The sequence below is a fragment of the Chlamydotis macqueenii genome, chromosome 24 (genome assembly GCF_036417535.1).
Source record: "Chlamydotis macqueenii isolate bChlMac1 chromosome 24, bChlMac1.mat, whole genome shotgun sequence".
Taxonomy (NCBI): domain Eukaryota; kingdom Metazoa; phylum Chordata; class Aves; order Otidiformes; family Otididae; genus Chlamydotis; species Chlamydotis macqueenii.
The window spans coordinates 4952125-5227244 of record NC_141579.1 but is presented as its reverse complement, the minus strand read 5'-3'; the positions used below and the strand labels follow the sequence as shown (position 1 = coordinate 5227244).

The window sequence follows — 275120 nt, the reverse complement described above, 5'->3', positions numbered from 1 at the left end:
AACCTGGGACAAAGGGAAAAAGAAAAGACTTCACATGCTTAAAACATGAGGGACACCAATAGAAGGAGGTGAATGAATATTCCATAGTGTAATATAACTCATCATGTGAATAATTTTTTAAAAAATAAAATACTGAAGCATGTTGAAGTATCATGATTCAGACTAGAGAAAATACAGAAGAGTACTATTTGGCTGCTAAGGGCATAAGAAGTATAAGATATGACCCAAACCCCAGTGGCATTATCTTAAACACTGTCATTTTTCAGTAAAACTTAATTCATGTTGTGCAACATAGCTCTTGGAGCTTAACACTTAAGGATATCCAATAAGAGGAAAGTAACCTTTTTTACAAGTAGAAAATGTGAAGGGATCATAAAAAAAAAAATACCCCAATCATGTTGAGTACTTTATACTGGATCCTGCAACAGTTACACGTGAAAAATCTCCCATTTATTTCAATAGGAGGTATGTACGTGAGCTGATTGCTGGATCAGTCATTTTGTAGATTATATGACTGTAGATTGCTCCACATGTAGCAAACAGAGAAGTTTCATAGAAACCATATAATTCACAATCAGAAGTTAAAAGAAAATAAGACTAAATCTAGGGAGAGAAATTTATTTTTTTTGACAATAATTATCCAATTTATAGGAGTTTTGCTAAATACTTGTATATCTGGCAAGAGAGAATAATTTAAGCTCCTTGTTATCCTTTTAACTTGCGAAATTGCTGAGTATAAAAAATGAACTTTGTAAAGCGGTGTTATATACTTAAATTTTATGAAAGTGTATTCCTCTGTTAGATCACTCAGAGAGAAAGGAACTGATTCAAACCACTTTCTTTCCCAGACTTCACCTACAGTCAAATTCTGATTGCATAAATAAAGAGCTTGATTTTTGTTGAAAAAACATGCTCAGTAATGGTGTATGGGTATGTTTTATTTTGAGGGGATGTTTTTTTTTCCAATATGACTGCCTTAAAGTGTGACAACTCCAGCCTTGGACAAATTCAGAGACGGACTGCAGAAAGTATTAAATATAGTCTGTCAGATTCTGAGTTCCAATAGCTGGTGCTTAAAATGATATACTGCCTAAGATTTTCACCACATCTGAAGACTGTTTGGACTATGGAGACTACTCTTACACAGATACCCTCAAGACTAGGCTCTGAAGGGCTAAAATTTAAGGTAATACACTTGCATTAAAGGATTGTCAGAGCTTCAGAATGTAGAACACCTACAACTCAAATGGATTTCTAAAGAGACATAGAAGTGCTCAGCTTTGTGAGAAAATTAAGACCTATTCATTTGTTGGAGCGTCTAACACTTAATGCCTAATACTGTCAAAACCTGGCTCAAGGGTTTTCCCCATTTATTATTTTACTCTTTAATTCTGGATACTGAGGAGATATTTTCAACAGTCAGTCCAAGCATAATACATTTGAAGACTTTTACTGTCTGTTTTTTGTCTGTTCTTCAGCAACAGTTGCAGCACACGGACCATGAGATGCAGACAGTGATTCTTATCAGCATTTCCCTGCAAGGCAATAAACCAACAAATATTCAGCTCAGTCTAGATGCTAAGTGTTTCTTCTAACGCCACATGTTTATTGCCCTATTTTTTACTTGGTTTTGGATGAGTTTAGTTTTGCAAGCAAAAGAGATTCTGTCCAGCACTCTGGAGTTAATCTGAAGTCTATTACAAGTCACTGGGCATCTTTTCCATCAGTTATACGTGAACTGATGATTAATTGTTATATAACAATGCAGGGAAGGTACTGGAGCTAGCTACTGCATTACAGCTGTTAAGTTACAAAGACCCCGACTAGGTAAAACCAATTTCCCACCACAAAATACCTTTAAGAATTATGTCAAAGAAGTCCAAAGATGACACGGAAAAAAGTTCAGAAAAGGTATCTGGTGATGTGGGACTGGACGTTCTTCTTGGAGCACCCAGCAAATTGTAACTCTATACAGATGAAGAAACCAGAACAGCAAATTTCCAGCATGAACAGTGATGCAAGCTTTGTGTCAAGAACTTGTACTGATTTGGACATGCGAAGCCTAGATCCTTCTCTTACCATAACAGGAGAGAGGCAGTCATGTTTAATAGTCCAGTCAGTAATAAGATGGAGTAAATTTTTTTTTTCTACTGTTTATCTCTTACAGAGCATAACTGTTAAGAAGATAGGTTCCAAATTGACTTGAAATGTGGCTTTAAGTCTGTATTTCTAATTGAAATCTTACTATATTATAGGTTTCTGTACATGTACATTGGTGGGAACTCTCTTCTGACAGAGTCAAAACAGACCCTAGAAAAGGTAAAAGGGCTGTAACTTCTAAGTACTGCTTAATCTTGGACAAGAATACTGGACTCTGTGGCAGATATTGTATTATTTCAGTAGAGCAGAACTTCACCCTAGAAACTTAGTCCTCTCTTAAGCACTCAAGCTTCTGCTTTTCAGTGTCGGTGTCTTGTTTTCTGCATCAAAAATTTAGCAAGAGATGCTACTACCCATTGGATAATCTGGTTATCTTTTGGCTCAGTAACACAGGTTTTGGTGTCGAATGTGTGTGCTAATGGATGGAGAAAATGAGCTTTTTCTCTTTTAACTGAATATAGTGGCAATACTTGGGCCTGTAGCATCCATTTATCAGAAGAGGAAGAATTCCACTGGTGTTGCTTCTGAGATACCGCTATCTGGCTTAGTGTGCTGTAAAATGTTGAAAATGAAGACATTATTGCTAGGAGGAGTTTGTATTTGGGACAGGTCTGAGAAGTATGCTGGTAGCACCTGCATGCGACTGGACTGTTCTATAGCAAATATAGCAGTACCTAGAGTTGAGATGGGACCAAGTGTGGTAAGAGTTCCTACAGTGCCTTTTCTCTGAAAAGGGGATTTTGTACCCTATGCCAACTAGGGCAAGGCTGGGAGCATCATCTGCTGTGTTTACAAGATGATACAGCTTACATTACTGCGTTTAGTTTCTTGCATGCAAATGTTAGAGCCTCTGTAAAAGTAGCTGTAGGTAGTTACCTCTTGAAGAATGTTCTGTCCCTTAGGTTTATGAGTCTGCAGCAAACACATGAGTTCTGTGTTCTCCTCAATTTTCAAGTAGGTAGTGGTAATTTGACTTGAATTTAGTACCTGCAAATAACAGTGAAACCTATGACTGCAAAAGATTAAGAAAACCTAAGGCCACAGTAAACAGCGTGCTGCTGGTCCTCACCTGCAAGTCAGGCTTTCCTCCCATTTGTAGTAAGCAGTTAATTCCCTCAAGGATTTGATCTTTGCGTAGTCCGAGAAACCTTCCCATGTTAGTATTTATGTCAGCTTTTTGAGATTCTGTAACTAAGGCAGTGTGGGCAAGAGCAGCACAGTGTAGCGGTGTTAAACCTAAGCAGAACAAATCACAGAAAAGTGAAGCAAATCCAGTGCTTGAACACCTCACTGGAGTAAACAATCACACACTTGGCTAATCATAAGGGGGTGCCCTATCAAGACTGATCGGGTCTCTTCCCATACCTTTTAGTTTTAAACAAGAAATTGAACAGTCTTTGGCCTAGATAAAATCTGTAGTCCAGCACTTTTGGAGTCTACACTAAGCATGTATGTGGTCAAGCTTTTCCTCTTACCGTAACAGTCAGTCAGATTTACTTCCACACACATGCCATTGTTTTTGCAATTTTTCAAAACCTGAAATGAAGATTGAAATAAGTCCTGATTTTTGTCAGTGCTGAAATACTCCCCTCCTCCCATAACTCCATCTTATGTTAACCATATCAGACCAAAGCTAATGTTCAGGTTTGGAAAACCCTTGTATATTTTAAACAAAAGAACATGCATATGTTGTATTTACCTATGCACAGTATTTGTACAAAATAAATGACCAGCTTACCTCTAAAACTCTCAAATACCCATTCTCTGCACACAGGTGGAGTGGAGTTTTCCCAAAACTGTCTTGTTCATTGATGTTAGCTCCTAGGGATATCAAGTCACTCACCATCAGATGTTGGTTCTTTTCTGCAGCAATATGTAATGCAGTCTAAGAAGAGGAGAGTGGGAGAAACTTGTCATGAAAGGCGAAAACAATTTTGAAGCAACAATGTTTGTTAGATAACGAGGTGGGGAGTTGGGACTCTGGGTTCTGTTCCCAGTTATGCTAACGCTTGCTCTATGCAGATCACTTTCCTCCCTGTTCTTGTTTTCCCCTCTTTGCAAGGACAGTAGCCACACCTTGTCCAAAAGGATACTTGGTGCTTGACTAGGGTTTGAAAGATGTTTGGACGTGGAAGAAAATGATACTATTCTTGGCATCCTACCCGTTTCTCTGCATCCTTCTCATCAATCTTATTTAGGGATGCAAATCTCTGTGCAAGTGCGTAAGTCAGAGCCCTTCTTCCCTGAGCAACAGCCTTGTGCAGTAGCCTGGAAGAGAACACATTTTTTTAAACAATTAAAAGACAAAGCAGTGGTTAAAATACTCAAAAGTAACAACGTATTTTAAAGCATGAAGTGCTAAGGTTTGTAAATGCTGAAATCTTGGGATATTTAAGCATTTAATTTATTAGTCTCTATATGAATATTGGAGTTACTGATTTTGTCTGCTGGGATTTCTTGGTCCTCCCTTCTTGCTATTATGCCATTCCTCTCCTCTCTAGGAGCTACTCCATGATTCTGTCTTGCTAACAATCTCTTATTTCCTCCTCCTTTTGTAAAGCATCCTTCAGTACAGGGAAAAGAGTGTAACATAGCTAAAAATCCAGAGAAGGGAAATCCTCCTCTCGCACTTAAAAGAAAAAAGAAGTATTTCCAAACTGTAATTCAGTCATGTGTAGGAGGAGAACTCAATTTCTTCTGTGTATTCAGTCTCTCAGAACAACTCAGAATAGTACGAGTGTTTCTCCTGACTTTCATCCTGGAAAAAAACTTTTTTTTGTAAGTTTGCATGTCTTCCTTTCCTCCTGGAGGAAAAAGTGATGCAGGTGCTAATTTTATTTATTTATTTCTCCCTCGTCTTCTAGTATGATATCCTTGAAGATGTCTGAATAACTCTGCAATGTTATTGTAACAGTAACTAGTATTGTTCACCATTCAGTAGAACTCGGAGTTAGCTTATTTGATGTACAATCCTGCCTTCATATGTTCTTCTGAGCATGTACTCTGATGTTTAAATACTTCATAGGGGTAAGTGGGCTGTCAGAAGTTTTACTTGTGAATTTTAGGTAAACATGGTGGTAGTAAAAATGTCTTAATATCTTAATTGTGATTAATTTTGTTCATGTGTGAGAATTTTTTCAGTATTGGTTAAAAATATGCAGGAAACACGGTAGTGGATGGCTTATTTTAATAACTGTAATTACAGTTACATTATTGATGAACAGTGAAGTCTCTAATTTTATTATTGCACTAAAAATCGCTATTCTGAATGGAAAAGGACAGTGTTGTGTTTAACTTTCCCTGTGTGGGTTATAAATATTTTAAATTGAGAATGGGACTGTCTGTATGAACAGGAGTTAACCGCTTTCCCACCAAGACTAAGACAGTTTATAAGTTATGTTGTGCTTTCTGTCAATCTGATTTGTTACCAGCTTCCCCAGACTAGCTGAACTGTTTGGAACCTAATAAGATATTTTAATTTTGCTTTTTATAAACAGCTGTTTTTTCTATAAGCATGCCATTCTAGGGAAAATAGGATCAGTAGAACCTTTGCTTTCACTTCATTTCTGACAAAAGAGCCACTCCCTGTTCTTTGGAAGTCTGGTCCATGCTCTACACTAGCAGCATATGTATGTTTTGGTGTAATCCTCCCACCCGCTTTTATTGCCAACTAATAATGAAGTAATTATCCTGAGAGTGTCTGCAGCATGGAAAAAAAGTCTCTTTCACGTATCTTTTTTTTTTTTTTTTCTTCAGTAGCAATGACTTGTTTTGCTTGATTGTAATTTTCTTGTGAATACCTACATATACAATTCAGTCTTTAATACTGTTAATACTCTGAATTTGTCCTCATGTCAGCTGTAGTTTGGCAATACTACTGTAAATATGCAATCTTTCTATTTTAATTATCTGCCTAAAACTGTGTATATTGAGGCAGGTTTGAGCTTCCCGTTGAGCAAGGAAGTCTTTGCTACATGTGTGCCCAAGACTAGCAGTTGAGGTTAGAGCAAAGTCTCAGTACAAGTGATGTCCCAGGAAAGAGAAATCAACATATTTCAATAGAAAAATTGGAGACCTGTTGCCATTTTCATCAGGTTCAAGCAGTTTGTCTGCTGGGATATTTCTCAGTAAACTTTCTTCTCTGTGTAGCTGGAACTGGAAGAAAGAGACGGCAGAGAGATCGTGCTGTGTGAAAGAAATTGAGGTCGAGTTCAAACGTCCCTCAATGTCTGGAGAGCCTGTATTATCTTCCAGAAGCACCTCTGAACAGCCCTCTGATGGGTTAAAGTGTGGAGATACATTCTGTGAAGAATGCCTTGGGAAATCTTTCCGGGTACTTGTACATGTATCCAATAGCCACCAGGTACCCTCTTTCTCACTTGTCCTTGCAAATATTTCCAGTGATCTGGACTTTTCCATGTTTTTCTGATCATCATGAAAAGAAGTTTCTACCTCTTCCTGCAATACTGAGTTGAAATCTTTAAAATAACTGTATGAATGCAACTTGTTTAAGCTGTGGCGTCTTTCCTGCAGGCCACCAGCTGCCTGCTTGCTTCCTCCAGTTTCCCACTGAGAGGCTTGCAGATCTGTGGAAAAGCCTTGCCAAAAGCCACCTGGCACAGAATGCAGAGTCTCCTCCTTCAAATGGCTTCTGTTCAAATCTTCCTGCAGCACCTCTACGAGGATATCAAGGTCCTCTAAGCCTTTTAGCGTTTGCCCAACACTGTGCTTGCTCTGAAACAGCAACAAAAACAGGGAAGGCAAAAAATGGGGGAGGGAAATTAGACATGAATTGTCCTGTTCTCACTCAGTGATATAACATGAAATATGCCTGAGGAGGCTGGCAGCACAGAGTTGAAGGTGTTATGCATACCTGTCTAAGCTGTTTCTCTGTATAAGGGTGAACTCTTCTCTTTTCTGTTGGAAAGAAAGGAAGATATAAGCTATTTTGAGTTGGGGGCGAGAGAGGAAGACAGAAGATATTCTCATGAGAAATGTTGCCCCAGATAACAGATAGATAACACATATATAGTGGTGATGCACAGCTGGCCTGCTCCTTTAATTTAGGGGGAGCTAGGAACCAGCATGGACTACTGACCACGGGAGAGAAGTAGTCTAGCTCTTTGGGTACCCAACAGTGATGATCCTACTAGAAAGGGAGGAGTTTTCTGACCTGTTTTTCCTGAGGAACATTTGGTTACCACCTTCGTTAATGAGGTTTCCTGAGGACACAAAAAGACCCAACTCAGTTTGAGATGCTCGCACGTAAGAGAAGATGAAACAGTGGCAAATATTGTAACACGGAGTAAATTATGTCCTACGTAATGTACTTTACACAGCGGAGACTGTAGGCAAATAAATTTCCATGAGTCGGTAATTCATGGCAGCCTTATAAAGATCTTTACAGCAGATTAGGTATCTGGGAGTCTACCAGCTTCTTGGGCTGTTTTCGCAGGTGGTTCACAGAAATCTGAGTTGCTAGAGCAAAATGTCTATTGGTTCTTGGGCCATCTTTGGCTTGATTGCGTGACATAGTATCCAGGGCACAAATGGGTTCTTGCTGTCACTATCTTAGAAATGTTTCTAGCATAGGCCCTCAGCATGTTTAGTATTTGGTATATTTTTCACCATCATCAAAAGCATTAATTTGGTGGATGGAAGAGGCAGCAGCTGTAGGTGTAACCTCTCCAGAACACTGGCAGAGTGAGAGTGTCATGAGCATGTACTGTGATGCTATATGGAGCAACCTTTCTAAACTCAGGAAGAGTCCTCACCTTGCTTTGAGCTGGGTCCAGGCCTTTGGACAGCCGAATTTTTCTCAGTAATTCCCGTACTGGCATCTTTACCCTCACACCCACGTAGCGCTTTTGAGGGGTATCAGAGCTAAGTCCAGAGTCTGGAAAAGTCATAACACGATGCTTAAAGTGACATAATTATCTGAGCTGTTATAGAATAGTGGCAGGATGAGGTCACCCTGAGAGATGGCCTGTGATTCTGATGTTCATCATCAGTTATGGGAAATTTCCACATCACCCTACATGTTCCTTAGCTCTGGCCTACTTCCTACTTAACAATTACTTTAATGCATTGCTTCTCAGGCTACAACAAACTCAGGCCTCACAAAAGGAATTCTTTTCTTAAGAGACAAAACTAAGCCAAACCCCAAAGCTGGCTGTGCGATCTCCAGTCTGACGGCATAAGCAGAGAGCTGAGTTAACCTATGAAGTACCATATGAATGCTGTTGTCAAACTTTAGTGTGGGGACGGGTTTCAGTTTTGAGTGAAGGAAGAGGAGAGACTGTCCCAAGTGTGCCGCTGAAGCTGGGAAGAATGCATTAGGGGCAGGGTAGCAATGCAGGAAATCTGGATGGATGGTTGGGAAAGAGGAGGAAAAGAAGTCAAAAGTTTCTAGTTTAGAACTCCCAGTGGTGCAGAAGTAAACGTACTATCCTGAGATTTGGCTTTGGGCAGTTTCTCTTGGTGCCCTTCAGCTCAGAGGTGCCATACTGACTTAGAGCACGACTGCTTTTTGGGAATATGTCAACACTATTTAGATTACTGCCGCTTTTAGTTGTGTTCTAGTTTTCATCTGTTGCTGTAAATCTGCCTTTGTGGTTTCCTGTCTTGTGGTTTCTTATATTGATATCAGTGGAAAAATAAGGAACAGAATTGTTTCAGAAATAAGATAGTGATGCCAAGTCCAATGGCTTTCCCCAACGGTTCTCAGTGTGTTTAGATTTAGTGTGATTCAAAGGGAAGCGATGATTTTCTGTAGTGAAATGAAATAGTTATTTGAGAATATATATGGTTGCCTAAACAAGCTTGTCTTCGTCAAAACAAGCTGTTCTGCTGCTCTGTAATTGTTTGTGTGAGGTAATCTTGCATCTTGTACTTGAATCCCCAAACTTGAAAGACTTGCCCAGATTAGGGGCTTAGATGCAATGCTTTTGAAATACATTTTATATAACTGTGTCCCACCACTCCCCCCCCCCGCCTTGAGAATGATGTCTTTCATATAGGATGCATTCAGTAACTGCTATTGTAATTATAAAATGATAGCTTTATTGCATTAGTTCAGGATCTTCCCAGTCGGTTAGTACATAACATACACTTTATATAGAAGGCCATTGTTCCAAAGAAGCCTGTGTATTGGAAGTCGGAGTGTGGGCTATTGAGAATAAGGAGTCAGCCAGCAGCAACCCTTGCTGCAGCAAGAGAAGCTTCTCTTCCTAGGGTAGCTCATGGTATGAGAAATGAAAAATGAAAACAGCACTTGTGATTAAAGCATGCTTCTGATTAAACAACACAGCAGCCTGAAATGAAAAAGTTGTATGCTGCTTGGGCAAGCAGTTCCTATTACAGGAGCAGTCAGTGTTAAGCAAATCATGAGGTGCCTGTGCCAATATTCCTCCTTGACCAAAATTGATGTGTGTGCTCTGTAGGAACTGCTGGAGCCTGGCTGGCTAAGTCCTGTGGAGGAGAACTGCGGGAGGTCCACAGATGGGAATGGTGCACCTCCCCAAACTTGGAATGTCTCAGAGTAGGCAATGTTGGCGTGTAAACCAGCCACATGAGATGTGGTTTCTAGCTGCATGATACTGTTTCTCTTCCCTGCTCCAGGCAATGAGAGACTGAGACCCCTTGAGCAGGAGGGTGTTGAATCCCAAGTAGCAAATGGTGCATTTTGAATATATATTGAATTGTTGTTTCGTACTAAGATTTCTGGTATTTCTGAATGTTTAACCTATCACTAAATAATTAAAACATTGGGACCTTAAAAAAAAAAAAGTTTATTTCTCAGACCACTCGACAAATGAGAGTAATTCCTTTTTTAGATTGGTGTTTTGATAATGAATTAGTAATTCCTTATTTATGAATTATTAATTACTCTACTCTTTGTAGAGTATTTGAAAGGCCTCTTTGAAAAGCTTTATAAAAAAAACCCCAAAATAGCTAATATATTATTATATTTCAAGCTATTTTACAGTAAAAATGCTATATGATGGATCAGATTACATGCCCAGATGTATCCTTGAAATTGAAGAACTCAACAAAGGCAATCATTCACCAAACACACTTTCATATGACTTTGTAATGTTAATAACTCAGAAGGTCATATCTATTATATTACTGTTAGATTCAGAACCAAACTTGCAATTCTAAATGCAAATGAGCAGCAAAATCATAGAGATAGACAGAAGTGACAGAATATTGAGTATCCTTTACAAAACAGAGTAATTTCTGGCTTCAGCAGCAGACCACAACAAAATAAAAACAAGATGTGAGTAGGAGTGTGCCGTACATCTTTGGTATTGTTGCTGCAGAAGCTTAATATGTGCCAATGTTAGTACAGTTCTCTGCTAGCACAAAGGGAGTTGCAAGTCAGTGTACTTTATTGCTTTGCAAAAGAAGCATAGTAGTGTTGCATAGAATAGAAAATGTGAATAAAAATTTGATCTTACCAGCAGCAGCAGACATCTCTTGAGATTTATGTGAAGGAGGAGGGTAGATCTTGGGACTTGCAACATTGAATTCAGTTAATCCAGAGTCTGGCAGTGATGGGCTCTGTTGAAAGTAGCTATTGGGACTGGCAGTTTCTCCAGGCAGTGGAGATCCCTGGCCTGGACTGTAGCCACAGATTTCATTTTCACTGATATTTTGATTGACTAGTAGTTCAGGACTCATGCAGACTGTTTGCAACATTACCACTGTGTACGTAGAAAAAGATGAAAAAGAAGAGAGGAGGAAAAAAGCTTATTTGGTTGTGTGTTAAAAAAAATAAAAAAATAAAAAATTAATCCACTTTCACATCGAGAACGTGGTCATTGTATTTAATTCTCCAGTGTAATTAGCCACTATGAGCTGGGTCCAGCTTCCCTCTTCTCTTCTTAGCAGCAAGTTATAGCAGTTGCAGAATAAAGCCAGCCTTGGAATCCCAACAGTCACTGTAAGCAGCTTTTGAGAGTTTCTTGGCTGCAATTCTCCCTTGCTCTTTATACCCGGGTATGGCTTGAAGGACGTCAGCCTGGGAAAGCCCCACCCTCTTTCCTAACAATCTGCAGCAGCAGCTGATGAAGAAATTACTTTTCCCAAGAAGAAACTGAGTACAAGTTGAAAAATATTTTTCCTTAGGTGCAAAACAGTAAAATTAAACTCTGGTTGATTTACTGCAAATGTCATGAGTAGGAAAAAGCAACATCTGACTTAATTAGACTAGTAGACAAGATTGTGCAAACAATCAACTGATCCTGAAGTAAATGCTTTGTGAATTCTTTTTTTTTTTTTTAAAAAAAAGGCAGTTTTTTCCAAGGCTGTGTAAGAGGACCCATTACTCACAGCCTTCATGAAGCAATAATAAATAATCTTCCCTTAAACATGAAATTTCAGCTAAGGAAAGACAACCTCTATAATCTGCATAGCTTGAATCTGTGAAGAGAGAGAAGTTCTATGTGCTCCATTAAGGATAATATTGTTTCTAGTTGTGTGAAAGCTTGGGGTTTTTCCTTTGTTTGGTTTTTTTTTTGTTTTTTTTTTTTTTTTTTTTAGCAAGAAAGAATTCTTAAATGTTGTGACAGGTGCAAGTATTGAAACTCAATAGGATTAAGATTCTATTTGGATGGGTACTCGTCTTGTAGGAAGTCTATTTCCTTGTTACAAGGAGACTTCAGCACCAAACTTAAACTCCATTCTCATGTCCCTGGGAAATATATTTCATTGTACAATCCTGTTTGTGGGTTATTTCAACTCAATAAGTAGATATTTCTCTCAAGTACCTAGTCTGAAAAAAGATTACAATGCTTATCAAATGCAGCAGCTTCCTTAACTGTGTCTTGGAAAGCATTCCAGCTTTACTCCCAAGCAGAATCATCTTCTATATTAGTCTGAGCAAATAGCAGCCAGACTTCCTGGAGGAAGTTAAAAGATCAATGTTACATTGTTACATGTATTTTAGTTCAAACTGGGTAATGACTCCTCTCTACAGACCTGCACGTTCCTCTGTCTCACACTTTCTTTGCACTGAGCGTAATAACTCCAGTCTCAAGGATGCTGGAAGAATTGTTTAGGTATTGATCGAAGCCAGGAGATGATATGTTTGTAGAACAAGCGTAGAATCAGGAACCGATCTGCACTGCAGTAGTGCTGTGAAGGCTATTGCCTAGCTCCCTGCCCCACAGATCTTACTATCTAGTAATGATACTGCATTTGGATCTGAAAAACATGAATGTATAGGGGAGACGCGTGGCTAATGCGTCCGCACCTTTGCATGGCTGCCCATAATTTCAGCTAACAAGGGTAAGGCAGCTCTCTTTTATTCCTGTGAAATCCACAGGGATCTGTAGGTCATGTTCAGGGATTAAAGACATGTAGTGAGATAATATGCCAGTTTCTTTCTTAGTGGATTGTAACTGGTTTGCTTAAGTGATTTGCTAAAGGATATTTCAGAAGTTAAAAGATCGTTTAACTTTCTGACATTGAGACAGCCTAGAAAGTCTATTTTTAACTAAGGACACAGTCTGCTCTGCTTTGGTAAATATTTCCCTTCTGTTTCACCCACTTTGCCCTGTTGACTGTATGACCCAGTGTCCAGTTCCATGACATTAAATAGTATGTTATTCTGTAAATGATACTATTCAAATCAGTAGGATGAGGCATCATGCAAGGAACTACTCAACACTTCTATAGGTGGGACAATTTGGCCTACTGCACACAGGAAATTACTGCGGTGAATCATTGCATTTACCAGGCAGTAAATCACACTGGAGATTTCTCATCTTTCTATACTCTTCTATACTCTTGGATAGTTTAGATTGCATGTTTATAATATGCTATTATATTCACACTGAAAGCAGAACTTTACCTGGTTTTACGGTACAGGAAAGACCAAAACGCATCTCTGTAGCCATGAGAAGAGAAGCAGATTTCCAAAACCAGCAAGAAAAATCTTGGAATGTGGCCGCTAGAGGAAATGGTCTCCAAGGTGTTGTATTTGTTTAACTGAGAATCTTATGGTTCTCCTGCTTCCAACTTCAATAGGTATCTGATATTTTAAGCGACTATTTTGTTACTTTAATTTCAAATAGCTCTTATGAGCCTTATTCTGTAAACAGGTGCTACTGGAAATGAGCTGTCCATTTACAGCTTTGTCTCTTTTCAATAGAAATTTTAAATTTGGATCTGCTAATAATGCTACATCATGTCCTCCTGTATACATTGTGGCAAGCCAAGTTTCAGCATGCACAGCAAGCAGAGTGCAAATATGGCTTCTAGGATCTCTAGATACTGCTTCCTTTTCCTCTTGATTCCTACAGCTATGGACAGAACTATTTAGCTTATTACCTAGTGAAATCTGGGCTGAGAAAAGTATTTTCTACCCAGAGGCGTAGAACATTTTCATTATCTTCTGCAGTTTTAGTGTTTTCTGCCTTTTTTTTTTTTTTTTAACCTACTCCTTACTATCTATTCTAAGAAAGAGAAAAAATCTAAAGCATTGAAGATGTGAAAAATGAGGATAAAAGTATGAATGTTCGGGTAAAAGTCATCAGTGACCGTCACTTGGGGAAGCGGATGAAGTTGAAACACAGGTTTGGTCATAAGCAGAGTTACCTGAGGCTTTAGGAAAGTCTGGTTTGCATCCCCCATCTTCTGCTAATACTTCCCTGTAGGGAAAATTGCATGCCAGATCTTTGTGTTGGGGAGGGTTTTTTTTTTTTTCCTTTTTAAGTATACTGATGTGATTACAGGTATACACTGATTTAGGCGTTCTGATTACTGATGTAATATTTTCAGCAAAAATGGCTGTCAGCATGTGGAAGTTCCTAGTGGATAACTGTAATTAAAGCAATTCCTTTCCAATTGACTTGTGATGGGCAGCTCTGTAAATCTCTCTCCATGTAAACTTTCAGGTTTTGCTGCCAGTGGGTGGAGCTCCTTTTATATCTTTAGATGCTCTCTAGTTTCCTTCATCCCTTGTTGCTACATGTTTCCTTGGTGCGCACACCCATTTTAACGGCATTTGCTAGGCTAGGTGTTTGTCTTTGCCTGAGATGCTGCTGTTTTGCCAACTCTTAACTCACCTGACTATGAAATCCTTTGTTGCAAATGTTTCCTTTATTAATATTCTCCTTCACATATGTAGGGATGAGGAGATCGTGGTCTTAATTTACATTAATGTAGAAAGCAAGCATAAGACTTTTCCCTGCACATGCTTTTAATGTCTGATTAGAATATGAATAAAATATTAACCACAGGCATATAATTAGCTTTAAAGGTGAACATCATACTGTGTAAATAGGTCTTGAACGAAATGGATGACTAGTAATTTAAAAGGCACTGAATACTGAAGCTGTATAAAATTCAGAACTAGTGCAGAACATGTGTGGATTTTTCCTTCTTCTGAGTATCTCCTGGGAAACAGTGCTCTTTTGCAGAGGTTTATTTGCATGCCCTTGATGCAAAACTTAAATTATGCTGTACTCTGGATATGCATACTTCTAACAGCTTGTATCCATGCTGGCAGTGAAATGGGGTTATGACATTGCTATCGAGTTTGTCTCCATTTTCACAGTAAACAGGAATACCTTATTAGCTATGCTGAGAAAGGCCATTGGCTAATTGCATCTGGGATGTCTACCGACAGTGGTGTGTATATGATGCTTCAGAAATAAACAAACTATAATGACAGATGTCAGTGCTGAGCAAGTGAACCTGAGCAGCTCTTAGTCATTTCAATGACTGTAAATATGAACTCTACTTACCTCTTGCTGCAGTACAAAACTGTGTTGCAAGACCGAATTAATTCCTCTTACCAATCATAGTCATTCAGATCTCCTTGGAATGCCTGTTCTAGTAACTGATGTCCTGCTTTCCTGTGCCTTTGAAATATTTAGATTGGTTAGGTGAAAGATGATAGTGATAATTATTATCTTTCAGTAACTGTTTATGCTCTGCTTTGCCTTTAGATGACAGAAATAGAACACAGGACATGGACAAGATCAGTTTTCGTATGTTGTGCCTTCTAAATGCATTCCGTCTTTCCTAGGGATGATATATGATGTCATCTCACCTATGCTTTCCCTCATAATGACCGTCTTTCCTGAGAAGGGAGTACACCAGAAGGATTCCTGTTTATTTGCTCAGTTCTAACAGGGCTTATCTCTCCTGAAGAAGTCATGCTGCTTGCTTTGTACAGATAGCTGTGTACCTGCTTCTCACAGCCATGTATCTGAGGCCTGAAGGCATCAAAGCTTGTGAAATCTTCTGAAGTCTGCAGAGCAATCTTCAGTGTAGAAGATGAAAATATATAGTGGAGGCAGCAGAGTTAAGAGTGGGTTGCAGCTGTAATGAAGGTGTAATTGACAATATAATTGTTGCTTTTTGCATGATTTTTATTGCAAATTTCCAAGAATTGTCTGCTACTGACTCATCTTTAATGACACTCCATGGTTACTTCCAAATTTTTTCCTTGCATTCAAGGCTTCCTAGTGATGACGGAGATGGCATGTTCAGACTACTTTTACCTACCCAAAATATCCTTTATTCAATTCTGATGAAATTTCTCTCGTGTCAGACTGCTGGTTTGACTCAGTCCCCCACAGATATGAACTAAGAAATTTCCCAGACTGTTTGCACCTCTTCAGATCACAATAAGTAAAACTGGTTCTCCTGGGTGACTTTAATTTCTAATGCCATTGTATGTAGTGATCAGATGCTGTCAGTTGTTGATGGCCTTCAGTTCTCTTCTAAGCTGTGGGGTCAGGTCTTGAAGAATTGCAGACTATCAAGGGTGAAAAAACTATTTTGATCTGCCTGTTTCAATGCCTCAGGGCATCTGGAGATGTGATTTGATTTCCTCTGGTACAGCTCTGAGAAATATTTGTCTCCACTCAAAAGTATATAGTTGTGTGCTTGCTTTTTGGTATATTCCTGGAAAAGGTAATTAAGGAGAGAAAGTGGTTTGCTCATGTTCCTGATCTGAACTGCGCTCTTAACCTAAAACTGGCACATCTGATCCATTGTATGAAGCAACAGTGACCTCCCATGGGCACAGATGAGCTGGCAGTGGTGTGTTTCTGTTTCGTTGACTTGACAAATCCAAGATTTCTCAGCGTTCCAAATAACTAGCCAGGCTTGGCATTAACTTTGTCTATATTCATCAGTTTTTTCTGCCATAGATTTTCACCAGCCTGTACCTGTCAGAAATATCCAGCAAAGCTGGAGGCAAAAGTTCAAATTTAGAGGCTTAATACACATACAAAGACAAAAGGGAAAAAGTCTTGTTATCTGGAGAATTGTGATGGATCTTCTTTTGGATGCTTCTCACTTTAACCAGTTTTTCAGTAAGGAAGTTTTTTTTTTTTTATTCAGACACATCTTGGAAAGATGTTGCAGGAAAAGAAATCCAGATGTTTCCTCTGTTTTTTTTCCTCTCTTCTTTTTTCTTTGCCAAAGCAAGCCTTTAGGAGCTATAGGGAATGGATCTGTACTCTGAAGCCCGGTTTCAAAGGCAACTTGTCTGTGCTTTCTCAGCTGAAAAGTACTAGGAGATGCTGGTTTGTTAACAGAATATTGTTGTCTTCCCAGAGGATTTAAAATAGGAGATAGAGTAAAATGCATCACAGTCTGTTGTTACATGTAGCTGATGAAGTAAAACATGCGTGTGATGGACAGTAAGCCTGTTGCTGAGCTCTGGAAAGGAATGATTCAGCTTACATATTGTAGGAGTGAGCTGACGTAAGTTAGCAAAAACTGGTCTGCATTTGCAGGCACAAGCAGGATTGTAGACTCCTATCTTATAGACTGGTTAGATTTACTCTATTTTTAATGTGTTGGAACCATCCTAGCATTCTGTGGGACAGAGAATCTGTTCATAGTACCCTTCCATTTACCTTCTGTTTTCTTGAGTTCTCTGCGTTCTTTCCAAACAGCTGAGTCATCATGACTGTAGATGGGGAAGAGCATTCCTCATGCTTGAAGAAGTAGGGTGCACTACTACAGAGGGGAAATGCATTTTCAATGATAAAATTGACCTTCTTCCTCCATGACTGCATGCTGTTACTGTTAGAAATTGCAGAGTCAGGCTTTTCATAAGTGCCTTATTATGTCACTGACATTTGGAAATCTGAATATTTAGTGGGCCAAGCAAAATAATTTTTACAAACTAGGGAAGGGAACGAGGTGTTTTAAGATATTAATTTTGCTCAGTCCTGGGGCCATATTGTTGTTACATTTTAATAGGGCTGTACAGAGTTACACCTACTGAGAACAGGACTCTTAGATGTTTGTTCTTGGCATTTTTTTTAATACCTTCAGCATGAGCACTGAATCCTTTAGAAATAACGCACATTTAGCTCTCAGGTTCAGACATAGGTGATGACTAAGGATTAAGGGGCTATTATGCCTCAGCTAGGCTGGACTGACTCAATGTAGAAAGACAGAGGCAGTGTGAACCAAGCCTGTGGGACTTCTGGGAACTTTGTTTCTGAAAGGAAAACCAGACATTTTTACTTCTGCAGAGGAATTGGCACAGGGAAGAAAAAAAAAAAGCCATCCACATACATCCATTTGTGTGTACACTGAATAGCTCTAAAGTAAATTTTAATATTATATTTGCAAACTGACTGTACTCTGAAATCCACAGATGGTTCATCTTTCAAACAAATAACCTTCAGATTGTGGAGTACCAGCATCTAACTGTAGCCTCAGGGTACCAGTGTGAAGTGATTTCAAAGTAGGGCTCTACTTTCTGTTCCTTGTTAAATGCAGATTTAGGCTGCCTAAACTATTTTGTGAACTTTGGTTATTTTGATTGAAGGAGATTGGAGTAGAAAGCACAGGAAAAACGCAAGTACTTATGCTTTACTTTTAAAGAAACATTTAAAAGTACTTTTTATGAAATTCAATTTTAAGAACAGATTAAAAAAAAAAAATCCCTAAATTCAATAAAGCATTTAGACCTGACACGATGAGCTCTCTTCAGTGATTTCAGCATTTTGGTGCAACTAAGGAACGAAAACAGTAAGTTGATCTCAATGTATATTGTTTCACTTTCTCTCACTCACTGAGAATCTATTTGCATTGAATTTTTCATGATGCTTTTAATTTGCAACAATTAAAACCAAAACCGAGCCCAGAAAATTGAGTGAGCAATATAAAATTTTGTTCCTAGTGTCGCAAGTTCTGTCACTAGATGGTGCTGTGAATCAGACCGTAGGAAACCCTCAGTAGCCGACAAAACACATTGGCTACAAAGAGATCAGCAAGGAGCAGCACAAAGGGGTGCTCCTTTTATATAAGAGGGTGCCGAAATCTCATTTTGAAACAAATCTGATGTACTGAGTATTTCCCTATGTTCTCCAATGTTGTTTTAAAATGTACATTAGTGAGGAATATAGCAGAAATACTACTCTTATTATACTTTTCCCACCCTGCAAAATTGGTGATTCATCAAATATTCGTGTTAAGTTTCTGAACTGGCTGATAGTTTCACTGTGAGCTGTAACTAGAATTCAGGGTGAAAGGGACACTGCACTTTCAAAATTGCAGCTGGTCTTAGGTGCTAGGTCAGAACAGTCCAGGTGGAAGCTTTGCTGAAATTATTAATCTCAAAGGATTCAGAGAAGGTAGTATTTAAATGTGAGTATTGTAGAACACAAGGGACTATGTGGTACAAGTTCTGCCATGTGAGTTATGGCTTGATTCATGTGCCTAGACATCATCTTATTTTAGACAAGCTGTATGTCCCTCAGGCCCTTGAACAGTGTAGTTCTTCTGTGAGTGCTGTGTCACACCTGCCAGCTCCCTGCAGCAAGCAGTAGATGCACATAATAAGGCAGCTGGCTCTCACTCTGAATGTCTTTATAATGTCTTGCTATGAGTATCATAGCTACTCCTCCTTTTTTCTACTATCTCTGTTTCTGAATCTCAAGATTTAACTCTTCTACTTCCTGGCATTCATGCCGTGGAAAACATCCCTTTTTGTCTTCCTGCAGCTTATAGGGATTGTTATTGGGTGTGAATTTAATTTAGATCTGTACATCCATGACAAAACAATGCATCAGTAAAACAGAGGCCTTTTGCTGGCTCTGCAAAGGATAGACTCAATTATCTATGAACAGTTAGGGTTAATATCTTGTGTCCGTGAGCTACACCCACAAACACGTATTCTTTTTGAGACCTAAGCAGTCTTCTTTATTTACAGTCCTTTTTTTAATCTTTTTTTTTTTTCTTCTTCTTTAAAGGATCATTTAGCTGCTTAGTTATTGAAATACAATGACATGGCTGGCAGCCAGTCAAAATACTTGGTTTCTCCAACTCTTTCACAATATTGTATTTTAAGTCCTGTCCCTGACAGACACAAGCATGTGGGATCTGCTGTTCTGCTGGGATACTTGCTACTTGAACAGTTTTTCTTGCTTATGTTGACAAATGAGTTATTCCACGTGAACAAGGGTGGAGAAGTTGAGCACCAAACCCCTAAATTTTCAGATTATTTTCATACAGTTCTTTCATTTGCAAATCCTTTCCCTTCATTCTTGTCCTATCTTGACTGATATGGCTATAAAATGCTTAATGATCTGTTTTCTTTCTGCTTAATCTCAGACTTGATGGTGGTCTAGTGGAGAATGTCACTTTAAGGATACAAGGTTGCTCTCTGCTATGTTTTATCATAGAATGGTTTGGGTTGGAAGGGACCTCTAAAGGTCATCTAGTCCAATCCCCCCTGCAAGGAGCTGGGACATCTTCAACTAGATAGGTTGCTCAGAGCCCCGTCCAACCTGGCCTCGAATGTTTCCAGGGACGGGGCATCTACTACCTCTCTGGGCAACCTGTTTAACTTGTAGTTGTCTTTGGTCTGCCTTTTCTGGCAGGGATTTAGTAAGCACCTAAGGAAGTTAAGTGCTAGCCTGACATTAACCATGAGCATGTGCTATTTGAATAGGGGCACTTTTGCTTTTTTTGTTTATTGTAGTTCAATATTCCATGAAGTTCTGTGGTGCACCAGTTTTGACATCAAGCTAGGCATGTCTACAAAGGTATCAGTTTGCTCTTCAAAGACATGTGATGTCTGAACAACTGAGTACATCTGGCTGGGCTTGACATCAACTCAGTTCTGGCTGGCACAAAGTTTGGTGATTCTGTATCATAGGGCAGCAGTCATTGAGGGGAGAAAACACTAAAATGCAAATTGTGCAGGTAGCTATGAGATTTTCATGTACATAATGCACTGCATCAGTCAAAACTCTTTCAGTAGCCATGAGGACAGGCTGAGAGAGTTGGGGCTGTTCAGCCTGGAGAAGGCTCCGAGGAGACCTTATAGCGGCCTTCCAGTACCTAAAGGAGACCTACAGGAAAGTCGGGGAGAAACTCTCCAGCAGGGCCTGTTGTGACAGGTCGAGCGGTAATGGTTTTAAAATAGAGGGAGGTAGATTTAGATTAGATATTAATCTAAAAAAATTTTTACAATGAGGGTGGTAGCGCACTGTCACAGGTTGCCCAGAGAAGCTGTGGATGCCCCATCCCTGGAAACATTCAAGGCCAGGTTGGATGAGGCTCTGAGCAACCTGATCTGGTTGAAGATGTCCCTGCTCCTTGCAGGGCGGTTGGACAAGATGACCTTTAAAGGTCCCTTCCAACCCTTATGATTCTATGAATTCTATGTGTGAGAGGGTGACATAGGGACACTTAATCACACAGGTGATTCCTGATCTCCTATACTCTGCCTGGTATGTTTTCAAACTCCAAATCTTCTGAGTGTCTGTGGGATATCAGAAGATCTGTTTTCAAATGCATCTCTGTATAAAGAGCAGAGGCTGTGTCGAGTCCTGCTTATATTCCTGTAGGAGGTAAGCTTCCAAGAGCCTGGATTAGAGTAAAACTCCTCACAGTAGACTGTGAGGCAAACACCACTTCCATTAGCATACAACTCTTTTCCAGTATATTTTAGTTCCTTGATGTTCAATTTCTACTGCCTTTGAAAGGAATCCCAACAACTTCTAAAGTTCACTAAAGATATTTACCAGAAACTTTATGCTTCCATGACCAAATCCTTGGTGAACCTCTCATTTAAAAAAAAAAAAAAAAAAATCCACATAAACAATGTTCCTTAATATCTGCATGTCAGGGAGTCTGTAGAGAGAGAGACAGCCTATTAGTCATTCAGCAAGCCAGAACTGCTGAATGAAAACAAGAATTAAGATAGACCAAATTGCAAATGCTCTCCTATTAACTGCAAGTTAGCTACATAAAAATTTGCTTATTTAGGGTTAATAATTAAAGCAATACATAAGTGAAGATAAGAAAATAAAGGCCCTAAATCCATTTTTCCCTTCTGAACAAATACATTGAAAGTCACAAACAACAATGGTTTGTAATCTGAGGTCAAATTTCAGAGCCTTGTTCCCATACACTGAGATTACATTTCACTTGCAATGGCCTTCATCCAAATTCTTTCAGCATCAGGGAAACAACTCCCACTGAGGTTAGTTAATGCAGTCCTCCCATGGCTGCATAAGAAAAGTGAGAAATTATTTCATACAGACCTAAAAACGCTACTTAGTCTGTGTATGGTGGGGCATGGTTCTGCCTAGACTGCAGAACAAGGGAAGAGCCACTGTCACTTTACCCTGTTGTAGTTCAGCCAAAGTGACATCCTGACCCTACCCATCTCTGCAGGGGCAAGTTAGTGGACACCTGCCTGTTCTTTCCTGCACCTGACCCACCAACAGTGCAAATTGCCATGCTCAGTGGCTCTTCCCTTGTTCTGCAGTCTAGGCAGTCTCTTATAGCGGGTAATCGCCTTCATGATATCTGAATTTAACACTTAATTATGAAATTTGATCCAGACATTGCTATGCTAATCTCTGGATAATAATGCAGTGAATAAAAGGAGAATCCTGAAAAACAACTCTGTAAAATTTCTGACATTATCGAGCTACTTTATTTGTTCAATGTTGTGTATAGTATTGCTTTTTGATTTTCTTTAATAATTGTGACATCTGGTATTTATGTAAAAATAAGGAAGTACACCTTATTAATCAACAAGGCTAAGAAATGTATTCAGCAGTATTCAGTTCCTTTGTAGTAGAATAAAATAATCTCTAAGAGTTTTATGTATGCACAGCTCTGTTATGCCACAGCTTTAATGCCAAGCCTTTATGTTCTATTAAGCTTAGACACAAAGCCTATGGAGAAATATCACAGTAAGACAGGGGTGTATGAGGGATCTCACAGGGGCCAAAGACTGATGGGTTATATGGGCTGGTAAAGTGGACATTAGTCTCAATTCAGAACTTTAGGAGAACTCTTGCTGATCTTTATGGGGCCTATTCCTGTTGTTATAGCTGAGCATGTGCTTAAACAGTTTACTGAACTGAGACTTAAGCAGTATCACAATTCTGCGTGTATACAAAGTGTATTATTAGCTACAGTGCTTGGCAAAGGGGAGAAAATGTGCCAAGCATTCAATTATTGCTTTCCACTTATATTTCAGAACTCCTTTTAATTGGAGTCAAGGAAAGCCTAAAGGTAGCCAGAAATGGTGGCAGTAAGCATAGCCTAAGAAAAACACAGTGTGCTGAATGCACACGAAGCGCGTTTGCATGTAGCTTGTAAATATTTGGTAGCTCTGTTTCGAAAGTGGATGTGTTTCTCAAGCAGTTGTATGGCTTTGAACTACTGAATCCTCACAGCAACTATTGAATGGCTACACAGCAACAGCTTGACAACATCTAGCCATAGTTTTTAACCAGGCAGAAACGTGGAGCAGTTGTCCAGAGCTTTTGTGTTATAATGCAGAACGGCCCAATAATGGCAACTGTGTGCTCATTCCTCCAGTCAGCTGTGGTCAGACTTTCTTCCCACAAAATTAAAACCTCTCTGTTGCAGATTATGGGCTCCTAGAGAAATTCTCCATTTCACACCAGCTTTTGCCATCTACAATTGCTTCTATCCAAGAAGCTTTGTCAAGTAAAGCATGCCACACACTACAGATGAGGAAAATAACATGTATCTCACACCCCTCTAATAACCGTCTGTGAATAGATCTTCATTCTGTGCAACTGATATCTCCTGGAAATCTAAGAGGACAAATGAGAAAATTGCTACTCTTGAGCAGGTTATATTTTACGGAAATACATTTATCGGTCATAGAAGAGATTTACTAATGATTGTTCTTGCTGATGTTCATATCATTTGCTTGAGCCATAAATAAATAAATGACTGCTCTGTCAGCTTTTGAGGATCAGACTCTGCCCAAACCAGTCTAACCTGGCAATTGTTTGGGTTGGTTTCTTGCCAAGTGTGTTTTCTTCTTGAGCAGTAAGTTCCCATGAAAGTACCAATATATCCCCTTCTTGTGAGTTAATATTTCATTAACATAAATCATTTAATGTCTTATGAAGTCTGACCTAATTTCTCCATGAGTACAAACTTGCAGCTAATCCTTCTTTGTCATTTGTATTGCTGGGTAAATTCCAGTACCACTTCCTTATGCTACAGCTACTGCCCCTACAATTTCTACTCTTAAAAGATTTCATTCTTCTGTCTCAGAGCTCCTATCTCTGTCAGCAAGTCCTTCTTTCACCGAAGAATTACACAGACACAGAAGAAATTGAGATGCCACACAGCTTCACAGTGTGATACCTAGGGGTTTTAGGCCTGTACTGGTACTCGCTTGGAGAACAGTAAGCAGCTGATGGAAATACCCACAAGAAAGTTTTATTCTGATCAAGAAGGTTAATGTCTCTCACTTCAGACCAGTCTTAGCTGCTTCAAATTAGGGAAGTTCCACTAATTCCAGCAAGGCTTTGCTACCTGAGACAATGCACACAGTGTGAGTGCTGTATTTCTACAGTGAACTGCATCATGCTCCAAAGAAAAGATACTTATCAAGGAACAGAGGTGACATAACTTTCTAGTTTGTGTAGGGAAATGAGAAAATGCAAAAATACAGGTGTTCCTTGGAATTCGCTCCTCTATCCAAGGTTAAGAGGCTAATGGAAGCACAACTCACACAAGGAGATCTTGCTAAAAAAAAAAAAAAGAGGAGGAAAAAGGAATTAAATATTTAAATATTTAGCTAGTCAAAGACATGCCAATTGACAGATTAAATATGCAGGCTCTTTGTTATCATTCCAGTAATTCCAGAACAAAAAGTCAGAGCTGAAGGAGTAGCAAGTATGTGGTACAAGCCTTACACCTGTGAAAAGCAAGAAGAGACTTGCCACCTGCGATGCTCTGGAGAAGAGTGACCCCATAGAAACACTGTGGTTGTTTCTCAGTCCTTTTGCATCCTTTTCCACCTCAGGTGCATTTTTTTTTCCCTCTTGCCACTTTAGTATATACTAAAGGAATTAATGAGAAGAACCAAACTCTCTAATCTGTCAGGGTAGTTCCTGCATTGAAATAAACAAAGCCAACATGGCTAAATTGATTTTGAGGACCTAGATAGATTCATGCCTCCGATGATGTTGTCACTGGTGTAAGTGTTGTGTGAACAGGCATTTCTCATGCTTTTGTTGTTAGCTTTGGCCTGATCCAGGAACTACAGGTCCAGCTTTATGTGGGGTATATGCCTAAGAACCACAAAAGTTCAAGTTTTTTTTTCCAGTAGTGAATGTGCTTGAGCTTCAGTGAGTGGTGGATACTCTAAATTTTGCACTGAATGAAACTTTCTGAAAGAAAAGTTATCCTGTGGTTTCAGCCCTTCTCAGATCTGTGGCTTTTGCTTCAGTCTCTGGGTAACTCAAGTCCTGTTCTTTAGAGACTGAAAAAGACAGAACCTGGTATTCAGGAAAGAGGCTAGACACGGCTGCAAACACTTTGGAGGGTTTTTTTCTGTTGTAAGTGATTACATCTACATCACCTACTTGTGACATTGTATGTAATAACACTAGAAGCTCTATACCTTGTATTCCTTCCTATGTGATGATTTGCACCAACAGTCACAATCAGATCGTGGTGACTTAGAGATGTTAGCTGAGGTGTATCATCTCATTGGTGATAGCTTTTCATGACTGCAGAAGCTAAATGCATTCATGTAAATAGTCTTTATAGAGAAAGTGCTATATGGATACATATTTGAAGTTGCATTCCCACTTAGTAATGAGCTGATAAATTTTTAAGTCAAGAGAATTCAGTGAATGAACTGCTGTTCCAATTGTAAGGGTTCAAACCTACCCTGATTTTAAGACTCAAGAGCAGTGTTTTCATAGGCTTTATAGTGTACTGTGCAGGGATGGGAGTTACCCTTTTAAGGTAACCAATACAGTGCATGGACCAAGACTCAACAAAGTGCTTCAGACTTCTGCAAGGCCCAGGGGCTTCACTTCCAAGTAGCTCACAGTGTAGTACCTGTATAACCCTTCTAGATATTCAGAAAACACTTGATTTTGTTGCTATTATTGAAAAGCTTGAAAGTTAGCCCATACAGTGGAAATAAATTCTTTAGTATCAGAATCAGGCTCCTCTCTTAGGTTTACTTAAAACAAATATTTACATAATCTTTTTAAAGCACCAACAAGGGATTCTTCCTTTATTTTACTGGCCCCCTGAAGCATGCTTAGCTTGTTTACAGTCCTCTCTCTCTTTTTTTTTTTTTTCTTTTTAAATAGAAATCTGTCAGAGGCACATGCAGTATTACACAAAAAAACTGCAGGTGCATTAGTAGCCCAGTAAACTACAACAGCCAGAGACATGTGCTGGATAAAATATACCGGGAATATGCAATATGCACATCAGATGGCACTGGGAGCTTTTCAGTCAGAATAAGAGAACTATTCGTTTAGCATCACTAGCTAGACATTCAATGCATCTACATGAAAAGGAAAACTTTTGTGCTCTGTATATTGGACTAGAATCTGCTGAGAAATCCTTTTGAATTCACAACAGTTCTATTGTTCCTTAATATGGTGCATGCAAATTAGTAGCTCCTCCTTTAGTGAAGTTTCACTGGAAATCAGGTGTCAAATGTGATTTTTACTAATTAGCCTCACTTTTGGCTGGCTGGCTGTCACTGCTGAAGTGATGAGTATGTTGGAGAAGACAACTGCTGAGACTTCTCTTGCTGGGCACCTTCACAGCTAGTGGTGAGATGCTTACTACAGCTGAGGGTATTAGATGTAATTGCAAATAAGCTAGCAACTTAACTTCTTTTCTTTTTCTTTTGCATGCAAATGCCTAGCTGTGGAGGTGTTTTATCGGCACTAGTGGCAAGCAGGGAGCTTACAGAGGCCAGAATGCAAAGTGCTAGTCAAGGCTTAGCCTAAAACCCTGCCTCTAAAATAAGAATGATACTCATACCTTTTCTCCATCCTTTTTTTTTTTTTTTTTTTTGGTTTAGATTGTAAATTCTTTGCCACAGAAATGCAGTTGCTCAATGTGTATATAGACCACCCAGTAAAACAAGACTGGTGTCTTCTGTGGGGTTTAGGTATTACCGAGATACAAATTAGTAGCCGCAAACTGTTTGAGGGGGCAGATTAGCAAATCTTTGGATTTGGCTCTGATATGTGCAGTGTGAAGTGTCCTGACCCAGCCCTGATAAAGCCATTCAGATATGGGAGCCACTCAAGGTATGGTCAGTGATGACCACCTAATTTATTGCAGGATTGAATTTTAAAGAGTGACGTGAGAGCAAGACCCTTGTTCCCTGTTCTGTATGGAGCTGGTGGGTAGAAAATTTCTTTCTCTCTTGAAAAAATATAACCTGAGTTCTAGCTGCACGGGGAATGACTACTTGTAGGTAAAAAGCATTTCAGTTTGCATGGCTCATGCTCTCTCTGTTGAGGGTGCAAACAGAGGGCAGATGAATGCTAGTCTGCATAGTAGCCTTTAAGATGCAGATGTTTTTCTGCTAAAACTTAAGCTTTAAGTGTTAGTGTCAATGAGGTACTGGAGTAATGCTACACCCCTCAGTAACAGTGAGCTTCATGCAATACCTCATTGCACTGTGTGGCTTTCTGTACATATCACTTTCCCTCAGGACAAATTGTTTTTGTTACAGCAAGCTGAATGGCAGCTGATATAATCAGCAGTACTCAGAGCGATAATTCTACAGGGCTGTAAGTTGCATTGGCTGCTGTGTTTGTTCTTCCCAGGGAGAGAAGGATTTAACAAAGAAGTGGACAATGCTGTATATATTGCTCAATAGGATAATTTCTGTGCACATTTTACAGACAGAAAACCAAGCATACATGATACCTTCAAAGTGCTTCATTCCAAAACCTGCTGCTCCTTAATAGGTCAGACCTCTAACCTTCAGATGCTATTCTGATTTTTTTTTTTTTTTTTTTTTTTTGAGCCCTTGTATTCCTGGGGATGCTGCTAGGCCCAACTATGCTCTAGGGAAATGGAGGTGCTGTTTCCTTGGCCACTCTCCTGTGGGAGAAATCCACTAGAGGAGGAATGATATCTATGTGATGTTTTGCACGCTGCCGAAAGCTCTTTCTGTTTGTGCTCAGGAAGGGTTATGTATGTGCAGGACTTAAACTAATCCACCCTGCTAAGGGATCTTGTGCGTAGTGCCAGGCCAACCAAGTCAATATAGCTCTGGCTGGCACAGGACCCAGGAAGGCTTATTTCTGTCTACTTGCGAAGATCCACCCATCTGTGATCTGGTGGAGTGAGTTTGTCTGGTGTTGGATTCACAGCTCTGATATCAGCACTATGTGACCTCAAAGGCTGGAAATCAAGAATGTTGCTGGAATAGATTGAGTTTGGAGTTATTTAATGCCATACTTTGTGCCTCTATCCACATTCATATACTCTGCCCCAGGGCCAACACTGGAACAAAATGTCTAGACTTGGGCTATGCATTTCTGGAGATGAAAGACTGGCTTCTGGAATGAGGGGAAGAGGATGAGGTATTGAAGAAAAAGCTGATTTGTGATTACAAGCCTGCTGCTCCCACGACACAAACACACTTCTACAGTGAATATTTCACTGTCAGGTATTTCTGGGGAATTATAAGCCAGAAACAAACAAAAAATATATCAAATGGTAGGGATGACACAAAAACAGTCTTGGAGAATCCACACTTTCCCCAGGGGGCTCTGTAAATCAATGACAGCAGCATTAGCTGCTCTTCTCTCCTCTTCTATGTGCTGTCAGACTTATCATATCTTGGGAGTAGCTAAAGAGTTGTGTTTTTTTCCTCTTTGAGGCTAGCTGCATTTTGACTTGTCCCCAGGGATTATGTTTGCATTGCCGTTGGATCCTTCTCCTGCTGTTATGCTGTGAGCTAGACACTATTATTCTAGCTGCAGTAGCTAGCAAGAGTCAGAGCCTGTGGATGCTAATGGCAAGATTCCAGGTGGTTTTATGACCTTCAGAGGAGTATATCTAGCTCTTGTGCATGTCACCAGCTTTAAATACTCAAAAATCTCAAATCTGATCCTCAAAACGGTAAGACTGGTTTGAGATTAACAGGATTAAATAAACTTCAGTGTTTTCATATTTGTAGTCTATTCTTGAATCTTAAACATGCTTAGGCTTATATTTGCAAGTACTTCTCTGCTGTTTAAGTCCCTGGGAATGGCCTTTCTTAACTAAATGGAGATATACTCTTAACTACTTGAATCCAGGTGCTGGTTCTTTAAGATAAATATCAAATGTTGCAAATTTGAAAATAAACCAGAACAGTTGGAAGGGGAAAAAAAGTGAAAAATCTTGGCAGCTCAGACCTGGCAATGAAGAACTACAAGAGGCATTTTACTTGCTCTTACTTTTTCACTCACTTCTCTCAGAGAGTTGCCAGTTGCTCCTGAGAGATTGAGCAAATCTTACTCTTCCTGCAGGTCATTTTCAGCATGAGTCAACAACACTAAGCTGTGTTTCATTAGGTTGCTTATGCCTTGAGCCAAAACCAAGCTGTCAGAAAAATGTAATGGTCCCCGTAAAACATGTCGCAGTCAGAAAAATGCAGTGATCCCCATAAAACATGTTGTGTCCTGCCTTACTGTGCTTCTAGTGCAAGCTTTCCAGCTGCTGACTGTCGCCTTTCTAGGTGGAATGGAGAAGGAGCAATTAAGAAATTTTGGGCAGTGGGTTTCATGCCTCCTGCAGGAGATGGGCCCAGCTGATGTGAATGTGAAACCAGCATTAAAGAGTGGCTGGATTTATCTTTGCCAAACCTTGAAGAGATCTAGGGTGGGGGACATGGGATATTAACCTCAAATATGGCCGGGTGAAAAGTACTGTTGTGAGCTGGCCTTTCCTCTGTCTGCACAGTCTATTCTTGGCCTCTTATTCTCCCCACCTTACTTATTTTCTGTTGTCAGCAGCTGTGTTTGCTTTGGCTTTTAATGCCTAGAGATATCCAGAATACTTCGCATGCTTTGCCGCAGCGATTGTGCTTTAGTAATTCCAGAAGCAGAAGTCCCCCAGTGGCAATCTTTGGGACAGAGTAGAGACAGGTCCTGGAAACCACGGAGCACACAGCAAGCGTTGTTAGCCTGCAGTAATTACCAGCAAGATTCTCGTCTGCTAAGATGATGAGCATTACTGCAAAAGCTCTAAAATAGCTTAATTTGTGTGGCGCTGGGACCAGCTTTAATCTTATTGGAGATTTAATTCACTATTCTACTGCAGGATGTACGTGAAACAGCAGAAGTCTCCCCATATTTGGTGGTTGATGATTGAGAGACATTCCAGATAGGAGGAAAGTAGCAACAGATTGTACAGTAGAGTTTTTGTCCCTGTTAGGGAGAAGTAAACTAACTTTAGGTAGTAAACTAACTTCTTCCTGAACAGGCAGATTTCCTAGGGTCCAGGCATACAAGGCTCTCTTTCTTTTCCCAAAGCTCATTTTCCTGAAAAGTTCTTCTTTTAAGTCTTCTCCCAAAGTAATAAGGGCAGGATATAGACCAGAAATTTCTATTGGTTACAGAGGATGGAGAGCAGCATAAGCTTATAGAGAGCAGGACTTAAAAATTAATGGAGTACATTCTAATCTGCTAATGGGATTGTCTAATGAGGAGGAGCTTTCTGCAACTCTGTTGTGAAATGGTTATGATTGCATATGGCTAAGATCCCTGTGTGACTGCAGTCAAATGACTTAAACCACAACCAGTCATCACCAAAGCATACTCTTAACACTACACAAAGTGTAGGCTTTCATCCCAGCTAACATATTACATACTTGAAATGAAGTGCAGACTTAATGGTAATGCAATAAAGTATTTAGTACCTTCATCTTTCACTCTTTCAGGTCCTATAATCATTTAGAGAGGAAAGAAGCAGTAGTGACTTTTCAAGCTCGTGAAGAATTACAAGATGTAATTTGCTGTTGACAGGGTTAAAAAGTGCAGTATCACAACAAAACATCGGTATCATGAGAGAGATCTCTGTGGAAAGGGATTATTTATGTCACAAGAGCAGCTGAGGCTAGTAAGCTAGTTTTTGGAAGCTTAGGTATTTCATTGTATGTTGTTGTCATATGAGTAAATAATTTCAGGGATACTTATTTTCTAATATCTTAAAAGGAACTAATTTTCACAAAAAGCAGAATGCTTGCACCCATGAGTACTAAGATGTTTCTGGGGGATGTTAAACTAGATGATAGAAATTTGAAAAAATGCACATATCTAACTATTTTCAAAAAACACCTTTCACTCAGGGTGGGAACAGAATGGAACCCTCTTGGGGGTCCTTCCTACCTGAATCCTGAATTGGATACTCGTGAATTTGGGGTTTGGCTGAATATGTTGTTTTGGTGGGGGAGTGGGGGAGGATGTTGGGTTTGGTTGGCTTTTTTTTTTTTTTTTTTTTTTTTTTTGATACCACCAATCAAAAAGCTCATTCAGCTTCTGAGTAATCAGTGATTTAATGACAGGGCAGGATTTACTGTTGTGCTTTGGGTCTTTATGCCTTGTTAAAGAGCTGAAATGTTCCGTTTGTTATGGCTGGTAAGAACATATGTTTAGTTTTGACTAAATTGAGTATTGACAAAGCTTGGAAGGGAAACTGAAAACAATGCTTATATGAAAATATTTAGCATCTCAGTTTAGTTCATTTGTGTGTTTGGTCATTTCGTTCAAATATTTAATTTATATTACAAAGTTAGAAGAAACCAATCAGAATAACTTGAGTCATAGTATTTCCACAATATTGAGATGTTTAGCTTGGAAAGTCCAAATTTACCTTACTGTAGCAACTTATAATCGGAACAGTGTGATCTGATTTGTTTTGTTTTTCTGTGATGTTATCAGACAGAATAGAAAACTTTATGCAAATTTTGGAGAGTCTTAAGCACTATCAGCATAATGCAGAGGTTTGTGCCCTACACCCTGACTTTTTGCCTTTGAAAGGTTGGTTTCTGCTGCTGGCTGCAGAGAAATTAATTCTTGGTAAAGATATACAAAGTTACTTTTTCTGTCTGTCAAGCTCCAGTGAATTTTTCCTTTTTCCATGGCACAGGATTGACTGTGATAAACGTGCAAAATGTCTTGGCTGGAGACCCAGGCGTTCACCTTCCTCCCTGTTCCTTCGCAAAAGGCAGCTGGGGGAGTGCGTGCGCGTGCATGCAGGATACGAGAGGATAGGCTGCAGCAGTCCACCCTCTTGGCTCTGCGGGTGAGCAGCAGCATCAAGATCATGATTTTCACCAAGAGTGGCGAGGAAGACAGGCATAGAAAATAGATGATGTATAGCCAAGTGTTTCCCATAGTTTCCAGGGCAGCATTGGCAACTTGTTCCTGAAAGCTATGAATTTATTCACCTGGCCATAGCGTGCCTGCATTTGGCACACTTCTGTGCAGTGCACTTGAACTCCAACAGTCCCAGGCTTTGTGCCCTCACTACCTGCAATTGTAAAGGAATAAATGATTTTAACATTGTTTAATGTGTAACCCAAACCATGGGGAGCTCTGTCCAGTATGAAAATTCTGGCCTTCTGTAAACATAAAAGCAACTCAAAATTATTTCTTTGGAAATCGCCTGGCCTTGCCTAATCTGAAAAAAAACTCCCACAACGGACTCTTAATATTTAGGTTTAGGTCTCCCATATAGTTACAATTGCAGTTACAACTAGTGCTGGTGCAGAAGGGGACAGATCACACCACAATCCAAAAAGGATCACTGAGAGAGATTCTGTATGCCAGTGGATAACTGGTATTTTCATTGGATGTCAGAAGTTTTTGGTGACCTAGGTGCATGAAGTTGCAAGGAAAAAAAAGCCTGAATTTCAATACATAGAAAAGTTATTTAAATTTTTGACAATATGCATTGTTATTTCTCCTTGTATACTTGCCATGCTGATATCCCTGTTAAGTCTGACACCTTACAGAGCAAAAAAAGATAGAAGTAGGGAAATCCTGCAACTGGTGTTTCTCCACTCTAGGTGATGTTTTCTGGGGGGGGGGGGGGGAAGTAGTAATTTAAACTAGGTTTGTTACAGTCTTGTTTTAATTTTTTTTTACTTATTCTGCATTTCACACTCTGATTGTGTGAGGGGAAATCCCCAAATTCTTTCTGCAGAACTTGTGCAAATATATTCCACTGTGCATTTGTGTTGTCTGGAAGAGAAGCTGTTCCTCTGAGCCCAGCTTGAATGCATCTCCATTTGTTAATCATAAACAATCTTTGCATGACGCTTTGCTAGGTGGGGATACACAGCAATATGTAGCTGAATCACTCGGGCCAAATAGATGAGTAGGAAGTGTATCGTAGCTATCAGAGGCAAAATGCAGCTCCAAGAATCTTTGTTATAAGCAATTTTTTCCAAAGTTACTTTAGCTCATATTTTCAAAACTAGTTGTGCATTTTACTGTTGCACAGAGATCACACTCAGAAACTTACATTTTGATAAAATATTATTCTCAACAAAAAAAAATACAACTAAGAGTGCAAACGAGTATGTAGCTGTGATAGTCATAACACTTGAGGTTTCTATATCTCATACTAAAGGTGTAATAATTGAAGTTTATCAGATTTTGTCAGGCTTCAGTTGGAGCTCCTAAAAAGCATTGAAAGTTCCACTGTAGAATCAAGCTGTATAAGCTAGATGAAATTGTAGTAACTGTAGTGTGTCACTGAAGAGATGCTGGGTCATACAGTGGTTATAGGACTGACGTGACAGAAGAGAGTATGAGTTGAATGATTTCTGACAGCCAAGCCTCATATTACAGGTGAGGATTCCTGAGGCCTGAATTTCTCGCATGGTAAGCTTTCAACATAAGTCCTTCCCTGCCTTAAAGTACCTGAAGAGGTGAAATTGTGTGGAAAATAAATTAAACTGTAGAGTGCGCAAAACTATCGACAGGTGAACAAAAGAGAAACAAATGAGAGGGTTGAATGGAAAATTAAGTGCCTTCCTTGGTACTTGCACCAGAATCACCAAGTACTATAATAGCTGGTTTCTGTACCTACATTTAATACAATAAAAGATCATCCAGTGAGGGTTCCAGTCTTTGAAAGAAAAGAGCAGGGAGTTTTCACAACTGAGTCCTACAAAAGGAAAGCCCCTAAATTCCCAGGGAACTGTCAAATGCTTTCTGTCTGACTGAAGTGAAAGAAAATGTCCTTATCTTTCTACACTGCAATAGATGAGAGAGGGATTACTCAAAAATATGTAGCATAAATGGTTAGACAGCAGTCAATGCTGTATTTTAAATTAGGATGTCTGCTTTGAGCATTCTTCTCAGATGCATTCTTTGCTGCTAATGTTGCTTACGTGAGTTATGCTGATGAAACTTCTAAATATCTGCTCTATTTTAAATCTCTGGTTTTTAAATCAGGGTTAAATAAAAGATTTACAGACAGAGATAGATACCAGAAAATTAATGTCTGCAAACAGTTTTTCTGTTTTATAGCAATGTGCTATAAATCTGCCTAGAGATTCAGCAGTTTGTCTGAGTGTCCTTAACAAAAACCAGAGCAAAACTTCAAACACGTTTACCTGAGAATCACACTGCTCTTATATTCTTATTTGGATAAGCCTGTTGCTGCATAGCTTCCTTTTCAAAATGATTATTTCAAATTTTAAATGGATGTACAGTGCAGGATCAGGGCAAACAAAAGAGGTTATCTCTGAATTATTTTCTGAGCTCATTCCCTGATTTTACCATTTAAGTCACAGCAACAGGCCTTATTGTTTCCCTTACAGAAGTGTTGGCAGCAGCCATGAGACTAACGGAAAATCTTCTGTGCCTGAGGGTTTCTGAAATTATTCCAAAATTCTCATTTGCAGAGGAAATATTTGCTTCCTTGCTGGGCATGATGTACCTCCACTGCATTTCTAACTCCTTTACTTGTGAGAAGCACATTTCTTTCTACACCCTGTACAAAGTAGTAGTTGTTCTTCCAAGTGTTGGCTATTCCTGGTACTCATTGGCTACTGCATCACTGAGCGTGTTGTGAGCTTCCAGTCACTTCTGAGGTGCATGGCCTGCAGTGGCTTTTTCTCCAGAGCTGAAACCCTTCTCTGTGCGGGACAGCAAGAAGCACTATTGTTCTTCCAGACACAATCGGTTGATGGTGGTTAAAGACAACTCCTCAATGAAGCCATGGGTTAGAGTAAATGTAAAAAAATTCAGAGCACATCAGCCTTGGGGAAGAGAAAGTTGTCCCTTATGCACCCCCATAAGCTCTATTTAGTTCTATCCTTCCCAGAAGTGTCTCTCACTGCTTACTTTCCCATATAAAGTGGCATGTATCATATGTACCAGAAAGCTTTTTCTTCCAGCTCTGCATTTAGATGTTCTCTTGGATGCTCTGGTCACAAGGAATCAAAAAGGAAGTTTGTTCCTTCAATAATTCTGTTCTGTTGTAGATGTATTAAATAAGACATGTTTGTGACATGACAGGAACCTGGGGGAAGGCTCAATCAGTCGTGTTGCATAATGCCTGTGTAACTTTAGGCAGGGCAGCTCTCTGGGTTTTACAGGTGAATGTAGACCAAGTTGAAGGTTCACCTAAGAGAAGCAGCATAGTCTCAACACCTTGGTATTGAGTTAGTGCTTCTGCGTGCATGCTTGTGAGTGCCATCCCTATGGATTCCAGGGAGCCTTTTTTTTTTTTTTAATAAGTAACTAGATATGATCTTCTATTGGCCGAGAGACATGGCCAAGGACTGGCCTATTGCATGGACTCAGCATTTGCAATACAAATATTAATTAATGCAACTGAGCATGTAGAAGAGTATTACAGGGCTAGGAGTCCTCTTGATATTCTAAGGGTTTCTGTGCGATGAGGAACATTCTGGTGAAGGCTTTTTCCTGAGGGAAGCTTTGCCTTTATGTACATAAAGCTGTAAGCATTGTGTTTCTGTCTGTTCAAGAACTGTTTTGAGCATATTTCCTTTTTGGTTGTTTTCTTAATCCAAACCTTTGTGTTTTAAACACCAGCATGAGGTATATAGTGTTAACTGTTGTGGCAGCCACGTTATTTTCATCTTCCTTTTTTGAACAGTAACGCATATCCTGGAGCATGTGTCATTGCTGTTAACTTTGGTTCCTCTGCTCTGTTTCTGGACAACCATTTTTAATTATCTTTGGAATGCTCTTTCTGCTACCAGTCTAGTGTCAGAAGACCAACACGAACTTGAGTTGGAGCAGACTTTTAGGTAATGTGGTCTCTTTCTTTTGGGCCGTTGTATAATTTCTGACTGTAGTGGGTGTTAGAGAGCAGATTGTCCAAGGCTGAGTTGCAAGATTTGGTGTCTGTGCATTTGCAAATCTCCTTGTCTTTGCTTTGTCAATCTGGTAACACAACTCCTAAACCCTAAACTCCATTTAGATTGACAAAGAGGTGACCAGCAGGTGGCAGTTTCACCCAACTAATACAAATCTTTTAAGGGGCAAACAAATTCGTATCTAACTACTAACTGCAAAAGCGAATTTCTTTTGTTTTTACTGAAATGATAGCTTTTGCTTGTGTTTCATTGCCCCTTTGGATGCTATTGATGACAGAATTTCAGGATACTGAAAACTGCCGGTAAGCAATTGACATGGGTCTTGAAGTCACTGTTGCAGTACTGAACCCTAAGTCAGTACCGGGTTTTGCATTCAGGAAAAGATTGCTTTGAGCGTATAGGGACTGTTTATCTGAGGCAAGCAAGTCAGATCATTCAAGTGTTGATACACACCTCTGCATCCAAAGGCTGGCATATGTTTGAGTATCTTCCTGAATGTGGCTGCTGATTTTTTTCCACTGACTTGCAGAAACTGCAGATGGCATCTTACTAAATCGTGAAAGACAGCTGCAATATTCTTCTCAAAGTAGTTAGTTTTAAACACAAAAATGCAGTTTTGCTTCATGACATGAAGCCCTTGTTTTGCTAAATATACAAGGGCAGAGAAATTTTTCACTGACAGTTGCTGATGTGGCCTTTTTAAATGCCAACAGTTTGCTTTTTCGGTCAAAATACAGTTTTGTACTATCACAGTAACACCAAAAATGTATGTACATTGAGAATAGTGAGTGTAGTATAAAGCATTGCAAGGAGAATATGTGAGTGAGAATGAGTGAGTCATTGGGTCATCATCATCATTACATTCATCTTTGAGACTTCCATTGTGATTTGCCTGGATAGTGATGCACATAATAACATCCTGGATATTGAGATCCAAATTCCTGGAGCGAGTCATTAATAACTTTCAGCTCTCTCAGCTGCCAGATAAATGTGCCTTCTCTCCCCTATGAATATTTCCACCTTCAGAATTTCTCCACTTCCGCACATGATGAATTTAAACTAATTAATTTAATCTCATTGCTAGTGGGGAAATAAAATATTAGTGAAATGAGTAGATTTGAGATAAACTCCCTCCAGTATCCTTTTCTGAGAGTGACTGGAAGCACTGTGTTTCAGACGAAGATAAAGAAACCCTGCAGAAGCAGCCTGCCTGTAACAGAGGCTTGAGCGATCGGTTACAGAGAACCCATGACCAGTTCCTGCAGACAATTCAGCATGAGGATGCAGAAAGAATTCCAGCAATCACTCCTAGAGTTTTATTTGACTTTAGAATAGTCCTAGGTAGTTGTTGCTTCCATGGCAGTGACCAGAAATTGGTATTTTGTCTTCAGTTCCTGCTAACCACAGCCAACATTCATCATTTCCCTTCCAGTGCAGAGCTTTCAGCTGTGCACCCTTAGAGAGGGCAGTAATGCTTCCACTTTACTAAGCTTTTAATTCTGCATTTTAGTCTAGATGGGGTTTTTTTCCATTCTTTTTAATCAGTTGTCAAAGAGGCAAAGACCTTGGCAAAAATTCTCACTGTGAGCCCCCTGGTGCAAATTTGCAAACTGAAAGTCAGGCTTTCTGAGTGTAGCCTGGCCAGGAACCAGAGCTGGTAAGGAGGAGAGGACGTTTTTTCTTTTGCTTCATCTGAATGTGAAATCAGTTTGGAAATCTTGTGCTCTCTCTTAAGCATGAGGGCCAAGTGAAGGCGTAACAGGTCTTGTTTTCTAAATTGAGGTCATGCCTTTAAGAGAGGGAGTTGCCATTTCCACTGTCCTAAGGTCTGATTAGTAGCTCTGTTTTGTAGGGTCCACAAACCTGTGTCCTCGCTGTTGATGATGAAAAGTCCTTGACAGGAAATTCCCCCCAGCTTTTCCTATCCCTCCCCCAGCTTCTTAATTGAGTCCTTTCCCCTAGACTAAGCGGAGAATTAATCTTTTGAATTAAGATATGAGCTGAGATCTGCAGGTGGTCCTGCAGGCAGTAGAGAGATGGTCTAACCTTTCATGCTGCTTGTGTCCTGGGAAAAGCAAATGTCCTGAGTTTTCAGAACCAAATGCACCCTCAATATCTGGGGTTTCCCAGATATTTGAGTGAGACCATGGAAAAGTAAATGGTGAATGAAACAATGGGCACTTCTGTGTAGATTCACGGCTCAGTACAGTTGTAGTGTTCTCTGTAGCTCTCCGCTCACTCCTCTGCAGCTGTGTATCATGGGTTTCAGAGTAAGGCAGGAATGAGGATGCTACCAAAGCTACTGAGTCCTCTTTCTCTATGAAACTCTGGGGGCAAATGTGCTCAGAAAGTGCTCTAAGCATGAATGTTTTCCAGTAGGGACCAGGCACTGGTGACTTGACTTGCCTTTTGACACAATCAGGCTGAAGCTTTTGCCTTGCTAACAGTGGCAAGGTTCGTGTTCTAAATGAACTAGCTAGAAGCAGCCTTACAGTGTGATTTCTGGCAGAAGGTCTGATCTGGTAGTAGAATATTTATCACCTACTTAAAGCCCTTAGATTGAAGAAATGCTGGTTGCTAAGGTTTTGGCAAGTCTGGGATGATACCTGAATGTGAAAGGAGCTGTTGGAGTCCTTGGTTTACACTGCTGAATTTGGCACATGGCTTGGCTGAACATGGCTTGTTCAACCACTAATACTTCTCTTTGAGATGGGTTATTTCCACGGTATGGCTTGAGTGCAGAGTGTGAGCTTTAACTAAAATGTCTTTCTAGGACTTGCCTCAGTGTGTATCCAGTCAAAAGAAATATTCTCAGAAAGTGGGTTTCATCTGAAATTCATGTCAACAGTAATCTAGTTCCACAAATGGTGAATTTAGGTCATGAGAAGTATCACTGAATTCATGTTACACAAAGTCTTCTTTGTACTGCAGTTTTGCTTCTGCGGGGAGAAAGAAAAGCTATTAAAAATGTGATGGTAAGTACTCCTTAAAGAAATGCTTTACTTCAGCAGACTCAACAAAGTGGGACCAAAGTCTTTAGTGCAGCATGTTACTGGCTTCTATGCAGGACCACTGCAAAAGGAAGCCTATTTGAGACCCCAGTAGGAACATGGAACAAACCTTTATGCTGCATCACTTTTGTAACTGATGGTAACCCCAAGCTTTCGTACTGTCTCACGTTGCCAACTTCCAGAGCTAGGCATACAATTTATGTGCCTAACATTCAATGATATTCTTAATCCTATTTTCTCTTCATGAATCATTTGAGATCTGCTTTTGATTTCTGCCAATTTCAAATTTATTTTGGGGGTAGTTCTGTGTGTAATTTCTCAACAGATCGCTTGGACAAGTGCTTTTCACTGTGTTGCTGTGCACAAAATCTAGAAGCCAGCAAGTCACCAGATGGGTGTTACTGTAGGCGGGGAAGTTACAAAGAAGCCCTGCTCCTTCTCCCCCCTCCTTATCACCACCTGCTTTAGCAGCCACTCTACTACACACAGGTGAAAGGGGAGAGGCTGTCCAACTGCTCCCAGTGCTAGCTCACACAAGATCATCTGTCAGCATCGCAGTCAGAGGCGAGCTTGCAAGATGCACAGGCATACACAAACTAGTTTGTACACCTAACTGCAGAGAGAAGCTGCAGTGACAAGGACTTCACTGTGCATTAGGTACATGGTATCGTGCCTGTGGTCCCAGGCTGGCTTTGCGAGCAAGCACAGAAGCCTAGGCTTGTGGGATCATCACTGTTCTTTGTCGTCTTGCTGGCGTGGTCAAGGTTAGTTCACATCCCACTTACAGCTGCAGTATGGACACAGACTGTGTTATGTGCTATTTTTCCTGTTACCTAATTCAGTACTGGAAACTTGAACTAAACTTGACTGCTACTCATTTGCAGACAAGCACCTGAGTGCTTGAGGAGAATGGATGGGCTGCAAGCAGACAGTGCTGAGCACAGTATGTGTGTGAGCAGCAGAAAGGGAGAAGTAAGGACAAGATAGATTTGAGAGTATGTATGTGTGACCACTACAAACAGATTTAGCATATTTAGCTTTAAGAAGTGGTGGGGTGGTTTGGGATTTTTTGAGGGGGTGGGGTTTTTTTTGGAAATGGGTAAACCACTCACATCTTGGAGCTCAGGAACAGACCAGATGATCTCCTAAAGAGTAGAAAGTACAAATAAATCCTGGAATGGTCTGTTCTAGAACTTAATATGTGGTAGAAAACACAAGTGTTTGTTCATGGGAAGCTCATCTCTCCAGGTGCAGACGTGGTCTTAGTGTGAGAAATATGATTGTCTTGGTTTTTTTACTTTCTTTTTACTCTAGAACTCAGAACTTTCTTGAGGGCACTGGGAAATAGCTTCACTTAGGCGTCTTGTGCGCAGAAGTTCTGAAGGACTTCATGCTTTCCTTCGTGCCCGATGTTAGGCCTGATCAGCATGGGACATTTCTTTGTTTGAAAAAATATATGCAGTAACTCTGGAGTGCATGTGGAATGTCCCAGGTTCAGATCCCCACTGTCTGAGAGGTCATGAAGGCTATAGTGATTTACACTGCCCAAGGAGTTAATCTCTAGCGCTGAGCATATATGAAGGCTGCATCATTTGTTCCTTATCAGAGCTGAGGTATGAATCAGAACTTGTTTCAGAGGGCAAAGTGGGAGGTGTGAGGCTCACATAAAAATTAGAAAAAAAAAAAATCACAGAGTTTATTGTACCATGCGTGCTTCAATGTTATTTACAGTATTTAAAAAAAAAGAAGTTATACACTTCTCAGGAAGCACATGATTAGCGAGCAGTCCTATACACAAGGCTATTCCTGAAAGCCTGGCCTTTGTTCCCTGCCCTACCACAGATTTCTTACATGACCTTGAGCAAAGCACTGAAGCTTCTATCAGCTGTCTCAGCCTGTGTTGCATGATGAGATGTGTATACCTCTTACTTCAGCTCTGTTCCTGGCCTTGCCTTGCAGTGTATATCTGTGTTTAGAAGGGCGGTGTTCTCAAGAACAGAGCAAAAACTAACGAACCTACAAAGCCACTGAACTATTTATGAAAGGTTGCTGCATGTATGTTTCTGTGCTTCTCTGAGTCTATAACATACAAAGCTCATGGAACAGACTGACCCAGCAGGAGATGTCATCTTCCCTATCTGTATCAGACCCCTTCCTGAGCCCATGTGAAATCAGAAATGTGTCCTTCATTTTTTTTTTTTTTTTATACTCTGCTCATTGCGGCACGTGGTAAATTGTGGCGTTAGCCAGAAAGCCTTTGAGATTTATTACAGTTCTCATTAAAAGTCTCTCTTGCTCTGCCTGGTAAATCTATCTGATCAGGTTGTTATGATCTCTCTCCTACTGTGACTCATGGAGCCCTGGTAACCTTCACACCAGCCCCAGCTTCTGCTGAAAATGGGAAATTTTCTTCCTTTTTTTTTTTAAATTTTTCTTTCCCCTCCACCACCTTGTTGACTGAAGTAACACACTTTTGCTTTAAACATGCTTTAGAAGTGTTTGAGGACTTGTTTTCTGGTAAATGGTCTGTAAATAGTGTGTGAAAATTCACTCCACATTGTGACAAACTACACAGCTCACTGCCATTGCCCTCTGCCCTTGTTCATAGTAGTTGTCACATCTCTCATGCTTCTCAAGGAAATCAGTGACTTTCTCACTGTTTGTGGCAAGCCGTGGCACATCTCTGCATCCAGCAGAGACTTTGACTTTGGGAAAGGCCTTTGGCTTTGAGGGGTTTTAGGCTTTCATTCATCTCACTCTTTTGATGCCTAATCAAACCACCAGACTTAGGAGCCTCATTGTACTAGTCCTGCTCTGTGGTCTGCTGAAAGAGATAAGCACCTCCAGAAGGTGATTTAGACTTGGACGACTCATACCTCTGGCGATGCCTGTTGTTCTTGTGATTCTGCCAAGGGAATTCAAGAGGCTGTAGTGTGATGCTCCTTCGCTAGGTGATGTGATTTACATAAGCTTACTGGAACAAATCCTGGCCTAGTACTCTGTGGGCTTTGGTCCTGGATTGTTTCTTGCTGTGTTTTCACATATAATATCATGCTACAAAATAAAGACGTGGGTTATAGAATTTGTAATCTGAAATGGCAAAACCTTTTCTGTCAGATATCAGGTCTTGTAGCCTCAAATGAGACTCAACTTTTCATTTCTTTTATTCTCTCTCTTGATTGATTAGGAAAGATGTATGAGAACCTTTTCTAAGCATGGTTGGCTTTTAAACACTCATTCAAACCTCCAAGGTAGAGATCCATTTATTAATTTAGTTATTGTATTCTCTAAGGTAAATGTTTGTGTTTGCAGACCACAAAGCTTTCTGAAATGTCAGACTACTACTTATATATTCATACTTCTTCCATTGTACGGCAGGCATAAATTCCTAATTTTGATATGTTTAAGAAAATAAACAAACAAACAAAAAACCCACATACCTCACAACTTCAACAAAAACCAACACTCAGGACATCTGTCAACAGCATTAATCAACTTTTGGAAGAGAATTATTTATGAACTGAACTGCTGTCCTAGGAATAAGACAACATCAGAGAGATGAGGGAGTGAGATAAAGCTCAGGTTCAGATTGTCAAACATAATATATCCCTATGATTTTGTACCATTTGTATACTCAAAATTCTTGCAGGGCCATGTTGTGACCAGCACTGAGTAGGCACAGGTGCTACCAGAGCAGGCATGGTTCTTGGTTTTAGTTCCCACTTAACAAGACCATCAGGCTTCTAGCATATATCCACTGGTGTTTGCAGTGAGCTTAGCTGTGAGATCACAAAGCAACTGCCTTCTCTCAATCACTTTATCCCGCTCATCTGCATTTCTGTAGTGAAGGGAACCAGTGGCAGGGGGTTTCTTTAAAGGCTGTACGGGTCTTTGCCATTTGCAGTGGATTTTGGTGAATCCACTGCTACCCACAGGTTAGATGGGAGATGGAAGCAGTCTTTGATGCACAAAAGAGGAAGGGATGGATTTGTCTGCAACTTATTTGACTGTTCATATGAAAGTCTTGCTCATGAGTTGGCAGCAGGTGGTGTACTAGCAGGGAAGCTGCAGGTTTCTGAATGCTATCGCTAATGACTTGGTTTTCAAGACGTCGTTGTCTGATGTGGCACACATCCCACAGTGAAGGAAAGGCTGATGCTGGGCATCTCTCTTCCACGCTTGGATCATCTTGGCTGGAAGAGGAGATGAAGCACAGGCAGTTTGAGTCTTCCTTGTGCTCTGCTCTTACCAGCCTTGCTGAGATCAGCTGCAGAGATCTGCTGGGTTTTGCTTGTATGTGCAAAGGCATCAACCCTGCTTAGCAGAAACGCATCTCACTATAGTCTAAAGAGATGGGTTTCTGCACTGTATACGGTGCATGGGTGGTCTAATGTGCTTTGCAGCTGATTTCAGGCTATGCTTTGAACAGCTGTGTGTGGCAGTCAGACCGAATTATAACGCTGCCTGTGAATCTTTTGGTCTTTGGACATGACTCAAAGTATAGCCATCAGGAACGCGACAAATTGTACCCTGACTCGGGGCAGAGATGTTCCTTGCCAAACCAAGGTTTGATTGACTTTAAGATGAAGCCTGACACAGAGCTTGTTGCCTTGGTCTTATGGTGAAAAGGTCAAGGCATGACTGAAGGCAGCTGGATTTGCATCTGGTCATCTAGTGGCAAAGACTGCAGTTCATTTTCTGAGTCTCTCTTAAAGGTACAGCTATCCACAATCAGCCTTCCAGCTGTCAGCACTGTTTGATCAACTGACAATAGCCTGGGCTCTAACCGTATTTATAGACTATGACCCTGAACCACGATTTGCAAACAGTTGTCAGAGGAAGAGGCAAATATGATACTTGCTAAGTGATATTCTTCATCTGTTTCTCTACTTTTGTCTCTTCCATTGGACCTCATTAGTAAAATGGTCCTTTACCAAATTGTGTTTTTCTGTAAAATGCATGAAATGAGAAGAGGCTCCTATTTGACAGAGCTTTTATTTTGCTTGGTATGGTGTGGGGTCACCAAGCTATACACATGTGCCCTGTTCTATCTCAATGTGTGATTATGAATTACTTTTTGGAGAGTGATTCTTTGTTAATAGGTCCGAAGTTTATCTGGTAACTCTGTATAAAATATGGAAATGTATGATTATCAGCCACCAAAATAGTGCTAGCTGTTTTATCTGTGGAAAACATGCCCTTTTTTGCAACTTCCTCATTTTAGATGTTTATTACAACAAGACTTTATCTCCCTGGTTTCATATATATAAAGTATTCATATAAAGACCTTAAAAACAGATTAATCTTGGGTGATTTAATGTTATCCACAACTTTTCTAAGCACAATTAAAGTATACTTAAAGGTGAGATGATATGCATGTATAGATTATTTTAATACGAGTCTGTCTGTTTGCTTTTGTGTATTATGCATTCTACCTTGACCTGCTGTGTACAAATCTCAGACCGTGCTTCTACTATGCAGAGCAGAAATGTACACAGAGTGTGTTCTCGTACTTAAAAATAAGGTCTTATTCCTGACAGAAACCTGCCTAAAAACTTGGCTTACCATACTGTTTTCTGGTAGCTCTGTGATGTCAGAATTCAGGTGTTTCCAGAAGATGACTGCAACAGAGTACAGTTCTAAACACTCTCTGACATTGTCTTATGCACTGACTCAAGCCAAATTCCCAGAACTTCTCCCAGTATTTCCTGAGATTGCCTTGTGCTGTAAGCTTTAAGAAAATCTAAATATAAGATTGGTCTCTGGCTTTCAAAGAACATAATTTGTCAGGAAGAGATTTCCTGTTGCATTAGAAGCATTTACCTTAATTTTACAATTTTAAGAGGTTTCTAAAATGAAGTTCCATTAGTTTAGGGAGAAATTTCATACTGGTTTCGTATCAGAGATATGAGAGTCCACAAATTCTTCCTGCTTTATTGTGCCTGAAATGCCACTGAAGCTGTTTCAATACTCTTCCTCACTTCATCTAGCTCTATCGGGCTATGAGTTAGACTCGAGCCTACCTGTCCATCTGTGAAGTATTAGCTAACAAATTGCCTGCTATTACTAAGCACTTCAACAGCAGAGAGGATATTATACTGTGTGGCTGGTAGTAAGCATTATTGCAGATATGCAAAATGTGGCTAAACAATGCTCTCGTGCCTGAAAACTGAGGAGGAAGGTGCTATTTCAGAGGGTAGCAGTGTGGAGGTACACATTCCTTATTTCTTTCCACTCCACTTGCTTTGAGGTTTGCTTCTCTGGACCTTCTGGACAGGTCTTTGAACTACAGGGAATACAATTAAGCATTCATCTTTATTGGATTAATCTGGGTTTTTCCATTAAATGTAACACTAATGGTATGTTACAAAATGGATCTGCTCCTGAGAGGTGTTTGACATCCCTGAAAGGATGAAATTCTTTTAGTAGATTCCTGGCCAAAGAACTGAACAGATCCTGCCTTGTTCTTTTTATGGGAAAAGATTGTGAGAGCAAACTTTGGGGCCATGGCAGTTCAGTGATTAAAAACTGAACAGGAAGATAGGAATGCCAGACTCCTAAACTCACTTTGCAGCCTACAATAAATATTTCTTCGGGAATGAAGATCCTAAATCGGTGTAACTTAGGAAAATTCATCACAATGGTCTGATTTTGAGAAGAAAGAACATTAAGAGGTTTAAGAGGTTATGTTCACGCAATGGTGTGAATAGGTAAGGTTATTAATGCTAAGAACTTACTTGAACTCCTATGGCAAGTCTCTCTCAGCCTTCCTTTGGCTTTGCAAGCTATTTTGGAAGGGCCATCTCTTCTCTAGTAGGAACTGTTGTATTTCGATAAAAACAAAACAGAAAAAAAGGGTTTCTTTTTTAAATGAAGGACGTCCTCGTTTAATGAGGCTTGAAGTGTTTACAGGTGTTTCCTCATAAGTTTAAATTTAGTGGCCCAAGGGAGTTGAGATTCTCATAAGGCAGGAGCAAACGCTCAAGTTTTGTATTTTAAGTGTTGTGCGTTTAAAGGGCCAGGCAGACATAGCGTGTGGGCTAGTTCAGTTTAGCTGAAGTGTACAAAGCCAATAGTTATGCCATCTGAAGCAGCAGAATGCTGTCTTATGTGAAACAAGACCATCCTTAGTGCCACAGGAGGTCAAAATCTTACTAAAAGACCCTAGTGTTTTTTCTACTGTACAACCTTTTGACCTATTTTTGCAAATCTATGGTAAAAGCCCTGTGAGTGGCAGGTTCCAGGTTTGATTGTTTGCTTAAATATGTTTTGGTGATATCGAGTGTCTTTTTGTGCATAATATCTTCCAGCATTCTCTGCTCTTGAAGGAACTGTTTAGAATCATGAAGAACAACATAGAGCAAGGGAAAATATAGAAGTGGTTGTGGTTGGAGGATGTGATGACATCACAGAGTTCAGCGGGAACATAGGGCTTTTAAAAAGCTGAAAGAAACATCCTGACAGTCAGTTGTCACATCCCCGTAAAGAAGTCAAACACACTTTAGCTATTAAAAAGCCAAGCTATCTTCATCAAGGAGAAAAAAAGACTCCATCCTGACACGGAATATGCACTGGCAAAAATGTAAGTGAGCTCTGATTTGTTTTTCATAACTGCGATAAAAGTTGAAGGCTGTAATGAATAAGTAAGCAGTAGCATAGCATGGGAAACACTACTCATGAAGAGATGCACAGCTCAAGAGAGGCAAATGATAAGGCATGATGCTAATTTTCCAGCAGGGATATTAACACACGGCGGCATTGCTGCTTTGTTGGCATTCATCACTATGAATCAAGTGGAAGACTATGATTCATAAAAACAATAACAGGATGCAGGTATTATATCAAAGGTTACAGTGGTTACATACCAGAAAATTTTCCTTTTTAAAAGTGAAACCTGTGAGAAATCGTATTTCTGTGCCTTTTTTGATATGTACTTTTTTCAACTAATAAAAAAGATAAGGAACAACGAAGATGAGGGCAGGACAGTTATGACTTTACAGGAAATCAATTTTCTTGTTTTCGAGATAATTTCACTCCTCTTGGCCCACCTTTGCTTGAATAGTTTACTGATCGTAATACAGGTAGGTGTTTACTTCTTGCAAAATTTTCATTCTCACTGTGTGGATCTGTAGGTAATGCTCATTTTTGTAAGTGCTTCCATCCTTTGCATTTCACTGTTCCATTAACCTGGAATAGTACAATATGCCTGAATGGAAGAAGTGAAGTTCTTAAACATTTGTCAGTGACTTATCTGATATGGAACTAATATTAATCTTCCTTATATAATAGCTTGTAAGGTTGTTCAGAGATTGGTTTACTATGCATATGCCTTTCTGAGCTTATTAGCAGTTAAATCCATTTTCTCTGTTACATATTTCTCCTGCTTTTTCTCAGATGAACACTTTGGAAGCTCAAATGTATATTTGTGAAATTATATTGTGAACTGTAACATCCTCTACCAAGAAGCTCTGCCGCCTTATTCAATCGTGCTTCAATTTGTCTGACAAGTCTTAAGCAGCAAGCGGGAGCACTATGGCAACACACCTTGTTTCCTCCTTCATCTTGCGCTGTTTTCAGAATCAGTAGGTATATGATGTGGAGCGTACTGCAAGTCAATTAGATTCTAATCAACCATCTCAAAAGTTCATTAGTGGTTTGTTTGCAGGTTTTTTTTCTGCAACGACAAAGCAATACTAACAACCTGATGCTTTAGGTAGAACAAAATTGATAACTGTATTTTTCCTTTGCATTTTTTTCATCGACGTGTGCAGTGCTTTCAAAGGTAAGCAAGACTTAGAAGCCTGCATGAGAAGAGATCAAAACCTGTCTCTTGATGTCAGCCATTCCCTGTTGACAGTTTCTAGACAAGACAATTTCTGGCCAATATCTGCCTGTCCATCTGTGCCCCTGAGCTTCTCAAGACTTGAATCTCCTGTTACACCAGTGCTTCCTGGCTGTTTTGAAAGCCTGTGTGAGACATAGTGACTGCCTTGATTTGACTTCTATTGCTGAGGAAGTCCTTTTCACACTGGTCAGACAAAGCAGCTGGTGGAGTGGCCAGACTTCTCTCCAACTCCTGGGCTGGTTGCTAGGAGCGGCCTGGCATTATGTTTACTGAGACACAGGCCCAGGGGAAATTCCTGTAGGTGGCTGCGTGGCCGAGTCTGTGCTCACTGTTGGCATTTGCTGTCTTTGTCTTCTGTGCCACTGCATGGTTAGGGTTCCTTTTTCCAACATGGAACTGTTATCTTATTAACCCTGCTTCTTTTCTGTACCATTACAGTAATGAATTATGTGCTTTGCTTTGAAGGTAGACAGGAAGAGTATTCTGATAACTGGGATGCAGGCAGCTCGGGTGCAATTGCCTGCTCAACTGGAGACCCCCTGTGCAACTGTAGGTAAATTGCTCAGGTCAGTACAGGAATTCAGGAGCCAGGTCCCAAAGGCTTCAGTGGAAGTTAGACTTCTCAGTATCTCTGTGAGTCTTCATTTAGTGTCTCTGGTGCACCTATATTTCCTGTTAGTGTGACCAGCTGTGGCCTCAAGTTTCCTGCACCATCTATTTCAAACCACCTGTGATCACATGGATGTCCCAGTGCTTACATGCAAGCTATTGGCTTGCTTTAAAGTATAAATTGATGCAGAGGCAATGTGGGTGACCAGGGAACTTGATGTGTGCTTGCATGAGCCCTGGCTAATGTGAGAGCATAAAACTCCTGCTCTGCTCTGCTCTCTACCTAGGAAATAGGAGCAGCTCTCCTCTGCCATGCAGAGAGTTTCAGTACAATTAAAAGCAAAATGAGTTACTTGGGTATTCTGTCAGAACAGCGTCCTTGATAGATGGGCAGTAAGACTGTGGGGAGCTTCTCAGGGATGCGTGAAGGTTTTGCCCAGGTACAGGACAAAGCATCCTGTGTTCAGTGTAGAAACAGATGGCTCTAACTGTGAAAAGAGCAACTGTTCTGTTTTTCACACCTGTGCTACTGTGCTATCAGACAGGCAGGTAGATGAGACCTAGGCTGACACCTAGCCATGCACTCCTAGGAACGGATGCCAGGGTTTGACATTTCTCACCCGGCAGGTAAATGACTTCCCTGTGGTCTAAGCTGCTGTATTATAGAGTAACTAGTCCAGAGCGGCACAAAACCATGTACTGGGGCACATGTCAAAGAGACCTTTATCCCACTTGGCATCTGTTAGAGACAGCAGGGGTGCTGCAATAACTGAGCCAGAAGGAAAAGAAATGGATGCGCAAACTGAAGTGCCAGCGAAAGCCAACTGGAGTCAGGCATCTAATTTCCTAAGGTTTCTTTGCAAATTTCATAGTATGGACGTGCTTCCTGGAGGAGACTGGATTAAAAAAAACCAAGACAATTATTAAGTCAAACTTAAAAATTGACTTAAGTCAAACAAGTTAAACAGCAGGATGACTAGGGAATATGGGGATATGAGTAGGTTATGTATCATTATGTTGCTGGAGGAAGCAAAGGGCATGCTTGATGCTAAGGCATTCCTGCCGTACTGGTAGAGTTGGTTCCCCAGTTGGAGCTGCATTTGCACTTTTGGTCAAGCACAGTGCCAGCTTGAATGCGAAGGCAGAGGCAGAAATTTTTGTTCTATCTATAGCTGTGTGAAAGGAGATTGAATAGAAGTCCTGGCAACCACTTCCATCAGGATGCCTTGACTTGGATTAAAATTGGTTTTTAGCAAAGTAAGAGATTTCAGAAAGAATGCTGTCATTTCCATATGTTTTCCCCAGCTACAAAAATAAAACCCCACAACAACAAAAATGATCAAAGAACAACACACTCTCCCAAATTGAAAGCCCAGGAGTGACACAAGAACTCATTTAAATAGGTGTGACCTCACCAGAGGGTATTTCTCATGAGCACCTTCTGAAGAGCAGTTTCCCACTTCTTCAGGGGACCCTTCTGTAGAAAGTCCTGCAGGAACAGAAGGAAAACTAACAGACCTTGCCCTCAGCTGCTACAGTCAGAGGCTCTGTCCTCCAGGGAGCTTCGCATGGCTGGCCCTGCGCACTGGAAATCGTTCCCTCAGGGTCACGGCACAGTGCACTTCTTTGCAGGAGTGGGGCCCAGAGCTTCCGCTCAGCAAAACCCCAGAGAGTGTCTCAGCCTGAAAGCATCCCCTCCCACGGCAGAAGCAAAGTGACTGGCCGGGGCTTCCCAGCTTTTGGCAGGATTCTGCTGCGTGGAAGCAGGTCTGTTTTGCAGCCCAGCAACCCTTCAGGGATGGGAAATTTCTAATGGGCAACACCAGCTACTTTCCTCTTTCATGTCTTTTATGCAGATAGTTACCTCACATTGTATTTTGAAAACAAAATGAGCGTACCTTTCACGCAAATGCTTTCTGTTATGAGAGGGTATGCAAGCAGGTTGAAATTCTGCAAGAGTTTCACATTTAGATGGTGCTTTTGGCTAGATCAAAATGCTTTGGACACTCAACTCCTGATGCAGTCCAATGGGACTTCTACACATAAGGCAGACATGCAGGTATTTAGTTGTTCCACTGACTGCTTGGATTCCCATGCAACTGAGATATGTGAATTTGCACCTTTGAAATCCTCTTCCCAAATGCTTTTTAAGTGCTTAAAGTCTTTTCTGCCCACAACAGATGTGGGGCTCTATACAGCCTTTCTGAAAGTATCAACTAATGAGACTGAGAGGTGAAACTGCAATATGCTGCACCTTGTGAATTTTGATTTTGGTAAAACCCCACTGGGAAAGATGGATAGTATGAAAGTTGAGCCCATCCATGCTTTACAAAGCAGGTGTCAGGCTCTATGAATGACCACATAAGCAATTAAATGGAAAGCTTGCATTACTAAAATGGAAAGAGTATTATGGGCTGGGAGGAATTAGGACATGCGGGTGAGACTTATGGTTAAGACACTTTCTGTATGTCTCAGCTTCCCCTTTGTAATAGGGGTTCACTTGTTCTGAAACAGATAATTTTTAGTAGCCCTCACCGCTACATGGCCGATGCATCCAACTGTTATATGGCACATGGAAGCCTTTTTTTTTGGTTTTTTTTTGGGTTTTTTTGTTAGAATAATTAAAGCAACAGGGATAGCTAGCCAGCCTTTCATGTTGTTTCTCAAGTGTCTTCACATCTCTCTTTGATTTTGTTTATATCCATGTGGAAAAATATAAAGGTAACGTTTTGGTTGCCAATCTGCAAACTTTCCTTGTGTTGGAACAGAGCGTAGGTTCTATACAGTGCTCTCCTGACTTACACTCATTTAGATCATCTGGAGGTGTGAGGGAGACCTTTTTTTAAAAGGATTATAGTCAAAAGCATACCATGACCCCAAGAACAGCACAGGCAGGGTACAGCGACATGTGAATCTGCTAGAATCCGAGGGTAATTTGATTCTTGACAATCTTCTAACTGCAGATAAATATCTGAAAAGAAAGATACTGGGCATAATTCTGAAATACACTACCTTCGAACTAATATGTTTCACTGACTTTGTTATTTACAGTGCTATGTAAAAGAGACCTAGTCAAATACTGTATTGAGTTGTTGGTAAGCAAGTGAAATATTTAGTCTATTGATTTAATTATGCTCAGAACCCTCCCAAGTTCATTTCCTTATGCTGAGCAATGAACCATCACTCGACTCTTCGGCTCATGCTCTGAGTTCTTCTGTTTATTGTAGAGCAGATTCTCTGCCCAGATGTTCGCTTAGTGCTTTGCACTTACCTAAGTCTTTGTTGAAATACCCACTCATAGTGCGACAAACAGTATAGACAATAATCCACTCCAGTCCAATTTTCCTTGTCAGGGTTGTCTATAAAAAAATAATGGTAACACTTCAAAGGAGATTTGGGATGTGTCAGATACAGAAAAAGAGCTGCGTGTTCAGTCCTTTAAAAGGGCCTTGACATGCAAACCTGGGGCCTTCAGACGTATCATTTCAGATGGAAAGGCTATTGACAAGATAATGAAGCAAGCAATAGCCAAATGGAATACAGATAAATGTTTTCTGAGTTGTTTCATGATTTATTTGCAATGCTGTACACATGATTTTGTGTCTGGGCACAGTATGGCAGGTTTTTCATTCTCGACGCCAGCCAGAAAAATGTATTAGTCAAATCTGTATTAGTCAATTTAGACTAGGTACAAGCGACCTGGTACTTAGTAGCCACCTAAGCCTGTTACCACCAACACAGCTTGCTAAGATGGATCTTGGTAGAAATAACTGATTTTTGCTTCCAAGGACATAAATTGCAGATGGGTCACTTAAGAGTGTTTCACTTTGGACCGATCAGTTGAATCAGCTGAAAAGGGGACACACCCTGGAGGATGCTGAGGGCTAGGGATGAAGTTGAAATGAAGAATCTCTCTCCTGAGTGACTCCCTGTCATGTTACATGGGATCTTGGACAGTTAAATGAATTTCAGTGCTTTGTTTTCCTCCCTTGAACTTATCACAAAGCAGAGACAAAGAAGGATCACTCTGTTTTTTTTCACTTAGGAACATATTGAGGGAGACTGTAATTAGCTAGCAAATAAGGACTACTCTCATCATCTCTGGTCATGACTGGGGAACCCTCATTCTGCAATGCATTTTAAGCCTCCCAGCTGGGCGGCTATGCTTGAGGGAGCACAGAGACATGAACAAATATTACACTATTTACTGCCTTGCATAAATAGGTACTGGTGTTGTGATTAGAGTGAAAGCACCCAAGCCCTGGCTGTTGCCACGAGAATGGCTGCAGTTGGATTACCTTTCCAGCACCACCTAACTACCCCTGTGGGGGACTGGCAGATTGTTGTCGTAAGAGCGGTACGCACACAAGAAAGCCAAAAGGAATAAGGACTGTTTTTCTCCTGATTGTATGGATTTGTAAAGTTCTGAGTTTTCAAGGGGAATCTAACTACCTAAGTACTGCAGAACCTCCTTTGCAGGGATTTCTAAAACCACTGAAAAGTGCTTTTGACAGTTCAATGAAAGCACTTGTAATTGGGCAGCCAAATAATTTTGGAGATCTACTGATTGAGGGATCCTACCCTTAACTTTGTACAGGGATCTTGGCAGAGCTAAGAATTGGACTTAGATTTCCTTGTCTTTCCTTGCTGACCCACTGCTATAAATGGTTAGGTAGGCTGCATGTAAATACAAGGGGAGTTTATTAACTAATTCTTGTACAAAGGATTGCCTGCCTGGCTGCTAAGGGCTACATTTTATCAAAGTGCTTTTCACAGTGATCCATGATGTACTGTGGAACATTATCAATATCACAAAAGCCGTTTCAGTTCTGATGTCAGGTCTGATCACGTGTTTCATTTCCAAAGTAGCAACAAACCCAAAATAATATTACTAGCTTGAATACTTAAAAAAAAAAAAAAAAATGGAAGGGTTCTGTATTTGAAGTCAATGTAAAATGCAGACAACGATGATGAAATACTTAGTCCCTTGATAAATGGGCATTGATGTCTTACTGTAAAAATATTTTGATTAGAGTCTAAGCATCCATTAGTGTATACAAAGCTAAGCCACTTTTTCTTTTTATTAGCCAAAGTTCACTGTGTATGATAAAAATGTCAGCAGCTGCCTAATGTAATTTGGTCTTCAATATCCAAGCCAGAAACTCACTAGTTTGTTAATTGAAGTCTAAATTTTACTTGTTATTCAAGAGTTACTGTTTGCTTTTTGGTATTACTGTAAATAAGAAAAAGTTTTCTATTGGGTTTCTTTTTGATTTTTTATTATACTGGAGATGAAAGAAGAGAAGAGAAAAATATTTACACTGTTAAAGCTGATCAATTGATAAGCTTATCACATGTCAGTGTGTGAGCAAAGAAACAGTAAATCTTCTGAAAACAGTGACAAGTGTGTCGTTTGCTGTTGCAGGCAGGTAGTCGTGCAAACTCTTAAAGATTAGTAGTGTATTTCAAACTGAAAATTGGCCTAATGGGAAATGGTTCTGACTTGTTTGAAAGGATGAACGTTTAAACTGGTCTGCAGTTCGTGTGTGTGTGAAGGCCACTGGTGCTAATATGAAGTTTAGTGATCTGAAACTTGTCATGCTTCAATACTTGCAGTCTTCCAACAGCTGTTTTGCCATTATCTTCCCTCCATTTTCGGCAATGGTTAAATAAAAACGTAGAGGCAGATGTATTTTGAAGTTGCTTCATTTAATTGTTTGGCAATGTCTTGACATGCTTTCCCTGTCTGATCTTTTACTCAGAGCAGCATTTCATGGATATTTTTGTCATCCCTAGATTTCTGTCAGTACAGTATCTATATGCAGATACAGTGTTTTTAAAATAGACTTACTTCTTAATAACAGTGACAAATCTTCATCCAGGGTCCGCTGAAATTAGTAACTTTCAACCTTGTCTGTGCAGTTTGGACACTCTCAGCCTGAGTTGCAGAGCAGTTTGGAATCAAACATCGCGACGGGCTTTCTTCTGTTGTCACTTGATACTTAGATCTAGTGAGACTGCTGCATTTGGTACCTTTTCATTAGCTCTTGTGTTATCCAGCCACTTTGAAAGATTACTCAGAAGTCTTCAAGGTTTGTGCTAGGCTTTTGTCGACATTCAACAAACACCATAAGTGATAACATTGATGAAAGGAACCTGAGCATATACACACACCATGGATTTGGAAGGCAGCCTCACAAAAGCATTGCAATGAGCTAAAATATAGTTACGTGTAGAAACTATTGCAAAGTTTCCTACTGGTTGGAGTAGCTTCCTGCTCTTCTTTTTTGTTTTCTGATGCTTCATACTGGTCCAACTTCAGAAAGCAGTTGCAAATCAAGATCTAGCGCCTATTAAGGAACAGCATATGGCTGTTCTCTTGTCCTTGAGTTGTATGAGACAAGCTGGAACACTGTGGGCACTTGAGCACTGGAGCACATGCATTGCTGTTCCTTTTATTTGTTTGAATGGAATTTGGGCATGCAGACCTTGGTGCATTTGCAGCTCGTGACGTAAATAAAAATATAAGTGAAACTCAGTCCAAGGCAGGCTTCATAGTTTATTAAGACTACCCTAGTATAAGGAGTTGGAGACTACTAAATCCAGGTACTTCCTCTACAGGGATATTTTAATTGTAATTATTTCTCAAATGCTTTTATTTTTAAATGATCATATTTCTTTTGCTTTATGAGGAATTATACACTGAACCCAAAAGTCATTTTGCTGTGGTTCATTCGTAATACTCAGACCGTATACACTAGAACAGTGGAAAAGCAGCTGTGCTAGCATTATTTTTATTTCTGGAGGTCAGCTTGGGGGAACTGAAATATGTTGTGCAGACTTTGGTGTTTTTTTTTTTTTCTTTCTTTCTTTCCTTTTTTTTTTTTTTTTTTGGTTACTTGCTTACACCGGAAACTCTGAATAGGTATATTTGTCAGCTTTTACAGTAAATTTCTTCTTTCCCATCCCCCAAACCTGGACCCAGAAACTGCTATCCTTCCCCACCCTGGTTCTGCAATGAGGTCCTTTGAAACTGGTGTGATCACCCAGGGATAAGATGCTACCCAAGAAATACAGTTCTGCCTCTCACACAGTCTATAGCAGAGCTCATATTTGCTTTGGCAAAGTTGATGTTTTCATGCAGCATAAACAACTGCAGCAATGTCTGCCTCTGAAGAGCTTTTCAGTAAGGTACAAATAAATAATTTCCAAATGTAAATAGATCTCTTATAAGACCAAGCAAGCACCTCTATGATGGTCTTTATTTCAGACCTCCTGTCTAGTATTCAGCTCTTTTTCAGAGTTCTGGGTACAGTTCATACCACAGCACTTCTTAGCAGTGTCTATTGTTTGCAGTCAGATAAATTAATACCAATTAAATTTAAAAAGTAAAATGTGAACTGTATTAAAAGTGCTTGTGGATGCTTGTATGCAGAATTAGAGGGACCTTAACTAGCACTGTTAACTGCATTTCCAAAGCCATGGGATTAATGAGAATGCATGTAACCCAATTTAAAGTCCCACAAAGAATGTCCACAGAAAGCAAATATAGATCAGGGAAATGCTGAAAAAGCATCTTTTCTTCAGCTATTATATTAAAGCAAAGGTGCAACATGCACAAAGGTAACAAAGACAACAGTTCAACTTATAAATGTAGTGCTGTCTGGTTCTAAAAGTATTTATAATGGTTGATCAAGATTTCATGATTAAATGATATGTACGGAATCAGAAAGAGTTAACGGTAGAACAAAGTTGAAGGGAAAGTAGCATTTCATTTTTTTTTTAAAGAAATTAAAGCAGAAATGTGTCTGTTAAACATTTTTTGAGGTTGACTTACAAAGTCTGTGTTTAGACCTAGTTTTTCTATCCCTCCAAAGGTGTAACAGAAACATGTCAGTGTGCATATAATTGCATGTAACTGGGAGAGATGATCAGAAGTAAACAATTCATCTCCTGTGATGTGAAGCACAGAATGTAAATCTAAATAAATCCTTCCTGAGCAGAATAATATTTTAAGTTTAAGATTTGAGCTGGATATCCACTTGTACTTCATAAAACCAAAGGTCAGTTGTGGTCTTTAGAAATGGAAACTTATCAATTAGCATATTTACAAATCAAAGTGCAGTAAAAAATTACTGCTATCAGTGGCTTTACAAATACCGGGCCTCCCTGAGCTTTGATATCCTATGGTTTCCTTCTGCTATCAATTGCTTCCAAATACTTCATGGAAAATACGAGTTGATACTATCGGCTTATGAAGAACTGTGCTTCCGCTACTTTCACTTGTTGCAAGGCTTTGTGATAGGCCTTTATGGCTGGCCGTAAGCTTTACTTTTCAAAATGGATCAGAGTTTATGGGTATAAGCTCTGAGATGTGTTCTCAGTATAACTGTCTGCAAAGCTGTGTCGTGTCCCAGCTCACTGAGTTATAAACCTCCCGACCAGGTTATGAGCAAAGCTCTGTTTGGAACAGAAGTGTGACGCTAGTCCAGGATGGCACTTATGTATACCAGCCTGTTCTCAAAAACTCTGAGGTGTGCATGTCAAACTAGTGATGAGTTAAATGGCCTTCCTAATGAGAATGCTTTTCTCATTTGTGTTGCATTGATAACTTGTGTCTAAGTACAGAATATACTATATTTCTCTTGAATATCTAATCTCTATTTTTTATTATCTACCTGTCCAGCAACTAGATAACTACTCGCCAATCTGTATTCTGTGCCTGTTGGATATACTCAGTCTGATTTGTCCTTCAGGTGTAGATCAGTGGCACTGAAGCAACATAAAGCAGATACACACAAGTTAAGTCAGGAGGAATAAAATAAACATGCTATTTTTGTCAGAAGCCTAAAGAAAACAGAATTTCAGGGTCAGGGATTAAGGAGAAAATTAAAAAAAAAAATTAGAAATCACAATTTATACTCCAAAACCTCATCGAAGGTAGCAGAAAGCAAGGTCTAGTCTAGAGACAATTTGAGGAAATCCAGCATTTGTTTGTTGCTTGTTTCTATTTTATTTTTTTTTTTATCTACCTAGTTGGTAAGTTTTGAAGAGGGGATGCCCTTTTTCACCTCCCTTCAGGGTGTGTGGCTCACTGCTACTACTCTCATTTTGCACATGTATAAAATATATCCCTATAGGGAGGTGGAGATCTGTTGATAGCCATTGTATTATCCTCTGCATAACAGCAGCAACCCCTTTTCTTTGTACTACATCCTCCCTGGCTTTCATAAATGTCTGGAGCAATATGCCTATTTATTCTACATAACATGTTCATTACACCCTGTGCCTGGTAGGACACAGCTTCTGCAGACCATAAAAACACCTGCCAGCATGGCAAGGAAACCACTGGCTCTGGCTTCCAGATCATCCTGGCTGTGCAAGCTCTTGTGCTATAAACTATATATGAAAGCTCTTTCACAAAAAAAAAGGACCTGAGTTTCTCAGTATTGCTGCAGCTATTTAACAGCTGGAGGGAATTGCAAGCATACTTATTTTAGGTTAAGTTGTTCTCATGATCCATCTGTGTGATCACAGCATCTAAGCAGCAAAGGTAGAAAGAAGGCCTATGCTGTCTGATGTCACATTTGGGCCAAAAGACTTCATTAGATAAGGAAGAAAATATTTATGAGTCCATATTCCAGCTGTGTTGACTAGTACAGCCTGCAGACAAGCAGGCTGCCATGGGGATTTTGGCTCAGTGCAAATGGCAGGGAAGGAAAATAAATGTCACCTGCATTTTTTTTTTTTCCTCAGCTTCTGCTGCAGAACAGCAGCCGCAGCCTCGACCCTATCAAGGTGTCCGTGTCAAAGAGCCAGTGAAGGAGCTACTGAAAAGGAAACGGGGGAATGTTCATAATGCCAGTGCAGCGGCAGCTACAACGGTAGGAGAAAAAACAAACAGTCAGAAAATCCTTCCTCAGTAGCTAAATAATTGACCAGCCCTGGCACCAGCTGGCAATACCTCGGCAATGAAAGAAATCTTTGCATCTCTAAAGCATTTTGAAGGCAGTGCAACCTCATGTTACCTGGCGATACCATTAAATACTTGATATTAGGTGGAGCGCCTTTAGGGTGCTGAGCACCTTCAATCACCATTGACTTAAAGGAAGGGTTGAAAGTGCTTTATACTTGGCAGGATCTTACTCCTAGGAACAGAAAGTGGCTTGGAAGTTAAGCAGTTTGTTCGAGAGCACAAAAAGGGATCAGCAAGAGCCACCCTTAGCTATCTGCTTCTTATTTTCAGCCTACCTCTATCTGTCCTCCAAAGAGGAAGCAGATTAACTGGCTCCCCTCTGAAGAGGAATTCCCTCTGCAACACAAGGTTTAAATACTTTTTAAGGCTCACTTGAGCTGAAGGGACACATGGACTTTGGCTAGGCCCATGAAGGGGACTGAGGTTACGCGTACTGGATGCCAGGCTCAGTTCTCCTGGCCCTGCTGCAGAAGCAAGTGGGGTCATTCAGGCATTGACATTGAAGTAGTAGCTGATAATCAGCAAATAATAGTTAATATGCTCTGTCCCTCAGTGCTTCTCAGAGGGGGTTGAACTTAATGCTTATGGTCTTAATCCCTAGATATTTTTCTTCTCTCTTCTAGGTTGTTTTGCCCCATCAGCCGCTTCCTTCCTATTCACCAATGGGTAATGTTTCCCTGACTTTCTAAGTGTTTCTCAGCCCTTCTGCAGGGAAGGCTGTGCTGAACTGGGCTTTAATCCTCTCCTGTTTTTTAGGCCAGCCTTGCATTGATATGGATGTTGCTGCCTCTGCATTGCCTGTCACAGATGAAGGAGCTCTCTGTTCTGGCTGGATTTCCCAGCCCTCTCCCACATCCTTACAGCCTTTAACTCAGTGGACCACTTACCCTGATTACGTGTCCCATGAAGCAGTCAGCTGTCCATACACAGCAGATATGTATGTTCAGCCTATGTGTCCCAGTTACACACTGGTTGGACCTTCATCTGTTCTGACTTATACTTCTCAACCGCTGATCACCAATTTTGCAGTAAGTCAAAAATACCTAGATATAAATGACAGCAAATTCCCCACCTTCCAGCAAGACACACAGGGAGTACCGGATATAATTAATATAATGTATTTACTTACAATAATGTTGGGTGTCTTTGATTCCATGACACATAGTTGTTCTAGCACTGGCCCTGTCTGCACTGTGCTGGACATTAGTGTTTGAGCAGAACAGAAACTTGTGATTACACTGAAATTAGACAGCTCTCTGCACTCCTCCAGACTTTCCATATTATGAACACATACATTGTTCTTTGCTGTTGTCCTGGGAAATGAGTCACCTCTTATCAAGTCAGCAGCAGGACTGCCATTACTCCGAGTCAAATCTATGAACAGTTACTTACTGTAGGAGAACACTGTTTGCAGCTCAAGGATAAGAATGGGGAATGTTACATTTACTGTTACATCACTTCCAACTTTAATTAAAGTAGTTCACTGAGTGGATGCACATTATAGCCAACAAATGCTGTTGTCTGGACAAGTACTCAGGACACAGTCCATCCTGAGATCTGAGCAGTATCCAGGGGGTTCTTCCCTATTTAATTCCAAGCTTTAAAAAAAAAAAAAAGTAAACGTGATTCTAGGAAACACCTGCACTGGATGAAGCAGGAAAAATGACTTGGCAATAAATTTCTTGAAAAATACTATTTAAAGATGAAAGAGCAAGACCAAAATAGCACATAAACATAGCAGAATATTTGGTTTCAAGCCGGACAAAATCTGTTTGGCCGACTTGAGATGATTTGTTCTTCTTTAGAGGAGAAGGGTGGAGAATTCTGTTTCAGTTGAACTCAAGCAGCTTATTTTCCTTCTCATGTTTCAGTTCAGCTGCTGAAACTAACACAGCGAATCAGCAAAGGCCCATGGCTTTGTTCCGTGGCCTTCACTGGTGAGGAAGGGCTATCGTTTCAAATGTGGCTCTGTGTTGTCTGATGCACTGGTCAGGATGGACTGTTGCAGAGACTGAAATAAGGTGCCTTCAGCCTTCTGGCAGCAAAGTTCTTTTGCCCATGCACTCACCTTGCAAGAGAGACTGTCAAAGAAGGCCATTTTCAGCAGAGTGGGAACAGAAAGCTAGAGGGAACCTGCCAGTGTGAGCTACTGCCAGCAAGCACCTGGGACACCCACAGCCACCGCTCTCACAGGAGCCAGCGTGGGAAAACTGTCACACTCAGTGTAACGCTTTACCCAGAGAGACAGGAAAAGGGATGTTAAAAGTGAGACTGAGCATCTGAGCATCCTTAGTCTGTTGTTTTGTGTCCTCCCCCTGCCCCACCTAGCCAATTGTTTTATTTTGGTTTATTTCTCTTCTATTTTAATAGCCCCGAAGCACCACTCCTGCTGTAGTGCCTCAGCTGGAGGTGACGGATCAGCAGCCACCTCTCACATACTTCCCATGGGCACAGCCCCTCTCTGCACTGCCAGCCTCCACTTTGCAGTACCAGCCAGCTTCTTCCACGCTTCCTGGGCCACAGTTTGTGCCCTTGCCCATCTCCATTCCTGAACCAGCCCCTCAGGAGCTGGAGGATGCCAGACGAGTAATCGGCACACTGCCCATTGAGAAGCTGCTTCTAGAAGATGAAGACAATGATACGTATGTTTTAAACCATGCTCTCTCTGTTGTTGAAGGGCTTTAAGTTGCACAACTGGGGCCTGATCCTCACCTACTCAATACTCCACCTGGCACCACAGTGAGTGTTGAGTACAGAGGAAAAGCAGGCTAGCAGGTGGGGTGGGAACTTTACTTGCAATTTTGATGTCCACCTTAGCACACCATGACTTGTGTGTCATGTGAAACTTGCTTTGTCCTGAGGCCCAGCACAAGATTTCTCTGTTGTTATGGTTCCTGCTACCTCTTCCAGGCAGGCTTTTGATTACTGCGTATGTCTTGTGTTCAGCATCAGCACAAGGTGACTTTCATCCTCAGAGTGTGGTCTCAAATTGACAAACTTTAGTGTAGCTGTGGCCAACTGTAGTATTTGGTGAGGGTACACTTGCTTCTAAATACTGGCAAGACCTAGTTCAATAGGACTGCTTTCCAAAGCTCAGTGTAAATGCCTTGTGTGTGTGTCTTTGCCCTGTCCATGGAGGAACTTCTACCTGATCTAGGCCACTAGAAAATATTTTTGGGGCTTGAATTGACATTTTTCTTTCCTAAATTGGACTGCCCTTTGGAAAATAGGAAAATGTGAAGTGCAGCTTTGTTCTACTGGTGCAGGTAGGTACATTAGTCTGAAGACAAAAAGTCAATACAGCTGAACTGAACACTAGTGCAGTTAGACATCTCTGTTTACAGAGGAACACAAAGTGGCCAACATGAAATGTGTAAGTTCACACGGAGGTGTAACTCAAAGGTCTCGCCTTGTCTGCCACTGGAAGATAGCCATGTAGGTGTGGGAAAGTGGTTTGGAGCTATGGTCTTTCAGCTGCAGAATGGTTTTGCACTCTAAAATATCCACCTTCAAGATGGGGGCTGATTTTGTGGCTGCCTGGTAATGCTGCATGTTCTACCAATGGACAGATCCTGGTCCCACTGATGTCACCGGGAGCTTGGCCTGAGTCAGGATTGCAAGACATGGCCCCATATCAGGAGATCATTGAGAAGACAGGGTCTTCCAAAACCTGGACTTCAGTCTAACAAGGAATTCATGGCATTACTTTTAGCCAACAATACTTTTGTTTGTTCTGTAGCATTTGCATGTGAAATCAGTAATGTCATGCTGAGCAAGGAACCTTAGTGACCTCTCTCATGCCTTTCTGCTCTGGAAAGTTTCTCTGTGCTGTAGTCTCCCAGGCCTGCAGGTGCACACATTTTCTTTATAGCTTTCTGATTTTCTTTCCTGGAGAATAAGTAGCTTTACTTTTTCCTCTGCTGCAACCGTAAATATTATTTTTCATGTTCAGGAGTGCCACACCACAGACAAATATATTTGCAGGCAATATATCCCCTTTTAACTCTGTTTATTGTTTTCTTGATAAACAAGGGATTCTTGGCTGATGAACACAATTTCTCTGGGTTTTTCTGCTGTCCAAAGCCCAGGATCCTTGGGTGATTTTATCATTTGCAAGACTAATTGCAAAATAATTTATTACACTGTTTATTACCTGGTGTCCAGCACTCCAGTTGCCACCCAGGCAATATCTTACGTGACCTTACAGTTTATGCCTGAGTGAGGTTTGCAAGCTCGGGTTGAAAGTCTTGAGAACTTTCAAAGCATATTTTTTATTTAATATTGACAAATCTGGAAGACATGAGCAATAGATCATGTAAGTGATCATAAAGTTGTTTGCAAATAGCAGTAGTTCAGGTGCATTGAACTTAGTGGCTTACATTTGCAGAAAAACCCAGCAAAGAAATTAATTAGAAGGAGCTTAGTTCACCACTGCTTACTCCAGTTTTTTAAGTACAAAGACATTCAGTAGGTAAAACTGGGATAATGCAGCTGTGAATCAAGCCTGTGGTTGCTAAGATTGCTTTTAAATTTCTTTCACTCCCAATGTATGTGAGTTCTGTGTGCAAATATAAAACAATGATGAACTGTTTCAGAATTTCTTTCTGGGTTGTTCTGGTTAGAAAAAGACAAAATCTTTTTCAATAAAGATCTACAGTAACTTTCATATGCCTAGAGTGTTTTATTTCCTATCCAAAAGGGTAACCCAGCACTGGTTTAGCAGTTAGTTCAATAACATACATGCAGGCTAGAACCACAGATTAGCTTTAGACTTTCTGCGAATTTTGCACATTAAGGCAGACTAAGAAGGAACTCCATTATCCAAATATTGCCTGGAGGCACTGTTTACTCAAGCAATCCTTACTCACAGATGCACTCCTGCAGTTCAGATCTAAGTTCAATCACTGTTATCCCATATTGGCATCCCTGGGGATATGTGGGTGTGCAGACACAGCTAATGCTGAGCTTGACTGAAAATCAGACTAGCCATAAAGTTGCATTTCTACTTCCTGAAATTGCAAGATGTGACTCCGGGGAACAAAATTACCTGAGGAAAGAAAGACTGCCTACCACCTTCTGACTAAAAACTATCAAATATTGCTGTATGGAGCGAAACAAACCCAGGGGCTAGTTTGACTGCCTTTAGGATGGTGTCCTCCTGTGCAAATGGGAAGTGTAAAGCTACCTGTGCAGGGCTGCTGGCCTTGCAAATAGGACCTAGGGGAATGGAAGTGGTGAGTAGCTCTGTGTGATTCTCTCCAGCTCCAGCCATAGAGCCAGGCAACTAAAGTGAAGCAGTTAAGTGTTTTCCTCGTCACTAAGGGCCATGTCACCCAGCTACCCTGTAAAATTGTTTGCTCCCAGGGTGGTTCATGGCCAAGCAGTGATCAGTGTCTTTATTTACTGTCTTAGACTTCTACATATTTATGCAGCTAAAGGTATGAGGGCGTATACATTGGCAGCTGCAGAGCGCATGAAATTGCTGCGAAGACTTGATGCCAAGGAACACAGAGGAAAGGTAATACAGACCACTTTCTCCTGCAAACAACAGTGTTTGGGATGGGCACGGGCTTTGCATGACTGAGAGCAACTGACGCCCTGAAAAATCCAGCTGTCTCTCTGTTACTGCAAAGGAAGCTTTGGGCATTTGTATGCCTTGCTCAGGTACCTCTGGCAGGATCCTAAAATTAGGTGGGATGAGAATGAACTTTTTGTCTTTTCAGCCCATGGTTCATAGAGTGATCTAAGACAACACAGGAAAATACATGTATGTTGGCAGTAGTTTCTGAGGCCGAAGGTTTTACGGACAACAGATCTATGCTAGGAGTGCTGCACTTGGCAGAAACAGCATTTCAAAAATGCCAAACTTGGGTTATGGCCTAAGAACACTAGAGAGAGTTCAGCAGGAGCTGGGAAATGCCCCTCTGCTCATGGCGCCATGGGTCCTGAGAAATGTGAAATTCAAAATCTGCCTGTGAGCTGTCTTTGGCTTATGCGCCACAATCCTTGGGATTCTAGACACCACTCAGCCCAGACTGCCCTTCCCCGTTCCTTGTTTTATGATAGCACCCACTTCTAGACTCTCACATTTTATCTGCTATGCTGCTATTTTCAGACTCCTCTGCTGGTGGCCGTCACTGCCAGGCAGCCAGCTATTGTCTATGATTTGATCCAGACAGGAGCAGATGTCAATGCTGTAGACAACAAAGGACAGTCAGCTTTACATCTTGCAGCAACATATGGGTTTGCCCAAGTTCTTCAGGTAGGAAAAGCTTTTATGGTTTTAATTTCTAGCAGTATAAACCTACAATAAAGTCTCAATGTTGGTGTCTTTAAATAGCTGTCTCTGAAGGCAAGATGTCAGTAATCAATGAAGACTGAGCAAAGTCTCCTTTTCCATTGTGTTAGGAGTTGGCTTCCCAGATTATTCCTGTTTTAGGACTATACTTGCAGCTAACATCAGCCTCCTGTTACAGAGCAAATGGCTTTAGCATATCTGTAGGGGAAAATAAATTCTTTCTGCAGATCATAGCTCTAAATCTGCTGATGGCAGGCCAGGCAGAGTGGGCTTGCCCTGGCTTGAGCTCCAAGTGCTGTCCTGAAGCCTACTTCAGATGAGATTCCCCAGACGCTGCAGGCATCTGTGGGGTGTGAGGAGAGGGAGCAATAATACCAGTGTGAAAAACCCTCCCTGATGTCATTGTCATCCAAATGAGAACAATGAGTTATGTTCAGGCTCAAGCCAGCTGAAGAGAGAGCAGATGTGACCCTACAGACAGTCAGCACAGGCACAGCCTTCAAAATGAGACACATTTTTCACATTTTATGCAAAACCAAGATCCACCAAGGAAGATTTTCAGGGTATGAGAGAAACTAGACGCTCCTGTATGGCAAGAACCTACTCGAGTTTCAAGACTTGTGACACATGACCAGATCTTTGCTTCCATAGTACTTCACAGATCTTTCTGTAGACAGACTGTACGTCTAAATTGTGTGCTAGACAGACTCTTAACAGTGCTGAAGAGCAAATTAGCACATTAGCAAATTAGCATTGTGGCAATTTTTGGAAGGCATTACATAGTAGAGTTAAGCATACTGGAACATGTCTCTTAAACGCTTAGCTATTGGCCATAAAGTGGAATTAATGAAACGTGCCTTCCTTGATTCATATCAGGACTGAGTATAGGCAGCTTCAATGCAAAGCTTCATTGCAGCAGGATGGCTGCTGCTGAGTTTACCTGAGGGCAGGGCACAGGGTCCTCTGAGGATGAGGGATGTGTCAGTGTAAGTGCCACGGGGTGCCTGGCATGCTAGCAGTGCATTTCCAGTATTCTTTAGCTCTGCCTTGCACGTGCCCTGGGTTAAGTCATGAGCAGGGAGTTAATGTGTAATATTGCATGTTCTTTGGAACATAGGTGTTTCATTCAGTGGGGAAAGTTTTAAATCTAGATGATTCCAATAAAGCCTCCTAGAGTGTCTTGTGGTGGTTTGTCGTTTGCTTTTTTTTTTTTTTTTTTTTTCACTTGACATAACAAGGGAAAGCAGGCTTGCCTCTCGGTGGGGTCAAAGCCATGAAATGCTTTTCAGTTTGTTGATTTATTTATTTTAATTGTTTTTTTTTTCTAATGGATTAAATATCTAATTCTAATCATCAAGCAGCTCAGAGCTACTTGTCAATATTTGTTCTGGATATATTATATTATTGTTACAAAAAGAGAGTACAAGCTCTAACCGTTCTGGATAATCCTTCAGCAGGATTCTGTCCTGCACCTTGTCTAACTTGGCGAGGTTCTGGATGAGTCACTGCATTGCAAAAAATTCTCACTCAAGGTGCTGTAATACGAACAACTTGCTTTATTCAATCAAGAGCAAAAAATGCCGTATCTGTAATAAAACAGACAAGGAGCTACTTGGCTGCATCACATCAAATCTGTCATTTTCTTAAGTTAAAGAGTTTTGAAATTTTTACTCTCTGCTAAATCAAAGCAGTGTTCATCTCCAGGCCACTATTTCATGCCATTTATAAGCTCTGCATCCTCTTTGCTGCAGCTGTTGCAACAAGCTGTGGTTTTAACCTGTCACACTGCTGCACATCTGCTGCACATTAAAAAGAAAAAGTAAATAAATCCAGTCTCAGAATTTTCAATGTCAGCAAACTTTTTGGTAATGTCGAGGAGATTTTCATTTATCCTTGCCAAGAATAACTCAGAATAAATATGAAATGGTATTATTTGCTGCCTTTGCTTAATCCATGGTGAAAATGAGGAGACTAGCGCTCTTGATCTGAGGGCAGTGACTTAATTTTACTGTTCTGAACCGACAATCTAACAAGATACTCTACTTAGGTAGAGTTTAGGAAATTAGAGAACATGGTCATCTTGTGTAACCCTGAATGTCCCTGTTAGGAAATAGATTCACAGTGCTGAAATCTAGTGTCAAATAAGGGCTTAGTTTGTAGCTAAATGATAATTATCTGATTGTTTGTTTGTTTGTATTTAAACTTTGTAGTTTTGACTGATTTTGGCTTGAACAGTATTCTGCTGAACTAAAATTTTCCATTGCTTTGCTGCTTCTAGGTTATACTGTCACTAGGTTTCCCTCTTGATTTAGAAATGAAGGATTTTGAAGGTAAGACTCTTTGTACAAATATTTTACAGTAGTATTAAAAAAAAAAAAAAAGGAAAAAAAAAACCTGTATTGGCTATTTCATTAACTGATGGTCATTGGTATTTGGTGGTGTGCTAGGAAGCCAGAGTGGCCTCAGCAACTGCCTGGGGGAGAGTCATTGCTCTGTGCTCAAATGCCACAGAATTCAATGGTGCTGGTGATAAAGTGCACAACTGGAATTGAGCACATGCTGGAGTGCCCCATAAAGTGTTGATACAGCCAATAATGGTACCTTTGAAAGCAGATGAGGGCTTGTACCTTAGCAACACATGCAGAGATGCATATTCTCTCCCCACCAACCCTCACTGCCCTCTGTACAGTGTCTTTGTTGGGACTGTTGTTATCTTCCTCCCTTACCTGGTTTTCCAGGCCATACCCCGCTCCACTGTGCTGTTCTGGCCCACAACGCTGTGCTCCGGGAGCAGGGTTGTCAGACGTTGGCAGAGGAGCAGCAGAAAGATCTTCAGCACCAGAGCGAAGAGCTGGAGTCCTGTATCCACCTCCTGGTGCAGACAGGAGCCTCCATCTACAGCCGGGTAAGGGATAGGCTCAGTTATCCGTATGCTGTTTGTTTGTATGGGAACTCTCCCCTGCCGTGCCTGATGCTCGTGCTGTGATCAAATAATAGAACTGGAGAAAGAATAAACTGCTGACAGAAGGAGCGTGCTTGTTCCCCTTTAAAGTGACTGGTTGCAGAATTAGTTCCTGCCTTTTGAAGTTACTTTCTTGTAGCCTGAAGCAAACGCTGGAGAGTAAGAGGGCCGCTCAAGGGAAGAAGGTGCAGAGCTGGCCTGGACTTTTCTCCAATGTTTATATAATGTCTTCAGGTTGCTCTGCAGAACGTTTCTTATTTTGTTTGCTTTTTCTGTTTCTAAATAGGATGTGAAAAGCAACAAGACAGTTCTTCATTATGCTGTCCAGGATGGGAACATTTCCCTGCTCAGATACTTCCTGGAGCTGAATGATTTTAAGTCCAAGGACTTCGTCAACAACAAGGCGAGTTTGGCCACGTGTGGACAGGGTTTGTGTGCACATCCACAGGCAGAGGAGATACCACAAGCAGTGTGAGAGCTATGCTGCAGTGGGAGGCTGTATGCAGACAGAGGCACTAGGAGATCAGTGGAGTCCTGCAGAAACCAGTTATTTTCTTCCCACACATGTTTTTTTTCTGGAGGGCAAAGAGCAACAGTTTGTGAATCTGAACTACTTTTTTTTTTTTTTTCAACCTGATACTGTGTTTTCCAGTAAATAGACACTTCACCTGGAAAGCAGTGCCTGGCTTGAACTCTGAGTTGTGCTGTGAAACACAGACTCCTCTACCAACAGGCAGAAGCTGACAGAATGAGAGAGCAAGAAAACCAGGGAAGAGGAAGGAACATGGGAAGTGGTTACTTGAGGAGGAACAGGAACTTTATTACATTAGGCTGAAGGTCGAGAAAACAGATCTGTAATGATGCAATGGTTTGCTGTTGGCAGCAATGTAATACTGAAAGGTGGCAGTTTAGGGCAGCTATGTATCAAGTAATCTCTCCTGTCAAACATGCCATCCATAGGAAGGACAAAGTTTCCATTTCAGTTAAGGGAGATGGTGACTCTTTCTGCCTTAGATATTATTTGCAAGCCTTCTGACTTTGTGCCTGCAAGTTTGAGCCTGGAGAATCAAAATATTCACAGGCCCACCAAGCCCTAACAGCTGCCAGGAGCAACAACATAAGAAAAACACATGCTACAGGCAGTGAACCAGTGGCTGACATTGCCAGGCAGGTGAAGCATGGGAGAAACCACTTCTTTGAAGATAGTCAGCATCCTTAACGAGCATGTAGGAGCCTAGGCACTGTGGCAAGTAGACCACCTCTGACTCTGGGGGCTTGAGACTCTGCTTTAGAGACCCTATACAGTCCTGCTTACTGAGCTCAAGTTTTGCTAACATTGGTTCCGCAGTGCAGGGTTTCCTAGCTTGTATAAAGCCAGCTAGAAACCTCCCAAGTGGTGCTGTTGTGTTACCCATCCCCTTGCTGCCCCATACTTCACCTCTGAGCAGATACCAAGAAGTGACACTATCTTGCAGATGTATCAGCTTCACCCATCCTCCTAAGCAAGAATCCTGACATTCCTATGCCTTAGCTGAGACATCGCTCCACACCATCAGCCAAAGCTTTGACTCTTGGCTAGCCTCCCCATCTGAGCAGGACTAAGTGGGTGATTCTGAGTGCTTCTGCAAAAGGGTACCCTTGAGCACAGAAGGAGAGAGGGAGGGGAGGACAAGGCCGGGGATCCCTGTTTTGAGAGGATCAGTGCATTAGCTTTCATTTCAAGACTTTCAGTCTCTTAGCCTTGTTTGTACTCCCTAGAGCATCCACATGCTTGTGTCATTCAGAAAGTAATTGAATGTATTCTATCGACTCAGTTGCTCACTTGGGAAGCAGATACTGGGCAGCTTCCTGGGTTTTTTGCCCCTACAGATTTCTGTTGGACTGGAGGAAATACATTTTGCTTTGTGTATGTGGGTAATAACACTGAGTTTCTGTCCTTCTGTACAGTGAAGGGCCTTACACTGCCTTTTCACTACATTCTTTCTGTATATTTTAAGACCCATTAGGCAGGTGCTAGCTTGTCCCTGGGAGTCTGCTGTTGTCTCTTGATCACAATCCTGTGAGAGTTTCCTACCGTGATAGGATCACTTGGAGTCTTCAGTCTTGTTGGTGAGCTGTCTGGGACAGTGAGAAATATGATGGCAAGGTTGTCTGATACCCATCCTGGCTTTTTAGCTATTCCAAGTATGAAGATGACAAGAAAACAAGGATGCTGGAGTCCATGTTTTGGCTTCCCTGGCTCATGTGCTGCTTGCCATGGTTGTCTTGTTCCAAATCCACTTCATTGTGGATTTCATAATGAGAAAAGCATTGAGGCTTTTGAGGTATTTTTCACCTGAGGGATTCCTAGAGCATACATTTTGGTGCTCTGGACCATTGTCTCACATCAGCCCCATTAAAGTCAATGGAGAGGATTCAAGATCAGACTGCCTTGTTTGCTTAGCCGCATGCCTGGGTTTGGAAGCTATCAAGTGCTTCTGCCACAAAGATGCAGGAAACAAATGCAGATGTTTCCATTTTAACAAGAGGTCCTATAAAGAGTTTGTAACTATCCCTTGACTCTGTGGAATGATCGACAAGGATCTGCTTGCTCAGGGCTTGTAAAAAATGCCTTGTCTGAGAATAGCTGTTAAGATTTTGCTAATTTTGTTTTGTGCTTCAATGTATCTTACGTTTCACTGGTAAAGAGGACCTGAAAATCATATGTATTCCTTTTAACAACTGGAATAGTAATACGCATTGCAATGTGTGTCAAACCATTCAAAGTTTATGAGAAATGTATGATCATTTCAGAGAGAAAAAATAAGCAGCTGCCTAAATGAGACTTCTGGCAGACTAAAAATACCTTGCCTTACGCATTTGCTTATTAGGTTTTTCTCATTTAAAACCGTTACCAGTCATACCTGGCTGGGCAAGGGCACAGATTTCTACACGGTCTGGTGATACCAGAGCTTTTCTGCAACAAATTGCAGCATGCTCCGTCCTGCGCCCTCCCGTGGCTTCACAACAAATTTTGTCTATGATTTCTGTGCAAATCCTGTTACTGAAAAAGCTGGAGTCAATATATGCTTAATTAGGCCCTTGGCCTCAGGACTCTGCTTAATTACAGCACAATGAAAATAAAGCCAAGCGCTACTTTTAGCATTCTGGGAAAGAAGCAGGAGAAGGTTTGTATCCCAGAATGATTTATTTTGTCTGCTGCAGAGCCAAGCCACCTGCAGCCCTGTTTGGTCCACAGTACACAAAGTCACTGAGGGGCATGGGCTGCTGGATCTCTGGCTGGGCTGGACCACTGGGACAGCTTGGTACATTTCAAAGCACCTCTTTTTAAAGCCATGGACATGGGAGGACTTGCACAGTCAAAGATGCCTGGTATCCAGGAGATCAATCTGGGTGTCACATATAACCTATACACTACTGGGTCTGGCTTTCACATGTGTCAAGGTCTCTTTGCAACTTTCTGGCACTTGCAAGTGATTGTAAAAGGGAGTAGTGGAGGTGTGTGGGGCACGAATGGGTCTGCTATTGTCAGTCTTTGCATAGCTCATATGTGATGGGTAACGCAGCATAACGTGCGTTGTGTCCCTTGGGACTGACTTAAATGTTTCCCAGTAAAATAGTTCCCATTGTTTCTCCTGGATAAATAGGCATGTTGCATGGCCTGTATTCTTCTCTTTTTAAAATAATTTATCAGGTCTACACTTACATGAGGGTACAATTTAGCAGGAGTTTGCAGAGGGATTAGGAATATTGCTGACACATGACTATTTGTTGCTGTACCCAAAGCATCAAAGCTCCCCAATTTGTAGTGCTCTATCAGAAAGAAAAACCTAAATCCACAAATCTCCTGCATGACCAGCCATACATGGGAGAAACAGAGCAGGGATACTCCCTCACTTCCCAGTAAGTAATTGTGTGAGGCTTCTTCAGCTCTCGTTTCACAAGCCACCATTTCTAGGACAATTCTGAGTAGGTGACACAACTTATCAGGAGGTTTCTCTTATCTTTTTTTTTTTTTTTCCCCCTTCTTTTTTTCTTTTTCTTCCGCTGCATTAGGCACATGGCAACACAGCTTTGCATATGGCAGCTGCATTGCCTCATGACAAGAACCAGAAAGAAATTGTCCAGTTGCTCCTTGACCATGGGGCAGACCCAAGAATCCGAAACTTAGACAATGATCAGCCAATCCACATGACTCCTTCAGGAAAAGCTGGGGATCAGGTACGTGAGGCACATTGCTGCAGCTTCCTAACACATCTGTACAGACCACAGCTGCCTGTCCTTACCATATGACAACAAGTCATATGACATGGTTCTGATGTTGCAGTGGTATAGGCTTGGGGGTTCCCCAGTTCAGTAAATCCACACTTGAGGAGCACAAAGCAGGCATTACCTGATACTCCAAACGCATCTGGGGAGGTAACAATGTGTAGTTCTTTGATAATGGCAGCAAATCTCAAGGGATGATTGAGTTTCTTGGCTACAAATATGAAAAGGCTCCTGGGAACTCATTGTAGTCTCTGATATGTTTATACATATATCTAGTTACACATATACATGTATATAAGTGTATTGGAGTGTCTGCATGCACAGTTTCAGATGGTACAATATGAGCTTCTACATTTTTTGGCAGGTTAGGCATTTGCTGAAGAAAGGGAGAGTTGCATGTGCATTTGTTTCCTGTCGCCGAAATGCCAGAACCTAGTTTGCCTTCAGTTTCTGGAATGGCTTCAACTTCAGCTTGCTGATTGCACAAGTCCTCTTAGAAAAACTGTGAGGATGGATAACCAACACATCCCTGCTCCTAGAGTCTTTAAACCAGAGTGGGATGACAGTGTTTCTCAACCTGTGGACCATGAGTAGCATGTAAGATATCAAATGATGAGTTTTCAAATGTTTGAAAACTTAATTTTGTTAACAAAGAATACTAATAAACCTCAAGCATTGCTTGCAAGCAAGGAGGTAAGCAAAGCAAACAACTGTTACATAAACAAGCAAATGTTCAAAGTACAGCCAACCCTTGATTTGGTGGCAACCAAAACCCATGATGGTGATGGAACACAAGATGGTAGTTTGGGTATAAAAAGTTGAGAAATACTGCTCTAAGACATGCCCGAACTGTGCCTTTTCTTAGGTCCATAGAGAGGTACTGGCTGAAATGCTGAAGCCTTTCTGATGTGCAATTACCTCCATTGTTCCTGCTAGCCTGGGAATGCAGGAACCTGAGGGAAGGGAAAAGACTGGATGGAAGAGGTCAAGTCAGCCTAAGTCATCCATGGCCGTATTTAATCTGAGTGAACGGACATCCAAACTCAAGAGCTGCAAGGCAAGGGTTCCTGCAAGCTGCTACTACCCCATTTCTTAGCACTTTGTGGAAGAAAGCTGAAGCAGCTGTCCATTTCCACCATCTCTCACCCTACGCCAAGAAAAGAAAAGAGATACTTGTAAAAGCAAATACATGGCATAGGTTCTCAGCAGCGCAGGTTCATGTGGCTCCTGAGTGCTTCCCAGCAAAGGGACTCCTCTTTGAGACACCTGATCCAATCCCAGTCTCCAGTTTTGATGACAAAGAATAGCTCTGGAAGCACCTCAGAGTGGGGAGCTGAACCCGCACCTGAGCTAATGCTTGTGTAGGAGACAGAGGGTTCCTTTGAGTCTTCAACAGCTTTTAGGCATGGACAGAGTAGAAAACCTTGGAGCTGTGTGGGCCTCTACACAGCAGGGTCAGAGTGCAATGTGGTAAGCCCTCTCCTGTTCCCATTCTTATCTACGGGGGCATTTTAATAGATTCTTCTTATTCTTTCTGTGAAATGATTTGTGAATTGCTGTGCAATCAACTGGCAACAGTTTCTCTGCCAGATCAAACAGGGTTGAACGTAGATGCCTGAAGGGTGTGAAAGCCATGTTTTGACAACACTTTCACAGAGGGTATCTCATCTTCAGTACACATTCTGAATTACAGTTTGCTGATTTCTCAATGCTGTCCAAGTTATTTTTTCTAACAGGACCGAACAATAAGATGAAGGGCAGATGTCTTAAATCACTGCAGTAACTTCCTTGATCACCTACTGACTAACTCACTGGGATGGGGATTTCTGAAGCACTTGTCAGTCTCCCAGACCTGGACTGTTTAAACAACTGTTTAGCAGACTTGAACAAAAGCTCTTCAGAAATGTGGAGATCTCAACTTTCTCAGCCCTCCTCTCTGCTGTTTTGCTTTTCACTACATCATATCCACAAACCTGCCAACATCCGGTGACAAAAAAAAAAGCAGACATGTATTTGCATGTGTTTGCATAAATTTGCATGTATTGGGCATAGGCCAGCAAAAGCATGTGCTTTCTTACTTTGAAGGGATGTTATAACAAGCCCTGAATTGAGTGATAACTGCATTGATGAGTTAGTATTGTGTGTCAAGACAAAATGGTCAATAAAACATCCACTTCTTGAACTTGCTAGGAGCAAACTGTAAAACTGTGACCAGCATGTAGCATTTGATGCACTAGGGAACACGTAAAAAGCTTTTTGCCATCTAGAAACATCTATGAGATGATACAAGTCCTTTTGCAGCAAGTGATAAAAATATATGAGCTGTTTTCTAGAGTGTCTTATCTCTTTATTATTTCATCTGCCTGCTGTTGGATGTGTGATATAGAGCAACACCATCAGTGACTTGTAGTCTGTAAACATCACTATCTCCATAATATTGGGGAAAATACTGGTCTGAGGAGGGATGGATGTGCCTTCATTCAAAGCATCACCCTGGCAGCCTGTGTTACTCAGTTGACAGAGGAGACTTGCAGAGGGAAGATCCCATGACCAACCCAGGAAAGACTCATTCTCTCTATAGCCACATCTGTGTTCAACTTTCCAAAGCTCATATATTAGAGACCTGCTCTGAAGCCAGCCATAATCAACAAGCTGTTCATGTTGTCTTTGGACTGGATCCATGAGACAGTTGGAGGCTGCTGCTTCCCCATCCTTGTAAAGCACCTTTCCCTGTCAAGCCAGCCAGTTCCTAGCTTGTGTATCAAGAAAATCCCTTTTAAGGCTTGAAGGTGGCCTGAGCATTGTCTTCTGTGTTGGGGTGAATTTCATTGATTTGAGCAGTATCTTAGTTCACAGTTACCCCCTCAATTTTTTATGACTGTTTCAGGGGAAATGTATCTTTTACAACCTTAGCAGTATTGGCAGTGTGTAATACCCCTTTATTTGCACAGTTTATCTCTTCCTACCTGTGGCTTTGGATAAGCTGCTAATAACAAAGGCTTGTTATCACCAAACAAATGTTCTGAAGTGGCACCATAGAAAAGTTGCCAGTTGGTTGGCAAGGAAAACTTTTTGATCAAATACTCTGTGCAACTGGTAAAGAACCTGAAAATAAGAACCTTTTATTTTCTCTATAACTGTGGGTTACTGCTGGAGTTATTAATGGCTTTTCTTAAGAATGGAGTGATCTTCACTTTTGTGTAAACACGTGTTTGTATGGGCTGGCAGAACTTCACCTGGCAGGGACTGATGAAATGCCAGTGCTGTGCCAGCTCTGCTGAAGATATGACCCAGGGTATTTTCCTTTACCCCACCCCTCCTCCTTTTTTTTTTTTTGGGGGGGGGGTTGGGGGGGCAGGAATAAAGAGGGAAATAATATGTTCCTCATAGCCAGAAAATGTACAATCAACCTTTGAATAGTCCTCCTCTGTTGTTTTTTTTTTCTCTTTCTTGTGTCAACAAGACATCATTGTGTCAACAGTCAGCAAGCTTTTACTTGCACTGCCTGTGTCACCTGGAGCTATTGACATGGAGTTGGGGAACAGTGTCTAAAATATGTTTACAGTCCCTGGCATTGGAGATTGCAAAACATCTGGAGAAAGAGCAGCAGAGGAATAGGAAGAGGCTGCGAGGTATGAGGACAGTGCTACTTACTTAATGGAAGCTGTTAGAGTTCAGAAACTCCAGTGCACAGAAACATTTTGCTGGAAATATCCTTGTCCCAAAAGAGCAGTTGATAATTTCAGAGCAGCTGGTGCCATGCAGCATGAGGCCAATATCTGTTAAATATCTGCTGTCTTTAAGAACACACTGCATGTGCCCATCTGAGGACCCCGTCTACCTGGGAGCCCTGGAAGTGTGGAAGCTCAGGGGTGAGACCAGCCCAGCCTTCCAAGAGACAGCTTCCCCCACTGGAGGAGTGCATCTTTTGCCTAGGTCAGGTAACGTCCGAGGAGCAGGAATAAGAATGGGATGTAGGGTTGTTTGTAGGGCTCATGTTCACACTGCCACTCCTAAGTGGCCATGCCTAGGCAGCAGCCATATGTTCAGTGATGGGCACAACCTCTCCACTGCACACCACAGTCTCTGCACAAAGCAGCTCTCTTTGAAGATGCAGTGTAACCACTGATAGCTGTACAGATCTATGCCACAATATACTGATAAATGTGCAATCTGCTGATAACATATTAGATTTAGATATCCACCTGATGTGGAGGTGAGAGATATGTTCAGGTGGATATCTTTAACACTTTACTTCCTTGCTGGCACTGTTTTGTAGACTGGGAGAGTATAACCTTGCTGTAAGATGTGTTAATACAAGTGCTTTCTTTATTGAATGCTTACTTATCTTTCCTTTGCTGTATGATAACATCTCATGTCAGCTCTGTTAAGCTCAGGCCAACATTGCCAACCCATGAGGAGGATGTGGTTGTCCCATTTCCACTAGAAGCCTCAAATATCTTGCCATAAATTTATCTTCTTGTGGCACTTTCATGCTGGTGACAAGTGGCATTGACGTGTGGCTAAAAGTGTGCCCACTCCTCAAGCAGCAGGCAGGAGCAGCCAGTACTGAGTAAGGTGTGGAGCAGGCTGAGGCAGCAGAAGGTGAGCATACAGCTAGTTCAATTATGTATTTGTCTTCACAGGTGTAGTTAGTTTTTTTTCATTTGTGTTGGATTTAATATGGAGAGATGCTTCTTTCTTTCCAGTCTGAGTGCTCAGCTGAGAAACGGGTGGCTGGGCTTTCTGCCTCAGCAAGTGCTAGTAAAATGAGGTGACGCAGTCTTAGAAAGGTCTGGGTTTATGCAACAAACAGGGAATCCTCAGCTATGATAACTTTCCCATTATCTACTTAAGGAAAAAAAAAATCATTTAGCTCCTGTTCAGTTCATTATGCTGAAAGGTGCAGAAAACCTGGTATCAACAGACCAACCTATACAAAGGGCTGCCAGACTACATCAACTTCTCACTGAAATTCTGCCTTCACAGGGAAGCTGGTATTGAGCAGCAGCCAAAGAAGTTTGGCACTGTATTCAACCTCTGTGCAGGCCGGAAGGGTCTTTCTGACACATGACCCACAGGCTGAGCCCTGAGCCTGCATGGAAAACTATGGTTTTCCTTTTCTGCAAGAACAGCTACAGAATATCATCACAGCAGCCTGAGCAGATGCAGTGGCTAAGAAGCTGCAGATCCATCTCAGAGCAGGGTGCTGCACAGCTTTCTCTGTGGACAGTGTGCTGGGTGCTGAGATACATATAGACTTTTTATCTGCTGGAAAGGGTAGGCGAGAACTTTCATGCTGCTGAGTAATTGCTCCTCCTGTAGGTTGCCGAGAGTCTGTGCTCTTCACCTTTGTGAGAACGGGGCCAGGATCCTGGATCATTAGCAGAACAGAAAAGCACTGACACTTAGCACACGAGGAATGAACAGGCTTCAGCATGCGTACCAAATTATTTAATTGTATAAAAAAGAATTGGCTTAATGACATGTGTTTGGTAAGGCAGCTTAGGATATCTTTAAAAAACAACAACAAAAACAAACAGGAAAAAAAAACCCAAACCACCACAACAACAACAAAACACCCCTGACCATACAAGACAGGAGGACTTAATGTAGTGACAGCGTCATGTAGAAAATGTGTGAGTAATGAAGAATAAACTGGACTGTGTTAGGCAGCACAACTTTGCATAGTTCATGGGCAATTAATCTGATTTGGATACAGTAGGTGTGTAAAACCACAGTCCTCATTAGCTATAGCAGATGTCACAGTTCCTATCCCTTCTGAAGAAGTCATCAGCCATGGCCATGGGTGGTAGGTAGTCCATGTAGTCCGTGCTGGGGCAGGGGAAGTACTGCGGGACCCTGTTGTCCACATGCTGGGAGCCACAGGCTGTGCAGCAGCAGGCAGAGGTGGTATATGGGGAGGGGGTATGGCAGGACCACTCCTCTGCAGTGTAGCCATAGGTCTTGGCGTCCAGAGCAGAGGGTGGGCTATGGGTCAGTGGGGTGAAAGGAGATAGCTGAGGAGGAGAGCAGCTATAGTTTAATGGGCTGGGCAGATCAGCTGAACTGGGGGATCCGGCAGCCTAGAGTTAGAGAGAAAAAAAAACAACAAACAGCATGTTTCAGGGTGTCATTTGGGGAAATGTGGACAGCAGCCAGAATTTCCATGCCGTTGCCTTTCTCAGGAGGGTCTGGCTACCTGGGGAGATGGTTTGGCCCTTGGAGACCTAAACCCAAGTGGAAGTTCCTGTAATATTACTGTTAATAGGGAGCTTCTCTGCAAGTTAGACAACTGCTAGCAGGAACTGGGCTATTCTTTGCAGAAGATCTACGGGATCTGTAAAAGGGACATTCCCTATTTTGCAGCCTTTCTCCAGGTTTGGCTGGGCCTCCCTGTCCTCTGCTCCCAATGCAAAACCATGCAGAAGTCCACACAACCAGCCTGCATTGCTGTGGCTGTACCCCATGCCCCTAAAAGCAGCCATGTTTCCAAATCAGCTTGCTGCTGTTTCACCCTAGGATGTGACTCCCTTCTCCATCTTCCCTCTGAGTGTGCTTGTGGCAGCTCCCTGGGACACAAATCTTACCAGGCCCTGGTTGAAGCAGAGTGGGACTGGCTGGAAGGCGTCGGAGGTGTAGTGTGAGGACGTCTGGTAAGTACTGAAGGCTGGGTCTAAGGGCGCATCTGTCTGAAGACAGGAATCTACCAGCTGCTCCAAATAGCTAGGGCTTTCTTCACAAGAGAGGCAATTTGAAAACTGCCAGGACGGACAATAGTTGGGAACAGAAGAGACGGGTTCTGCATCAAAGGGTGCTAGAAGAGAAGGTAAACCAGACAGTAGCATATTACTCAGTACCTGTCTTCACAAAGGGCAGGTGTTGCCCCAGGCCAGGTTTCAGGACTCTCATATATTCAGTAGGTCTATGGATTTAGATAAGGAAAAAGGTCCTTCAAGTTCAGGGTGAATTTTCTAGGGAAACAGATACTAGGTGTTCAAAAGCATGCAAATAACTTGGGGAAATTTAGTCCCCTTGGAAAGCTGCAAAGCTCTTTAAATACTGCTGGAAACTCTTCTAGCTCCAGCCATTTTGGACAGGGATCCAGCTGGAAACTCCCTCAGACTCTTGACCCTCTGGCCTCCTTTCAAATGCCAACTGTTTACAGATGTAGAAGCTTGCCATGCAGTGATTTATGCTTCACAGCTTGGCAGATGGCTTGCGCCTTTGCCTCACCTAGTCTCCAGATGCAGGGTAGCTACATCTGCAGGAAGAAGGGGATAACAGAAGAGTAATTTGCTCTTTTATCTTCTAAACAGCCAGACAGGAGACAAACCTCTGAGCAGACAAAATGGAGGAAGCCACTGATAACGCGGCCTTGCATCCAGATAGTGTTATTGGCGAAAGTGCGAATTTCCGGAAAGCTATAAGGTCAGACTTTCACTGTACTGCAACATGCTTGCTGGGGATGTGAAAGCTCACAGCAGACCTGACTTCTCAGAATTATTATCTTTTCATGCCATGTTCAAATGTGGTTAAAAGCAAAGCCCTGTCCACATAGAGGGGCACGGGTCTGAAGGAAATGGAACTGCACGTGGGTAGAGTTGCTCAGAGTTGTAATTGTTTGCAGGTTCAAGGTGGCAGTGTTTAGCTGGATGGGGAGAGGAAGCGAGAAGCACCCCAACAGATGGAGACTTTCCAGCCTGAAAAAGCTTTGGTATGTCTCACGTTTCTGTATTAACATAAACAAATCGATTCCCGAATATTGATGATTTAATAATTTCCTTGTCCATACAATGTATATATTCATACCTGCCCAGCCTGTTAGTTTTCTGCTTTGGCTGCATAATAATGGAAAGACCTGTGAGCCCAAAGTGCTATTCCCCTCCCCTTTCCCCTTTCCTTGGATATTAGAATCACAGAATCATAGAATCGTTAGGGTTGGAAAGGACCTTTAAAGGTCATCTAGTCCAACCTCCCTGCAAGGAGCAGGGAAATCTTCAACCAGATCAAGTTGCTCACATTCACCTACAGGAGGAAGCAACTCTTTGTGTTGCTGAAAACCTGACACTCCTCTCACTCCTGTGGATGCTGCCAGGAGAGTGAGAACAGCCAGCTCTGCTGGAGCTCAGCAAAATGCTCCAGGGCAATCTGACCCTCTGGCTCCAACCAGACCCACAGGCTGCAGCCTGGAGAAGGTGATGCCAGCAGTGTTATTCCCTAGGGGATAAGCATCCCTTCCTGAAGGGAATCTCTCTGCTTGCTGTGGGAAAAATAAATTGCACAAATTAGAGCATATGAGCGTGCTCCTGAACTGGGTAATATGTACCCTACTGGCCTCACGGCATCCTCATCTGCATTTCCTTTCCCATCCTGATTGGCTGCATTGCTGATTATCTGGTAGTGCCTGCCTCAACCAAGGGCTGGAAAGACTCTGGGCTGTGGGAAAAATTGGGAAGAGGGTGGGAAGGGACATGTGGATAGGCTTTGTACCAACCTGAGTGAGGAGGAGACACAGACTCTGAAAACTGGATGCTGCTGCTGCTGCCCCAAGAAACCTGACCAAAGAGAAGGGAAGAAAATAAACTGTAGATACTGTAACACAGGAGAGCATTTTTCTACACGCTGAGGTAAGTAAAGATTTCACTTCAACCTATTATGTAAACTTTATTTACCTCATTGCTGTGACATGGAAAACTTCCCTAGCATTGACAGAACAAGATTAATGGGCATAACATGATTTTTCCCTGAGCCTGAAACAGCACTGCAGGAACACAACACCAGCCTGGGGTAAAGCCCTTGATACAGCACACTGCTAGTGTGCTCTTCCTACTGCATTATTACAGTTAATTCAGCAGAGATGTAGCTGCCTTTGAAACTAGCATGCATTAATTTCTAGGACCATGGATTCCACAGTGGAGGGATCTCAAAGAATTTGTAGGGATAAATATGACTGAGAATGAGTAATTAACAAACTGTAGTGATAACTCTTGAAACATGACTAAAGACAATTGCAGGTATCCCCATGCAGGCATCAGATCGGGTTGCCATGCTTACTGTTGATGTAATTTGAGAAGCAGCTCTGACATTGCTCCCCACTCTAACGCAGCCACATGCCTCTATGAAGATGAACAGTCTCATTTTGTGAGGGATGCTGGAAGCTGAAGTGGACAGATCAATCTGTTCTAGCAACCTGACCTGCCAGAGGGGAAAAATCCACCCCCAAAATAATGGAACTTTTGATGTTTGTTGTTTGGGACCCAGGTTTTACTCTCCAAATAAAAATAAAAGGGTTTTTTCCTCAGTTTTAGTTCATACAGACTTCCACTTCATTTCCTTTATTCAAAATGCTCTCGAGTTAGTGGCTCATTACCCTAGCAACAACTTCCTAGCACATCCTTATGCATTTAATTCATTAAATAGTGGTTATTCTAGGCTGAAAGTGCCTGTAGAACTACCTCTCTTCTCTTTGGCTGCAGATGTGTGACAAGGCAGACAGAGCCATACCACCGGCAGCAAAAGTTTCCAAGTTTGGCTTTTTTCAGTGCACAGAGGCAGCTTATCCTGCCGGCCCCAACCTCTGAGGCCTCTCCAGGACAGTGTGTACCTTTTGCGGATCACAAAGGTAACCTCCTGCACTGCCACTTTTCACTTTTTCCTGTGTGGGCAAAACAAGCACTGTGTAAACCTGCGGTGGGAAGTGAAAACCAGTTCCACGCAGCCCTGTGATGCCTGGCTGTGATGAAGAGGCTGCTTCCATTAGGGCTGCAGGAGAGGAGTGATCCAGCATTTCCAAAGCCCAGCAGTTTTCGTGTGCTGTTCGCTGTCTGCCTGTGGGCTTGCAGGCTGATCAGCTTTCTGTGCAATCAGCTGCAACAAGGTACAGAAGATGGAAGATGAAATCTGAAAGCCATCCAAAGCTGTAATGTCATGAACCAGGAAGAAGTAATGATTTACCAACCTCTTTATGCAAATCACTAGAGTGGCTGGAGCTAGAGAACTCCTACAAAGACTGGAAGAGTGAGTGAGAGAGTGTACACACACAAGATCTCCCATTCCCACCTTTAGAAGGGATGGGGCTAGGAGCTGCCCAGGTGGTACTGAAAAAGTCGGAGACCTGAATTCAGTCAAGCATGCTTGAATATTATGCTAAGGAGCCCCTGCTTTAAGGGGTCTTTGCCCATGTCTTGTTTTCTTCCTTTCTGCCAGCCAAAATTTGGGGTTGTTGCTAAGTCCCAAATTCCCAAACTCTCTCCACTGCCTGGGAGCTGCTGGAGGCACTGTACCTTTTGTGCCTTAATTTTCTGCCTGATCTAACTGGACAAGAGAAAGCTTACAGGGGTAGGGGGTGGCTGAAAGCAGTTTCCTGGGGGGCTGAGACCTGTGGAAAAGGAGGAGGCTAGGAGAGCTTTAGTGTGACAGAGCTTTGCCCTGGTTGCTCCCTGAAGCTGCACGGGTTGGGTTGAAGGCATGCCCTGAGCATATTCTTTACCTGATGCTGCAAAACAGTTTGGTGCATGCCTCAGCCTGGCCAGGTCACGTTTTAAATGGGGAGGCAGTGACCATGGTCTGCCTTGCTCATCCAGCATAATGATACTGGAGTTGCTGTGATAACTGTAAGTTGGACTGAAATTTATCCACCTGGGCCTTCCATCCCAGAGGGAGTTATGTTTCTGGAGCACCAGAAAGCTCTGCTTTCTCCCTGCACTAATGGCTCAGACCGTCTCCTGTTCAGATCACTGCTCCAGTTTCCCTGGCTGAATGTTCTTCTCCCCCACCCTCACCAGACTGCTACATTCAGACTTTGGCAGTTTCCTTGGCCCAGAAATTACACTCTTGGCAAAAAAAAAAAAGACTAAGAGAAGAGACAAAGCAGTCACCGAAAGATTTTTACTTACCGCTGCACTGGTAGCTGCTTGTCGTGCTCTTCTCTGCTGCAATAACTCCTTAACTGTAATCTTTACTCTAACACCTTGATACACCTTCGGCTTTCCTGAAAGAATTTGTGGAAAAACACTTTACAAGATGGGAGACTTCCAGAGCATGCAGCAAATCCAACATGTTTTCAGGCATGCTCTACGCGGAGTCTACTTAGAGCTAACAAATTATTAACTGATGACTGTTAAGTCACTTGTAATCACAGTTTATAGCCCTCTTTAACACCTGCTATTCATGCTTGTGACAAGCAGACACATATGAAAAAGTTAGCATTGATTATATTTAGTAATCATACATGTTTTATTCTTTACTATCTCCTTCTTCCACCCTACCCTCCAGGTGTTCTAATACCAAGCTCCATCTGGTGCTACTGTTGAATGTATTTAAATTCCTATCATATTTGCCTCTTTAGGACCTGAAAATAAATGTGGGAAGTACTTCATCTGGCAGATGAAAAGCAGGAATAAAACAATGGAAATATGTGGGCAGTTATTAAGAGAGCTAAACAAAACATAAATAATATGACTGCTTTAATGAATCACTTCTTGCAAAGCTTACATTATCTATTTTGCTTATTCTGTACAACTCCCACTTATTTCAAACAAGTATTTTGGATGTCTTTAATTCAGCCAAAACGAATGAGCAATCATCAGTCACTACCTGGTGAGGGATTTTTAGTACAGAAAATGGTGAAGAATTTACCTATTCTGAAAAATCACTTTAACTTGCTGTACTCACACTAAAATACTTAAAGCCTCTGGTAGTTCTGTTTCTGTCCTAATTTTCTGCTGTTATTTTCATCCAGCAGCAGATCCTGCAGACACCAGTGTCAGCTCATCCTGCAGTGAGCTGTTCCCCAGGGGAGGCAGCTGGTTGTAGGTTCCCTGTCCTACTGTTGCTGCGTGCAGCAAGAAGACAGTGCTTGATTTGCGGGTTCTGTATCCAGGAAATCCCACACGGTAGGCACTGTCCTCTTCTGCTGTAACCTCTCCCCGTCGCTGGTGGCTGTACAGCATCTTCACCCTTCTGTCTGCCCACCCCCAGCCCTCCCGCTGCTCCCTTGGCAGTCTGGTTAAGGACATGCTGGGACAGGCATACAGGTCCCTCCAAAAAGGTGACAAGCTGAGCCGGGGCTGCCGTGAGGGGAGTTTGCTGAGCTGTGCTCTCAGCAGCTGTGGATTATTCATCTCATCTTTTAATGTTTTGTTTCTGTCCAACAAACTGAAGATGAAGGAAATGAGGAGAGGGTTGAATTTAATGCCCTGTTACCAGGCCTGCCTATAGCCAGGGAGGGCCCTGAGCTAGCAGCCCCTTCTGAAAGTTTGGGTTCACGAAACGTACAGCCTCAGCCCTGCTCTGCACAGGGAGCGGGACAGGGCTAGGGGCTACGCTGCGGGACAAACTGGCAGGTGAGATACGGACCCATCTATAACCCAGGGGCTGGCTGTCAGGCAGCCCCCAGCCCCGGGTCCCATGGCAGAGCACTGTGCCCCAAGGATCCTGCTTTCCCAGCCACCCTTCCCCCCCCCCCCCCCCCGCCCGAGGCCCCAGCGCGGTCTGCGCGGAGCCGAAGCATCGAGAGAAGAGCTGCCACGGCCAGCTCTCCTGAGCTGCGGATGGGGTTGGGGGGTCAGGCAACGGGGCGGTCGGGGAGGGCTGCGAGTCGGGAGCAGGGTGACAAGAGGCAGGCTGGGGGTCGGGGTGGGCGAGCAGGGCAGGGCACAGAGAAGTGAGGCAGGGGGCAAGGGTACGGGGGCTGGGGGCGGCAGCGCTGCCCCCCCGCCACCCGCCCGGGAGCCACGGGGATGGCCGCCCGGACGGCCAGCAGCCCCGGGCCAGGCCGGGTCTCCGGTGTCCCGGCTCCCCCCACCGGGCTGGCCCCTGCCCCGCGAGCGGCCCGGAGCTGGCACTTGGCAAGCGGGAGGCCCTTCCCTGCCTCCTCCTCCCCGCCCTCCCCGCTTCCACCTCGCCTGGCAGGCGAGATTGCCTCACTCGCGAAATGACGCCGGCGAAACCCCCGAAACAGACCCAAAATGGGGTGGCGGGGGCGGCTGCGGGGCGGGGGAGCGGTGCGGCGGCGGGGCTTACCGGACATGCTGAACAGCAGCGGGCAGCAGCTCGCCGGGCGACCGGTGCAGCGGCAGCGGTGGCCCCGGCTCCTTAGCAGGGGAAAGGGGCAAGAGGTGACAGGCTTAAAATTTGGGGGCGAAGGGACCCGCACGCCTGGTGGCAATGCCAGGTGGATCCCGACAATATTGTTGTTTTATCCCTACGGGTATAAGTTTGAGTTTTTCTCTCCTAATGCCAAGTATTTAAAACCTCTAGAAACCAATGATTTGACAATCAATGATTGCGCGATACTTTCAATTTGAATATTCAAAGGCTCCACAAAATGGGCTATCTTTTTGTGAAACTGAGCACATCTCCATCTAGCAGAGGGTCTAGAGGAATAAGATCTGGTGGGGCCACCCTCCCCGCCCTTAGCTTTTGGGACATTTTCAGGGTTTTATCCATCTTGCCCCGAACGAAGCAGATGCTTCAAAACTGGCTCAGAATTTTCCCCTCAGACACACAGGCTGGGCTCCAGCCCTCTCATATTTCACTTGCTACCTGCAGAGAGGACTCTGCAAGGGACTGAGCTGTTTTTTGCACATTTTTTCACATTTTAAGGTTAAATACGAAGGTTTTTGGACCAAAATGGCAGTGGGTGGGCGTGGCATAACAAAGTGTCTGCCCTGGGCACCCAGGTAGCTGAAACCACCCGAACCCCGCTTCTTTCCACAGCACTCCCTTCCATCTGCCCAGATGCTGGTCTGATATTGGAGTTTATCTGCATTTTCCCCTAATTCAGACTATTTGCTCTTGCTGCACAAATTTGCTCCTCTGTTCTCGCATGCTTCGGTACTGGCCTGCCCTGTGTGCTGCAAGTGGTGGGGTTTCAGTTGTGTGGTAGGATGACAGTTTTTGGATAACCCTTAATTACTATACAATAGTGATGTATTTGGGTTTTTTAGGTTGCATTTAAACATTTCCCTGGGCACCGCTGTCTCTGCTGTGCCCTGGGAATAGCCGGCTGAGGCAGAAAGCAGTCCAGGCTGTTAATAATCTACTAGCAGTTCAGTTTGGCTATTGTTGCAGCTGAATCTTTCCTTTAAATTGAACAAATACACTTGATTTCTGTGGGGAGTGGTCACAGCGGTGATGCCATGCCTTGCCCTGAAATGTGTCTCGGCAGCTCCTGGTAGGCCAAGCCTTGCTCGTAATGGCTCTGCAGGGACGTTTTCCTTGGGCCTCTCTGGAGAGGAACCCTCTCCCTCCACCTGTGATGCAGCAAAAAGGAGCGTGCTGCGCTGGGGGAGTTGCAGAGGGGATGCTGCAGAGTGAGGGGTTGCAGGGGAGTACGCAGGCCTACCTATGCTAAACATTTTGGGACCTGAAGCCCTTGGGTGGCTGGGGCTGCTTCCTGCTGAAGCATTGGTGGAGGGTGGGTAGAGCCTGGTGAGGCCACGGGTGCTGTGCGGGAGAGCTGGCACTCCTGGGAGCTGGGGTAACGTTTATCTCTGTAACCAGAGACTGCAGAGTAGAGTGTGCAGGCTGCTTAGCTCCAGTCACGACTGAGCTGTATGCCTTAAGGAAACATGAAGTAGCCGTGTTTGGGGTGTTCTTGCATGTTCTGGGTTTTGGAGCATTTCCAGACCCTGCCTTGGTTAAGAGTGGAGTGCCAGAGTGGGTCAAACACTTCCAAAACAGCTCAAAAAACTTTCTGTCTCTGCTTCTCCCTCAGAGCCTGACGGGAATACAGCCAGATTGACCCTGGTGTCCTCGTCAATGCAAGGCCCTTGGGAGAAGATGCAGCTGAGATAGCTGATGGTGACTACTTTGCCACTTTGTCAAACAGCAGCTAAGAACAGTGGTTCAGCCTGGCGGTGTTGTCAGCTACGATGTGGAACAAAGCTGCGGGCTCGCGCAGGCATCAGGTTTGGGGGCACAAGGGCTGGGTGTGGGGTGAGGAGACCTGCACACACCCCGAGATGTTCTGGGGCTCTCTGCCTTGCCCTGGCCCCTGGTCAGGAGAGTAGCTCTGGCAGACCGGGTACTACCCCAGGATGCTCCACATCTTCCGCTCATGGGAGCGTTGTGTGGTGCCCGTGGACCAAACAGGAAGGCAGCCAGGCTCACCTCGCCCCATGTTTCGCATGTGTGCAGAGGAGCCCTGGCTGCTGGCTCTTTCCCTGAGCCAAGCTTTTTCTTTCTCTCCAGGGCCTGACTAGCAAAAAGAAAGATGCAGCCCATGGGATGGGTGGAGGGGAGATTTGAAGCACAAGAAAGCCACTGGAGTTTGCTTTTCCGAGCAGGTCTGAACAGGGCTGGGGAATCAGGAAGCGTCAGGAGGGACCCCAGCCCAGCCAGGACCAGAGCTAGGCGCTCCTAGCTGGCTGCAGACCTCTGCCCAAGCCAGTGCTCTGGGAGCTCAGCCTCTACAGAAGCCAGGGCACAGCCCAGCAACTGGGCAGGGGTGCAGGGATGAGCTTTACACAGCGGCTGGGGCTGGTCTGCAGCTCTGACTGTGGGAGGGCTCTGGGGCTGCTGGCCCAGGAGCGCAGCGATACCTGTGGGCGGCTGCCCCATCCCTGCCGCCTGCTGCTGCAGGCCCCTGCGAGGTAGAAGGAGGGGCTGTGCTGAGCTCCTGAAGACATAAATGGGCTCTGCTTGGCACTTTGCACCAGAGTTGCTGGCGCTCTGGCTCTTGCAGCTGCTTCTCAGCTGTGCTGCTATGGGTCAGGGTGACAGGTCTGTCTTAGGGCAGCCTACACAGAGCCTTCCCCTTTGAGGCAGCTGCCGAGATCCCGGGGAGCATTCGTTCCATCCTTTGATGCCAGAGCATACCCTGTATGGTTTGCAGGTGCCTGAACAGCCAGGAAGGTGTTGTCGGCTGGGTGTGGGCTGAGCAAGGGGCTTGTATGGTTGCTGCGTGTGCACTGAGGTGCAGGGACATTCCTGGGCTACAGGATGAGGGATGAAGTGGTATGTCTGTGAACGAAAGGGCTTTGTGTGGAAGGACTGGCCTGGCCCACTTGGTAGCTCTCTGCAGTGCTGCTTACAGGGATCTGATATTGCTGCCTGTTTCTAGATGCAGTGCTCTGTCCCTAGCCCATGTTTCCCTGCAGAGAGGTGCCCACAGGCAATATGGCATGAAGCGATGCTCTGGGCCTGATCCCATGACCCCAGTGCCATTTATGATCCCTGGAGAGTGCTGAGAAGGCTCCAAATACCCTGTCAGCCCCAGGATTTGAGGAGAAAAGGCAAGGAGGACCTGGAAGCATCTCATCATTACACGCTCTCAGGCCCTGGAAAGCTCCTGTTCTTCCTCAGCGAGGTTTTTGTTGCTGCTTCTGTGGGTGCCAGGCTGGGGGACGAGCTGAGGCAAAGGGATCAGTGTCTGCCAGGTGTGGATGCAGCGCGGGGAGCTGGCTGCATCTGTGAGGGTTGCACAGGACTCCTCTGTGTGTGTGTTTGTGTGTGCAGAGCTACCTCTAGTGGCCGTGGGGCCCGGCCTGGCACTGGGACTTCGATACCTGACTGAAAAATCAGCCTTTTCCTAATTACAGCCCTAGCTGGGTACCTCTTGGTGAGAGGCTGGGAGCAGTCCGCCTTATACCCACTGACACAAGGCTTCGAGGCACATCACTTGTGTTGGTCTGGTGCAGGCAAGAGGGGGAACAGCTCTGCGTTTGCTTCAGGGCGAGAGGGAAATTGGGGAGGGTGTGTTTTGTGCACTGCAAGTGGGAGGGATGGTGAGGCTTCCTCGTGCACAGATCAGCAGGCAGGACAGTGCCTCAACAGTGCCTGCCGACACCCTGAGCTGCCTGCCAGGCTCTGGTGTTGCATGGTGACCTTCATTTGGTTGTAGTCTTCTGTACCGTAGGCTCAGATGTGCCATGCCTTTGCTACTGTGGCCATAACTGCTGCCCAAGACAATGGCATGTTCACAGCATCCTAGCATTAGGGTCATACATTTATGCTACTGCATAACCAGATGCCATTATACAGACTCTGTGCTATTAAGGAGGGCTTCCGCCAGCCTCTGCCTTGCTGCCCAGCCTTCCCAAATCTCTTTTGGTAACATCGCTCTGCAGATGTAGTTTAAGGATCAAAACAACCCATTTTTTCAGCATCTGAAAAAGAAGTACCCAAGATCCTTGTTTGCAGGAAAGGCCCATAGAGTGCAGATATTTCAGGCTGTGTGTTTTACTTGTAGCACAGTGGGACTGTGAGCAATGACTTTGATAAGGTGCTAGAAAGCACCACTATAAGCTAAATATGGTATATCCAAGCGATTGTATTTCTAAACAGAGTATAAAGCATTGCATGTTGCTAGCATCCTCTGTTTGAAGAACCGGATTTAGGAAAAAGCATACAAGTAATTAGTTTGCTTCAATAATGATTCATTTTTCTTTTCCTCCAGCTCTTATCTCTCATCAGTAAGTTCTCCGTCCTTCATAAGTCCCCCAGATGGAACTTCCATCCTCTTTTGCCCAGGCAGAGTTATCCTGAAGGGGCGGTGTCTCTGAGGACTGCTCTGGTGAGAGGTGGCTCATCCTTGGGGTAAGCTCGTTTGCCACAGTCATGAATGGTGAGAAGGAGTAGGGTGAGCTGGCAGCATAGCTGGCGGAGTAGTGGACATCTTCAAGAGGATGCAGAGGGTAGGGCTGGGCTCCGGGGATGGCTGGGGTCCAACCTGAGCTTTGATATGGGGAAACACCTCCAGACTCATGTGAGGAGAGGCAGCTGGCGCTAGCAGGCTGCTCTTGCAGAGGATCTGAGCACGCACCATCCGACTGGCTGAGACTGTCGGGTGAGGTCTGCTCCCAGGGCTCTCTCTGCATGGAGGCAGGGAGAGAAGGCAAGAAAGACCCTTAAGAATAAAAGCTTGACCTGGAAGCAATAGCTTATCTAGCTTGGCTCACCAAGCCGAGCTATCCCGAGAGCCTAGCTGGGAGCACTCACAACGGTTTCTGTTGCTCTGGAGCAGTATTTGGTGTTAAAACTGTTGAAAGGAAATATCCATAATGTCAATAGTGGGCAAGGTCTGGAATAGGCTCCTGGTGGGACTTACCAGCCCTGACCCTACAGGGCCCGGGAGCTCTGCCCCAGAGGTGTGAATGGAGCTGGTTCCTGGGAAGGGGCAGGGATAGAGATAGGCAACTGCCTGGAGCCAATAAAGGATGTTTCTAGAAACTTAAGGAGCTTAACGGAGTAGTTGTTTTGGGCAGAAGGAAAGGTTGATAATTTAGGAGCTGGTCTCCAATAGGAAGAAGGGACAATTAGATGGAGGATGGGAAAAAAGGGAAAAACAGTTCCCCCTCAGCCCTGCCCCATCTGCTGTGTCCTCTGCTGTGGCTGCCTCCTGTAACAGACACATTCCTCCCACACAAGTCCCCCTGACTTAACCCCAGCTTTGAAGTGGGTAATCTTTCATTGGGTGACTGAGAACCGTAGACTCACTCACTAGTAGAAAGTGCGCTGTGTCATTAGCGAAGGATGGCAGGAGAGGGTGCACAGAAGAAGGGCTGAAGAAGGAGCTGGTACCAGTTGTGAGAGGAGTAGCACGGTAATCCCCATATTGGTCGGTGAGGTATGGGTCCAGAAGTGCCGGGTAGCCCTGAGTGGTAGAGGAATCACACAAGAAGGGCTTGGACCCTAGAGGGGATGTGTAGACATCACTGACAAACTGCTTTGTGTTGTGGAAATCCAACTCAGTTGTGAAGGATCTCCTGACGCCGTAGTAACCAGTCATGGCAGGTGAGCCTGTGATGGTCAGAAAAAAGGGTTGGCTAAAGGGAAATCATAACAGCAGCAGCACTTGGGGAGCCACAGAGCTATGGGCACCTGTGCAGGTGCAAAGTAGAGCCCTTCTCTCTCTAGCATTGCTCAGGGCAGGAGTCAATCCTATCTTGAAATAGATGTGTCAGCCCAAGTGTTTTTAGCGCCTTGGACTGCCCCAATCCAGCTGATAACTGTCATCTGCAGCAAACTAAATGTATTTTGGGAAGCTTCAAGTATGAGGCCAGAAGGATGGAGGTTAGCTTTGGTAGCCTCTGCTTCTTCCTTCCTCCACTGCAGCTCCTGAGGAGGAGGAACCACCTGCCTCTGTTCCAGTCTCACTCTGCTTTCCTTGCCCAAGAGCTTAAGGGACAAAACAGGTCAGCTCCTGTTTTCATACTTTCTCTCTTCAGCTTCAGGGAAAACGGGAAGATGGAGAGGTAAAAAAGGAGGTTCTGTGTGGCACCTCTATCAGAAGAGGTGGGAACTGTTTTAATCACTTCTCTTTCCCCTCTTTGGGAACTTCATACAAGATTACAGGGGCCTTTCTTTTATTATTGCTGTTCCTGTTTTGACTCTTTCAGTTACTTTTCTCCTGGGCTCTCTCTGAGGGGCGGCCCTGCTCCAGTGCTCCTTTGCTCACTTCATGTCCTTTGGAGGAGAAGAGACAGGAGCAGTGTCGACTGTCCAACTTGCACTGAAGGTATTTATCAGTGGAGGAAAACCTCACCTGGCATTTGGACAAATGGTGACGGCGGTGTGTTGGTGCTGCCCTGCAAAAGATAAAGGCATGTTAAAAAATGTATTTTTAAAGCAAGGCAGCTCTCTAAGCACATAGTTTGGGAAGGTGTTGGCATAGTTCAGATGCACTATTTGAATCTTGGTGCTATGAGTATGAAGAGCTTAACTACAAGATTTCAAGCCTAGAGCCTCCAAGGTATTAGCAGATGTAGGCTAATAAGAGATTTTGAAGGTCTTGTGTAGAGTTGATAACAGTAGAAATATCAAGATAACTGGCTTCTTTCTCATGTGCTGCAGGGTCCCTTAACGCAGGCATAATGCTGAGCAGTCATTTTGGTGTTGGCAGAAAACAGGTCTCAATAAGCTGGTATCTTAAGTCCTTAAATGGTCAAAACAGGCAGATTCTGCACCGCCCGTGTTCTAGCCTAGCTCTCCTGTATTGCGTCTACCTGCTATAGAGCCACTTTAACTAGCCCCTCCTAGCAGAACAAGCAGGCTGTGTGTAGAAGGCAGCTGTTAGTAGCTCCTATTTGGATGCTACAGCAATACTGATAATAATAATCTCTTCTTGGTCCCTAGGAAAGGGAGAATTAGCCCTGAGTGACCCTGCTGCTCACGGTGTCTAATTCCTTACAAAGCATTGTGGCAGAGGCCTCTGCTCCTCTGGAGCAGAGCTCGTACATGGAATTTCATTGAGTTCTGTTTCCAGACCTCCAAACCCATAGAGCAGAAACAGTGTCCGCGCTGCATTTACCTCAGCTGTGCTGCTGCCCTGGCCAGTGATGATGACTTGCTATTTCCAGTTTGCATAGTGCAAACAGGAGGTTCCTGCCATAGCAAGCAACCAAATTTAGAGGTTTAGATTTGAATTAAATTTGCCAGTGCTAGGACTTCCTTTTACTGCTGAGGGAGGTTTGCAGCTGCTCCCTGCTCTTTCATGAAAATGAGCTCTGAGCCCACACAAGTCACACGGGCTGCAGGAGTGATAGGAGGTCTCAGGAAGGAGCCCTTTGGCTTGCAGGCAGATGAGAGTGTTCACATTTCAGGGTCAGGGCTGGGGCTTGCACTTGTCTTCAGCTGGGCCATTTTTCGCCACAGACCTCACCTGTCATAGCTGGTAAGGCACACTGCCCTGCAAATCTAAAGCCTCCACATGCAAATCTGGTCTCAGCAGACACCCCTCTCTCAGCATCCATGTCACTTTCGTAATACCTTCTCCTGCTTGAAGGTTTTTCACCACCACCTCCTCTGCCTGCCCATGGCCAGTGTATCCTGCAGCCAGCTCGTGTCCACATTCATTGAGGAGGAATCTCTTTGAAAGACCCGAGTCTTGACACTCCACTGGGAAGCAGTCTCGTACAGTTATTGGGCACCACCAATATTATTTTTGAGGAAAAATTTGAGTTTGCAGGTGCAAGTAGCACAGATGCTACCTACAGGGCAAAGGACTGCAGTGATGAGAGCTGAGATGCTTTGCTGGAAGGACATGAAGGTACCTGGGCACAGCTCCCAGCCTCTGGTATGGAGCACTTCAAATTAGCAGTGCATCTCAGTTCATCTTTGATCCTGCCTGTTTGACAGCCACTGAAACCATCTGACTGTGTCACAGGCAGCAGGTCCTCTTGCACACGCCTATGATGGATAGCCACAGAGTTGACATTAGCTGCAAGGGCTTTACCTGCCTTAGTTGAAATGCAAGAGCCTCTGCAGCAGCCCATCTTTGCCCTTCATCACAGCAGGCACCAGCATACTTGCAGGGACCCACATTTCACTTGCCTCCTGGCTCCTTATCAGGTGACAAATTGCTTGGCTTAATTTAAGCCCATTAGTTCATTTCCTCCCTGCACTGCTTCCTTTCAGTGCTGTGGGACTGGGGTAGCTGGATCTTCTGCAACACATCAGTGTGTCTGTTTAGCATCACTTGAGCCCGCAGCATATTCAGCTGTTGATAAGCTTGGTCTCAGCCTGCCTCGCACATGGACCCGGCAGAGATACTTCTTGGGGGTACTCCAGAGAGCTGTGTTCCTTCACTGCCTTGGTAAGCCAGGGGCATTGTTCAGCTACAAGGCTGCACTGGGGGAGTACATGTAAGATCTAGGTTAAAATAATTACCTGGTCCTGCACTGGAGACCTGTCGTGCCCTTTAACCATACTTTGGCTTCAGTCTATCTGTTCCCTGAGCCCAATCTCTAGTACAGCAGCTGAAGTAGTAAAAAATAATAATAAAAGCTAAGCTTAGTCTGGGCAGGGCACCTCACTGGTTTGCTGACAGCAAGTTTGTTGAGTGGTCTGTCCCTGGCCTCTGAGTGCTGCTGGATGTAGTACTTCATCTGTGTACCTACCAGTTACCCTGAGAAAAGAGGGTAATCCTTCTATCATGCACAGGGTAACTGCTAGTTCATGCCTGCACAGTGGATGAGCCAAAGGAAAAAATGTCAGAGCCTCCCTAAAGCCTGGGACCAAGCCTTTCTGCCCTGCAGTTGATGGGAAGTCAGAAGCCCAAATCGTGTGGTTTTCATCATGGTGCACACTAGTTTCCTATCATTTAATATATGCAGAGCCTGGCTACCATGAAATAGTTGCTGTTCTGCTGCCTCAGTACTAACAGCCCAGCATCTCATCCCTGAGGGTCAGTCACCTTTCCGTAGCAGCACAGATGATCTCCATAGACCTCCCCTTGCACAACAAAGGCTTACTGATTTTGGATCAAATATCATGTTCAAACAAAAGATGCAGCTAAATTACACTGCATCATAAATACACAGAGGTGTTCAGTTATCTGCCGTTTGCTTTGATTCTGGATTATATTATTTCAGATAAACAGAGCTACACTTACAGCTGTTCTTTTCATGATACGTTCGAGCAAATACGGATGTTTGCCCTGGACAATAATTTTTCAACTTATAGGGAATTAGCAACAGGGCTGATTTTGCATTAGGTAGACGCACAACTGCTAAGCTTTGGAATACAAAGCAAAGGGCAATAAAGCAAGCAGCAAGTGTTTTACAGTTCCTAGGGCTTTTGATTGCAGCCGTTGAAGCTGCCGCCTCCAGAAAGGGAGCAGGTAGAGCATAATAGTCATCAACCAGGATATGTTTTCTCAGTGAGTGCCAATGCAGCAGTTGCTTCCTGCTGCTCCCCAAAGCAGTTTTACCAAATGCCTGCCGGGTGGCAGCATATGTTTCCCAGTGACTGTCCATGGCTCAGGAGGTCTTCTGCCTTTCAGCAGTAGCTGAAGGTTCTGAAGAGATCTATGGCTAGATTTTGCTTTGGTGATACTCATGCTGTTTTTCTGCCTGTTTTGTTACACAAAGTTAACATGCATGAAAGTAACAGTGAGAAAAATACTTGCAAGTCTCTTTGAGGTCTCTTTGTTTTGCTAAAGGCAAGAAGCCTGAGGCAAATGGCTTGGGAGGAAAAGAGCATCAAAACTCCCAATATGTGTCTTCTGCTGCCAGTAATTCAGATCTCTGCTCTCACCCTTTCCTTCCAGGACACAGTTTCAGCAGCTTGACTGCATCTTCTCATCTGTTAGTGGCCCCATTGCTCCCAGTCAGCCTGGAAGTGAAGTGCTGCTGCTGAATAAAGGTGAGCTTGAGAGCACACAGGAAATGGCTTACTGTGCCAGTGGATGCCACGTGCTGGCACCTGCAATATGGTGGCCCTTCTAGGGACAGCATTGCTTTTCTGGCTAGTAATTGAGAAGAAAGAGTGTGGCATGCTGTAATTTGACTTGTGTTTCCTGTTGCCGTAGAACCACTTCAAAAAGAAATAATCTCTTACAAATTGATGCTTGGCCTCTTTCCAGGCCATAACATCACTGCATCTCCCCTGGCACTCTAGTATGCCAGAGGGAAGCTGGAAGGAGCACAACATTCAGGGAAGAACATCTATTTTTGTGGCACTGAGTTGTTCAAATGTAGCTAGTGAAAAAGGAAGTTGACTTGGAAAGGTGTCAAATGCAGAATGTGAAAGGAATGAGAAATTTAGCATTACTGGTTTGCTTAAAAAAAAAGGAAAAAAAAAGACTAATAAAAGATTAATCTCTCAAAGGTTCACTGATGTAAAAAAATTAAGAAGCCATCTGTGATTGTTTGGGGCAAACACTAGTGTTGCAAATGTTTTTGCTATTCCTTGTCAATGTTGGCAGTGCTCTGAACTCAACATAAATGCTCTTTGAACCAGATGGTTACATGACATGACTTTTCTGGTTAAAAAAAAAAAATGGGGAGAAGGGAGTGGCAAGTGACTTACACTGAGGCGGGAGCCACTGCTCTGCCCAGATCGTTTCTCAGCAAGTAGGTCTTTGACTGTGTGTTTCACTCGCACTCCTTGGTACACTCGTTTGCCAAAATCTGTAGGGACTGCAGGAGTGAAATGAGCATTAGAGGAGTTCAGTGAAAGCATAGAGCAGCTGAAAGAAGTTGTCAGAGAAGAATCAAATTCATTACCTCTGTACACCAAGTTAGGAAGGAAGCATGTAAGCCTACTATTGTTAATACAAAATCATCCCTTAGGAGCCCAAGAGCGAGGGCTGCTCATTTGCAGAGAAGAAAGACTGAGGTGCCTTACCCTGTATTTCAGCATTGGGTGCTATGTGGTTTCCATGCAGCTGCCTCTGTGCCAGATATGGCTGTTTGATGGTTTTTGGCTTTTGTTTTTCCAAAGGAGCTCTGAGGAATCCTGTATTTCCCCTTTGGGTCAGCAAAATTTGATTTAACTGTACAGCCTCTACTGCTTTCAGCAGAAGTGCTGTGGTTTAGCTCCTCCTTGCCCTTCTAGAGTTGCTGACCTTCAGCACATCACTCTGCGAGCTTTGATCTCAGTGCAGCAAAGGTGGAAATATCCTGTGTGGCTGGAGTGGCTCCTCTGAATGGTGTTGTGAATCACAGCGCAGATCTCAGGAAAGGAAAAGGAGCTGGCCACTCAGTCTGCTTTGTATCCACAGCAAATACAGACAGGTACTTGGGGACGCTGTTGCGTTATCAGAGTTATCGAGGAAGGCACAAAGAGGGGTACAGTGTCTCAGCCATGTCACCCAAGAGGCTGATGGCAGGCCTGGCTCCGTTTTCTTGACCAACCTGGAATACAGCAACCTGCCCATAGGGTCTGTGTGATTTTTGGCGTAAGGCATCCTTCCTCTTCCTCTGCCTGGATAAAGCTTTGCAAGATCTGCTTTGTGTACAGGAGTTATGGCACAAGTGAGGGCAGAGAGGTATGAGGTGCAATACCAGAGACAGCTTTTTTATCCGGGCAAGCAGGCTGTGCCTGAACAGAGAGCTCGCACCTGTGGGGCTAGGGAGGAATGTCCATATGGGCTTTTATTGAAATCTTCCAGAGAAGAACTGAACTTTGAAGCTAATCCCTTGGAAAACACACATCCGTGTTCTCCCAAGCAGATGCAAACAGCCATTCTACAGCTGATGTGTTTGATCTCTAAAATTGTGATTTATCTTTTTACTTTTCAGCTTTTCAGGATGTGAAAAGCTCCATTGGTTCCATTTATCACTTTCATTCGTGCAGTATTGTGTCCCCAGGTGCACATACACGTGGAGATCTTAAAATGGGAAGAGTGGAGGGTTTAAACAACACAGAATCTCAGTGCCGGCTCAAGGTTACCCCAAATGTTTTCTGTTGGGCCATAGCAGTAGCAATTTTGGACAACTGCAACTTGGTTTTGGTGTTTGAATACTAACCAGAGAGACTTCAGCCAGGACTGGGCACAAGGCAAACACATTGCGAGAGACAGTGCTCCAAAAAGTTTATAGTCATAATAGAGGTGAACGCTGAGTCTGCATACTGACCAGTGGCTATCTGTGGACAAGCCAGGACACAGCCAGAAATGGGTATCAACTTTTGCAGCTGAGAGGATTCTGTTTACTGAGGCCGGCTCTTTTCCGCAGCCCAAGGAAGAAATCTCCCCCCTTTAGTCCCTTTTCAGGGCTGTTTTTACTGAGAACAGCCAGAAGCACAGGTACCCAGTGTGCACCTGTAGCTGGGGCTGAAAAGCTGTGGCAGAGTGGGTATAATTGGCAGAAACAACTATGCTTTCTGCATTGGAAACTTCGCATCCTTTCATGACAGTTCCTTTAGAGATAACAGTGTTGCAATTTGATGGAAAAGTCGGAATGTTGAGCTCCATCATGGTCTGATACTTGTGGTAACTCATGCAGCTTTTGCTAGCTGCATCGAGTTGAAGACTTAGACCTTGATTCTGCACAGAACTTCTGGAGGAGGACTGAAGCCAAGGAGAGAGCTTTATATTTAATTTTCAGAATAGGCATATTTCTAAAATAGTATCACTGGAAAAGCCGTAGGCAGCTTTTATTCTTTTATTCTGCAGTCTGATATTGCCAAATCCTACAACCTCTTTGTATTAACTGACCTTGCTTCTCTGTGGCCATTTCTAGTACATATCTGATGCTCTGCACTTCTGAAGTCCTGTTTTCCTGACATCTTTACTATGGTATAAGGACATTAGAAAAACAGTTCCACACCTCCTTACTTTTACACATGGGTGCTGTGCTATTGTAGTTACTTCACTCATATACTCACAGTTATTCCTCTGCTCAACTTCTTTTAAAGCAAGCAATGTAATGAGTCTATCCTCTAACTCTGTTATTAATTTAGCAGTCCAGGCTCATGTAACTAAACCTCTTGTTTTCAGTAAGTTATTCAGCAGGATCTGATGCTGAGCTAGTAAAACTCTAGATAACTGTGCTGTTGGCAGCATTGGGGAAGGGAGTGCTGATTTAGGCACGAGTTTATATAATTTCCAAGTAAATTGAATCACATTTCACATCACTTCAATCTAACTGCCTTTTGGAAAAATATTGCGTTGTGAAGGAATATCAATTCAGTCTAGAGGAGGTGGAACATGCTAATAGATACTATTAAATTATTGGGACATTAAAGATGCTGCACATTGATTTTTTAGATAGTTCTTCTTCCTGGTTGGTTGGGGTTTTTTTGTTTTGTTTTGGTTTTTTTTTTTTTAATATGAGCCCAGGAATGGCACAACATGTTTTTCCCCCGATATTTCCATGAAGATTCATCTTTACGCTTGTGAAAAGTCAAGGTGCTGAAACTCACCTGTTTCCATTGTTGTTGCTGCTGACAAGTCCCAGCTCTCCGGTTCCGCAGGACTTTGGAGAAGGGCTGTCCGTCATGAGCTTCCCAGAGCAGAGTGAAGTCAGTGCTCATACTCCACTGGTCAAGTTCCAGCTGAGCCTGATGGAAATATGTTTTCTACAATTCAGTGATGTCTCCATGATATCTTGTTTGGGATTTGTTTAAATGCAAATCTCCTGATGTGTGTTTCATTCCAATTTGCATGGTCAGTGTAGATCATTCCCAAAGAGTCTCTTTCCTGTCTAAGATGACATTTCGTGGATGAAAACTGAGTTGAGGTTTACAGATGGAAAAATATTGGGATAAAATGAAAGGCTGTTAAGTCTTGCAGTGATGAGCAATCTCCTTACAGGTAAGGAACCTGGCTGGAAAAACAAGGCTTGGGCCAAGAGCATCTTCTCCTGTGTAAGTGTGAGGTACCCATGTGCTGTTCAAGATGCACACAGCAGGCCTTAGTAAGGGAGTAGTACTGTCTCTCTGGGACCCCACAGGCTACCTTGTGCATTACACAATTAAAACTGGATCTTTGGGCTCTGTGAACCCAGGAGGTTTTGCACGGCATGCACTAGCACCTGTAGGGAGAGGGGAAGGTGTGAGGTGCCAGGAGGGGAAACAGCAGCCAGGAAAGGACCTGTTCTTACACTGCTGCTGGACCTAGATTAAAGGGACCTTTGGCAAAGCCTGTTATAGCCATTCCTCTGTTCCCAGACTCCAAATGGTATTTCTGCAATACCTGAACCAAGAAGCAGAGTTAAGCCTTTAAGTTCTCCCTTAAGCACTGAAGCTTTTATCCTAGTTCTGAAACATATCCACATTTGCTGTAAGAGAGCTATTTTCCCTGCCACATGGCTAGCACAACATATCAATACGGTGAGGACAGGTGGTGGTGAGGCAAATGATCTCTGGAGCGTTTTGTGTACAAGCAGAGCGGGCTGGTGTGCAGCATTGCTGTGCTCATCTTACAAGAGCAGGACAAGACTGGCGCCAATACATTCCTCGTAATTAAATATTTCTCCTCTTGTGGAGTGTGCTGCCAGCTTGTGGGTCTATTAGGTCAGATCCATCCCTTTTTCTAATTCCGCGTGCTTTCCCCAGCAGTGGCCCAGAGATGAATTTAGCCTGTCATGTGAACTGCCTTCCTGGGGAAGGCTATTGGGTTTTTTTAAGTGTAATTATTCTTTTCCTTCAGAAGAAAAATAAATACAAAGAGCAGCAGCTGGCAAAGGCTGCATCTGCTCAGGCCATCGAGGCAAGAAGGGAAGGCAGAGCTGAAATAACATCCTGAATGATTCCCAATATTCTTAGTTTGCAGAATGACTTGGGTATTCTGCCTGCTCAGACTCGGGGCTCAGGACCAAGAGGATATCACACAGTCAAGCTCATGGAAGACTCGAGCTCCTGTGTACAGAGTCTTTCACCCTGTTACATAAGGCAAGTCTTATTTTGGCCCATCCATTCCTGGCCACCCCATCCTGGTACCCACAGGTGTCTCGGATTTGGCTGACAGGTAATAGAACAGGCAGGAAGCACCAGGCAGGTTGGGGAAGTGTGGGCAGATGTAAAGTCACAACAAAAGAGGCCTGTCTTTGCTTTGTCAAGCAATAGGCTTAGTTTGCCACCTGCCTCCTGGCAGGCTTCCCAGATAGTTTTGTCTCCTGTGAAGGGTGTTTATATACTTTGGTTAGGATATACAAGTTAAATTCCAGCCCCATTCAAGCTAATAGCTTTGCTCTGACTAGCTTGTCCAGGTGTGTTCTGTTCTGATTACAAAATAATTATGTTGAAAACAACAGAACCTGCAGAAAACAGAGAGAAAATAAAAATTCAGCCAGCCTTCTTTTAGATGCGATCCTTTTCTTACCTTACATTTAATTTGAAAAAGCATCAGACCCAGATTTTCTGTGTAATTTTGTCACTTTGAGCATGTACTTTCCAGTCACGGAAGAGAGAGCTCGTGTATAACAGGAATTACAGAAGCAAGGCACGCTTTGTGGCACATTTTACACAATCCCATTTGGTTTTGGCATGGCATTTACTGTGCCAAAGCAAACTTTCTGAGAATTGTGTCTCCATTTTGTGTTACAAAAGCCTGGAGCAGCAGATGGTAGTGGTCAATGTGTATTTGTTTAATTCAAACTGTCACTTCAGTCTTCACTTTACTGAGTAAAGAGAAAATGTTGCATTATCTCACAGAAGGAACCACAATGCAGATGGGTTTTGTATTCGGCACTTGGCCAGGATGCCCAGTTGTGTGGATTTTGACTGTGTTCTTCATGCTGCGAGGAACAGTTCTGGAGGCATCAGAAATTAACGTATATAGCTGTAGCAAAGCCTGTGGCGGTGTTTGCGCTCCACCACCGCAAAGCCAGGTACCGTCCCAAATCTTATAATAACAGAAATAGTCTCGGGCCCCCGGGTTTCCCAAAAAAACCGCAAGTTATTCCTGAGGGTGCCTGAAAGGACTTCTCTCGCTGGTCAGCCCCAAACCGCCTGGGAACCTTTGTGAGCCAGCGCCACTTCCCGGCGGGCCCTCTTGGCCGCTGCACGCGTGCCGCCCGGCTCCTGCGCGGGGATTGGTCGGCGGTCCGGCGAAGGCGGCTGCTATTGGGCGGGCGGGCGCGGTCCGTTGGGTGCCGGCGCCCCCCGGCGGGGGCAGGGGCGGGCGGACGGAGGCTGAGTGGGGTTGTCTGCTGCGCCCCGCTCTGCCCGGGGGTTCCTCGGGGCTCCCGCTCTGTCCCACCCGCCGATTCGGTGCCGCTGGACCCGGTGGCCTGCCGCGGTTGCTCAGCCCCGGCTCCGGCCGCCGCCGCTGGAGCGCGCGGCCGCCCCAGCCCTCGCCGAGGCCTGCTGAGCAACGGCCGGGCCGGGCCGGTTCGGGCAGCGGGTGTTCGCGAGGGTGAGGGGAGCCCTCGGCGCCTCCACGCTGCCCTTCAGGACCGGCAGCCTCCGCCATGCCGCCCGCCAAGGCCGGCGGTAAGGGCGCCTTGGTGCTGCAGTGCGAGTGGCAGTTGTGCACCTACGTGGCCTCGAAGATGGAGGAGTTTTGCGAGCACGTGGCCCAGCACCTGCGGCAGCACCTTCCTGGGGAACACCGGGACGAAATGGACCCTCTCGGTAAGGAGCTAGCAGCCTTGACTGCTGCGGCTCATGCGCCCTCCCTCTTCTCTGATATACTTCATTGTGAGAGGCTCTTCCTTTCCGAGAGCAGCGCTGCCTGTTGCAGGACTGAAATCTCATGAAAAAAAAGCTGGGTGTCTCTCTGTTTGTGGAAACTTGAGCTTTGCTTGGAGAGCCATTACAGACTGTCTATCTCCCGTTTGCGTTGCAGAGGAATACACATGTTTGTGGCAGGAATGTGGTTTCTGTTCCCCTGAGAGCTCAGCTGACCTCGTTCGCCATGTCTATTTCCACTGCTACCACACCAAGCTGAAGCAGTGGGGGCTGCGGGCCCTGCAAAGCCAGTCAGATGTGAGCCATTGCCAGCTGGATTTCCAGAGTCGCAATATCATCCCTGAGATCCAGGAGAACTTTCTGTGTCTGTGGGAGTACTGTGAGGTGAGAACAGGGGACCTAGGTTTGCTTTGCTCTGTGTTACCTGTGATATGGCAGCCAAGGGAAGGCGAGCTGCTTTTCTCATGCAGCTCACCTGTCATGCAGCTCACATGTTTCACGTGTTTGTAGCTGTGTGAAAGCATCTGTTGTGCTCTGGCTGAGGCTATCTCGTGCTGATCTCTTCACTCTATTATATCTGCCCTTGCTCCCCAACAGAGATCATTTGATAATCCCGAGTGGTTCTATCGACACGTGGAGGATCACAGCTTCTGTTCGGAGTACAAGGCGGCAGGGAAGGAGAACCACGTGGTCCTCTGTGGCTGGAAAGGTTAGCGCGTGCATGCAAGGTCTCTCTAGAGCTTTGTACAGGAGAACTCTGCACTCCTTGGCAGGATTTCAGAAGGCCTCTTGAACTTCAAAAATATGTGTGCAGTGAAATATTCCTGTACAGCTTCCTTCAGGGGATCCAGTTGAGTGCCTAATTGAACTTTTCATTTATATTTAATTAGTACCTAGAAGAAAAGGCTCCTTTTTTTTTTTTTTTTTTTTTTTTTCTTCAATAATTTGTTTGTGCAATTGGCTTAGCTGCTTGCCATCGGGGAGGCCCATGCCAGTTGTGCACTAGTGATCTCATCTTGCTGTGACCATGCTCTGTGGGCTTTTTGGAGGCGGGAGTTGATTTTTGCTAGTCAAAACAGAAGCAAGAAGCCTGCCATTCAGTCAGATTCTGGATGATGGCCCATGCGTGAAGGATCTTAATGGCATCCTGTTGTTTCTGTTTAGACTGTGATTGCACCTTCAAAGGGCGCTGCAAACTACGGGAGCACTTGCGCAGCCACACGCAGGAGAAGGTGGTGGCCTGTCCTACCTGCGGGGGGATGTTTGCCAACAACACCAAGTTCTTTGACCATATCCGCCGTCAGACTGCACTGGACCGTAAGCTCCTCTGGGCAGGGGAGGAATGGGTTGTGAGCAGTCCTGGGAACGGGCCATTTGGTTTGCTAGAGCTGTCTGTTTTTTGCGAGCGAAGGGCATGAGCGTGCTTGGAAACAGCCTGGCTTCTCTGATGACTGGGAACTCAGATACTGGTGAATCTCTTGAGAAGCGTCGTCTTGCAGAGGCAGGAGTGTTGGAGGCTGACAAGGCTGTGCGGGGCTCACGCTGGTGCAGCTGGAGCTGCTCCTGCTGCAGAGACCCAGGACTGAAGTCAAAGGCAGCAACTAGGCACTTGCAGTAGCGCTGGGATTTGGTTGTTGAGTTTCCTTGTGCTGTGCTCGCGATGTGTGTGTGTGGTGGTTGCTCCCCAGTTCCTGCACTGGCAGCACAAGGAGACTGTGCGAAGGGGAGACAAATTGTGTGTGGTGGGGTGTTTTGGGGTTTGTTTTTTTTTTTGGTTTTTTTTTTTTGTTGTTGTTGTTGGTTTTTTTGTGTTTGGCTTTGTAATCAGTGTCTGCTGTCACTGCCTGGATAAAAGGATTCCCAGCTCCACTGTAACTAACTTTTTTTCCTCAGTTATGTTGTTATCTCTGCTTTGATCTTTTTCCTCACAACCCACTCCCCTTTCTCCCTGGCCCTGATGCTGCAGAGCAGAGGTTTCAGTGTTCTCACTGCTCCAAGAGGTTTGCCACAGAGAGGCTACTCCGTGACCATATGAGGAACCATGGTGAGTAAAGGCCCTTTCTCCCAGCTGAGGCTCCGAAGAGTGTGTGCTGCTTTGTGGTAATGTTTTCCACCGTTCTTTCGCACAGTGAACCATTACAAGTGCCCTCTGTGTGACATGACCTGCCCGCTGCCCTCTTCCCTGCGCAATCACATTCGTTTTCGGCACAGTGAGGAACGGCCATTCAAGTGTGACTACTGTGACTACAGGTGAGGACCAGGGCTTTCAATCTTCCCAGGCTGGTGACGGAGAAGATTGAAAGGCACATGTGTGTGTGCTACAGAGTGTTCAGCTTTGTTCGCTTATCATTTCCTTTTAGCTGCAAGAATCTCATTGACCTGAGGAAACATCTGGACACGCACAGCAAAGAGCCAGCCTATCGCTGCGAGTTTGAGGCTTGCAGCTTCACTGCACGTTCCCTCTGCTCCATCAAACTGCACTACCGGAAAGTCCATGAGGTGGGAAGGGAGCAGAGGGCTATTCTGCTGTGTACTGTCTCCCAGTGAGCCTGAGAACTGCTAAGTGCAACATGCTGTATAGAAGCATGAGGAAAAAAGCTAAAGCCCTGTGAAGTGCCCCAGGCTGACCAGGGCTGTAGGAATGTGAGGTCAGGTTGCGATCCTCTCTTACTGTTGCAATTATACATCATGTCAGTCTCCTCTGAGAACCTGATTCCTCCTTCCACACATATGCGTGGGTACCAGGCCCATTGATCAGGCTCATGGGGTATTCATGTCCCTCTCTCTGCCCTTCAGGGTGACTCAGAGCCCCGGTACAAGTGCCATGTCTGTGACAAGTGCTTCACACGTGGAAACAACCTCACTGTCCACCTCAGGAAGAAACACCAGTTCAAATGGCCCTCAGGGCATCCTCGCTTCAGGTACTACCCATCCTTAGCTGCTCACTACCTCTTCTCTAGTGCAAGAGACAGCTGGATCTGCATCCTGTGTCTTGCTGGAGCAGAGACCTGGCAGTGCTTGGGCTCTGACATTTGCCTGTAATGTGCCCAAGAGCCATTTCCCAGTAGCTGGGAAGCACCAGGCAGCAAGCATTCGGTGTGATCTGGCACAGCGACAACAATGCTGGGTGGCAGCTCCAGTAGTGGATCAGAGATTAGGGGCAAAAGCAGCAGTGAGAGCTGCTGCAGGATTAATCTCTTAAGATGCCTCTGCTGCATCCTCTCTAGGAAACTCCAAAGGGTTTCCGGAGCCTAAACGCTGGGAGGGGAAGAGGATGGACTTCAAATATTCCCCATGAAACAAAGGGGTGGAAGGAGAGGGGCTTGGGAGATGATAGAGGCCTGATAGAAAGCTCAGAAGCTGACACATGTACTTTTAGGGGTAGGGGCTGATGGGTTGTTATCTTCCTTGTCTGGTATCATCTATGTAGCACTGAGCACTGTCCTTGGCTGCTGCTAGCTGTCTCTTTGGGAGGGGCTGCAGTGTGACTGGCCCCATCACCCCTGCCTATCTCTGCTCAGGTACAAGGAGCATGAAGATGGCTACATGAGGCTGCAGCTGGTGCGTTACGAGAGCGTGGAGCTGACAGAGCAGCTACTGAAGGACAAAGAGAAGCAGGGGGAGGCACTGGATGGTTCAACTGACTGTGTGGTGCTGTCTGAAGGTGAGGGCAACCTGCAGGGCATCATTCTGGAGGCCCCAGCAGAGGCTCCACTGGTGGATAACAGTATTGCTGAGCTGCAGGTGGCCCCACTGCACCCAGCAGCTTGCTCTGCTGACAACCCTGAGCCAACACGGCCAAGTGCCTTCCCAGGAACAGCGCTGTCATCAGAGCAAGAAGCCAGCACCCCAGCCAACCCCATCATCCGTGTGGTGAACCGGACCAACGAGCATGGAGAGAGCGAGACTGTGTATTATGTCATGGCCAGCACATCCTCAGAGGAGCAGATGGCAGCACCTGGTGGGCTAGCTATGGAGCTGGAGGAGAATGTCATGGACCGTTTGCAGAAGACTGCTGAGGAGCTGGGCATCCAGATCGTGTGAGGTGCTCACTTGCCTCTCTGCATGAGGAAAACTTGAGCTTCCATGGGATGTGCCGGTGAGGGAGGCTGGGAAGTGCTTGGGGGAGAGGGTTGAGCTTGTCTTCACTTACTTGCAGCTGGCTAACTTCCCCTGCTCCTGCCCTAGCCTTGTTGGCTGCCAGTTCTGGCCAGCATGGGGAGAGGGAAAGGACAGGTCTCTCTCAGTTGTGGGTGAAGTGATCTCAGCTGGAAAGAGCTGTCTGTTTCCTCCATTTGGGAATTAGGGACTAGCAAACCTGTCCCATCCTTCCAGGTTTGGCCTTAGCCTGACATGGGCCTTCCCCTCTTGGTCACTCACTGGTGATTTGGTCCCTGCTGCTGTGCAGCTAAGTTGTCAGCGCTTGCTGAGCCTGGTCCTCAGTTGGGATCTCCTCAGGCAGGATGGTGTGCTGAGCAGATGCTGAAGCCTCTTCCCTGAGGAGATGTGTGGCCGTTAGCAGGCCTATTCTCTCCCATGTATACTTTGTTTCCCAAGGGATAACGTGCCCTGCTTCTCTCTCCATCAGCGCTTCTCTGCGCATCATCTTTCCTAGGTCGTTCAGCTGGTGCTGTTGGTGGTGTTTGTGCCACTGATCCCATTACACCACACTGATCTCTGGGAGGAGAGGGCTGGAGGTGCTGTCCTTTGCAGGCTACTGCTACCCTGCAACACTGGGGGATTGGGAGCTTCTTACTGCTTTCGTCCTTCCCTGGGTTTCCTCCCCACATTGGGGTTTGGGCTCCTGGTTGGGCAAAGTGTACTTTGGCAAGACAAATAAAAGTCAGGCTGCAAGGCCAACCAGTGTCTGGTGTCTGTTTCACCCCATCCCTGCCAGCTGTGGCATGTTGCGGTGAAAGGATGAGACTGAGTTGCCTAGAGCCTGCAGCGTGGGAGATGGGCACTGAAGAGCTGCCAGGGTCTCTTGATGCATTCTGTGTGCTGCCACTTGGTGCAGCTGGCAACTGCTTGGACATTGTGGTGTTCCATGTCCCCAGAGGTGGCACTGGAAGGCCAGGTTTAGTTTTGGGACTCTTTCCTGCTGTGGGTTTGATTTTTTGCTGCCTCCTCCAGGGCATGAATGTCAACCGCCTGCAATGTCTCTTTTTTTTCTTTTTTTTCTTTTTTTTTTTTTTTTAAATATAGAGATTAGCCTAGGCTTGTGAACAGAGCTGGCTTGCCCTTTGTCGAGTGATTTGGATGAGGACAGTGTGAAGCTGGTGTCCCTGGAGTGACACTCGGGCCTGTGTGTGGAGGTGATGTGCTTAGATGGAGGCAGGGAGGCTCCCTGCTGATGTCCTGGGCTGAACTCTGACTTCTCCCCTTTGCTTCCTTTCTCAAGTAGTTCAGCAAAAGCTGCTGGAATTCCAGGTTCATGGAGGAAATCACTTTATACTAAACCCTTGGCCATCTGCTCACTTTCTAATTACAAACACTGTGGGTGTGATTTGTGGCTGTGCCCTTGGGAAGATTTCCTGGGGCAGGATCCATGTGTGAAGGGCAATGCACACCTTTGCACCCCAATACTGCTCTTTCCGGGGACGTGCATGAAGAATCTGTCCCGTGGGCCAGTGAAACACAGCTGGGGCCATGTGCTGGGTGCCTTGTGCTCAGGGTGAGGTAGAGTGGGAGGCAGCTGGCTGTCCCAAACAGCTCTGACGGCATGAACTGTAGGATGATGCTGCTAGCTCTGGGGAGAGCATCCCTGGGCCGCTGGCATGCGACGTGGCCGGGCCTTGCTCAGCCATCCCCGTGCCTGCCTGGCCCATGCTCCCTGGTACTTGGCGGAGCTGGGCCGAGGATACCTTCGAGAGAATGGCCTCCTGCCAGGTTTGCATTCACAGCACTTCCAGCTTGGCCCTCTTTCCAACACGCAGGCCTTGACGCTCTGCTGCCAAAGCCACGGCTGCGCCTGCGTTATCTTGGACTATGGTGCTTCCGCACAACATGAGTTCTAGGTGTTGGGAGCAAGAGGCAAGGCTGTGGTGCCTGGGAGGAATTGTCTCTTTAAACACTGGGTCCAGGGAGGGTAATCCCCCAGAGATTATCTGCCGAGGAGAGGATTGGCATTAAAGGGAATGTCTCCTCCCTTCCCCCATGTCCTACAGTATCCCTTGTCCTGTGTGTATGGAAACAAAGTTCACTTTCTCCTGGGCGAGCAGAGAGAGGGCTGGTGATTTGAGGGGCGAGGGGAGGAGGGCAGTGTGTGCTATGGGACTGGGCCTCCTCTTCCTCACCATGCTGGCCATGCTGGTCTCCTGCGAGGACCCAGAAGGTAACAAGGTGTTTGGGGGAAGAGGGGGCTTACAGGGTGCCCCACAGCTGCTGGTATCTGGCTGGACTGGTCTTCCCCAGCAGGGAGCAAGACCTTTGTCGCATCCCTGTGCCAAGGTTTGGCACAGGAGAGGCGGGAGCTGGCTTGTCGGAGAGCTGGGGGCTGTGAGTGGATGCACTCCTCACCACAGCTGGGGTCGGGGAGTGGCCTGAGACAAGACTTCTCTGGGCTTGTACCCCCTCCCTGCGGGTCCCTGGGGGCTGGGAAGCTGGTGGGAAGGGTGGCCCTCTGCCCCAGCCCTGCTTTGCCTTGCTCCCTGTGGCACCAGGAGATGTGGATACCTACTGGTCTGGCACAGCACCCATCTGCTTGAGTGGCTGCAAGGGGAAGCACAAGGAGCTGAAGAGGAGCCAGTGCGGGAACGGTAGCTGCTGCTGGCTGGGCTACAAATCCTTCTGCCGAGGTACAGCCAGAGTGGGGAGACTGAGGAGGGGCCCAGGGGATGGCTGCGGGGCTTGGCACAGCCAGCCTGGGGAGGGCAGGTTTTATGCCATGCGCACTTCTGTGGAGTTTCTCCAGCAACCAGATCCTTGGGCCACAAAGGGATGCAGCCTGAGGCACTCGCAGAGCCTGCCCAGCACCTGGTCCTCACCCAGGAGCGGCAGCCCTGTTGGGATGCATCTCCTTGGGCTGCCATTCTGCCGAGCAGGCTGCACAGGGCTGCTCACAGGAACCTCCCTGTCCCCAGTGAACTGCGGGCGACCCGAAGCAGAATTCAACTCGGTGGTGTACGGCAATGACTGGTGGGTTGGCTCGGTGGTGAGGTACAGCTGCCGGCCTGGGTTCCTGCTGCAGGGGGACCCGGTTAGCGCCTGCCAGTCCGATGGCCGCTGGACCCCCAAGCCCACCTGCCTCCGTGAGTATTCCTGGGTGTCACACTGCATGGGGAGCATGCAGGAGGGATGCAGGCATGTCTCCAGTCTCTTTTCCCCCAGCCTGCTGTAGGGCTGGTGAGCACCCTGTGATGTGCTCTGGCCCTGCTCTTGCAGGGATCTGCCTGCGAGGTCGGATTGAAATCAGCGAGCAGGACATAACCGGGAGGTGCTCCTCATCCTGCAGCACCCAGACCCACCTGGGAGCCTTCCTCAACCATGGCTGCATCAAGATCTCAGCCTGTGTCACCAAGCACTGGGGCTGGGCCCGCTGGTTCCTGCGCTGCAACGTCTGTGAGTGTGACTGCCATGTCCCATGCGGTGAGTCCCGGTAGCGGCCTGTCTCATTGTTTTGTGGGAAGGATTGGCACTGAGAGCTGGGGGCTGCCAAACAGCTCAAGATCTGCCGCTCTTGCTCTCCTTAACAGCTTCCTCCGGGTAGAGCTGGGCTGTCCGGTGCTGTGGCCGCTGACCCTGCGCCAAGGGAGGCTTCCACTCTGGTCATCTGCTTCCCTTTGCCATGTGTCTCCGTTGCTGTGCTCCTTCCATAAGCTCCATCCTTCCCAAGGCTGTCATCTGAGAGGAGAGGAGACATTCTGGACTCTCTCACAGGACCGCCTTCCTGCCTGGCCCCCTCCTGTGACTCTCCAGTGGAAGGGGATGTTCTGTGAGCAGCAGGCACTGGGGGAGCTCCATGTGTTTCCTGCAACTGGGCTTGGGGACTTCGGTGTCTTGGCCTCCGTTTGCCCAGTTGCTTCCTAGAGAAGGCTCGTATCTCCTTTTAGGTGGGAGGTAGCACGTGTGCCTGTGCCTGTTGCAGAAGTATCTATCCCATCTGTGCTGCAGGTTGTGATTCCTCCCTGCCAGGTGTTTCCTGCATATGGGCCAGGCCCTAGGCTGAGAGGTAATCTGCCCTGTGCGCGTGCTGCAGCCATCGGGCAGAGCTGGAGCGTGGGACCTGCCCACCATCCCTGTGCCACAGGCAGAGCAGCCTGGCCAGCACTGCACCACCCATTGCTGAGGAATCAAGTGTTATGGTGGAACAAACTGCCCTACAGCCTCCCAGGGAGCACTGGGGCCAGGACAACTAACTGTGGAGAAAGATCTCGTTTTCCAGTGCAAAGTCTCTTGCATGGCCTGGTCCACGTGCTGGCTGCAGGTCAAGCTCCTTCCAGTCTTGCCCTGAGAGCAAAGGACTTCTTCCCCTTTCCCCAGGGACTTCTCTCACAGCAGCTTGGGGCCACAAAGAGACTTGGTAGCCAATGCCCTGCAGCCAAGATGGGTAAGGAGATATAACGGGGTGTCCTGAGCATGGGCAGGGCCCTCTGGCCCTGTTGCTGGAGAAGACCCACAGTGGGCCCACAATGACTGCTTCCAGGCACTTGAGAAGGGAGCTGGGGCTGTGGGCTCTTGCTGCCTACCATGGGGCCTGTTAGCCAGTGCACAGCTGCTGTCAATGTGGCCCTTGGCAGGAGCAGCTGTCATGGGCACTGCTGTAACCCTGTGCTCTACCATCCCAATTCTCACAGTGGATTTCTGACCAAGCTCCCTTTCCTAAACTATTTGCTCTCCCCAGTGGCACTTGGCTTCTCCATGAGGCGTGCTCGGTGGATTGCATTCATGCTGATGCTGGTACATGGCTCCAGCCAGGAACAGCCTTGTGCTCCCTGAGGACTGCTCCAGCTCCCTCTGAAACAGCAATGGAAAAGCCAGAGTTTTTATTCCCCCAGGGACGGAGAAGGTGGTCTGGAAGGCATGTGATGGGATTTCCAGGAGAGCTGGAGGACCAGCAGCACCATTATGGGTAATTAAAAATATGTTTACAGGAAATCACACAGATTTTTCCCGTCAGGCAAAGAGATTCTGCTGCCAGCTCTGTCCTTGGAGCCCTGGACACATGTGACAGAGCCAGGACAGGCTCCCTCTGCCCCTGATACTGTGCTGGACATCTGAGCCACCATAAGAACACAGCTATGGTCAAGGCCACTGTAGGAAGGTCCTAGCTGGGGACCAGATGGATGCTGAATATGCCCATGGCACTGGCCACCAAGCCTTTCTAGGCACTGGACTCCCATCCCTGCTGGCCTTCCACCTTGAGACCACTCCACAGCAGGATGCTGCAGCAGCTGCTGGTTGCTGTATGGCCACCAGCTTGATCACAGGAGCTCCTTAACCCAGCCTTGAACAGTTGGGAAGGAAGGGGCATTAGCATCAAGGGCATTTACTCCCAGACCCTGCTGGTGCTCAGCTGCAGGGAATCGGAGCTGTTTTGTGCTGTGCAGAGGGAGCCTTGGGTTGGGACCTGCTGATGGTGAGCACCCTGGGAATATGGAAGTCAGCATGCTGTATGCAGAGCGAACTGGATGCGTCCAGTGTGCCTTTTGCTCCGTGAGATGACTTAAGACTTCCATATGGAGCTTGGCTTCATGACTGCCTCCTTGTGCCCTACCCCTGCCCAGCCTGTGGGCTGCCCTACACCGCACTCTCTCCTCTGTATCCTGCTATGCCAAGGAGCCAAATCACTGCCCTAAGCTCTGTCCCGGCCCAAGGCTGGCTATGGGAGGGGGAAAGCTTTCCTTGGATCAACAGATGGCTTTTTAATTAATACTCTTGTTAGTGACACTCATTTCCATATGTCTTCCATGTTTAAGTGCGGTGGTGGGTGAGAGGTGTGAGTAACAGCGAGGATGGAGCCAGGCGTGCTGCAGAAGGTGGGTGGCAGGTCCCCCATGACGAGCTGCAGAGGGGAGTGCGTGCTGGGAGCAAAGCTGTTGGGGGGCACCCTCCTATGAAGGCCCTTTTTGGCCAGCTGTAACCCCACCAGCCCTTGATGCCTGGTGTGGACTTCCCAGGCAGTCCTCTGCCTTTCAGCCCGACTTTTCCTTGGCGTGGCTGCACGGTGGTGTGGCCCCCGCCCCAGGTCAGTGTAGGGCTGAGCGGGGGCCAGGAGCATCCCGGACGGGAGCGGACCTTAGGGGGTTTTGGGCTGAGGTGGGCTCTGCTCCGTAGGTGAACAGGATCAGGTGGTGCGAGGGGTGATGGGGGGGCCTGCGGAGACAGGGCTGGCAAACCCCGGGCTTGTGCGCTGAGGATGTTCGAGGCCTTCTCGCTTGTAGGGGAAAAAGGGCCGGTCCCTTTAAGAGGATTTTTTCGCTGCTTGGCAGTGCCGCTCGCCCGGGCAGCCCATCCTGCCGCCCCGACAGCCAGCAGCAGCAGGGACAGAGCTGGCGGAGAGGGGCACAGCCGGGCACCTGGGCCCGGGGGGCTGCTAGCCGCTGCTGGGCTGGGGGCGAAGAGCCCCTCCGCCCGCCCTGCTCGCCCGGCCCGGCCCGGCCCGGCCCGGCCCATCCCTGCGGAGGGATGGGGAGGAGACCCCGGCTGAGGACACGCGGGGGCAGCGCCCAGCCTGGGTCCTGGCGCTGAGGACCGGCCGGCTGCCGCCCAGCCGCTCCCTGCCCGGCCGGGGGTCCTGGCTCTGTGCCCCCCCCACCCAAGCTCCCCCCTCACCGTGGGCATCGCCCCTTTGTCTGCGGCGGAGGAAGAGGCGGAGGGCGCTGCGGCGGAGGCACGGCCGCTGCCCGCGGGGAGAGGAGCAGCTGCTCCTGCAGCCTGCCAGGTGAGCCTGCGGGTACCCCTGCCCCGGGGTGGGGGGGTGGGGGGCAGGGAGCGGGGATGAAGGCAGATCATCCTCGGTAAAGCTGCCTTCCCCGCCCCGCGCCCCGGGGATGGGCTAAGCCGCCGGAGAGCGGCTTGCGGGATTTAGCGCTCCTTGTAACGCCCAGCCGAAAGAGTCAAGGTGAGCCCGAGGGCGCCTTGTGCTCGGCTGCCCCCCCCCCCGGGCCCCCGCCCTGGGGCTGCTCGTTCCAGACCTTCGCGGCTGCGGAGAGTCGGGGGGATCCGAGCGCTGGGATCTCGCAGGTTTCCCACCTCTTCTCCCCCGGGGCTGGGGCTGGGCTTTCTTCTAGCCCCGGAAAGGGATCTGCCTGCAACGGGGAGAGGGCTGGGGAAGATCTCGGTGCGGCTCCTTGCGAAGCCGGCTTCCCCTTTCAGGGGATTGTGTGTGTGTGTGCACTGCAGCTGTAGCGAGGAGCTGCCTGCGCCTCAGCAAAATGTAGGTTAGCGAAGCATTAGGACCCCAGCCTTGGAGGCGAGATGGGTGCTGGGCCCAGCCTGCTCAGGCGCAGCTCAGGCCTCTTTTGCCAGTGCTGTGGGGTTCCCCAACCCCCCCCACAGTCTTTGGTGCCGCAGTGGGACCTGGGGTTAGCGTGCTCCCCACCCTGCCTGGCTCAGCATCCTCCCCAGCACTGCAGAGAGCCCTCAAGCCAAGCGGGGATGTGGGGAGCTTGGCTATGCTGCAGCCGGCTGTGGGGAGGACTGCAGGCAGAAGACACTGCCCAGCAGAAGAGTGTTTGGGCAGGTGTGTGTTTTAGCATTGTGCAACAGCCCTAGCTAAGCATTGGCCTGGTGTTTGAGACAGTGCTGGTAGAGCCAGCAAGGTGGAATGAGCCAAGGGAGGCAGAGAAGGAGCGGTACTAGCGGGACCTCATCACTGTTCTGTTAAATCTGTCCCAGCAAGCCCACAGGGACCCACGGCATCAGCTGAGGGTCTAATCTAGCCAGGAGTGCTCTGTTCCAGGAGCCTGGGTGAGGCACAGCGTGCTTTGTCTGAGAAACCGGCTGGAAAAGACAGCTTGCTTGGGACTCCTGTGTTCCCTAAGCCCTGGCCAGGCCAGGGAGGGGTAATTCCTTGTGAGCCCTTGGGCACAGCTGGGTGTCTCCCATTGAGGACAGAACATCAGCTCTCCCACCTTCCGTCCTGCACCCACCATGGTAAACAGGAGCGGGGCAGGGACCCCAGCAGCAGTGGAGCTGGGGAAGTTGGACAGCCTGCCAGCTCTGCTGCTAGAGCCGGACCCAGCCGCAGGAGGTGCATGAATTATTGACTGTGGAGCTCATCGGCTGCTTCTTGCCGTGAGCCCCTCAGTCCAAGTCCATCCTTCCATCTAGCTGTGGGTGCCAGACCGCAGCTGGACTGTGTATCACAGGATGGAGGGGGCAGTGAGGCCTGGAGCCAGCAGGAAAGGGAGGGAGAGGACTTGCTGTGGGCTGGTCTCTGCAGTCTCTGGCCCCCAGTGTGTGTTGATCCCTATGCATTTCCCACAGAGCAGCAGGATGGCAGAGAAGGGTATGGATCCCGCGTGTGTCTCCATTGCCCTGGAGGACACGGTGTGCCACGCCAGCCCTCCAGATGCCCCACTCCTCACCACCCACTTGAAGAAGGTGGAGAACCACATCACAGAGGCCCAGAGGTTTTCTCATCTCCCAAAGCGTTCGGCTGTCAACATTGAGTTCATTGACCTGTCCTACTCTGTGCGTGAAGGCTCCTGGTGGAGGAAGAGAGGTAGGAGCTGCTGGCTGTGGAAGGGCAGGGGAGGGGATCTCAAGGGCTATTGCACCCCTCTCCCTTTCTCCTGGCTGTGGAAGGGCAGGGGAGGGGATCTCAAGGGCTATTGCACCCCTCTCCCTTTCTCCTGGCTGTGGAAGGGCAGGGGAGGGGATCTCAAGGGCTATTGCACCCCTCCCAGGTCCCCAGCATCTCCCTCTGTGCTGGGTTCGTCGCTTCTCTGCCAATCTCTGCTCCAGGCAGCCCCAGCCTCTGCAAGTACAGAGTGCCTCAGCTCTCTGCCTGCCAGCAGGAGCTTGCCTCAGTGCATGGCAGCGGGGCTGTGTGCAGGGAGCCACAGTGGGAGATGCTGGAGCCACTCGCCCTGCTGTCGGGCTGTCCGGCTCTGCGGTCTGAGTGCCAGGTGATGTTTGCAGCCAGGCTGTAGTTGGCTGTCCTTGCTTGGTGCCCATGAGTGGAGGGCAGGCTCGTGTCCCACAGCAGTTGCTGTGCAATGCTGGAGGGAAGCAGATTGCATCCCAGGGAAGCCTCTGGCCAGGGCTCTTGAGGGAGATGGAGCAGATTTCCCGGTTCAGGGGCGGCCCAGATGGAGTAGTTTCCCCAGCACTGTTGTTTGGGGTATGATGGCTGTGTGTGACGTGCCGGCAGCAGGAGACCCCAAGGAGTGCCCCAGCTCAGAGCCTGGCAAGGAGAATATGTGTGATTTGTAGAGGATTTCCTCTCCAGCAGCTCCCTGTGCAGCCGAGGAAAGGTCCCCTTTCCTGGTGAGACTCTGACCGGGAGCTCAGGGAGGGGAGGCAGATGGTGGCTGGTGGGTGGTAGTCTGCTTTAATTAGCTCTCTCAGTTAATGGGATGCCAATTAGGCAGCCCTATGAGATGGAGGGGGGGCTGATCTGCAGAAGCTGAAGGCAGGTGGGGATGAGCAGGGGCCGGGGGTGAGTGGACTGGGGGCGTGGGGCTGCTCAGTGGAGTGCCCTGCCAGCCAGGAGCGCTAGATGAGGCCTCTGACTCTGTCCCCAACCAGGCTCTGCAGCTGGGGAAACTGAGGCACTGAAAGACAGTGGGACCAGCCCCTACATCCCCCAGGATGAGATCTGCCTGTTTGTCTGGGATGCTGAGGAAGCATCCCAGCAGGAGCCATGGGTTCCCCAGGGCAGAGTGTGCTGTAGCACCCAGGAGTCCTGAGGACCAACTGCCTGTGGGCCAGCGCCCTGCGGGAAAGGAGGGGGAAAGGCTCTGGAGAGGAGCATGCGGAGGGGTGCTGGGATCCCAAAGTGGCAGTGGGAGGGACTCTCATCTTCCCCTAGACCAGATGCAGGTGGAGGAGCTGGCAGGGAGCTCCCGGTGCCTTTGGCTGCAGCCCCCAGAATCCAGCCAAGCTGCCCTGCTCTGCTGAAGCAGGAGGTTACTGGCAGTCAATGAACGCGAGTAACCGCTGCGCAAGCTGCAGTGGCGCCGACGTGAGCAGCATGCGCGGTGCCGGAGCCATGTGCGTGGTGGCGGGATGCATTAGGGGGGCTGCCTGACGTTCTCGCTCTGCTGTTGTCATGTGTAGGCCCTGGCTCTCCCTTCATGGCCCTCGCTGCCCCTCTGCCAGGGGGACCCACCTCTGGATGCTGGGCATCTGACTCTGAGGGATGCAGAGGAGGAACTGGGAGCTTGCGGTGCTGGACCCCCTGTCGTGGGGAGGGACAAGCCAGAGGGGCTGCCCTCCTAGTCTGGTACTAGGACCGTGAGTGGGTCTGGCCCTGAGGCTTGCCCCAGCCTGTGGGCAGAGGATGGATGTGTTGCCCTTGCCCAACACCAGTTGCCACCACAGGGTGCATGAGGGGCATATTTCCAGCAGGGAGATGCTCAGACCTGATCCATGGTTGAGCATGGTCCTAGCACCCTGTACAACATAGATCTCCTGCTAGGGCTATGTTTTGGGGGCAGTTCCTGAGAGCCTGAGGCTGTTTCTGTTCCCTGCTCCCAACACGTTATGTTCCTTCTGCTGGAAAATGCTAATCAGCTGCATTTAAAGCAGAGATAATTCCAGGTCTGATAAGTAGAGGCTGCTGCCGGGTATTGCAGCGTGAATGCCAATGAAGGCAACAGTCGGGCATCTAGTGGGCTTGTTGGAGTCCCTGCCTGCCCAGGCTACCCTGCTTCTTGCTGCTCTTCTCCACTGACCCTAGGAACTGGGATCTGACAACATGCCCAGGACCAATGTCACGGCTTGCTAATCTTCCTCAGCAGCCATGTGCCCTGACCCAGGGATTTCCATGGTCTTTTGCCGTGGTCCAGGGCCCGTGCCTTTTCAGCACTGGCAATCAGTGGGGCCAGCCAAGGACTAGGATTGGGGATTGTGCTGGAAATGATAGCTGCTGTGGCTATAGCCCTGCTGATGCTGATTGAGATAGTCTCCAGGCGCATGCAGCCCCTGGCACGATGCATGGAGGTCCTGAGATTCCCCAGGTGCTGGGATGGCATCACAGTCACTGTAACACTGCTGCTTTTGAAAGCAGAACCTGTACTGCTTTCCCTCCAGGGTACAAGACTCTCCTCAAATGCCTATCAGGGAAGTTCTGCCAGCGGGAGCTTATTGGGATCATGGGGCCCTCCGGTGCTGGAAAGTCCACGCTCATGAACATCCTGGCTGGCTACAGGTGAGGCTGGGGGGAAGACAGTGATTCTGGGGGTGCAAGGTTGGGGGTCCTGTGCTACATCCCCCCACACCTCTTTCCTGCAGGGAGACCGGCATGAAGGGCCAGATCCTGGTGAATGGCCGGCCACGGGACCTGCGTACCTTCCGCAAGATGTCCTGCTACATCATGCAGGATGACATGCTCCTGCCACACCTCACTGTGCTGGAGGCTATGATGGTGAGTGATGCAGGAGCCAGGCACCCTGCTGGGCGCTCTGGAGCATGCTGTGGGCTGTGTCCTCGGGCACTGAGCCCACACTGACATCAAGCATTTCCAAGGGCTCCGGGACACAGGAACAAAATCCCGTTCTTGCTTCCTTCATCCTGAGACACCACTCCCAGCCCTCAGCTAGGCAGGGATGGGGGCACGGTGCAGCCGATTCTGTTCCCTGTGTCTAACAGTCGTGTCGCCCTGCCCATCCTCTCCCTGCAGGTCTCTGCTAACCTGAAGCTGAGTGAGAAGCAGGAGGTGAAGAAGGAGCTGGTGAGTGCAGATGAAGGTGGTCCCTGGCCCCCTCATCTCTCCCCAAGACAGGGACAGTAGGGAAGGGAGGGCTTTGGGGGCACTAGGGGATGCTGACGGGCTCCCAGTGACGGAGGTCTGAAGGGAGGTGGCAGGAATGGAGTGAGGGTCCGTGGGAGCCCATGGTGAATGAGGCTATCTCACAGGTGAACGAGATCCTGACGGCCCTGGGGCTGCTGGAGTGCTCCTACACGCGTACCATCTCGCTGTCAGGGGGCCAGCGCAAGCGCCTGGCCATCGCCCTGGAGCTGGTGAACAACCCTCCGGTCATGTTCTTCGATGAGCCCACAAGGTGAGGCCACAGGAGCCAGGGCTCTGCGGCACTGCCTGCCCAGCTGAGCTTCCCCTGCCAGGGGACATGAGGGTGGCTGGCACCCTCTGGAGCCCAGCAGGACTGCGAGACCTGAGGGTGGGACGTGGCTGTGCCCAGCAAGGCTTCAAGAGGGCTGGGGCATGGTAGGGCTGGGGCTGCAAAGGGATGCTCTTCTCCATCAGCCTGGGAGGAGGGTGCCCACAAGGGGAGGCAAGTGGGGACATCTTTAGGATGTACTTCTCCACCTCTTAACTTCCCCTTCTGTCTCTGCTGTCTTTCTTCTCCACTCCATTCTGCGTGGCTGCAGCGGTCTGGACAGTGCCTCCTGCTTCCAGGTGGTTTCCCTGATGCGGTCCCTGGCTCAGGGTGGGCGCACCATCATCTGCACTATCCACCAGCCCAGCGCCAAGCTCTTTGAGATGTTTGACAAGGTTTGGCTTAGGCTAGGACAGAGGACTCTTCAGGGATGCTGGCTCCCTCTGGCCCCACGACCTAGGAGAGAGGCCATGGGAGAGATGGGCTGCAGGCATTTGACCTGGAGCTTGTGGGGCACACAGCCATGATGGCTGGGGTCTTGCAAGGGCATCTTGTGTCACCCTAGGACAGGGAGGTGGGTGGGAGCAGGTGACAGTGCTCTTGGCTGCTATGCACCAGACATATCTTGGCTTTTCCTTGCAGCTCTACATCCTGAGCCAGGGCCAGTGCATCTTCAAAGGCGTCGTGACCAACCTCATCCCCTACCTGAAGGGTCTTGGCCTCCACTGCCCCACGTACCACAACCCTGCCGATTTCAGTGAGTGCCGCTGCCCCAGCTGGGGCCTTAGTGAGGAGCAGAGGGTGGCAAGGTCCAAATCCAATGCTGAAGCCTTAGGAGCTGCCTGGCATTCCCCTGGGTTGCCCAGGGAGCAGGGCTACCTGTGCCCTTCCTGTTAGGTGCTGGCTGGGCAGTGCTGCCATGTGTTGCAGCATCGTGGCGTGGAGGCTGTACTGGGCTCCCACTCCCCTGCCCCATGGTCTGGGCAGGCCGAGCAAAGCAATGGCAAGGGCTGGCTCAGCACCTCTTAGGGGTCCTGTCCTCCTCCACAGTTATCGAGGTGGCCTCAGGAGAGTACGGAGACCTCAACCCTGTCCTGTTCCGCGCCGTCCAGAATGGCATGTGCACCATGGCCGAGAAGAAGAGCAGCCCCGACAAGGCAGATCCGTCATGCCCGGCACACTGTGTGACGGTGAGTGGGGATCAGAGGAGCCTCCTGTGGTGGCCAGGAGTGGCAGGTAATGGGGTGCCCACCCAGGGACACCTCATTACCCCCTGCCCCACAGTGCATGGATATCCTGTGATGCCTGGAGCCACTTGGACGTGGTGAGGAGCATGGAGGTGCTGAGCGAGCCTCTGTGTGTCTTGAGCAACAGCTCTGTGCTTGCAGCTGCCAGTGCCTGTTCCCACCAGGGGTGCTCATGAGGGGCACCCTGGGAGCATTTGAGTGCCTGCCGTTGTGAACTTGACCCGTGTCCCTGACTTGTCCGTGATCTTGCAGGATGTGGACCACATCGAGAGCCACACGTTTGCCACCAACACTTCAACCCAGTTCTGCATCCTCTTCAAGAGAACCTTTATCTGCATCCTAAGGGACACGGTGAGGGCAGGGGAGGCTGGGCCAGGGCTAAGAGGACGGGCCCTGTTGGTCACTGGGGGCAGGAAGAGGCAGGAGTTGAATGCAGGCTGGAGTGGGACTCATCCTTGAGGAGCAGGCAGGCTGTGCTGTGCTCCTCTGGGATGCTTACGGGATGCAGCACCTCGCTCAGCCCCTGTACTCTCTCTGTCCACAGGTGCTGACCCACCTGCGGTTCATGTCCCACATCTGCATCGGGGTGCTGATCGGGCTGCTTTACCTGCACATCGGCAATGACGCGGGCAAAGTCTTCAACAACACTGGCTTCCTCTTCTTCTCCATGCTCTTCCTCATGTTTGCTGCACTGATGCCCACCATCCTCACCTGTAAGGAGCTCCTTCCCCCAACACCTAATTGCTGCTCCCAATCCTTGGGGAAGAATGGAGTGCTCCAGCTGTGTGGGAGTGTGTCTGCTGGGTGGTGTATGGTGGAGCCAGATGAATTGGACAAAAGAGGGGAGATAAGAGAGGAGAGGGAAAAAAATTCAAACAAAGAAGAGGGGGAAACCTTCTGTTTGGGTATATTGCAGTTTTGCCCTTTATTTAATGTTTGGCTATAATGTACTTGCTGGCTCAAACCAGAATGCTGGAAATTTTTTTTTTGCTGAGAAAATGTCTGTAAAGTTGCATTTTCAGATGCTTCGCGTCTCTTTCACTTCCTCAAAAAGTTCATCTAAAAACCCCCAGCTAAGCCAACTTTCCTGTGCAGAAAGTTCCCATATCGGTCACTGACTTTTTTTCCTGGTGAAGATTTGAGCACCCGCTTGTGGCGCAGGCAGGAGGCTAGCTGGTGCTCTGTGCCAGGGCAGCACCACATCTGCCTGCACTGGGGCAAGTGGGAAGTGGGGGCTGGAGCAGCCCAGGCCAGGGCAGTGCTGGCTGCTAACTCCTTGTTTCCATGCAGTCCCCCAGGAGATGTCTGTATTCCTGCGAGAGCATTTGAACTACTGGTACAGCCTGAAAGCCTATTATCTGGCAAAGACCATGGCGGATGTGCCCTTCCAGGTGAGCTTTCGGCTGGACTAAAGCGTGGCCCCGATGCTGATGTGCCTTCCTTGGCACAGCTAATTGCCTGGCTACCCCAGGCTGGACTTCGAGGGGTCCCTGCGGTCCTCCCTCTCCCATGGAGGATCTGTGGGATGAGAAATGGCCATGGGTCTAGTAGCGCAGTCTCTTTGCTTGCCTCTCTCCAGGTGATCTGCCCCATCGCGTACTGCAGCATCGTGTACTGGATGACGGGCCAGCCACCCGAAGCCACACGCTTCCTCCTCTTTTCTGCCCTGGCCACTGCCACAGCCCTGGTGGCCCAGTCCCTCGGGCTTCTCATCGGAGCTGCTTCCACTTCCCCGCAGGTCAGATGGGGCCCCAGCTTTGCCTGTTATGTGGAGATGGGGGGAGAGTTGCAGGGGGTCGCACGACAAGGAGGGAAGTGTTGCCCATAGGCAGGCATGTGAGTGCCACAGGCACGCCCCTGAGGACAGGGACATGACATCCAGTGGCCTCTGCTCCCCAGGTGGCCACCTTTGTGGGACCTGTCACTGCTATCCCTGTCCTGCTCTTCTCGGGCTTCTTCGTCAGCTTCAAGACCATCCCCACCTACCTGCAGTGGAGCTCCTATGTCTCCTATGTCAGGTGGGACCCTGCGCTCTGGCCAGAAGCTCCGTGCCCTGGGCTCCTATGGGCTGGGGAGAGAATGGGGCTGCCTGGGGCACGTGGTGACTCTTGTGGTGTGCTCTGCCCTAGGTATGGCTTCGAGGGTGTCATTCTCACCATCTATGCCATGGAGCGTGAGGACCTGGAGTGCCTCGAGGACTTCTGCCCCTTCCAAAAACCCATCAAGATCCTGCAGGAGCTGGATGTGGAGGAGGCCAAGCTCTACCTGGACTTCCTCATCCTGGGCATCTTCTTCATCATCCTGCGGCTCCTGGCTTACCTGGTCCTCAGGTACAAAGTCAAGTCAGAGAGATAAAGGGGTTGTGGGGCCCCGGTGCCATTCCTGGGCCTGGTCTGCTGTGAGAGACAGTTCTGCCGATGGACATAGTGCTCCTAGCAGGTCACGGACCATGGCAGAGGCGTTGGTTGGTGCCAGCCAGGATTGGCTCAGTCGAGAAGGGTTTTGAGACGTCTCGGAACTGTTTTAACCTTTCCATACACTCTTCATTGCAAAAGTTTTGTACAGCCCTGGCATGTGCCACCCTCTCCCCCAGGACTGCTGAACACCATGGAGTTTGGATCCCCTTTTGTCGCCCCTGCCTGGCGCTGCCCTTCTCTGCCAGACACATTGGGACACCGGGGACGGTCCCACAGAGGTGGCTGTCTGCTGAGCAAGGCCAAGGATAGCCAGCTGCTCCAGGCAGGAAGGGAGCAGCACCCTGGGGCTGCTTGAGCCTGGGGCTAAAGCCAGGAGGAGAGAGGAGAGACCTGCAGAGCATGGATCAGTAGCGCAGCACGTAGCCCCGTTGCCTGCCCTTGCCAGGAGCATGTGTGTCAGTGCTAAGAAGAGCCCAAAGATGCAACAGGCCAAGTTGCACAAGGCTTTAGTGTTTCCTGTTGCTGTAGCCACAGAAATTGCTGCATCCCCTTTTTCTTTCTCCATAAATCCTCTTTCTTTTTTTTTTTCTTTTTTTTTTTTTCCTTTTCTTTCCTTTCTCTTTCTATAAACCCCGCTGCTTTCTAGTCTTTATGGAGGGGAAAGGGAGCCAGCAGGCAGAAAAGGACTTGGGGCTCTGTCTCAGACATCTGCTCAGATGCTATCGTCAGAGATGGAATCTTCAAACCTGGGGATGTGGAAGGGTCAATATTCTCAGACCTTAGGGAGTCCCACATTCAGTCCCTGTTGTCTTTGGGGCCCGACCCAAGACGATGAAATGGACCAACGTGGAGAGAAGTGACTAGTTCCTTCAAGTGCCACAGGGATTTAGGTTCCCACACCCTGCCAGTGGCAGGCAGCTGAAAAGCAGGGCTGGGCTCAGCCATGCCATCGCTGGAGCCTTTACTGCAGGAGAAGTGCTGGCCCTGAGCCCCTTCCTTCCACCTTCTTGCTCCTCACTCCTCTTCCCCCTGCACAACTGTGGCTGTCTCAGCAGAACAAGGAGGATGAGCCTCGCTCAGCACTGGCTGCGCAAGGAAGGGATGCCAGCCCCAGGGATGCCCGGCCTCATCACGGTACAAGCCTCCCAGGGTAGCACTGTGCAGAAGGGGGCCCCAGCAGTGCCAGAACTGGAAAGCAGGTGAGGTCTCTGAGCAGTTTGTTTGCCTTGGGCAACCCTGACACTGAGAAGGCCTTTGCACTTTGACTGGCAACAGCAAAAGGTCCCTTTTGGCAAGTGTCCCTCCAAAGTCACCTGACTTTCTGCACCCCTTGCAGAGGGAAGGCGTTTTGTCACCTCACTGGCTCTCCAAAGGAACAGAGCCGAGACCAGAGCTGGTGGGGCATCTGCATACGCTGCTGTGCCGGGAGCGCAGCACGCTGCTTAGCCGTGTAGCACAGGCTGGTCTCTGTGGGTGTGCTGACACTGGTGTCGCGGGGCTGCACTAGCTGCCCACACGCACGGGACCCCACTGCTTTTGAGTGAGCACGGACGCGGCAAAGCGGCTCTGCCCCATCCTGACGCGCTGGGCCCTGGTTCAAGAGCAGTCTGTGAGATGCTGCTGCCGGCACTCTTTGAGCAGCGGGGGATTTCAGGGCAAATGCCAGGTTTCAGCAAAAACGTTGAGACTGGTCTTTGTTTTTACTGGCTCGTGTTGAGGCTGCTCTGCACAGCAGGGTCTGGCTGGCCTGCAGGTGGACGGCAGACGTGTGGCAGCACTGATGCTGGGCACTCAGCAAGGACGGGTTTCCCTTGCCTGGATAGCGTCGCTGTGAGCAGCTTATAGCCGTGGTGCTCTCCTGCGCAGAGGATCTGGAAGCAGGACATGTTTTCATGCCCTTTCCATGCTGAGCACTGGGGTTTTCCCCAGGGACTCTTGTCTGACTTACTACTGTCCCACACAAAATTTCCCTCTGCTCCTGGATCTTCCTTCGCTGCCAGCCCTATGCCATGCTCTGCAATGGGCCTGTGCTGGAGTGGGGGGCTGCAGTCTCCTGGGCATGACCCTGCCAACTGCAGCTGCAGGGGCACAGTTGAGTGGGGAACGGTCCCCATGTCTGCTCTGTCACCGGGTGGATGAATGGGCAGGGGGATGGTGGAGCTGCGGGCTGTCACCCTTCTCCTTCTCGCTGTCTGTGGGGCTGATGGAACTGATGCCCCACTTCTATCCTGCTCTTGGGCTGTGGCAGGTTAGGCCTTGCCCAGCGCAGGGCGTGCAGCGCTGGGTTGAGGGTTTTCCCCTGGATGGATACCAAGTCGGCAGGAGGTGCCAATTATGCAGCTTTGCACAGCTCCTGCCTCCTGCCTGCTCTCTCGTGGTGGTATTGCCATCCCCAGCACTGTGTCCTGCCACTGTCTGCATCCAGCACACGCTGCATCCTGGGACATCCCTGTGCCATCGCAGCCAGCACCACCACTGCTCGCAGAAGGACCAGGACAAGATGGACTAGCAATGGCCCACATGTGGAGCAGAAGGGACTACCAGCAGGCATCCATGACTGCCACTGCTCGAGTGCCCCCTGCACAGGGATGCTGCAACAGAAGCATTCACTGGCCAGTCTCTGCTGCTTGTAGAGAAACCCCATGGGATAGGCTGCTCAGCTCAAGTGTGGCCAGAGGGAGACTGCTGGGGCAGGCAGCTCCACAGGTGGCTGCTCAGACCAGCTTGTCCAGGATGGGGCAGTTGGCAACACCCCCAGGATTTCCAGGACAGTTCAGCACAGCCTGCGCCTCTTGCGCTGGTGAGTGCGTGGGTTGCAGGGTCCCGGCTGAGCAGGTATGCAGCCACTGCGGGGCAGAGGGCTGAGGCGAGCTCTGGAGATGGAGGATGGCTGTGTCCCCGAGGTGGGCAAAGGTGCTGGGGAGTGTGGGGGTTGTGGGGCAGCAGCCTCTTGTCCCCAGGCCAGGGCAGGTGCCTGAGGCACCCTGGAGAAGGGCGCTGGCATTCCCAGCAGAGCCAGCAAGTGAATGTGTTGGTACAAAGGGGCTGTGATGAGTGAGGGATCTGGGAATGCTGTGGCACAGAGGGCCTGGATCTGCCTAACTCTGCCCCCGGCAAAGGCACCCTCCTTAGTGGTGCCCGATGGCAAATGGTGCCCGAGGAGTGAACTGAGCTGAAATGCCAGAACGGGGCCATCCATTGCCCCTTCCCTCCCAGTGAGGACAATCCCAGAGATGGTGGACGGCACAGAGAAATGCAAAGAGACAGCACATTTGCACTGAGCCCCTCAGGCTGGCGTGGCTGGGCTGAGCACTTGGGGTTAATTGCCCCTCTGCTGCCCCGGTGGCAGGAGCAGGGCAAGAGGGATTGTCTCTGCCTTGGGGTGCCAGAGGGGTGGGGTGCAGCTGCCCTGCTCTGGGAGCCTTTAGTGGAGCAAGGCTGGGCACTCCAGCCCACTGGCTAGCAGGGCATCTCTCCGCAATGGTCTCTTCAGGGCAAGATAGGCACTGAGCCAGGCTGTGGCAGGACCCCTTGGCAATAACACTGGTCGTTTTGTGGTGTGGGGCCAGGAGTGCCCGGGCTGGGTCTTGCCTTGTTCTGAGTGGCCTGTGAGCATCCATGTGCTGGGCTGACATGCAGCAGCAAGGATGCACTTTATCAGAGCAGGGGAGCAGGGCCGTGGGTGCTTCTGGCTGCAGGAATCTCAACGAGGGAACGCGTCTGGATAATCGTGAGGGGTGTGATGGAGGAGAGCAGGCTTCTTCCTCCACATGTCCTCTTCCCCCCTGCCTTCCCTTGCAATGCACTTTGAATGGATGAGGATGTGGTTCAGGCCATGGCTCCAGCTCCCTGGGAGCTGAACCTCAACCCATCTCAGTCTGCTTCAGCCCCTTAGCCTGGCTCCTTCAGCCTACAGGCACTGTTGTTTCAGGTACTGGCTCTCCCTTATGCGTGCTGTGAATGCAGGCAGGCAAGCAAGGGTATGGCATCTCACCTCTATGCATGTCCAGTCCACCTTTGTCACATGCACAAGAAGAGCAAATGCATCATCACCCAGCTGGTGCTAGGGTTTGCTGAAGAGGAGACTGGGCTAGCACAGGGAGGGGATGGGGCTTCTCCCAGGGTTTCATCTCTCTCTCAGATCAGGCAATAAAACAGTGTTTCATTCTCATTGTGTGTGGACACCGTTTGTCCTGTCCCTCTGCCATGGGAGCTCCTGGTGCCATGGCAGCCTGTGGCTGCCTGGGATCTCTGCGTGCATCCCTGCCACACTGAATCCTGTAGTTTTCCAGCCTTAGCCTTGTCCACATGTGCAGAGGAGGTTGTACAGTGGGGTGCATGTGTGATACAGGGCAAGGTGGACCATGCAGAGAGGTGCAGATGTTGAAACCCGTGCTCCCACCTGACCAGAGGTGGGCTGCTTTTTTTTTTTTTTCTGGGACTGTTTGACAAAATAAGATGTAGATAAAAGCTCAAAGACCAAGGGAGTCTGCTCACACAGCCATAGCTCTGCTACGGTAGCTGTGTGTGGGTGACATTTGCTTTTGGGTCCTTCTGCCTTGCTGGTGGGAGGCTGCAAAGCAGGGCCAGGGCATCGATGTCCACAGCTGCAGCCTGGCAGGAACCAGGCAGGGTGGAGGTGAGCCACTGGGCTTGGGGGGAGCACGGGGCTGCTGGCAACACCCTGCTGGCTTTCTGGGCTGTGCCGTACACACAGGTAAGTGCTCCACGGGACAGGGTGTCCAGGTCCCTGCTTGCTGCTGGTGCTCACCAGTGTTTGGAGGGGGCCCCAAAAGCTGTTGAGCAGGCGGAGATGTTGTGGCTTACTTCAGTCTTTCTGAGATGCCAGCTGTACTTGTTGGATTTCACACGTCAATAAAACTTATATTTATAGTGTACAGCCTGATTGCCTCCCCTCCCTGAGTGGCCAGAGGGCATGCGTGCGAGAGGAGATGTGCATGCCCAGGTACACCCGTGGGATGTGGAGGCGAGTGCTGAGGGGACGGCGCATGGCCTGCAGGCATTGCTGGGGACAGGTGCTGAGTGTGTGAAAAGGTGTGCAAGGACATGCGTGTCCGTGTGGTCTACATGCAGGACTTTGGGGTGCAAGTGTGGCCTCCAGAGTTACCCAGATGTGAATCCTCAGGCCCAGCATCCCCAGCTCAGCACTGCCTGTGGCTGGCTGGGGTGGGCCAGTGCTCCCCGGGACAGCACCCAGAGACTGAGCAGGCTGCACGGAGCCCCACAGACACTGCTGGCTCTGGTCTCAGCACCGCCTTACTGGGTTGCCAGAGCAGATCTGCAAGCAGTGAGAAGGTAGGTGTACATGTCTGTGTGCGTGTCCATGCACGCGTGTTACACAGCCAGGCAAAACCAGGCGGTGCTGGGCTGCCCTGCCAGCACAGCTTCCTCAGGGCTCTTTTCCCTGTGGAGCTGCTGTTGTCCTGCTCCCTGCACTGCACCCGGTGTGAGGTGGCAGGGGATTTTCACTCCGGAGCAGGACTTGTCCCTGTGGGCTCCTGTGGCACAGCCAGGCACCAGCTGTGGATGCAGAGCCACCAGATGTGTCCAGAGGAAACCCCACCTTTGCAGCGCTGCTGGTAAGACCCCCTTCCATTCTGTGTGCGTCCCTCTGTTTGGGGGTACAGGTGTCTTTTCTTGCCATTGTGCCTACTGGCCCCTCTGCCACATTCATGAAGCGAGGCTGTGATTCTCCCCACCCTGTCCGGCGGAGCTGGCGGCCGCTGCGCGCAGGGCAGGATGGGACGTGACTGCGTTGCAGGAAGTTACAGCTGCAAAACAGCCGCCTCCGGAGAGGAGCCTCTTCCCGAGACAGGGATGGAAGGAGGTGGCTGAGCGGCACTGGGCTCTCCACAAGCCCCACAGGCTCAGCACTTGGCTGCGCGAGGACAGGGAGCCGTGGGCTCAGCCTCCCTGGCAAGGAATCCTGCTGGAGGTAACCCTTCCGCTTTCGTCACGGCTGTTGCTCTTGCCTCACTTGGCGCCAGCCTCACCATTGCCCTGGGCTCCACGTCCCCGCATCGCTAGGGCCTTCGCCACCGTGTCCCTCTGAAGAGGGAAGCAGGGAGGTGGGAGAATGTGGTAACCAGAGATCACGGGCTTGTGGGCCAGGCGTGCACTGCGGCTCCCTGAAGGGGGATGGCAGCAGGCAGGCGACACGGTGCCCTCCGCTTGGCAGCGTGCCCTGCACAGCAACGGGTGCCAGGAAGCAGCCGGGAGCTGGGACGCATTGGGGTTTGCTTGCTGCAAAGGCCTCAAGGCCAGGACACCCAGGTTCAAGGTCAGCTCTACTGCTCCCACCCCCGTGCCTCAGTTTCTCCATCTGGATAACATGATGCGGGACTGCAAAAAAGCCCAGGCTGTGGGAGGTGTGAGCAAGGTGTTGCTCGTCCTCTCCTGGGGGAGACCAAATGCAGAGAGATTGGCATGCTGCCCCCTTCTATCTGCTGGGGTTTGCTTACACCCTCTCCCCTTGTGCCTCAGTTTCTCAGGATGCTGGGGGCTGTGAACGCAAGCTGTGCTCCTGAAGGATCACCCTGCTGAGCTGGGGAGGGAGCTTGAGTCAGTGCCGGCACAGCCAGTTCTGCTGGACTGGATCGTATCAGGACAGGTAAGGCTGGGCAGGGCACCGCTGTGCCACATCCCTGGGGAGCAGAGCTGCTGACCCTGTCCTGCTCTGCCCTGCAGAGCCAGGCCTAAGTGAGACAGCTGCCTGAGCACCCCAGAGCTGCTGAGCTCCTCATCCGCCTCTGGAGATGGGGGAAAAAAAAATCACCCTGTGCCAGGCTGGACCTGCTGCAGTCCAGGGGGACCAGCTGAGCCTTCGCAGCCCCCTGCCAGCCTGTGCTTCAGCTACTGCTGGCTGCAGCCTCCCCAGCTGCTTTAAATGGGAGGAGGCTGCATTCAGCATCCCTTCCTGATGAAGCCACCTCAGCCCAGAGGGCTTAGCCAGTGCCAAGGATGCTGCAAGGGCTGCCTGCCCCGAGGACAGCGATGCTTGTCAGGGCCAGCCATCTCGGTGCAGCCCCGGGGCGCACCAGTGCCGGACTGGGGGATCACCTTTATTTTCTCCCCCTTTTAACCCCCTCCCTGTTGGCTTCTCTGCCCCAGCTCCTGGATTTACAAGATTTCATGGCAGTTTGAGGAGGATGGTTTGTCTGGTCTAATATAAAGCCCTAAAACATCAAGCCCTCCAGCCTGGGAGGAGGAAGCCTGCCCTCTCCCCAGCACTTTTGTTCTCTCAGTTATGAGAGTTGTTACAGCTCTACTGTTACAGCCGAGTCTAAGCTAGTGACTTTTGGCTGCTAAGGGGGAGGAGACCATCCCCTGCCCCTTCTGCCCCCACTGAATTAGGTGGCTGCTCCCAAATGAGGCCCTGGATTTGAGGGGTAGGCAGACTTGCTTGGCAGGGTGAGTATTTCTTCAGGGCCCTGCTTTGCTGCCCTCTTGTCTGCAACCCAGCTGAGGCGATGCCCAGGTAGGTCTGTGAAGGGTGCTGGATGGGGAGTCTGAGGCGGGATGTGCTTATGCCAGCTCAGCTCTGCTCCAGCCACCCTGCCAGCCAGCCCACTGCTACTCCCCACAGCCGGTGGATTTGTGTGGTCAGATGTGGGAGCAGGTTGCTCCTGATCCAGGCATCCCTAGGCTGAAGTGGGGGTAGGCACAGCCTCAGGCTGCAAAACTAGGCTGGGACAGGGAACCAGCAGGTCCAGCCTGCCTCATGGGCTGTTCCCTCTCTTTCAGGCAGAAGATGTCTCGGGCCATGCAATACCAGAGCTGCCTGCCCTGGGGCAGCTGGACACAGCTGCGTCAATCCCTGCCAGGGAGCAGGGGGACCCGGACTGTGTATCTATGTGCTGCTTCAGTGCCAGGTGAGTTGGGCTCTGTGCCTGTGGGACTGTGACCCTGAATCTGTCCTGCCCCCAGGGAAGCCCTGTCCCTGGTGGACATTTCTCCCCAGCTGGACAATGGAGTCTGTGCAGTCTGTGGGTCACCCCAGCAAGACGTGAAGTCAGTGAGCTCGGTGGTGTTAGCTCTGCTAGGGTGGAGAAAATCACCCCTGACCAAGTGCCTTCTTCCTCCCCCTCAGGTGCTGCAGGCAGCTGTTTCCTCAGGAAGATCCTTTGCGCAAGCTGCGTCTCCCTCCCCAGGTACGGTGCCATGCAGCTGGGGCCTGGCCCATTCTGCCCTGTGGCTGTTCGCCACAGGACCCGGGTGGCTGAGCTGGCTGCCTTGGGACCATCGGGGCTCTGTGGGCACAGATGCTGCTTTGCCTCCACCTAGAAAACAACCCAGACCCAACTCCCTGCCTGCTCTGAATTCAGTCTATCTTCTCTGCCTCGACACGGGTTTGCTGGGGATACACCGCGCATGGCTTACTGACCTGCCTTCAGTTCCCAGCCATGCCCTTGCCCTGGCCCTGCACTCTCCCTTGGCACAGGGGAAGGAAGGGGTGAGCTGGCTCTACTCAGCACTTCCCACAGCAGTCACTTGTGATCTGCCCACCCTGCCCCAGGCAGGGCTTGGAGCTGTGATGCTCTCCCTTCTGTTGTAGGGGCTGTGTTCGCTACCAGGGAGGGTCCCAGGAGCACTCTGTCCAGCCTGGCTCCTCTCACCACGGTCTGTCCCAGCTGAGAAACGTGGCCTCTTCTGGTAAGTCTGCAGGCTTGCTCTGAAGAGGATGGAGGGCCCTACACAGTTGGGGGCAGCTGCTGTCCTGGGCGGTGGGAGGGTTCTGTCCTCCTCTCTGCAGCCATGTCACTGCAGTGGCTTGGGACAGGCAACTTCCCTAGTCCCCTGCCAGTGAGAAGACCTTGTCTTGTCAAGCACCTTTCTCTTCCCAGATGCCATCAAGAAACACCAGAAGAGCCTATCTGCATGGTTCAGCCACCAACCCAATGAAGAGAGGCAGTTTGGCCCTTCCTTCTCGCTAGGCGCAGTCCACGTGGACCCAGTGATCCGGGAGAGCTCCTTGGAGGAGATCCTGAAGCCCTCACCTGATCTAACCATCCAGAACCAGCTCCAGCGGCCCTGCAGCCAGGTTATCAGCCTCCAGAATCTTTTTGATGTGGATGCCTGTGGGCGGCAGGTGAAGAATGTGGTGTTGTATGGCACCGTGGGCACTGGGAAGAGCACCCTCATCAAGAAGATGGTGGTGGACTGGTGCCATGGTCGCCTGCCCTGCTTTGAGCTGGTCATCCCCTTCTCTTGCGAGGACTTGTCCCATAGTCATGCCCCCATCTCCCTGAGGCGCCTCATAACCAAGAAGTATCAGCACCTCCGGGATGTGGTGCCGATGTTGGGCACTTCCAACCTCAAGATGCTTTTCATCCTCAATGGCCTGGAGCGCCTTAACTTGGACTTCCGTCTGGCTGGTACAGAGCTGTGCTGTGACCCCAACGAGCCTATACCTCCCTCTGCCATTGTGGTCAACCTGCTGCGAAAATACCTCCTGCCAGAGGTCAGTTTCTCCCTCCGGCTCCTTCATGCTAGAGAGGCTGGGGGTGAGCCCTGAGGCATTGCAGGCATGGCTATTGTGCTAATTGCTTGTAGTCCAGCTTGGCTGCGAGTGAACAGGCAGCCTCCGTTCCTGAAGGGACTCGCCAAGGTGGCCTCATGTCATTGTTACTCGTTTGTCTCTGTGGGATCTTTGAGCAAACCTGATAAGGTAAAGAAGGCAGTCTGCTAGGCTGTGGTCTTCCAGACTCAACACGTGCCTAGCAGGGGATGGGGAAAGCTCTTCTGTCCTTTCTAGCTGGCAGATTTCAACCAATGCCCTTTGGGCAGCGGCTTCTTGAACCCGAGCCCGTGGGTGGTGTGATCCTTGTGCACCTATGTGGTACGCAGTTAGGGCCCTGTTGAGCTTAGATCAAAGCCATAGAGGGAGCATGTCCAAACTCACCCAGCCCTCTGCTTCCAGGCCAGCATCATCGTCACCACGCGCCCATCAGCAGTGCGCCGGATCCCTGGCAAGTATGTGGGCCGCTATGCCGAGATCTGTGGCTTCTCTGACACCAACCTGCAGAAGCTCTACTTCCAGATGCGTCTCAGCCAGCCTGGTTGCAGTGGAGAAGACAGCATGAGTAGCACCTCAGGCGAGCAGGAAAACTTGGTGGAGATGTTGTCGAGGAACTTGGAGCGTCACAACCAAATAGCTGCTGCTTGCTTCTTGCCCTCTTACTGCTGGCTGGTGTGCACCACACTGCACTTCCTCTACTTTACCAGGACAGTGCCTCCCAGCCAGACCCTGACTGGCATCTACACCAGCTTCCTGAGGCTCAACTTCAGCGGGGAGGTGCTGGACAGCACTGACCCCACCAATATCTCCATGATGAAGTACGTGGCCAAGATGGTGGGCAAGCTGGCCTACGAAGGGGTGATGTCCCGCAAAACTTGCTTCTCAGAGGATGACCTGCAGCAGTGCTTTGAGGTGGAGATGAAGACTGAAAGTGAGCTCAACCTCCTAGAGGTCTTCCGCAGTGACGTCTTCCGCTTCTTCCTCACTCCGTGTGTGCAGCCAGGCAAAGAGCACACCTTTGTCTTCACCATCCCTGCTATGCAGGAGTACCTGGCAGCCCTGTATGTGGTTCTGGGTGAGAAGAAGACCTTGGGACAGAGAGTGGCAAAGGAGCTGTCAGAGGTCATTGGGAAGGTGAGCGAAGATGTCGCTGTTGTCCTGAGTATCATCTCCAAGGTTCTGCCCTTGCGCTTCCTGCCAGTGCTCTTCAACCTGCTCAAAATCTTCCCTCGCTATTTCTCCCGGCTGAGCCGTAAGGACCGGGATGCTATTGCCCACACCATGGCAGAGGAGCTGTTCAAAGAAGAGGACTACTACAACGATGATGTCTTGGACCAGATCAATTTCAGCATCCTAGGCGTGGAGGGTCCCATGCGCCATCCTGATGAGGCCCTTGATGATGAGGTCTTTGAGCTCTTCCCCATCTTCATGGGTGGGATACTGTCCCGCCGTAATCGTGCCATCCTTGAGCAACTGGGCTGCTCCATCAAGAACCTGGCAGCCTTTGAAATTGCCAAGGCCATGAAGAAGACCGTCATCAGGAACAGCCGCAAGGGCCTGCCTCCCTCTGAGCTGATGGACTACCTCTTCTTCCTGCACGAGTTCCAGAATGAGCGCTTCACAGCTGAGGCCATCCGCTCCCTCCGAACTGTCAACCTCTCATCCGTCAAGATGACCCCTCTCAAGTGCTCTGTCCTGGCATCTGTAATGGGCACCACATGCCACGAGGTGGAGGAGCTGAACCTGACCTCCTGCAACCTTGACATGAGCAGCCTGAGGACCCTCTTCCCTGTCCTGCTGCGATGCAAAGCCCTCCAGTGAGTACCACAAACTTTTGCTGTTGGGCAGCGCTCAGAAATTGGGCTCTCCCACATCTCTGCCGATCGCAGGTACACACAAGGAGCCCGAGCATGGCAAAGGTAGGGAAAGGGGTGCATCCTCTTTTTTATCCTCTGTGCAGACCTAGGGGACTGCAGCTTCCAACATGCAGCACTCCTTGGTGAGCCTTGCTAGGGCACTGCATGCTGGGATTTGCAGTCCCAGCGCACCCTCCCGTAGGACTCTTTGGGCAGCAATCTGCGTCTGGTACCACAGGCTGACAGATCCAGGTCCCTCCCGTCGCTTGGCTCCCCGGAGCCGCCCAGCATCCCCACGTAGCTCTGCTACTGCTAACTCTGGGCAGGAGATACAAAGCCCAAGCGGGAGTTTGGGCTGCGCAAAGGGGTGGTTTCCATTCCCGTCCATTTCTGGAACTGCAGTCTTCCGGTCGCCCAGAGGGTGGCGAGCCGTGCTCAGCAGAGATGGACTCCGCCGTGCGGCAGGGCTGCGCAGTGCTTCCTTCCTCCAGATGCTCAGGAGGGCTTGCTGGGGTCCTGATCCCTCCTCAGACCTTCACCCATCCCCCGCGGACCCTGCATCCCCTTCCCTCCCTTGCTCCTGCTGGCGCTGGCTCTGCTGGCTGATGCTACCCGAGCTCTGGTGTGGTTTCAGTGTGCTCTCTTTTGGAGAGGAAGCCTTGCGTGGACATGTCTGGGGAGCCCAGGTAGGATGGTGATGGAGAGGGCCAAGGAAAATGGAGAAACCGGGGCTGCCAGCCCCACGGGTAACAGCTGTTTCGTTTCTGCCACCCCTGTGTCTCACTCTGCATCAGTCTGCAGCTCAACAGCCTGGGCTCTGAGGCTTGCAAGGAAATCCGCGACCTGCTCCTGCATGACAAGTGTGTGGTCAGCAACCTGCGGTGAGTACTGCCTCTGTCCTTGCATGAAACTGTCTCTGCTGCCCACCACGTGCCTTGGCCCTGGCCCTCCTGCCCAGCCTCGGCATTGCCCTGAGCTCCTGTGTCCACAGGCTGGCAAATAACCCCGTGGGCGAGCAAGGGGCACAATACCTGGCTGAGGGACTGGCAGGCAACCGCTCGCTGACCCATTTGTCCCTGCTGCACACCGCACTGGGGGACCGGGGCATCGAGGTCATTGCTCAGCACCTGGCCGAGAACCAGCACCTCCAGGAGCTTAACCTGGGCTACAACTCCCTGACGGATACAGCTGCCCTGCGTGTTGTGGAGGTGGCCAAAAAGCACGTGACGCTGGACAAAGTGCAGTGAGTTCACTCTGCCCCATCTCTTCCCTCTTGCAGGCGATACCTCTGACCCTGTGTCCCTCCCTGTGGCAGTGAGTGGAGAGTCTGTCTGCCTCTGCATCCTGCCCCTCAGCCTTCACAGTGTCTCCCACTCCTTTTCTCTCAACTCACAGTCTGTATTTCAACGACATCAGTGAGGACGGCAAGCGGGCACTTCACAGCCTGCGCATGGACCGGGACGGCGTCAGGGCACTGGTCTTCCTTACAGCAGGCACCGATGTCTCCGACTACTGGTCCAATATCCTGAACGTGGTGCAGAAGAACCTGCCTTTCTGGGACCGCGAGCGGGTTCGACAGCACCTTGCCCTCATCCTGCAGGACCTGGAGAGCAGCCGGAGACAAACTGCTAACCCCTGGAGGAAAGCCAAGTTCCTACGAGTTGAGAGTGAGGTCAAGAAGATGCTGGGGAAACTGCAGCATGGGACCCTGTAACCTGCTGTCCATCCACCCGGCCAGGGAGGGAACAGTGCTGCTGGGAAGGAAACACAGGAGCGTGCCCCAGCAGCGCATCCCCTGCGCCCTTGTCCGTGTGGAGATGCCTAGTGGTCGGGTGCTACCAAGACTGTCAAAGGTGCTGGGTATGTGGAGCTCCGCCCTCATCTGAGGGCAAGGCTGAAGCGTGGGAAAACTGTAGAGACACCAGGACAGGGCCAAACGGGACTTGTTCTTCCGGGCTTGTAGAGATCCAGCCGCTGCACCCCAGCCACTGCTGGCCTGGCCATGAGCCACAGCAGTGACAGAGGGGCAGGACTCAGGCTTGCTTGTGAAACCTTTGGTAGCATTAAAGTGCACCGCTTTGTTTCCACTGAAGCACACTAGTGCCAAGACTCAGTCTCCAATTTGGGCCCTTCCTGGGGGAGGAATGTGGAGGTGCTGGTGCAGCTGTCCCTCCAGCAGTTGGAGTGGAGGGCTCTGGCCCTTTCCCATCTCATGGGGCTAGGATAGGGCAGCCCACTTCTGCGGCAGCCCATGCTGAGCCAGTTGGTCTTCCCCACTGTGGGCTGCCCTTGAGGGCAGCTGGAAGCTGGAACACGAGAATCTGTTCCTAAGCTGTGTATCCCAGGGTGTTGGTCCCTGCTCCCAGCTCTGCTGGGCGAGGGCTGGAAGGGCCCCAGGCCTGGGAGGGCAGGGGAGACGTCGGAGCTGTTTAACCATTAAACCTGGGGCGTCTTGGAAGAGGCGGGGACACTGGCTTCGCTGCCACTTCACACTGTACCTTGCTCCCTTTCACATTCCCTGCAGCCATGAAGCAAACAAAAGGTATGTGCTGGTGCAGTGGGGCTTCATCCTGCAGAGACCCTTCCCCACATGCATGTCTCCAGGCCCTGCTTTCGCGTGGAGCAAGGCAAAGCCCAGGCAGGCCATGGAAAGGAGCTAGAGGCATTCAGGAAAATGCAGATGTGGGGGCACTTGGCAGGAATCCCCTCTCCTTGGCTTTGGGGGTCCTTGTGCTGGAAGTAGTGGGGAGGGGTTTTATGGGGAGATGCGCAAGGGAAGGTCTCTGTCTCCATCTCCTGGCTCCAGCCAACTCTCTGCGCCCTGGTGACCTTTCTCATCCCTCACTCAAAAGCCCTGTAAAACCCCAGGACTAACGTCCATCTGCATGCCACCACTTGTCCCTGCTTTGCCCCTGTGCTGCAGGACCCCACTGGGCTGAGCAGCGGGTGCCCATTGGACCCAAGAAGAAGGAGTCTTGCTGCTTTGAAATGCAAGAGGACACTGGTTGCAGGGCCAAGGGCTGATTTGTGCCTGGGCAGAGGCTGTAGCTGGGGTGCAGAGGGGCTGGGGGTGCTGCTTGAACTCTGCAAACCCACCTCACCTGGCATGCTCAGCCTGCAAATGGACAAGCCCTGAGCACTTGAGAGTGTGGAGTCTACGCCTGTCCTGCCACTTCCTGCACTGACCTCTCCTCTACCTCCGCAGGGCTCGAGGGTGACGAGAAGGCCATCGTGTAAGTGCCAAGCTTCCCCTGGCTGGGGGTTTCCTGGGGCTCACGGCCCCGCAGCTGGGGCGCATACTCAGCTGAGGTGGTGTGGGTCACAGCTGCCTTCTTCCGTGAGTTGTCAGCTCAGGAGAAATGTGGGGGACAGGCCAAGAGGGAGCTCCCCTCCTGGCTTTCCCCAGGGAAGAGGAGGCACTGGAGCTATAGCCTCAGCTGGCCCTTTCTGGGAGTAACGGGGCTCCCCACAGCAGGGCTGGAGAGGACAGGGGGAAGCTGTGCTACTGTACTAATGTGGCTTCTCCTGCGCTTTATCATTTCAGAAAATTTGAATTTAACCCCAAAGATGGGATTGACAATCCTGCCTTGACACTGACTGAGGACATGGGTAAATATACCTGTCTTCCCAGGATGTCCCTGGGACAGCACGGGGTTCTGGGCGTTGCTGGAGTCCTGGGCTCTCTCATGCCAGGGAGCTGTGGGGAGGTGAACGTGTAAGGCAGTGGGGATGGAGAGACTCTAGCGTAGGATGGGGTAGAAAACCTGTGTTAGGATCCCTGCAGGGCCATGCTCACAGGTGGTGCCCCCATGCAGATGGCGAGGGTGTGGGGGAGCCCCGCTTCTACCTCCTGAGCAAGGGCAGCACGGAGACTTTCGGCTTCTGCCTCCATGAGGAGCTGGGCTGCCGGGGCCACGTCATCCGGCAGGTCGAGCTGGGGGGGGTGGCCCAGCGCAGGGGGCTGCAGGACGGGGACCGGCTCCTCCAGGTCAATGGTCACTTCGTCGACCACATGGACCACTGCAGGGTAAGCTGGAAGCACCCCGGGGCTGTGGGAACACTCGGGTCCACCCCGGCCAGGGGCCCTGACCCCACAGGCTGTGACTGGAGGGGCACCCTGAACAGGGTTCACAGCCTTAGTCCTTCCAGGTGGTGCAGAAGATCAAGGCCAGTGGGAACCAGGTCCTATTGGCAGTGCTGGACGGTGACTCCTACGAAGCAGCCAAAGCCCTGGGCAGGGACCTGTCCCAGATGCTGCCGGCTGACATCCGCCCGCGCCTCTGCCACATCACACGGGACAAAAGTGGTTTTGGCTTCAGTGTGTCGAGTCCAGAAGGTAAAGCACGGAGCGGGATGCCGGCGTCGTGATCCTCCCTGATGCGGTGTCCTGCTCGCCCCAGGCTGTCTCTTCTTCTCCCTGCAGGTGTGAAGGGCACCTTCCAGCTGTCAGTGCGGGAAAACGGACCAGCAGAGAGAGCAGGGGTGCCACCAGGCTCCTGGCTCCTGGAGCTGAATGGGGCCAGTGTGAGGAACTGCTCACACACGCAGCTCGCCCGAAAAGTGCGTGCTCCTGGCACGGGTGGGTGGGGGACCAGGACTGGCAGTGTCGCTGAGCACCCTGCATTTCCCACCCAGCTTAAGCAGAGCGGCAACAAGGTGACGCTGCTGGTGGTGTCCAGTGCCGTGGAGGAGTTTTACCGCCTGAGGGGTCTGCGGGTCACGGCTGCCTTAGCGGACACCTCCTGGCTCCCCTTCAAGGCCCGGGAGCTGCACATGGTGAAGGGTCCAGCTGGCTATGGGTTTCTGCTAAAGGAAGATGACTGCAGGTCAGGGGCCACAGGTAAGGGGACTGAGGGGGGCAGTCTGCACGTGAGCAAGACATGGCTGAGGGTCAGGAATAGCTGCAAGACCTGTGCCCACAGTGGGACCCTGTCCTTACCTGCGCACACGGGTCAGCAGTGCCAGTTCCTCTCTGGCTGAATGCCTCTGTGAGCGTCTCCCCGCTCTCCCTCTGTCCCGCTGTGGCAGGCCAGTTCCTGTGGGATGTGGATGTGGGGTTGCCAGCAGAGCAGGCAGGGATGAAGGAAGGGGACCGTCTCCTGGCTGTGAATGGTGAGAGCATCGAGGGGCTGGACCACCAGCAGACAGTGCTCAGGATCCGTGCCCGTGATGACCAGGTGACGCTGCTGGTCATCGACCCCGCTGGCGATGAGTTCTACCAGTTGGTAGGTTTTGGGGACCCAGCGTGGTCCCACCCTAGGGTGCTGCAAGGCTGGATGATGGGATGGGTGTCTTTCCCCCAGGCCTGCACAGTGAGGTCCTCTGCGGGGGACCTGGCTTGCCAGGTGTGCCAGGAGACTATCCCTTTTCTGCTCTTCCAGATGGGGCTGTCCCCTCTGCTGTTCTTTGAGGACCGTGACCCTGCCTCAGGCTCTCGCACACCCTCCCTGCCCTCTCCCAGTGGCTCCCCTGGACTCTGTCATGTTGAGGTGGAACCAAAGGAACCTGGATCCTGGCTGGTGGCTGCTGCCAACAGTATTGGGATGAAACAGGTAACCCCTCTTGCCAGGCCCCAATAGCAGTGCTGCTCACAACCTGGCACTGCTCTGAGTCCTGGCGCTCTCCTCCCCTGCGTGTCCTAATATTTCCCTGACACCTCTGAGGCTGGCAGGAGGGGGCTGCGTGGTCCTCTGGTCACAGGGGCCAAGCAGAAAGACCACTTCAACCTGTCCATGGGGCATGTGTGGACTGTGGTGCAGTGGTGGATGTCTCCGCTGTGTCCCCTGCAGAGCCCATGCCAGGAGGAGCAGAGGAGGCTGCACCAGGCGTTCTAGTGGTCCAGGAGCACCCTGCCTCTGGCCAGGCTCTCTCACACAGCGCCTTGACCCAGGCCGCGTCCAGCCCTTCAATGCCTCCCGCCCAGCTCCCTGGAGAGCACAGAGTTGCTCAGCGTGGCCGTCGCATGCATAGCTGCTGTGTCTCCATGCCTGCGATGGGGCTTGCAGCATCACAAGTCTCAGAGACTCATCTCCACTGACTGAGGCTGGCCCCAAGCTTTTATTGACCACAGTGGTGGCTTCTTGTAACCTGAAGACAGACCTGTGTCTTTGCCTGCCCAGCTGCCTCCAGGGGTATCTAGGGACATTGCACTGAAGCTTTTGCCCAGCTCCAGGCTCTGGCAGCTCCTAGGAGAGCCAAGGCACTGCCCTCTATGCCATGACCCACGGGACTGGGGAGTCTGAGGCTTGGCTCAGCCAAGGGCTGGCCTTCAGGCTGCTGTGTGAAGGGAAAAGGGACCAGTGGAGGCTGATGGGGTGCTGGAGCAACCCCCCACCACTCAGCCCACTGGCTTAGGCCTGCCCCTGCATGGACATCTCTCTTGTGCTCCTCCTGTCATCCTTCGTGTGGGCAGTGAGTGTCCACCACCCATCACAGCACTGTTCCTGCATAGCCCATTTGGGGTGTGATTAAAGGACAAATCAGCACTGCTGTTTGTGTGGGTAATGTTATAGAGAGGACTGTGACTCAGCAGTGCATCCCAGGGCCAGATAGGACCTATCTTCTCTTACTTAGCCTGGGGAAGATGGGGTGGTGGGCTGTGGGTGTGGGAAGCTCTCCAAGTGTGCTCATAGGGAGGTAGGGGCTGAGAGCCCGTCCTGTGCTTGTAGCCCCAGGGCACTATATCTCCAGGGGATTGAGGCTGAACTCCTGTATGCAGTCCTAGTTCTCCACAGCGATGGTCCTTCCTACCTCTTTCCAGTGCTGGCTGGCCTCTGCCATCTTGGCTAGCACGACATCCAAGCTACTGTGGTGAGAAAGAGGATGGTGAGGAGCGGGGACCATGCTGCCAGGGGAAGCCACCCACAACCAAGTCCCCACTCCCTCTCCGTGGCACTGAGCCTGCTCTGCAGCTGGGTGATGGTCCTGTCCCTCTCTGCTAGTGCTTGGGTGACAGTCTCCTGGGTCTGCTGGCTATCCCAGAGCCTGGTGGCTGTAGGGTGCAGGTCAGAGCAGGGGATACTGAGCACCTGAGCATGGGAGGGTGCAGGCAGTGTGTGGCAAAGCCTCTGCCCGATCCCCCTCATCCCCAGCGTGCCAGAGGGCTCTGGGACAGGGGTGGAATCACAGCATCCCCTTTGCAATCAGCATTTCCCGGGGTTGGGGGTGCACTAGGTCAGGCTTTGCCTTCAGCTGCTGCTGTGCTGGCAGCACAGGGCGAATGAGTCCTCCAAGTGCACTTTATTGCCCTGGAGAGCACCCCATCCCCACCAAGCTGCTCCTGCAGGCTCCTTACCTTTGCCTCCAAGAGCTGGCTGTGGGCTGCTGTCTGCTTCTGCAGCTCCTGGTATTGCTGGGTCATCTCTGGGAGGCAGGGAAGGAAGGAGGGGACAGACATCTGTAGGGGGATTATAGGAGGGACAAGCAGGCAGTCCCTCTGCTCAGATCCCAGCGCCTGTGACCAGGAAGGGGCTGCAGCAAGGCCTGACCTGAGGGTTCCCCTTGCAGGGCGATGCATCGGAAGCAGCTGTGCATACACCCTCTCCCTGCCTGGCAGGGCTGTGACAATGCTGGCGGGCAGGAGGGAGCCCTGGAGGGAAAGTTTTACCTCTGTTGAGCGTGGGAGAGTGAAAACGAGAACAGAGTTTTGTGTGCGGCAAAGACCGCAAACCTTTGGCTGAGGTTTTACCTCTGCTAAAATCCGTGCCTTTTTGAGCACTAACGGAAATTGCGAGGCAATGACTTTTGCAGGCAGGGAAGTCTCTGCTTCTGTGGTCTCCTCTGTCTGTGTTGAGTACAGGTATCTGGGGTGCAATGAGTCCACATCCAGAGCCTTTGGACACTGACAGCATGGGAGGGAGCAGGGCTAGCCAGCAGCAGGGTGGTTTGGGGCTGAGCGGTCAAGGCTGAAGGGAGAGGTGGGGTAAGTTTGGTTGGTTTCCTCCCATCCCTGCCCTCACCTTCAATGTCTTGCTTGTCTTCCCATACCTGCTCCAGTGCCTTCTTCAGGTCCCAGAGCCTCACAGCCTCCACTCGAGCCCTTCATTGTCAGCTTTTGCCTGCTAGGTCATCTCCCTCCAAGGAGCTGCAAGCCAGAGATGCACAGGACTGCCACGGGGACAATGTGCTTCCTGACAGGTGACCCACACCACGAGCCTGGCTTGAGCACAGGCAGGCAAAGGGCACCATCCAGACTATACTGGGTGGTTAGTTCCCTGCCCAGTACTTCCTTGGTACCTTGGCTCAGCAGTGACTTATTCCTAGCCTTTCTCTGCTCCCAAAGTCAGGGGATGTGGATACATCCTCAGCCCATGCCTGGCCCCAAGCCCTGCCTGAACCAGAGTGAATCTCATAGCAAGAAGCCTCCCCTTCATTTCAGCCTAGTGCTGTGATAGGGAAGAATTTCCAGGTGGTTGTCCCACTACAGCGTCCCCACCACCTCCCATCTGCTTTCCATACTGCTCCTCTTTTTCTCTGCCATCTCTGCAGCATTGCCGGTCTCTGTAAGCAGCCGCTGTGCTGCACGCCAGGGACTCTTGGGACAGCACAGGCACCCCCTGGGGCTGGAGCCCACCAGCAAGGCAGGCCCTGTGCCGTCCTCTGGCATGACTTGCCACTGGGAAGGGCTAGTCCCTAGGAAGTATATGCAGGGCAGCAGGCATCCCTTGCTTGCCCCAGCGCCTGGCTCCTCCTGACCTTACCCAGGCGCTCTCTCACCATGTCAGCCTCCAGTGCTGGCAGAGCTGCTGTTTTTGACCTCTCCCTTGGATCCTGCTGGACTGGAAGGTGCAGTAGAGTGTGGGGTGCCCTGGACCCCCCTGCCTCCTGTATGTCATCAGGCATAACTGTGGTGCTGCCCTGGCACAGAGTGAGCAGAGCTGGGGGAGATGCGAGAGCCACAGCCGTGGGGCCCTGCTCCAATCCTTCACCCCGGAGCTCCTGCTTCCAACAGCCCCCACGATGCCTGCCCTTGCTAGGGAGGGGAAGCATCAGGGAAAGGGACAGGAGAGGTACATTTCTGCTTCCTGGAGGGAGACAAGATCCCAAACTCACCTGCTATGTTTTTCTTCGGCTGCTTTTTCACTCCTTTTCTCCCTTTCCCTTTGCTCTTCAGAGGCATCCTCCTGCAAAGTGATACCAGTGCTCCCTCTCAGCAACTGGTGCTCACACACTGGACTTTTGGGCAAGAAAATGGAGGCAGTGCCTCCCCCTCCCCCCCTCCCCGCCCCAGCACGTGGAGGAAAAGGCTTCTCCTTCCCCAGGAAGCGAGGTCCAGAGACACGGACCTGCCCTGCCCCTGCCAGGATGGTTGTCTTGCCAGCACCTGTCCCACCTGCTAGCACAGACCTCAGTCCCTCAAGATGCAGCAGTTGCCTTCAAGCTAGTCCCTGCTGTTGTAGCAGCTATCTGCAACGAAGGGAGGTTGCGGCCCTAAACCTGCCTCTGCTTTGCAGCAGCTGAGCATCTCATTCCTGCGACAGAGGCATGGATCAAACGTGCCCTGTGCCCAGCACAGTGCTGGGGTGATCCGAAGCCAGCCCTGCTCCCCAGCACTGAACTGGTTGTGTTTGGCTGCAGGATTGCAGGACACAGCTCCGATCAGGTAGGCTAGACCTCATCCTGCTTGTGTCCCAGAGCGGCAGTCCCAGAGGAGACTTAGCTGAGATCTGCAGGCACAGAAGTTGAGGTGCATCTTGTGTGCACCCATGTGCATGCATCTGAAACTATTGCCCAGCTGTGCAGAGCTGAGCAAAGAGAGGAGCATTAGTGCATGCATGGGCCTGGCAGCTGGCTGGCAGGCAGCGTGGGGCACACAGAAGGGAAGGAGAGCGCATGCTTATGCCCAGCCTTGGGTGGTACAACCAGCAAGGGACCTAGACGCTGCTCTCGCCCACAACCACACGTGAGATACACACAGGCACTTTGCACTCTTGGCTGCCAGGCACCAGGCTGGAGGGAAGTGATTTCGAAATGCCCAGTGTGACAATGCTCTCCAGCACAGTGGTGGCAAGTGACCGCTGTGCTGAGCACAGCCCCGGACCCAGCAAGGGCCGGGTCAGAGGCAGATGGGAGCCCTGCAGAGGGGTGCTGGACTGCTCTTTCCCCCAGGGAGGGAACAGCCCCAAGTGAAAGCAACCTTTGCTTGAAGCCTCACATGTAAATACAGCCACGACTTGGAGTGAATCGTGCCCAGAGAAGCAGATAGCTAGGAATGCAATTGCTCAAGCATGCTCTCGGGTCTTTTTGGATTTGGGCCATAGTGATTTTTATATTTGGCTCCACGAAGCTGGTGAAACCCTCCCCAGCCCTCTCCCCAGGTACTTGTGGTATCCCAGAGCTGGCCAGGGCACCCTCCAGTGGTCAATCCGGCTTGACTATTAGCCAGAATCCATTAGCATCTAATGGGAAAAGCCTCAGGAACACAGCCTCAATAAATGTTGACATATTTGAGGTCAATATAAACCTTAGGAAAATTTGCCCAGGTAATTAAAGCCAGACAAGGAGCTGCCTGTCCCAGAAATATTTACCAAGCTTTACTAAAGGCAGTAAAATCAAGACAGAGAGTTTTATAACCAGTACATGTAGGGCTTCCTTGCTATAGCTAGTGCTGCATGCTGCTTCCCAGTGTCCTGCTCATCTGATGCCCCAGCGCACCATGTGCTATGCAGGAACTCGCCAAGAGACAGCCTTGGTCCCAGACATAGACGCGTGGAAGAGAACAGTGCTGGAGCCAGGGTGGTGTGGGGCAGTGCAGTGCTTTGCTGTGACACAAGTGGGGTGATGTACAATATTCTTGTGCAGGCAGGAGAGGGATAGCATGTACAGCCTCCCTGCTACCAGCACCACAGCCTGAGCACAGAGCCCTGTGGCTGTGCCCCGGGCTGGCAGGGGCTGAGCACCAGCAGCAGAGCACAGCGCATCCCTTCCGTGGCAGACGGTGTACCAGGGCAGCAGCTTTTCTGTGCTGCTGTGGCTTTGCACAGCTGGCACCCCAGGGGTCCTGGCTTCCATGCGAGAGTGGGTGTATGGGTGCCATGGGGGAAGCAAAGGGTTGAGGACTGCTGTGGGGTTTATCTCTAGTGTAGATCCCAGCTCCCCTGAGGCTGTGTTGTCCAACCTCCAGACCCGAGCTCACGTTCCTCAAAGTCAGGCTGGCCAAACTGCAGCATTTGCTGTTTTGTTTTGTCTTCTTTCCTCCTTAAAGCCCGTGCTGTGAGACTGATGCTGTGTTGTACCAGCCTCAGCTGTTTTTTTTGCAAAGGCAGTGTTCTTCTGCCTGGGAAAGGAGGCTGAAAAGAGGATCTGAAGGCATCGAAGAAACAGAACTGAACTTTCTCTCGAGTCCATGTCGTAATTTCTCAAGGTTTGGTGTGGTCAGCTCTGCCAAAACATTGACCTACTCCCTGGTCTCCTTTGCTCTCCCTGCTCTTCTGTCCTCTCTTGCCCCCGCGGGCCCTTCCTGCTCTGGGGACCCGCTGGAGCCAGGCTGCGGGTAACGGGACAGCAGCTCTAGAGGCTGCTCCTTCCCCTGCCTTCGCAGAGGGACACGCCTCAGAGATACCGACAGCGACCGGCCCTTCCCGTTTCCGTCCTGGCTGGGGCACAGCGCGGTTCCCGGGACCGCTTCCCCGTTTTCGGGCTGGACATCGGCCGTTCGAAGAAAAGGGAACTCGGCTGCTGGAAAGAGGAAACGATCGTGTTTTGCAACCTCCGAAACCGGCGCAGCCTGCCGCGGAAGGGAACCGCGGGACAGCTCTCGGCCGCCGGGCCCGGGTCTGTCCCCGCCGGGGGCGGCGGGACCGGAGACAGCGCAGCCCGGGCGCCGGGCGCAGTTCCCGCCGTTCCCATGGCGACCGCGCCCCGCCCGCCAGCACCAAACATGCCGCCGCGCCGCCCTCGCTTCCGCTGTGCGCCTGCCCCACTCGTCTCTTCCCACCTCCTGCCAGGAGCGGGTCCCGGCCAATCGGCGCCGGCTCCGCCTAGGCGGAGGGTGCGGTCCCGGGCGCGCAGGGGGAGGCGGCCCGCCAATCAGCGCGCGGCGTGGCCAGGGCGGAGGGCGGAGCCGGCGCTAGAACCGGGCGCCACCGCCCGCGGTTGCTGCTGCTGCTGCCGCCGCCTGCCCGGCCCGGCCTACGGCAGCGCCCCTACGTCCGGTTGCCCTGCAGGGCCGCGGCCCGGTGGCGGGCGGGGGCGACGGGCCCGGTGTGGGCGCGTTCGCGGCCGCCGCCCCCGTGCCGCCCTCATGTCGGCGCCGCTGAAGAAGGGCCCCGGGGGGCTGATCGGGCTCATGAAGGACGCCTTCCAGCCGCACCACCACCACCTCGGCCCGCACCAGCCCGGCGCCGTGGACAAGAAGATGGTGGAGAAGTGCTGGAAGCTGATGGACAAGGTGGGCCTGGAGGCGGGTCGGGCCGGCCCGGGCAGGCGGGGAGAGCTGTGAGGCGGCTCCGGGAGGGTCGGGCTGGGGCGGAAGCGGGCCCTGAGGGTTGAGGTAGGGCTGGGGCTGGGTAGGGGGGCCGAGGGGGCTGGGCTGAAGCGTTCGGGGAGGCAAAGGAGGGGTTGGGGTAGGGTAGTGAGGGATAGGATAGGGCTGGGCTGAGGAGTTTGGGGTGGTGGGGTGGCCCTGGGGGCAGAGGGGGCCCTGTGGGGTAGGGTGAGCCTGCAGCTGCAGCGTTTTGCAGGGTTGGGTGGGGGGGCGAGGGCTGTGTGGGTGCAGGATGGGGTGCAGCGTTTTGCGAGGGGGGATGTGGGAGCTGGTGGAGGGATGTGCGGTGGAGGGAGAGGCCCGAGGCAGGATGGGAGTGGGATGTGAAAACCGGAAGGTGTGGAAGGAGAAGAGCAGCTCTGCAAGGGATGAGATGTATGCAGGGCTCTGAGGGGGCCGCAGGCTGGAGAAAGAGGGGAGGATGCAGACCTGTTCAGGAGGATCTGGGATTTGTACCGGCCTAGTCTTGCAGATGCAGGGGTGAGCACCGGTGGTGCTGGTGGGGGAAAGGCTGGGTATGAGGAGCTGAAGGTACGTCCTGATGGTGCCAGCCGTAGGCCCTGCCTGTGTATCACTACACGAGGGAGGAATCTGGGATTTGCTTGTCTGAAGGTGAGACTTGGCCTGTGGTAGACCCTGGTGTGAGTACTGGTTGGTGAGGCTCAATATCTGCTCTGTGCTAGTTCAGATTATTCTTTTCTGAATGAACAGACATTTGTTACTGAGCTCAGCACAGAGCCCTTTCCTTAAAACTGGGAGCCTGCTGTAAACCATAACAGTCTGAACAAACCCCTCTGTAATAAATGCATGTAGTTACTCAAAGATAAGGAGTATGAAATCTAATGTTAAACAACAAAAACCTATGGTGTGGGAATGGGAAAGGACATCTTCTAGTCCCACACCTTTATGTGGGGCACTGCGCTCTAGGGTCATTAAGGCTCTCCACTCCTCCACCTTTTAAAATGCCAGGAAATGGCTGTTGCCAGGGGCAGAACACCAGGCCTTTTGGTGTGATGGTGGCTGGCAATTGATTTACCAGCCTGGCTAAGCATGTTGGTAAATCCATTGTTTTAAGAAATCCTGGTGAGTTGTTAGTGGATGCTAGTGTTATTTATAGAATGACCTAGTAAGTGAGCACAGACATCCAGAAGTGCGCATAAAACAAAAATCTTCTAATATTTTTTCTGAGATTTTGATTGCTCTTTTGATGTTGTTATTGTTCAGCTCTGAGAATTGAGGCTAGGCTTCACATGTTGGAGTCTAAAATGTGCAGTGCATTTTATAATGCTGGATTCAGGGCCCTAAACCATTGCCAAAGTTGCCTGCAGTCCTTGGGGAGTGTCACCTCACCACCTTCTTCCCCTCTGGGAGCAGACCAAGCAGGGCTGATGGGCATACCTCATCCAATTGCCCTGCAGGCTTATGCATTTCAACTTTTCTTTCTCTTTTTCCCTGCATTGTTTATGCATGCAGTGCCTGAATCTCCTGCAGTAAATGCTAGAGCAAGCAGTGTAGATGACTTTTTAAAAAAATATATTAAATTATGTTCGTGCCAAGAAGTCACTTTGTGTTGGCTGGCTCAACAAAATACGTGGTTTATAGTTGTGCCTTGCTGTGTTTGTGATGGGCTTTGATCACCTTCTGCAGAGAGAGACTGGGATAAAAAAATAAAGTCTTTTGAGAAGTGCCAGTGGCTCCCTTACAAACACTAAGGGCAAGCCTAAGTGCTAATATGGGAAAGGTAGTTTGAGCACAGAAACGTGATCATCTTAGAAACAGGTTTAACTCCCAGATACAACTTGTAAGAATGCACATCTTCATTCTTGTGAATGTCAGCCTATGTTTGACCTCATAACCTGATCTGTTCAAAGGAAAAGATCGACCTGAAAAAAAAAAAATATTACTTTGGCATTTTGAGTTGCAGTGGGATGGTTTTTTGGGGGGAGGATACTTTCACAGCTTCAGATCTGCATAGCCAGTTTTTGGCTGCATACCCTCTCCACAATGATACCACTGACAGAAAAGCCAAGGCAGGCTACTGTTGTATTTGCCACAGGTTAAAGTAGTCTTTTCTAAATGTGCACTGACTTCCCAGTTTTGCTTGCAGGCAGCATCCGAAAGCTCTTGGGTGTAGGCTTAACTTTAAAGTATTTAAGAGTTAGTTGCTCAGTCTTGATTTGTACAGGAGGAAAGATTTGGCTGTGAAAAGCCTTTCGGATTTCAGTTAGACTTTAATTGTACTTCTGCATGCTTATGAGAACGTATCTGAATTAAAAATCTTTTTAGTAGTGTAGCAAATTGCCAGGCAAACACAGTGCTCCTGAAGCTAGTGGTAAGAAGGGCTAAATGAATGGATGATGTTGAAAATGAGTTAGTTTTTTGGGCCAAGAAAAGGAAATTACAGATGCAGATGAAGAAAATAACTTGTGTGCGTGTTTAATAGCTTATGTGTTTGCCTTTCATAAATGTGTGCTATGTCTGTGTGCATACAGTGCATTCATTCACGACCCGATTCGTTAGTCTGTATAACTAGCTGGTGGTGTCAAAGCATTCGTGCATCTCTTTTCCGATGTGACTGATGAATTTCCTATGCAAGCTGATTCTTGTCCAAATATTTTTCCCCAGTGTTCTCCAGAAGCTGCCTGACGAATTCCTGTCTTTCAGATTTTTTCCCTGAAGTTCTAATTTCTGTCAGTACTAACCGTTCCTCCTGCAGTTGTGTGTGGTCACATATAGCACGGACATAAAATAACCCTTTTCATCACTGTGCAGCAGGATGTTCACCTTCAGCTGAATTAGGTGATGTTTATGTGTTTATTTATAGAATAGAGGTTAAATGTGTCTTGAAAGCTGAATGTGTTGTGAGATGTCTTGTGAGCTTGCAAGCTTGCAGGTGCACAGCAAGCAACACTGCAATTTCCTTGCAGTGTCTGAAACCTAGTAAAGTGTATAGATTGGCTCAAGCGGGAGAAACTGCTGTTAGTCTGTTTTTATCATGCTTGCTTGTCTTATCACTGTCTTTAGCAACTAAAGCAGTACTTAATATAAGAAAACATATGATATATTGTATGGTGAAAACAACTTGTATTTTTTACACGGAAGGATGAGATTACGCATCACCTGTTGCAAATGTGATCTGGGCAGCAGATAATGCAGACCACTTGAGTGGATGGTATTTGAGGAACAGGTGGTGTAGTCACAAACCACTTAGGATGAGGTATAAGGGATGTAGCAGAAGAATGGTAGAGTACATGGAGGCGGAAGAGGTGCTTTGAGATTAGACTTCTCTAAACAGCGTACTAATGCCTTTCAGTGTCTATAACTGATACAGAGAAATGCCACTGTAGGGCACCTTCATCGTAAGTAGAAGAGAGGCCCAATACAAATTCAGCAGGAGATAAGAGAAGTTTGAGTAGGTTTTCTTTTGCTGTTGTCTTCAGATGAAATGAGATGTGATTTCAATAAAGAAGTTAGCTATTTAGCTCTTAGAGGAAGGAAGAAGCTATGGCTTTTTAGAACTGTGCTGAAGGGGGTGTAAGCTAGAAGGGAAAAACTGTTATCTGGCACAGTAGAACCTGGGGGCTTGTCAGGCCTGGAACTCTGACACGGTCCCCCACCGGTGGCAAGCGGGTCGGTGGTGTCTGTGCCGGGGACTTTCTGCCAGAACAAGAAATGAGTCGTATCGATGGCTGCAGCAAATGGGCTAGCACTGGCTTTTCCACGGATAGGGCTGGGGTTGAGCAAAGTGGGGAAAGTGATGAACTAAGAGGATGGGATGGGTAGACAGGAAGCTGAGAGAGGAGGGTTCAGGGTGTGTTGGAGGGAAGAGCCTACTAGTGTGGCACCTGGTGAGTCTGCCTTGAGGGGCCACAATTTGTATAAGTTTTTGGCTCTGTTAAGCAGCTCTCTGCCCCTCCTGACAAATACTGTGTATTGTTAAATGAGTGCATTTGCTTAGATATCTCATTTTTCTTGAATGCTTCTTCCTTCCTTCTACTAACATGTACCTCATCCAACTACATAACCTGAATGCAGTATTTAAAAAAGCTTATGGCTCTTGCTGTGTTTCTCTGGTTGTCTCTGTGTTGTGCCTGTGACAGTGCTCTGTACGCGGTCTCACTGCTTTTGTATGTTAGGTACCCTGTTCCTTTGTGTGTGAAAGTCTGATGAAGCAGTGCTGTAGAGAAATATTTTAAATCCAGGAATCAGTCAAAGCAAGCTGCAGAATCTTGAGAAGAAAGACTCAGTTCCAGGCCTAGAAAATCGATGAGAGACTTCTTTTCCTTGAATGAGTGGATAACAGATTCTTTCCTCAAATCTGAGTGGGGAAACTGGTTTTTTATTATTTTCTCCTCTTGAGTTTGGACAATGCAAATCAGTGAAGTTGGTTTTAGGATTCTTCACAGCCCAACCTCTTAGAATCTTCATGCTAAGCTTGAAATTATTTATTGGTATTTCTAAAAACCAAAAAATGTCTCTGTAAAAGGCTTGTCCCTGAGAGAGCAAAGCATAAGCTAGGCAAAGTTGGATGAGTTTGGATGGTAGTTTAAAAACATAGATTGCTTTGTTTGTTGCCATCACACCTAATCCAAAATATTTGCTGCTCTTTGCTCAATTTCCTTCCATGTTGCTGGTCCCTGTAGAAGGCAGGGTAGCTTGCTGAGGGGCGGCTGTTCCTGGGGCTGGGAACATTCCTTTTGACATTGTCATGGTGCTGCAAGTGCACGTGTAGAGAAACAAACAAAATGCAACTGGTTTTGTTGCTGCTGTGTTATAAAATGACCAAGTTTGCTCAAGAGGCAGCAGTTCCTAGTTACATAGCTTTGTTAAAATGCTTATCTTAGCTAGTTTTGGTCTACTTGGTAAATAAAGCAGCTACTTGATGGTAAAATCACAGCAATTTTGGCCTTTCTCTTAACTGTTCGAGGTATTTTTGCAAGTCACTTCTTGGGAAACGTTTTACAGAGGCTATGAGAATGATTGATTTGCACAACTTGCTTCTGCTGTGGGGAAATTTTTCTAATTGATATTGAAGTTTGTTACATTACTGAAACGCAGTGGGTCTGCTGCTTTTATAGCTGGATATTTTCAAGGAGTAATAGCCAAACTGTTTTCTATTACAGATGACTGAGAGAAGTGCATACTCTGAACTGTATGCTTGCTTAATGTGACTTCCTCATAAGACCTGACCATGTTTTTTATTAAGGTGTTAAACCCACTGTGTCATAAACCATTTCTGTTGAAGGCAAGATTGTGCTATCCATAGCACAATTCAGCTGTGACTGGGGAGCTTGTTTAGAACCTATTCATGCTGCATAGTGAAACTAGTTTTATTGAGAGGACAAATATGTTAACTCAGTTCATTGATATGGTTCAGTGTACAATGTTCACAGGCTCCAAGGAAGCAGAGTTGAGGCATCAGAACAAACTGGGTAAGTCAGTTCGGACCATCCATCTCCTTATGTAGACCTCTTAATCCTTGGCAACCCTTTCAAAATGGAGGGGAAATTTTGGTAGGGTTTTTCCATGTATTCTTGTGCAAGCTTTTATAGACATGCGGTTCCTTTAATGGTAAACTTTTCTGTTTGATTTTTGATCCACTGGGTGCCTCTCTCATCACTGCAACTGAGTCTTTCTCAGCTCTTATCAGAGGTGCTACTGTAAGTTAGATGTAATTGGAGATATTGCTTAACTCGACAAGGTTGCTTTTTGCGTATACTCCAAATGGCAAAGTTAAATGCTAAAGCACTGTTTCAGAATAAATTACTTTGTTTACCATCAGTATTTAAGTGTTTAAGGGAAGTAGGTGTTTAAGTATGCATTGTAGGGAACTAGTCAATTCCTCTTGAGGGTTTCACAAGATTTAGTGGAAACCATGTACTGCAAAAGGATGTTAGATTGTTCTTTTACATTCTCCTGTCCCTTTCCTTTAAGCTTAACCTTCTGCAGCACTACATTGTTTGAGACCTGTAGTACCCTTATACCTAGCAGCGTCATAAGTTTAGACCTTATTCACCTGCTTGGTATTAAGCAGTCAGATAACATTCATTGTAGTGAAGAACTTTAGGAAACAGTATCTACATTTTGTATTGGCCTTCCTCTCAAGCTTGATGTAAATAGCAGAAGCTAGAAGCTGTTAGCTGCCAAGACAGCGCTAAGACTACACCAGCTGTTGTTTCCTAGCTTGTGAACTTCATCTGATTCTGGCCTTGCAACTCTTAAAGTTTCAACCCTGAAAGTGCACTGCTAATTTTTCAAATTGCCGCTTTGCCATTGTCTCTCCCTATTGTTCTCTCAGTCTAGGTAATGGAAAATTTTGGCTGTGGTGGATGGTGAAGTGGCTTCCTCTATCCTCCCATATCACATAACCTTCTTATCATGAGCTTTCGATCCGTAAGCTCCTACATTCCTGTGTGTTAAAGACCTGTACTAAGTTCAGTTTGCATCCTGATTTGTTTGTGTACAGGTATAACAGTTGCATTGCTTGTGAGTTCTGAGCAGGCATATTCTACTTGTGCTTGTGCCTTAACTACATGATGCAAAAGTAAGTGCTGAAAATTATTTTATCGATGATCAAATAAATTCACTGTAGATGGCTGAAAGATTCAAGTTGTTAATTTTGAGAATATGTGATCTCACTGCTAAGAAACAAATAGAGAGCAGAAGGAAGAAAAAAGAGATGTTCAGTTGTGTGCCAAGCAGAAGACAGGTTGAGGTCATCTAATAACCCTTTAATCTAATTACCAGTACTGCTGTGGATGTGTTGCTATTAAAAAAAAAAAACCCACAGAAATTATTTGAAGAATCTAGTTTTGCTATGAGATTAATCTAACAGAAGTTAGAAGTAAAGTTGATGCGTAACTGGCGACACAAGTTCTTGTGAACTTATCTTTTACCCAGACTTCTCTTACCGTATCTATTATGCTACAGCTTATTTCTCATTCTTGCACAGAAAAATTCCTTCGCATTCGTTCTTTCTTGATGGTCGTCATTATCCATAAAAGCTATTGTTTATCTTAGTCCTTGTATGTATTCAAGGAGAAAGAAAAGGAGATTCTCCTACCACTCTTGCCTTCAAAAGACTTTCAGCCTGGAAATGCTTGCTGGTATCAGTGATGTCTGTAGCAGTGGAACTTCCTCTTTGTGCATATTTGTCCTGAATATGTGGGTCAGTGTAAAAAGTCACTTTTGCAGCTAGACAGGTAAAGTTCTGCCTATGGGCATGTTCAGAGTCTGAAATGTGATAGGAAGTCCTAGACATGTATGTAGTAAGTTACATCCTTGCCATTTACAAACTCCATATTGACAGCCTCGTGAAACATAATGGTATGTATATGGGGAGTTCCGTTAGTCCACATGCACTTCAGTCCATAAACTCTGTTCCCTTATGGTGACTGGACTCCCTATCTGGACTTGAGCAACAAATGCGGTTTGTTGAGAGTGAATGTTTTGGTGTATTGTGTTTTTAAGTAACACTGAATTCTGTTTAAGTAACTGATCGCTACTTGCTATTTTTACATTTTCCAAATGGTATTTTTTTCGTTAACTGTAGGTGGTACGTTTGTGCCAGAACCCAAAACTGGCATTGAAGAACAGCCCGCCCTATATCCTAGATCTGCTACCTGATACCTACCAGCATCTACGAACCATCCTGTCACGCTACGAGGGGAAGATGGAGACTCTAGGAGAAAATGAGTATTTCCGGGTGTTCATGGAGAACCTGATGAAGAAAACCAAGCAGACCATCAGCCTTTTCAAGGAAGGGAAAGAGCGGATGTATGAGGAGAACTCTCAGCCCAGGTAATGGGGAGAAGTGTTTTCAAATATTTATGATTGTCCTGGTTCTGGCTAGGATAGAGTTAATATTCACCTGAGCTGGGTGGAGAACTGAAGCTGGTAGCCCCTATGGCTGGGATAACTAACTAATTAGCTAACAGCTGGGGTTAATTTACCCAAATTAGCCAAAGGGCTATTCCATCCCATCTGACATCATGCTCAGTATATAAGTGAGGAGGGTGCTGAAGGGAGTCTCCTGCTACTTGGAAGAAACTAGGTGTGGAGATTTGTTGTAAGCCATTATACTGTATTTGTATTCCATGACTGTTTTGTTTTCTTCTGTCATTACTGTTAAATTTACTTTTTGTTCAATCTCAACCCGCGTGTTTGCTTTTTCCTGGTTTTCTTTTGTTTACCAAATCTCCCCCTGTTCTCTTGGAGGGTGGGGGGGGAGTGAGAGAGAGACTGCGTAGTCTGGCCCCGATTGGGGCTGAACTATGGCAATGATATAAATTTGCTTTAGTGAACAAGAGCTTGAAAAATATCTGCTGGTTGAGATGTCTGTACCTGAAAACAGACTTAGAAGAGAGATGTAAGTCCAAGTGTAGTTTTAAGGAAACTGTACTTGGTTATATTGAAATCTGTGAGCTGAGTAAGTGTTCAGAGCCTCTGCAGTCTTAGTTATGTTGTTCAGGTGTGCTAGGTTAATTAATCTAAACAAAGTCTGCTGTGAAAAGGTTTTGCAATCCTTTGCATTGTTGCATAGCAAATGCCTTGTGAGAGAGAATGATAAGGTTCGGAATGACCTTTCTAGCAATTTCAGGCAATAGTAGAATATTTAATGTTTCGTAGCAAAACAGTCATCCAGACTACAACTTGCTGTAATTCGTCTTTAGGCTTTAGATAACTTTCCCTTTTTCTGGAAACAGAAACTGTCCAGTATTTCTGGAGGTGGGGGGAAGTAACCTTGTTTTGTGGGAATAAAACTTCTTGCTAAAACTCCATAACTTTCATACATTGTAAACTTCATCTTTCAGGTAGATTAGCGTGTGCCACACTTGTGAACTCTCTCATTTTGTTTGGAAGTCATAGCTGAGATCAAGGGACGTCTTCAAGGTGAATAGCACGTACTGAGAAGGATAGGTGGAGGTTGAAGCTGCAGTTGTATCTGAATATAATGCTCTTTTGAACAAAATAGCATGAATTTGATGAGCACTGAAGTACCTGAAGAGGTGCTCCTTTATTTCATCCAGCTTTAAGGAAAAGGAGAGCCAAGGTGACTTAAGAGCAGAATGAAGCTTTGGAAAAGGTTAATCTTTCATATTTGTCTAACTGTTGGCAGCAGATCTAATGGACAGAGATATACAAAGCATACATTTGTAACTTTAAACTCATTTCAGGATTTTGGAGTAGGTGCTGAATTTAGGGAAAAAAAAAAGTGGAAAAAAGTGAAAACCATCCAGTGGCTCAACATAATTGCTCTGGGGACAATATGTGGTTAACGCCCTGGCAACTACTCGCTTGAATTACATGAGGGAGTGGGGAGAGGAGAGGATGGAGAAGTGCTGGCTGGTATGATACTGAACTCTGTGTAGCTTATTCTATGGTATTGAACTCCAACAAAAAAAACCCTGTGATAGTGGCTGCAGAAGATATCGTTAATGCTGTTCTATTTTTTCACCGATTGCCACCCCCCGACTTAGGGACAACGTGGTTGGTATAGACACAACTGGCTCATTGCAGGTGAGAAGTCCAATTCCTGCTCCTTGCAGGGGCGTTGGGCTAGATGACCTTTAAAGGTCCCTTTGAACCCTAGCTATTCTATGATTCTGTAAGTGGATTTTGGGAGATGCTACTAGCTGGAATTTTCAGGAAGTGTTCCAGAAGATAATGTGTGTAACAAGGATGAGGGGAAAAGAGTTCATTAGTCTGATGTTTTGTAAATGAAGTGATATTTAATGGAAAATTGCCATTTTTTTAGCCTTTACTTAGATCAAAATGAGGAACAGTATGAAAAGCACTTCTTATTGTGAATAAATGGATTAAAGCTATTAAAATTAATCTATGATTCTTCTACTAGAACTGGTCACTTTCTCGTATTATCCTTTGCGATATTCACAGCACGGATTATCATTCAAGACTGAGTGATTTTTACAATGCTGTGGATTGCTCCTGAAATATTTTAAGTAGCATTTATCTTGAAAATGTTTTTGTGTTGCTCCCATTTAATATAGTTGATGTTATTTTCTAGAACCCTTACTATTGCCTCCAGAAATAGGCTAAAAGGGTATATGAAAGGCTGTCAAATTTATCTGTGGTATTTGTTCTTCTTAACTGTGTGTGTAGTGATCTGTCCATCATAAATATGGAGCATTTGATGAGTAGATGATAGATAGCTATGTCAATCTTAAGTCCTATATCTTGCCTCCAGTCCCTTGTTTTTTTTTTTTTTCAGAGAGAAGCAAAGAGAAATAATTCCAGTTAATCATCCTAGCCAGTTTGTAGTCAAACTAATTGACAAAAGGAGGCAGGGGAAATCCAAACTGATAGATGTGAACGTCAGAAGCAAGATAGCAACACAGGCTTGCTTTCTCATAGCAGTGATGGGAGTCTTTGGGGAACTGCTAATTGTACCATTTATGAATAAACAGCTTACCAAGAAAGCAACTGTGGTGAGGCTTGTAAACATAAGCATAAAAGCAGAATCACATCCTGGCTGCTCTTATTACATCTCTTTGCTTTTCTCTCAGCTCAAGAAGTAGCAATTACTGTTTTGTCATGAAGAGGAAATATCAGACACCCTTCTCGCTGGTGCTGGTAATGGACATGGTAACTTTCTCAATTCTCTAATTTGTCATAGAAAAGAAAAAGGTCAGAGTAGTCAGTGCATATGATTCGTATACCAGTTCAAGAGAGATCTGCACAAAGAATGGCACTTTGGTTCAGCTAGGGATTCTGTTAAATGCTGCACTTCCCGCATCAAGACTTTATGGTTTTGAGAGCTTTTGGAACCTGATCACTTTAAGTGCTATTTGTTTCATCTGAAAATTAGTTAAATGAATTTTTGCTGTAAGTACCCCTTCAGATTTAAAATGTGTATAATAATTTAAGGTGAATAAACTTAGGAAATTTTCTCACCTTGTTAGGAATTGAAGAAAAATATGAATATTTTTCTTCTGTAAGAATTAATGCATTCAAATATTCAAAGTGTGGGAGAAACTTTCTGGAAGATTGTCAACAGCCTGTAAAGCAAACAAATATAACCAGAATCTGGAATCCACTAGAAATGTGCTCATGGCAGTGTGTGTCAATATATGTATGTATATATAAGAAAAAAACTATTTTGCTCTTCATCTCCTGCAAGTTTGTGGCTAATGTTAGTCTCAAGTGTTTTGGAAACATGCCTTTAAAAATCTAATCTGGTGTACTGAATAATTGTTTTGTCTTGACTTTTTCTGACTGTTTTTCCTGTTGTCCTTGAAGCTTCTTTCTTCCTGTCTTCCAGATTTAGCATTCATTTTGTTTCCTGTTGCGTATGCTTTTATTTTCCTGCCCCAAATGTCTCTTGATGTAGAGCAAATGCACTATTTTAACATTTGCATAACTAGTGTGGAAGCTGTGCAGGTGTTTGCTACTAGCAAACAGACCAGTAATTAGAAATGACTGAGCTATCTCTTGATTGTAGGATCAGAATTGTCTCGCTTACTTAAGCGTCAACCTTCTGTTTTCATTATTTCTAATTTACTCTTTGTCTATTTATTTTCCATCTCTTTAGAGATTCTTCAGTGTGTTCATCCAAGGTGGGCTAATGCAGAATTGGAGCACAGCTGTGGAAAAGCACTGTGTCTTGTAGCTGCTTGTGCTGCTCTGAGAGTTCATAATAGCTGCGAGATGTGTGCCATCTAGCATTGAGTGGTTTGGTAGACTATCTTGTATGTGTTTAGAGTAGACTATGTGGGTGTGTAACATGGATGCTGTTTGCAGTAAGGCAGGCAGTTTAAAGTCCAGGAGTACAAAATAAGATTGCAGTTGCATATTGAACATTTAAAGGTGTGTTTGTGAAAAGAACACGTGCCTTGATGTATTCTCTGACTTTCAAACTACGGTAGAGGAGCAGAGGTGCTGCGAATAGGGTTAGAAAAGGCTTGAGTGAATGCTCACGGTGCTTATGGATGTGGGTGAGTGTTTGTTCCTTCAGTTTTAAACCAGTTGCAGTCATAGAGCTCTTAAAAGTGAGTGCAGCTCTCCTGTGTCATACCTTAACGGTCTGCGTGCTGAAAGCATCCTCCTGTTGTGGCTAACGCCACAGTTAGCGTGACGTCCAATGCTATGAACACTCAACGGCTTCCTTTCTTTGCTTACGACTGTAACAGCTGTTTTGTCTCTAACACGGATTTTGATGTGTAGTTTTTCAGATGAAATTATTACCCTTAAATGAACTCATACTGTGATTTTTGTGAAGAGAACTCATTTTATTAGGAGAGCTTTAAAGATGCTGTTTAAATTCTGCTTTAGCTCACTTCCATATCTGTTTAAAAATTAATGTTGTGGAGGGTGTTTTCAAAGCTCTGTATGCACTTCCTGACTAACAAGTACTTTCAGTAACTTCTAGTTACTGTTTAAAGACTGAGTTTTAGCAAGTAGATTGGATTCAACTTGGTGAATTCTGAGTAGGTGTGGGCTTTTTAGTTGAGATACTATATTGCTCCTGAGTTTTGACAGCTGAAGAGTTTATTTGGGTTGTCCTTGCTAATGGGTAGGCTGACCTCTGAAAACAAATTATATATTTGGGCATCTGGTAAAATAACATGGTAACATCTGCAGGCTTTGATATTGGAATCAAATAGTATTTCAAGAGCTAATAATTCTGGATATTTTGTCATACGCTTGCAGTAAGGTAAAGGTAAGTCACTGAATAATTGGCTGTGCTGCAGTAATTAGCAGGTGTTCTTGCGGTTATGTACTTTCCCAAAACTGTTGGTTCCTGTTCTTTATAGAACCACAGTGGCTTCTAATGCAAAAAGCCTTTTAAGACTTGTCTCTTGGAGTTTTAAAAACAAAAAAAAATGCTCAGAGGTTACATTTGGAGCCTCTATACCTGAAAATGCAATAAGAAATTCTGTAGAGGCTACTTAGCAGGTCTATATAGAAAGGAGAAGGGTACACCTGTTTAGCACTGAGTAGCTTGCTGTGCTGCCTATAGTGCTAAATATGTGACTTCTCTGACCCTGCAAAGACTGTGAATTTCTTGAGTTTACTTTTTAACTAGTGATAACAAAAACTGGCTAAACATACTTTTTTTTTTTTACTACAAGGTAATAGTTCCGTTGATTGATAGTGCCATTAATGCTAATGCCACAACTGCTCTGAACGTGCCAAACCCACCTAAGCTCTTGATTCCAGTTTAATTTAGAGGCTCAGTGGTTATGTTGGAATACTTTTTTTTTCTGTTGCAGAAATCTTTTACTTTTCCAGACTTCTCTTTACTTCTCTTACTTGCACAGAGAAGCTGTCATTCATCAGCTTTCCCCACTACATAAATTACTTATTGCAGCAGCTTTTTTTTTTTTTTTTGCAGTTGTGTAAATAGATTATACTTCACATGTTAGGACAGAATAATAGCTTGCTGATCCGTAGACAGGGATAGGGATTGTCTGTTACTTGTGAAAGGCTGAAGAGCCCGTTTTTCACCAGTGAATCAAATTTACTGTTATGTTAAAACAGTCTATTCTAAGGGAATATTCAGAACATTTATTTTCTAAAAAAAAAAATCGGACCACTGCAAAGGTTTCAACACGAGAATGCAGTTGTGTACGTTGGAGGGGTATAGGTTAGGTGGACGACTGAGGAGAAGTAATTACTCAGGATGTGTACTGGATGTTTAAGAAATAGTACAAGTTATTTTACTAGTTCTGCTTGCATACTTTGGAAAACAAACTATTAATGAACCCAGTAAATAAAACTAACTTATCTGTAGAGGAGAAAATGCCGTTAGGCAGGGAATATCATAAACCTTCTCCAGGTAACATGGAGTTGCAAAAGAGATTTGCGAAGCTAGTCCATGTTTACCTGTTGTCTTTCTGACAATAGCCTTATGGGATGCTGGTTCAGCAGAATTTCATATTCTTCTCTACCTCCAAAGCAAAGACTTACTCACTTACACAGGAAAAAGCTACCACTATTTAATATCTACTGGAAATGACCATGCATATCTCTAAGGAAAGGAAATGCATGAAGAATTACTTGGGGGGGGAGGGCGGGGGGGGGGGGAAAGTTGGATTTTAAAAAGGAAAAAGTTGGAAAACACTTGTGCTAAGCCATGAACCAGAAAAGCTTGTGGCGGGTGGGTATTAGTGCTTTAAACTCATATTTTAGAGTGCTTGCACACGCTCCTCTCAGGTGAAAAAGAGAGAGTAGAAAATGTGGAACTCATGGTATGTGGTGTATGTGAGTCCTTCTGTCACTTCCTTCTAATACAGCTAAGAGGGGTTTTTTTTAACAAAAAGTTAAAGTGAAGTTAAAAAGTTTAGAGTGAAGCCTACATCTGCATTTAAATTAGAACATCTTAAATAAAAGAACAGCTCCAAAGCTGCCCACAAGAAAGGTTTCCTTGCCAGGCTCCAGCATATGAACACTAACTAACTGCTTATTACCCATTATCATTTAAATGTTGTTGGAGAGAGGCATGTGAATGATTTCTTTTTAATTTGGCTTTAAATTGCTAGTTTAGGTGATAGTTGTGGAACATAAGTAATGCTTAGCATAATTGGCATAAGCTTGCATTTTTTCTAATTTTCTTTCCATCAAAAATTGGGCCACTGTCTTGAAAATCAATTTGTGGACAAATGTGAGCTTTCACATTATTGCGTAATAAGGAAGTAAGATTTTTATTCTTCTTTGCTTTCAGAGCCTATAGAACTGTAGAGTTTTATGGAAGACTAGCTCTGTGGACTTAGTGTTGTGGATGGAAGTGCAAGTGTGTTACTTATTTTGTAGTAATTATCACTTGAAGTGTGGATAGATTCTCGATGCTGGCAAAAACATGCTACTGCTGCTTGGCAACCGTATCATGTTTCTTGGGTGAACTAAGGGCCAAGATGCCATGTTTTGTATTTCTGTTGATCTGAAGAAGTCTGCAGTCATGGCCCTTTCAGCCAGAGAACAGATTGTGTTTTGGTGGGTGAAAGAAGACAGTGTTGAAAAAGCCCCTCATCTTGCTAGGTGGTACTGAACAAAGTTAGGCCAGCTGCCTCCCAGCAGTTTGAAGCAGTATTTTTCTGTGGTGCTGGTTTGTGAACTTGCTGGCTTTGCCCTGTTTCTGTGTCTGGAAGGTGAATCAGATGGCACTCAGTTATGTCCCTCCCGGACCTGGCTCAGGTAATGTGACTCGCTGACTGCTACCCACCTGTAGAAAGGATTGTAAAATTACTCCAGAGGGTAAGGGAGTATGGTGAGAGGGGAAAGTGGAGAGCTGCCGAACTACTCAGCAGGTCAGCTTATGGGCTGGACAAGTATTGCCATTAGCTGCAGTCCTAGAGCCTGAAGCTTCAAAAGCTGGAATTCTGTGTTTTACTGGAGTATGTATGTTGCAAAATATCCTGGGTTTAGTATATTGACAGGATGCAAGCTGGCAATGAAGCTTCTGCCAAAGAATCCCCCGGTGGTGGTGTAGTACCCAAGACAGTTTTGAGGTTGCTGAAGATCAAGTGTGAAATACAGTTTTCCTTGACTTAGAAACAGAGCTGTTGTGCTTTCGTTTTCTCTTTCGTTGTGGCAAGTAGCCCCTGAAATAGAACTTTTTGCTTCAGTGCAGAGAACCTAAATGTAAGTACAATGAATATTGTTTTGCTGTGTAGTCCCTTGAATCTGGTAAAATAATCTGTTACCTAGGAGAGAAATTATGCTTTATTTTGTCAATTCTTTGAGTATGTGTCGAGCTCTTTGAAGACCATAATCATATCAAATTGATTATTCTCTTTAAAGTGCTTTCTATAATAGTTAAATCCAGAAAATAAGTAGATTTTTAGCCTCTTAACATTGAAAGAAATCTAGCTTGTTAAAAATATAACAGTATCATTTGTGCCTAGAATAATAAGTCCAGATCCTTTAAAGTTAAGTAGGTTGGTTGTTCTGGTCAGCACACTGGGCTGTGGTGTCCATTCTGCTTCAGATCGGTCACATCCACTCGCATAACAGTGTGAGTATGCCAAAGTTTTCTGGTCATTTGTGGCCTGCAGTATATTTTGCGCGGCACTTCACACTGATGAGCATGCTCTACTCAGACAGCTGAAGGTATTTAAATATATATATGTTAGTTGAAAAGTGTTAGGATTCAGAAGGCTGTAAGAAAAGTGTATGTTTTGTGTAATATTTCTGTCCTGTAATATCTAAAGTACTGATCAAGGTATTAGCCTATAGAATTTCTTGCTCCTTGAAAACTACAGCTGGTACCATTTAAAAAAAAAAATAGAATGGAAGGAAATACTGCATGCAGAGAATGCCTTTCACTAGTTAACTATTGCATTTTTGGCCCTAGATGTAGTTAATTGGTAACAAAGAGGGAGAGAGGGCGTAGAGGAGAAACTTCACAACAGTTGCAACAGTTGTACACAGATTTGTTGTAGTTCTTAAACAGGATAAGAGTCTAAAGCAGCGGTTGCAGTCATTTCTGGTTTGACTTCATGGGGGCTGGCTCAGATGCAATGTCTTACGAACATGGCAGGTTAGCTTCCAGATGGGGTTAACGTGTGTTCTGTGTATGAGCTGATATCCTTAGCCAGGTACCCACGGCATCCACCGATGCAGACCAGCTCCTCTGCAGAGCAGGCAACAGTGCTAGTCTGCATTGAGATTATTCAAGCCTGAATATGTAATGGACAAGGAATGGACAGAAATACCTAGTCTGGTGATTTATGTGTGCCCGTTCCTAATTTGCTGTTTTAGTAATTAAGTCTTGAAGTTGCAGGATTAACCAGCTGGTTTTATAGCTCTACAAAGCATGAAACAGTGAAGCCTGTAGTTCTTTAAATGGAGAAGTATGTTTGGAGCTGAACCCCGTGTTAACAAGAGGTGATCAACATGTTATGTGTTTGTTACTTTTTTTTTTTCCAAAGAGGGATGGGATGAACTAATCTGCAAAATCAATGTAGCATTAGCTGATGCTGTAAAATTCTGTAGTACAAGCGGCTAATTTGCTGATTTTAAAATATCTGTTTTGCTGTTAGTGTGCTATGTTAGTTGTCCTGTGGAAGTGCAGTAAATGTTACAGAGCAGTGGCCCAGCTTAACTTTGTAAGGTGACTTCTGTTGAGCCAGTACTAGTTAAACAGAATTTCGTTCACTTCCTGTGTTGCAAGTTCTGTTGAAAGTAGTTCCGCTGTTTCTATTTTTAAAACAGATTACTGTGTGTAGAGGACTCTGAAGCTGTATCAGAGTTCTAAAAAACATCTTGGGATCACCTCAAGTGTTTCCACTTACTGCTTATATGCAAAGGCCAGAGTTTTATGTTAACATGAAGAGCATGTAGAGAACTTCCTGCTAGTGCAGTAGTAGGATGTAAGATACTGTTGTTCTTTCTAGAACCAGGTGCAGCCACCTATCTGCTGAAACTGGGTCTAACTGCTCATGTCTGGTGCATAGTTTGTAACATCTGAAAAGCATATGTTATGTGATAACCTCACACTTTTGTGGTTTCTGAAAGGTGCATTTACTTGTTGGAGACTTGTTAAAAGACCTTTTTTTTTTTTTTTTTTTTTTTTAGCTGTTAAATCTTCAAAATACCAAATTGTAAGATGTGAAGTAGTTACAGGAAAAATAATGTTTGGCTGTTTGCAAGACCCAAGAACTGTGGGCTTGGGGTTTTGTTTCTTAAGTACTGGAGCTTGCACTCCCCTGTGGCGGATGCTAACTCTGTCGCCTAAACATCATCTGGTGTTAAGTGTGTAATTACAAATTAGCGCCAGAAGTGAGAGGGCAGGAAACTTGTATTTCCTTAGTTGTAATTTCTTGCAGTAGTACTTAGTAAGTGGATAGTACTCTGCAATAATGAACATGTGGTAAGGCATTAGGAGTTCTGTAGATGAATTCTAACTTCCAGCGCTTTGTCTTTCTGTTCTTCAGCTGCCTCACCTGTAAAATGAAGTAAAAAACTTTTTTTTTTTTTGCCTCAGAAAATTTGATATGATCCCATATTCAGAAAGATGTCAAAGTCCTGAAGGAAGTCTTACCCATCAATAGGGTTGTAGAGGTGTGATTTACAGAAAAGCAAGCATTAATTACTCAACTAGTGAAATAATTACGGTGTACTTGCAGCTCTGCGTGTCATAAACTTACATGGAGAGTCACTGGAGACATAAGACTACAAAGCCATTCTGGACTGTGAGTTGTTTATGAAAATACAAGTTTTCAGCAGCAGCAGTGAGTAATAGTACAGTGCTTAGAGTGTGTTTTCCTTCAGTTTAACAGAGCAATCGTCTGATTTCTAAGCCACCAGTTTAAGTCTTTCACCAAATAAACGCAGAACTTTTGAAGAAAGGAAGTGGTGAACATGTTAATTCTGCAATTCTGTGAAGACAGAAGCAGTTAGAAACTGCATCCCTGTTCTAGGAGCCTCTAACTTTCAGTCAATGAGTTTAGTCCTAAGGTGTCAGACACTCCCACATCCACTGTAATGCGTTTTCCCTTAGTTCTCCGTAAGAATAGAGAAGTATACTTTAAAAATGTTCTTAGGTCATTCCTTCAGTGCAGTGAGATTGCATTTCTTGTTGTGAGCTGCATTTTTGGGACATGCTCCCTTAAACAAAAATCCCTTTGAAAATCTGGTCATATATAAGAAATACAATAATTAAGTGAAGCATTTTGTAGTTGGTTGTCTTGTGTTACAGCTCTTAATTCTTCTGTACAGCGATGTTTGTAGCATGCTTTCAATGGAACGAGCTTTACAGATGTGACAGTATGTGCATGTCAAATTACAGCATGTGAGCACAATATTGTGACAATCGTGCAGTGGAGCAGTCTCCTATGCGTGAGGGATGAAATTATACTGTGTCAGTTAGCTGGGAAGTAGTTGAGAAATACTGGTAGAAAATGAAAAAAATTCTAGCTGGCACTGGCGGAAGTGGTAGCCCTGTATTAACATTGCCTTGAGGTAAGAATGGCATTTTAGTAGTGAAACACATTGGGTGCCATATGACTATAACTTGAATTAATTTAACTAATCGTGTTGATGTAGCTGAAAGAGGCAATGTTCTGATTAAAACCGTCCTCTGCCATTAATGGTTTTGCAAGATTGAGCCTGTAGGGTGGAAAAATGCTTTTGTCTAGCAAACAGGAAACTGGAAAAGAAAACTCTGCTATAGGCCTGGGGGAGGCAACAGCAACAGAAGACTCAGCTGGGACCCGGCCCGTGGAGGGGCTGCAGCGAAGAACTGTGGTGCAAATGGAAGTTCCTGCTTGACCTTTCGGCTTCCACTAAGATGCGTGGAGGAAAACCAGTCGTGAAGCAGGAAGGAAGTAGCACAACCGCAGCGAAGGGAGGATGAAGGAACATGCCTGTTCAGCCTGCAGAGCTGCCAGCAGGTCTGGCCCAGCCTCGGAGAGCCAGCTGATTGATAAGCAGCGGGTAACTGAAGAAACAGCCTTACTTCATGCTGGTTTTTCTTCTCCAAAACGGTTGCTTGAGACCTGCATCTGTAGAGGCCTGTCAGTGTAAAGGTAGCGCAGTTTTGCAGATGAGTGTAATTGCAACTCAGCAGGCTCTGGTGATGTTTCTGGGTTAAAGAAACCATTCTCTGTTGACATTGTGTGTACAGAAGGAATATTGCCTCCGTGCTGGAACTGCTAATGTTTCTTAGTAAAATATTTGGTTACTGTATAGAGTGGAAAAATATTTGGCTTTCTAAGCTTTCACTACTTATGTATGTCATGGATTCACTGTCTAACAATAATAAGATGAATATTTGCATGTATGGGTGAAAGCACTTGCAGGAACATGAAATCCTACCTAAACTGCTGCTGTTGCTCTGTTTCTGGAGCTAACCACTGAACAGAAATATGCTGTAGTTTTTTGTTTGAAGTTGGTACAGGTGTTGGCTTCAGCTCGATTGCAAACAGATTGGAAGAGCCAACTGATGTGGCCTGCGGTCCTGGCAAAGTTTTCAAAAGTGCTTATGTGACAGGTGTTTAAATTCCCCTGTCTGTCAATGGGATTTAGGTACCTAAGTTGGTGATTCCCACACTGTGGTTGGCATACCTCTGGTGCAACTCTTGGTGACAGTATTTATGTTCACTCCTGTGTTTAGCTAAAAGTTTGAAAGAGGGCTATCACCATCTATAAGAAACATGGAAGATTGCTGGAGGTCTGTGGCCAAAAACGCTTGGGAATTTCTGTTCTGTTCTTTGAAAATATTACCTTTTCTCTGGGAGAACTCTTGCTTCTGTTTATTTGGAGCAATGTGGATGAGGACAGTTGCTGGTGTTACAAAAAATAAAAGTCGTAATCACTAAACATCGATATGCCAATAAAAAAAAATGTTCTCTGTAATTGTAAGCATTTATTTGGTGTATGTTATTTTAACAAGCCAAGTTACACATTTGTAAATTAAAGGAATGCACTCTTGAAAGAAAATGTTTGTCCTTTTAGCACAGGCTTGGTAACTAGTTGCTGCGTGTAAAAGCTAGTTATGAACATAAAATACTCTGCAATTTGCTGCTCTTTATGTTCCCTTCCTATGTTTTCCCTGTTACCTAAGATACAGCTGACTATTAAAAAAGGATGATAACCTTAAGAATTGAAAATGTTCAGGTATTAGGAACTTTTTGGAAACAGAATCCCTCAATGTGTATGTAAAAATCATTTATGTATCCATCCTTAAGCCTGTGGAAGTTCTTTTCTCGCTGAAATGATGTGCTCAGCTGAGTGCAAGCGCTTCCTGAAACTCTGCTGAGGGAGAAGGCTCTTAGGCAGAAGTGGTGAGCAGCTGGACACAGGACTACGCTTCGGCATCTTGCAGTGTTGACCGTTGCTTTGTTTAAGCTGCGCACTTGTTCACTTTAGCAGTTTCTTTGAGGGTCAGGAGTGCAGTAGTGCGCTTGCCTGGTCATACTCAAATTTTCACACTGTGCTGGGCAGGGTACATGCGTGAAATGACCTTCCTCCCATCTAGCAAATATTGCATACATTAGTTTCAAGTATGCGTATAACTTTTTCACAATAGAACATGATTTTTCGAGTGTTAAGAGTGCTAGCAAACCAGTGCTAGCTTGTGCCACATACCTGAACAGCTTTAGGATTGATAACTTTGGAGAAGTCACTTGGCATGAATGCATTGCTATGAGATGCCACTTTACCTCCTAAGATTACATACAAATATTGCATGCTAACCCTTCAAAGAAATTATTCAGAACTTAATTCTTACCAATTACTTCCACGTTAGTGTAACGAAATAATTAGCGGTTTTTGCTCAAGCCTCCATTTTCATGAACTTAGTAAAAACAAATACCATCTCTTTTTTGCTTGAGTTGTAGATGGATTAAATTATTCATAATAACATGGTGTTTGCATTTTTTCCCTTGCACTACCATAAACTGTCATCTTTTCTGTCACTTTCTGGAAGTGAGGACTTTCAGAATGGGGCTTGGGGCCAAGCTCTGCAGCTAGAACCTCTGATGTGTGGGTTTTTTAGTGTTTGTCCGCCAAAGGCATTGCAGGGATATGGTGGGAACTGACCTGAAGGAGGGAGGGAGCTGGGGTGTGAGTTTACAGTTAAATTATCTCCTCTGTAGGATTAGCCAGTGGCTGTGCCTCAGATTCTGAGCCTTCCCCTGGTGAATGCAGCATTTCTTATCTGCTACTGGAAGGGGGGATACACAGCTTGGCATTACTTAACAATACACCGATCTTCGTAAATGTGATTGTGGTCACATAGAAAGCCATTACTTCACTGTTCTGATACAGCTCTGTTTTTCCTACATACAGGATCCTGTATAGATTTTATTTTATTATTTTTTTTTTTTAAGACATGCTCTATAAACCTTTCTAAAAGCAGAAGGTGGGGAATTGCAGTAGCAAAGGTACAACAAAGCTGTAACAGCACAGTGTCTGGAGATTTTGATGCACTAGTAAGGCAAGGGGGATTTGTGACAGTCCCGCTCTGCAGAGGCCAGTTAACCGACAAAGAGTGGTGAACAGCAAAGCTTTTCAGGCTGTGTTTGTAGAATCAAACCACCAAATTGTATAGCTGCTGTAAAATGCACACAGTTTGAGTAAGTAACACATCCAATAGAGAGCTGCTGAATCGAGCAACCTCCAGAAGAGCATCTGCATGGTTTTACTCTGGTTGATCTTGAGCACCTGTTACTGAACATGTATGAAATGATAAAAAACAGGATACCTTGCTGTACAGCTGTCACCTTCTGTAAACACTTTGAGCAGCTTTCATGCTGAGACACAAATTAAAATGTAGCTGTGTAAGTAAGGGTAAGAGAGGAGAACTACTGTCAAAAAAGGTGTATGGTTTTGAGTCCTGTGTACCTTCTACTCTACCCAGACTGTATCATAGCATGGAGAAAGGACTCATGTGGAACTGAATAAATAGTAGAATATATGTCAAGCAAAGTAAGTGACTTCCACTTGAGTTTAGACTCTGAAAGTATGACATGGAGCTAGAAGACCTAAGCCCAAGTGTCCAGCGAATTTTTGCAAAAAGACTGGAGGCAGTAACCTGTCTCCTGTAGCTGGAGGTCAGTTCTGCAGTCAGGCAGATTAACAGGATAAATACTTCAACTAGGAATAGTGTGTCTGCAGCGAGTGCTATCTGAAAAATGTGCAAGATTAAATAAACTGGAACTAATCCAACCAGAACAGTAGAAATTGATGAAAGGCTGAAGCCTGGGGGGAGCCTAGTTTGATGCCAAAACCAGCTTTCTTCAGGGAGATGGTACACTACGATAGTAACATACTTAATGAGAGCTTGGAAAACAAGGCATTAAGAAAATACAGCGTGACTGAGGATGCTTCTAGCCTCCCTCTAAATGGTTTGGTATTTTGCAGTCTGCAAAATAATTTGTTGCTCAGTGTCATAACTGAGTCTGTGCAATGCCGTGGAGGTTGATGCAGTCTTCTGACCAGCTCTGGTCTGTTGACATAACTTAAAGTTGTCCTTTCCCACATGAAACTAGTTCCTTCTACCTTTGTTCATCTGATGTGGGGGTGAAAAAAAAAAGCCTCTGGCCTAGAAATATCTCTGTCTCTTTTCAGGAACTCCATTTTCTTATTTCTGGAGCATGTAATGGAGAGGAGGAGAAGAGAGTCATCCTTTGGATAAAGGAATGTGAGAAGGAGGTGCCACTATTGAATAGTTTGGGTTTTTTTCCCCATCTACGAGTAGATGGTGACCTCTCTAGTGCGTAATAGTACTATTGTTTCACTCCTAAGTAGGAAGATTCTTTCTTTGGCATTCCTGTGCTGCTTCAGGCGTTGATGCTTTGAGGTAGCTAAGCTAGCTCTATTTCTGCATAGCACAGCTACAACATAGAGCTTACTTCCTTAACCTAGTCGCTAAGACTACAAGGAGGGAAGAAGCAGTCCTTGGCTGTACTTTGTACTGCTGGAATTTTCTGTCAATCCAATGCTAGTTTCTTGTTAAGCATGTACCCCAAAATGTTCCCAGTGCTGCTGTATCCTCTCTGCTAGGCAGTAGTCCTCCTGTCTTCTATTTCTGGAAGTCTTTTCCACATTGACTAAATCTGAAGCAGGGAATATCTCTTCTCCTTTTCTCCCACTTGTCCTCTGCAGTTTAGAAAAGGGCATACCCTGATGGACCAGAGTGTTCCTGATATGTGAGTGTAGTCAGGCAGAGAAGGGACTTGAGGTACCAATTTGTAGTTCAAATCACAATGTGGTTGAGCGCCCTGGCTGCCAAGGTTTTGTGTGTAAGTTATTACCATTTTAGAAAAAAAAACTACAGGTGTTTTGACCTTCCCTTGGGAGCTGGGCCTGTTATTATTGGTTAGATACTGTCTGAGAAAATTAACTCTATTGGGACCCTCTGGAGACTTGGAAAGACATTCAGCTTACATGACCCAAGGCAGTAGTAGTTTTATTTATAAGGAGTTTTCAGGCCCAAGAGCAAGGAGTCTGATGAGGTTTTCGCTCCGATTATGCTATTACTTAAAATGTGTGGTCTGAATATTGGTTCTGGCCGTTTTCTGTGAATGTATTTCCTTGGGGAGGTTTGCCTTAGAAATGACCTGCCCTCCTCAAAGAGGTTATGCAAAGTTAGTCAGTGTGGAAAATGCCTTGACAAATGCAGACCTTGCTGGTAAGTACCATGTGGTGGATGTGTTCTGAATGCTGGGTAAATACTTGAAAGGTGGTCCCAAATAAGAGGAGTTTTCTAGGCTGGGATACTTATTGAATTGAAATAGGTACTATTTCTCTTTTGTTCAGAGTGCTAAACCATGTCTGTCTTTTCTAAAAGAAATGTTTGGTTTTGTGGTCCTTTGTAGGCGTAACCTGACAAAGTTATCCCTGATATTCAGCCATATGCTGGCAGAACTGAAAGGTATTTTCCCAAGCGGCCTTTTCCAGGGAGACACGTTCCGGATCACCAAGGCAGATGCTGCAGAATTTTGGAGAAAGGCTTTTGGTGAAAAGTAAGTTTTTTCTAACTGTGCTTAAAAATAGAGATGTAGGAACAAATCGCACAGAGCACTGTGTATTTTTAAAAATTCCGATTTGTAGTTCAGAAATGTCTTTGTCAGGTTGATCATAGAAGTGAATGACAGGAGAGACCTGCTGGTCCTCTCTCTGGGGTGGGGTACAGAATTGTTCCTACATAATTTCCCAGTTCTTTGTTTTGTCTTATTTTAAGTGTGTCAAGTGATGGATCTTTCCCAGCTTTCCCTGGGAGGCTCTTTTACTGTCACAAAGTTGCCCTTGATTATTCAGCTTAACTTTTCCTCTCCTTAATTTAATTCCATATCTAGTAAGTAAGCTCCACGTACTATGCAAAGTAATCTACTTTCTTCTTCCAAAGGTTACCATACCCTCAACATTAGTTGTCTTTTAGCTAAGCCATTATATTACCTTCTTTTCATCTTACCTCCAATTAGTTGTTCCAGTCACTTAGTAAACTTTCTTCTGGCTTCTCTGAACTTTTGTCAGTTTGCATAATACCTTTGTTAAGAAAGAATGAAGGATGAAGTGAAGTGCAATATATATTTGCCTGCATACTGTTGAAATGTCAGTTTTAATTTTGGTATCTAGTAAAACTCTGACTAAATGAACTGTAGAGGTGTCCACAGCAACAGTTGAGGATTAAAGTTAATGGAATTGGGTACTGCTTTCTAACTAAGGTACTTCACTTCAAGAGTGTAATTAGTAGCTGTCAGAACAAAAAGCAGTCATATATTTACTCATGAATAACACAGTTGTCTGAAGCTAGGCATGTTCTTTCTATGTTTCTATTCCACTTGATACTTTAAAAGATGGAAAATATTCCTTTAAATAGGAGCCTCTGTTTGGCTTCTGATTATCTTTCTTCTCTGCTTTTTCCCTCTTTAGAAGATTGTTTACTGCTTTTAATTTTTTTTAACTGTCTAGACCTCTACTAAAAGACTTATTCTTTCTCTACCAGCCGCAACATTATGAAATTCTTTTCAAGTTATGATGTTGTATACAGATCAGGGTACATACTAGTGTTGACATGATAGGACTGCAGAAAAAGGGAAAGGAGAAAGCAGAGGTGGACTTCTGATTCCAGAATTTTGCATATACAGAGAAAATTGTTTAAAGTTCATTTGGCTGCTAATTTCCTGTAGTACCAAGAAGTCCTGTGCTTGCATAACATTAATAAATTCCTTGTGGCTAATTTTGATTTTCCTCTCTTCCTTTATCATGAGGTGCATACTCACAAAAAAAATGTGTAACATATGTACATGTTGGTCATCTTCAGGCATATTGCATTTACAGATGGCTTGCTTTTCCCCAGGACTGTCGTTCCTTGGAAAAGCTTCCGTCAGGCATTGCATGAAGTACATCCAATCAGCTCAGGGCTGGAAGCCATGGCCCTGAAGTCAACAATTGACTTGACATGCAATGACTACATTTCAGTGTTTGAATTTGATATCTTCACACGACTTTTTCAGGTAAGAACTGAGGAATGTGAATCACTTGAAATGTGTCTCAGTGCTTCAGGTTAGACTCTTTTCCCAGGACAAACTATATTTTACACAGTAAAATGATGTTATTTATGCTGTAAGGGATTTAGTCATCTTGCTCTTCATCCCCTAAACAGCTGTAGGACCCTGTATTGCAGTAAAAGTGTGTGATATTTCTGGCTGTAGAAGAAAAAATTGTCTAAATATATGCTGCGACTGTAAGGCACATTCAGTATCCTCCCATGGATCAGTTTTTCCATTTCAAAGATCACTTTTAGACTGAAGTTCTGACGCAGCTTCTGTAAGCCAGGAAATGTGAAGCTTAATTTATCAGTCTGTCTTTCCTTGTCCCTTTCTTTCTTGTCAGATTTATTTTCCGTGATGGGGGGCGGGGGGTGTTCACGAGGGAGCACAAGCATGGAAATTTGGGCTTCCTAGCTTTTGAACTGACACAGCCAGCATGTTGTGGACATGTCTGTGTTCTGTGTGCAAAAAGTATCTATATTACTGAAGTCACATTCATAATAGGTAAAATTCTAACCCGCAATCTTCAATAGTGTCAGACTCAAAAACACAGCTTCTGATGGTGCAATTGGATATTTACAAGAACAAACACTTACTTCTTTGGCTCTGACTTGCCTTTTCCCATGTGATAGGGTGGGTTGTAATTAAGATATGTCTAGATGAAAAATTCCCATGTTCCATGTTGCAGTGTAGCTGATCTCATTCAGTATTTTTTCCATCTATAGTACATAAAGAGCAAGTTAAGAGTTGCTGCACTTTCAAAAAGATGCAAAGTTTTTAGGGAGAGCTAGTATCTTCTTCTGGACAAGTTGAGAAATTTGGAAAAAGTGGATGGTATTTAGGCACTCAAGCCCTTCTCAGGATTGAGAGCTTTCAAACTGTTGTTATGACTTTTGATGTGTTGTTTTGAGGAATATTTAACATGTAAGTGCTGGTTTATTTATTCAGATCTTAGACTAGCCAGTAATCCTTGCCACACCCAAGTAAGGTTAGGTGGTTAAGGAATAGTCAAAAGCATCTTACACACAGTGAAACTGAGACAGAGAGGGGAGGTCACTTTCCTTAGGCCATATAGGAAGTCAGTGTTGAAGATCAGACTAGTCATGGTTTCTGGTCATGTGCATAATCTTATTAAACTCCTGTCTTTGTCCCTGTCTCAGGAATGAGTAATTTTCTCTGCAAAAGCAGCACAAATAGGCAGCTATTCTTGAGTTGTCTTTTTGTGCCCTCAATGACTTCTCCCCTGGCATTTAGTAAAGGAGTTTTAATTAAGGTCTGTCTTAGGTGATGTTTTTATCACCGACAAGAGAGAAACTCAAATGCTAAGGCTGCTGCATAAGAATGTAGGTTTTAGTTCCTCTGCTGGATTTATGGTGGGATAAGAAACCTTCATTAGCTGAAGAACTGATTCCTTTGATTAAGGAATACTGTATGTGTTGATACTTTTTAGAAGTACACAGTTAATATATTTCTTTGTTGTTTCTATAGCCATGGTCATCTTTGCTGAGGAACTGGAATAGCCTAGCGGTGACTCATCCTGGTTATATGGCATTCCTAACGTATGATGAGGTGAAAGCCCGGCTTCAGAAATTCATTCACAAACCTGGCAGGTTAGTGCTTGGCAGCAGTGGCTTTTTTCATCATTCTTGCTAATGTTGTTGATTACTGCGCTGACTGAGAAGGTTGGTTTTATTTTGTCTTTGTCCTTCTTCTCCAGTAATTTAAACTGAGAAAAACCATACCTTGCCCTCTATTTGGAGATTATCCTCCATGTGGTGACTTACCTCCTATCCACCCCCACAGTGGTGACACCAGCTCCCTCAGGCATGAGCAGAACACAGAGGCAGACACTGCCTGAGTGAGCTAAACAGTTGGCTGTTTAGGACCCTGAATAAGGGAATGTATCTAGAGGTCTCATAACTTTCTGGTGTGTACACATAAAACCAGGGGAGCTGAGCAGATTGCAGCCTCCAGAAGCAGTGCGTACATTTGAAGCCAACTTCAGACAAAGCAGCTGACTAGTGTTTGCACTGGAAGAAAGCAGCATGGTAGGCACAGTAGGCTGCAAGGTAGTGGTGCAGGCTGGGCGGACTTAAGAGGCTGCGGAGGGCAACACGTGCTTCTGGGGGGGGTGCGGCCATGAGTGGTTTTGGGCTGCCTAATGTCCTGTATAGAACTTGGCCCGATACAACAGGGCTAACGGATTGCTCTTTATGCAGGAAGGGCCAAGTGTTCATTTCTGGAGATTGTTACTATACTGTTAAGTTCTGTGCTGGTTTTAAAAATTGAAACCTTGTGTTTGTTGGTTTTGTTGGGGTTTTTTTACAGTTAATTGGAAAAAAATTATTTTAAGGATGCTAACTTTTCTTGCTCTGGATTCTGGGTTTACTTTCACCTGGAGGCCAGTGCTTGGATGCTTTTCTCAGTTCATATCAGATTGCAAGGTTCTGCTTTGATCTTCCTGGGGGTAAATTGAGGAGAGCTGGAATAAATCATCAAGTTATTCATACAAGTTTTTATTTGCTGTCTTGAGATAGCCAGACAAAGGCTGCCTACTTGACATTTAATCTTTTTTGTCTGTTCCAGTCCAAACTGAAGCTTCTTTTCCTTTGTTTGTTTTCAGTTATATTTTCCGATTAAGTTGTACGCGACTTGGTCAGTGGGCCATTGGCTATGTCACTGCAGATGGGAACATTCTTCAGACAATCCCCCACAACAAACCTCTTTTTCAAGCACTGATTGATGGCTTCAGGGAAGGCTTGTAAGTAACTTTATAAAAATTAAGTTTTTTGCCCTTTTTCACTGTGAGTTTGTTTTATAAATCTCAATCCTGTGGTGAGGTCTTAAAGTCAGTTGGGTGGTAAAACATCCCCTCTGCGTTCATCACGTATTGTCTGCTTCACGGGAGAGGCAGCATGTTGCAGAGGTCAAGCAATCACTATTGACATCACTGAGCCCCTTTTGGCCATCTCTCAGCTCTTCCTTTTCATTTAGACCTTGATTCAGCAAAACAGTTCAATCATGTGAATAGTCCCATTGATGTCAGTGGAATAATTCGTTACTTAACTGTTTTGGCGCTTGAGAATTCTCAGACAGCTATCTTTTGCACTGGAGAGCTGTACTGTCCTTTGCAATAGCAGACGATAAGTGTGCATCAGTGTTTTCCTTGTCATAGATTCTTTTCTAGTCAAGTCCTTAATTTGAGCCACCGCAACTGATATGTAAGAGTAGTCCGTGACCACAACATCCTGTTTAAATTAAAATTGCTGCCAGGAAGATAAACAAGCTTCTTTTTATTTTTAAGAAGGACATGTTTGATTTCTGTCCAATAGTAAAATTCTTCCAAAACTTCTTTTAAATTCAGAATACCTTGAATTCCCACCCCTTGCTGCTCACTCTCATTCTTTCTTTCCTCCACTATCCCCAAAAGAAACCGTATACCTGTGTTTGTGTGTATGTGTGTATGTTTGTGTGTATGTATATGCACATACAGAGAGATTGATCTTTTTTTTTTCCCCTCAACTGCTTACAGTTATTTATTTCCTGATGGCCGGAATCAGAATCCTGACTTGACTGGCTTGTGTGAGCCCACACCTCAGGACCACATTAAAGTTACACAGGTGAGCAAAGTATTCCATCCCACCAAACACGCTTGCTTTCTTCCAAATTTCTAGCCTCCTTAGCTGTTTATACAATTCTGTCATGCTCTGTATTCCTAAGGCTTTTTTTTTTTATGACTGATGTATTGTATTTTACGGGAGTTGCCGAAATCTTTGAATGGTAGGAATGGGCAGAGGAGATTGCAAAGGTTAGGCAAATCTTTATGCAGGGCTGACAGATTTTAAGATTTTAATTTTTTTAGTATGTTCTGCCAAATATTCATTCTTTTGCGCCATTCAGCGTGTCTTGAGCCCTGCTTTCCTAGTCTGTTCTTGGGACACCTAAATGAAAATCTGGGATAACTTGAAGTCCGCTTTTTTCAGAGCTTGACGGATGTATCTGCTATGTAAGGTTGTAGGGAAATCTTTGCAAACTTTTGTTGTCCTTGTGTTCGGAATTTATTTATTCCTGCAAATCTTGTGTTGGGTTTCTTGTAACTATGACTACTTATGCTTGTTATTTTACAGTATCAACCATGTCTGTCTGTCTTTCCCCAAGGAACAATATGAATTGTATTGCGAGATGGGCTCCACGTTTCAGCTGTGTAAAATATGCGCTGAAAATGACAAGGACGTGAAGATTGAACCATGTGGCCACCTGATGTGCACGTCCTGTCTCACTGCGTGGCAGGTTAGGCATTGCCTCTTGTTAATCTCTCTGAGAACAGCTCGTTGCTCTTTTACAGAAGCGATATATCCTCTTCTCAGGACTGTTCAGTATACTTCAGGTATGGAGATAAGATAGCATAACTGAGGACATAAGCTCATAGTTCAGTGCATCAGTGCCAGCTTCACCAGTGCAGGGAGGAGCTGGTTAGATGCCTAGTCTCTTAATCTAGGAATAGGCAAGAAGTGTGAGGACTTGCTAAAAAGCTGCTTTTCTACTTAGGGAGAAAATAGTCCATATGTGTAGCACAGTTTGCCTTTCTGTCTTCCTCTCAGTTGAAAGGTACCTGCCAGAAAGCAGGTTTGAAACTCTTTTCTTATTAACTGTGTGTTTAATTTCGGCATCATAGTGGCTGTTGTAACAGATCTCTTTTCTTCCCTGAAGGAATCAGAAGGCCAGGGTTGTCCGTTTTGCCGCTGTGAAATCAAAGGCACGGAGCCAATTGTAGTAGACCCTTTCGACCCCAGAGGAGGAGGAGGATTAGCACGGCAAGGGGCAGAAGGAACTCCCTCACCCAATTATGATGATGATGATGACGACAGAGCAGATGATTCCCTCTTCATGATGAAAGAACTCGCTGGTACCAAAGTAAGGTCACTGGAGTGTGTGCCAATAGATGTGGCAGTATGTACAGAGACGGCATGTTCTCTGTCAGTTCTCTGTAGTCTTAGTGATTTGTGCGTATGAGGGTTGTCAGACCTTACAACAGGAGGGATTTTACCTGGTATGGAAAACCCAGATTTAGGTTCAGTTTTGTCAGTTTAGTTCACGCTGCCAGTTTTATTAAGCAATGGTGTGATTACTTTGAAATCTTTCATCTTTTGTTTGTTGTCTTGAAAGAATCCTTAGAAGGGTGAAAAGGCTGGCTTGACCTATTGGAATGTACCATGTAGGTTTATAACACTTCTTTGCATGCTTAGCAATGCTGCTTTTGATTTATTAGCTATAGTTCACTCCTATCAGCAAAAATTCATCTGTTTTACCCAGTGATGAATATAGCCAACCAGGTGTAGTCTTCCCAGAGTCCTGATGACTAACAGGGTAGAGGGCAGGCTGTTTTGCTGAGGAAGTCAATTTGACTGACATCTTTTTATATAGTGTCTGATAAATTTGTATAATAAAGGTGTGGTAACTATGCCATTAGTACTGCTTCCTTCCGGGAGATGTGTACGAGACAGACATACTTTATGGATCCCTGTGTGTTTTTTCATAAAAGTCTATTGCTGCTCTTGCACATCAACACTTGGCATTGTTTTACTGCATAGGGAAGTGGGTTTGAATTTGACTAATTTTTAATAGTTGAATTCATTAAGATAAGCCGCCTTTCCTGATCAGAAAGAATCCTCTACACTGGTTTGCCTATGACCATGTTTCTCTTTAGCTTCCACCCTGCGAAATAGCGTACTAAACAGTAAACCATGTTCCTGGAGGTAGATTTTGTATACATAGCTTGGGGCAGCAAAGCAGTTTCCTCAGTGTGACGTGCTGTCGTGGTTTACAGTAGACCAGAACTCTGTACTTGTTGGCATTAGTGAGTTCAAACCTGTGTAAAGCTTTTCAAAGTTAGGAAGCGCTAGGCTTGCTTGTAAAATAAACTTTACGAAAAAGAGAAGAACAGGCACTGTTCTGATTTGTTAAGTGGAAAAACAGCTTTCCAGGCACAAAAATGGCGGTTTTGGTGCACACTAGTGATTGCTGCAACAGCCATGACACTGTAATCAAAGTGGTTTGCACAGTGCTGCCTGCAATGATAAGTAGGTTTTGCAGCAGATCATGCCCTCTTGTGTCGAGAAGAAAAGAAGTTTCCTCCTGCTCAGGGGCCAGTAAGGCCGGTTTGTTACTCCAGCAAAACAGTTCGTCTTTTATTGTGCAGTTTCAGTTGTGTGCCACAGCTAAGCCCTTTGGTGATCTTCAAGGCTTGCTGCAAGTCAAGTGCTGTTTTCCTGTGAAATTACCTTCATTTTACTGGTGTATGATTGTTACTAATACAGTAACTTGTTACCAATAGCGATATTCAAAACAGTACAAGTCACAGGGCTTGAAAGCCTCTCTAGAGAAAAGGAGTTCTGCTGGGTTTTGTCATTTATTAATTTTCCTGTTCTTTTCTTTTTCAGGTCGAGCGTCCTCCTTCTCCATTCTCAGTAGCTCCACAGGCCGCCCTTCCTCCCGTGCCACCGCGACTGGATCTTTTACAGCAGCGACTGTCCAATCCAGCTGGGATTTCCAGTCCTGGGACGACTTCAAAGGTCAAACACACCATTTGTCCTTTCGGCTGTGGTTTTGGTGGGGCAGTCAGGAAGAAGAGCATTCTGGTGAACCCTACGTGTTCTCTGTGACAGCCCTAAGTACTTTCACACAAGACTCTTTCCTTTTCTGTAGTCCTGTTAGGCCACTTTCGTTCCATTCTTCACGAGAAGCTAGTCTGTCCTGAAAGCAAATGCTTCCTTCTGGAATCCATGGTAGAGGAGAGTCCCTTTTTGTGTTTAAGGGGCCTGCCTTTCCTTCACATTTGTCCATGTAATTGCTAGAAAGAAGCTGAAGTACTTGCTCACTTAAGGTCACTGGTGTCCTCGTGTTGAACTACCAAGTTATTGTTATTACCAGTATCTTCACTGGTTTTCAGCCTCAGCCACTGCTGCCTATGCCCTTTCAAGCTGCATTTATGGGCTTGCATTTTGTTCTAGCTAGCAGGCTAGATGCGGGAAGAAAGGTGTCATATTTCTATAGAAACTTTTATTTTCATCACAAATTTTTCCATTGAGCATTTTTTCAGCTGGACAACTAAGGAAGGAATGAAATGTGTGTGACTGGGAGAGATTAACTGGTTTTCTGATTGACTAGCAGAAGGCAGTAGTATGATCTTGGTGGCATTTGGTCATTGGCTCTTGAGATACAGCAGTGGTTCTTCAGCTGGTTTGGGTGAAGTAGTGAAATTATGCTTGAAAGTTCAGGCAGAAGAAAATCTCTATTTCTATGAATATTCATTGCTGACTGATGAATGTTAACTTGTATAAATAAACCACAATTGAATTATTTTTTTAAATGGTGGGTATCCTTTGTTAGGAATCTGATCAATGCTACTGTAAGCTTTTTTTCCTTCATGAAACATAATCTGGGGTGTGTTATCTCTTCAAGCCTATTGAGAAGTTGTCTCTGGAGGGTTAACTTGTGGAGATGTGGAGAGTTATTTCCACATCTTTTGAGATAATTTCTTGCAAAATAGATAAATCTAAAACCAAACCTCACCCTTCTGCCTCCCTCTTTTTTATGTTTTGTGGCTAGACTGCCTTTGTTAAGCAATATTTTACATTCTTCTGCCTTCCAGGCTGCACCTGGTACTCTTCACAAGGATAAACCTTTGCCGATCCCACCCACACTCAGAGATCTCCCGCCGCCACCGCCTCCAGACAGGCCACATTCCATTGGGACTGAAGGTCGACCTCAGAGACGTCCCCTGCCCTGCACACCAGGAGACTGTCCTTCGAGAGACAAACCACCCCCTGTGCCCTCCAGTCGTCAGGCGGACCTGTGGCCATCCAGGCCAATTCCAAAAACCCCATCTGTAGCTCTCAGCCCTGGTGACCCTTGGGCTGGGAGAGAACTGTCAAACAGGCACTCGCTTCCCTTTTCCTTGCCCTCTCAGGTGGACTCCAGGGCTGACAGCCATCGGCTTGGGAGCACGCTCAGCCTGGACAACCCGGCGGTGAGTAGGCCTAAGGTGAAGGTAGTTTGTGAGGAATTAAGTCTTCCAAGGCGCCCTCTTCTCATAGTTGCCTCTGAATAGGGCAGTCTTGTGCCAAGGGAGAGATGGAGGGGAACTGGTGAATGCTAGGGAAGGGAGAATAATGGGAGGACTTCTTTGGGAAGTGCTTTCACGCCTCTTGCGAGCAAGGCTGAAATCCCAGATTGAGCAGTCATGAGCCACAATTCCATGATCATTGTTCACCTTTCAGTTTTTGAAAAACAGAATATCTTATATTGGGAGCTGGAATCCTGAAAAAGTGTAACTTACTCTTCTCAGTTTTCAGTCCTGTAAAACCTGCACACGGTAGCTATGATTAGTTTAACACAGTAAAATCTGAATTAAGTTTGGATCTGTTATTATTACCAATGTCATGATGTGTAACTTAGTAGTCCAACATATTGTTCTCTAAAAGAAATCCCAGGCAGTTTTGCTTTCTTTTATTTCATTCCCGTAATTTTTCCTTTTAAAACCTCCAGCTTTCTAAAATTGAAAGCAAGTACATTTTTAGCCACGTTGTCTAGGAAAATGACACTTGCAGAGTTGTCATTCTGTTTCTGTATGTGTGTGCTTGTCTACATCCTTTTCCTCTTTTCCTCTGTTAACATTTTGGCCTTTTGGCCTGTTTTGGCTGAATTTGCCAAAGCCATTGGAGTCTCAAAAGATATGAAGTTCCTGCGGTTTTTCTGTAAACAGATGGTTGGCTACAGCAGAAGAGCCCTGCTTGTGCCCTCACTGAGGCAAAACTGTCACAGAACTACTGGATTTCTAAGGTGTCAGTAAATGCTTTGGAATAAATGAAGGCCCTTCGTTCCCCTAAAGGACGCGTTGAATGCCTGACCAACAGCTTTGCGACTATGTGGTGTTTCTGATTCCTGGTTTGGAATTTTTTCTTTCAGAGTTTGAACAGTGGTCCACCAGCAACCTCAGAGTGTGAACGCCCCAAAATTAAACCCTCCTCATCTGCCAATGCGATCTACTCCTTAGCTGCCAGGTCTGTTGTTTTCTAGCAGAAGTGCTCCTTTATAATTTACTGACTGGTAATTGTAGGGCGCTCTCCATGCTGGTGCCAGGGACAGAATTTGACACAAGTCTGTCAGCCTTAGTTTCAATCTCTGACAGAGTCAAAATACGTTGTCTAGAGAAAGTAGATGAAACAGACATCCCAAAGATTTGTGGATAGTGGTGGTAGTGTGGCAGTAGGAAACAGGCTACAGTTGCCATTAGCTCTTTAATGAATTCATTTCTGTGAAGTAGGTGATGGATAATGTGTATGATATTGTCAACTTCCTTTTTGCATAGTGATTTTGTGCCAGTGTGGCCTTGCAGCTGGGCTGCTGAGAATCCTGAAAGCTGGATTATTTAGACAGAATCACTATAAGATGACTACTTGTTACTTCCACTAGGGATTTTAAAAGCCACTTTAACATTGATTACATTTGGTGTAAATGTTTTTCTGATGTTTATATCTTATTTCTTCTGCCTCCAGACCACTGCCTGTACCAAAACTGCCTCCTGGGGAACAGTCCGAAAGTGATGAAGACACTGAATACATGTCACCATCCTCTCTGCCTGTCGTCTCTCCAGGACCTGCTGTACAAAAAACAGACATCAAAATGCCTTTGGAAATGACTCAGAGTTTACGGTGAGATTCTGTTTGGATGTACTGTGCTTCCTCCTTACAGCTCTGGAAAAGCGTATTTGCTTATTCCCCCGATTATATTTGCCAGATCTAGACAACATAGCTATCTGTAAATGAAATGTGACTACTGCTCTTTCGCAGAAGCCTTGTACTAAAGGAGGCAGATAACCACTCCCCTCTCTTTCTGCCAGTAACCTTTTGAAAGCAGCAGCAACTGAAATTCAAAATTCTGTTTACAGGCTGTGTTCTGGTGGTAGCAGTTAAACTTTTTTAAGCTGATATGCTGTATTGCAATAGACGTTATTAGCGCATTTTCTAGAATAAATATTCTTTCACGAACAGTGATGATTTCACTTTGCAGCTGGGATCTGTGCAGAATGTCAGTTACAGAGACTAGGTTGACCAGTGTCACTTGTCTGAAGGCAAATAATGTGTTCTGTCCCTCAGAGTTTTAGACTGTGACCAGCAGACGGATGGCTGTATGTATGAAGCAATGTACAACATTCACTCCCAAGCAGCATCCTCTGCTTTCGAGGCTGTCAACGCTTCTGGTGAGTGGGTGTACTAAAAAAATGACTGAATTGGTCCCAGTCCCAGTTGGAACAGCATTTTAGGCTGAATTAAATGTTACTTGCTTTCACTGTTAAAATAGCTAGGATGTATGTGGAAATGTCTGTGTTCTGCAGCCTGCATGTGGGGATGTTGTTGAGAAGCCTAGTTGGAATGTGCTGTAAAAATCCTCAACAATTGTTAAAAAAATTATTGTTTTGAAGACTTTTATTTTTTTCTGGGCGGTAGTTGTCAGCCCACATCTATCATAAGTATTTTTAATCTAATACTACCTCCTGGAAAGAACTTACATCGAATGTGGGGTTTTGGCAGCCAGACCTTATTTCTGTGTCCTGTCAATGTTTGTGGACTACGGGGGTACAGAGTCTGCCTTAAGAGACAGAAGCTCTGTTCAGTCCTAGAGCTCAGAATGTGCATCTTATTCTAGATGAAGGGGATCTGGCAGCAGCCACTGCCAGCAACGGCCCTGAAGAGTCAGAAAACGAAGAAGATGGCTATGATATCCCCAAACCACCACTACCAGTTGCTATTGCTCGTCGCACACTGTCTGATATCTCCAATGCCACGCCTGCCTTCAGCCGAATATCTTTGGAAAATGACCCTGTAACAGGTTAAAGAACACCCGTAATCTTCATGTTTTAGTGGGTACTGATGGCTCGCTATGCGTGTTTGAAACTTCTGTCACTCCCTGAAGGTTTTGTGTGTATGTTGTAAAATCAGGTTTACAAGTCAGAATTACACTGCTGCTTAGGTGTTCAGTTTGGTGTACAACTTGGAATGCACTGCTTTGGTCATTTAATCACTGAGCTACCAAATCACATTTAAATCACAGTTAGGAAAACCTTTCCTCAGCTTAAAGGCTATTCCGTAAGCCACTGTTTCCTGCACGGTATGGCATACCTTTTGTACCAGGGCGTACCAGGGCATGAAATGGAACTTCAGAGCATTGCTGCTTATTGCCGTTGCAAGTAAAGATGACATGGCTGGCCTTGCGCAGCTTGCCTGGCTCGGTCTCGGCTGCGGTTGTTGCCAGCAGATGGCACAAGTGTACTGTTTGATGTTGTTGGTTCCTTTGAGCGGGGACCTAGCGGCTCAGCAAGGTCAACTTTTTGTCCTTGGGGAGGACATCTTGTTCTTCTGGCTGCAAGGCACGTTCTCCTAGGGAAAAACCAAAGCCTCGTCTCTCCAAGAGCCTTTCTGAATAATGGTTGACTTATTCCCTACAACTGCCTGCCAGCTCTAAAGGAAGCTGTGAAACTCTTCCTGTTTGGGGGGCTGTCAGCATATCTGAACACCCTGGCGACTGGCCAAGTAAGAGGAGTGAATTTCTTGTTCCTTCTGGAGGCAGATGGGAGGCAGAGCCTCCTGTACCCAGGACCACTTGCCCCAGTGAGTCTTCTGTTCACCTGCTTCACCACTTCCCCTTCCCTGAGCATGCCCTTCTTCAGCGCAGAGAAGAGTTTACTAGTGCAGAGAAGACTGTTAGCTTTTGCCACTCCTCCCTACTCCGTGTCTCGCTTTTTAAGTCTGCTACTCTGTCTGTACAGTGTGACTGACGGGGATAAGAAGGGGCAGAGAGCGCTCTTATCCTGCTCCCAGGTGAAGTACTGAGCTTAGTCATTGACCCTTCTTTGTTTGTAGAACCCTGAAATAACAGTGCTGTTGTCCTGCCTTGTGGTGTTAGAAGACTTGCTAATGAAAAACGCTGTAGAAGTGCTGATTGTTACTGCTCTGGGAAGCATATGTGGTTTTCTGAAACACTGGGCATTGGCTATTGCTGAAGCCTGTTGTTAAGCAAGCTTGACTAGTATGGGATATTTTGGCAGATTTATGTTCTCATGCATTGTACCCTACAGTTTCTTAATCATTTACCAAAAAAATCTGCCAGCAGTTGCCCTTTCAAATTGACCCGTGGTCTCTGAAATTTCATCCAGTTCAGGCTGAAACAGCTATTTCAAAAGACAGTTTGGGGGAGAGAAACGAGTAGTCCTTTTTCTCAAATGTACAAAAAGCTTTTTATGTGTAAGGAGCTTGTACTTTGAAGATTAGGAACTTGAACTGCATTGGGGTTGGTGAGGAAGCTTCAATGAATTTGTTTCCCGAAGAGCCTTCTCTATCTTGGCGCTTTCAGTTCAAGTTTTTCAGAAGGGCTCCACAATGACTGCTTCTTTTCTGAGTGCTGCAGTGCCCACTCTTCAAAAGGGATTGTTTGGACACTCTTAGTCTTACAGAATTGTCTGTTGTACATCAGTTCTGCTGCTAGACAACTCTACCTTGGATGCCTTGAAGAGTTTCTCCAGAAGGCAAATAACACGTTCTTTAAGGTGATGTCAAATATTCGTACAGAAAAGTTTCTTGTGCTTTGTAAAGTAGGAAAAAAAATGCTTTCTGCAATGATACCGGAGATTAGACCTCAGAAACTATCAGATGTTGGATTAACACATTAAGCAGTGTGGTTTTTCTCCAAGGCATTAGCTAAATCCCTGGTGTTTGGTTTATTGGCTGTTCTTTTTTCTCCTCAGGAGTAGGACATGATGTGGCTGCTGGCAAGTAACACATCTGAATGACTAAGAGAAAAGGCGGAACAGGCTGAGCTTACTGATCTGCCGTAGCTGCCAGCCATTCAGTAGGCTGAGCTTCAGCAGGAGCTCTTGTAGACGGCCCTGGCCTGCTGATGGGCTGGCAGAGGAAGAGGAACAGACTCTTCAGAAAACATAATTCAGTTGCTGGAGCGATTGTGGTGGATGAGCTGTAACTGATAGATCTGGTTTTGTGCATACGCTCCCTCAGCATGCTGCCATGCGGACAGCGTTCTGTGAGGAGAGGTCAGCATCTGGACAGTTAAAGTAGGGGTTGCTGTCTGATTCTGGAAGGAAATGGGATATTTGGTAAAGTTGCGTATTCTCTGTGTCATTTTTCCCAGCAGGTCTCTGTTGCTTATTCTAAAGACCGATATCTGAGCTCTGCTTGCACGTGCGCATACATCCCTTGTCTGTTTTTTCTATTTATGTGGTCTTATCTTAATAAATGAGCCTGATGTGACCTCCTGATTAAACAAATCTCCATAGCTGTTTTTGCACAGGAAAGGAAGCTGAGCTAATCTGTACCATTGTGTAGGAGGACAGGCTGGTTGGAGAAAGTAGTGTAGCTTTCAGTGGCATGGTTTTGAAGTGCCATTTATCAGCCTAAAGTCATTCCTGCTTTGTTCCAAGCAAGAATCACATGTCCTTTTTTGAAGTGATGAGTTTGTTTCTCCTTTCAGGTTTTTCAGATGGCTCTCCAGTTCCAGAAAGGCCGCCAAAGCCGCTACCAAGGAGAATAAATTCTGAGCGGAAAGCGGGGAGCTGCCAAACGGGCGGAGCCAGCAGTGGGACCAGTGCGTCACTGCAACTCTCCAGTGAGATCGAGAATCTAATGAGCCAAGGCTACTCATATCAGGACATTCAGAAAGCACTGGTCATTGCACATAACAATATTGAAATGGCCAAGAATATTCTCCGGGAGTTTGTTTCCATTTCCTCCCCTGCACACGTGGCCACATAGCACATTACCTCCGCACCTGTGACTTCTGTGGACCAACTGCCTGGGCAGCCGTAGCCCAGCTACGCACCAAAGGGGAAGGGGGTTCCTTTAGAGACTTCGTGCTGAGGTCAGTCCTGCCTCTTAAGAGAATCAGTTATCAGGTTTTTGTGGTTCCAGATTTCAAAGCAGCGGAATGAAATGGAGCAGAATGGTGTTTTATACAGTGTATGTCTTGGAGTCCTTTACCCCTACCTCTTGTTTGAGAGAACAGGTTTATTTCCAGGGTGTTGGTAGAGAAAGGTGTCGCAACAAGGGATCCCCGAGCTGATGCCCTGGAGGCTGGGGGGAGTGTTTTGTGCTGTGAATTCTAAGTGAATGCTCTGAGAAACAAAAGTCTTGAGGTCGATGTGGTGTGTCCTGTGGTTCATGGTACTAGGTTTGGATCTGTTTGCTGCTGTGTGTCTGGCTCAGGCTTTTTAGAGCAGCTGGGAGGCCACTTTCTGCTGGGAATAAATAGGAGACCTTGGAAGAGTCTTTCGATTACTTCCTGTTTGCCATGGTGTTTCCCTCTTGCCTGTAGTAATAGCATTTGTTGCTTAGGATTCGAGTCCTCCCTTTTTGCCTCGAGATAGCGTGACTTGCTTCTGTCAGGCATTTTGATCTCGGCGCTGCTGGGAGTTGGATTTCTCTCATACGTGTCCTCTTGCCGGCAGCACGGGCAGCACCAGATTCCAGGCAGCTAGACGTGCTGAAAGTTTTACATGTTTTTGAGGGGTGGGAGAGGGTGGGAAGAATTTGAGAGATAGCGAAGAGCTGGCTGCTGCTTCTCCTTTTTTAGCCTTGAGCATTTTGTGTTTCAATGCTCAGACTTGATTGTGGCCCTGCTGGACTCGAGCAGCCCTCACCAGACGCTCCCATGCGCTCTTTCTCTGGGAATGTTGCACCTGGTAAATACAATGTTTTATTTATCTTAATTGCATGGTGGCTGTCGCAGACTCTAGTGGCCATCGTCTCCTTCAGAGAGCTTTTGCGGGAGCCAGCTGTCTTTGTGCCAGGCTGTTTTGTGGAATTGGTAGACACAGCTGATGTATTCGTTGGTATCTTACCTGCTTTGCAGTAAAAGAAATGCAGCAGTTCTCTGCATGGCTATCAAAACAACACAGGGGCTCTTCTTTCCATTTCTGTTACTCTAAGGTATTGCCAGAGCTTGTGTTAAAGCAGATCTGGGAAACTTCAGTATTTGTTAAATGGTCACAAGCTTTAAAAGTCAGTACTCAGCTGTTACTTTGAAAAACCCTGACTTGCATACTCAGCTACTTAACTCTGTTCATATATACTTGATGTGCGAGAAGTGTGTGGTTCCTTTTGAGGGGATTTAAATCAAGTAGGGATACACCGATCACAGTCTGACAGACAAACAAGTGCTCTGTGTACACTGGGAGGCTGTTAGCCTTTTGAAGCATGTCTAGCATTATTTGCATCTCTCTAAGGGCAGGAGCAGTCACTAGGCAAAGGGTTATACATGAAGTATTGTTGGAATGATTATGGCAGTTGGATGCAGTTTAGCCTTTTAAAGAATCTAGTAGCTGGCCCAGATCTGAGAGAAATGGCTTACAACTAGTGGAGAGGACTTAACAAAGAGTTATAAGGGAACTAAGCGTAAAATATTTGTTTTCTGTAGAGTATAGGTTTCTCTCTAGATCTACAGCTTTATAAAATGATGGAGTGAGTTCTGGGCAGTTTTAAAAGCATGAACTGTCTCGCTTTACTCCCTCCCTTTCTGTAGTAAAGAAAATGTTCTCTGAAACTGTAAGGAGCTCTCCTGCAACGCTTACAGGCCATCACCACTGTTGCTATTTCGGGGCCAGGGCTGAACCTTGCAAATGCAGCACACTGAGGAGATTTATGTCAGTGGGCATGGTGCTCTGCAGCGGTGCAGAGAGAGGTCAGGTGCTGCCAAGAGCAGGGCCTGGCCTTGCTGAAGGTGCTGAGTTGCGGAGGAGATGATGTCGGTGCATATTGCACTCGGGGAATAAGGAGGAGCTGTTCCTTTTCCTCTGCCCACATGTGCAACAGTCAGTGGTATCGTGAAGCAGTCCTACTCTTTCTGTGTGAAGTGCTCTGCCAGTTATGCAGGGCAGCCTTGGTCAGCGTGTCTGTGGGAACTTCTGGGGCGGCTCTGGTTATTCTCTCGGTAGATCTGCCTGTTACGCTTGTGAGGCTGAGCAACCAGTCCTAGCGTATGAGAGTGATTTCCTGGCTTTATCCTGGAGAACGAGGTAAAAACCCTTTTGTGAGGGAGCACTATGATTTTATTTCCCTCTTTTTCATACTCTCTCCAGTGCTGCCACTGAATTTCTGACTTGCTGTGTAAACTCAGCGCAAGTGTGTTCACATGGGGCGTGTGACTCTTGCCACTGCCAAGGCTGTGTAAGAGCCAAGTCCAGCCGGCTAGAAAGCCTTAACTCTTGTCTTTGCAGTGTGTGTGACCAGAGTAGTGATGCCCTATCCCCATACAAGCCCTTTATTAGAGGCTTGTTGTAACGTTAGATTAAATCATGCCTAGCAGAGCTATTGAAGGCCTGTCTTTGGGGTTTATGTGCCGAGAGAAATTCCTATGGGTATTGTGCCAGGTATTAGAGATTAGAGAGAGCAATCTTTGTGGCATGTATTGCAAATTTTTCTGCATGTGTCCTTTCTGTGCCCTGTTTGTGTCTCAAACTGATTTAAGAAACTTAAATCTTGGCTTTTCTTCCTTAGACATGTAAGTTTTTGCTAGTACCTCTGAAGTGCAGCAGAGTCCTGACCATGTCTTATGGCTGTGCTCTGTGAAGTCAATCCAGGCACTGTGCAGTGTATTTTTCCTGTTCTTCTTTCAGAAAGGTAAGCCTAAGATTGAGTTCTTTTTTTTCCCCTTCACCTCCTTGCTGTTTATTCTTAATAAGTTAACTTAATGATGCTACTTTAAAAAGGAAAAAAAAAAAACAAACTCAAAAGTCTAGTGCCTTTCCTAAGGGAATGCTGCATTGCTAGGCTGGATCTGAGTATCCACCTCTTTGTGAAGGGGTGGATACTCAAGCTGTAAAAATGCCTTTGAGCGCAAGACTGCTTTGAAAGGGGTGAAAAGAAGGGGCAAGAAAGATGGGCAATTGTCACTTCAACTATGACACTGTGTTTTGTAGCATTTCAACTCTGGAGGTTTCCTGCTTTACCTGTTCCTAACAGTGACTTGTCTGACTGGTGCTGTACTAAGCTTGGTGTGGAGACGGTAGAATTGTAGGACAGGATTGGTTTTGCTTGTAGCAAAATAGGAGTTCTGCTCATAAAAAATGCTGGTTTTCCCCCTACCTGTGAACCTGGACACAAAGCAAGCAGAAAGCACTTTGTGCGGTAAGAGTTGGGCACAAATGCATGGGACCGGTATGTTCTGAACAGGGATTCCGGCTGACTTTGTTCGTTCAGTGCTCCGCTGGCTGAATGGGCATCCGCAATGAGACGTATCCTGCCAGGGGCGCGGTGAATCTCGCCTGCTGCACTGCCCTTGTGTGTCTGTCTCTGCAAGTGCTGCATCTGGAGGCGTGGAGTCTCTGCTGGGAGCCAGCGGCCTTGCTTTCACTGTAAACAGCTTTTCTGCATGCCCTTCACTGAGCCCTTACCCTGGGGGAGCCAGACAGGCTCGGAGTACAGCATGTTGCTTCCTGCATTAGACTGATTACATTACTGTAGCTAATCCTAAGGCAGGGTCATTACTGTAAACGTTGTTTTCAGTTGAGCAAGAAAAAATGCAACTCCTAGGGCGCTTTCTTGAAGGTGCCACTTTAAAAATTAGTTGGGAATAAGGACACTTATTTTTAAAGTTCCTAATAGAAATCTTTTTTGAAATTTCTTGGGGGGGGGGGGGGAACAATTGTTCTTTCTCTTGAATGACAAATACCAATTTGTATAATGTCAGTGTTAAAAATGTTGAGATTTTCACAAAATATTTTAAAAAGTATAATAGTGTCATTAATATAAAAATATAATAGCAGTATTTAATCCTTTCAGATCTGTAAAGAATAAAGAAAAACAGAAGGTAAATATTCTTACAGAGAGTAGCTGAGCTTTAAGGTTCACTTGGTTTAAAGTCCTCATTTTGTTTGCAAATGCATTGTTAATGTTTAGAGGTTATACTAATGTTATTTATTAATTGTTTCCATTCTTGTATGCTGCCCACTAAGAGCTTCTTTGTTTGGGATTTCATTCACCTGTGTCAGTAAAAAGAAAACAAAACAAAGTTTTATTTTTAAATAAAATTTCCTTTGTTGTAGCATATCGTCCGTGTTGGGTTGGTTCTGTGAGTCCTGAAGAAGAATACTCTGCTCAAGCCTGACTGGGTCATCTTGGTCAGTGTGCCCAAGTCTGAGAGTCTCACGGGTTCTGCAGTCTCTGTTGGGGTCTAGGAGATCCTGAGGCGTCAGCCCCGCTCTGCTGGAGCCTGTTAGGCTCGTTTGCCTCTCACAGACTCTGAGAGCCCTTTATGATAGACTCTAGACGACTGTTACCGTTATTGCATAGCATTTCTGTAATGATCCGTATTTCACAATTACAGAATATTATTGTGTATTAAATATAAAGGATATCTACTAAATCCAAAATTATATATACGTAGGTAGCACTACGCACTTAATATTGTGTTCCTGTCTCGTGGATGCTATGCAGTGTTAGGCGCTCTTGGAGTCTGACGTAGCCTGCTGAGATTGTGAGATGCAGGGGCCTGTGCATTGCAGAGGACAAGACCCTGTGAGACGTGGGCAGGCTCCAGCAGCCTTCAGTTGGGTGTTTTAGGCACTGCTGGAGGCTGGAAAGCTCATAGCATCCAGCAGCAGAGCCTGGCAGGTTCTGGGCTCCTGTACTCCAGAGCCTGGAGGGCCCATTAAATGAAAGACTCAAAAGATGACAAGCTGGCCTGACTGCCCCCTCAGAACATTTGGGGGGGGGTGTCAACTGATGCTACCTGAGCTCAAACAGGGACAGATGGGACACTTGGGGTCAAGGGAACACGGCAAATATGTCCCACTGGGGTGAAATAGGGACATAAGGGGGTCAAAAGAGGACACAGGGGTTATTAGCGGTCAAGTGACCCCTCAAAGTTGCCTCTGTGGGGTCACTTCAGGTTACTGGGGTTATTAGAGGTCAAGTGACCCCTCAAAGTTGCCTCTGTGGGGTCACTTCAGGTTACTGGGGTTATTCGAGGTCAAGTGACCCATCAAAGTTGCCTCTCTGGGGTCACTTCAGGTTACTGGGGTTATTACAGGTCAAGTGACCCCTCAAAGTTGCCTCTGTGGGGTCACTTCAGGTTAATGGGGTCAACTGAGGACACAGGGGTTATTAGAGGTCAAGTGACCCCTCAAAGTTGCCTCTCTGGGGTCACTTCAGGTTACTGGGGTTATTACAGGTCAAGTGACCCCTCAAAGTTGCCTCTCTGGGGTCACTTCAGGTTACTGGGGTTATTAGAGGTCAAGTGACCCCTCAAAGTTGCCTCTCTGGGGTCACTTCAGGTTACTGGGGTTATTAGAGGTCAAGTGACCCCTCAAAGTTGCCTCTGTGGGGTCACTTCAGGTTCCTGGGGTTATTACAGGTCAAGTGACCCCTCAAAGTTGCCTCTCTGGGGGGTCACTTCAGGTTACTGGGGTTATTCGAGGTCAAGTGACCCCTCAAAGTTGCCTCTCTGGGGTCACTTCAGGTTACTGGGGTTATTACAGGTCAAGTGACCCCTCAAAGTTGCCTCTCTGGGGTCACTTCAGGTTACTGGGGTTATTACAGGTCAACTGACCCCTCAAAGTTGCCTCTCTGGGGGGTCACTTCAGGTTACTGGGGTTATTCGAGGTCAAGTGACCCCTCAAAGTTGCCTCTCTGGGGTCACTTCAGGTTACTGGGGTTATTAGCGGTCAAGTGACCCCTCAAAGTTGCCTCTCTGGGGTCACTTCAGGTTACTGGGGTTATTAGAGGTCAAGTGACCCCTCAAAGTTGCCTCTCTGGGGGGTCACTTCAGGTTACTGGGGTTATTACAGGTCAAGTGACCCCTCAAAGTTGCCTCTCTGGGGTCACTTCAGGTTACTGGGGTTATTAGAGGTCAAGTGACCCCTCAAAGTTGCCTCTCTGGGGTCACTTCAGGTTAATGGGGTCAACTGAGGACACAGGGGTTATTAGAGGTCAAGTGACCCCTCAAAGTTGCCTCTCTGGGGTCACTTCAGGTTACTGGGGTTATTACAGGTCAAGTGACCCCTCAAAGTTGCCTCTGTGGGGTCACTTCAGGTTACTGGGGTTATTCGAGGTCAAGTGACCCCTCAAAGTTGCCTCTCTGGGGTCACTTCAGGTTCCTGGGGTTATTACAGGTCAAGTGACCCCTCAAAGTTGCCTCTGTGGGGGGTCACTTCAGGTTACTGGGGTTATTCGAGGTCAAGTGACCCCTCAAAGTTGCCTCCCTGGGGTCACTTCAGGTTACTGGGGTTATTACAGGTCAAGTGACCCCTCAAAGTTGCCTCTGTGGGGTCACTTCAGGTTACTGGGGTTATTAGCGGTCAAGTGACCCCTCAAAGTTGCCTCTCTGGGGGGTCATTTCAGGTTACTGGGGTTATTAGAGGTCAAGTGACCCCTCAAAGTTGCCTCTCTGGGGTCACTTCAGGTTACTGGGGTTATTAGCGGTCAAGTGACCCCTCAAAGTTGCCTCTCTGGGGGGTCACTTCAGGTTACTGGGGTTATTAGAGGTCAAGTGACCCCTCAAAGTTGCCTCTCTGGGGTCACTTCAGGTTACTGGGGTTATTAGCGGTCAAGTGACCCCTCAAAGTTGCCTCTCTGGGGGGTCACTTCAGGTTACTGGGGTTATTAGAGGTCAAGTGACCCCTCAAAGTTGCCTCTCTGGGGTCACTTCAGGTTACTGGGGTTATTACAGGTCAAGTGACCCCTCAAAGTTGCCTCTCTGGGGTCACTTCAGGTTACTGGGGTTATTAGCGGTCAAGTGACCCCTCAAAGTTGCCTCTCTGGGGTCACTTCAGGTTACTGGGGTTATTAGCGGTCAAGTGACCCCTCAAAGTTGCCTCTCTGGGGGCTCACTTCAGGTTACTGGGGTTATTAGCGGTCAAGTGACCCCTCAAAGTTGCCTCTCTGGGGGGTCACTTCAGGTTACTGGGGTTATTCGAGGTCAAGTGACCCCTCAAAGTTGCCTCTCTGGGGTCACTTCAGGTTACTGGGGTTATTAGCGGTCAAGTGACCCCTCAAAGTTGCCTCTCTGGGGTCACTTCAGGTTACTGGGGTTATTACAGGTCAAGTGACCCCTCAAAGTTGCCTCTCTGGGGTCACTTCAGGTTACTGGGGTTATTACAGGTCAAGTGACCCCTCAAAGTTGCCTCTCTGGGGTCACTTCAGGTTACTGGGGTTATTAGCGGTCAAGTGACCCCTCAAAGTTGCCTCTCTGGGGTCACTTCAGGTTACTGGGGTTATTACAGGTCAAGTGACCCCTCAAAGTTGCCTCTCTGGGGTCACTTCAGGTTACTGGGGTTATTACAGGTCAAGTGATCCCTCAAAGTTGCCTCTCTGTGGTCACTTCAGGTTACTGGGGTTATTACAGGTCAAGTGACCCCTCAAAGTTGCCTCTCTGGGGTCACTTCAGGTTACTGGGGTTATTACAGGTCAAGTGATCCCTCAAAGTTGCCTCTCTGTGGTCACTTCAGGTTAATGGGGTCAACTGAGGACACAGGGGTTATTCGAGGTCAAGTGACCCCTCAAAGTTGGCTCTCTCGGGTCCCTTCAGGTTACTGGGGTTATTAGCGGTCAAGTGACCCCTCAAAGTTGCATCTCTGGGGGTCACTTCAGGTTACTGGGGTTATTCGAGGTCAAGTGACCCCTCAAAGTTGCCTCTGTGGGGTCACTTCAGGTTACTGGGGTTATTACAGGTCAAGTGACCCCTCAAAGTTGCCTCTCTGGGGTCACTTCAGGTTACTGGGGTTATTCGAGGTCAAGTGACCCCTCAAAGTTGCCTCTCTGGGGTCACTTCAGGTTAATGGGGTCAACTGAGGACACAGGGGTTATTCGAGGTCAAGTGACCCCTCAAAGTTGCCTCTCTGGGGTCACTTCAGGTTACTGGGGTTATTCGAGGTCAAGTGACCCCTCAAAGTTGCCTCTCTGGGGTCACTTCAGGTTAATGGGGTCAACTGAGGACACAGGGGTTATTCGAGGTCAAGTGACCCCTCAAAGTTGCCTCTCTGGGGTCACTTCAGGTTACTGGGGTCAACTGAGGACACAGAGGTTATTAGAGGTCAAGCGAGCCCCTCAAAGATTTCTCCGCTGGGGCAAATGTGCATGCGGGGGTCAAAGGTTGATAAGATGGGATAAATAATATGAACTGTGGTGAAATGGGGGGGGGGGGGCACTTGGATTTTAATGGTATCAAGTATTTCCGATCTTGTTAAATGGCTCGAAAGACATGAGCTCCATCACCCAGGGGCTGTGGCGTTATCCGTAATTTGAAGTACGCGTGGTGTCAGGTCCCTGGTTACTGCCGCCTATTGAAGGTGGTGGTACAGTTTGCCACTCTAACACGTCCGTGTAGGGGCGGAGATCCCCATTTGTGTTTATTGTTGCCTACCCTACCTGTCAGCGCAGCCAGCTTACCGACCGGATGTCTTCATTAGTGGGAGATGAGAATCTGTCACCGCTATTAGTACCTATAGCAGGCAGCAATACAAGTAGCTATTTCAACCTATACAGTACCTATTAGAAACTAACTATTTATCTACCCGTAGTAGTTACAGTAGCCTGTCCTAAAATTATCTATCAGAATTTACTGGAATGTGTAGATTTGTTAGTAGCTCCAATAGCTGGTAATAAGATTTTCTTGTATAATCTACCACTATCTAATAATGCAGTTATTCATTAAGTACTTATTGGTAGTTAGATTAGCTAGAAATATAAAAGTATAGTAAAATCTGTAAGAGAATCTACTTATAGAATTATCTATAATAGTTATTAATGCAATTATCTGTTAGAATTATTAGAATCTATGAATGGAACTTATTAGTATACTAGCCATACAATTTTGTCTCATAATCTAGGAGAATCTTTTAACAGAATTATATATTCATGTCTGCATTAGTATTACTGCAATTCTCTATTAAAAGCTATTACTAGTTGCATCTAATAAACTACCTATTGTATTTAGTCTCTATAGTAGCTATTAATATAATGACCAATTAAAATGTCTTTGAATAGATCAGTTAGAATTCTCTGTTAGGATCTACAGTAGCTAGTACATGAATAACAGTTAGAATCTATCAGAATTCTTTAAGGGATAAATCCATTAATATCTATTAGTATCTCTAGCAGCTATCAATAAAATTCCCTACTATAAAGTCTTGTTATCCATTAGAAGCTAGTGCGAGACTTATCCATGCGTGTTCTTAGTATGTACGCTAGCTACTAATGCCAACTGTTTAATGGCTTCTACTCCTGGGATCCATTAAATTCTACTGCAGTATTATCTTTTAGTTTCTGCCCTCACGAGTCATAGAATGCTACATTAGCACCTAATACTACGGTTAGCTAGTCGAATACATCGGCAGGTTGATCAGCGGCAGGTTGATCAGCGTGGGTAGTTACCAGCGTCCGTAGGAGCCATTCTTGCAATTACCTCTTAGCATCTACAGAGCGACCTGTTAGCGCCTACGGGGTGGACGCGTGTCATGGCCTCAGATAAGGCTCATGGCCTAAGAGGCATTGGTGGGTGGGCAGCCCACCGCGCCCTTCAGCGCTGTCCCTTCATAACCTGCTCCTGGGGAAAGGAGCCTGGAAATCGAGCGGGGACGGGGGAGACACGCTGCCCTGCCTGTCCCAGTGGGGCTGCTGCCAGCGGGAACAAACTCGGAACCCAGCTTTGAACTTTGTACTTTATTTTCACATATATAAAAAAAAAAAACCTTGCAAGTATCAGACAAAACTTCTGGAAATTTACACACAACCCAACAAAAATATATATAAACCAAAGCTTTTGCTTCGACAACACTTGTAGCTCACGAGTATAGCTCACCGCTTGTCGGGGCGCTGGCTGCTGAGCTGCTGCTCGGGTCCCTGCTACCGGCAGAGGATGCTGGGGGTGCGCGAGGGGACATCTCTCCTGTCACCCAGGGTTAGCTCAAGCCCCCTTGCCAAAAGGCTGCGGAGACGATAGGCTCGGGGACAGCATAGCACTGAGAGTACGTGACTTACAAGAAGGAGAGGCTGCAGGGGGGCTGATCTCTCTAGAAGGAGGCAGGAGAGAAAGAGCCGCGTTTGCAGGCAGACGGCTGGGACAGGCCACGGCAGCGGAAGCAAAAGGCAGGCTGCTTGCCCGTCTCCCCTCTCCACCACTCAACTGCTGTAGCACAGGCCTGGCTGTGGGGCCAGTGGTGCCACCGAAGCACAGAAATAAACCAGTTTTACCTGGGGCTGGTAATCATTCAGCATTAAAAAGAAAAAAACAAACCCTGAGACATCACTGACTGGCCCTGGTCTCATGTTCCTTAGTTTTAAATTTGAGGTTGGCTCTGGAAGCCCCCTAAAAGCAATCCAATTCCCTGGGGACTGGGGAGAGAGAGGCCCTTCCCCTCACGTCAGCAAGGCTACACTAGAAACCAGAGAACCTAAGCCCTTGGTCCGGCCTATGCCTGAGAGATGGGCACCTCTGTCCTTGCTCTGCCAGGTCCTCGCCTCCCATGGGATCACAGCTACCCATCGTGGAGCTCCCTGCCTGCACAGCACGTCAAGACACGCTGGGCTAAACCAACAAGACAAGAACAGTTCAAAAGGAAAAGCAAAGCACTGACACCTCCCCAGCATCTGGCAAACGCCACTCTAACACGCCATCTCCATTCTTCGCTCATCTAACCCGCACACCACTACAGCTAAGGTGCCTGGGACATCCCAAAAGTAAAAGCAAAATTTCACCAACTTTTCTGAGCAAGTTTGGGGTTAAAACACATCAAAACCTTCCCACACACGTACAGGACAATCTCCTGAAAAAGCCTCAAATCCTTCCACCAGGTAACTTAACAGGATATTTCTTTCTAATATTGCTGTTGACTTTGCTGAGTAGTAAGCAAGTCCAGCTTTGCTGCTGCTAAGTCGACAACCTGCAAGCCCACAGTTGAGGTAACAGACAAGTGAGTCAGGGAGGTGTCCCCTGCGCGCTGGGGCTCCACGCTGCGACACAGTAATTGTCTCTGGCTGTGCTCCCCAGGTACTGGAGCAGGGGTGGGACAAGGCAATTCAAGAGCAGGAAAGGCTTGAAGGAAGAAAGCACTTAGTAGGTTCCCTCTCTAGTTTCTCAGATCGATGTATTTCTCGCTCTTCAGTCCACCAAAGTACAAAGAGGGGGGAAAAAAGGGGGGAAAAAAAAAAAAAAAAGGCAGTTAGAGGTGAACACAAAATCAGGTCCTGCCTTTGCATGGTGGCGGTCAGCTGTGAACAGCTGCTTAAGCCCCCGGTGGCTCTCAACCTCAAGTGAGAGGGAAGCACACAGCCTGGGAGACTCATCTCATCCTGCACCGAGGACTTTGGCTCAGAGATGCCAGAGCCGGGCCCAGTCCTGCAGCCACCGCTCCGACTCCTGGCCAGAGATATTTATGCAGTTCCTTCTCACAGAGCCCACCATGGAGCCTGGCTCCCGCGCCAGGGAGCGTGGAAGGAGGCAGTGCCAAGCAGGCCAAGCAGTGGGCAGTGTGCTCCCAGGAGGTGCCAGGGGCTGGCACCAAGCAGAGCTGCCCGTGCACAGGGAAGGGCTGCTCCTACGTCCCTGGAGCAGAGCGCTGTGGCTTTGTCACCTCCCCTCCCTCCCACGGCCCCTCTCAAGTGCTGATGATGGGATGATGGAGGCCCATGCAGGGTGGGCAGAGCTGGGAGAGGAGCTTGCAGAGAGGAGAAAAGCATTACCTCGATGCACCCCCAAACACTCCTCACCTCCGCTCCCAGCCCTGGGAGCAGCCCTGGCCCTGGGAAAGGGCAGCGCACGACGCTCTGCGTGGTCCTACCTGGTCAGCGGCAGGTCTCTTCTCATCGTTGGCACCCTGCAGGAGCCCCGCCTCTTCGGAAAGTTTATCTGACTTAACTTCAACTACAATCTTGTCTTTACGTGCCTCTGGCTTTGTGCTAAGGGAGGGAGGTGACAATTTTGAGACATGGTTGCGATACCAAAGAGGGCATGTGGCCGGTTCAGAGAGGCTGAGCCCTGGGGCTCCATCTCAAGGGATGCTCTGGAGCAGGGCTAGGACAGAAGGTGGCCAGGGGGCAAAGAGGCCGGGCTCAGAGGAAGCTTTGGGCTGCCCAGCCCCTCTCTGGGGAGGAGACCCTTGGCTGCTCTACCGCTCTGCTGTCCTCCTCGCCGCCTCCCTGCACAGACAGGGCAAGCAGTACGGACCCCAGGCTGTGGGAAGCTGGAAGCGCTGCCAAGACCCCCAGTGCGGTGCCCCCCCGAGGCTGCCCTATTCCCTCCCTCCGTGTTGGGCAGGGAGCGGCTGGTGCAATGAGATGGGAAGCATGAGTAATGGCAAGCACCTCTGGCCCCAAGGGCTCCCCAGAAGGGTGGGTGGCAGTGCTTACATGTCCTGTTTCCCAGCGCGGCCACACGGGATCTTGCCTTTCTTGTGCAGGAAATAGATGACAGACCCTAGCACAGCCACCACGAGGATGCAAACAATGATCGCCACAATGATTACTCCTTTGCTCTCTGATGTCTTTTGATCTAAACGCAACAGGAGAGAAAGAAGTTAATGCCTGTCCCACTCTGATACTCTCCCAGCTTCTGCATCACTGCACCTCCCTGGGGGCAAGAAAAGGACCCCTTCCTCCCCCCAGGAAAGCACCATGGGGACACTCCAGTTCTGGTGCTTCTCCAGCTCCCTGCAGGATGCAGATGTCAATACAAAAATGCTCTGTTAGGGCAGCTTCTGCATGAACACGCTTTGCATTCTGCTCCCAGCTGCCATGCCCTTGCACGCCACAGGAGGAAGCTGCGCTTGATGGCCTCACTGGGCTACAGGCTGTGGGCAAGCAGGCAGCTTTCACACTGCTGCAGAAAGGGATGGAGACAGAGCCTCCGCTTTGCTCGAGGCTTGGCAGGGAGAGAGGAGCAGCGACACATGCGGTGCAAGAGCCAGCAGCCAAGACCCTCCTCCCCAGGCCAGAGGCCAACGCGACCTCCCATCCTTGGCATGCTCCCGACAGAGCCTGCTGACGGACGCATGCACGCAGTGCGGTGAGGAGACTGACCTTTTTTGATGGACTCCACTGGTAGAGCAGGAAGGGAGGGAAAGAAACAGAGCTCAGCCACACCACAGCAGCACAGCACAACACAGCATCTCTGCAAGGGGGGCCAATACTTCTTGGGGTTCCCAGGGCAGAGGGCAGTGCCCAAGACTCACCAAGCAGCTGGATGTGCTTCTCGCTGACACCCAGCGCATTGGAGACCCTGCACACGGCTCCCGCCCGCAGCAGATCATGGTTGACACGCACTGTCAGGTTGCTGGCAACCTGCTGATTTTCAACATACTCATGAGCCTGCCAAGGGAAAAAGCAGCAAAGGATTCAGCACCCAAGGCAATGTGCACCCCCAATAAGAGACTGCAGCCTGGACTCAGCACCCTCCCCGGCTCTCACCGTCCCATTGACGTTCCAGTGGACAGAGGGCCTGGGGAAAGCGATGGCCTTGCACGTCAGGTTCACCACCTCATCCTGCCGCACATACAGCGGGGAACTGATGGCGACAATCCGCGGCTTCCCTGTGGGGAGGGCACATCAAGCACCCGTGGCTCGCTGCGGGGAACAAGGCTGATGCTGGGCAGGACAGGGCTCACTCTGACAAGGCAGCATACCCAGACACATGCCAGTTCTTACCCTGAACAGCCACAGCCACCTGCTTGCTCTGCTCCAGCCCCGGCACACTTGGTGCAATCACCTTGCAGCTAAAGTTGCTGGAAGTTTCGAAGGTGAGGTTGCTCAGAAAGAGCTGGTTCCCTTCTGCGATCTTCCTGCCCTGTTGGAAAGGGATGCCACCCAGTAATGAGCCCTGAGCATCAGGCCCTTCTGCACCCAGCTCCCCAGGCTCTGCAACTGTCCCAGAGACGCTCAGCCCTCCCTCCTAGTCACAGCGACAGCGCCTGCAAGTACAGGAGCTGCAGAACCGGCCAGGAGATGAAGAGGTAGAGACGGACAACACAGGTCCACGCAAGGGGGAATCCTACCCCGGGCCTCTCTCAAGAGAGAGGGACCTAGCTCCTGGCTCTGCCCAGTTTGCTGCAAAGCCCAGGCTTGCTGAGTCTGAGCGTGACAATACCTGAATGCCTTCTCACCTTCTCATCCCTCCACTGGTAGTTCAGGGCCACGGGGCTATGGGCATCGCAGCTCAGCTTCACGCTATCCCCCTCCTGAAGGGGTGAGGATGGCTCCATCTTCACACGGACCCCTTCAATGTCTAGGAGAGGGTGGGAGACCAGGGCAGGGTAAGCAGCAGGGTTGGGGCACCCACCACAAGGTGCGCGGGTGCCTGTCCCTCGCCTTACAGTTCACAACAAGCTCCACATCCTTCTCCATCTGTCTCATATCATCCAAGTCCAGGGTCTGGCATCTGTACAGGCCGCTGCTGCTCTTATTGACATCGTGCAGATTCAGCACCCCACTGCTGGTGTCTGCCAGTGATGTCAGGTCCTGCCAGTTGTCCTCCAGCTGCAGGCAGTGGGGAGAAAGCAGAGCCCTTAGCCCCACACAGGCACCCTCCATCCCAGACACTGCATTCCACTCCCCAGGGTCCTCCAGGCAGGGGATGAGGAGCAGCCAGGACACAAGATATCTGCCAAGGGAGAGGTGCCGACGTTCCCTCCAGTCTCACCTCTCTCTTAAAAAAGCTGAAGACAGGTGCTGGATTCCCATCGGCCTCACAGACCAGCTTCACGTCATCCCCTTCCTTCACCAGTGTCGGGGATGGCATGACCTGCAGCTTCACGTGCTCTGCTGGGTCTGAGGGAGGAGGGAGCGGGGTGGTCAGTGCGGGGCCCTGCCATGCAGCACCAGGCAGCAGGCACGATCCCCAGCCCCTGACTCACAGAAGACGGTGACATTGACTCGCTGCGACTCCACGGTGTGCCTCTGTCCCCGCAGCCAGTAGTGCACGGTGCAGTGGTAGAGGGAGTTGCGGTCCTCCCGGGTGACGTGGGCCAAGAGGGTGCTGCTCACCGTGTACAGCCCGCTCGACTCACGGGTCCGCGTGGTCGGGATCTTCACCCCTGCAGGGGACACAGCTGCTGTTCCCAGCCCATGGGGAGGCCACGGGAGGCGAGGGGGGCTCTCCTGGGAGCACACGGCTCCTTTGGGTGGCCACAGGCTGCCAGTCCCCAGCCGATGAGGTCCTGGATAGCACAAGTGCCCCGGCCCCACTCCCTAGCGGGCAGGTGCAGTTCACCATCCCCATTCCTCAACCCCATCCCCATCCAACTCACTCTTCTCCTCCGGCTGCAGCTGCTTCCCATTCTTGTGCCATGTGATGTTGGGGGCCGGGAAGCTGTTCCTGCTCACACACTGGGCAATCTGCGGCGGCAGAGACAGCCTTGAGCATCGAGTGCTCCCATGGGGAGAGAGGAGCCTGACACGACTGGGAGCCTCCCCCTCACCCATGTGGGGCCTCTCCTTACCTGCGAGATGTCACTGCTCTGCACGGAGATGCCTCCTGTGTTGGCCACGATCTCAGGGGCCTCGGGGACCTCTGGAAAGAGAAGCCACTCCATGCATATTAGGAGGGATGGGACGGGATCCCGCGCCAGCCCCGCAGAGTGTATGCACAGCTGTGCTGCCCTCCTGCCCCATCACTCACTGTAGACGTAGAGGTCGGTGTGGTTCTCGCCCATATCATGGCTGCCTGCCCTGACCCGGCACACGAAGGTTTTGGTGTCCTGCACCGTCACCCTGCTGATGGAGAGGGCCTTATCGTCCCCCACCGACAGCCGCCCCTTGTAGTCCGTGTTATCCTGCACGATCTCGTTGCCCATGACGCGGCACAGTCTCACGTGGTTGTGGCGGTCGATCTGCAAGGTAAGGGGCCAAGGCTGGGCTGACAGGGAGCCCAGGAGAAAGCCCCGGGCTAGCTGCCACCTCAGCCCACCACCCACAGCTCCTCTCCAAGGCCAGCACTCACGTAAAACCAGTCGATGTAGGTGTAAGAACCATTTCCAGGGATGTAGAAGTTGCACTCAATCCTGGCCGTGCCTCCACTCTCCACTTCGACCACTGCTGGCATGGAGACCTCCAGCTTGCTGGCTGCAGCTGCAGGACAGAGCTCATCACAGGCAGGAAGCATGGGGAAGCCCCTGTGTCTGAGCTATCGAGGCAGCTGAGCCCAACTTTGTCGCACCCCCAAAGGGTGTGCGGCAGAGCCGTGTCCTGCGCTGGCATCCCCCAGGCACCACGTCCCAGCCCAGCAGGAGTGCCAGCCAGGAGTATGGCCCTGCCCCTGCCACCATGCTGCCTTCTGCGTCCACAGAGAGCCCGTGGGCTCAGGCCACCAACCCTGTTTCCAGGGAAGGGATGAGGCACGCTGTGCTCACACCACCAGTCTCTCCAGGACACCTGGAGACCACCACCTACCCCAGTGCTCTTGCCTTCCCCACAGCATCTCAGCCTTGCTGAAACAGGCAGCAGATCCTCTGAGCCCCCAAATTCCCCCACAAACCACCGAGGCAGGGAGTGGCTGCACCCTGCCCAGGGATGAGTATGGAAAGGGGCTGTGTCTCCACAGCCCACGAGTGAGCATATTACCTTGCCAGCTGCCTTAATCTGAGCCTAGGGCAGCTTTGATGCCCCTAATATCCCAGGGCATGCATCCAATCACTGGCATCCCAGACCAGCACCCACCACGCCTTACTGGCCCAAGGGCCAGGCAAGAAGATGTCGGGAGGTTAGCAGAGGCACGGGAAGGTGTCGGGTGCTGGGGAGTGAAGCTGGCAGCACAAAGGCTGCACCTTCCCGCAGCCTGGGACCAGAGCCCTGACATCAGGCTGCACAGCCCCCACAGCGGCCCTGGCAGCTAGGACATGAATGAGGCGCTGTGTTCCTCCGCAGCAGGACAGGGCACAGCAGCTCAGGAGGGGTGCCCTAGTCAGCTGTGGCTGCCTGCTGCTCCCTTTCCCCCTCCAAGGAAAGGGAGCCCGCCAGGGAGGCAGCATACCCCCGACCACCACAGCCGTGCTGCAGCCGGGACTCCCGGATCCCTCCCCAAGCTCCGACCCTGCCGCCCAGGCAGGAACCCAGAATCCAGCAGTCAGAGCATCCACCCCTGCAGCGTACCCAAGGCGAGCCCCTCACTGCTCCTCTCCTCCCTGCCCATAAAGCAAACCCAGCGCTGCCCACTCATAGCACGAGTGGCACCAGGGACCCCTGGTGAGCAGAGCCTGCCCAGCCCAGCACCCCACCCCACCCTCTTGGCCCAGCCACCCGCCTGCCCACAGCAGTAATGGAGCCCCTGGCCACGCTCCAGAGCAGCAGGGCAAGGTAATGGCTATTGATCCAGGACAGGGAACAGAGCAGCTTCCTGAGGGGCTGGGGCAAAGTAGCCCCAGTCGGGCACGGCAGAGACAAGGGCTGCGTTACAGCAAGGCTTGGGAGCGCCTTCGCTGCTGGCCCTGCGGGTGCCAAAGCAAGGGGGATCCGCTCGCCCTGGGCCAACCGGCTCAGCATCCGCAGCCCAGCCCAGGTATGGGAGCTGGGGACAAGAGGCTGGAGGAAGCCAGCTGTGTCAACAGCTCCCTTGATAGTGCTGCTCGGTAACAGCCACAGAGCCTCGCAAGTGAGGCAACTTCAAAGGGCAACGCCGTGCTCACAACATACTCTGTCTGGAGCGGGTACGTGGTAGCACAGCCTCAAAACGCAGTCAGGAGCCCTCCTGCCACAGCAAAAGCCCTGGTTCACAGAACTAGCCGCCTCAGGACAACCCAACAGACAGCTCTTGGCTCTCGCCCATCCCATCAGCACAGTACAGCTGGCACTAAGCAAAGAGGGGTGAGCGAAGCACCGCACAGGAAAGGAGGTGCTACAAAAACAGGCGAAAGCCCCAGAGATAAGCATGCACTGGGAAACTGGATCGAGCGCAAATAGGAAAGATAACTTTACACCAGAGGCACCTGCCCACCTGCACAGCTACAACTTGGCTGCCTGGTGCGGCCGGGCACACGAAGACTTGGGCAAGTCTGGGGCCGGAGTACGCCCCAGCTGCTCCCCTGCACCCTCCCCTGAGCCCTGATACTTCTGAGCTGCAGACAGGCAGGCCAGGCTCTGCATTTTTAGATCTTCGGCACGGGCCCGGGGCAGAGTCTGCCCCTCGGAGAGGGAATGCTGCTGGCCCGCCCCGCTGACCCCCTCGGCATGAAAGCCCTCATCCAGGCAGCAAAGCACCCGAAACCATGAGCTCACAGCTGGAGAATGGATGGCATCTGGGGCTGGCATGAGGCACATGTCCCTCCCACCCATCCACTGCCCTTGAGGAGGTGGACACGGACGCTGCAGCCCCCATCCTGCCTGGAACAAGGGCTCACTGCTCCCCACCTCCTCCAGAGCAGGCTGGATACCAGCCCTCCCTGGGGCTGGAAGGAGCACTCAGCGACAGCACAGGTGCAACTGCCTGGAGGACACGAGGCTTCCCCCTGCAGCTCCAAGACCCCACAGCCTGCTATGTGCGTGGGCAGGCTACAGAGGCACAGATACCCTGGCATACCAGGCTCTGGGGACACAGCAACCCTCTCCTGCACCCAGCAAGACTGCAGACACCACTTCGGTGTGGGAACCTGGGCAGGGCTGGAGACCCATCGGTCATGTGTGGAGCAACCCAGCTGTAGAGCTGAGATCCAGCCTGCACCGTGCACCCCCCAAGCACCTGGCACAGCTCCAGTGGAGACCTAGAGATCTGGAGAAGACGTCTGCAGCAAGCAAGCAGGGAAGGGAGGAGAGCCCCCGTCTCTTTCCATCTGGCTGGCGGACAGCCGGCCGGCAGCCAGAGCTCCACAAGAACAAAGATTTGCTTTTAGAGCCGGGGAAGGGGGTGGGGAGCAACACAGCCCCTCCGCCAGCCTCCTGCGCAGCAGAGGTGTCATGGGGAGCCAGTGAGGAGCGCGGCCGCACGGGCGGCACACAGCCCCCAGCACAGAGCCCCCGGCACGCAGCAACAAGAGCAGGGGCACCAAAGGGGTCTGGAGCCGCATGTGGGATGCTTGAGGTTTCCGTGGGTTTCTGTTCCCCGCTCAGGAAAACCAGCTGCGGCCAGATCCCGCCTCCTCCCGGCACATGCAGACACGCTGCCCTCCTCTGCCCTGGCGAGACCACCCTTCCTGCACAGGTCCCTGAGCCAGGGTGCCCCAGCTCCCACAGAGTGGGATCACCTGCACCCCTTCTTCCTCACAGAGAAGAGAAACAGGATGCAGAGCCCTGGCCCCACAGCAAGCAGCGGCACTGCCAGCGCCCCACAGCCTCCGCCCAGCCCAGCCCTCGCTGTGCTTGGGATGGGGAGGGAGCCAAGGCTCTGCTGCAGCAGGGACCGCCACCTTGCACCCCCAAAAAGACCTCAGCACCCCGTCAGGATCCAGCCATGTGCACCAGAGAGGAATGGCTCACAGTCCCAGCCCTGCAGCCAGGTGACAACACCCACAGGGACCCGTCTCACAGCCGGAGATTGCAGTGCAGGAAGGGGCCAGGGTGGCACGGGCAGCCCCAGTGTGGGCTCAGTGAGCCCCCCATCCCGCCTGGGAACGGCTTGGCCGCAGCCTCACACGCTTCTGGGAAGCATCAAGCCTTTCGCCGCGACTGGGCTTGCGAATGCACCGATGCCGCCAACCAATAAAGGCCTCGCTCGGCACATGTGCTGTGGGGAAGGGGATCCCAACACGGGCCGGGGGTGGAAGTGGCTTTTGGCTCGGGCCCCCAGCCCTGCCGTCGAGCCAAGGCCTCGGCCGAGAGCAGGCTTCCCCAGCGCCCGGGGCCACCTCCAGGGACGAGGCGAGAAGGCGGCAGCGAGCAGCCAGCGCACCGGGACCACGCCCCGGTCCCCGGCGAGGACAGGGCATGCTGCGGGGAACGGGGCAGGGCAGGAAAGACAGCCCCCTCCCGAGGGTGAAAACGGACTGGAAAGAGGATAAAAAAAGAAAGCGTGGGGAAAAAAGAAAGCCAAGAGAAACACAGTACTCGGGGAAAAACTCCTTAGAAGGAAACGGGTGGGTGCTTCCCCAGCGCGCCCCGCTGCACACTGAAGGCAGGTCGGGGCACCCCGGCACCCCGCCCCGCGGAGCACGGCCCCGGCAGCTCGCCGCCTTCCCCGGCCACCGGGCCAGCCTCCTCGGGGACGCAGAGGGGTACCCCTCGCCCTGCCCCGCCTTCGGGAGGGGCTGCAGAGGGGTCCCGAGAGCCGAAGGGGGCACCCGCGGCTCCCCAGCCGCAGACCCACACCGCTCCCCCACTGCTGCCGAGCCTGGGAGCCGTGCACAAAACGCCCGAGGGGGGCTGCTCCACCCAGCGCTCCCCCGGCACCGCAAGTCTGGCGACCCTGGTCCAAGCCAGGCAGCCCTCCAAGGGCGTCAGCCCTCCCGGCTTCCCGGGGCGACTTTGGAGGGGGAGGACCCCGCCGGCTGCCGCCCCTCTCGCCCCCCGCAGCCCGAGCGGAGCGCAGCCCGGCGCTGGGAAGGGCAGAGTCCAGCAGAGCCAGCACCGCACGCCCCAGTTACCGCAGCGGCGTCCCCCTCCCGGAACGCCCCGTCCCGTCGCCCGTCCCGTCCGGGGCCACTCACCGCAGCAGAGCAGGAAGCAGCAGCCCCAGCACAGGGCGAGCCCGACCGCCCGTCGCCCCCCAGCCATGCCCGCCGCCGGCCTCCCGCGACTGAGCGGGGCCGCGGGCTGACGTCAGGCGGCGGAGGAGGAGGAGGAGGAGGAGGAGGAAGGCGTGGTGCCTGCCCACCCCCCGCGGCCGCTTATCACCCCCCAGCGGCAGCCGGTCGGGCGCCGCCGCACCCAGCGGGCTTGCAGACCCCCGGCCCCGCTCAGCCTCCAGCACCCCGGCTTCTCCCAGACGCCCCCCCCCCCCCAAAATCTGAGCCCCGAGCAAATGCCCCCTCTCCCGCCCCTTCTGTTTTCAGGCGTTTCGAGCTTTGCCGGTGGAGGCTCGTTCCAGCTTTGCTCGCAGCTCTGCGGGTCCCGCCTGTCCGGGCTTGCACAGGCGGATCGGGGCAGACTGCCGGGCGCTGGAGGGGGAAAGCGCTACTGGAGGGGGCAGAGGTGTGGGGCCGGGCCGGTTTCCACAGGGGCTTGGGGAATGCCAGAAATGGGGACAGTCCCCAAAAGCCCCTCTTCCAGCCGTCACCAGATCCGGTCTGGCCATGCTGTGGGACAGAATTGACTCGCTCCCCTGCTCAGCACCACTCCGCCCCAAAGCTCAGCCGCAGCTTCTGGATTGCCTTTGGAGCTGCACAGGTGGACTCAAAAATTACAGGTGCCGAGCCACTCTTCATCACTGAGAAACACCTGGGGACAGCGGGGTCCTCAGGGAGCAGCCGGGGCACAAGGGAGGTCACTGGGGGTGAGAAAAGCGCCTAAGGTTTTGCTTAAGCCATTTTTGAACCTAAGCCTAAGCCATGTAGGTAACCGAGGGATCCCGTTTACTAAAATTAAGCAAATGCAAAAATGCAACTGAAACTTGGGTGCCGTCAAGTAGATTGTGAGCTCCAACGAAAAAAAAAGGACACAGACAAATCAGGTGATCAGGGGAAGGGTATAAATATTGTAACTGAACTAAGAGGTATGCCTCGCTCGTTAGATGCACCCAGCTCAGCTGACTCCCAAATAAAAGATACTTTGCTCCGGTGACTTTGTCCTCTGCCAATTTTTCATAGCGAGCTGTTGTTTCTCACAGAGGTCTGTGGGGTTTGCACCCCAGGCCCCACTCTCCCTTGCCCACCCCCCCCCGCGGGAAGGGTCCCCGCAAAGCCCCGTCCTGCGGCGCGCAGCCAGCTGTGGCCCGAGCCCCCGCGCAGCTGTTGAACGGGGCGGCTGTGGAAAAGCCGTTGGTTGCGGTGGCCGGGGCCGCACGGCTGGCCGGGGGCCGGCCCGGGGGTGGAGGGGCTCTCAAGGCAGCACAAGGCTGCTATTATCCAGAGGTAATCGCCCAGCCCAAACACAGCCCGGCCCCTCCTGCATTCCCCAGAGAGGCCCCTGCACAGGCCTGGGGGAGCACAGCAAACCCCAGGTGCTGCGAGTTGCTGGCGGCCAACAGCGCAGGACACCTGGGTCCAGTGTCCCTGCCCCCTTGCAGCCTGCCTCTGCACCTCGGTTTCCCCCCAGGTCAATCAGAGCCACAGGGGCTGTGTTAGAGGACAAAGGGGTTTTCTTCTCCTTCAAAGCCCTTCTTCTGCCTCCCACACTCACTCCCCATTCACACAGGACTCCCGAAGCTTGCTGACCCGTGTTCACCCCACCTCGGGACAGGCCCAGGGCTGCCCCGGCATCTCCCCAAAGCAGTGAGAGCGCTCTCCTCCTGCTCTCAGCCCAGGGGCTCTGAACTTTTGCATATCCTCTTCTCTCTGCCACTTGCTTTTCCTGCAGCGTGAGCTCCAGGCTCCGGGCAGCATGGGCTGCATCTCTCTGACCACCCTGAGCCACTCTGGGGCCGGGCTGCAGGCTCCCCTGGGCCACAGCAACCCTCCCGGCCATCCCCGAGCACATCTCACACCTCCAGCCCCTCCAGCCCCATGCCGGCCCCCCACTTCAGCCCCGCTCCCCTGCCCGTGCCATGCACCGGCCCTTCCCATGCCCTCCTCCTGCCTCCTCTGCATGCCTGGCCAGCACCCCCACCAACGCTTTCCCAGCCAAATAGACATGATGATTCATCAGAAATGATTACATTTTTTTCCCCCATGAGATTAGTTGCTTAAAATGGCAATGCTGGGCAGTGATAAGGCTCGTAGCCCTCTCTTTGCCGTCCTTCCTCCGAGTGCAAGGGAGCCGTGCCATCGCACGCAAGCTGCTCATGAGCTGCTCTCTGGGCCCACAGCTGCAGTGCAGGGATGCTCTTGCAGCCAATGGTGGCAGGAGCTCCCAGTCTGCGGTGGGAGCAGCCACCCCCAGAGCGGTGCCCAGGCTTCGGGGACCCCCTGACAACATGCTCACACTTCCCTCTCCCTTCAAAGCACAGGATGCAGCACCAGAGGAACCTCAGGCTCTGCCCCGCTTAGAGGAGTGAAAGGGATATTCTATTTTGCACAAAATACCACAGTTTAAGCCCTGCAAATGCCACCCTGCGAGGGAAGAGGGACCAAGAGGTCCTGCTTCCCACAGGAAAGCATCTGACAAGTCAAACAAACAAGCAGGAGAACCTAGATGACCCACTGCTGGTGCATTTTGTTCTGGTGCTAGCTTTTATTCTGTGTAAAAAAAATAAAGCAAACTGTTGCTAATAAAACCTCTGCAGAAAATTCCCAGCAGTTGGAAAGGGCAATGCCACTCCCTTGAGAAAAGAGGCTGGCCAACCGCTGCGGCAGGGAGCATGCCACCCTGAAACAGCCCTCCGCTGTTACTGCAACGGCCATGCCTCCAGTTGGTCTGGCTTCTGCTTGTCAGACCATTATACTTTGAAGAAAACTTCCCCCCGACACACACCGAACTAATGGTTCTGTGGAAGGCGGGCAGGATTTGAAAGCAAGGCCCTGCTGCCCGCACAGCTGGCATGAAATCGTCCCGCCACGCTGTGTGCGGCAGCCACTGGGCTTGGGGTCTCTGCATGGGGAGCAGAGCAGGCTGGCCACCTTCATCTTCCCTCTCTGCCACCTCATCTCACGCCTTCTTGTTTATTTACTTGCTTAATGGATTTGGTTTCAGCCCCCGTTGACTGCTATGCAAACAAACAGTGGGGATTAGACTCCCGTGTCGCAGTCCCACGCACACAGCCAGGGTGGGAAGGTCAGGGCGCACAAGGTCCAGCCCCAGCCGAGGCACAGAGCAGCTCTCGCTCTCTGGCAGCCGAGGGGACACTGGTGTCCAGGCCCCCACAACACCCAGCGGTCTCCCTCTCCAACCCCTCTGCCACCTCTCCGGTCAGAGGCTGCGCCCAGGCAGGCGGCTCTGCTCCCAGGAGCAATGGGGCTTGCCGGCCTCTGGCAGAGCGGCCGGACAGCCGCTCCTCTCTGCTGGAAATGTGGGGACCGCAGGGCAGCTCGTAGGCGCAGCCTGCCCAGGGTACGGCTGATTACCCGTGCATTATCTGAGCATCGCGGGTTGCAGGCACAATCTGGAAGTGTGTAATCGCATTTGCCTTTCTCCTTTGGCTCCCGCTGAGCCTGGCTCTCCGCAGCCGGAGGGGAGCGATGGCCAGCGTGCAGAACCAGGCATGGGGCCCGGGGCTGAGCACAGGCTGCGTCCCAGCACGCACCTCAGCTCCTTCCACCCTTCCCTACCCTCCGAGTGAGACCCCCAGGGCTCAGCTGGCTCCTGCGGATGCTGCCGGAAGGAGCTGGCCCCCGCGCAGGCTGTGCCGCTCTGTCATGCTCTCTGCTGTGCGTGCCCTGACGTGCTGCTTGGCAGGCCCCAAGTGGGGATGGGGGACCCTATGCCTTCAGCCCACAACCATGCCAGTGGGGCCCAGAGCAGCCCAGGAGGCTCAGGAGGGGTCTGCAGGGTGAACGAGGTGCTCTGTGCACTTGCTGCTTCCCAGCGAGACCCCTGCCAGTGCCGGTGAGCGATGGAGCTGTCAGCCGGTGCTGGCTTCCTATACGGCTCCAGGGTGGATGAAAGGCAGACATGCAGGGCGGAAGGCAGCTGCCGCGTCCGCCCAGGCCTGCACCTCTTCACACAACACCGTCAGGGACAAGAGGGGCCCCGCTCCCCAGGGAAGGGACGGGATGCGGGCCAGCGCCGTGCTTTCCCACACGGCCTGCTGCTGGGGCACGGCAGTGCTGAGGCTCACTGCCTCCGGGTAGAAACCCCCGAGGCACCTTCCCACCGGCCCCTGGTGTCACATTTTGGGGTGCTTTATGGCTCAGTCAAGGCATTGCGGTCTAGGGCAAGTACAGGAACCTGCCAGGGCTGTCCGACCTCTGGGTCCCCATTTCCTGGGTGGAAGACCATGAGGGATGGGGTATCAGATGTGCCATGAGGGCAAAGCTGCCTTGGGGAACCTCCACCCTGTCTCTGTCCACCTCTGGGAGCCCTCTTCAACGCCTCTGTCCTACGGCTCAGGAAAACGCCTTCTTCCACCCCCCCTTCCTCAGCTGGGCTCTCATTGGCTTCTTCGTGTCTCCCCTCTCCTTCCTCTCCTTTTCTGCAGGGCTTTATGTGGGGATTATTAACCATGGCTACGAGGCCTTTGTTTAGGAGGGGCCAGGAGTGGGAGCTGAGCGTGGGGCTGGGCTGGCGGAGGAAGGAAGTGAGGGGAAGGGGGAAAGGAAGGTGACATCTGGTTTTCTGTGCTGGAGGAGCGGGATCTCCCGGGGCAGCTGCGCAGAGACAGCTGGAGGCTCGGCGGATGCAGAGCAGTGGCGAAGCCCCAAAGAGGAGCCGCACTGGGGAGAGTCACCCAGCCCCACGCCATCCCAAGCGCAGTCCCCAGCATCCACCCCGGTGACGGTGCCGCTTCAGAGGATGGACCCAGGGCTCCGGCTCCCCTGCGAGGGCTGGGTTGTGGCATACAAGCGACATGGGTTTGGCCACGCTGTGCAGGGAGCAGTACGGGGGTGGCGAGGAAGGCTGTGAAGCTGTGCAGCCTCCCCTCGCGCTGTGCCCTGGGGGCCCGACCCTCGCTGTGTGTGGGATGGATGGACAAGGACAGCTGGGGCAACAAGCTCTCCTGGGGAAACCTTAGCCAGCCAACAGCCACTGCTGAGGCATGGGAAGAAGGAGCCCTCCTCCCAGGGCTGGCCTGTCCCTCGGCATCCTGGGGGTACAGGCGGGGTTACAGGCTCCCCACAGCCCAGAGCAGGTGCAGTCCTGGGACAGCGTGCGAACAGCCACATACTGCCCTCTCGCTTGCACGTGCGCAGCCGGGTCGGGCTGGTCACATACGTGCCGCAGGCTCCTCTTCCAGCCCCACTGCTGCTTTGGTGCGAGGGGCAGGTTTTCGGGCTGGGTGGGGCAGGAGGGGGAAGCTGGGAGCCTGGGGACAGCTATTTATAAACCAGCCTTTTCCTTTGGAAGGCTTCTGAGTTCATCTGCCCCCAGCACTGGCCGGAAAAAGGCCCCATTGTTTCGGCGCCAGATAGGCCGAGGCCGGGCACTTCCCCGCACAATGGGGTGGATTATGCCCCCGGCCGGCAGGGGTCCGGTAGCGGGATGCCCAGGAGGAGCAGCTGTCATCAGCGCCCGCCCGGCAACCCCGCGATATGGGCTCATTTGTCACCCCTGCTAACACCATGGCTCTCGTGGCATGGCTCCCCAGAGGAACGCCCCTGCCTCACGCTCCATGTCACCCAGCTTTCTGGGCTCACTGCGCTGCCATAGAAGAGGGAGGAGAAGCCAGCACGGGGGCCCGGCACCACCCCCAGTGCCTGCTGTGCCCCCAGCCAGCGAAGCTTCATCCTGGCTTTGTCTTACAGGGCTTGGGGCTTCCTCAGAACAGCTCATTAGGAACGACTTCAAGAAAGTGTAACGAGAGATTAGCCCCAGGCAGGTGGCGAGGCCAGCCCCTGCTTCGGGGAAGCCCCTATCACACCCACGGGCTGCAGAGGTTCCCTTTGGGGAAGGCTCCCCACTCCTGTGAGGGCACACGGAGTAGGGGTGGGGGCTGCCTGGGAGAAGGCAGCAAGCAGGGCACAGTCCCCCTGCCACATCCCCCTGCCACTGGCCCTGCACCCTGCTTGGTCCCACACATTGGGGACACGCCAGAGCAGCAGGGCCCAGGGGAACTGTGGGGCAGGCCGGGCTGAGTAGGGATTTCTCCTTGCAGGACTTTCCCATGGAAGAGGACTTGCTTTTTCCCAGGGCTGTCTGGCCAGGCTCCAGGAGGAGAGAGATATCCCAGCTCCTTTCACGGGGAGCTACACAGCCCTCCAGAAACACGGTGGGCAGCCCTCGTGCTCCCGCTTTTCCTCCGGTCTGCAAGGGTGAACAAAGGCAGGGAAGGTGCCCGCTGCCGGGGATGCTCTCCAGCTCCCAAGCCTTCCCGTGGGCTCTCCTCAGCAGCCTCAGCCGGGCAGCACGCAGAGCGGATGCTAGCTATCGTTCCCAGCCAGCAAGGATGTGTGCAGTGAGGGATATCATCACCTGCATCTCCAAGGCTAGGCGAAGGCCAGAGGAAGAGTGAGCCACGCCATCCTGGAGCGGAGCCCAAGTGGGGACAGGGGACTTCCCTGGAGCGGATGCATGGGAACGAGCTATTGTTCCAGCCTGGCCTGTGAGCACGGGGCTGCAGGCACCCACCGCCATGCTGAGGCATCTGCCTGGCTCTGGGCAACAGCATCTTGAGGGGACCCTGAGGTAAGGCTGCCGGCAGTGCCCAGGAGGACTGTAGTGACTGACTTATCCCAGGCGCTGGGGCTGCCACATGGCCAGGGGTCTGCAGGTGAGGGCACCCTGAGGTGGCTCCAGCCGTTCAGCCAGCCGCAAGCGTGCTGGGAACACTGGTGTGATGCCAGCAGGACCCACACACCAGAAACACCCTTCCTGCCTCAGGATGTGGCCATGCATCAAGGGCCTACGGAGGCAGGGAAAGATGCTGGGGCTGGGGAAGCTGCATGTCCCCCTGTGGAAGCAGGCCTGGAGGGAGCCGTGATGGTCCTCAGCGCCATCTCACAACTCCATGGCTGCAGGCTATGCTGCCAGCCCTTTGCCTCGTTTTTCCCATTTCTCTGCCACACGCAGCCTGTTCCCAGCCAGTCTGCTGGGACCTGCCCGGGGTGTGACGTGAGGCAGCCCCAGCACTGCTAGCCTGACTCCAGACTCCATACAGCCTGGACGCCAGAGCACGGGGTCCTGATGCCCCCACCAAGCATGACGGGCTCCAGAGAGCTCCCCAAGCACTGTGACACCCAGCCCCGGGGTTGCTCCCTCGCTCTAAAGGACAAGGACATGGTGGCTACGAGGGCTGAGGCAACCCTACAGCTGCCTTCCTCTGGCCGCTCTGTTTCCCTGAATTGTGGGGCAGCTGCCCAGCTGCAGTGAGCTCAGCACCGAGAAGCCGGCTCAGAGGCGTGATGCAGCAGCAAGCCCGTGGCCGGGCTCGGTGCCAGCACATCCGGTGCCAGCACAGCCCCTGACCGGCAGTGGGTCTCCAGCAGCAGCCCGGTTTACGGCAGAACATCATCTACTCCGTGCCAAACGGACACCAAGAGGCTGACAAAGGGAAGGGGCTCGCAAGCGCGGCCCATGCTGTCCTGCTGCTAGCAGCTGCCACTGGCACAGCTAGGAGTGCGGTGGCATCACGCCCGGACCTCCAGCAAGTGCAGGGACAGCTGGGGGGACCCTCCTCGCCCCGTGCCGGGGTGCCTGAACTCTGCACTCTCTCCAGCGGTCTGGACGCTGCAGAGCTGGACACCCTACAGCAGAGGAGGGCAGACACAGCCTCCCCTCTTCCTCTCCAAGCAATGACAGAGAAGCCCTGCTACGGAGCCACAACCTCAAAATCCTACAGCCTCTGCTCCTCTCCGGCCCCACAGCGGGGACCCTACCAGGGCACGGTACCCCAGGCACGGCAAGGGGCCTGGGCAGATGCTGGGAGCAGGAAGGGGGAGGCAGGTGCACGGCTGGAGGCAGGGAATGAGCGGAACACACCCAGCCTTGGCTCGGCTCTTTTTTTTCCTTCTCCTGTTTGGTAAAGCAATGAGAAATCCAAACATTACCATAAATGCTGAAAGCATCCTGGCTCTGTCACGTGGGCATGGGCGCATACACTGCTGGGACGGGATCCAGACACCCGCTATGAGGGAACCGGCAGCCAAAACCAGCCAGGCAGGGAGGGGACAGGGCTGGTGGAGAGCCAGCCGGCAGGACAGACCCCAGGCAGGGACAGACAGACAGATCTGCCGTCCCAGTGCTGCGGCTCGAGGAGAGCTGGATGGCACTGAGCAGCGTCAGCCCGTGCAGAGCATGCCAGGACGTGGCCCCTGCCCCAGCTCAGGGTGTTACGGGGGGAACACGTAGAGGAATGGGGCTGCAGGAAGGGGATCCCAGCATCCCACTCCCTCAGGGCTCCTCCCTTGCTGCCCAGCAGTGCAGTGCTTCCCTCCCTGGCCCTGCACCGGCCGGTGCCTCCCGGGGCCGCAGATGTCTTTCCCCATGGGTCATCTGCTCCGCTCGCACTCCCCTTCCTTAAAAAGCCTTGGGCTCCAGAACCAGATTTTCCTGAGCTTGTCATCACCATCAGGGTGGCGGGACTGGACCATCTCTTGGGGCATGGCGGAGCGAAGGCCAGAGATGCTGGCAGTTCTGCGCCCTGCGCAGGAGCCAACAGGGCTCTGACGCTGTAACCTTGGGCCACGGCCATGGGTTTATTCTAGGATCTCCTGCAGGAAACTGCGTGGTGTGGTGAGAAGGGCGCTGCCCTGGGCTGGACTTGACCCGAACACTCTGGCTCCAGGGACGCTGCTAGCAAGCACAAACGCTCCTCAAGCCAAGGCTGAGGCTGTCACAAACTCATCACATGCGTGGCCCCCAAAGCCCCTCTGGGTGGTGGGTCACCCTCGCGCTGCTTGGGATCAGGGCAAGGGGGGCGCACGCATGCCGCAGCCGCCCCCGCCCCGCCGGGAACGAGCCCGGACCGCCCCGCGCATATGAGCTCCGCTGGCCCTTTAAATGCGCGCCTGTGGGCGACAGCCAGCCCGGCAGAGGCCACGCCCCCAGCGGCCGCGCCCCCGCCGCGTCCTCCGAACCGCCCAATGGGCGGCGGGGAGGGACGCGGCCCTCGCCGCCGATTGGCCCGGCCAGGCGCGGCAGCCCGAGCGAAGATGGCGGCGCCCATCGCCCGGGGGCCCCCACCGGGCCGCGGTTGACGGCGCCGGCCGGGCCCCGGCGGGGCTCCCTCCCTCCCTCCCTGCCGCCATGGACCTGCTGTTCGCGCTGCTCCGCGGCCTGCGGCTGGCCCTGGACCTGCTGCTCCTGGTGCTGGACGTGAACTTCTTCCTGGTGTCCTCGCTGGTGTCGGCGCTGCTCTGGCTCCTCGCCGCCGCCTGCGGCCTCCCCGCGGCCGCCGCCGCCGGGGCGCTGGCCTGCTGGGACGCGTTGCTGCTCTCGCTGGCCTCCCTGGCCCGGGCGGTGTGGTGCCTGGCGCTGGGGGCTCTGCAGGGGCTGGGCGGCCTGCTGCGGGGCTGCTGCTGCGGCCTGGAGGGGCTGAAGGTGGCCGGGCACCTCCTCTCGCACCTGGGGCTGCGGGGCAAGGAGCTGCTGCACCGCGGGCTCGGCGGCCTGCTAGGCTGCGGCCAGGCGCTAGCCAGGCAGGTCTGCGAGGGCCTGGCCATCGGCACCAGCCTGCTGGCCTACGTCGTCAACAGCCTGGTCAACGTGTGTCTCATCGGCACGCAGAACCTCTTCACCCTGCTCGCGGCCCTGTGGGACTCAGTCGCTGGCCCCTTCCTCAGATTCACGGACCTGCTGGCCGCTTTCCTCGCGCACGTCTCCAGCGGTGCCATCGCGGTGTCCATCCTGCTGTGGTCGCCCTGCCAGCTGGCCTTTGAGCTCCTGGCCTCTGTCACCGCACTCTTCATCAACATCTTCTTTGTGAATATTTATGGCTTGGGCTTACTCCTGCTCATTATTGTTGTCAGCGCCTTTGTCTTCAACCCTGGGCTGCTGTGGACACTGACAGGCTACGCGCTGGGCTACTTCAACACACTGCCTTCCTACCACCGCCTGCAGCGGGATGTGTGGCGGCTCTATCAGGTGGCAGTCCTGACACTAGGTATGGCCATGACCTCCCAGGCCTGGCGCAGGTTGGTGGACTGGAGTCTGCAGGTGACCAACTGGAGCCGAGGAGGCAGAACGACGAACCGGGAAAGCAATCAGCGAGGGGCAGCTGTGCCCGCCCTGAGATCTACGGCCCCCAGCAGGCTGATGCTGGCAGGGTTCGGCCAGCTGCAGGCCGAGCATGAGGACCAGCCGGATGCAGAGCAGGTACCACAAACACGTCCTGCTCTGAGTCGAAGTGCCGTGGCAGGACAGCGTCTCCAGTTGCCCAGGGAGGAACCGAGCACCTCCTGGGGGAGAGTTCCAAGGAGGCAACAGCTGAACGCAGCAGCTGGGGATGGTGAGGGCACTCCGAATAGTGACCCCTGGGTGCTCCTTAAAGAACAAGAGGAACGTAAGAAATGTGTCATTTGTCAAGACCAAACCAAGACAGTCCTGCTTCTACCGTGCAGGCACCTGTGCCTGTGTCAGGAGTGCACGGAAGTCCTCCTGCAGCAGGCCATCTACCAGCGCAACTGCCCGCTGTGCCGCCAGATGATCCTCCAGACGCTCAATGTGTACTTGTGAGCCGGACGGGCAAGTGGTTTAGGTTGTTTTCCCAGAAGGTCAAGGGCACCCCTGTCTGCCTCTTGCCGGCAAGCAGAACTTCTCAGGGTTGCCTTGAGCAGCTTCCAAAGAACTAAGGATGGTGCTGAAAGGGCAGAAGGGTGTCTGGTAGCCGCATTTGGTACGTAACTAGATTGTAGCTCTTGCTAGCAAGCACAATAACTGATCTCTGCAGCAGGCTGAAAGAGTTACCTTTTTTTTTTTTTTTTGTTGATAGCTTTTGGTGTTTCAGGGCCTGTTGCCTCCAGCCTGCAGCAGTCTGAGATCCAAAGCAGAGTGCAGAAAGATGCTCTGGTCCCTCCTATCCAAAGCTGATGGAAAGGCTGTGCTCTCCTGGAAATCACAGGGGCTGGTGCAAGGCAAGGGAGGGTTTTTCCAAAGGTCTGACCAGGACGCTACCTGGCAGACTGCCTTCAGGCCTCTGTTTCCTTCTCCTGCCATCTAAGGGAGGGAGCTCCCAGGGAAGGGAGAAGTGTGCCCCTTTTGCAAGGCCCTAGGAGAGCGATGAGCACACTTGAGCTTTTTAGGCTTTGCTACCAGAGGACTGAGCCTGGCTCTCAGTTGGAGAAGAGCAGGGTTTCTGGGATTCTTCAGTATCCCAGCCACCGTGGCTTTGGTTTTTGAGCTTCCTATTCCCCTTGCCAGGACCATGAGGAGCCACAATGAATGTGGCTCTCTGTAGAGCTCAGCGTGGCTGCTGCTTCCACGCACCACCTATGCAAGATTAGCAAGCACACATCAGGTTACTCGCACGGGGAGGCTGGAGTGAGTTCCTCTTTATGCAGGGGCAGTGGTGCTGCCTGGGGAACCTGAGGGGTGGCCGGCCAGCCAGAGCTTACAGCCCTGGCTGCAGCAGCACACATCTGAGCCAACGCTGGAGAATCCTCTCTAGGTAATACACATTTTCTCAGGCTCAGAGTGCCATGGAGCGGCGTGGTTCACACCAGTGCTTGCTTGTTGCTTCCCAGGTTGGGCTGGCTAGAGGGAGTAACTCTTTGGGAGGAGAGGGGGCACCCCAAAGCTCCTGGGAGCCCACTGAGACATTCCAGCTCCAGGCACAAGTTCTGCATATCAGTGCTGCCGATCTGCAGTTGTGTGCATGGAGCAGTACCAGGACCATGGCTGTCTGTGATTAGGAGAGGGTTACACTGCTGTTTTGTCTTACAGTGTGTCAGAAATGTAGCTAGTTTCATTTTGAAGTATTCCCTGAAGTCTAACAAGGGCATCCAATCCTAGCTAGGGAGGCCAGAGATGGCTCATCCCAGCTTGATCAACCAGCACCATTCCAAGAAATTGCTGTAAGAGGGCCTTGCATTAAAAAGCTGTTCCTTTTCCAGCTGCTTGCCTGAGGTCAGCCACGCGCCACAGCCAATTTTGGCTGGAGCCAGACTGGAAAGAGTCTTGACTCCTGGACTGCAAGCCAAGAGCCTGAGGGCGGCTGGCTTGGTCTTCCTTCTCTAGTCTTCTTGATTAGCGATTTAAGCCAAAACAGAGGCAGCAGAGAGGCTTGGCCATGCTGGGAGATGCTTCTGTGCTCTAAACCTGAGCTGTGGCAAGGTACTATCTTGCTGGAGAGTGGCTTTGCTCTGGGAGGCACTGCAGGGGCTGGGTGCCCCCATGTTTGCTGGAGGCTAGAGGGACTCCTCGGACCAAGCTGGGCTCCTGAGCTCTAGTGGGTGTTAGAAGGGCCATCATCTACTTCCACCTCACTTCACAGAGATGCAAAGCTCCCTGCCCAAGCCCTGTTGCTCAGGCTCTTGTCCCTGTGCCTCCCCAGACACACAATGCCCATGTTAATGTTTGCTCTCCCGAGCCCCCTTTCCTGTGGCTGCAGCCAGTGACACTTGCAGTTGAGTAGCCAAGCCCTTGCCAGAGCAATGACTGTGGCCCCACAGGCTGCATTCCCCACGGTCCAGCTCGTCCCAGGCACTTGCAGAGGTTCTCCTGCAAGAGGAGACAGGGAGCTGCACCCTTCCCTGGGTGTGCCTCTTGAGACATCCGGGAGTGTGGCCATGCTCCTGGCTGCAGGCGGTGGTGTTTGGTCGGGACCTGCTCGTGGATGTTGAGGTGCAATGTTTCTTAAATGAATTACGGGGAGGAAGGACCCCTCCCCAGGACTGCGTTTGTCCCCTCAAACCTTTTTTCTATTATACCAGTTATGCGTATTGTTTTAGGGCCTGTTTGTTTGCTGCCTGTTTATACAAAAAAAAAAAAAAAAAGAGAAAGCTTTGCCTTAAGTTTAACTCTTTGCACTATGGACTAGACACTGAGCAGATTAAAGTTTCCTTTACCAAAAGCTGCCTGCTGCCTCTTTCTTGGGAAAGTTTTTCACTGGGGGGATGGGGTCTCCTCTCTGCTCATCCCTAGGCTCCAGAGGAAGCCCATCACTCTCCACCAAGGGTCAGAGCTGGAGGGCCAACACCACCAGCAGACTCAGGGGTACTTGTCTGGGGGTGCTTGTACCCAGAACAGGAGTGCTGCGGGATAAGCTGGAGCCAGGGTGCTGCACAGGAAAAGCCTGGCACCCAGGAGATGAATCTACACTTGAACACACGGTAGGTGGGCTTTCCAAACGCTGGCACCCCCAGCCCCTGTTCTGCCAACCCACAGCAAGAGGTGCTTGTGGATATGGCCTGTGCAAGGGAGCAGAGTGCAGCTTGCAAAGCACCAGTGCTAATGGCTGCATCTTGCCTGGAGAGGTTTTTGGTGCTGCAGTCTCTTCTGGGCTGACGAGCAGGCAGAGTAACTGTGGTAGCTCTCGCTGTCAAGGGCCCAGGACTGGTGGGCATCTTCTCTCCACTCCTAGTTCAGGTCACTCTGAGCTGCTTTGCTGAAGGGCTTGTACACACAGCTTCATCTCTTTTCAGGAGCAGTTCCTCGCTGTACTGGAGCAAAGGGATTTGTGCTCAGATTCTGCAGAGCTGGAGCTCCCCACGGCCTGAGCAGTCCAAAGCAGAGGGGCTGGGATTTCCCAGGCTGTCAGAAACATGCACAGGGACATGTAATTCCTGCTCTTGTGTGTCCTTGGCACCTTGATGTCCTGCTGCTTGCGATGGAGGGTGTTGGCAAAAGCCCAACTGTCCCAAGGATGGAGGCAGCACACAAAGCACTAGGAGTTGTGGAGCAGGAGGCAGCACAGGACTTGGTCTTGCTTTGGAAAAAGGCTGTGGCAGGCTCAGCCACGCTGGGTTACTGGTGAGCAGATGCACTCGCTATGCAAGGAGTTACTCCCTGGCCATGATCTGAGCTCTTGGCAGGTTGCTGTGTGCTTTTAAGCGTTCTCTGCTTCTCCAGCATCCTTGTAAATTGTTTGGAAAAAAGCGTCAGGACCCTGATGGGCAGAGAACCCAGGAGTTCTGGCTCACCCTGCCCTGAACTCACCTGCCTTGGTAGGGCCACGCCAGCCAAGTAGCTAATTTTAACCAGGATGACAGCCACAGTGCTGAGACGGGGGCTGCTAGGAAGCCAGAAAGAGATGGACGTCTGCTGCAGGAGCACGGCTCTGCCAGGCACCTTGCAGGCACAGGAAGGAGGACCACGCTGGCAACCTGCCCAAGCCCCGCTGGGGGTCTGGCTGCAGATGGGTGACAAGTGGGGACACGAAGGCACTGCTCAACCTTCCTCTCTTGCTCCCAGGGTGTGTGTGCTGAAGTGGGCTAGGCACCCAGGGAGGCTACGGAGCTACGCCAGCGCAGGAGGACAGGGCCAGCAGGAGAATGTCTGCCATCCCCTGCATGGGTAGGGTGCTCCCAGCCCACCACTCCCTCAGCCAGCCCCAGCCAAGGATGGAGAGGGTTCTGCTGCCTCAGCCCACTGCGGCTGAGCCTGCCAAGCAAGGACAGAACGTGAAGGACACAGCCTTCCCCCCGGAGCCATCCTGCACACACTTGGCTCACTCGCTGGCCAAGCAGCAAGCAATTACAGGAGGAAAACGCAACCACCTCCCAGCTGATGGGCAGTGCGTACAGTCCCTGAGATTGGTGGTCAGGCACACCAGACCTGCCTGCTCTGGTACTGTGGCTTTTGGTGCAGGGCCGCACTGCCTGGGGACGGTGTCCAGCAGCAGCAATGCTCACAGACCAGTCCAGGGCACAAGATCTACAGTCCCCACACCAGAGCTTGCCCGGGAGCCTCACGCATGAGCAGAGTGGGCTGCTCTCAGCTCATCACAATGCTAAGACCCTTCTCCCTTCCCCAAGGAGGAGGGAGCATGATGCTTCTAGGTTACTCCAGTTTAGGAGCACTAGGCCAGCGGCAGCTGACAGGTTGCTGAAACCGGGCCCCCCCCAAGCTCTGGGAAAATGCTCAGGATCCCTTTGTCAGCCCAGCTGCAACACCCCAGCCATAATGAGCCGCTAGTCCCAGGCGGGGACAACAGCCATCGTCTGCCTGACAGCAGGGAGCTGGCTCGACAGACGCTCGCTGCAGATGTGCAGCAGCACGAGCGGCTAATGATACCAGGCGGACAGGGAGGGAGCAGGTGACGATCAGCAGCCAAACCACGGGGGGCCTTTTGGCTGCTCCTGGCCGCCAGCTTTGCTCCTTAATTAGCTGCTCAGCACAGGGAGCCATGCTGGTTCCCCGAACACAGCAGCAATCCCAGCAGCTCGGAGCCAGAGTGCCAAGGCCTCGGGGACTCAGAGTATGCCTGGGCTGGCAGGGACCTCATCCAGCCCTCATCCAACCCCCGCTCAAGCAAGGGCAGCTATAGCGGGCTGCACAGGACTGTGGCCAGTCAGTTTCTGAGTATCTCCTTGGATTGAGATGCTACTACTCCGAGCAGCCTGTGCCAGAGTTTCATCACCTGCACAGTAGAAGATGGATAGCTCTTTGCTGGACTCTCTCCAGTATGTCTATGTCTTGTACTGGGGAGCCCAGCACTGGACCAAGCACTGCAACTGTGCCTGACTGGTACCAAGCAGAGGGGAAGGATCACCTCCCTCCAGCTACTGGCAATGCTCCTCCTAATGCAGCCCAGAAGGCTGGTGACCGTCCTTGCCATGAGGACACACTGCTAGCTTGTAGTAGACTTCCTGTCCACCAGGATCCCCAGGGCCTTCTCTGGAAAGTTGCTTTCCAGCCAGTTAGCCACCAGCATGTGCTGATGTGTAGGGTTATTCCTCTTCAGGGGCAGGACTTGGCATTTCCTTTTGCTGAACTGGCCCTAGCCCCATTCTTGCATGCTCCTTATTCCTTACAGGTCAGTGCAGATAACCTGCCACCTCTGATTACTGCTTGTTGGGATGGACCAGTTGAGCCTGGAGTAGCTAGCTGATCCTTGGTCCTCTTGGACACCTCTACTCTCCAGAACATGGGATTCTCCCAAGCAGATCCCTGAAGCAGCCAGTGTCTGCTCTCCTGAAATCCAGGGGTGTGGTCATGCTTTTGTCTTTTCTTCTTCTTCTCTCAGGATCCTTAGCTTCCCTTGTCTGTGAGGCATAGCAGAGCACCTCTCCTCAGTCACTCACGTCAGGAAGGTGTTTTCAACATGTTCCAGAAGCCTCCTTGGCTGCTTGTGCCTCACTGAGCTGTCCCTCCAGCAAATATCAGGGGAATTCCAGCTCCCTGTGAGGACTACAGCTTGCTGACATGGAGCTTCTTCCAGATGCCTGAAGAAGGCAGGCTGCACATAGCAAACACCCACACAGTTGCCAGCTAATCCTGACCCATCAGCCCTCAGCTACTGCATCAGCCACCGTCCCAAAGAGGCTACAGCCCTATCAGTGCTCACAGCCCGCTAGTTCCTCCTGTCTGCCCCCCATCCTGTCTGCATTAGCGACCCTGCCACAAGCCCACTCCTCCGCAGTGCCATGAGAGCTTACCCACAACGCTGTCCCGCGGGCACTGCCCTCTCTGCGTCCCTATGCTGAAGTGACCCCACTTCAGTCCTGTTTTGCTGAGTAATAGAGTCCCTGCAGTTCACAGCCCCTGAGCACTTTGCTACCCATGCCATCCACACTTGGGTGAGGACTGTCCCCTCCCCTGCCATTCCCAGTTTAAAGCTTACCAGGTCAGCTGGCCTGCTGGCAGAGGTCTTCTGAAGATGACTGGAGAGTGCTGGAGTGGAATCAGTGATGAGGATGCTGAATCTATGCCATAACTGCAAGCTTTTGGGTGGAGCAGAAGCCATCCTTTTTCCTGCCAGGAGTCACCAGGACAACCTTTCCCGTTGAGGGCATTTCCGCTTTCAAACCTGGCAGGTGCATGCTCTGCCATAGTTGAAAGTTTGGGCTCTTGTAGCTGTAGGGTCACAGAGATGATCCAGCTGATCTCTTTCATGCCCTCTCTGATGTCACACAGCCTGCTGACCTCCTCCACCAGCTCCAAGATGTACAAAACCACAGATCTCTTCCAGGCTGCCAAGCAGGTGCACCAGCTCCAGTGAGAGGCCCCAAGCATCTTTTGCAGCTCACAGCTAGCCAGGCTGCATCCTCCAGCACTGCAGGAAAAGTTGCTCCAATGGCTGCTGGGCGCTGTGACCCTGGTGTGCTGAGGGTTTATGTGCTGCTCTGAGAAGAGGTGCTGGCACTTTTTAAAAAAACCAAACCCACAAAAACAGCAAAACTGCCCATCTCTGCACAAACAGTTGTCTCTATCAGCTGCACAGTAGTACCTGTGTGCTGAGCCTGGCTCTTATATAGGCTTCTCCCTTGCACAGCCTAAGGGATGCTGGCTTCTCCCTGACCTGGGCTCAGCTGGAACAAGGGGCAGCTGGTAGAGCTTGTCAGAAGCAGCTGGAGCTTGCTAGAAACTTGCCAGAAGTCAAGGTCTCCTGTGGCTCTCCTTCCCTTACCCTTATCTTTTCCTTACCCTCTTCCTCATCCTCCCCAGGCAGCACCAGGCACCCCTGCATTCCTCAGAGGGTTCCCAGCAGTCCCCCAATGATCTCAGACAAGGTGTCAGGAAGACCAAAAGCATCTTAAAAAAAGCAGAGCCCAGAAACTGCTACATCAAGTGCTATGTCTGTGGCTGCCTCTGTTAGCCGTGCTCCCCCACATCATGACTGACAGAGACCAGAGGATGCTCCCAGCCCCCACACACCTCCCCTGGCCTGGTCTCAAGAAAAGCTATTTTCCTCCTCCCAGAATAGGCAGCGCCGCTGATCGATCTGCTCTGCAGCATTGTTTGCCCCTGGGCAGCTCTGCTTACACAAAAGGCCATCATTAACCCAAACAGATGCTTCTGCTGTAACCCAATCCTGCAGCTGGGCAGAGGACCCTGCAAGATGGCTAGCAGAGCCCCTCTGCACCCCGGGGCGGAGCGAGGCTTCGCCCCTGGTCCCAGCACTTCCACAAGGCCCTGTGGGCCGGGGGTGGCCCGTGGCACTGCAGGACTGTGCATCCCTCTCCAGTCCCTCAGGGCCAGGCAGGTTGCAGTGCCGTGCCCTCGGCCCTGGGTCCCTGCGTGGTCCCCAGTTCCAGGGCAGGGGGCTGTGGGTAGCCCCATTTGGGGGTGGTGCTGGCCGTTGGCGGGGCACACAGCTGGATCCACGGCTGCTGCCAGCCTGCCCCGGCTCCCAGAGGGTTTGTTCACCCCCGAAGGGGATGGCTATAGTCCTGCGGGCCCTCCGCAGCACTGCCCGGGGGGCAGCAGTGGAGCGGGGCCAGAGGAGAGGAGTCTGTCCGGCCGTGCAGGGGGGGTCCCGGGCTGGTGAAGGCCTGCAGGGTGCTGCTGGCATGGCCCAGAGAGGAGCCCAGCCCAGCTGCCACCCCACGGCAGGGCAGAGCATCCTTCCCCAGCCCGCTCCGGCAGCGGGGCCCGTTAAGGACCTCGGCCCCCGGCCAAAAGCCCCGTCCCTAGCTGGTCCCCGCAGGGACCTATTTTGGGGCAGGAATGAGGAAGCTCTTCATTCCTCGGCTAAAAATAGAGACCTTTCTCAGAGGCGGGTCACGGCGTTCACACTGGCAGAGGGGGGTAGGCAGGAAGGGGACCCCGAAAGCCCCGTCCTGGGACCGTGGGTCCAGCGCTGCCCCCTCCTCCTGGGCCGGGCCAGGAATCCTCCTCGCCCCGGGGCGAGCCCGGTTCCCGCGCCGTGGCCCTCGGGGGACCCTCATGCCCGGCAAGAGGCCGGTCCCCGCCGTGGAACCAGGACACATGGAGGGGCGGGGGAGCCTCCCCCGACCCCGCTCCCCTTGCCGGGCTTTGGGGAGGGTGCGCGGGGCAGCTGCGGCGGCGGCGCGTCCCCTCGCTAAGGGCGCCGATGCCTCCCCCTAGTGGCGTCCGCTGGCCCTGCCGCCTGGCCCCTCCCGGCCCCTGGCCCAGGACCCCGCTCCCAGGCGGGACGGGGCACCCCTGCCGACCCCCGGCACCCACGCAGCCCTGCCCGCCGGGAACAGCCTCCCCCCGAGGGGTGCCAGCACCCCAGGCAGCCCGGCACCCCAGGAACCGGCACGACCGGGCACGAAGGCGTGGGCACACAGGCAGCAGGCACACACGTGGCTGGGGAGCCCTTTATTGGGGGCAGAGGAGGAAAGGAAGGCACCGGGGTGGCCAGAGGGCAGGGGTAACTGCTAGCCCCGGGGCATGCCTGGGCCGTGGCGGGACGGGCCCCTGGCTGTGCCAGCGGCCAGGCAGCCCGGGCTCGCTCTGAGCCTGGGGAGAAGCTGGCAGCAGAGGCCAGGGTGCCCTGCCCGTGCTGGCAGGGCTATGGCAGCTATGGCGAGTAACATACGACAACCAGGTTATTGCGGCTCCCCAGCTGGGTGCCCAAGATAATACTTAGCTCTTACACAGGATGCTCCCCACCACCCCTGGGGCGGCAGAGGGGATGTATTCCTGCTCTGCGCTGGGCAGTAGCAGCAGAGTAGAGTGGGGAGCTTGGTGTCCCACGCGGCCGGATCCTGACACTGCCCCCCCCAGGTTGCTGGTGGCTGGGAAGGGGTACGCGCCCTCACCCCAGCCACAGCCGAGCGCAGGCTCAAGCGAAGACGGCGGAGTTTTGCCAATAAGAGTAGACAAGGAAGCCGGTGAAGGTGCTGTCCGTCTTGACGCTGGCGTAGAAGCCGATGTAGTCCCCCACGCCCACCTGCACCCACACCTCGTCCTCGGGCTCCAGGCGGACCAGGGCGCCCCCCGAGAGCGAGGTGGGCTTGGGCCAGTTCCCGTAGTACTGGAAAAAGGAGGCGATGGACTGGCCATTCTTCATGATGTCAAACTGGAGGCTGGCACGGTAGACGGTGGCGTGGACGGCAAAGTAGTAGAGGCCAGGCACCTCGCAGGTGAACTTGCCTGTGGTGGGGTCGTAGTGGCCCTGCTCATTGATGAGCACCACGTCGAAGCGGATGGGCTGGTCGGCCAGCGGCGGGCTGCGAGACTCGGAGCGCTTGGCACTGAAGGCCGAGCGGGGAGCCACTGCGCATTCACCCTGTGCCCCCTTCTCGCCGTGCATGCCATCCACACCGGGGCTGCCCACCTCCCCGCGAGGACCGGGCACTCCTAGGGCAGGCAGGATGGGGATAGGGTTACCTCTAAGCCACCATCACCAGCACAGCCCCCTGCCATCCGAGCTCCCCCAGCCCTGCCACCCATCCCGAATTCCACTGGGTGTTACAAGCCTGCCATGGCATGTGGGTGGTGAATACCTGCCGCGGCCAGTGCTCTGCTTGGGGAAGCAGCACAAGCCAGGAGGGCTAGGTGCATGTGATAAGAGTTGGAGAAACCAACAGAGAGTTGGAGAAACTCCCATAGATTGAGAGAAACCCCAGCCCAGGAGCCAGGGTGGGGATGATGCAGCCATATTCTGGGGACAACTCGACAGACCGTCCTAACGTGAGGGCTGGAAGATAGGGATTGAGAAAAATGCAGCTTTGACAGTGCCGGGGAGCTACTGCCTGTTGCAGGAGCACAGGATCACCACAGGCAGAACTAGAGGGTGGTGGCACGAGAGGGACACTTTCGCAGGATTTGCTCTCGGTTTGGCAATGTGGGGCTGTGCCAGCATCCAGGGCTTAGCCCCTGGCACGAGGGTATTCCCCACGGGCAGGGTAGAGAAGGTCCCCCTCCCTGGCTGGGATGTCTCCTTTCTTACCAGGAGGGCCCATCTCGCCCTTCTCCCCCGGCATCCCCATCGCCCCGTCCCGTCCGTCTCGTCCGTCTCTGCCTGGCAGACCCTGGCCCCCATGCAGGCCTGGGGTCCCCGGGATGCCCGGCTGCCCTGAGCAAAGCCCGGGGATCTTGTTGTCTTCAATCTGTAAGGAGCTGGTGATGAGCCCGAGGAGGCACAGGAAGAAGAGCTGCTTCATCTTGTCTGCCGTGGAGGGGCTGGAAAGGGGCAGAGAGGGGTAACGGCTCTGGGGACCTCAGTGAAGAGGGCTGGGAGACAGGCTTGCTCGGCAGGGAGTGGGTGGAGGGGATCAGCAGGGACTGTTCCTCCCTTCTTTCCTCTTTGCCTTTTTGGCTGCTCCCTGAAGCAAGGCCTGACCGCTGGCGGCACCTGCCGCAGCATCCCCATCGCCGGCTGTGCCGCTGCACCGTCCTGCAGCCCACCGGCAGGCCCCGCTGCAGGATGGCTCGTGGGGGTGCTGGGGCCAGGGAGCTGTGGTGCATGTGGGAGGCGGTAGCTCTGTGTGTGTGGTTGGGGGCTGTTTGGGGTGAGAGCTGCCACATCGGTGGCGTGCCTGGCTATGGGTGTACGTGGGGGGTGCCAGTGGGGGACTGTCGGGGTGTCAGCTGGAGGGCAGCGGTGGGGTGACCTGCGAGCTGTGCATGGGGTGGGGTTGTTGCATCTGGACAGTGCGTGGCGGGGCAGCAGCTCAGGGACCGTGGGGCTGCGTCGTGGCCCAGCCCTTGGCAGCATCCGTGCTGCTGACGGCTCTGCTCCGCGCCTGGCCGGCTGTCTGGGGCACGGCTGTCTGGGGCTGCAGCATCCCCGGCCGTGCCGGACCACCCTGGTGCCAGGGACCACCCTGCTGCCCGGGCTGCCCCCAGCCCTTCCCACACCAGCGCAGCGAGAGCAGAGTCCCGCTGCCAGCGCTGGCCCCCTCCCCATGGCCTTGCCCTGGGAAAGCTACTCTCTTCCCCCTCCTGGACGCAACGTCTGCAACAAAGAGGAAAAGGAGGAGAAAAGTGTCTCTCCTCCACCCGAGCGCTGGAGCCAGGACCCCACCGAGTCCCAGCCTCCCCCCGGCACGGGGCGGACGGAGCTCTGAGCCCCACTCACTGCGATCCCCACGGCTCCTGCCCCGGTGCCTCGCTGCTCTCTGGCGTGGAAGGGCTGCGGCTCTTCCTGACCGCTTCGCTCTGACGAAGGCCCTAGGAAAGGCAGACTCGCCACCCCCCCCCTCCTCCTCCTCACGTCTCTCCTCCCAAACTCCAAAGGAAATCAAGGGCCTTGGGAGCCAAAAGCTACACGACAAGGGGAAAAAGAAAAATAATCCCATGGTGTCAGAAGCGCTGTAAGCAGGGGGAAGGGAGAGCGAGACAAACAGCCTGGCAAAGGGAGAGGAGGCATGGGCTGCAAACCACCTCATCTGAGCATATCTGGGCACCCGGGCAGCAGGACGGAGGGAAGGGAAATGAGAGAAAACAGGCAGCAGAGTGAAAGTGGAACAAGAGAAAGGCCAAGAAAGGGAAATCCAGCAAAGGCAGGCAGGGTTGGAGCGAGAGAAGGACGAGGGAGCCCTCGAGGCGTGCGGGTCCCCTGACTGGCAGTGGGGCTGAGGCAAGGGGTACGGCTGGGCGCACGCAGGCTGGCAGTGCCAGCTCCGGGAGCACCGGTGGGGAGCTGCAGGAGCCAGGCGAGGGGTGCCGGCGTGGGCCCCAGGGGCAGCGTGTGGGGCTGAGCGCACAGGGGCGTGCCAGGCAGCAGCAGGCAGGTGGAAGCACGGGCAGGGCAGCGCTCCAGAACGTGCTGGGCTTTCGAGAGGCACTCCCAGCTTGCCTTTCTCTCATTCCAGCACCGAGTGCATCCAAGGGACAGCGAGCGGTGGGGCGGTGCTGTGGCTGGAGGGAGTCCCCGTGCCCTGCAGCCAGCTTGCAGCAGCTGGGACGTGCAGGGAGTGAAGGAGCTGGGTGCGTTTGAACCCCCTGAGCAGGGGTGGCTGTGTGGGAGCAGCAGTGCTTGCTGGCTGCAAGGGCAGAGTGATGCTGCCCTGAGTAGGTCCTGCTCCCGGTAACCCCAGCCAGGCAGGGGAATTTCCCAGGCACCCAGGGTGGCTGAGGGCAGCAGGAAGTGTGCCGGTACTGCCAGCTTTCTCGTCCTCGTGCCAGTGCCCGCAGCGCTGCGGGTGACATTGCTGGCTGAGCATTCCAGCCCCGGATGCCCGGGGCCAAGCTGGGTGCTGGCAGGGAGCCGCCTGGTTCCTGTCTCCCAAGGTGTGAAGGGGTGGTTGTTTTTGGCCAGCTGGGAGCTGGTTTGTGGCCGTGGGGTGTTGCCGGGCCTGTGGCCATCAGGGTGGCCTGAAGCCAGCATGGCCAGCTCAGCCAGCACGGCCACAGCCCTTGCTGGGACGGGATCCCATCCCTGCACCATGGGGCTGCTAGCCTGACCTCCTCCAAGACCCATCCATCTCAAGCCCCTGCAAGCCCCTCAGCCCATCGAGAGCACAGCCAGAGCCCTGTTCCCTTCCACAGCTAGGCGGTCTCACCTGTCCCACTCCATTCCTGCTCAGACCCACCAGCCCACCCGTGGCTCCCCTCCCTTGGGGAATCCCTCAGTTTCCCCTTGGATCTGCCAGGACACACACACACCCGCTTCTGAAATGAGCAAATTGCTCCAATTTGGTTTGTCAGCTGCTCACGCTATTTATTCTGCTGGCTTTGGGGCTGTGGGACACAGGCAGCCCTGGGCTCCTCTGCCTGCAGCCTGGCTCACTTTGGCCCAGCCTTGCTCCATTTGGGGAGCATTAACCCTTCCCCTGCTAGGCTAGCAGCTGCCTGAGGGCTGTGGGAAAGGGGCCACGCACAGCCTGGAGAGGCTGAAAGAGAGAAATGGGCTGGTAACTATGCAGGGTGCTGGCCAACGTGCCTGGAGTTGGCTGAGAATGGGGAGGCAGTGGCCAAGCCTCTTGCCACCGTCCTGCTGCTTGGCAGGGGGACTTTACTTGGTGTCTCCAGCACAGCTCCAAGCTGTGGGCACAGCCTTTCCAGCACAGGGAAAGGCTTGCTGTAGCAAGGCTGGGAAGGGGCACTCTAGGGACTTAGTCCTGTGGGCAAGCCCATGGCATCTGGGCACTGAGCTGACCACTGAGCAGAGGCTGACTCCAGGGCAGGCGAGGACCAGGCAACGGGGTGCTACTGATGGGGACCACCCCAGGAGCTGTCTATTTGCAACAGAATGAGGATGGGAGAGAGATTTGGGGTGGGGGCCGGCTCTGGGCAGGCTGCTTCAGCCCCTGCTCCTCTTCTTTTGCTGGGTCAGGGCTGGAAGCACTCTATGGGGTCATTGGAGTCGGGGAGGATGTTGCAGTTGATGGGCCAGAGGATGCCGAGGAGGCCGAGGGACTGCTGGCACTGCAGCTCGGCAGCCAGGCACACGGCTCGGCAGGGCTGCAGGACACCGCCATCCGGGGTGCACTTGGGCACAAAGAGGCTGCAGATGAGGAGGCGGAGGTGCTGGTAGCAGGCGAGCTCCATTAGTGTCTGCGGGAGAGTTGCAGTGAGCGTGGCACAGTGTAGTGTGGTATGGGCAGACCCACGTTTAGCCCTCGGGGAGCTCACCTGGTAGTCCTGCAGCACCTCGGCGGCTCCCTCCTGGTCCAGGATAGCCAGCCAAATGTTGGGGAAGGAGGTGGCATTGTAGCCCAGCCCCAGGCACATCTCTACTTCCACGGGCTCACAGACAGACCCTGCCACAGGGTGAGGTGCTTCACTTCTTCTAGCAGCAGCGATGCCCGCCAGCTGTGCCTCGGGCAGATGTTAGCCACGGGGCAACGGCCAGTGTCTCAAAGCCAGGTGGGCTCAAGGGGGCTGAGTGGAGCACCTGGGGGTAGCACTCACCAAAGGCCGGGTAGGAGACCCCAGTGCAGTTCAGCTCGTCCGTGCCATCGGGGCAGTCGTGCCAGCCATCACATACAGACTCTAGCGCCCGGCACTCGCCATTTCCACAGGAGAACTCCGTGGGGCTGCAGGTCTCTGTAAGATGAGAGGGGCCAGAGCAGCAGGGCATGGGCTCGGGCATGGGCACGGACAGAGAGCAGGCTGGCTGCGGCAGGGAATCAGCCCGTTCCCGTGCTGACCACCCCTGTCTCTGCTCTTCTTGGTCACTGGCCAGGAGACATCCAGGAGAGTGGTTGCAGAGCACTGCCACCTGGCAGCCATGGCCAATAGGTGACCACCACTGGCCCAGCTCAGAAGGATCCTAAATTTCCTGGGTCATTTGTGGGCAGCCAGCCCTCCGGTGATGGATCGTGCCTGTGTGCGGGTGAGCCCTTCCAGGCCACATCCCCATGGCTACGATCAATAGGATTACAGGGTAATTCAGATGAGAAGGGACCCCCAGGGGCCTGTAACCCAACCTCCTGCTCCAAGCAGAATCAGCTGTGGGGTAAGAGCAGTTTTTTTCCTGGGGCTTTATCCAGTCTGGCCTTGAAAACCCCCAAGGACCGTGACTGCACAGCCCCTCTGACATCCTGTGCTCCTGCTTGGCTACCTACTCTCGGTGGCATTGCGGGCTTGGTAGGTGGCAAAGAACCCATCATCTGCTACTCCCTCGTCTGCCACGAAGAGGACGGTCATGACATGGCGTGAAGAGGTCAGGATGGGCGGCAGCTGGTGGCCACAGAACCTGCCAGCGACATGGGGCGAGGGATGGAGTCAGGGTCAGCAGCGGGGCCGACAGCACCTCCCCAAACCCTGTCCTCTGGTGGCTCCTCTTCATCATTCTGACCCGTGCCTCAGTTTCCCCAGCTGAGCCATGGAAGCCCGGTGCGCCCAGACTGGTGCGGCAGGGGTGGAGATATCAGGGGTGTGCCCGTACCTGCCCATGAGGCTGGCAGCCCCTGTGCCCGCGCTGTCGTGCACCTCCACGAAGTCGAAGCTGCAGTCCTCGTGCGACTCCAGGCTGAAGTTGTGGAAGTGCAGGTCGATGATGTGGCCCACGGGCACTGAGATCTGCCAGAGGCACAGCTGCAGGGCAGGGTGCAGCCAGCGACACCCGTGAAGCCAGGCAGGGGCACCCCCGGCTCTCCCCTGTGGGAGGTTGCCTTCCTCCCTGCCTGGCCTCATCCTCCTCCCGCTTCCGTCCCGCCGGCATCCCTTCTCTCACCTGCTGGTGCGGGTATGGTTGGGGATGGCCTGGGGTGGAAAAGTGCCCCTCCAAGGTGGTCAGCGGCCCCCCGCACTCTGGAGGGACACACAGACACACAGCTTCACCCCCTGCCCCTGCCACCCACTGCCCACTGCCGTGCCTTCTGCCCAGGTGCCACGGGGGCTGTGGGCTGCAGGTGGGGGGCTGGCCCACCTTTGTGTTTCAGGCTGCAGTTGGCCTCATCGCTCCTGTCCCCACAGTCGTGGAAGCCGTCGCAGACGAAGCCCAGGTGGAGGCAGAGCCCCTGGTCGCACAAGTGCTCATCCCAGGCACAGCTCTCTGCAGCGCAGGCAGAGATGGCCAGGCTGGCGGTGGCATCCCACCAGGCACCCTCCCCTGCCCCAGTGCCCTGGGCGTTATGGGAGACCCCCTGCCGCTACCCACTGCCTGCCTGCAGTGAGGAGTCCTGGCAGTGCCCGGGGATGGGGGTACTCACTCTCACTGGGAGCCACGGCACGGTAGTGAGCGCTGAAGCCTGGGGCACCCACGCTGCTGTCAGAGATGAAGACGACGTGCAGGTGGTTGGAGTTGGAGTTGAAGGTTGGAGGGGCTACATTGCCACAAAACCTGGGGGCACAACAAGGGGCGACACTGCTCACCCCCGGAGATGCTGCCCTGTCCCCACTGCACTGCCACGCTCGCCAGGTGCGAGGGGCCCTACCTGGTTGGGCCCCCTCGAGCCGGGGCAGGATCTGTGCTGCCGACCCCTTGCTCCTCATAGAGCTCCACTCTGTCGAAGAGGCAGGAGGCAGTGCCCTCCACGCTGAACGCCTCCATCTTCAGCTGGATGGCGAGGCCGGGGCCCACCTCGATGCGCCACATGCAGAGCGCGTTGGGCGGGTAGGGGTTGGGGTAGTTGGGAGAGCTGAAGGAGCCCTCAGGGCCCCGCAGTGTCCCGCCGCAGGCTGCACGGGGCAACAGCATAGGCATAAGCTAGTGCTGCAGGGCACCGCCATCCCGGCACATTGCCCCACGCGGGACTTACCCGGTGCTGGTGTGCCGGCTGTGGGCAGCCAGCTCTGGGTTGGGGTGGCAGCTGTTCTGGGGGCCGGGGGGTCCCTTCGGGTGGGTGCTGCAGTGGTGGTGGCAGTGCCACGGGCGGGCAGGGCTGCGGCTGGGGCGCTGGGTGGCTCTGGGGACGTCAGCTCTGTGCCCAGGGAAGAGCAGGGACAACTCAGCCCCAGTAGGGAGAAACGGCTGCAGTGCTGGGAAGGGGCTTAGGAAGCCCACCCAGCCCCATGTCCTGTGCTCCCACCCTACCCCACATATGTGCAGGTCCCAGGGCACCCCACACAGCTCTCATAGTGCCCAGTGACCTTGCCACATCCCAGGGAGGTGGAGATCTTCCTTGCTCATGATGGGCAGACCCTGGGAGGTCCTGTGTAGGACAAATGCCCTCGCTGTGCCCCTCTCCCCCTCTGAGCCGGTTCCGTGTCCCCCACCTCATGGTCACAACCCGTCCCCCAGCCCTCCCTGCTCGGGCACTCACGGTGGATGACGATGCCCAGCAGAAGGGCAATGAGGAAGAGGAGGACGGCACTCATCAGAGCCACGCAGAGCCAAGTGAACTTGCAGTCGGCGCGGTACTGCCAGCCCGCCTGACCCCAGAGCTGCTGGCCTGTCGGAGGGCAAGGAAAGCGGGCAGAGCTGGGATGCTGCTAGCCGTGCCCACACCCTGCCACCTCCCTGCACGGCTGGCTGAGCACTGGCTGGGCACGTCCCAACCTCTTGTCCCCGGGGTGCTACTGGGTCTCCTGAACAGCCCCAGAGCCCTGTGGTGAGCTTGCCCCACCACCCCACTCTCAGACTCATAGCTGTTCCTGGTGTGCATACAAACCCCCAGGCAGGTACCAAGGCCATCCCGGGGCGATGCAGGGCTGGTCCCATGCTCCTCTGGTGGGTGCTGGGCGCTTGGCACTGCCCGGGAGTCCTCACCCTCGAAGACGGGGTTGCAGAACTCGGTCTGCAGGAGAGCAAATGCAGGTGGCACCATGCTGCAGGGACCCACAGATGGGCAGGTGGGGACCCTCCAGGTGGCACCCCCAGCCCCAGCCCTACCTTGCTGTGGTCCAGAGCTTCAGGGCAAAGTGTGATTTCAGTGAAGTCTTTCATGGCGGCGGGTGATTTCCAGTGCAGCCTCGCTAAAAGCTTCGCCAGCACGCTCTGTCCCCTGGCACAGCCGCCTGCCCCACCACCCGCTCCTCCCTGGCTGTCCCCATCAGCCCTGGGGCGGCATGGGGACCCTCGCTCCATGGACGAGGGCACAGGTGGTGGCAGTGCCAACTGTGCCTACACATGCCGCCCCAGCGCCGGAGCCCGTGGAGCTCCAAGGGCCATGCCCACCGTGCCACAAGTGCGAGAAGCCCCAGGAGGCCGGCAGTCCCAGTCCCCGCTGCAGGCCCCTTCCCCCTCGCCCCGTTAATCCAGCTCAGCTGAGGATGCCGAGGTCGGGCTCTGGCACAAAGAACCAGCGTCTTAAAGGGGAAGGTGTGCTCGCACCCATCCTGCTAGGAGCCTGTCCCACCAGGGACCCTGCTTCTGAGTGCGCGGAGGGGCCATTGGTTTGCCTGGTGCCTCTGGGCTCCCCACCAGTGCAGGGTGGCACTGAAAGGGCTGTGTTGGGGAGCCTGGGCTGAATGTGTCCCTCCTCCCCTCGCACCTCCCCAGTTCTGGGTGCCTAAGCCCCACCACCTACATTCCCGCTGCCCCTTAATGGCTTGGTGCCCATCTCCATCCCTAAGCGGGGGAGAAAGCGGCCATTGTTCAGGAGCTTTGGGGGAAGAGCGTGGGCACTGACAGCTCCACAGGGCTGGAGAAGGAGGAAAGGCTCCCTCTGCTCCTGGGAACCACAGGCTGGATGAGAGGGACTGATGCCTGCACCCACGTCTCCTGTGCTCCAGACAAGCCCTGAGGTATGGGTGCTCCTGGGTCTGTAGAGCTGGCACCTGTGGTACTATAATCCTGCTTCGTGCCTCAGTTTCCCTCCCATTGCTGGAGGGAAACTGAGGCACACAGCCTGCCCACCCAGAGAAAAGCACATGGACACAGCGTTCTGTTCAAGCTAAAATTTATTCCTGCACGAGTCTCCCTTGTACGGGACACTTCCCACCCATCTTGCTTACACAGTAAACAAGCCACCTGCCAAGCAGCAACGCTGCCCCAGTCCGGTACCTGCCGCGGGCAGCCCCGCCAACCTGGCCTGCCCTCCCCAGAGCCCCGCTGGGATGCCCCAGGCTGGGCAGGATGCTCACGGTGCGAGAGTGCTCAGCCTGTGCCCGCGGGGCCAGTAAGGACAAAGCAGGATGGGTCACTGGGTTGGGTGTAGCTGCCTTGTGGGCTGGGGCTGGGATTGTGCTGGGTCTGGCCCATCTGTCCTCCCGCTGTGCCTCAGGCAAGGCAGGACGGATAGGAGAATAAATTAGAGAAAAGGCTAAAAAGGCCACTGGCGCTTGCTAGCTGGAGGACAGAGCAGCAGGGCAGGTGGGGACGCGCATTCCCGGGCACCCGGGGGGCTCCTGTTCGCAGGGAGAAGAAAGCCCCGATTGCAGATGGTCCCGGAAGGCCACTGTCCTCCCCTCCCTGTCCTCCGCAGGACTGATGTTCCCGTGCAACCTCAATGGCCTCCCACTCCCCTAAATGGTTTAAGGCACCGTCGTATGAGGAGGCAGGTAAAAACCTACCCGAAGCGTCCCCCTGCACGAGTCACTGGAGAGCCAGGAAGCGGCAGGGTGCTCCAGGTTGAGCGAAGTCCACTATAAACATATATAAATTCCACAAAAGGGTTTCCTCCCTCCTGTCTGTGAGTCTGGGCCTGAACTCAGGCAACTTTGAGGAGTCTGCATGGGACAGCTAGTGGGTATGTGCTGCCTGAGCCGGGACAGAGGTAACTGAAGGGCCGGGGTCCTTTGCCAGGAGGTTCTGAAGTGCTGGGAGGAGGCCAGGAGCAGTTCACGAATCCTCTGGGACTGCCAAGCAGAATGGGAGTGCCAAGAGGCCAGGTGCGATGCAGAAGGCTCTCCTCGGTCCCCAGCTCTGGTGCTTCCCCAGGGGAGCAGAAGTCCTGGCCGAGTCAATGGGGCAGGTGGCTCCACGCTCACAGAGGCCCTTGCTCAGGATTTCTATTACACACCGAAAAAAAAAAAAGAAAGAAACTAAAACGTGCCCCAAGGCAAGGTAAAAACCAAATGCCAGTGACCAGGAGGTGCCTGAGCTGCCTGGGCCCTGCCCTGCTGCGGGCTGCCCTCCTCAGTTTGGAGCTGGGGTGTCCTTGCCCAGGGACTGCTCTGTGGCTGTCTCCAGCCTCCTGCTGCAGCCACCTCGGGGTCTCTCCTCTTCACCTCCCTCTTGCACCTGGGGGGCAAATGGCCGAAACCTGGAGGGGCCGGCTCTGAGGGGTGGCGCAGGGTCCCCAGGGAGGCAGGGCTGGCTACATGCGGGAAGACGGGCTGGCCAGCTCATAGAAGAGCAGGTAGGCATCGCTGCTGCGGACGTGGCTGGATGACATCGGGGTAACACTGCGGAGATGGCGAGATGAGCTGTGAGCAATGAGGACCAGGCACCTGGATGCCCTGGCCAGGGAGTCCCCGACCCCACAGCCACCGCTGTCCCACGCGCAGCCTCACCGGGAGTCGTTGAAACTGTGCCACTCGCTGGAGATGGGGCTTTTGCAGTAGGCGGTGTAGTGTCCCCCCATGGTGGTGCCCGAGTGGTTGGAGACAGCGTAGAGATTGTAAACAGCATGGTCTGTGGGGAGCAAGAGCAGTGTTCAGCCATGCTGGCTGCTGCCCCGCTGCCCCGCAACGTGCCAGCATGGAGCTGGGGCCGGGCAGGACCGGCACACTGGGAGTCTGCAGCTCCCACCCTACCACAGGCTGCAGTGCACTGTGGGGCATGAGGGAGCCAGCTGGGAGCTACTGGGAGCCCAGGGCTGGGCTGGAGCCATGCAGGGTCAGGCACTCACTACAGCTCTGTGAGGCAAACTCCCGGAGGTCCAGGTCCTTCAGCTGGAAGTTGACGAAGGTGGTGAGCTTGCTCGTTCGTATTCTGGCCTCTGAGAAGCGCTTAAGGTCTGGACGGCCATGTCAAGGAACTGAGGGACAAAGGGGAGCCTGCGAGGAACCGCCTGCCACCCCAGCAGCACCCCCTGACCCTGTCCCTCTGCCTGAAGGATACGAAGCACCAGGATCTTGGGGAACTTCTGGATGCTGAATTTCTTTGTGCACCTCGTCCTGGCTTTGCAGCGACAACACGTCTGTGAGAGACAAACAGCAAGAGCAGGAGGGTGAGGGCAGAGGCCAGCCCCACTGGGCACCTGAGCTCACTGTCCTGGCAACACAAGCACGGAGGGAAAGGGGCCCAGCCTGCTCCAGGGCAAGCCCACCTGTCCCCGTGCCCCATGCCCTGTACCGGTTTCTCATCTCCATCGAGCACGTCCTCTTTGGTGAAGAGCCGTAGGCAGTCCATGAGGGTTACCTCCCCGTAGCCTTTCTGTGGGAGCACAGAGCAAGTCAGGGATAGGGTGTGAGGGGCAGGGGGCCAGGGGTTGGCAGGGACCCCTTACCTTGGGGATGGGCAGGGATAGGTCCCAGAAGGGGTCAAAGGCTGTGGAGCAGTAGCCACACTCACTGCAGGTCAGCGAACTCTTCAGCTGCCCAACGAAGAGGTCTAGTGGGGATGGGACAAAGCAGGGTGAGACCCCCAGTTCCTAGCCTCACTCCCAGCCCAGCCCTGCCCTCCTCTCCCCACGTCCCTGCTCACCACCAATGCGGCTGTCCTCCCTCTCCTGGTACCTCCTCCACATCTGGCGACTCTTCTCATCGTCGCTGCAAAGAGACAGGGAGACAGAGCAGCACTGAGTGTGCCCTGGGGAATGTTGGCCCGCGTGACCCAGCCCAGAGAGACCTGCATCGTAACTGTCCCTGAGCCGGGCTTGCAGGCAGCAAGCTCGTCTGTGACAGCACTTACGGGAGGTGGTCCAGGGTGTCTGTGCTGGCCCGTGGCCGCACCAGCACACGGTTCACCTCGCTGTGCAGCCCATCAAGAAGGAATCGCAGGAACTCCTGTGCATCCTGCTGGCTGCAACACAAAGGGCACGGCTGATGAGCAGCAGCAGGGGCTTGGCTGCCCCCTCCCACCCCTGCATTGACACCCCTTACTTGTAGCCGACGAAGCGGGGGGCATATCTCTGGATCTGTGTCTTGAACTCGGAGGGGCTCACGCTGTCATTGGGGGATGAGGTCCAGAGTAGCTGAATCAGCTTTGCAAACTCTGTGGACAGAGAAGCAGGTCAGCCCCACAGCTGGCCCCAGCCAGCCCTGGTGGCATGGCATCACTGTGCCCTCCAGAGGAAAGCTCAGCACCCTGCTCTGGGGTCCCTGTGGCTGGCCCCATCCCCTCCGGAGAGGGTACTTGATTCTCCCACTGGCTGGGCATCCACAGCACAGCACCTGCCCCAGCAAGGCTGAGAAGAAGCACCGACCTCTGGATGGGGGTCCCTCAGGACATGGGGTTGCCCAGGGGAGCGAGGATGTGCTGCAGGCACGGGAAGCAGAGAAGCCCCACAGGGTGCAGAGCCAGGGGCCGGTGACTGACAGTTACCTGACATGAGCGCGGTGCGCATGCGGCTGTTGTTGTTGAGGTCCCGCAGGTACTGGTTCTGCAGGCAGTAATCCCGCAGCTCCTTGGTATTGCTCAGGCACTGCAGGATGGAGTTCATGAAGCACTGGGGGAGGCAGAAGAGAAAACCATGGCAACGGGAGGCAGAGGGAGGCAGGCGGTGGCAGGGGCAGGGTGGGCAGAGGATGGGGACGAAGCAGTGCAGAGCATGGGAAACCCTTCCTCTGCCAGCACTGTCGGCAGTGGGGTGCAGGGAGCCAGTGGGGCGAGAGCGTGGGTGCTGGGGGCAAGGTGAAGGGACAGGGCTCCCCACTGCTCCACAGATGTGCCCACAGAAGAGCGCAGTGTGAGCTGGGGCTGCGTAGCCAGGTGCCTGAGTAAGCACTCACCGTATTGCCGAGGTTCCGCAAGCCGGTCAGCCCCTGCACCACCTTGGAGCTCTGCAGAGAGGGAAGAGGACTGAGACAGTGCCCGGCACAGGCTCGCTGCGCCTGTGGGCAGCCCAGTGAGGCCATGGTGCCCCAGGCATCCACGTGGAGCAAACCCTCAGGTGCAGGCAGAGGCCCTATCCTGCTGTGGACACCATGGGCAGAGCCAGTACTGCAGCTCTTCTCTGCACCAGTTGCATGCAGGACCTTGGCCGAGGACCTGGTGGGAAGCCACGCCTGGCCTGCCCCATTCCGCCTGCCCAGCTTCTGCTGCTCAGCTCCCTGGCCCGGGACAACGCGCCAGCCTCAAAGTCCTCCCTGCCCGGCGGCACTGCTGCCCCATGCCCTGGGCTGCAGGCCGGGCCTGCCGCCCCTGCTGCCTCCCCTTTGCCAGCCCTGTGTCCCGGGAAGCTGGGCGGTGGCAGTGCCCCATGTCTGCCCCAGGGCTGCAGGAGGTGCACGGTGCCCTGTCACTGCCCACCTTGTCCACATTGGGTGTCCCCTCCAGGACACCCTGCACAAGCACAGCCCAGACTTTGGCACAGCTGTTTTGCAGGATAAAGTCCACCTGGGAAAGTGCAAGCCCAGCCCTGCGGCAGTCAGCCTGGGGGACGGGGCTGGGTGCCCAGCGGTGCCCTCCAAACTGCTTGCAGGCCTGGCTGTGCTGTACTTCTGCCACAGGGCTCTTCCAGCTTCCCAGGTACTCCCTGAGCCGGGCAGGCTCACGACAGGCGGAGACGGGCATGGGCAGCTAGGCATGGGGCCAGGAGGCATCACCACTCTTTGCTGGAGAGACTGAGAGCACGGAGGGGTCTGGGGGACCACAGAGTTGCCCACCCCTCTTCCAGTGTGGGGGACCGGGTGCTGGTGAGGATGAGTGGTGGGAGCCCCAAGCTCCCATGCAAGCCCGGCGCAGAGGGTAGTGATGGGGTGAATCTCCCCGGAGCCATGGCCCAAGCAGGGTGGGGGACCAACAAGGCTTGTGGGGTCAGACTGCTGTTCATGCCCTCTCTCTCAGCCCAACCAGGTTTTAAGGATCCTCAGGAAAACGCCCCAGCTGCCCACCCCAGGCATGAGGAGAGGGAGGAGAAGAGGAGGGGGGGGGCACCCAGCAGCTCCGAAATAGAAGCAGCTGGTGTGTGTGTGGGAGGTGCTGAGCATCCAGCCCTGACAGCAGCCCAAAATAACCCAGATCCAGTTACACGTGCTCCTTAGCGACGGTGCAAGCATCACCCACCGCAGGGTGGACCAGGACCAGCGGAACACGCGGCTCTGCCAAACTGACCAGGTACCCTGTGTGCCACCCGAGTGCCGCCTCAGTGCCCGGCGCACTAGGGTGTCCCCAGCCGTGGTCGGCTGCGGGGCTCAGTGCCGGGGAGCATCTGTGCAAAAGTGCCAGGCAAGCCCACTGCTTATGCCTGGGGCAGGGACCCCCAGGCCGGGAGCCGGGTAAGGGGTGCCGGCAGGCTGTGGTGGGTCAGTGCCACACCGCGGCTGGAGGAGCTGGCCGGGCTCTGGTCCCTGAGCTGAGCAAGGAGCAGGAGAGGCGGGTCTGTGTCCCAACAGCCTACATCCCTCGAAGGGGCCAACCCCTGAGGGCTTGCTGCTTGTGTCCCTGCGCCTATTGCAGGGAAGATCATGGTGCCAGGGGGAAGCAGAAACTCCTGGGAGCCACCCCACTGTGCCCCAGCCATCCCCACCAAGACGCTGCTCCTCCAGTTGCCCTGTTTGGGCAGCTCCCACCGTGTGACAAGAGGGACCAGAGTGTCCCACCAATGTGGGTGTGAACGTCCACATGGAGCTGGCATTCACCCACTGCCTGGCCCAGGACCTGGGCTGTCCTCTCAGAGGCTGGAGCAACCCCAGGAGAGGGCTGAGGCTGGGGTGGGGGACCCACCAGGTACTCCCATACTGTGGCACAATCCTGTGTGCACGGAGGTCTTATTTCCCTCCCTGGTTTTCCCTCCCATGGGTGACTCAACTCCAGCTAATCCCCCTTGCCCGTCTGGGGCTTTATCTAGGACACGGCGCTGCTCAGAGGTGGCGAAGGAGAGCTGGCTCACGCGGCAGCGGCTGGGGAGTCCCTGAGGCTGCACTGCAGGATGGGGATGGGGGACCGGCGATGGGGACAGGGGACAAGATCTGGAATGTCCAGCCCCATCTGGGTCTGCACGCCAAGTGCTGGGCAGCAGGAGAGCTGAGCAGTCAGACTTACATAAGTGCCCAGACCCTGCCCTCCCTGCCCCCTGCCTCTGCCAGCCCCACAGAGGGAGATCTGCCTGGCACTGTGGCGCTGGGGACAGCCAAGCTCAGTCCGGTGACACCGCCAAGGGGCTAGCGTGGCCAGGAGCCCCTTCCTTGCAGTGGGCAGGCTGGGGCACGGGGACTTGGCCAAGGTCACCGCAGGGGCAGGGCTGGGAGAGGGACCCAAGCATCCTGACACGTGCTTTCACCTCCTCCCTGTCCCTCCAGCAGGACACTGGGGCACACTGGCCCCGTGGCCAGCCGGGACGGGCACCCACCTCCCCCAAGGCACCCCATCCTCTGCCAAAGGGATGCCACCGGGTACCGCATGCTCCCTGGCGAGGGCAGGGGCCACCCCCTCCCCGCACCCCCTTCTCTGCCCGCAGGCCGGAGGGCAGGGGCGGCGGGCAGCTGCGAGGCTCGTACCTTGGTCTTGTTGAGGACCAGCCCGACAAAGGTGGAGACCAGCAGGGACCCTGGCATGGAGGTGCGGGGACGCAGGTCCTTGTGAAGGTCGGGGAGTGCGGGGGGCTCCTCGGGCAGCGTCACGGTGTAGGAGTCCCTCATGGTGGGCACGGCGGAACGGCGAGGGCCAGCCGCCGAGATGGGGATGCCAGGGGGTGCCGGCTGCGCGCCCCTCGCCTCGGGCCAGCTGGGGCACGGGGTCAGGCTCCCGGCCTCGCCGCCCTCAGCCGTGCGCTGCCGGAGCCGGCTGCCGGCTCTGGGGCTGACGGCACCTGAGCGGCTCTGACATCAAATGGGTGGGGAGGCGGCAGCCGGGCTCCGTGACGGCCGGCCCCCGCCGCACCGCGTGGTACAGCCCAGCCGTGAGCCAGGGGGGCCCGCGAGGGGCGGCGGGGCCCCGCGGCCGCGCTCCCGGCGGGCCGAGCCGGTGGCCGTGCCAGGGCCCCGGGCAGCGGCGGAGGCTGGGACGGAGGCGAGCGGTGCCCCGGCGCAGCCCTCTGCCCCCCTCGTCCCACCGGCACGCCGCACCCCGCTGCGGGGTGCCCGTTCCCCAGCACCGGCACCGCGCTGGCATCGCGGCGGCAATAGGGCGCTTAGTGCGAGGCGGCAGACGGAGAAGCGCCTGCTCCCCGGGGCTCCCGGGGACCAGGGCTGATGGGTCCCGCTTCCCGGCCCCGGGCACGCTGTGCTGCCAGCGCGGTGCTGGCCCGAGAGCTGGGCGGGCGCCTGGCAGAGAGCGACTCTGCCCCAGCCGGGGGTCACTCGCCAAAACTGGCTCGGTAGAACTGGGACACCTCCACAGCCTGTGGGCGCACGGGGTGCAAGTACCAGAGCGGGGCTGAGTGTTGTCTGAGAGGGCTGTGGAGCTCCCGGGAATGTGCCTTCCGCACAGGGCCCGTGCCAAGCTCCCGGGCAGTGCCATTTTGGGGGAACTGAGCATCAGACAACAGTGCATACCCCTCCTCTTTAAGGATGCATTAGCACTGAGCTCAGAGGGTATTTCAGTGCCTTGCTTCCCTAGCTGGGGAAAAACTCCCCCCAAATCCTGTGTGGAGCTCAGACCTCATCTGGTGTCTCCCCTCTGAGGGCTGGGTAAACTGAGGCACGGAGCAGGCAGGGCTCCGTCTCTTCTCCTGCAGGAAGGGCAGGTGCAGAGGCTGGCAGGGAGCCCAGCTGTCCTGCGTCCCAGTCCTGCATCTCCCTCTGTTTCACCCCTCTGACCGCAGCAAGGCGAGCCACGGAGGCTTGCAACTGCTGTGCATGCCCAGGTGCCTTACCCGCCTGCTCAGGGAAATTTCCATGGGCGACTGAGTGTGGCCGGGCTGCTCGGAGGACAGCCACAACCTCCAGCCTCACCGAGGGGGCTGGAGGCACCGAGCAGAGGCTGCTTCCTCCCATGCCAGCCCCCACCGATACACCCCCAGCCAGAGCCAGTGGCTGCTGTTTGAATCCTAATTGCTGCAGCTGCAGCCTACCCTGTCCATGGCGCAAGCTCGGCACAGCCAGTGGAGGGGCTGACTCGGGGGGCGGGGAGGGAGACTATTTTTGGCACCAGCAAAAATATCTGAGGAGGCATCTTGCAGCGTTATTCATCTGCAGGGCCAGGGCTTTTTGCATCACAACAGGATGCTTGTCGTAATCCCCACTTGCATGTGCGTGCATGTGTATATATATACACACCCTGCGTTGTGTACACCGTACACACTCAGGAACACAGTGTGCACACTGGGGTGCACTCCCCACCAGCCTTCTGCAGGCTGCGTGGGTGCCCTGCAATGCGCTTCTGCAGTCACTGCAGGTCGCATCCCGGTCCCCAGGGCCATGGCACAGCTCCCCGGCACGTGTACTGCTGTACCAGTGCTGCGCACATCAGCCAGGGCTCCCGCCACCCTGCCCTGCAGCCCCATGGGTGTCCTGGGGGCAGGATGTGCCCCAATGCACAGCCTGCCCCAAGCACCGTGCAGGGTGCTGGTGCAGCACTCTCCCTGGGGATGCACCATGCTGGCAGAGCTGGTTCCATGGCAAGAGGGGCGGCGTTCAGCCGAACCTGGTGCTCTGGTGATGTCGGGCACCCTGGGCCAACGACCAAATTCCCCTCCAGCCAGAGCAGCAAGCAGGCTCTCAGGGCAAGGCTGGAATAGGAGAGAGAAAGGGAGGCCCAGTAGGATGGCATCACCCAGAGCCAGCTCCCTGCCCTCAGCTGTCCCCTATGCAGCGGTGACCTTCTGCCATGAGCAGAGGTTGCCACAGGCCCGGCTGGCACTGCGAAGGCAGGCAGGGCCAGGACTGGCTGCAGGCCAGAGACGTCAGCTGCTCAGGATGGGGCTGCGGAGAGCTGCCGGCTGTTTTGTGGGTGGCTCTGGCCTTCTGACCCTATGTTCACCCAGGGTGGTTAATGGGGCGGCACAGCTCTGGTCCTCCGGCAGCTAGCATGGCTCTGAGTGGAGCCAGCAGCTCGGCAGGCACGGCCACTCGCTGCAGCTGCACGTGCCTCCCTTTGCCCTGCGGGATGGTAAACTGAGGCGCAAAGTGATGGTATGGGTAGGAACAAATGTGGGCACCCTCCTGGCTGCGAACTCCTCTGTATGGTGGTTCACATGGTGCAGAGGCAGGAGCCAACTGGGGAAGAAAGGATGGGAGGAGGCACTCAGCCAGCCCCACCATGCCCTGGCTCCGGAGAGAGCGGGTGCTGCTGGCACTGCCCTCGGGGCTGGGTAATGGGGCAGAACCGATGGCGGTGCCGGGGCTGCAACATGTTCTTGTTTCCGGCACCTGGCATGACCGCAGGCGCCCAATTCTCTTTTACGATCGGTACATTTGCTTCCCGGCTTGGGAAAGGGAGGAAAAAAGTACAAGTGGAAAATAGCAAGTGTGCCCATCAAAGCACCAAGGAAATCTAAGCCAGTGTCACCAATCCAGCCTTCCCACCTGCACCCAGCACGCTGTGCCAGCCTGCTCACCTTTGCCGCCCGTCAGCCCTGGCTGGAAAGCCCCCGCATGCAGATCACAAGTCTTCGGTTTGGGCGAAGCACAGCCCCTGCAGCCCCATGGCCATCCCATGGCAGCAGGCTGGCACCCATATTGGAGCGGTGTGTGGGCACCTGGGCGTGGGGATCCCTGCCCTAGCAGTGGTGGCTGAGGCTTCAGTGAGTGCCTATGGCTGGCAGTGGCTGCTGAATCCCCCCTCGGTCACCCCCCACCAGGGCCTGGCTTGGGAGGGGGAGGCAGGAATTCCCTTCCACAGCACCACCCCTCCACTCCTCCGGGACCACCAACCTGCTCCCTTGCCCCAGGGCTAGGGGCCAGGAGCCAGGCAGGTTGGGCACAGGGGTCCCACACCAGTGCAGGGTATGGTGGTGCAGCTGGTTCCGGGGTGGAGGGCACTGGGGAAGGGGCAGGCGAGACGCTGACAGTGTGCTGCAGTGCCGCACACCCTCCATTGCCCCTGCTCCCATGCCTGGGGGCTCAGGTAGGTGTTTAAAACACAAATGAGTGCCAGAGAGAGGCAAGAGGGATGCCAGCCTTGCCAGGAATGGGACGGATGGCTCCAGAGGGACAGGGGGGAGACCTTTCCCGCGGAGCCCCAGCTGCGGGCACGTGGCAGGCAGGAGCATCCACCTCTCCTGCCTACTCCATGCCTCCAGCTGTGCCTCCCCAGCCCAAGGGCACAGACCAGAACTCCAGGCTGCTCCCACAGCACTTTTCCCCAGCCCCTGGGCACTGGGAGCGATGTGGGGGCATTGCCCGGAAGGGAAAAGAGCTTCCTTTCCTGCTTGCAGGGAAGCAGAAAAGAATCCTCCGGCCCTTATCCTCCTGGGCACTTACGTAAGTCTGGCTGCTCAGCTCTCCCACAATGGTGAGACAGAGCCGCAGGGAAGCAAAGGGCAGGTTGGATCGTGCGCTGGGACAGACGGGCCTCTACCATGGATGAATGAAGGCTGACTGGAAAGAGAGGGGGAGACAACACGAGCAGAGCCTGACCAGATCTTGGAAGGAAACCTGAGTGGAAAATTACCAGGCTGCTCCCCTGCGCGCCCGAGCCGGGCGGCGCGTGTGATGCCTGCTCCCGGCTTGGGCTGAGGCTCTGGGGATGGTGCAGCACCGATTCATACCTGGGGCACCGAGTGCCCGCCACCACGTGTGATACTGTACAGTGCAGCCGCTGCCAGGGAGAAATTGCCGCTTCCCTGGCTGCCACCGCCCACGCTGGGGGCTGGGGCACAGGGCCCCAGGATGGCAGCAATAGACTGTGCCAGGGATCAGGCATCACAGTGAAAAACCTGACTGGCACCTGGGCACCAAGTCACTGTGCCAGAGCCAGCACTGGCCAAGCCAGCCTTCCCAGCTGGGTGCACGGTGTGCACCCATGCAGGTTTGCATGCCTGGGGCTGTGAGTTTGCCTGCGTGTGCCGTCACCCGCTGTCACGCACACATGCAGAGAGGTGCAGCGCACACGCTTGTGCCAGTGCTTGGGCACCCGTGGGGAGCCCGGTGAGCTGTGCTCCCGGAGGTGCAGGCAGTGAGGAGCACAGCCCCTCAGGGGTCACCCGCCTGCTCGCGCGTGGCTGTCTCAGCAGCTCTGGCCCAGGACTGCTGTACCAGCAAGGGCAGCTCGAAGGGTCAGCAGCAGCCCTGCGTGGCACAGATGCAGAAACCGGCAGGGAGCAACCCATCAAGATTCCCAGGGAGAGCACGCAGGGTGCCCGGGGCTCCCTGGCTCAGCACAAGCGGGCACAGATCACATACCCCACCGCAGCACAGCTTTGTCCCCATCCCCAGCAGGTGCCACATACCGTGGGGTCCTGGGTGGGCACATCGCAGTAGCCATCATTCCTCTCGCAGCGCTGGCTGGCACAGTGGGTGTCCGAGGGCAGCAGGTCAGAGCTGAGGGTGGCTTTTGAGGGGCTGAGGGGGCCCGTGGGGAGGCTGCTGTGGCTGCTTTTCCTCCCGTAGTTCTCTAGGTAGCCACGGACATAGTCGGAGTTCGCGGCAGCCTGGTAGAGACCCTGCAGGGAACCGAGCTCCTGGTGGCCCCGGGTGCTGAGGGGGCTGGAGGTGGGCACGTAGGCACTGTCCGAGGCGTGCAGCCCTGAAAACTCCCGTGCCAGGTCCGAGTGGCTGACGGATCTGTGACGGCTGAGAGGTGCTGCAGTGGGCAGGTAGCCCGAGGGGCTGCTGGAGGACCCTGCAAAGGTGTAGCATGCACCCCCACTCAGGCCCCCATTGGGTGGCTGGGGCTGGTTGCAGATGTATGTGGGGCTCTGGCGGAAGCCGGAGTCAGGGTACAGGGGCAGCCGGCTGCTGCCATAGCCACTGGTTGGGGACAGCCCCGTGTGGTGGTACCGAGGGGAGGCCAGGTAGCTGGTTTTAAAGCCGATTTTGTCGCTGTCTGCGTAGGATGTGGCCAAGGTGGATCCATAGGAGGTGTAGGAGCTGTAGCCACTGGACATCTTGCTGTAGGTGGTCTCGGCATAGCGGGATGAGTCGACGTACCGCTTCAGGGTGGAGGAGAGCTGGGACATGCTGGAAGCTGGGGCTCAGCAGGCACTCCTGGAGGCATTGACTGCAAGAGAAGAATCCAGGTGTCAGCTTCCATGGGCCATGGTCAGCACAATGGGGTGCCCAACATCCACCCGGTAGCTTGCTGGCTCCTGCCTTGCCTGGAGCCCCTGGGAGGGGCAGACAGGCAACAGCAGGAAGCCAGGGGATGAAGGATGGCAGGGGGGCTGTCGGGTGCAATGTGGCCATGGCTCCTGCCGCCTGTTAGCCCTCCTGGAGAGCTTGAGGCAACAGGACCCAGCTGGCACTGCCACCCATGTGCCTTCGGGCACCTCAAACCAGAGAAGGGAGCCCTGCGGCACAGCCAGAGGCACTCGGCATCCTGGCACCCACAGTCACCGAACCCAAAGGACTGCAGTGGTCACCTCTGCCCCAGTCCTGGGTGAAGACCTCAGTGCAGCCAAGACCACCCAGGGCCCTTGAGGGAGTGTGGGGACAGGCAGAGACCTCCTTATTGCAGAAGCCTGTCCACCCAAGCAGCCTGCCCGTCTCCCTGCCGCAGCTGCGCCCTGCTAGTCTCAGTAAATCAGTAATTCAAGCCGACGCAAGTCCTCCCAGTGAGGTGGCTGCTGTGCCCCTGCCAGCCGGGCAGAGCCAGCCCACAGAAGTGGGTGAGAGCCCAGCACTCGGTCCCCACAGGGAGCTGGTGGCTTCTGCCCCATGGCACCTGCACAGAGCAGGAGAGGAGCACATGGGCGACAGGGACAGAGGGGCCCGGAGCTGCAACAAGGCAGTGTGGCAGCCAGCAGTCTCCAGCACCTGCAAACGCGGGCTGTCCAGAGCCAGAGGAAAATTTGCTCTCAGCACCCACGCTGGCAGGCTGACGGCTGGTCCCCTACCTGTCCTGGGGCTGCGGCTGGCACCGGGGCGGGCAGGACCCCAGCTGGGCTCCTCTGTTGTGGTGTGGCTGGCGCTAGGTTCCCCGGGTGCCTGGTGTCCCTTCCCTGGCAGGACAGTGGCTCATGTGGCTTCCAGAGTCTCCAGTCACCCAGGAGATGACCCTGATTCAGAGGCTTTTCCCAGCCCAGCTGGGGCGGGCTCTGGCCCCGCTCCAAGCCAGGAGGTGACGGAGATGGTGCCTGGCCCAGCCCTCGCACAGCCCCAGCAGTGTGCAGGGCACATCCAGGCTTGGGGATGGGCACCGGATCCTCGGCAAGAGGAGCCACTGCGGCATCACTCTCTGCCTGACCCTGGAGGGGATGCAGGCTCCCGCTCAGAGCCCAAGAGTCCCCAGGCCTGCCAGCCCCGCATGGGACCCCCTGCCCTGGAGAGCCAACAGCACCCCTCTGCAAGTGTCACCCGGGGGATGGGAGCCACCCTGAGCCTCCCTGCCACGGCCACAGCGCACGTGCCCTGCATTTTCCATGGCAGGCAGCCGAAAGTGATCCCCATGAAACCGGAGCGCTGGGAGGGAGCCGTACATCATGGGGACGAGCCCCCTCGGCTCCACAGGCCCTGGGGCAGGGGATGAGCTGCAGTGTCATCTCCCCCAGCCGCCGTTGCCCATCTAACCCGGGTGCGGAAATGCCCCAGGACTGCTTTTAGGAGACAGTGGTGAGAAGCACCGCCCAGCCACTGTGGCCTCCTGGCCGGCAGCCCAGCTTTCCGGCCAGGCGGCTGCATCCCAGTTGCTGTTGTTATTGCCCAGGGAACAACCATCCTCTCCCAGTGGAGAGGAAACTACAAGCAAGAGCGAGGCGGAGCGCACAGACCTGTTTGGGAGCAGAGGGGTGAATAATCTGCTCCCAGGCAAGTACTCCACAAAACACCCGGCTCTTCCCGGCCAGGCTGCGGCTGCCCTCGCCAGCACTGGGAGGGCCCAGGAGTGGTTCTGCCAGCCACGATTCGACAGGCGCAGTGGGGAATTTTGCTCAAAGGGATGTGGGACCCTGGGCAAGGGACTGGCATCCCCCATAGGCACCAGAGAGAGAGTGATGGAGCTGCTCTGCTCCCAGGGAGCCCATGGCTGGCTGCCTGCCTTGCTGGGACACAGAGCAGCCTGGCACAGGGACCCTCTCGGGGCTCCATGCCCTCCCACCATGCCATGCCACTGCTGGCACAAGCAGCGGCTACGTATGGGTGATCCAGGAGAGCTGCCGGTGCAGGAGCAGGAGGGCTGCAGGTGCTTTCTGGCAGCGGGACTTGCCTCCACAGGGCAGCACGTGCCCTGGCAAGGGAGCCCATAGAGGGATGTGGGGCCCGGGAGAGGGAACCTGTTCCCGACACAGCAGCTAACCCATTGGTGTTGTGGGAAAAGAGATCTTACCACAGAGGACAGCTGCTTCTGCTAGGACCTGTGCTGCGGAGTCCCCACGTCACATCAGAGCAGACCCCAGAGCTGTGGGAGAGCAGATCGTGCCAGGAGCCGGAGGAGCTGAGGAGGTGTGAGAAAGCCCCGGGTCCTCCCGTCGCTTCCTGGCCTGCCTGGCTCCTCCCTGTCCATAATAGTGCTGAGCTTTCCTGCTCCCTGGCAAAGCCCTGGGGCTGGCATGACTGAGTCAGGCCTCCTGCACCCTCATCATCCTCGCAGGGTGTCAGGGGAAGCTGAGGCACAGGAATGTCCGGTCCTCCATCACGTGGCCAGGTAGCAGCCAGCACCAGGGACCCAGGAGCTGGGGCTGCTCGGGCTGCTGGGGAGTCCTGCCCTGGTCTCCAGCTCCGGCAGCCTTCCCGATGGGAAGATCAGCCCAAAGTTGGAATGTGAAGCCTTCGCCCTGGAGGAGGGGGCAAAATTCCTCTCTCAGAGGAGCGGAGACCCTGCTCCTTCCCAGCTGCCGTCCTTTGCTGGAGCCCTCCTGCCCATGGCCTGGTGGCAGCTGTGCCCCTCGCCGGCTGTGGAGCCCCAAGGCGGGCTCAGCTTACAGATCCCTGGCTCCATCCAAGGTGTTTCGGTACAGCTGCTTCTTGCTTACGCAGACTTGGAGCTGTGTCCCCTGTCCCCTGAGACACAATGTTCCAGCTTGGAGGTTACATGGGAGCTCCCAGCCCTCCACAATGGCAGAGGGGGAACCTTGTGTGAAGCACCTTGCCTTCTCCAGCCAGCCAGTGGCTTGGGGTGCAGGGTCTCTGTGTCCACACAACAGTGCTGGAGGGGTGGAACGACCTCCTGCCCATTCCCTGAGGCAAGGGAACCCTCTGGGTATCTGCATCTCCCTCCAGCATCCGCATCTCCCTGCCAGCCCTGGAAGGAACGTGCTACAGTGTTTGCTCCTTGCCAGTGGCCGGGATCACCAAGGGGTGCCCTCTGTCAGCAGATAGAGACCCCAGTGCCCTGGGGCGCTGCCAGCAGCCGTTCTCACAGCCCTGCTCCAGCACTCCAGGAGAAGCTGCCCTGGCTCCAGCAGTGCCCACCCACTGCTCACACACCACATCCCATAGTGATGGGACCTGCCCAAGGTCACGCGTGCAGCTGGGGCCAGCCTGACAAGCGCTCTTCCCCTACCAGCCACCGGGCCTGAGAACCCTCCAAACTCACATCACATGTGCTGGCCAGGAGTCATCGCCCTGGACTCGCTCTGTGCTGCTGACACATACCCACCCAGTTGCAGAACCTGCTACTCGCCCCTCCCGGCCACATCATAGGCAGTAAAACCCCAAACCCACAGGGAACTTTGATGTAAGACCCAGGGCATGTTACTGCTTTGAGGTCTGCGGGTAGAAAAAAAGAAGGGACCCCGGGGAAGTACCCAGTCACACATCTCTGCCCATGCTGGGGCATGGAGAAGATGCCGGGGAGCGTGGCTTGCTGGCAGAGGGGCTGCCAAGTTTTCATGCGTGAACTCTGAACCTGCCCTCTGGAGATGTAGAGACTGCAGACCTCTCTTCCTCGTGGTTTTACCCAGCCTAAGGAAGATGGGGGCAGTTTTGCCGGCACCTCTGAGTCTCTGACGCTGCAGCCCCCTCCCCAGGGCCGGCATCCCTGTGGCACCCCTTCCACTCACCTGTGTGTGGTCGGCGGGGCAGGTGGCCAGTGGCTGGTCAGGGGCGCGAGGCTGGCATGGTGTAGGGCGAGCAGGTGGTCATGGGGTGATGCCCACGCAGCTAAGCGTGGGGAGCCGATCCTGCCTCCTCCAGGCGCTTCCCCTGGGGCTGGAGGAGAGTGAGCGATGCGGAAGGGCTGGCAGCACCCGAGCCCTTTGCAGGGGACAGGGCACCCCACAGCTCAGCTCCTCCACCCTGCAGAGAGTGGACCCAATGGCCAACAGGGGCCGAGCGGGAGGGCTGTGGGGCCGTGTAAAAACGCCACCGCAGAAAGTCATGGCTCAGGTTACCAGCTAGATAAATATAGTGTCTTTATCTGACCTCACAGGGCGCCAAAATGCTCCTCTCGCATTCCATCTTCGGGGAGGCTTAAAGGGGACATGAACTGGAGGGGGCTGGTGGCCCCATGGCAAGGGGATACAGGGAGGGGAGCCTGTGGAGGCAGGGGGGTTGTGGAAATGAAGGATGACCGAAGGTAAGTGTGAGGAGGGGAAAGATTTGGGGAGGGAGACAGAGCTCCAGGAGGAAACGGATGGAGAGAGGGTTTTGAGAGGGAGCAGGGTGGAACATAACTCGGTGTGGAGGTCAGGGAGGCAGAAAGGGGGCTGCCAGTAAGGTCTGGAGCAGAGCATCAAGGTGAGTGGAGGAGATGGTCTGGGCTTTGCCCCCCTTGGGACAAGCCGCAGGGAGAAGAGCCCCCTCAGCCTGCAGCAAAGGTGGGCATGGGGCAGCTGACACAGCAGTGCGGGCACAGGAGCATGCAGCCTTCCTGGCTCCACAGAGATGCTGGGGTACCTGCCCCGCACTGTTCCCCGACGCCTGACCCACCCAGGGAAGCATTGCCTCACGGTACGCCGGCACCTGGGCGGCTGTGACTCAGGGAGCACCTGCCGAGGATAATTAGGAGGGATGCAATTATTGTGGCATTTTCATCCCTCCTGCCCGGCTCCAGCCTCAAAACAGGGAGGGCCACGCTAGGGCCGCGTCTGGGTGTGACTCTGGGAGGATGCTATGGGGTCACCAGCAGTGTTAGGGGGCGGTGGCAGGGCCCCGCTCCCACACTCATGGGCGAGTGTGCCCCACGGTCCCCGGCTCTCAGGGCAATATCTTGACCCCGGGCAGGGAGCAGTGCGTGGCTGCTCTAGCTGCTCTAGAGGATGCAGGGTCACTTGGCAGCCCCATGGACAGCACACAGTCACAGGTGTGCACGAAGCACCCTGGCATGCCAGGCACACCGCCTCATGGCTGGGAGCTTCGAGACGCGCATGCACACCCAGTTGCGCTCCCACACACGCTCCCAGCCCTGGCAATTCCCTCTCTGGGGGATGACTGGGCCAGGACCAGCCCCAGGGTGCCCGCTCATACCTACCCTGCTCTGCCCGACTCCCAACACGGTGGGCAGCCCTGGCCCTGAGCTCAAGCTCACAATGGGGCAAAGGGGGGTCCTCTGGGATGGAGCAGGGTGGACAGGGACAGGGCAAAGGGCCTAGGTGCAGGGGTTCGTGCTCCCGATGGGCAGGAGCAGGTCACCTTCCCTGGGAAGGCAAGTCTTGTCCCTGCCCGCTTTTCTCCCACAGGGCTCGGGCTGCTGGAGGCCTGGGGGGACGCACAGGGAGGGCTGCCCAGGAATGGTGTCCCCCCAGGATGGAAGGCTGAGGGCACAGGATGCCCCAGCCCAGCCCAGGCATGGCCCCTTGCCCCGCCGCTGCACATACGGGTGGCCATGGCTCCAACACACAACCTAAGGTTTTATTGTGCAGACAGAGGAACACTCCCGGAGGACAGGTTTTTTGTTGTTGTTGTTGCTTTTCATAGGGTTCTTCCCCCCACCCCCCGAACAGAATTTCTTTTATGACAAGCTGTGGAAACAACTACAAATGTTCACAAAAAAATGAGACTTGAGACGCATCCCTGCTCTGCCGGCTGGGCTCTGCGCCCCGGCGCTCACCAGCAAGCCCAGGGAGCTGGGTGCAGCCAGACGTCAGCTATACATGGCCTGAGCAGCACTAGACAGCAAGCAAGCAGGCAGGGACGGGCAGGGAACGGGCATGGGGATAGGAGGCAGCTCATGATGTCTGGAGAAGAGCAAGGAGTGGGGAGCAGCTGCTGTGGGTTGCTCTCAGCCGTGGTGGCACAGCCCGGGCTGCATGGGCAGCTCAGAGGGGCTGTGGTTCACCCCATGGACCTGGATGCTCCTGCCAGCATCTTCCCTTGCCCCTGTGCCCTGCCCTGGGCAAGGGTGCAGCAGGGATTGCCCTCTGGTCATCTCCTGTTCTCTCCTCACGGCTGCCTGAGCTGCTCCTTGCCCAGAAGCCACCAGGTTTCAGGGAGGCTGGGGCAGCAGCCCACCGGCTCCTCAGGGTCCTGTGGGGCATCGGGGCAGGGCTGGGCTGGTGGATGTGGGCTGTGCTCAGCGTCCCTCTCCCCGCTCTCACCAGCCCCTGGGAACATCCTGGGCAGCCAAGACCTGGGCTGCCCCAAGGATCTTTTCTGCTCTTAAATGGAGACGGGGAAATGCTGAAAGGGAGGAGGGAGAAGGGAGGGTGCACATGGGCACCAGTGGCATGATGGGACCGGAGGAAGACTGCACTGGAGGAAGGCTGCTGAGCCTACCCAGAGCCAGGCACTGGGACATGTGCCATGAGGAGGGATCAGGGCCCCCAGATGTTCACTCAGGGAAGTCAGGGTGACGGTGCAGAGGAGTCCCTGCGGAGACCCTGGGGTCATGCTCCCATAGGGGAGCCCCCTCTCCACCAGCCTGCCTGGATCTGGCTCCAGGGGCCTTGGGATGGGGAGCAGGGGCAAAGGCAGGGCTGTGGCTAGCTCAGAGAGGCTCTGTTGCCTCCACTGCGAGTGGATGCTGGGAGCAATTCTCTCATCACAGCTAAGGGCTAGTCTGCTGGGAGAGCAAATGGTGTCTCAGACTTGAGCACCCCAAACGTACCAGATGACGTCTGGAGGAGGCCTTACTTCCGGCTCAGCTGTAAAAAAGAGATCAGGAAAAACTTGTTGCCAAAGCACGTTTGCAGTGAGCCCCCTCCCAGGGCCCCAAAAGAGCCCTAAGGAGGCAGGGGCATTTGATGGGTGTCTCCTAGACCTGCTCCCGTCCCTCTTCCCAGCCTGGCCAGTACCAGCATCATCCCATGCCTCCCCTGCTCCCTCTGTCTCTTCCCTGCTTGCTCTGAGACAGGACTCGCCTCGTGCCCCCTCCAAGTCGCGGCGGCTTGGAGTGACTCAGGGTGAGAGGAGCAGGCTGAGAAATCAGTAAGTCACCTGGCCAGGGGCAGGGCGGGTCGGGGATGCCAGCAGCCCCGTCTCCTCCGGGGGTTGTGAGCACAGCGCCCAGCACGAGGACCCCTCCACACGCTCTCGCGTCATCTCTCTTTCTTATCTGCCGATCCAGCTGCCTTTCCCCAGTTGAGAACAGGCAAACCCCAAAAGTTAAAGGGACGGGAGAAGCGGGTCGTGCGGGGCTGAGGCTCCAGTGCTCCCATCATGAGCAAACCAGCCAGCTTACCGAGCGGGGAGGTGCGATGGAGAAGCAACACTGCCTCACAGAGCCACCATGCTTCGGAGCAGGGCATGTGTGCGTGTGATGGCAGGTCTCGGCACAGGATGGTGCTTAGCATTAGTTATACGGCTATATAGAGATAACACAGAGAGAGGTTTCACTTGTTCCAAACGGTTCAGCTTTTTCCAAGGGCTGCGTTCTGGCGGGGGAGGTGGGTTTGCTGGGGTACTTGGTGTGTGCGTGCGTGCGTGTGTGCGTGCGTGCGTGTGCGTCACTTCGCCTTTCACAGGGACACGAAGTCCACGGCTTGCAGGAGAGGCAGGGAAAGGAGGAGCAGCAGGAGCCACGAAGTGTTCTGGATCAAGAGGCTGAAGCCGGCGCATTTCTCCAGTTTGTCTGCGGGGACAGCGAATGGGGAGGGAGAGAAGAGCCACAATGAAATCCCTCGGGAACAAGGATCAGGCTAGGTGCTATAAGGGATACTGGGACTCAGCTTCTTGCCTTTTCTCTGCCACAGAAATGCAGCAAGTCCCATCCTGGCCCCTTGCCTGTTTCCCTTCCCACCTTGTGCTCATGTAGCGGCAAAGCTTTTTGGGGCACAGAGAGCCCAGAAGCATAACCTCGCCTGTGTCTGACTGAGGTGACAAGGGGATGGGCACCAGGTAAGACAAAGGGCTCTGCAACTGCAGGACTGCTCCTCCGAGACATAAGCGTGGAAAATCCCCACTGCGCTCCTGCTCTGGACCACATATCTCTTCAGTCCATCACCAGCAGACTTGTCCTCTCTGCTGGGATCGACTATGAAGCATCATCTATGGAAGGACACCCGGGCAATTTGCCCGAGGCGTGGCCCAAGAGAGGCAGGGATAAGCAGTCTGAGATGGGGCAGAGTGAAGCCATCCATGGGCCTGACTGCTCTGCTTGCAGTAGGAAGGGCACATAAGGGCTCGGAAAGTTTTATGGGAAGGTCTGGGGACGCCATAAGGGGCTGTAGTTTTATATGCTGGCCCTGCCAAGCCAAGGAGCAGGTGGGAAGGAGGGGCTGAGACCAGGCACCGCTGGCCATCTCACCTTTAATGACAGTGATGTTCTTTATCTGGTTGCCAGTGTAGTCATTGGTGGCCTTCAGCTCGCACATGTAGACACCCTCATCGCTGGTGGTGAAGCTCTGCAGGTAGAGGCACACCAGGTTCTTGTGCATGGTGACATTGGCTCGGCTCCGGTAGATGTTCTCGGAGACGCTGATGGTGCTGTGAATGACGCGCTTCCTGTTGTCCTTAGTGATGCTGAACTCGTAGGTCAGGGGGTTGCTGGTTTTGTTCTCATAACGGCAGTCCACCCGGAGGCTCTGGCCCAGTAGGCAGGCACTCAGGTCTTTGATCATCTGGCAGTGGACGACCTGGAGGACTGGAACAGGCAAGCAGGGATTGGTCAGGGAACGGGGAACAGGCAAGCAGGGGTTGGACAGGGAACCCCCAGCTGCTGGGGATGCCCATGCAGCTTCCCGGCCCTTGCCGGCTGCTCTGGGCTGGGCTCATTGGAGAGCAGGGAGCGGATGCGCATCTGCTGGCTGTACCTGTCAAGATGACAGCGATACCGACGGTGGGGTTCATTTCTCCGCTGAGGTGCCTGGCAGCGGCTGTCACTGCGAGGGGAGCCTAGGCAGGGAAAGAGAGAGGCAGTTAGCCAAGCCACTGCCCCAGCATACAGATGGTGGGGTTGGCTCGGCTTATACTTGGTGGCACAGACCTGGGCACCGGTGAGCAGGCTGCCTCTTCTCACACAAATGATGCTCTACAGCCTGCTCCTCATTGTGATGTCTGATCCACTGCACAGGGACCAATTGGCCCTGCAATGAACCAGGGAATCAGGCACTGTGTGTCTGGCCAGCATCACCTTTCCATATCCCCAGGCAACTCCAGCCATGCTCTCTTTTCCCTGTCTGCATCCCCCACGGCAGATATTCAATGAGTATGGCACAGACCTGCAGCTTGCTGCAGTGAGGCCGACATCTGCTGCCCATCCCTCCTTCTGCCTCATGCCCAAGGCTGGGTGCCTGGTCAAGGGAGAGGCAGGAGAAATCAGGATGCGGTGCAGGCGCATCATGGCGAGCACGCTGCCAGGCGAGGGACCCTCGCTTGGCGCCAGCGGGTGCTAGGCCAGCCAGCCCCTCCTGCAGCTCCAGCGGGTGAGCTCAGCAAAGATGACTCATTGTGATGCAGTGAGGGAAAGGGGCCAAAAGCAGCAAGAAGGAGGGACACAGCAGCTGGACAGGGAGCCAAGACTGCCAAAGGATGGCATCAAGACTCCAGGGGCTGAGCTGAGCCCACCCGGCTGTAGGGTGCAAGGGTTTTGGGGTGGCAGAGTCCACCTTGTGGGTCCCTGGTGCCTCCTGGCCTGTGTGGGTAAGGGGCCTGCGGATGTGCTGTCAAAACCCCAGAGCTGCTGACAGTCCAGTCATGCTGAGAGGAATCAATTAAAGGTTTGCAGCCAAGCCAGGCAGCCGCATGGGGAATCCAGCCGCAGACATGCGGAATGGAGGGAGAGGGTGGGGGAGCACTGAAGCAGACGCCAAGGCTGAAGGACAAACAGAGAGCCCTGTAGTTGGTCCTCCAGGCTGGGGATGTGAGGCCAGGTATGAGAGGAGGAGGTGAATTATCACCCCTTTGGGACTTGAGGCTGGCAGAGGGGAAAGCAGACCCCAAGTTTGCTCCCTTTGAGCCTGGCTAAGCATCTGGGTAACAGCTAGGAACTGCCTGCACCGCAGAGAGCTGGGTTTTTCCCTTTAGCATTTTTTGGGTCTTACATATATCATTATAGGAGGAAATACCAAAAACATTTGCTCACTCTGAAACTGTGAAAGATCTCTATACCCGCAACCCCGAACCCTGGCCAGGAAGAAAAATGCCCCTCTGTTTGGTCTTGACAACCAAGAGGTTGCAAATGGGGGCAATGATGGAAGAGAGTACCTGAACCTCCTCTGGGTTCCTAGAAACTGGCGCCTGTCCCTTGTTTTGTCATTTCCCAGCTCCGACCCACTCCCCTTTGCATGTCCTGCGACACTATCTAGGTCACAGCCAGGCTTTCCTCCAGAAAATCAGTGCAAAGGAGCTCCAGGAGAGAGGGGCTGCCTCCTGTCTATGTGCAAAAGCACTCAGGTCTTCCTCTGTGCCCACCACCGTGACAAGCTAAGGGTGACAAGCGGGACGGTGGTGGTGGGCAGGGGGCATGGGGGAAGCAGAGAGCCAGACCGATGGGCTGAGGCAAACCAAGAGCCTCGGGAACCTGCCTGTGCTCGGGGACGGGGGGCTGCCAGCAAAATGGGGGTGCGCAGCACGGGTGGGCGCGCGAAGAAGAGCGAGGCAGGCGGCACCTCTGCCCGGGCCCTGCCCGGGGACCCGGGAGGGGTCGGGGTGCCAGCCGCTCCCCTCGCAGGGAGCGCGGAGGGGCGCGGGGCCGGGCAGGCGGGTGCGGACGGGCGCGCCCACGGAGGAATGCCGCAGTCCCCATCCTCGCGAGGGGAGAAGGGGCGGGGTGCTGGGGGGCATCAGTACCGATGCGGGAAAAAAAAAAACAAAACCAACCCGAGAGCCAGCCCGGAGGGGGCCGGGGCGGGCAGAGCACCCCGCTGCCGCGGGTCCGAGCGGGGCGAGGGCCGCTCACCCTCCCCGCGCGCTCCCGGCGGCGCGGTCCCCGCTCCATCCCGGGGAGCGACCGGTCCAACCCCCCCGGGGCCGGGCTGCACTCCCTACCTGCCCGGCGCTGTCCGGTGCTGGCGGCCCCGCCGCCCTGGGAGCTGCCGCCGCTGTCCGGGTGCTGCCGCCCGCTGCTGCTGCCCGGCGGGGCTGTGGGCGGTGCGGGGCTCCCGCAGTTTGGGAAGGGCCGGGCGGGCGGATCCCAACAAATCAGGGCCGGGCGGCGTCACACGCAGGTTCGGCCCCCGGCCCTGCGGCGTGCGGGGTGGGGGGGGGGGGGGGGGGCTTTGCTCGTTCGGCCCCCTTCCCCCTCCCTGGCCACCACCCCGCTCCCCTCTTTCCGAAGGCTGGGAAGGGCGGCGGATCCCCATTGCCATGGGAACATCGCATTTTGCAGAAGAGCTGCCAACTCTCATCCTCCCCGGCAGCGTGGGAGTTGTTTTGCTGGGAAAGGAGGATGCTTCGGAAGTGGAGAGATGTTTGGGCTCTGCTGTGGCGGGGGGTGCTATTCCCCCTCCCCGAGCAGAGCTGAGGTGTCCCCACGACAAGGCCAGCCTGCACCAAGCCGCCAAAGACCCATGCAACACAGGTCTCCTCCACGCGGGAGATGGCGGTGGGAACAGCTGTGGACACAGCTGAAGCTCTGTCTGTGATGCTACTGGCCACAAGCCTTAAATTTTAGGCCTGGGGCTGGTGGCAGTGAGGATGCAAAAGAGGGCTTGCTCCCCACAGGCTCCCATCACCACATGGTTGGGAAGGAGCTAAGCAGATCTGCAAGCATCTTTGGACCCAGAAAGCAGCTTGGCAAAAGACCTCACCCTTGCTGTTGGTCGAGGTAGAGATGAGAGGGGAGGAGGGCAGCATCAGGGAGCTGCTCTGCCTGGGCGTTTGGGTCCCGAGGCACCCCAGGAAGGAGCAGAGGCATGCAGGATGGCCTGCCCTGTCCTCACCTCCTCCCTGGCTGGGCTCTGCAAAAAGGGCTGGCACTGTGAAAGTTGATACGAAAAGTCATATTCTGCTCCAGCAGAACCTGATCCCAGGTGACATTCGAGTGCTGAGGTTTTGCAAGCTGGCTGTGCAGCAGGGTTTTGCTAATTTTACAAAATCTTGGCTCTGGCTGCTCGCTCACTACGTGGGCTGCAGGTGTGCTGCCCCAAACGGGGTCAGACACCCAGGCTGTCCGGGGGCCCGCGATGCCCAGGGAGTGTGCAGCAGTGTTCCCAGCTTGCTGCCATGAGGAGGGCAAAGACCTGACCCTGTCTGTTGTGGCAGCTGGGTATCGAATGGACCCAGGCTGTGGGGGTCATACGCAGCTGCGTGTGCACAGCAACACAACCATACTGGCGGTCCCGGATGGTACAGACTGACAGCACTGGCTGAGGATGGGATTAAAGGCATGGCAAACTGAAACAGAATGCCACCACTAACATGACTGGAGGCGAATCGACGTGGCACGAACAGACAAACACCAGAAGCATGTTGCCACATTGTCAGGGTGCAAAAAATGCAAGTGCGAGGTCTGCATGCAAACACAGCTGTGATGTGAGGCAGCACATGTAACCGTGTGCATGCCAGTGCGCACACACACGCATGGGTCCCTTTTTCACCCGGCATCGCTTCTCCACAAGCTGCATCTCCTCCATATCCCCACCCTCACCCCCAGCTATGCATAGGCAACCAGGGAATTCAGGCTCAAAGGACTGGCTTTTGGAGGCATGCAGTTGCCCAAGTCCCATTGTGAGAGATTAAAGCTCCCTTTAAATCTCTGGCTGGTGGTGCTGTGGAGGCAGGCATGATTGTGCAGTTTCTGGGCAGTGCTGGCAGCCAGCATCCTGCCTAGGTATTTGCAAGAGGCTCCTTGCAGAGGTTCTCTGGCTGGATAGTCCCTTCACTGCAGATTGCAGTCTGGCTGCCGTCCATAAACCACAGAAAATCAGTCCCCAAGTCACACCCAATGCAGAGGCCTACAGATAGTGGCCAAAGGAAAAGGGTGGGGAGGAAAGAATCTGATAATGACAGACAGACAAACGGAGAGGAGGGGCAAGCAGTGCTTGCACTAGCAAGTGTCAAGCAGAGAGACAGGCACAAACAGGGGCAAGGAGGGAGCCCAACAGACACAGTGCAGCACAGCAGTGCAGGTACCAGCAGGCGTGGATGGATGCGGCAGGACAGACAGACGAGCGGGCAGAGGCAGGGCACAGACAGCCCTCCTAGGAGCTCAGATCAGCCAAACCACCCCTCAGTCCTGTCTGAAGAGAAAGCCAGGGCATGTGGGGAGTCCTTCCGTTCCGCTGGAGTGTCTCAGAGGCATCAATGGTCCCCGTAGCTCAAGGAGGCAGGCTGAGAGCTGCAGGAGGCAGGCTGAGAGCAGAGGCACTGAGGGGGACCATGACTTGGGTGTCTGGTGCTGCTGCAGCAAGTAAAACCTGGCCTTGTCCCAAGGACATCCTGCTGCAGGGGACACCCTTCTTCTAGGAGAAAGGTGTGAGCACATCCTTCCCAAGACGAACGTCTTTCCCCTGCCCTCAGCCTACCCCCAAACACGGAAATAAGAGAGAGTGTCTCTCCCTCCTGCCCATGAATCACAGCAGAGCAGTGTGCTCTCGGTCCTGCTCAAAACATGACAGCAGGATGCCCACGCAGCAGCTGGTCCCTACTAGCAACTGTTTGCTCCCCCACCGCTAATTGCTGGGGAGGGGAGACATGACGTCCTGTCCAAAAGGACCTGGGAGCAGCAGTCCTGGGGAGAAATCCCCAGCATCCTCTCCAAGGCCATTAGAGCTGAGGAGTTACAGGATGGAGGAGTGAGGGAGGGCATCCAAGAACCAGTACTGTGGATCTGGCAGATCTGGCAGAGACTGCAGCTCTAGGCTTGAGTGATGGAAATGCTCACCTGCCTCGCAGTGCAGCCCCTGCCTCTGCTCATCCACACTCTGGCTGACAGGCTGGCCAGGCCCCAGAGCTCCAGCTGGCATGAGGGCTGCAGAGGATTTGTGCTTCTCACTGCACTAAAGCCAAACCCAGGCCATTCCCACCCCATCTTTGAGGGACAAGAAAGGGAGGCTGCTTTGCCCTTGATTGGAGAGACAGAATGGCCCCTGGGAGCCCAGCGAGGCCCCACAAATGCTATATGTAGCATGGCCCAGATAAGAAGCCCCTGGGCTTTGTGGCACCGCTGCACAGAGCAGGGGTGGAGGAGACTCTGCTCCCCTCCTTCCTGCATGCAGCACACAGCCACGGAAAATGGGGGCAGGCAGAGCTCCTGCTGCAGCACTGGCCTGGAGTCTGCTGTGCTTTGAGCACCCACGTTAGCCTAGCAAAGGAGGTGGCTAGCTGGCGCAAAGTCCCAACTCTGCCAGGGTGGTTTGCCTGCAGTGTGCAGGTACCTTCTTGGTACCCTCTGCCTCTTTTATTGGTGTGTCCTGGGTACAGAGAAGCCCTGGAGAGTGAAGACCTCAGTCTAACAGAGAGTGAACCAGGGCTAGGAAGTGCCTGTGAGGAACCAGCTCCAATCCCTGCACTGACCCACCTGCCAGCAGGAACATCCCTCCCCTCCTTCCCTTCCTCCCTGTTTGCCTGTGTGCCCTGGCTTGCAGAAAGCCCTGGCTCTGTGCTCACACCCAGTTGCTCAAAAGTGCCCCAGAGTGGGGATGTTGTGCCCTCCTGCTTGTCATGGTGGCTTGCCTTGAAGGGAGGCTCCTTTGGGAGGCTGCCAGCAGTGAATATTCACTACAGTGCAGGAGCCCTCATGGTAAATCCCTGCTTCATCTGGCACTGCTGCCTTTTCACCCTACTGGGATCTGGGAGCCACCAAGGAAGATCCCAGAACTGCAGCTCTCCTGCCCAACCAGAGCAGAGCAATTCTCCTTGCAGTCTACTGTCCATCCAGAGAAGTGGGTGACCATCTCCATCTGCTTCTAGCCCTTCCTGCCCAGGGCCACTAACATTTTTCTGTAAGAGAAATTCTTGTGGGAGCCAGCCAGGACACTAGGAGCCAACTCAGCCTGGAGGAGGGGGTTGATTGAGGTGCAGAGCTTTCAGCTTGCTCCATCTGCTCCCCAGACTGAGTGGGAGCTGTGCTTGGCTGCCTGCTTCAGCCTCCTCACTGCCTCCCACTGCAGCCAGTGATGCATCCTGCTGCGCTTGGTAGGGGCTATTTTGTTATTTTTTTTCCCACACTGCTGCCGGGGTGGGAGAGCCGCTTTCTGCACCATGTGTCACAAACCTGATCTGTGCTGAGCTTGAAGGGAGACTTGTCCCTAGGAAAAGCAGAACCATCTCTGCTGGCTGAACCAGGCAGGTTTGGCAGATGACTCAGCTCCTAGCTCAGAGTTTGCAGACCTACGTCTCTTACCTGCAGGGTGAGTGGCCAGAGGGCTTGCATTCAACCTCTTTTCAAGGGTGCCACATCCCATGGGCTCTTTGTATGACAGTTAACACAAGCAGAGAGTTGTCACTAGGAAAAGATGCCACCTCGGGTGGTGAAACTCCCCTCCACCACCTGCTGAACACCTTACCCTGTGACACACCAACATTCTCTGCTCCCTCTTAAGATGGCAATCAAGGGGAGTACCTACGGGGGCTGATGGCAGGTTGTGCAGCACTAGAAGCCCCAGAGAGGCAGTTGATTCTCAGAGCAACTTCCGACCCCTTTGTTTTGGGGGGAAAGGAGAAGCTCCTAGGGATCTCCTAGGAAGATGCTAGACAGAGAAATGGGCACAGAGCACAACACTACTTCTCCTCCCCAGCCTAGCTTTCTCCTCTCTTGTCTCAGGAGACATGAATAATGCAAGCTACAGAAAATGGAAATAGCTTTCCTGAATTTTCTCCTCCTACCTGCCAGGCCGTAAGGAATGGAAACTGTTTACTAGTGTTCCTTATTTATGAAAAAACCGTCAGGCCAGGGTGGTTAACTCTCACCACGCAGGTTCCTGTGGATAGTTCTGGAGAAGAAGAGCCATGGGCAGCAGTGGCCCACAGGGTCCCCTCTTGTGCTCCAAGCCAACTGGGCAGCTTCTCACCCTGGAGAGAGGCAGGTTAAATAAAGGCAGGCAGGTTTGCCCCTTTGAGGCACAAAACAGAGCTAGCTCCGTTGTCCATTGAGGCTGGAGACCGTCAGTAAGACTGGCAAGAGAGGGAGGCCCAGGCCTGGCTCTCACCCTGGCAGTCCTGGAAGGGCAGGGGCTGTCGCTACAGCACACACAGTGCTTCCCTTCAGCAGCCAGCCAGCTGCTTCCCGCACTTGGGTTTGTGTCATCGGCTCAGCGCTCGATCATCTCCCCCATTGTTGGCAAGGACAATGGGAGCGTGTACCCGAGCTGAGAGAGGAAGAGCTTCTCTCTGCTCCCTGCCTTCTCTGCTGCTGATACAAGCCAGCAAGCCCGCGCTGCTGGCGTGCCTCCTTAGCCCTCCTGCCCCAAGGACACCCAAGCGCTGCGGCAGAGGGGAAACGGCATTGCCTGCCCAGAGCCTGATGCCGGCTCTCCTCAGAGGCACTCGGCAAGACCTGCTCTCTATGTTACCCCTCTTCTCAGCATCGAGCCACAAACACCAGCGTCTCTCCAGCCACGTCTGGCTGCGCAACCAGACTCAGGCTGCCCTGAGTCACTCGGTGATTCCTCCCAGCCCATAATGAGAAATTGTTTGGAGCAAAGGGAGATTTTCAAGTGCTCCCCAGGCAGCTTTTTACCCATTGTTGTCTGCTACTGTTTGCTTAGTAGGCTGGAGAACCTTATGTTTCTGGGTCTTGCAGCAGAGATAGGAAGCCCAAGTCCAGCTGCCAAAGCCCTCCAGTCTCCTTCAGGGGCAGGAAGTGGGTCACTTCATATCTGCATCAGTTCTGCCACAGAAAAACATGTTCTGAAGAAATTCCTTCCTTTTTTGTCCAGGCCAATCCCCTGATTTGAAATATTCGTCTCTAAGAGACGGATTGCGAATAAAGACAGCACAGTCAAAAAGAATCACTGAGCTTTTGTAAAGAGAAACACAGAATCAGGGATAAAAGTTAGAAATAAAAGGGAAAGAAAAAATGTCTTAACTGTAGCAGCGGAGGAATCACTCAGGTACCCACTAAAGAACTATGCTGGAGTGAGCACTCTTCAGTATACCCACTTTGTGACTACGGGCACCAAGACAGCAGTCGGAGGCCCTCCAGCAAACACAGTCGCAATAACTTCGTTTATGCTGCAGCACAGAAGCTTGTTTCCAACAGTGGTACAACATCAAATGTCTGAAAACACTGTTGTCTTAGGCTTTTTCCATCTTACTGTCACTAAGGCAGGTAAGAGGGCCCAGCCTTAGCCTCTTGCCCTGTCACACAACGGCTCTCATGGAGACCTCCTCAGGTGTTTCTGCACCTTTGGCGCACCAAAGGCAGGCATTTGCAGGGAGCCAAATTTTACTCTTAAGTGAGGTCCTGCCAGGGAAAAGCCACGCTCTGGCAGGGCTCTAGCCCTGTACGGCCAGGAGCAGCAACAGCCCTCATCATTCAGCACTTCAGCAAAGAGAGAGAGAAATGGAAAGAGGTGCAACACACGAAGGGATTTTGCCCAACTACAGGCTTGCTTTACCTGTAAGGTGGCAACGCAGAATAATTGAGTCTGTGGCTAAAGGACCTGCCTTTTACCAGAAAGGTAATGTTATGGAAAGTCCTGGAACTCCCATGTTGCGATAAACAGTGGCAAATGGGCCTCAGTTGTCCTCAAGAAGTATCCTTTTGCAAACGTTCTCTGGACTGAAAGAACTCAAATGCCTGGAGGTGAATTATCAATAGTAAGCAGTTTTTAGGGAAGTTTAGCTGGAAAGTTAGCATAAACTTAATTCATACAATGCTGTTAGTAACCTTAAACTTAGGAAACTAACTTGAAGATAAACTTTGAATTATTCTGAAACACACCAATAAAATGTATTTCCTCCCTAGTCTAATCCAAGGACTGCCTTTTGTATGGAAAGCACTTGGTCATTTGCAAGCATAAGTTTGCAGCAAAATAATTTTAACTGTCAGTTTCACCCTGTCACCACCATTTCCCTAGGAAGACAAACCTTAAATGCAGGTTTGGTTTCTGTGTTGGAAAGATTAACTCCCTGTCATCATCTTATGATCCTTCTGAGCTACTGCTGGTTTATCTAAAACATCGGTAAGGAAACAAGCTGAGGCCCTTCAATTTTGAGCGTGTTTGAAGTTTAGCCTAGTAGCACAATGTACACAACAAATGGAACAACACCCTTCTCACTTGAAGGACTGCACCAATGGACAAGAGCACCGTCGGTAATTACTGTCTGCTCTGTAGCCACAAGCATCAGAACGAAACAGTTCAAAACGAGCATATCACCCCCATGAAGGAAAGTACAACGGGGACCACAGCCAGACTAGGCAGTGCTGTCCATTCTGCACTAACAACTCTGTGCGAGATCCCACTTCAGTATTGCAACAGCCACCAACTAACTCCTTTAAGAGGCACCAAAGCCTCTGCCCAGGAGTTCCCTGTCAAAGCTGCCACTCTCACAAAACAGTGGATTTACTATGTACTCTGTTTTGAGGCCTTTTTCTCTGGTACTGACGGCTGAAAAACTGCAGAGCTGTATACCATCACTAGAAATAAACCAGTAAAGGCAACACATGAGGAATAAACCTCTGCAACTATTAGAGTCTTTATTGGAAAAAGTAAATGCCTCCCCCGCCTAGGTTTACTGGAAGAAATGTATCCGTACGGCCTCGGATACCTTGAGCATGTTGAAAATCAAAGGCTATACAGAACACTTGGCTAAACGTATATTACTAATGGAGCCTGGGAGCCTGCCAATCAGCACTTTATTACAACTCACTTACTCTCTTATTCTTTTAAGATAATTTACGTGGGTTATTAGGCTGTATATTGCTTCTAACAACTTCACAATATCCTGTGTGCTATATGCATATCTTAATAGTTTTCTGTAAACAAACCACTTGAAAGGAATTCAATGCATCGCATTGTTCAAGCAAATTCTCTGCTACAGGGGGTACACAAGCTCTGCCCCAGGGAGCTGTGCTCCAGGCCAGACAGGGTACCCAGTGGCTGGGCGAGCAGGACCAGGAATGAGCACATCGGTTAGGCACAGAGTGGAGCACGTCCAGACAACAGCAGCTGTCCTGGTGTTCTGCCCCATAAGATGGCCGCGGCAGTACTGCAGTGTCACCTATCTGGACACCAGCTCACAGAAGTCAAGACTCTACGTAAAAGCAGCTAGGACAAACACGCAAAAACCTTGTGACACCAGTAACTGCAACCACAGTTGCAAATGTAAAAAAAAACCAGTGTATAACAACAGTACCGACATAACTAAAAGAAAAATTAGACATGAAAATTGCAACAAGGATAACACTGAGTTTGAAAAAGCATTTTATTAAGAACACAGCACTGGGGAAAAAAGAAGTCGAAGATGCTCTTCCTAGACATAAACAATGATGTTTTTCTGAATGCTGGCGTCCAGCTGCTTTCTGCAATGTAACTGCTGAAATAAAAATACACATACTGAGAAATAAAACCACAACAATTTCTCTTACTATACACACAGGTCAACAGCCTAAAAGAACAGCTCTACTAAAGAAAAAACCTTGTATGTACTAGGATACTCACTTGACAAACCAGCATATCTGATACAGAAACATGCTGCAAAAGAACATCTGTAGTGGAACTACCTACATGAGAATATCTGATGAAAATGCCCCCACCTCCACAAAACCCTCCCACTTCAGCCTGGCTCACCAGAGCGACGCGCAGCAGAGTTCCAGCCGGCGCTGGAGCCGGGCTCCGAGGCCGGCACCCTGGGCAAACAAAGCTGGGCACGCAAAGCGGCGGCCAAAGAGCCTGCACGCCCCTGCTTACAGGGGGGCTCGAGCCGCCGCCTGGACTGCAAAGCGCCCGGGACTGCAGGGCAGGGGCCAGGCCCTGACTTAGAGGGCAGCCCTGGTCCCAAAGGCCCACGGAGGCTCCTTCTCTCCGATTCAGGGGCACCCTGACCCGCACCCCGCTAACGGGGCGGTCACCCCACGCAGGCTGCCAGCTGAGCACAAAGGCTCCCAGACCCGGACCCTGCTTACAGGCGGGTCCACACCCAGGGGGCCAGAGAGCTCGGCCTTCCCCCCCAGCCACAGGAACGAGACTCGACAGCCAGGCGGTGGAGCTTCACGGCCAAAGGCCGGGGGGCCGGGAGGGCACACGCCCGGCCCCGCACGCCCTGGCCCCGCGCCTCTGAAAGGCCGGGGCCAGAGATACCCGCCTGCTTACAGGGGGTCCCCTCCGAGCACCTCCCGCCGAGCGCAGGGGACAGGCACAGCCCTGCTTACAGGGCGGTCCCCCTCGCCTCGGCACTCCCAACAAGCCCCACGGAGCCCGAGGCTCCGACCCGCGCCCGGGTTACGGGCCGGCCGCCCTGGCTGCAGCACACCACCACCGCGTACTACGTCTTCAGGAGCCCAGGGAGCGACCTCCACCCCAGCGCGGGGAGGTCGCCCCGGCCAAAAGCAGCGCCACAAAGGCGGGACCGCGCCCTCCGGCACGGCGCTTCCTCAACCGGCACCCTTCTAAAGGGCGAGGGAGGGCTCGTTCCTCTCGGCTGGCTAAAGCAGCCTTCCCCAGCCCTGCTTACAGGGAGCTCGGGCTGCTCCTGGGGACAGAGGGCTCCACGGATGGTGACACACGCGCCCCGAGTACGGGGCTGTCACGCTGGCAGGTCGCCAGCAGGACAGGCAGCCGCGCGGGCGCAGACCCAGGCCCTGACTCCGGGCAGGTCGCCTTGCCCGCACTACGACTAAGCGGCTTCGCTCCGTCCTTAGAAAGAAGGGGCGAGCCCGGACCCTCCCTCCGCTCGCGGGCTGCTCCGAGGGGGCCCCCCTGTTACTGCACAGAGCCCTTCTCTCCCTCCCGGGAAGTTCAAGCTAAGCTGCAGCGATTTGAACTGGGGCCAGGCCTAAGGGGCAAGCTCGCTCGCTCACTCACACCGACAAAGACAAGGACACACGCACACAGAACGTTCCAGAAGGGAGAGCGAGCTCTGCGCAGCCAGTGTCTGGGGAGCCATCCCTACCCCCGAGCCGGAGAGGAGAGCCGCAGACCTGCCCCCGGGGCTGCGTGGAAGCCACAGGGGCCTCAACACGCCAAGGGGCTTCACGGGTGGCCAAGGGGCAAATGCCGTGACACGCCCCAACTCTAGGGGGGTCACGCTGGCCAGGCCGCCAGCAGGCAGAAAGCCGCCGGGGCCGCGGGACGGGCAAACGGCCCTCCCCTGCTTACAGGGTGGGCTTGGGGTCCAGAGAGCTCCCTTTCCCCCTCGGGTGCGGAGAGGGCGGCGCTCACCCTCCTTACAGGGTCGCCACTCTCTCCGGGCAGCCAAAGGAGCAAGACGGCAAAAGGCCAACGACAGCAAAAGCAAAGACCGAGCCCTGGTTACAGGGAGGTCGCCCAGCGCAAAAAGCCAGCCAGGGCACCCCAAGGGTGCCCGCCGTGCTCTTACGTGACCGCGCCCCGGTGACAGGGAGGTCTCTTTGCCCAGAGTGCCTTTCTCGTGCCCCCTCTTCAGCCCGACGCCGCTCCTCTTCTCGCTCGCTCTTGCCTCGCCGTTCCACACGACGCCTCTTCTTTCTTCTCCGCCAGCTGCTGCCAAGGAAGGAGGACACAGTTAGGCCTGAGAAGCGCCAGCTCCTCCGCCTGAAGGAAACAGGGACCCCTAGAGCCCCGGAGGGAGCTCCCCAAGGCGCCACCCGCCCCCCGAGCCCCCACCTCCGCAAAACCCTCCCACTTCAGCCTGGCTCACCAGAGCGACGCGCAGCAGAGTTCCAGCCGGCGCTGGAGCCGGGCTCCGAGGCCGGCACCCTGGGCAAACAAAGCTGGGCACGCAAAGCGGCGGCCAAAGAGCCTGCACGCCCCTGCTTACAGGGGGGCTCGAGCCGCTGCCTGGACTGCAAAGCGCCCGGGACTGCAGGGCAGGGGCCAGGCCCTGACTTAGAGGGCAGCCCTGGTCCCAAAGGCCCACGGAGGCTCCTCCTCTCCGATTCAGGGGCACCCTGACCCGCACCCCGCTAACGGGGCGGTCACCCCACGCAGGCTGCCAGCTGAGCACAAAGGCTCCCAGACCCGGACCCTGCTTACAGGCGGGTCCACACCCAGGGGGCCAGAGAGCTCGGCCTTCCCCCCCAGCCACAGGAACGAGACTCGACAGCCAGGCGATGGAGCTTCACGGCCAAAGGCCGGGGGGCCGGGAGGGCACACGCCCGGCCCCGCACGCCCTGGCCCCGCGCCTCTGAAAGGCCGGGGCCAGAGATACCCGCCTGCTTACAGGGGGTCCCCTCCGAGCACCTCCCGCCGAGCGCAGGGGACAGGCACAGCCCTGCTTACAGGGCGGTCCCCCTCGCCTCGGCACTCCCAACAAGCCCCACGGAGCCCGAGGCTCCGACCCGCGCCCGGGTTACGGGCCGGCCGCCCTGGCTGCAGCACACCACCACCGCGTACTACGTCTTCAGGAGCCCAGGGAGCGACCTCCACCCCAGCGCGGGGAGGTCGCCCCGGCCAAAAGCAGCGCCACAAAGGCGGGACCGCGCCCTCCGGCACGGCGCTTCCTCAACCGGCACCCTTCTAAAGGGCGAGGGAGGGCTCGTTCCTCTCGGCTGGCTAAAGCAGCCTTCCCCAGCCCTGCTTACAGGGAGCTCGGGCTGCTCCTGGGGACAGAGGGCTCCACGGATGGTGACACACGCGCCCCGAGTACGGGGCTGTCACGCTGGCAGGTCGCCAGCAGGACAGGCAGCCGCGCGGGCGCAGACCCAGGCCCTGACTCCGGGCAGGTCGCCTTGCCCGCACTACGACTAAGCGGCTTCGCTCCGTCCTTAGAAAGAAGGGGCGAGCCCGGACCCTCCCTCCGCTCGCGGGCTGCTCCGAGGGGGCCCCCCTGTTACTGCACAGAGCCCTTCTCTCCCTCCCGGGAAGTTCAAGCTAAGCTGCAGCGATTTGAACTGGGGCCAGGCCTAAGGGGCAAGCTCGCTCGCTCACTCACACCGACAAAGACAAGGACACACGCACACAGAACGTTCCAGAAGGGAGAGCGAGCTCTGCGCAGCCAGTGTCTGGGGAGCCATCCCTACCCCCGAGCCGGAGAGGAGAGCCGCAGACCTGCCCCCGGGGCTGCGTGGAAGCCACAGGGGCCTCAACACGCCAAGGGGCTTCACGGGTGGCCAAGGGGCAAATGCCGTGACACGCCCCAACTCTAGGGGGGTCACGCTGGCCAGGCCGCCAGCAGGCAGAAAGCCGCCGGGGCCGCGGGACGGGCAAACGGCCCTCCCCTGCTTACAGGGTGGGCTTGGGGTCCAGAGAGCTCCCTTTCCCCCTCGGGTGCGGAGAGGGCGGCGCTCACCCTCCTTACAGGGTCGCCACTCTCTCCGGGCAGCCAAAGGAGCAAGACGGCAAAAGGCCAACGACAGCAAAAGCAAAGACCGAGCCCTGGTTACAGGGAGGTCGCCCAGCGCAAAAAGCCAGCCGGGGCACCCCAAGGGTGCCCGCCGTGCTCTTACGTGACCGCGCCCCGGTGACAGGGAGGTCTCTTTGCCCAGAGTGCCTTTCTCGTGCCCCCTCTTCAGCCCGACGCCGCTCCTCTTCTCGCTCGCTCTTGCCTCGCCGTTCCACACGACGCCTCTTCTTTCTTCTCCGCCAGCTGCTGCCAAGGAAGGAGGACACAGTTAGGCCTGAGAAGCGCCAGCTCCTCCGCCTGAAGGAAACAGGGACCCCTAGAGCCCCGGAGGGAGCTCCCCAAGGCGCCACCCGCCCCCCGAGCCCCCACCTCCGCAAAACCCTCCCACTTCAGCCTGGCTCACCAGAGCGACGCGCAGCAGAGTTCCAGCCGGCGCTGGAGCCGGGCTCCGAGGCCGGCACCCTGGGCAAACAAAGCTGGGCACGCAAAGCGGCGGCCAAAGAGCCTGCACGCCCCTGCTTACAGGGGGGCTCGAGCCGCTGCCTGGACTGCAAAGCGCCCGGGACTGCAGGGCAGGGGCCAGGCCCTGACTTAGAGGGCAGCCCTGGTCCCAAAGGCCCACGGAGGCTCCTCCTCTCCGATTCAGGGGCACCCAGACCCGCACCCCGCTAACGGGGCGGTCACCCCACGCAGGCTGCCAGCTGAGCACAAAGGCTCCCAGACCCAGACCCTGCTTACAGGCGGGTCCACACCCAGGGGGCCAGAGAGCTCGGCCTTCCCCCCCAGCCACAGGAACGAGACTCGACAGCCAGGCGATGGAGCTTCACGGCCAAAGGCCGGGGGGCCGGGAGGGCACACGCCCGGCCCCGCACGCCCTGGCCCCGCGCCTCTGAAAGGCTGGGGCCAGAGATACCCGCCTGCTTACAGGGGGTCCCCTCCGAGCACCTCCCGCCGAGCGCAGGGGACAGGCACAGCCCTGCTTACAGGGCGGTCCCCCTCGCCTCGGCACTCCCAACAAGCCCCACGGAGCCCGAGGCTCCGACCCGCGCCCGGGTTACGGGCCGGCCGCCCTGGCTGCAGCACACCACCACCGCGTACTACGTCTTCAGGAGCCCAGGGAGCGACCTCCACCCCAGCGCGGGGAGGTCGCCCCGGCCAAAAGCAGCGCCACAAAGGCGGGACCGCGCCCTCCGGCACGGCGCTTCCTCAACCGGCAGCCTTCTAAAGGGCGAGGGAGGGCTCGTTCCTCTCGGCTGGCTAAAGCAGCCTTCCCCAGCCCTGCTTACAGGGAGCTAGGGCTGCTCCTGGGGACAGAGGGCTCCACGGATGGTGACACACGTGCCCCGAGTACGGGGCTGTCACGCTGGCCAGGCCGCCAGCAGGCAGAAAGCCGCCGGGGCCGCGGGACGGGCAAACGGCCCTCCCCTGCTTACAGGGTGGGCTTGGGGTCCAGAGAGCTCCCTTTCCCCCTCGGGTGCGGAGAGGGCGGCGCTCACCCTCCTTACAGGGTCGCCACTCTCTCCGGGCAGCCAAAGGAGCAAGACGGCAAAAGGCCAACGACAGCAAAAGCAAAGACCGAGCCCTGGTTACAGGGAGGTCGCCCAGCGCAAAAAGCCAGCCGGGGCACCCCAAGGGTGCCCGCCGTGCTCTTACGTGACCGCGCCCCGGTGACAGGGAGGTCTCTTTGCCCAGAGTGCCTTTCTCGTGCCCCCTCTTCAGCCCGACGCCGCTCCTCTTCTCGCTCGCTCTTGCCTCGCCGTTCCACACGACGCCTCTTCTTTCTTCTCCGCCAGCTGCTGCCAAGGAAGGAGGACACAGTTAGGCCTGAGAAGCGCCAAGTCCTCCGCCTGAAGGAAACAGGGACCCTAGAGCCCCGGAGGGAGCTCCCCAAGGCGCCACCCGCCCCCCGAGCCCCCACCTCTGCAAAACCCTCCCACTTCAGCCTGGCTCACCAGAGCGACGCGCAGCAGAGTTCCAGTCGGCGCTGGAGCCGGGCTCCGAGGCCGGCACCCTGGGCAAACAAAGCTGGGCACGCAAAGCGGCGGCCAAAGAGCCTGCACGCCCCTGCTTACAGGGGGGCTCGAGCCGCCGCCTGGACTGCAAAGCGCCCGGGACTGCAGGGCAGGGGCCAGGCCCTGACTTAGAGGGCAGCCCTGGTCCCAAAGGCCCACGGAGGCTCCTTCTCTCCGATTCAGGGGCACCCTGACCCGCACCCCGCTAACGGGGCGGTCACCCCACGCAGGCTGCCAGCTGAGCACAAAGGCTCCCAGACCCGGACCCTGCTTACAGGCGGGTCCACACCCAGGGGGCCAGAGAGCTCGGCCTTCCCCCCCAGCCACAGGAACGAGACTCGACAGCCAGGCGATGGAGCTTCACGGCCAAAGGCCGGGGGGCCGGGAGGGCACACGCCCGGCCCCGCACGCCCTGGCCCCGCGCCTCTGAAAGACCGGGGCCAGAGATACCCGCCTGCTTACAGGGGGTCCCCTCCGAGCACCTCCCGCCGAGCGCAGGGGACAGGCACAGCCCTGCTTACAGGGCGGTCCCCCTCGCCTCGGCACTCCCAACAAGCCCCACGGAGCCCGAGGCTCCGACCCGCGCCCGGGTTACGGGCCGGCCGCCCTGGCTGCAGCACACCACCACCGCGTACTACGTCTTCAGGAGCCCAGGGAGCGACCTCCACCCCAGCGCGGGGAGGTCGCCCCGGCCAAAAGCAGCGCCACAAAGGCGGGACCGCGCCCTCCGGCACGGCGCTTCCTCAACCGGCACCCTTCTAAAGGGCGAGGGAGGGCTCGTTCCTCTCGGCTGGCTAAAGCAGCCTTCCCCAGCCCTGCTTACAGGGAGCTCGGGCTGCTCCTGGGGACAGAGGGCTCCACGGATGGTGACACACGCGCCCCGAGTACGGGGCTGTCACGCTGGCCAGGCCGCCAGCAGGACAGGCAGCCGCGCGGGCGCAGACCCAGGCCCTGACTCCGGGCAGGTCGCCTTGCCCGCACTACGACTAAGCGGCTTCGCTCCGTCCTTAGAAAGAAGGGGCGAGCCCGGACCCTCCCTCCGCTCGCGGGCTGCTCCGAGGGGGCCCCCCTGTTACTGCACAGAGCCCTTCTCTCCCTCCCGGGAAGTTCAAGCTAAGCTGCAGCGATTTGAACTGGGGCCAGGCCTAAGGGGCAAGCTCGCTCGCTCACTCACACCGACAAAGACAAGGACACACGCACACAGAACGTTCCAGAAGGGAGAGCGAGCTCTGCGCAGCCAGTGTCTGGGGAGCCATCCCTACCCCCGAGCCGGAGAGGAGAGCCGCAGACCTGCCCCCGGGGCTGCGTGGAAGCCACAGGGGCCTCAACACGCCAAGGGGCTTCACGGGTGGCCAAGGGGCAAATGCCGTGACACGCCCCAACTCTAGGGGGGTCACGCTGGCCAGGCCGCCAGCAGGCAGAAAGCCGCCGGGGCCGCGGGACGGGCAAACGGCCCTCCCCTGCTTACAGGGTGGGCTTGGGGTCCAGAGAGCTCCCTTTCCCCCTCGGGTGCGGAGAGGGCGGCGCTCACCCTCCTTACAGGGTCGCCACTCTCTCCGGGCAGCCAAAGGAGCAAGACGGCAAAAGGCCAACGACAGCAAAAGCAAAGACCGAGCCCTGGTTACAGGGAGGTCGCCCAGCGCAAAAAGCCAGCCGGGGCACCCCAAGGGTGCCCGCCGTGCTCTTACGTGACCGCGCCCCGGTGACAGGGAGGTCTCTTTGCCCAGAGTGCCTTTCTCGTGCCCCCTCTTCAGCCCGACGCCGCTCCTCTTCTCGCTCGCTCTTGCCTCGCCGTTCCACACGACGCCTCTTCTTTCTTCTCCGCCAGCTGCTGCCAAGGAAGGAGGACACAGTTAGGCCTGAGAAGCGCCAGCTCCTCCGCCTGAAGGAAACAGGGACCCCTAGAGCCCCGGAGGGAGCTCCCCAAGGCGCCACCCGCCCCCCGAGCCCCCACCTCCGCAAAACCCTCCCACTTCAGCCTGGCTCACCAGAGCGACGCGCAGCAGAGTTCCAGCCGGCGCTGGAGCCGGGCTCCGAGGCCGGCACCCTGGGCAAACAAAGCTGGGCACGCAAAGCGGCGGCCAAAGAGCCTGCACGCCCCTGCTTACAGGGGGGCTCGAGCCGCTGCCTGGACTGCAAAGCGCCCGGGACTGCAGGGCAGGGGCCAGGCCCTGACTTAGAGGGCAGCCCTGGTCCCAAAGGCCCACGGAGGCTCCTCCTCTCCGATTCAGGGGCACCCTGACCCGCACCCCGCTAACGGGGCGGTCACCCCACGCAGGCTGCCAGCTGAGCACAAAGGCTCCCAGACCCGGACCCTGCTTACAGGCG

The 275120-nt window shown here is 50.8% G+C and overlaps 16 protein-coding genes across 28 annotated transcripts; 9 read left to right on the top strand and 7 right to left on the bottom strand.

The window, feature by feature from the left end:
• The first annotated feature begins 46312 nt into the window (after positions 1–46312).
• On the top strand, positions 46313–60911 carry POU2AF1 (POU class 2 homeobox associating factor 1). The gene is made up of 5 exons (XM_010127985.2): positions 46313–46378; positions 58007–58134; positions 58850–58892; positions 58983–59254; positions 60597–60911. The coding sequence occupies exons 1-5, from the start codon at positions 46363–46365 to the stop codon at positions 60909–60911; spliced, it is 774 nt and encodes a 257-aa protein (XP_010126287.2). The 5' UTR covers positions 46313–46362.
• A 3253-nt stretch (positions 60912–64164) lies between these two features.
• Positions 64165–76407, top strand: NFKBID (NFKB inhibitor delta). Its single transcript, XM_086765998.1, has 8 exons — positions 64165–64200; positions 64342–64488; positions 66803–66854; positions 67263–67429; positions 67773–67889; positions 71543–71707; positions 73121–73225; positions 76402–76407. Exons 1-8 carry the CDS (start codon positions 64165–64167, stop codon positions 76405–76407), a joined length of 795 nt encoding a protein of 264 aa, XP_086622124.1.
• A 1032-nt stretch (positions 76408–77439) lies between these two features.
• Positions 77440–85529, bottom strand: POU2AF3 (POU class 2 homeobox associating factor 3). The gene is made up of 6 exons (XM_086765997.1): positions 85461–85529; positions 84782–84852; positions 82654–82771; positions 80253–80313; positions 78346–78572; positions 77440–77841 (listed from the first exon to the last, which is right to left on the bottom strand). The coding sequence occupies exons 1-6, from the start codon at positions 85527–85529 to the stop codon at positions 77503–77505; spliced, it is 885 nt and encodes a 294-aa protein (XP_086622123.1). The 3' UTR covers positions 77440–77502.
• Positions 85530–89172: 3643 nt separating this feature from the next.
• Positions 89173–98461, bottom strand: POU2AF2 (POU class 2 homeobox associating factor 2). The gene is made up of 7 exons (XM_010115731.2): positions 98351–98461; positions 97063–97072; positions 96720–96815; positions 95513–95622; positions 91248–91290; positions 90204–90502; positions 89173–89574 (listed from the first exon to the last, which is right to left on the bottom strand). The coding sequence occupies exons 1-7, from the start codon at positions 98459–98461 to the stop codon at positions 89173–89175; spliced, it is 1071 nt and encodes a 356-aa protein (XP_010114033.2).
• Positions 98462–101064: 2603 nt separating this feature from the next.
• Positions 101065–106420, top strand: HINFP (histone H4 transcription factor). Of its 2 annotated transcripts, none has more exons than XM_010125493.2 (10): positions 101065–101503; positions 101718–101944; positions 102158–102269; positions 102725–102877; positions 103527–103604; positions 103690–103810; positions 103921–104059; positions 104357–104481; positions 105082–105605; positions 106176–106420. In XM_010125493.2, exons 1-9 carry the CDS (start codon positions 101341–101343, stop codon positions 105602–105604), a joined length of 1641 nt encoding a protein of 546 aa, XP_010123795.2. In that variant the 5' UTR covers positions 101065–101340; the 3' UTR covers position 105605; positions 106176–106420. The 2 variants fall into 2 exon arrangements, with proteins under 2 accessions (XP_010123795.2, XP_086622349.1); XM_086766223.1 differs by lacking the exon at positions 106176–106420 and having other exon boundaries at positions 105082–105224; positions 105375–105604.
• Positions 105599–109724, top strand: LOC147597887 (zona pellucida sperm-binding protein 3 receptor-like). Its single transcript, XM_086766224.1, has 5 exons — positions 105599–105659; positions 108223–108357; positions 108643–108810; positions 108944–109147; positions 109255–109724. Exons 1-5 carry the CDS (start codon positions 105647–105649, stop codon positions 109266–109268), a joined length of 534 nt encoding a protein of 177 aa, XP_086622350.1. The 5' UTR covers positions 105599–105646; the 3' UTR covers positions 109269–109724.
• Positions 109725–112083: 2359 nt separating this feature from the next.
• On the top strand, positions 112084–126351 carry ABCG4 (ATP binding cassette subfamily G member 4). The gene is made up of 15 exons (XM_086766226.1): positions 112084–112442; positions 113990–114227; positions 116762–116879; positions 116963–117095; positions 117351–117401; positions 117587–117732; positions 118061–118184; positions 118432–118546; positions 118840–118979; positions 119289–119387; positions 119581–119749; positions 120327–120427; positions 120616–120774; positions 120936–121054; positions 121166–126351. Exons 2-15 carry the CDS (start codon positions 113999–114001, stop codon positions 121389–121391), a joined length of 1929 nt encoding a protein of 642 aa, XP_086622352.1. The 5' UTR covers positions 112084–112442; positions 113990–113998; the 3' UTR covers positions 121392–126351.
• Positions 126352–127274: 923 nt separating this feature from the next.
• Positions 127275–134939, top strand: NLRX1 (NLR family member X1). Of its 3 annotated transcripts, XM_010126982.2 has the most exons (10): positions 127275–127409; positions 127958–128084; positions 129218–129345; positions 129564–129624; positions 130029–130126; positions 130318–130934; positions 131394–132808; positions 133642–133728; positions 133839–134090; positions 134243–134939. In XM_010126982.2, the coding sequence occupies exons 3-10, from the start codon at positions 129225–129227 to the stop codon at positions 134559–134561; spliced, it is 2970 nt and encodes a 989-aa protein (XP_010125284.1). In that variant the 5' UTR covers positions 127275–127409; positions 127958–128084; positions 129218–129224; the 3' UTR covers positions 134562–134939. The 3 variants fall into 3 exon arrangements, with proteins under 3 accessions (XP_010125284.1, XP_086622454.1, XP_086622455.1); XM_086766328.1 differs by lacking the exon at positions 133642–133728; XM_086766329.1 differs by lacking the exons at positions 127275–127409; positions 127958–128084 and adding an exon at positions 129758–129926 and having other exon boundaries at positions 129286–129345.
• Positions 134940–135358: 419 nt separating this feature from the next.
• NHERF4 (NHERF family PDZ scaffold protein 4) lies at positions 135359–139337 on the top strand. The gene is made up of 10 exons (XM_086766206.1): positions 135359–135389; positions 136053–136080; positions 136392–136456; positions 136663–136874; positions 136997–137183; positions 137271–137407; positions 137483–137687; positions 137876–138072; positions 138229–138399; positions 138637–139337. Exons 1-10 carry the CDS (start codon positions 135374–135376, stop codon positions 138679–138681), a joined length of 1263 nt encoding a protein of 420 aa, XP_086622332.1. The 5' UTR covers positions 135359–135373; the 3' UTR covers positions 138682–139337.
• A 5597-nt stretch (positions 139338–144934) lies between these two features.
• CBL (Cbl proto-oncogene) lies at positions 144935–185857 on the top strand. Its single transcript, XM_086766255.1, has 16 exons — positions 144935–145235; positions 152884–153131; positions 169613–169759; positions 171097–171253; positions 172778–172899; positions 173913–174050; positions 174822–174909; positions 175448–175579; positions 176000–176203; positions 177730–177861; positions 178941–179318; positions 180257–180351; positions 180847–181002; positions 181447–181550; positions 181997–182179; positions 184841–185857. The coding sequence occupies exons 1-16, from the start codon at positions 145089–145091 to the stop codon at positions 185110–185112; spliced, it is 2703 nt and encodes a 900-aa protein (XP_086622381.1). The 5' UTR covers positions 144935–145088; the 3' UTR covers positions 185113–185857.
• A 9140-nt stretch (positions 185858–194997) lies between these two features.
• Positions 194998–206031, bottom strand: MCAM (melanoma cell adhesion molecule). 5 transcript variants are annotated; one of them, XM_086766258.1, is made up of 16 exons: positions 205911–206031; positions 201281–201408; positions 200960–201170; positions 200781–200851; positions 200589–200676; positions 200196–200375; positions 199982–200109; positions 199656–199818; positions 199446–199567; positions 198991–199129; positions 198754–198875; positions 198519–198654; positions 198367–198384; positions 197698–197839; positions 197130–197247; positions 194998–196448 (listed from the first exon to the last, which is right to left on the bottom strand). In XM_086766258.1, exons 1-16 carry the CDS (start codon positions 205975–205977, stop codon positions 196419–196421), a joined length of 1863 nt encoding a protein of 620 aa, XP_086622384.1. In that variant the 5' UTR covers positions 205978–206031; the 3' UTR covers positions 194998–196418. The 5 variants fall into 5 exon arrangements, with proteins under 5 accessions (XP_086622384.1, XP_086622386.1, XP_086622388.1 ...); XM_086766260.1 differs by having other exon boundaries at positions 201281–201402; positions 205911–206000; XM_086766262.1 differs by lacking the exon at positions 197130–197247.
• A 9034-nt stretch (positions 206032–215065) lies between these two features.
• On the top strand, positions 215066–218939 carry RNF26 (ring finger protein 26). The gene has a single exon (XM_086766347.1). It carries the CDS (start codon positions 215137–215139, stop codon positions 216562–216564), a length of 1428 nt encoding a protein of 475 aa, XP_086622473.1. The 5' UTR covers positions 215066–215136; the 3' UTR covers positions 216565–218939.
• A 6099-nt stretch (positions 218940–225038) lies between these two features.
• C1QTNF5 (C1q and TNF related 5) lies at positions 225039–227866 on the bottom strand. Its single transcript, XM_086766190.1, has 3 exons — positions 227762–227866; positions 226631–226863; positions 225039–226038 (listed from the first exon to the last, which is right to left on the bottom strand). Exons 2-3 carry the CDS (start codon positions 226842–226844, stop codon positions 225521–225523), a joined length of 732 nt encoding a protein of 243 aa, XP_086622316.1. The 5' UTR covers positions 226845–226863; positions 227762–227866; the 3' UTR covers positions 225039–225520.
• Positions 227867–229325: 1459 nt separating this feature from the next.
• MFRP (membrane frizzled-related protein) lies at positions 229326–233982 on the bottom strand. Its single transcript, XM_086766266.1, has 13 exons — positions 233906–233982; positions 233699–233810; positions 233337–233465; positions 232833–232994; positions 232509–232752; positions 232284–232414; positions 232001–232126; positions 231806–231882; positions 231518–231666; positions 231195–231325; positions 230539–230673; positions 230260–230387; positions 229326–230181 (listed from the first exon to the last, which is right to left on the bottom strand). Exons 1-13 carry the CDS (start codon positions 233957–233959, stop codon positions 229957–229959), a joined length of 1803 nt encoding a protein of 600 aa, XP_086622392.1. The 5' UTR covers positions 233960–233982; the 3' UTR covers positions 229326–229956.
• Positions 233983–236139: 2157 nt separating this feature from the next.
• Positions 236140–251341, bottom strand: USP2 (ubiquitin specific peptidase 2). 5 transcript variants are annotated; one of them, XM_086766349.1, is made up of 14 exons: positions 251100–251341; positions 249425–249872; positions 246393–247162; positions 238852–238902; positions 238445–238568; positions 238003–238114; positions 237812–237922; positions 237605–237669; positions 237408–237511; positions 237254–237334; positions 237020–237098; positions 236808–236915; positions 236470–236590; positions 236140–236361 (listed from the first exon to the last, which is right to left on the bottom strand). In XM_086766349.1, exons 3-14 carry the CDS (start codon positions 247119–247121, stop codon positions 236274–236276), a joined length of 1773 nt encoding a protein of 590 aa, XP_086622475.1. In that variant the 5' UTR covers positions 247122–247162; positions 249425–249872; positions 251100–251341; the 3' UTR covers positions 236140–236273. The 5 variants fall into 5 exon arrangements, with proteins under 5 accessions (XP_086622475.1, XP_086622474.1, XP_086622476.1 ...); XM_086766348.1 differs by lacking the exon at positions 249425–249872; XM_086766350.1 differs by lacking the exons at positions 249425–249872; positions 251100–251341 and adding an exon at positions 247998–248117.
• Positions 251342–252867: 1526 nt separating this feature from the next.
• On the bottom strand, positions 252868–258561 carry THY1 (Thy-1 cell surface antigen). Of its 2 annotated transcripts, XR_015261057.1 has the most exons (5): positions 258403–258561; positions 256227–256308; positions 255722–256057; positions 254657–255046; positions 252868–254120 (listed from the first exon to the last, which is right to left on the bottom strand). XR_015261057.1 is itself a non-coding variant. In XM_086766335.1 (4 exons), the coding sequence occupies exons 2-4, from the start codon at positions 256261–256263 to the stop codon at positions 254934–254936; spliced, it is 486 nt and encodes a 161-aa protein (XP_086622461.1). In that variant the 5' UTR covers positions 256264–256308; positions 258403–258561; the 3' UTR covers positions 252868–254933. The 2 variants fall into 2 exon arrangements, 1 of the variants encoding a protein (XP_086622461.1); XM_086766335.1 differs by having other exon boundaries at positions 252868–255046.
• Between the last annotated feature and the right edge of the window lie 16559 nt (positions 258562–275120).

Bases quoted from the DNA above. Each gene is read 5' to 3' on its own strand.
- POU2AF1 (XM_010127985.2), top strand. The intron at 58,135-58,849 runs GTAGGAGAAAAA...TCTCTCTTCTAG, and splicing joins GTGCAGCGGCAGCTACAACG to GTTGTTTTGCCCCATCAGCC. The intron at 58,893-58,982 runs GTAATGTTTCCC...CCTGTTTTTTAG, and splicing joins TCCTTCCTATTCACCAATGG to GCCAGCCTTGCATTGATATG.
- NFKBID (XM_086765998.1), top strand. From the start codon at position 64,165: ATGGGTCCTGAGAAATGTGAAATTCAAAATCTGCCT. The intron at 66,855-67,262 runs GTAAGACTCTTT...CTGGTTTTCCAG, and splicing joins AGAAATGAAGGATTTTGAAG to GCCATACCCCGCTCCACTGT. The intron at 67,890-71,542 runs GCGAGTTTGGCC...CCGCTGCATTAG, and splicing joins AGGACTTCGTCAACAACAAG to GCACATGGCAACACAGCTTT.
- POU2AF3 (XM_086765997.1), bottom strand. From the start codon at position 85,529: ATGCAGATAAACTCCAATATCAGACCAGCATCTGGGCAGATGGAAGGG. The intron at 80,314-82,653 runs GTAAGTAAAAAT...CTCTTTGGTCAG, and splicing joins AAGCAGCTACCAGTGCAGCG to GTTTCTTGGGGCAGCAGCAG. The intron at 77,842-78,345 runs GTAAGATTTGTG...CTCTAACTCTAG, and splicing joins TCTGCTTCAACCAGGGCCTG to GCTGCCGGATCCCCCAGTTC.
- POU2AF2 (XM_010115731.2), bottom strand. From the start codon at position 98,461: ATGAGCACTGACTTCACTCTGCTCTGGGAAGCTCATGACGGACAGCCC. The intron at 91,291-95,512 runs GTAAGTCACTTG...TATCTTTTGCAG, and splicing joins GCAGTGGCTCCCGCCTCAGT to GGCAGCACCAACACACCGCC. The intron at 89,575-90,203 runs GTGAGTGAGTCT...GCCTCCATGCAG, and splicing joins ACACAGCGCACTTTCTACTA to AGAGAGCCCTGGGAGCAGAC.
- HINFP (XM_010125493.2), top strand. From the start codon at position 101,341: ATGCCGCCCGCCAAGGCCGGCGGTAAGGGCGCCTTGGTGCTGCAGTGC. The intron at 102,878-103,526 runs GTAAGCTCCTCT...CTGATGCTGCAG, and splicing joins CCGTCAGACTGCACTGGACC to AGCAGAGGTTTCAGTGTTCT. The intron at 103,605-103,689 runs GTGAGTAAAGGC...TCTTTCGCACAG, and splicing joins TGACCATATGAGGAACCATG to TGAACCATTACAAGTGCCCT.
- LOC147597887 (XM_086766224.1), top strand. The intron at 108,358-108,642 runs GTACAGCCAGAG...CCCTGTCCCCAG, and splicing joins CTACAAATCCTTCTGCCGAG to TGAACTGCGGGCGACCCGAA. The intron at 108,811-108,943 runs GTGAGTATTCCT...CTGCTCTTGCAG, and splicing joins CCCCAAGCCCACCTGCCTCC to GGATCTGCCTGCGAGGTCGG.
- ABCG4 (XM_086766226.1), top strand. From the start codon at position 113,999: ATGGCAGAGAAGGGTATGGATCCCGCGTGTGTCTCCATTGCCCTGGAG. The intron at 118,185-118,431 runs GTTTGGCTTAGG...TTTTCCTTGCAG, and splicing joins TCTTTGAGATGTTTGACAAG to CTCTACATCCTGAGCCAGGG. The intron at 121,055-121,165 runs GTGGGACCCTGC...GCTCTGCCCTAG, and splicing joins TCCTATGTCTCCTATGTCAG to GTATGGCTTCGAGGGTGTCA.
- NLRX1 (XM_010126982.2), top strand. From the start codon at position 129,225: ATGTCTCGGGCCATGCAATACCAGAGCTGCCTGCCCTGGGGCAGCTGG. The intron at 130,935-131,393 runs GTCAGTTTCTCC...CTCTGCTTCCAG, and splicing joins GAAAATACCTCCTGCCAGAG to GCCAGCATCATCGTCACCAC. The intron at 132,809-133,641 runs GTGAGTACCACA...ACTCTGCATCAG, and splicing joins CTGCGATGCAAAGCCCTCCA to TCTGCAGCTCAACAGCCTGG.
- NHERF4 (XM_086766206.1), top strand. The intron at 137,184-137,270 runs GTAAAGCACGGA...TTCTCCCTGCAG, and splicing joins CAGTGTGTCGAGTCCAGAAG to GTGTGAAGGGCACCTTCCAG. The intron at 137,688-137,875 runs GTAAGGGGACTG...CCGCTGTGGCAG, and splicing joins CTGCAGGTCAGGGGCCACAG to GCCAGTTCCTGTGGGATGTG.
- CBL (XM_086766255.1), top strand. From the start codon at position 145,089: ATGTCGGCGCCGCTGAAGAAGGGCCCCGGGGGGCTGATCGGGCTCATG. The intron at 145,236-152,883 runs GTGGGCCTGGAG...CGTTAACTGTAG, and splicing joins GCTGGAAGCTGATGGACAAG to GTGGTACGTTTGTGCCAGAA. The intron at 177,862-178,940 runs GTCAAACACACC...TCTGCCTTCCAG, and splicing joins GTCCTGGGACGACTTCAAAG to GCTGCACCTGGTACTCTTCA.
- MCAM (XM_086766258.1), bottom strand. From the start codon at position 205,977: ATGGCTGGGGGGCGACGGGCGGTCGGGCTCGCCCTGTGCTGGGGCTGC. The intron at 199,568-199,655 runs GTAAGGCGAGGG...ACCCTCTCCTAG, and splicing joins TGTGGAGCTTGTTGTGAACT to ACATTGAAGGGGTCCGTGTG. The intron at 198,876-198,990 runs GTAAGAACTGGC...CCCTCCCCACAG, and splicing joins GGTGGCTGTGGCTGTTCAGG to GGAAGCCGCGGATTGTCGCC.
- RNF26 (XM_086766347.1), top strand. From the start codon at position 215,137: ATGGACCTGCTGTTCGCGCTGCTCCGCGGCCTGCGGCTGGCCCTGGAC.
- C1QTNF5 (XM_086766190.1), bottom strand. From the start codon at position 226,844: ATGAAGCAGCTCTTCTTCCTGTGCCTCCTCGGGCTCATCACCAGCTCC. The intron at 226,039-226,630 runs GTAAGAAAGGAG...TGCCTGCCCTAG, and splicing joins GGGCGAGATGGGCCCTCCTG to GAGTGCCCGGTCCTCGCGGG.
- MFRP (XM_086766266.1), bottom strand. From the start codon at position 233,959: ATGAAAGACTTCACTGAAATCACACTTTGCCCTGAAGCTCTGGACCAC. The intron at 232,127-232,283 runs GTGAGTACCCCC...CCTGCGCTGCAG, and splicing joins TGCCGTGGCTCCCAGTGAGA to AGAGCTGTGCCTGGGATGAG. The intron at 230,388-230,538 runs GTGAGTGCTACC...ACCCTGTGGCAG, and splicing joins GGTCTCCTACCCGGCCTTTG to GGTCTGTCTGTGAGCCCGTG.
- USP2 (XM_086766349.1), bottom strand. From the start codon at position 247,121: ATGTCCCAGCTCTCCTCCACCCTGAAGCGGTACGTCGACTCATCCCGC. The intron at 238,903-246,392 runs GTATGTGGCACC...CCCTCTCTGCAG, and splicing joins TGCCCACCCAGGACCCCACG to AGCTCCAAGGTGGTGCAGGG. The intron at 236,591-236,807 runs GTGAGTGCCTGA...TGCTCCCCACAG, and splicing joins GTTTGCCTCACAGAGCTGTA to ACCATGCTGTTTACAATCTC.
- THY1 (XM_086766335.1), bottom strand. From the start codon at position 256,263: ATGAACCCCACCGTCGGTATCGCTGTCATCTTGACAG. The intron at 256,058-256,226 runs GTACAGCCAGCA...TGCCTGTTCCAG, and splicing joins TATCGCTGTCATCTTGACAG to TCCTCCAGGTCGTCCACTGC. The intron at 255,047-255,721 runs GTGAGATGGCCA...CTGTCCCCGCAG, and splicing joins GAACATCACTGTCATTAAAG to ACAAACTGGAGAAATGCGCC.